This window comes from Malaya genurostris, chromosome 3, assembly GCF_030247185.1.
Source record: "Malaya genurostris strain Urasoe2022 chromosome 3, Malgen_1.1, whole genome shotgun sequence".
Classification (NCBI taxonomy): domain Eukaryota; kingdom Metazoa; phylum Arthropoda; class Insecta; order Diptera; family Culicidae; genus Malaya; species Malaya genurostris.
This window is the reverse complement of record NC_080572.1, coordinates 49,311,243-49,575,970: the sequence shown is the minus strand read 5'-3', so window position 1 is coordinate 49,575,970 and position 264,728 is coordinate 49,311,243. Positions and strand designations below refer to the sequence as shown.

General features: G+C 36.5%; 12 protein-coding genes and 1 long non-coding RNA gene across 19 annotated transcripts; 4 read left to right on the top strand and 9 right to left on the bottom strand.

Annotated features, from left to right (window-relative positions):
• Window positions 1-19,272: 19,272 nt before the first annotated feature.
• Window positions 19,273-19,952, bottom strand: LOC131437804 (uncharacterized). The gene is made up of 3 exons (XR_009230833.1): window positions 19,838-19,952; window positions 19,655-19,779; window positions 19,273-19,396 (listed from the first exon to the last, which is right to left on the bottom strand). It is a non-coding gene; the product is annotated as an uncharacterized LOC131437804 (long non-coding RNA).
• Window positions 19,953-23,885: 3,933 nt separating this feature from the next.
• LOC131435947 (uncharacterized) lies at window positions 23,886-26,136 on the top strand. Its single transcript, XM_058604255.1, has 2 exons — window positions 23,886-24,492; window positions 24,550-26,136. Exons 1-2 carry the CDS (start codon window positions 24,052-24,054, stop codon window positions 24,979-24,981), a joined length of 873 nt encoding a protein of 290 aa, XP_058460238.1. The 5' UTR covers window positions 23,886-24,051; the 3' UTR covers window positions 24,982-26,136.
• Window positions 26,130-28,694, bottom strand: LOC131435946 (UDP-xylose and UDP-N-acetylglucosamine transporter). Its single transcript, XM_058604254.1, has 3 exons — window positions 28,542-28,694; window positions 28,183-28,377; window positions 26,130-28,116 (listed from the first exon to the last, which is right to left on the bottom strand). Exons 2-3 carry the CDS (start codon window positions 28,257-28,259, stop codon window positions 27,186-27,188), a joined length of 1,008 nt encoding a protein of 335 aa, XP_058460237.1. The 5' UTR covers window positions 28,260-28,377; window positions 28,542-28,694; the 3' UTR covers window positions 26,130-27,185.
• A 9,093-nt stretch (window positions 28,695-37,787) lies between these two features.
• On the bottom strand, window positions 37,788-46,702 carry LOC131436655 (major facilitator superfamily domain-containing protein 12-like). Of its 2 annotated transcripts, none has more exons than XM_058605499.1 (7): window positions 46,431-46,702; window positions 46,171-46,377; window positions 39,539-39,998; window positions 39,164-39,486; window positions 38,747-39,054; window positions 38,163-38,627; window positions 37,788-38,101 (listed from the first exon to the last, which is right to left on the bottom strand). In XM_058605499.1, exons 3-7 carry the CDS (start codon window positions 39,945-39,947, stop codon window positions 37,954-37,956), a joined length of 1,653 nt encoding a protein of 550 aa, XP_058461482.1. In that variant the 5' UTR covers window positions 39,948-39,998; window positions 46,171-46,377; window positions 46,431-46,702; the 3' UTR covers window positions 37,788-37,953. The 2 variants fall into 2 exon arrangements, with proteins under 2 accessions (XP_058461482.1, XP_058461483.1); XM_058605500.1 differs by having other exon boundaries at window positions 46,171-46,374.
• A 16,366-nt stretch (window positions 46,703-63,068) lies between these two features.
• On the top strand, window positions 63,069-93,824 carry LOC131435486 (sorting nexin-17). Its single transcript, XM_058603414.1, has 6 exons — window positions 63,069-63,892; window positions 74,260-74,452; window positions 89,724-90,442; window positions 90,500-90,706; window positions 90,761-90,859; window positions 90,919-93,824. Exons 1-6 carry the CDS (start codon window positions 63,827-63,829, stop codon window positions 91,081-91,083), a joined length of 1,449 nt encoding a protein of 482 aa, XP_058459397.1. The 5' UTR covers window positions 63,069-63,826; the 3' UTR covers window positions 91,084-93,824.
• A 4,339-nt stretch (window positions 93,825-98,163) lies between these two features.
• LOC131436941 (regulatory-associated protein of mTOR-like) lies at window positions 98,164-101,667 on the bottom strand. Its single transcript, XM_058605943.1, has 4 exons — window positions 101,565-101,667; window positions 100,504-101,513; window positions 99,150-100,417; window positions 98,164-99,069 (listed from the first exon to the last, which is right to left on the bottom strand). The coding sequence occupies exons 1-4, from the start codon at window positions 101,569-101,571 to the stop codon at window positions 98,217-98,219; spliced, it is 3,138 nt and encodes a 1,045-aa protein (XP_058461926.1). The 5' UTR covers window positions 101,572-101,667; the 3' UTR covers window positions 98,164-98,216.
• A 2,854-nt stretch (window positions 101,668-104,521) lies between these two features.
• Window positions 104,522-107,311, top strand: LOC131437782 (nucleolar transcription factor 1-like). Its single transcript, XM_058607350.1, has 4 exons — window positions 104,522-104,881; window positions 104,939-105,491; window positions 105,553-106,698; window positions 106,877-107,311. The coding sequence occupies exons 1-4, from the start codon at window positions 104,803-104,805 to the stop codon at window positions 107,178-107,180; spliced, it is 2,082 nt and encodes a 693-aa protein (XP_058463333.1). The 5' UTR covers window positions 104,522-104,802; the 3' UTR covers window positions 107,181-107,311.
• Window positions 107,312-115,818: 8,507 nt separating this feature from the next.
• On the top strand, window positions 115,819-207,996 carry LOC131435006 (tyrosine-protein kinase-like otk). The gene is made up of 12 exons (XM_058602446.1): window positions 115,819-116,698; window positions 121,664-121,795; window positions 122,163-122,324; window positions 188,425-188,557; window positions 196,089-196,297; window positions 196,895-197,254; window positions 197,541-197,684; window positions 201,254-201,811; window positions 201,883-202,688; window positions 206,114-206,286; window positions 206,348-206,684; window positions 206,759-207,996. The coding sequence occupies exons 1-12, from the start codon at window positions 116,644-116,646 to the stop codon at window positions 206,873-206,875; spliced, it is 3,186 nt and encodes a 1,061-aa protein (XP_058458429.1). The 5' UTR covers window positions 115,819-116,643; the 3' UTR covers window positions 206,876-207,996.
• LOC131435007 (cytochrome b-c1 complex subunit 7-like) lies at window positions 151,885-152,814 on the bottom strand. Its single transcript, XM_058602447.1, has 3 exons — window positions 152,360-152,814; window positions 152,255-152,302; window positions 151,885-152,175 (listed from the first exon to the last, which is right to left on the bottom strand). Exons 1-3 carry the CDS (start codon window positions 152,394-152,396, stop codon window positions 151,928-151,930), a joined length of 333 nt encoding a protein of 110 aa, XP_058458430.1. The 5' UTR covers window positions 152,397-152,814; the 3' UTR covers window positions 151,885-151,927.
• A 6,037-nt stretch (window positions 207,997-214,033) lies between the features above and the next one.
• On the bottom strand, window positions 214,034-232,099 carry LOC131435919 (lysophosphatidylserine lipase ABHD12). Of its 6 annotated transcripts, none has more exons than XM_058604209.1 (8): window positions 232,012-232,099; window positions 231,653-231,719; window positions 230,350-231,493; window positions 222,386-222,504; window positions 222,137-222,315; window positions 214,850-215,395; window positions 214,625-214,786; window positions 214,034-214,559 (listed from the first exon to the last, which is right to left on the bottom strand). In XM_058604209.1, exons 3-8 carry the CDS (start codon window positions 230,439-230,441, stop codon window positions 214,395-214,397), a joined length of 1,263 nt encoding a protein of 420 aa, XP_058460192.1. In that variant the 5' UTR covers window positions 230,442-231,493; window positions 231,653-231,719; window positions 232,012-232,099; the 3' UTR covers window positions 214,034-214,394. The 6 variants fall into 6 exon arrangements, with proteins under 6 accessions (XP_058460192.1, XP_058460196.1, XP_058460193.1 ...); XM_058604213.1 differs by having other exon boundaries at window positions 231,006-231,493; window positions 232,012-232,098; XM_058604210.1 differs by having other exon boundaries at window positions 231,572-231,719; window positions 232,012-232,097.
• Window positions 232,100-232,562: 463 nt separating this feature from the next.
• On the bottom strand, window positions 232,563-233,314 carry LOC131438505 (cytochrome b-c1 complex subunit 7-like). Its single transcript, XM_058608585.1, has 3 exons — window positions 233,155-233,314; window positions 232,965-233,012; window positions 232,563-232,913 (listed from the first exon to the last, which is right to left on the bottom strand). The coding sequence occupies exons 1-3, from the start codon at window positions 233,189-233,191 to the stop codon at window positions 232,666-232,668; spliced, it is 333 nt and encodes a 110-aa protein (XP_058464568.1). The 5' UTR covers window positions 233,192-233,314; the 3' UTR covers window positions 232,563-232,665.
• A 7,097-nt stretch (window positions 233,315-240,411) lies between these two features.
• On the bottom strand, window positions 240,412-252,204 carry LOC131435216 (lipoyltransferase 1, mitochondrial). The gene is made up of 5 exons (XM_058602879.1): window positions 251,226-252,204; window positions 245,816-245,923; window positions 242,361-242,464; window positions 242,021-242,276; window positions 240,412-241,879 (listed from the first exon to the last, which is right to left on the bottom strand). Exons 1-5 carry the CDS (start codon window positions 251,811-251,813, stop codon window positions 241,718-241,720), a joined length of 1,218 nt encoding a protein of 405 aa, XP_058458862.1. The 5' UTR covers window positions 251,814-252,204; the 3' UTR covers window positions 240,412-241,717.
• Window positions 252,205-252,227: 23 nt separating this feature from the next.
• LOC131435217 (uncharacterized) lies at window positions 252,228-252,434 on the bottom strand. Its single transcript, XM_058602880.1, has one exon. The coding sequence runs from the start codon at window positions 252,393-252,395 to the stop codon at window positions 252,228-252,230; it is 168 nt and encodes a 55-aa protein (XP_058458863.1). The 5' UTR covers window positions 252,396-252,434.
• Between the last annotated feature and the right edge of the window lie 12,294 nt (window positions 252,435-264,728).

The following is a 264,728-nucleotide window of genomic DNA, read 5'->3' as shown; positions in this document are numbered from 1 at the left end:
AAATTGGCTGGTTTTCGCTACTAAGACAAATCTGTGAGTAGTTTTATTGTTTTTTTTTTACTATTTCCAGTAATAAAAGGTTCGGTAACCATCTAAAATAAAAAAAATAAATTGTTTCGCCCTTCCTTACTAGCAATTGAAGTATCACCCTGTTTGTTGGCATGGAACACGGAGGGCGAAACTTGCGTAAACAAATGGAATAACAGTTTCGCCTTTTATAGTTCTTTGTATTACTAAGATTGAGATTTTTGTAGAATACGAATTTTCAGACAAAATTGTAGGATTTTGAAGCATTTATTGGTAGTAGAGAGAACCTCGATTTGTCTACTTTTGTAAGATACGTTCTTCTTTGAAAAACAGCTGAAATGTCAAAAAGTGAGTAATATTGATTTAGAAGACTGAATAACTCAGAGTTTTACTCACAGAGCTTTGAAAACGTTGTGTAAAAATTTACGTTCAATGATTTTTGTAGAAAGAAAATTTGAAAAAAAAATGGAGCAGGTAGGAGCCGTGGTAGATGAAGTATTAAAAGGTAATATTGTTATACCTCCTGATCCTTCTATTGATTGAACTTTTTCGTTACCACATTTGTGCAACCTTAGATCCAGGATACGTGAGTTTAAAGAACAGGATACGGGAGTTTCAAGAACATTTTTAACTTTCTATGAAAAAAACTACAAAATGTAAATAAAGGAATTGAGAAAATATTTGAAAAATGTTACATTGTTTATAACTTATACGCAGTTTTGATTAAAATAAAGAATTCTTTAGATATTTCGAATGATATTGTGTAATATTTACTCACTCGAGCCAATTTTCCCATTTATAGCACTGAGTAAATGTTATACAGAATTTGACAACGACCATATTTACTCAAAAGTGAGTAAACAAGCTGGGCCGCTGAAGGGGATTAATTTCTGGTATCCCAGAAGGCCAAGTTGTATAATTCTGTAAGATATTAAACACTGATTGGATATAAATAACATTAAACACTGTTGCGAATTTAGCACTGTGAAAATTGCGAAAAATCAATTATCATATTATCTTAAATTTGCACTACACTACTAATTTTAATTTTCGATCGACAAAGAAGCAATCTTTATAGGTTTTTAGTTTACATTTAGAGCCATTAAAAGGGCTGACTTTATATATTGTTGTCCACTTTTCGATTTCTTTCACTCCAATGCAAACGACCAGCAGCTCTGTGTGACGCAATCGTTTGAATTGAAACTAGGTTTGTGAACAAACCGCAACACATCCGCTCGCAGTGGCTAATGATGCCAAACTGAATCAATTTTGCTTAAGAGGTTTCTTTTTACATGATTTCGTTTGCAGCTTTTTCACAAATGGGCGGTTAAAACCAACCCGTGGACAACTTCACAGCTCCCATACATCGAGAATATAAGTAAAAGTTTTGGTTCTCTGGATCCACAATGGCGACGTAAATGGAATAACATTTGGAAATAACGTATCCGTTTTTTGACAACCTGCGGTTTAAATTTTTATATTTAAATAAGTAAAATAAATTTTGCCAGCGTTTTTTGACATTAATAAAACAATTATGATGATAAGTTACTATGGTTTAGTATAGGTATTAGGTTTTTTATCGTGACGACACAAATGAACAAGTATTCATCCTTGACAGTTCAGCGGTACTGTTTACAAACAAGCTTAAACAAAAATCGAAGAGCACATCTAAAACAATCATCTTTACACTTTGCAACTAGTCCCTTTTATTCAATAAATATCAAAAACGAACCGTATTCAATCGTGAACAAATGTTTTAAAACTTTATTTAGGCGATACGAACCGTAAATGGTCTGATCCAATTTGTCGATAAACAAACAAAAGAAATTTCTGTTTACAAACAGTACTGCTGGACTGTCAAAAAGTGTTCATCCGATTGAGGTTAGCAGTGAAGGAAAAAAACCTAATAATTTTTCTCTTTTCTTCAATAGAAGGTTTAAAAGTAGTTCATCACATTTCAATGAACAATGAACGTGAAGTAATTTATTCTACTGAATCTTGAAGAATAGGGTAACAGAGGTATTTTGGCCACTTCATATTTTTTTGCCCACCTAACAAACTATATGGATTCAATCGATCTTAGGTAACCCATGTTGCATCAGTTTGAAGCTAATCACATTAAATTACCTATTGCGGAAGGATTTTTGAAAGATATTAAAACATTTGGTGGATATTTTTACAAAGTGGGCCAAAATAAAATCGATCCTAAAGCGGGCCAAAACACCTCTGTTACCCTAATACTACTAACTGACAAACCAAGATTAAATCTATATAATACTACTAACTGACAAACCAAGATTAAATTTATCCGAGTCGTTAGAAGATCATCCAATGATAACAAATGCTCCTACAAATGGCTACTAATTCTTTGCGTGTTCATTGATACGACTAAATACGTTAGGTACTCTTTAGTCACACACCACATTTCAAAAAGCATTTCATTTCTAACTCTTTCAATTACTATTAATAGTTCAAAACAAAGAGAAAACGTGGAGCAGAATGAATTAAAAGATAGAAAAATTACAAAATACGCATGTTTGTAGATTTATGACGGGTATTATGGATGAGTTTGTTGCTATGCAGCGCTGTTAGAAAAAAAACCTAAGACAAGACCTGACAACTGGGGGGGCTGCTTTTGTTCCAAAATGGACCAGTTTCTGATTGGCTGATTTTGATTGCTACCTGTACATTATGAAAAAAAAAACTTTTGCAGGGTACGCGAGCAATGATGCCAAGTATAAAGAAAATCAGAAAAATGTATAATTTGAGCTCACCAATGAAAATGAAAATTTCCATAGAATGTTTCACTTTTTTTCAATCTCATTTGTAATAAATGTTTATAGTGGCAGCACTGTGTAATTAAAATCAGCATCAAGCCGTTTTTCTTTTTAGTTTATTAAAGTGTAACCAAAAAATTAGAGGGTTGTATGCAAGAAACGACCGATCACGATTACTTTAAAAATGTAATAATTCTAAGGTACCCATAATAAATACAAAAATAAAGATCTAAAAGTCACAAATTACAAACTTGCTCTACTTTTAGTGTTTACATTTTTGGCGAATGATCAAAATGACAATTAGATTCTACTCTATTTTATGCCTTCAAAAAATTTTTAGATTTGAAAATTTTTGGAAAATATCCTTTAAATGAAAGTCAATTATGATGATTTCAAAGTTACTTAAAAGATCAAATTTGGATACGAACAACCTCAAGATATAAATATGGACAAATGAAACGATTTTATATCATAATAATGTTCAAAACAAAGGACGTACAAACTTAATCATTTTATAAACAGCGATTAGAGAAGATTTTAAATATTTTGATCGAAAAATGTGGATGTGAAAAATTTGAATAACCGTCAACAAATAAACTCAGTAATAGTGTAATTTTAATGATCCTTCGTTAAAAAGCGTCGATAATCTTCGGAAAGTGTCTGAAAATAGAATGGCAGCAATACAAGGAAGGAGAACGCAACATGTTTTGTTACTTTATTTGATTTTTACTTTTGCATATTAAGGAACCAATGCGCAACCGCAATACGCAACCAAATTCCTTATTTTTTTCATACTGTGCGCAACGCATGTACTCATAAGACACTTGTTGCACAGATAACAGATATACAGGCTCGAACAAAATTTTTCAAAATCCTGTGTGAATTTCAAATTTGCTATACGTTGGAAACACTACTGACACCTACACACTTAGAAAAAGTGCGTCGCGATTCACTTACATTAACAATACAAAGCATGTAAAGATAAGTCATAACATTAATTTCACGGTTAATTTAGCTGAAGCTCACATCGATACAGATGCAAAATTTATGTTTACATGTTAATAGATGTAATATTTTGTCATCAACAAAAAAATTACGACATACTTAAATTTACGTCAAGCGTAAATTTCATTTTTTCTAAGAGTGTACTCGACAATTCGCCGCGATTTTTCAAGACGTTCCACTACGTTCCAGAACGATAACAAAATCCTCCTGCCTGTTATAGAAATATTCCAACTACAACAATTTTAACACTTATCACACGATTTCCCTAAGTGTTAAAGGTAACAGGATTTCATGTCGCATAAATCACAAGAGAATTCGATCGGAATAAAACAAAAATAAACTTGCCATTTTAACCAACAGCAAAACAAAAAACTAGCGTGAAGTGAATGTTGCATCCAAAATTGTGGCTCATGTGAAAGCGGCACCCAAATCGTGGTGGCACCTCGTGTCGATCGTGGTGACATCTGCCAATGTTCGCCACGCTGATTGAGCAAATTTTACACACAGTTCATATGTGAGCCTGTATATCTGTTATCTGTGCTTGTTGTTTTGATGTATATGATAATTTAACTGAAACTGGCGGTAACCCGAGTTTAGTAAGGATTTAAATGATACATGTAAAATCGCAGATCAGCTTGTCTTGAGTTTATCTGTAATACTGTTTTTTTTTTGCATCCGATAATTCTATATATGTGAGTCGGTGTAACTTGTTCGTACTAAGTTCCGAGTCTTTTGAAGCGTTTTGTTCCTGGTGGGACAACAGCTTGTTCAAATCGATACTGCATAACGATGTGTATTGCATTATTTTTGCTACACTTAGTCTGGATCCCTTGTATAAGATTCTTGGAAGCAAGATTAGACCAAAATATTATGCTTTATACGACTAAATCAATTTCTAACAATGCAATTAGGTTACACGATTATTTTTTGGTTCAATAATAGGGTCTAAGGGATTATGCTGAGAGATAGTTCTTTGTATATAGCCACATTTAATGAAAAATAATTATCTATGATTATCATCATAACACAACCGTGATGTTCGCGCCACCGTGATGTTCGTATGTAAATGGAAATTTCAGTATCCAAACTACCCGTTTACAAATTAAAACATTTTTGAACTTTTTCAAATCGAGTTAAATGAGGAAAACTTATCAATAAATCACATACAAGCGTTTCAAATTAGGTTCGAAAAATCTATCGCCGATAGTTCTAAGCTGGCCTCCTAGTTACCGGAAAATCAAGATAAGCCATGGGTAAACTGAAGCAGAAATGTATTCGGGCATATATTTATAAATTCCCTTTTGTGCTATTCATACTGCGCAAATCGGACGAGAGTTTGACATCATTCACTGTCATTGGCTGGTGAAAACATAGGTCAATTCAATCCAATCTTTCAATGGTATGCAATTGAAATACTTAAATCACGTTACCGCATAAGTTTAAGTTAAATACTTTCGAATCGATTGGTAGTTAAATCAACAAATGACTGAATTCTAAGCGTTCAAAATTATGATAGAGAAAGGTTACGCGGTTATTTTTACATTTTTTAAAACTGACACCCAGCCGTACAGTCGTACAGTGAAGAGTTAGCAAAAGCGACAATCCAAAGAGCGAACGCATATACAATCTAGTCATCACCTCACTGGACGAGTTACTTGTTTCATTCGCAGTCAAGCATCAACTGAAATCAAGAAATGATATTTTACAAAAGGAATGTAATGTTAAGACTTTGACTATGCATAGCAACCACGTAAAGTTTAACTCCACTTGAGCGAAACTTTCTAGTTATTCTGTGACAAAATGTCTTTACAGGCATTTATATTAGTTTTATCTACTTAGGCTGTGAACCATTTCACGGTTAATTTTAACTTTTGGTTAAAATCTGACACTTGAGTGGTTATTTGGTGTCGAGTAGTTAAATTTGACTAAAACTGTGGCCCATTTCAAAATTTGACGGACGGAAAGTTATTTGGGTTTATTTTCCACTGGAAATAATTTCAACTAAAGAATTGATATTAGAATTTTCATTGCGAGATTTTTTTCAGTGTTGGAAAATAACTATCGATCTGTCAAAAATAACCATGCTCTCGAGCAGGGTTATTTTTGACAACATCAAATTAACCACTCGAGTGTCAGATTTCAACCAAAAGTTAAAATTAACCGCGAAATGGTTCACAGCCTTATTTAACGATTTATAAGGGCATATTCAGTAGTGTTCTAGTTCTGAATGCATAATTTATGCAAGTTATTGCACAGTTCCCACCAAATCGAACTGCACAGTATGAAAGTGTGCTGGATCAGAAGTGTGATTATAACTGCAACTCTGTATAAAATGTTCAAAACGACCTATGTAATAATAAGAGATTCTCTTTGTTTACTTTCTCTTTTGATTATTACGGCACTCTTAGCAATCCTTCTCTCCAATTATTTACCGATAATAATAACTAAAGCTATCATCTTTTAATCTGCTCTGGAGAAATTACCGAAAAAAGGAGGAATGTTTCGCAATAATCGAAAGAGAAAGTAAACAAAGAGAAACTCTCAATGTTACATAGGTCGTTTTGAACATTTCATACAGAACTGCTCTGTACTGACAGAACTCTGACGTCTATAACGACAACACAATCATATGGTTGTGTTTTTTCTTTTTTGCTCGTAGTCAAATTTGTAAGCAGGGTTGCCAGTTTTGAAGATATTGAAGAAAGCTGCATAGAAAAATTATTCTTTTCGTTGATTTTCTCAACTTTTTTTCGGCAACCATGATTGAGCAAAAAAGATTGTGGTTAATGAACTGTGTCAAAAGTTCAGCTTTGAAAGCAATCAGCAATACAAAATTTAAATCTGAATTTTAAAACAAGTAAAACTGGCAGCTCCAGCAGTGTTTTACTCGTGTTTTAAATATACAAAAAATAGAACAGCATCTTACACCAGTGTTAAATTTGACTATAATATATTATATATTAAAGATCTTCCGTATAGAATGTCTAGCTGCTGAATTTACTCTAATTATTTGGAATCGACGTAAACATTTCAAAAGGGCCTAATTCATTGACAGATTATTTTTGTGTACTTTCTTTTTCGAATATATCTGCGTTATTACATGATTACTCGTTACATGCTTGCACTCAAATAAAAATTCACTTTCGATTCACTTGAAAAATCACGTAAACTGGTTTCAAATGTCAAATTGAATGTTTTACGTGACGAAATTGAATGTTACACGAACATCCCCTAAAATGAATAGAGTCAGCACATAAGATTTACGTGAATTGATCAAACGTCAAACAATCTACGTGAATTTCCAGTGTAAAAAACTCGATTTTGAAAATGGCGAACAGTGGCCCTCAGAGTGTGGGTAGTGTAAATATTTGCGAGAAATGTTATTTAATTACAATTTTTTACTACATCGACCGGACCATTCCAGTATGAAAGTTTACATGTGTTCGACTGGACCGAGTGCCTGCGTGAGGCCGGAAGTGTGTCCGCTCCTGTCGAATGCTTCAAACAGGCCGTTAGTCCATCGAAAAACGAGTTCAGATTCGGTATGAAGCTAGAGACACTGGACCCATGTAATGCGAGCTCAACCTGCATCGGTAGTGTTGTGGGAGTTCTCGGATCTCGACTTCAGCTTCGGTTGGATAGTAGTGACAACAAAACGATTTTTGGAGGCTTGTCGATTCGAGATCCCACGACGTTATTAGTTGCTTTTTATTTTCAGCCGTTTAAATTCTATGCTAATTTTCTGAAATAAATGTTTTATTTTTCATGGCATTTTCAATTTCCTAGATTTATATAAAAATCTGAAATCTCCCTTTTGACTTCAACCAGTATATAAAATAGTAATTCTCTGGTATCTAAATTTCATATGAACTGATAGGTGAATGTGATATGAGCAGTACATTACATTTTACCTATGAAACACGTAGCTTTTACTGGATTATGCATTAAACAGTTTTTAAATGCCAGTCCATTAAAACCTACGTGAAAAGTAGGGTGGAAAATATTCACATAACTTTTCACGTAACTATAACATGATGATTGTTTTGAGTGTAGTAATGTTACCAGAATGAAAATATTATCGTTCATTCTGCAAGAATATTTTGTAAGTAAACCTGAAAATTAAGAAGTTATGAAGAGAAGAGAGGTATAAATTTAAAATCGGTATAGTTGGCAGCGTTGCTTCAGAATCCATCTTGGAAAGTTGATTTGTGTTCACGATGGTAAATGGACAGGTGACGAGATTTTTCTATGTGCAAGTGAGGATGTCATTTTTTTTTTGAAAAATAACACTCTTACCACCCGCTACCTGTTTCAGAGCTTATATGTAGTGTTTTCGAGTATGTAGTTTAATTTCTTCAAGTTACAAAGTATTCCCGTCTTGGTATATATGAAATAAAACTTTGTTCTCGGTTATAGCAATTGGACGTGATTCGAAGGGTGATCCTGAATATTTACAATTTTCTTTCCTATATCTAATTGTTTATCTAAAAGAATTGACAACCGCACTCATACATAGAGTAATCCTGCTACCTGTTCATTTACCATCGTGGTTTTAGAGGTCATTAAATCAAAGATAAACTCAAGATGGAATAGTCTACGATTTCTCAAGTACCATTCAAATAGGACCCCTCGATTGTGTGGGTACAAGTGCACCGTACTCATTCAGTAATAGCCGTTCAACCGAGAAGGTTGTGTATAGAAGCGTACAGTTTAATAACGCTGGTTGGTTTACACGCGTTAAATACGACAACGGTTGAACTACAGGTAGAGACCTGTTGGCAGCAGCCGTTAAAACGTATAGTCGTGCTGCATAAGAGAGCCCTAGTGCTGGGCCAAGCTGGTGAAGGAAACAACAAAGGGCGTTTCCCAAACTCTACCCAGGCCGCAATATACAGCCACAAGTGCTGAGCAGGAGAGTGCAAAGGCACATCGAAGAGGAAGAGTGCAAAGGCACATAGAAGCAGGAGAGTGCAAAGGCACACCGGTGCGAAGGCACACCGGTGCGAAGGCACTTCGGTGCAGAAGCATATCGGTGCGGAGCACTAGGAAGAAGGAGACAAGACAACTCGGTCTTTCCACTGCCATACAACACGCAGGTATACACCGGTGACCTGCGCTGGTTACAGCTGGCGAAGACGAAAGCAAATCGGAATTCGAGTGGTGCTGGATGTCAGGTAGCAGTAGCATCACATCATATTCTATCGCTACAGTGAGCTTCAGCATTGTATCAACGTCCAGATACATCCAACAAGAACATCTAGAGCAACGAGGATCTACACGGCAGTGCAACGGAGATAGACAACAATTTCAAGGTAGAAGTTTTTTTTTTTCCTTTTGATTGAGTACTGTGTAGTGTTGGTTTCAAATTTTATTTTAAAGTTTAGTTAAAAATTTTAATGTAATGGATGAATCCATGGACGTAAATCCTAGCATGAATCCGATACCCCCACGAACGAAAAAATATCAGGAGAGCTCTTCTGGGCCTTGGATAGTCTTTTTTAGACGTATATCAAAGCCATTAAACATTTTTCAAATTAATAAAGGTTTGACATCACGATACTCTTCAATCAAAGAGATCATAAAAGTAAATAACGATAAAATTCGTGTTGTGGTAAATAATTTGAAACACGCGAATGATATTGTCTCTTCGGAACATTTCAATAAAGAGTATAAAGTTTACATACCCTCCAAAGATGTCGAAATTGACGGTGTTGTTACCGAAGCGAGTCTTTCGGTAGATGATTTACTCAAGCATGGTGTTGGTCGTTTCAAGAACTCTATGCTTGAGGGTGTGAAAATACTGGAGTGCAAACAACTGTACTCAGTAGTTCATGAAGAGCAAAAAAAAGTTTATCGCCCATCAGACTCGTTTCGAGTGACATTTGCCGGGTCTGCGTTGCCGTCCCATGTCTATGTCGATAAAATTCGCCTCCCTGTTCGGCTTTTTGTTCTAAATGTAATGAATTGTACGAACTGCAAAAAATTCGGCCACACAGCTACTTACTGTAGTAATAAACCAAAATGTATTAAGTGTGAAGGGCCTCATAAAGATAATGATTGCAACAAGGAAATTGAAAAATGTATTTATTGTGGGAATAGTCCTCATGATGATATTTCAGTATGCACTGCATTTAAAGTGCACAAAGACAAAATTAAGCTTTCTTTAAAAGCACGGTCTAAGCGCACATATGCAGAAATGCTTAAAACGGTCATTGATGTCCCCCCTTTGGAAACCGAAAACGGGTTTTCAAATCTAGAGGAACCAGAGGACTCTGACTCTGACGAAAATGGTGAAGGTAATTCGTTTATCACTACCCAAGGGTCAGTTAAGAGAAAGAAGTCTTCCTCCAAATTACCAAAAAAGACACCTAAAATTTCATCTTCAAAAAAAGATCCCCGTGTTAAACAAAAAAAGTCAAAACCAAAGACTGTGCCTCCTGGTTTGTCAAATTCACAAACCAATCCAGGATCTAGTACAGAAAAAGATAATAATCCAGTGGGCTCCATTTCACAGCCACCAACAGAATTACTGAAGTTTTCGGAAATTGTTGAATGGATTTTCTCAGCATTCAATATATCTGAACCCTTAAAGACCCTCATAATGGCATTCCTTCCAATAGCTAGAACCTTTTTGAAGCAGTTATCAGCTCAATGGCCAATTGTCTCAGGTTTTGTATCTTTTGATGGATAATTTATCACCCGTCGCAAATGATACAATCACTGTCCTGCAGTGGAATTGTCGAAGCATCATGCCAAAACTTGATTCATTTAAAATATTATTGCATAGTCAAAAATGTGATGTATTTGCTTTATGCGAAACATGGCTTACTTCAAACATAGCTTTAAATTTTAATGATTTTAACATTATACGTCTCGATAGAGACTCTCCGTATGGTGGAGTGCTTTTGGGAATTAAGAAATGCTATTCCTTTAATAGATTAAACATCCCTTCAACTTCTAGTATAGAAGTTGTTGCTTGCCAAATAAACATTAAAGGCAAAGATATTTGCATAGCTTCGGTTTATATTCCTCCAAAAGCACAAGTTGGACAGCAACAGCTTAATGAAATGGTTGAAGCCCTTCCTGCACCACGATTGATTCTGGGGGATTTAAATTCGCACGGTATTATGTGGGGTTCCGTTTACAATGATAGCAGATCATCTTTAATACAAAACATTTGTGACAATTTTAGCATGACGGTATTAAATATGGGTAGCATGACACGGATCCCAAGACCTCCGGCACGCCCAAGTGCATTAGATCTATCTCTTTGCTCAACATCAATTCGACTAGATTGCACCTGGAAAATACTGCCTGATTTACACGGTAGCGATCATTTACCAATCATCATCTCAATTAGCAGTAGCAATTGCATTGCTACTTCCGCTAGTATTCCATATGATTTGACAAAAAATATCGACTGGATTAAATACCAAAGTAGTATCTCTAGTATTTTGAATTCAATGGAAGAGCTCCCTCCACTTGAAGAATATGACTTCCTCATTTGTTCGATTCTGGAGGCAGCAGAACAATCCCAAACTAAACGCTTTCCTGGGCCAACGACTAACAGAAGGCCTCCCAACCCCTGGTGGGACAAAGAGTGCTCAGAGGCTAAACTCGCAAAACAAAATGCTTGCAAGACGTTTCTAAAACGGGGAGGAGGAACTCCTCAGAATTTTGAAAAATTCTTGACTTTAGAAACCAAGTACAAGAGCATACTTCGGGCCAAGAAATGTAGCTATTGGAGACATTTTGTCGAAGGTTTGTCAAGAGAAACCTCAATGAGCACTCTTTGGAATACGGCCAGACGAATGAGGAATCGTAACGTAGGAAATGAGAGTGAGGAATACTCGAACCGATGGATATTTGATTTTGCGAGGAAAGTTTGTCCAGATTCTGTTCCTACGCATAGCATTATTAGGGAATCTTTTTCAAATAATGGTTCCATTGATAGCCCCTTTTCAATGATGGAATTTTCCATAGCACTCATGTCTTGTAACAATAACGCTCCTGGGTTGGACAGAATTAAATTCAACTTGGTGAAGAATCTGCCCGACCTCGCAAAAAGACGTTTGTTGGAATTGTTCAACAAGCTTCTTGAGCAAAATATTGTTCCACCTGACTGGAGGCAAGTGAAAGTTATCGCCATTCAAAAGCCGGGGAAACCAGCTTCCAATCACAACTCATATAGACCCATCGCGATGTTGTCCTGCATCAGAAAATTGTTCGAAAAAATTATTCTACGACGTCTCGACACTTGGGTCGAGACGAACGGTTTGTTGTCAGATACTCAGTTTGGCTTCCGTAGAAATAAAGGGACGAATGATTGCCTTGCATTACTTTCGTCTGACATCCAAATTGCCTTCGCTCAAAAGCAACAAATGGCATCTGTATTTTTAGACATTAAAGGAGCATTTGATTCAGTTTCCATTGATGTTCTTTCAGACAAGCTTCACCAAAATGGACTCCCAGCGGTTATAAATAATTATTTGCACAACCTTTTGTCAGAGAAACACATGCATTTTTCACATGGCGATTTGGCAACACTCAGAAATAGTTACATGGGTCTCCCGCAAGGCTCATGCCTCAGTCCGCTCCTCTATAATTTTTACGTAAATGACATTGACAGCTGTCTAGTAACCCCATGTACACTAAGACAATTGGCAGATGATGGCGTGGTTTCAGTTACTGGACCCAAAGCTATTGATCTGCATAAACCATTGCAAGATACCTTAGATAACTTGTCCGATTGGGCTGTTCATCTTGGTATCGAATTCTCTGCGGAGAAAACAGAGTTAGTCGTCTTTTCAAGAAAGCATGATCCCGCGCAGCTTCAGCTCCATATGATGGGAAGAATGATCCAACAGGTTTTAACTTTTGAATACCTCGGGGTGTGGTTCGATTCCAAATGCACGTGGGGAGGACACATTAGGTTTCTGATAACAAAATGCCAACAAAGAGTAAATTTTCTTCGAACAATAACAGGATCTTGGTGGGGTGCTCATCCGGAAGATCTAATAAAATTGTATCAGACAACGATACTTTCAGTGATGGAATATGGATGCGTTTGCTTTCGTTCCGCTGCAAACTCTCATATTATCAAACTGGAGCGAATTCAGTATCGTTGTTTGCGAATTGCTTTAGGGTGCATGCATTCGACACATACAATGAGTCTTGAAGTTCTGGCGGCAGTTCTTCCATTAAAAGATCGATTTTGGGAGCTTTCATCACGCCTGCTAATAAGATGTGAGGTGCTGAATCCCATGGTAATTAATAATTTCGAACGACTAGTCGAGCTTCGATCTCAAACAAAATTCATGACAGTATATTTTAACCATATGTCACAGGAAATCAACCCTTCAAGATATATTCCTATCCGTGTCAGCCTCCTAAATGTCCCTGACTCAACTTTATTTTTCGATACATCCATGCAGCGCGAAGTGCGTGGAATCCCGGATCATCTACGTTCGACGGAAATCCCAAAAATATTTTCAAGTAAGTTCAGGCATATTGACTCTGAGAAAATGTTTTACACGGACGGATCGCGAATTGAAGAAGCGACAGGGTTTGGTATGTTCAACAATAATGTTTCGGCCTCATTTAGGCTTCAAGAACCTGCATCTGTTTATATAGCAGAGCTAGCAGCAGTTCATTATAGTTTGAGTGTAATCGTCACATTAATTCCAAACCATTATTTCCTCTTCACAGATAGTCTGAGTGCAATTGAAGCCATTCGCTCAAACATGACTGGCAAGACTGAACCGTTTTTCCTGGGCAAAATAAAACAGTGCCTGAACGACATATTGAACAATAATTATCTAATCACTATAGTCTGGGTCCCGGCTCATTGCTCCATTCCTGGCAATGAAAGAGCCGATATTTTAGCCAAACGTGGTGCTATTGAGGGTGAAATTTATGAGAGACCAATTGCTTTCAACGAATTCTATAGCTCGTCTCGCCAAAGAACACTTGCCAGCTGGCAAGCTTCTTGGGATAAAGATGATCTGGGTCGGTGGATGCACTCAATTATTCCGAAAATATCGACAAAGGCATGGTTCAGGGGACTGGATGTGAGTAGAGATTTCATTCGTGTGATGTCCAGACTCATGTCCAATCACTACACGTTAGATGCACATCTCCTTCGAATTGGGCTCTCCGAGACTAATCATTGTGCTTGTGGCGAAGGTTATCGAGATATTGATCATGTCGTTTGGACATGCGTGGAGTATCGTGATGTCAGGTCTCAACTAATAAATTCTTTGCGTACCCAAGGTAGACTATCCAATATCCCAGTTCGAGACATTCTTGCTTGTCGTGACCTTTCATACATGAAACTTATTTATCATTTCATAAAGAAAACTGGAGTTTCAATTTAATAAAGGCCCCTTTCAAGACTTAGTTCTGATCCCAGCTGCGTCCATGAGTTCAACCAATAGCTGAATTAGAATAAAAATAATGTAATGATACAAACAAACTCGAAACAGTTTATGAAATTATTAACAAAATGTCTGAAAATAACAGCTTATTTTATAATTTATAGAAGTTAATCGTTTGGTTCAAATAATATTTCCGAGTAGATTTCATAATTAATGACGAGTTACCTAAGATGATATTTAAGTAATAAGAGAATATGTTTTAATAAATGCAAAACGTTGTGACTATGTTAGAATTAAATTAGGATAAGAATATTATGTAAAAGTGATGCTACGGCGAAGAAAAACTTATGTAAACTGCCTTAAGAAATAAACGTATTTATGAAAAAAAAAAAAAAGTGCACCGTACTGGGTGATTCCGTTTCCGATTAATAGTTATAAAATGCACCTCGATGATTTCGGTTCACCGTCAGTTGTACTTCAATTATTATTTGAAACAAAACAACAAGCGTCGAATCGCTACATGCGTCGTAACTATGACAGTGTTTGTTTATATAGAAATAACCTTAAGTTGCAATACGATAGAAATTGCAGTTTTCCGCTGCATATCGAGTGGATGTTGCAACAGGAAAACAAAAATCAATTAGAATTATTGCTAAGAATCTATTCAATTTGCAATATTCTTATCTTAAGAAGCATTAAAGCGAATGGATGTTGCAACATATTTTGTGCGGTATGTTTACTTCCTTCCAAACTTGTATTGTTGCTATGGAATGTTACCGTCATTTTCAAATGTTTATCGACGCTTTTTAACGAAGGGTCAACAAAATTACACCATTACTAAGTTCACTGGTTCACGATTACTGGTTCGATATTTTTCGATGAATCGTATGGGACATTGTAATCTTGAGTTTATCTTTGATTAAATGCAGAGTTGCCATGTTATTTTCAAAATTCGGCCTCTGACTAAAAAATATATGTGGATTTGTCTGTGTCTAATAGAGTTGCCATGTTATTTTTTCAAAAATCTGTCTGTGACTCAAAAATTTATCTGGATTTGTCTAGATCTACTATTTACAAGGAAATTTTGACCAGGCTTCATTTTCAGTGAGCAAAAAAGGTCCTTCTACCTATCGTATAGAGGTCAAAATCGTAAAGATCTTGTGAGAACTGACAAAACCTGGAAAAAAACTGTTAAATCTGGTAAAATTTGTAAAATCTGATGAATTTTGTAAAATTTGTAAAATTTGGCAAAATATTTAGTTAGGAGTGTCTGGCGAAGCGAGAAAAATTGAATTTCTTTAACTGTGTCCTATGCACATCAAAAAGGTAATGAACGTAGCTTAACATATTGTTGACAACAACGCCACCAAAACAAAATACGTTAGTTTCAGGAACCAGCTTCCATAGGAAAAAACAGGAATGCCAGGTCTGCAGCTTTGTCTACGAATCTGCAAAATTCTTATAAAGTGCTGCAGACATTTTTTGTTGCAGACTTTTGAAAATCGAGTTTTTCGAGACTTTTGTCAAAATTGACTTGAAATGACCGCGTTGTTGTTTTTTTTTTGCTCGCTTAGCTAGTTTTGTGTATAGATACCTTATAGAGAAATGAAACCTCGCAGGCGTATTTTTGGATTTATAGTCTGTTGCAACCAGCGCTGTCAATTATAACGATTTTTCGACTCGATACAGGAATACAGATATGCTCACTCAAAAAACCGATATTTCAATGTTCATACAGATAACCACAGGTACAGATACCGATTTTCAGTTTTTGTGTTTGATTCCATAGGGGTACAAACGGTTGATCGTTTTTTCCACCAAATACAGATATTTGAAGATAAAAAAAACGTAGGCGCTGGTTGCAGCCCTCGCCCGCTTGTGAGGAATTCTGGCAACCGTCAGAAGGCTGGCTGCATTCCGGCAGCTGTCAACATTGTCCAGGCGAAATTACGTCATTACCTCGTCGAACGTGTCTTGTTTATTTTTCTCTTTCTTCTTTTTTCTTCGACTTTATTTGATATTCGTAAATATGGTAAATATGTTTGGTAGTGAGAAAGCAATGTTATTGGCAATAACATTTCATATAATAAGTATATATGAAGGGCAATAACTGATTGTCTTTCATATGTACTTTTTATTGAAAAAATAAAATCAAGACGCTAAAAATGTAGAACCGATTCCAAACGGTTCTGCCAATCTTGTATAGCAAGAATCCGACAGAAATAGAACTGATAATAACCGCTAAGCGAAATTCTCTGCCGGAAACGGTTCTTGCATTGTTGCCAGACTTTTGTCGGAATTCTGGCAGAGCTCCAACAAAAATGGCTGGCAGACATAGGCAGACATAGTTACTCTAAAGCAGAGATGCCATTTATACAGATTTATCTGTATTATACAGATTTTTACAAGCACATACAGATTTAATACAGAATACCGATTTTGCACAGGTTTTTAAACTCAATACAGATTTATACAGATTTTTTTTAAAAAAGAGGAAAGAATAAAATAATTTTGTTCGTCTGAGCTCTCTTTGGTAGTAGTGACTAGATGAGATCACAAATTGATCTAAAAACCTTTAAATAGTGTTGATAGTGTAAGTTGAGCGCTGAGATCCTCCATCAACTCATAAACCCCACATTTTGAAAGTCTATGAAATTGAAATTATGTTTTGTTGATTCCGATTGATGATGAAAATTTGAAAGCATTTAATGTCGTCGTTTTAGAATGATATGAATATTGAGCACTCATTCAATTTCTCATTATAAAACCATAAATTTTTGGAATAACATTACCTCAACAAATTTTCATTATAAATATTTCGATTTTATAGTTGATACAGATAAATACAGATTTTTCATTCTGGGTAATACAGATTTTCTCTGAAAATATCTGGCATCTCTGCTCTAAAGTGATTTCAATTTCACTCACTTTCACTTAAAGTGGAACTACTATATTGAGCAATTTGACGTCTCTGTTACTTAACCGATGCAGAGTGAGCAGATCTATTCATATACGAAATTAGAATGTGTGCGAGCCGAAGTCAAAGTTTGTTGTGGGCAGCGTTGCCAGGTTGCCAGATTTTTCTGGAAAATGCCAGATTTTCCTCGTTTCGCCAGACACTCAAACTAACCAGATCTTTTGCCAGATTTTCCAAATTTTCCCAGACTTTTAATTTTTTCCTAGATTTAGAGATCTTACTAGATCTTTACGGTTTTGGCCTCTATACGATAGGTGGGGAGATCTTTTTTTTGCTCACTGAAAATGAAGCCCGGCAAAAATTTCCTTGTATATAGTAGACCCAGACAAATCCAGATAAATTTTTGAGTTTTGACAGATTTTTGAAAAAATAACCTGGCAACTCTGGTTGTGGGTTCAATTTTACACTGAGGTGAAACATTTTTGACTCATAATCATACACTGCGAAAAATACATATAGAATTTCCTAAGACAAGACCTGACATCTGGGGGGGCTGCTTTTGTTCCAAAATGGACCAGTTTCTGATTGGCTGATTTTGATGTTGCCACCTGCACATTGTGAAAAGAAAAAACTTTTGCAGGGTACGCGAGCAATGATGCCAAGTATAAAGAAAATCAGAAAACAAATTTATTAAAATGTATAATTTTAGCTCACCAATAAAAATGAAAATTTTCGGAGAATGTTTCACTTTTTTTCAATCTCATTGGTAATAAATGTTTATAGTGGCAGGACTGTGTAATTAAAATAGGCATCAAGCCGTTTTTCTTTTTAGTGAATTAAAGTGTAACCAAAAAAGATCTGTTAAACTAGTGTAAATTCGAAAGTGTGTTTAGTTTTACGAGAAGAATGAACTGTTGTGTTCCACACTGTGGTCGCATTAAGCATTTCTATTCAAACCTGACTTTTTTCGGTTTCCAAAAAATCCGGTAATACGTCAACAATGGGTTCGATTTTTCGTTCAACATGAGATATTTCGTGTTTTGTCATCAAAGCTCAATTAATTGTTTTTAAGCATTAATATATAATAAAGAAATGCATTCACCAAAACATGTTTTATGTTTATTTCAAATCAAAATCCTAAAGTCTAAAAATTTAAAGGTAATATTTTTTTCCTAGCACAGTTATTAAAAAAAAATCTGTAAATATGGCTACACTGTAGCTGATACGTTGGTATTTATTCCACAGGGCGAAAATGACGAGAAGGATGATTCGGAAGGAAGAATAAGAAGCCAGTTGTCAGGTCTTGTCTTAGAGAATTTCGTAAGCTATGGACTAATGAACCAAGTAGAAGACAGTTCCATTACGTCATAGAGAGTTCCATGAACGATTTTATGTCTTTCTCAACTGTTCTCTTGGCATTGCAGTGTTTTTATTGCATATATGGCAGACCCTGTCAGCTTGGAGCGAAGTCAATCTTCAGTTCAGCAACGCCATCGCACGGCATCACATTCAACATATCATGTCAATTGTATGGGTGCGCAACCCTGCTATTTTGGCGCGCACGAATTTGACATTTTTCTCCCCTACACGGTTAACTCTATCTATTTATTTCTACATACAAACAACTTAGAATCGAAAAAAACTGCACAAACTCTAATTTTTAATAATTATGTATTACCTACTTTCAGGTAATCTTGTTATACCTAGTTTGCGATAATATAGACATTATCCACCATTGAATAGTTTTAACTTTGATGTGGGTAATAAGCATATTAATAGTTTTAAGCATATTGGTTTATTTTGTTTATTGGTTCTGTTACAACTCGTATTGTTTTTCTAAGGCATTTTTTCGGGTAGAACAAATTGGAGTTTTCGCTGTTGAAAAAATCATTTATTGTTTCGAAACATTGCATTCATTTCGTTTAAGAATAATATTATTGAAATTTGAAGTGTGATATCGGAAGTACTTCTTATTCTGAGTTATCGTTTTCGTTATCCATTTCACTCAGCATTGTGCACAATCTATTTACCTTATTGCGCGAGCTATGTAGTAAAGTTTTGTACGTTACAATGCATGCGAAGTCATATAATTTAGCCAAACTTGCTGGGACACGAAGTCCAAGAACTACGAAGCTTTTTAAAAGCACATCTAGAGCAGTTGACGATCTATCCACCTTGATGAATTTCTTTGGAGATACTTCAACAACATATTTCCCTTTTTTCCACTGTTCTGATAAACAAATTATTGACAAATGTGGTGACGGAAGTTGTACATTTGGTAGCCATTCTGCTTCCTGCAATTATGAAATTTAAAAAAATAAAAATTGATGGTGAGCTATAACAACATTTATACTAAATTCTCATTACAGAAATTCGATAATAAATACAATATGAAATAATCGCTTTATTTTATGTTTTTTTTCTTTACATATAATTTTTTATTTGCATTATTATTAATTACTTTTATTAGAATTGCAGCTTATTATTATTATTATTAATATTCATATCAGTTTATTACAATTGTATTTATGAATATTCGTTATTCGTCTTACCGGTATTCATTTGATTAGAGGCAAAGCAACAGTAGCGGCAGGACTCATATCTAGTCCGAATAAATCACGTTTCACTCCTCTTGCGGTCAAATAAGTCAAAGCCTTCAAAGCTCCTCTAATGTCTCCTACAGATAAATTTGAGTCCTTATTTATTTGATGTATATCAGTTATGCCAGTACTTACGATCTTCCACTTCATTGAAGATTCCTTCTTCTAGTAACAGACATTTTCGAAAAGTGCCGGAGATGTCAGCATTGGGATTAAGCTGCTTGGTGCAACGCTCGAACGCTTGTTGAAGCTGCAAGATTTATTTTGGTTTCGATTATAGAGGCCACTTGTAAATATTATTTTCAAAAGCTACATTGAACTTTATTTTGTAATCTTATTAAAAAGGTACTACACAAACGATATAGTAACATTTTTTTTGAAGTAGTATTACCCATCGTTTGTTGTGAGGACAAGGTATATGACTGAATAAAACATTCTAAGGAACACAAGAGGAAAAGTTAAAATATCATTATTACATATCATTGTCCCATTGAAGTTAAGGATATGTGGAAACACTTCTATAATATTTGCAGCAGTCGATTTAGAGTTCAGCAACCGTTGATGATACACAAACGAATGTTTCATCATATCGCTAATACGTTTAATATTTTCGGCATTTGCTGTGAGAGCTGCACAAATTTGCGCTGTCTCGATTATATCCTCATCTACAGGAACATCAGGTTCTTTAATATGCTTTCGATATTTTCGTTCGTCTTTCGGTACATCTTTCCTCATATTATTTGCTCTGTTCTCTATTAGACCAGTGTGTGGATTTCCGGATCCCTTGCCACCATTTTTCCAGAAAAATAAAGACTGTAATGAATAATAGAGAAAAAAAAAGCTGATCATTGAGTTTTATGCATTGTTTTAAATCTAACAAATAAAGGATAATAGTTAATATACATTCCATCGATTTTATACTAAAATACATATTTCAGGGCTCTCCGTAACATATCTTAAATTTTTCAGTTGTGGAAAAGCAATAATAATATTTTTAGCCAGTTGTAATTTTTCGATCAATGATGGGTACCTGAAACGGCAAGTAACGTGAAATAAATGGTATCATTTTGAATTATATTGCCAGTATTGTAATATTCACGAAAAAAAATTTCTGTGTCAACTTATGAGTATCTTACTTGTGATGAATGAAGATGTCATCGTGAAACTTATAATCGCATAAAATACGGGTCATTAATCGTATCTTGTTAAGATTTGGTACCTTGTTGACATTTAATTCGTTATACAGTATGATTTTGAAAGACTTATGATTTCCCAAAACTTCTTTTATTTTCTGAAACGAATTTATATATTTCTTATATAAGATGATCTTGCATTCAAATTTTCCATAATTACCTGAACTTCGATGTTTGGTACTCTAGCATTATTTGTTTGGTTGTCTGTGGGAGAAATAACAGAAATCTGATACTGATCGTAGACCGGTGTGTACGAAGCATTTGGAAAAACACAATTTTGTGTTGTTTTTTTCTGTATAATACACTGGGCACTGTGACAACATTTCGATAATCTCCATAATAAGCTTACGAGGTCCAAGCTCGATTCCGATATCAATTAGGTCTTCTTTTCTCAACTGCACCAAAGAAACATTTGTGATCTTTGCATCTATAAATAAATTAATATTAATGATTCACTTATTTCTTCAAATATTGAAATCGTTCAAAATATTAAATTATTCAAACTAATATTCAGTAAACACAACATTCATCGACATTCTCCTTCACGCTTAGAAAAAGTTACTCAGAGTTTGAGTACTTGTTACTCATTTTCAAATGATACATGGAAACGTCAAATATTGAGTAGTTATCATCAATAATATTGAGTAACTCGTACTCTAAATTTGAGTTTAACAACTCGTTTTTTTGTTACTATTCGCAAGATCAGTCTGACACGTTAAACCTTCAAAAATAAGTTTCATAAAAAATATATACGCTTACTTTGGGTGAAATAATGCAATGATTTCCGGAAGGTAATAAAACAAAGTCAAATACTTCAAGCTATTGCAATTTTCAACAATACTTCCGAACTACGAAGTACTCACCCAACAATTTCTGAAAACTTTCCCCGTCTATAACATCTCGTATCTGCTCCATGCTATAACTATAACTTTGTTATAAGTAATATTCACACCAAATATCATTACACAATTATTTCACCGTCGTAAATTAAACATAAATTCACGAGTTCACTGTATACTTGTTGAAAACAGAACGATGAATGAGGAAATTTCATTTTCATCCTCTTCTGGGTAAAAATGACACATAATTTATTACCTATTTAAAAGTAATACTCGTGTAACCAAAAAAGTGGTAGAATTTACTCTTATTTTATAGTTTATTTACTTCTTTTCGGAGTTCAACTATATGAACTCAAATCTAGATACATTTTTTACCTACTTCTAAGCAGCTTCAATTTTCCGTGTACTTCTATGTATAAGATTCGATGTGGGCTTGTCTGGGGGCGACATGCTCGCAAAAAAGGATGTTGCCAATGATTTGTTTGGGAAATGTGAGAGCTGGATATCTTGTTAATATGATGTCTTTAGCGGCCCTTACACGATCATTAAAAGTGTCATTACTAAGTATTTTCTTTTTGTTTTGTTTATATATATATATATAATACAAATAGAGCAAATAGAGGTTGTATTTCAATGATATTTATTTATACATAACCCCAAAATATAAAAAAATGTCCACTTCCCATTCGGCGAATTGGTGCCTCGAAAATGTGAGATTTATTTCTTAACACGTTGATCGAGTTAGGTAAAGAAGGGAAAAGACCTTGGCGAAACCATTTCAATAGATCATTTACTGCTATTGTTGATATATTGTAATGTGAAGACCACGATATGAGTTTGTTGGCTACATCATACACTTCTACAGTAGCAGATTCATCATCCGAATCACTGTCCATTACGTATTCATTCTCTTCATCCCGATCCAATAATTGATCCATAACATTATTATCATCTTCTAACGATCCAGTCTCGTACAATTCCACTGTTTCGTTCCGAAAATCCATAGAATCACCGAAATTTTCATCGTAGACAACAATGTCGTCCATTAGCACAGATCTTTCGTCATTACGTTGTCTTATTAGTGGAACCCCACTTTCCTGTAAACGTACGGCTCTATCGATTTCACGTTGCACTCTTCTATATCGGGTGCTTCTCGACATTTTTATAACTAATATAGAGTTTTATAATCATAATAATAATAAAAATCAAAATTTACCTTCGAAGCTGAACGAACACAAACTTTTTTTTACTTTTTTCACGTTTTTCACCTGTAGTTAATGACGTTTAATACAGTGGTGTCAGACGAAAATTCTAGCACTGAACCGATCGAGCACTGAAAAATCATGCAGTCGAGTAAGAATTCATTGCTCATTCCGTCATTTCGATAATGTGGGAATGCGTAATGAATTCTTACTCGACTGCATGATTTTTCAGTGCTCGATCGGTTCAGTGCTAGAATTTTCGCCTGAGTTGGCAACTCGATCAACATGATTGACAGTGACATTATAAATGTCATGGAATATTCGCTCATTTTATGAATGTGTTAGTGTGAAATTTAAGCGACTTAAGCCATTTCACTACACTCCAGCTAGAGGAATGGATGATGCTGACTAAGGTAGGCCGTTTTGTTAATTTCCAGCGAATTTCAATAGTTTATATTGGGATTCTAAGAAGAACTGGTTATTTACTAGTTCTGTATATCCGAAAAACATGAAGTTTTAAATTTGTATATTCAGTTATATAATGTTTTCGTTTAAAAATAAACTGAAAATCAGCATGAAAACGTGCAAAATCAGGAAAGAAGAAGAAGAAGAAGACGAATTGACAATTCAGTCCGCATCTTCTCACTCAATTCCGAATGATTTCCGAATCAACCGGTTGTAGGCGAACCGGTTCATTCGGAATCGGTTGTTGCACTGGAGTTGGAATTGATTCGGAATTCATTATGATTTCCACATGAAATTCCGAATGAAAATTTCTCGCCGATTCGGAATCCATTCGGATCTGATAATGTGGGTTTTGATATATGTCTTCAATAATTGGCACGATGCGGCTCGATAAAATTCACTGGGTTATTTCGACATACTCACACTACCATTAACTTTTCAACTGCTGAGAATAGCCACACCAACACATTCGCACGTGGATTCGACTTACTGGATTAGATTCACTCACTTTCGAGCAACGACGGTATTTGTCAAATTCTTAGTAACATTTACTCAGTGTTAGAAAGCAAAAGCTTTTGCTGTATGAAGATATTTTGAATTTTTACCTGGCACCTCTGGAAACATAAAAAAAGCAGTGAATTGGCGAAGAAATGAATTCAACTGAAGAGGCTGAAGCAAAGTGTATAGCAATTTCTATTGCTACCGACTTTGATGAAATCAACGAGGACTGTGACGAGAAATCTAGACAATACTTTGTAATGCGAAACTTTATCGCTGCTTATGAATCACTGCCAGAACTTTGGAACCCATCGGACCCAATGTATACAAACAGAAAAGCCAGGATCAATGGTCTCGAAAAATTAGCAATTATTTACCGTGACTGGAAACCAAGAGCCAAACAAGAAGATGTAAAAAGAAAAATCAACACATTGCGCTCTAACTACTGGAAGTTGTGGAAAAAGGTAGAACAGTCGAAGCTAACGGCGCTAAACGAAAATGATGTATATCAACCTACTTCGTGGGTGTTTCATGCGTTGAGGTTTCTCGGCGATCTAGACCAACCAGTAGAAAATACCAAAATTTCAGCTGAGGTTTGTACAATTAGCTTTCTGTCTATTATTTGTTTATTAGATTGATATATTTTTCAGAATACTCAGATTTTGAAAGAAGCTCCAGATGAGATAGCTACTACCGAACATATTACGCCCGTGCGAAAAAGGAAGCAGTTTCGAAAAAGAATTATCAAATCAGTAAACCCATTGAAAACCAGTCAATGGCAAAAAGATTTACATGATAGTAGTTGGGACTTACCTACTGTAGCTAGAGTCTGGGGTGAGAAATTGATCGACCTTGATCCCCAGCAACGACTTTTTGCAGAAAAAGCAATAAATGACATTTTGTTCGAAGCCAATATGGGTTGTTTACATAGGAACTCGGTAAAGATAAATGAAGACTCTTCTAGCGGAGATCATAATTATGAACAGAGATCGATACATTTGGAGCAGTCGTCGACGCAGCATTTTGTAGCAACGTCTGATATAGTGAACGACGATTTTGGAAGTGATTCGAATGTACAGTGATGAGTGACATTACATACCGATTTTATCTTTAAATATTCGATTTTATGTTCTTTTTTTTGACAAGGTATATTAACGAGCAATGTCGTTTTGGTTTAAAGTCAAAGCTAACCCATCCAGTACACACTTTAAACAGTAGTTGAGGTTTGCATCAAGCGAAAATGCAAAATGTCTCAAATTTCATCAATATAGGTCAGAGTCGTCACAGTCTGCACCGAACAAGGACTGGGATTACGTCAGTGGTCCCGATCCGTTTTAAGATCGTTCAAATCGCGACCGTCCTGTAATAATGATCAACTTTTGGCCACGTTTCAGAGTAAAATAGATTTATATTCTTACCTTGTCTCGTTTCATTTGCTCCTTCCTTCAATTTGTCATGTCAGTAGTTTAGCTTCAATTCAATAATGGTTAACTCTAAAAAATTTAATTTACAGGCTCCTAGAAGGATCGCCAATGTGCAAACCTGTTAATCACTGTACAGTTAACCACAGAATCACCTAAACAAACGGTTGCTGTGATGCAGTAATCAGTTTCATCAAACAAACACCCGATGTGAGCGAACCCGATAAAAAGGGCTCTCCGCATTTGGCCGACCCGAGCTCTCCGGCATCAACTTATTTCTGCTTCGGTTATGGCTGAGCTACCGGCGTGCTCATGCATAGGTACCCCGTAAGAGCCCCTCGAAGCTCTTTTCGCTTTTGCTCTCTCGTTTACGCTCTTTCTGTACGGGCCGTCGCTACGATGCGAAAAACTCGGTAAGGAATATCGTTGCCAAGATATGAATTTTATGTCGGGTCGGGCGTACCTATACATGCGCACACCGGCAGCTCAGTCATAACCGAAGAGCAAAAAAAAGATCGGCGATAACGGCGTCGGCCATGTGCGGTTTGACCTTAAGAATCAGGTTCGAAACTGACTTAATTTTTAGTTGAATTACATCAAAACTAGGTTCTAAGTCGGCTTCAAACAAACGGTTTACCTGCAGCTAGAATGGAAACTGGGTTGGGTTTGAGATTAAACGAAAACGACATTAATATGCCATTAAAAGTATGTCCCATATTGTGTGGTTTTTCTTATCAACATGACAAAAAGTTAGCAGACATATAAAGTTTATCTGATTAAATTATTCAGCAATAAAAGTCTATGAAGAATTTCAAATTAGTGTAAGATTTATTGTAGCACATTTCAGAAATATTTTAAAGTGTGGCTCCTACCGCACACAAGTATACGGTAGCACATTTATTACTTTTGAGACTATACGGTAAGTTTGATAATCATTAAAAAACATAAAAAGTTTCAATTTAATACTCCTATTGCAGTTTTTTTTTATTTTTGTGAATAGTTGTGACGCATTCTTTTAATGAACAAAACTAACTAACCTAGCGTTGAATATGTTAAAAATAGTTTACTAATTATTTTCTAGCATACTACCCCTGAAATGTCGCATCACCCTAAACCAAAGATAAACTCAAGATTACAATGTCCCATACGATTCATCGAAAAATATCGAACCAGTAATCGTGAACCAGTGAACTTAGTAATGGTGTAATTTTGTTGACCCTTCGTTAAAAAGCGTCGATAAACATTTGAAAATGACGGTAACATTCCATAGCAACAATACAAGTTTTTTTTTTTTCCATAAATACGTTTATTTCTTAAGGCAGTTTACATAAGTTTTTCTTCGCCGTAGAACAATACAAGTTTGGAAGGAAGTAAACATACCGCACAAAATATGTTGCAACATCCATTCGCTTTAATGCTTCTTAAGATAAGAATATTGCAAATTGAATAGATTCTTAGCAATAATTCTAATTGATTTTTGTTTTCCTGTTGCAACATCCACTCGATATGCAGCGGAAAACTGCAATTTCTATCGTATTGCAACTTAAGGTTATTTCTATATAAACAAACACTGTCATAGTTACGACGCATGTAGCGATTCGACGCTTGTTGTTTTGTTTCAAATAATAATTGAAGTACAACTGACGGTGAACCGAAATCATCGATGTGCATTTTATAACTATTAATCGGAAACGGAATCACCCAGTACGGTGCACTTGTACCCACACAATCGAGGGGTCCTATTTGAATGGTACTTGAGAAATCGTAGACTATTCCATCTTGAGTTTATCTTTGCCTAAACTTTAACTTTATTAAATCTTTTGAAAATTATTTTGAATATACAAAACAGCTACATTTTTTTATTATTAGTTAACTTTTTTTTCGACGGTGGTTTGTTGAGGAGCCAGCGCTTGTCTAAATTTGTCGATAACCTCCGTAAAGATTATCGTCCCGGTGAATACCAGTATTGTTCCAATCCAGTGATAGATGGTGAAAGGATTACTAAAGTACACAATAGAAAACAACAACGAAACGAACTTTCTAAGTGTGACGACCAGGGTAACGGTAAGTGAGGAACATTCTGTCGTCAGGACATACACCGAACTGATGCAGACATACTGAGTTAAAACGTTGCCTAACAAATATAGCCAAATGATTGGCACACCGATATTTAACACTGGAATATCATATAACGGACTTGCATTGGCTAATTTTATATGCTCCCAAATGTTACTGGTCAAAATAAGGAAAAAAGGCAGTGGTAAAAGATGCGTGTAAAAAAGTGCCTCCTTTGGATGCTTCCCGTAACGTTTATAAAGCACTTCCTGATAAAGGCCCATTCGAGCGGATACAAACAGAGCGAGCGTTAACAGCGTGATACCGACGGTCCACCAGAAGAACACACTCATCGCATCTTCCTCTACAATTTCATTAACCTGAGTACTCTTGACGTTCTTACCGGAAACTATTGTACAGATTACAATGCCAGCAGTTATCATTCCAACAGATAAATATTTGGAAAAAACATATCTTTTCCGCAATATAATAATGCCCATAATCATGTTTGCAATTAATGATCCCGCCCGAAAGATCATGTGCAATGGCATGGGTATATTAAAATCGAACGCATAATTATTGCAAACACTGGTAACAAAAAACATTATCACCAAAATCGTATAATCTTTTAGGCCAATCCGCGGCTTCACTGTTCCACATTTGGATGTAAACAGAAATCCTTCCAAGGATATGAACAGGAATTGAAGAAAAGTTATCAAATTCCCTGATCCGGGATCGATTCTGAAAGAAAAAATAGAAAATTGAGGAACGTGCTCACGATTTTTCATAAAAATGGTTATAACTTACTTAACTAACAATTCCAGGAAAACAACATTACTGCAGCATCCGACAAAGACCATTACGATGGCATATGCTGCGTTCATTTTGTTTACTTTATTTATTTATTCGATTACTTAAAATACCGACCAGAAAATTTACTAAATCACTTGTTGCGATGCAACACTGTCATGTCATTGATCTGTTATGTATGTAAATTTTTTCCTGAAATAAGTCAAATTATGTAGATATAATATTATATATATATATATATATATATATATATATATATATATATATATATATATATATATATATATATATATATATATATATATATATATATATATATATATATATATTCAAGAAATAAAATATATGTAACAAACCCGACTTCAAGTTCAAGTTTAATTGCAAATCTTACGATTTTTCTCTTATCTTAGGTAAGTTTTTGCAATTAATGCTGCTTCGTCATGTCAATACATTGAGCCAAATATCGAACGATTTTTCAAAGCGTTTTATTTGTCAATGAAAAAATCTCATTGTTTTCTCTCTCTTTGAATTGACACTGTTTTGATAAAGCCCTGATATAACCCGCTTGTGAGGAATTCTGGCAACCGTCAGAAGGCTGGCTGCATTCCGGCTGCTGTCAAAATTGTCCAGGCGAAATTGCGTCATTATCTCGCCGTATGTGTCTTGTTTATTTCTCTCTTCTTTCTTTTTTCTTTTTTTTATTCGACTTCATTTGATATTCGTCGATCCCGCATGTACATACAAAAACCTATTTCAATCCACCTAGTAGTGTAATGATGCCTTTCTCATATTACTCATGACATCATAAATATAACCGTGAAATTCGCCAAAACAATTGTTTATTGAATAGAAATAGAATAATTTGTTCGGATCTAATCTCACAAACTCTAAAAATCCTGTTTAACCTGTAGTTCCGAAACCGAAAGTAGTAAATTTAAATTAATTAACAAATTAAGGAATTCCATATGAAACTGTAGAACTTTTCTTTTGAACCTATAACTTTGTGAAAATCGATTTGGCCATCTCCAATAAAAGTGAGTGAGATCCTTTTTTTTGCAGTTTTCAATCACTATTTCCAATTCTTCCGAAACCGGATCCAGATGAACGGAATAGCCGAAGTTGATTCGTTTGCTACCAACAAATATGACCTACAAATTGGAACAGTTTTGAACGTAGTTAAACTCATACTTACTATCTCTTGCTCTATTTTGATTAAACCAATTAAACGAAATCTAACAAACGAAATGAACCTGCATTTCTGTTACTTCTGCATATGTAAGTCAAGCTAAACAGCATGAATCAGCAGCATAAAACATGTAGTAGGATTATTATTATAATTATAATAATAATAATTATTATTATTGACATCACTACACAACGTGTACGAAATAGAACAAAGCACGCCTTGTTCGTTTTGTGTTTTCTTCTTCTTTCGGTGTTGTACATATTGTCACTCTATATGGCGATTTGAAAACTTTGACACTCATCGCCCTGTAACTGCGGAACCGGAAGTCGGATCCAGATGAAATTTCACAGTAGCTTTAAAGACGGTATGAACTTTAATTCAAATCAAGATTTGTGAAAATCGGTTCAAGCATCGCAGAGAAATCGAAGTGAATTTAGTTTTAGGAGTTTTTCTTCTCCACTTTCGGTGCTCTCGGAACAGGAAAAGAGGGAACCAGTAGTGCTGAATTAAGTTTTTATGCCCACAAACTAACAAGATCTGCAAACTAGAAGAATTTATCAGACAGTTTTAAGGGGATTTGTACCTGTTTTTAACCATCGTTCGTGGAAAAATACTAATAAAATTTTCCACTTATCACGCTTTAGTTCCGGAATCGGAAGTCGGGTCCAGATAAAATGTTCCACAAATTTTTAGGATATTATAAGACCTTTCATTTGAATCTTAGTTTGCAAAAATCGGTTGAGTTGTTCCAGAGATAATTGAGTGTAAACTTTTTCTCAAATTTTCACATATTACCATATAACTCCGGAACCGGATGTCACATTCAAATGAAATTCAATAGCAAGCTATGAAACCATAATACCTTTCATTTGAATTTTAGTTTGTGAAAATCGGTTCAGCCATCTCTGAAAAAAGTGAGTGCATATTTTTTCACTTTTTGGTACATATCATCCTATATCTCCAGAACCGGGAGTCGGATCGGAATGAAATTCAATAGCAGACTATGGGACTATAAGACCTTTCATTTGAATCTTTGTTTGTAAAAATCGGTTCAGTCATCTCCGAGAAAAGTGAGTGCATATTTTTGTTAGATACACATTCACACACACACACACACACACACACACACACACACACACACACACACACACACACACACACACACACACACACAGACATTTGCTCAGTTCGTCGAGCTGAGTCGAATGGTATATGACATTCGGCCCTCCGAGCCTCGGTTAAAAAGTCGATGTTCACAGTGATTGCATTGCCTTTCTATATGAGAAAGGCAAAAACGAATCTTAAGACGAGGTAAATGAGATTGAAATATGGGTATGTTTGGTAGTGAGAAAGCAATGTTATTGGCAAAAACATTTTCCATAATTAGTATATATGAAGGGCAATAACTTATTGCCATCTAACTTTTTTTTTTGAACTAGCGGTTATTTCGACATTGGTAACCTTAATGTCACTTCTGATTTGACAGAATCATAGTTTTATCCTTCCGCTGAACAAAAATGGTTTTGTATACGCTTGAGGAACGCATGAAAATAGTGCCAACTGGGCTTGCGATCAGCTTGAAGAAGACGCCGATTTTTGTCAATAAATCATCTTCTCTGATGAGGCACATTTTCATCTCGGCGGGTTTGTTAATAAGCAAAATTGTCGCATCTGGGGGACGGAAAACCCGCACCATTTGGTTCCAACAAGACGGCGCTCCGTGCCACAGAGCCAACGCTACGATCGATCTTTTGCGCACAGTTTTCGAAGATCGAATTATCCGTCGAAATCCGGATGTCATTTGGCCGCCTCGGAGCTGTGATTTGACGCCGTTAGACTATTATTTTTGGGGGGCTGTCAAAGGTAAGTGTTATGTGGACAAGCCAGAGACAATTCAAGCCTTGAAAGACAACATTCGTGCAGCCATAGCTGAAATAAAGCTGCATACAATCGAAAATGTACTACAAAACTGGACCGACCGTATGACGTACTGCAAGGCCAGCCGAGGCAGCTATTTGAATGAAATTATATTCCACAAATCACCGAAAGGATTGTACTTTAATATTTTGAAATCGGATGAGCCGTTTGTGTTGTTTAAAAGAAAATTTCATGGCGGACCCTGTATGTACTTTTTATTGAAAAAGGCGGGTGGGTAATGTCAGTGACATAACTTGATGTTGTGAATACAAAAACAACTGACATGTTCCTTAACACTTCCGAATCTCAATTAGTTGATCAATTTGATTTTTACTACAAGAATTTGAAACGATGCACCTATGGTACAGATTAGTTACATTAAACATTCTGAAACACAAATATTATGAAATAACCTGTTTAGTTCTTTATAATAAAATAAAAAAAAGAACCTTTTATGAAGGCGTTCGTGTTGGAGAATGATAAGTTGATTTCGAATTCCGATGAATGCCGCTGACTTTCGTCATCTATTTCCAGGCTTACCTGTTGTCCTTGGGTGCGATACTGATATGGTTGGTTACAACCAAGGATGGCTTTTATCGTATCAAAAAATGCTCACTCTTCACTCTTTACACGATTGTATCAGTGCCATCAAAGAGAGACTAATATCATCGCAACAACAAACACCCGGCATGGCTCATTTAACATAGAATAGACACCAGTGCGAGAGCGAATTTTTTTCGATGACATTTCTGAGAATCAAAGGTTAGCACGCTGCTGTGGGGATCCTCTCTGAAGCAACAAAGGGTCGCTTATTCTCGTTTCGAGATCCGATTCTGTATGGGCAGTGGATAATTGCGATAGAATCATTTTACTATTGCCACTTATTCTAACTATGTGCATATAACCTTTGTATAAGTAGTGTCTATGAAGATGTATGTGAATGCTCCACACACGGGGTTTTGAAATATTGCAACCTAGTACGAGAAACATCAAGTTGATTTTCTGCGATAATTGTCAACTTGCTATCCTCTCTTGGGAAATTCTATACAGCAACGATCATTATCAGACTGTATTTTTTTTTCAAGGGCCGTGAAATACTCAGAGTATAAAGTGGAGCGAAGAAATGTAGAAAAATTCTCTCGCGGTTCATGCATTGAATGACTCGAGTTCTTATAGCATCTTCTACCGGATTGAAAATGTTGTATACAATATAGAGAGCAATATAGCAGCTTCTGTCAAATTTTCGGCAATCACCAACACTGGTTACAACTACACAACGTTCACAACCGATTATAATCTTCCAATGAAGAAAACATTAATTCGCTGGGTTGATCAATTAAACAATAGGCCTGTGATATGAAAAGTATGATATATAGCTACGGCTTTCTACATTGATGTTCCTAGCAAATACGAGATCAATACATGTGCCTCCAAGCGTAGTAGCTTGTGAAGGAGCAGATTTTATATCCAACTTCATATAGTTGCTCATTAAATCAATGAATTTAATATTATCTTGTTTTGAGGTATCTCTTCGTAGGTTGTATCTGGTGAAATATAAAGAACAACGAACAGTATTTTTATGCCATTTAGCGTAACATCAATTGCACATATGTCACCGAAATTGTCAATGAATGAATGAGGAATCGCTTTTTTTTAGAAAATTTGGATTAAGTTGAGGAGTTCAGCACTATGTATTTATTGTTCAAAGTATATTGCGGTGTTAAGGAATTTTTTCCTTTCGCAACACTTAAGTTTGTATTTTTCAGGAGAAATAAAATACAGATTAATCTGCTTATGTGACAACCTTATTTCGCACGGCATATTTCGAGACGACACTCATACTAGTATGAAATATGTTCTATATCAATATTTTCTTTTTCGCATTGTGTGAATCGTAATATAATGTGTTAGTGACGGTGCAAACTTTGTCTATTTCATTTTGCTTTTGGTGCGAAAGAGAAAATTCAACTAATTCTGAAAAGTGCTTTGAATTGTCTTCTTCTTCTTTTTATCTCCCTTGGCGATGTTCTTCTGGGCCTTACCGGGCTTTTTGCCATCGTGCTAACGTTGACGTGCGTTCAGAGTAGCTGTTTTCACTTAAATGACGATAGCTTCCACAAGAAACCTCGCTTTATACCTGCTACAGGCAGCGCAGTAGGGACAACCTCTTTGTTATTATTCAATTTTCTTTTGCGCTTTATGCCCTGCCTGTTCGCAGTACGGTTAACAGCAAGATGGTATAAAACAGAGGGTTAGGAATGTTACTTGAAGCAGGCAAAAGCGGAATACTTCACACACGATATTTCCTTCAGCAAACCTATGAAGGTTGTACTTCGAGGACTACCCGACATGATGGAAGCCGAACTAAAGCAGGCATTGTCGGAGGCTGGACTAAAGCATGTGATGGTGCTTAAAATGAAACGACCCAACACGGCCAATCGAAAGTATCGAGATCAACTGTACTTGAATCATCTGGAAAAGTGTTGAGTCAACTGAAAACTATAAAATCGTTATTCCATATAATCATCGAATGGCAAAAGTATGAACCGGTACATCGGGATGTCACACTTGGATGGAGCGAGGAATTTCCACACGAAAAGTCGGTGCGGGAAATGTGTCGAATCACACAATACCAACGATTGTCACTGATTGTCCCGATACCTGAATGTGATTCATGAGCCAATGCAAGAATGTTACGCAATGTTACGCAAAACTGTTGGTACTACCAGCCGATTTCTTCTCAGAACTATATTACCTGACCGGTACAGTTCTGACTCGAAAGGTTTGAATGACTTAATCGTATCTGGCCATGGACCTCCATCTAATGCGGTGATGAGATCGTTTATATCTGTATCTCTAACTGATTCATTTCCCAATTCTTCTAGTGTGACCGCATGCGGGATCGCAGCAGCTAAACTGTTTATGTAACCTTCATCCATCATTTCAAACGAAACCGGTTGTACCACAGACAATCGCGATGATGCATCCGCTAAATTTGTGATCTACAACCTGGAATCGATATGATTGGAGTCGCAGACCCCACCTTTCAATTTGTGGACAAGGTTTAGATCGATGTAAAAATAAAAAAGTCCAATGGTTTACAATCCGTTATTAATTTGAACTTTGTACCTAGAAGATACAAACGAAACTTCTCCCGAGCAAGGTTATTTTTGACAACATCAAATTAACCGCTTGAGTGTCAGATTTTAACCAAAAGTAAAAATTAACCGCGGAACGGTTTACAGCCTAAGTCGTATTCACGACAAAAACAACCTAATACTTACTCTTACTCTATCAGTCGTAGACCACGCGGGTCTCTGCTGTATACAGGAGGCGTCTCCATTCAACTCGGTTCATGGCTGTTCGCCGCCAGCATCGGTAGCTGCGAAGGGCCCGCAGGTCGTCCTGAATTTGATCGATCCATCTTGCCCGCTGCGCGCCTCTTCTTCGTATACCGGATCATTATCAAGAATCATTTTAACCGGGTTGTTCTTCGACATTCTAAAAACATGCCCGGCTCACCGTAACCGCCCGACCTTGGCCGTTTGGACGAGGGTTGGTCCTCCCAGCAACTGATGCAGTTCATGGTTCATTCGCTTTCTCCACGTACCATCTTCCATCCGCACTCCGCCAAAGATGGTTCGCAACACCTTCCGTACAAAAACACCTAGTGCGCGTTGATCCTCCGCAAGCATTGTCCAGGACTCGTGCCCATAGAGGATAACCGGTCTAATCAGCGTTTTGTAGATAATTAACTTCGTACGACGGCGAATTTTGCTCGATCGAAGCGTCCTGCGCAGTCCAAAGTAAGCACGATTTCCTGACAATATGCGTCTTTGAATTTCTCTGCTGGTGTCATTATCGGCAGTCACCAGTGAGCCCAAGTACACGAACTCGTCGACCATTTCGATTTCATCACCACCAATCAGAACTCGTAATGGGTGGCTGACGTTATCTTCTCTCGAGCCTCTGCCTTTCATGTACTTTGTCTTTGACACATTGATGTCTAGTCCGATCCGCTTGGCCTCAGCTTTTAGTCCGATGTACGTATCTTCCATCTTCTCAAAGTTGCGTGCTATAATATCAATATCATCAGCGAAACCAAGTAGCTGGACGGACTTTCTGAAAATCGTGCCACTCGTGTCTATCCTCGCTCTTCTTATCACACCCTCCAAAGCAATGTTGAATATCAGACACGAAAGGCCATACTTGCCTTGCCGTAGCCCTCTGCGAGTTTCGAAGGGACTCGAGTTTATCCCCGATACTCTAACAACGCACATGTGGGCACATTGTATTCGCGGCACTTTTGCAACACCTGGCGGATGGCGAACACTTGGTCCGTGGTAGCGCGTTCGCCCATAAATCCTGCCTCATATTGTCCCACGAATTCGTTTGCAATCGGTGAAAGTCGGCGGCATAAGATTTGGGAGAGTACCTTGTAGGCGGCGTTCAGCAGAGTTATCACGCGGTGATTGCAGCAATCCAGTTTATTGCCCTTTTTGTAGATGGGACACACGATTCCTTCCATCCATTCCTTCGGTAAAATCTCGTCCTCCCAGATCTTGGTAACGACCCAGTACAGTGCTTTCACTAGTGCATTACCACCGTGTTTTAGTAGCTCGCTTGGTAGTTGGTCAACGCCAGCGGCCTTATTATTTTTCAACCGCACGGAGAACCCTTCGATCATAAAATTGCGATATCGCAGTTTTTGATTTTTGCGATAGTTGAGTTAACTAATTTCTTTTTGATTCAACCAATATGGTTTTTGATTTGCATATATTCAAGTAGTTGAAAAATATGTGGTTTTGAATGCTGTCAAATGCCGAAGACAGTTGAAAGCAAAACAATAATCGCAATGCAAAATCAACAACTATTTTAGTTGAAATCTGTGATAAAGTTAACCTTGTTTAAGATGAAAAAGATTTGGCGACAAATTAGAAAATGTTAATGAATGGATCATCTCGTAATCTTTCGGGTATGCGCAAAAATTTTATGCTTCAAATTCGATCATTGATTTACTTCCAGCAGACTGTTTGACTTCCAGCTGTTTGATATCGGTGATGATGTTCATGCATTAGCAATAAAACGCTTTTAATTTATAAAAGTAACAGGAGCGAAGGGTTTCAAACACACGGAACGCGCTGGCGATTAAATGACGCGTTTGAATTGCCGTCGCAAAATTCCAATTCCCAGCAGTTGATGCACCCAAGCTCATATAAATTGACTAAAATTATCAGTGCATAACTTTAGTTCAACCTTTTGAAGGCATCATCTTTCAATACTCATTTTAGGTAAATTTAACAATTTCGCTAATTTACTCGCCCCTCCGGCTACTTTTGCTGATTAAAAACGTTTTTCTACATCAATCATTTCCGATCGAATCAGAAGTATTTTTTTTATAATTTAGATCTTTACTGATCTCGACTTGACATGATCATGATCATACAAAAATCAAAATCACTTAGAGATCAGATCAGTTCTGATTTCGTAATGATAATTTATTCCTTGGTTAAGATCACTTGAAATCAGGCCCTTTTGTCGTGGGACTGTCGAATTGTTAACGGTAACTGCACCTTCAGATTCAAATCATTCATGACCTTCAATAACAAACAGCATTTCCTTAGCGGCATCACAAGCTGCTACATATTCAGCTTTACAACTTGATAGAGCAACAATAGCTTGTTTACGGCTACACCACTGCACAACATTTCCATAGACTTTGATGAGAACCCCAGTAGTGGATTTCCGATCTGCTAGATCATTTGCCCAATCTGAATCAACATAACAACTAAATCCAGGATCATCTTTGTGTTTAGTATAGAGCAACCCAACATTTTTTGTAACACTAAGATAACGCAAAACTATTTTCAAACACTGCCAGTGTTCTTGTGTGGGGTTGAAAACGTGCAATATACGTCAGGTAGGTTTTAGCTTTAGATTCTGTTCCATCGAGGTAACAGCGGGATTACATTTATATAGGATTCAGTTCCAGAGTCATAGTTTTAAATTCTGAATTTAAATCCGGAAACAAAATCCTTAACTTGAAATTAGGTTCACAGTTCATGTGGACTAGAACCCAGGTTCTTAGTTCAGTTACGAAATACAGTTTTCGGATTTTTCAGAAAGCAATCCAAAATTCAGTTTCAGAATCCAGAAAGTACTATATAAACTGTTCTAGTTGAATATGATATGGACTGATTACCTCAAAACCGTCAAAGTTTTCGAAAAATTGAGAAACCTTAATTTTTAGTTTTGCATGCTATCAAATTGTTGAAAATTTAGTCACGAATCATACTTCTAATGACATGGAGAAAGAATTATGTTGACGCGTTTGGTACAACTCGAAGTATTCACGATGTAGTTTTACCTATTCTTCCACAGGACGAATTTTAAAAAGGTGCCCCATAGTAAAGTAAGTCGACAAAAATATACATTCGTCGGCGAAAAAATGTGACTCACGTCGCCCCTTTGTGATCAAACAATAATTAAAACTATGCGATAAACAATATAATACAGATGATTTTGTTTATTTGGCTAATTAATATTTAAAGAAACCACGAGAAAGATCACAATTTATATACATTTAAAACATGTCATTTGCCAACATTTATTATCACGTGCTAAATTATTGCTAATGCTGATAGGTACTCGATTGTTGGTCATAGTTATCTTGATTGTTGTCGTCTACTTGAGCGCGTATCTGTACACACCAGTGTTGCCAGCGTTATACATCCGAGTCCAGCAGCTGTTCCGCATGCATATGCCAAAACGCTTCGATAATAATCCGGACAATCGCTTCGATCCTTACATTTCCTGGAGCAATATGTTCCAAATTTATAAATAAAATAAAAATTCGTATTCCAAATGAGCTTACATTGATTCAATGATTACCACTACAACTCCAGTAATGAGTTTATCGGTGAACGTAACGGCCGAATAAATAAAGCCTCCTTGGTCGGCATGCTTTCCAATCATATCAGCAGTAATACACAAACTGCTGATCATGGTTATAGAGCTCCCAGCCCCAAACAACGATGCAATTGTCAGAAGCTCGATGGTACTGAAAGTGGCAGATCCTGAGGACATTGCTATCCAGGTGCACACGCTTAAGCTTATACTTGAACCGACAAAATATACGAAGCTATTTCCTACATGTTTATTGATATATTTGAGCACCACCGATGCAATGAAGGATGCCAGAAAGGATACCAGTGGGACGGTTGCGAGGTGCTCTACACTAGCGTTTGTTATTATTGGATCTGGTTGAAATGCGCGCTCGTCAAGCCAAAGTGGCATATACACCAGGGAGGTCGTCATAAAGAGACGCGAAAAAACATAACTGAAAAAAAGAGTAAAGTATGGTTACAATTATAATTCCGTTTTATCATATATAGGTATTATAATTATTATAATTAAGATACGTTTTCTGTAAATAAGTATCACCTCATTTATACTCACAGTAAGGCATTTTGATAAAGTAGTGGAGATTTGAAAAAGTTTTTCTTCGGTTTTCTCATAACGACCTCATCTTTGGTTGTATTATTTGGCACAGTAGCCGAGGAGCCGGCATTCTCACAACTTATTACAGTTCGTTCAGGGTGTAATAAACTTTGTGTTTCTGGATCGCTTTCTCGAATACTGCTTGCTTTTATGACATTATGCTGCAATGAAGCGTGCCTTCGATGTTCGTATCCAGTGAAAGTAAGCGAAAAGTTGAACAGGACGGACATAGAAACTCCCACTAGGGTTAATATCAACGATATATCCTGTTCAGGTCGCAATGTAATGAGGAATGAAATAAAAGAGAGAAAAACAAGCAAGCTTAGCTGCACAGTATAGCAAGTAAAGAGCAAAGCCCTAAATATGTAAACTTACTCGGAACCGATAGGCATCACCGGGCCCGATCTGGTTGTCTGCAGTTGTACGAGTTCGTAACACTGCCCAGGTGACTATGTAAACCACTACATTGGATACAATAGAGACTGAATAACGTACAGCTGTTAAATCGGATCGATCCTTTTGAGATCTTGATAACTCAGGTATCATTGCTAGATGAGTGATCTGCACAATTGGCCAACCAAATTGGAAAAGTAGTATCACAATAACGAAATACACTATCTCCCACCAATGGGGGGCAATGTCACACCAAGGACACAGCGAAAATATCATTGGAAAAGTCAGGAACACAATGAACGTGCCTGAAATGGTATCGAATGATTTTGGAATTTGTATAATTCACAATGAACTTACCTACAATATGCCATTGCCTTTTAGTGCCGTATTTGTCGGTTACAAATCCTACAATAGGAGTTGCAACAGCATCACCCACTTGTCCAAGCATGACCAGCGCACCAGCCTCAGGAGCTGGCATTCCAAGAACACCTTGCATGAATAGTAGCGTGTAGCTGAACCACACACCGGCGCACAGGTCATTATAAACATGTCCCAGACCGAAGCCTATTTTCTCGACAATTCTAAGCGTTGATCGTTTCTCCATGTGAGAATCAGCTGCAGATGAACCTGCGCCTGGTCTAATAGAGTCCGCCGGTTCGCCTGAAGGTATGATAGTATTTATATCGTCAATTGCACCGTAGTTCTGGTTCGAAACAGTTCCATTTTGTGAAGATTTCCTATCAATTATAGCCGATTCGTTTTTCATTTCGTACAACTATAAGTTTACAATCCTTGGTCTAGAGTAACATCTAATAGGCTGGAAATACAAAATATTGTTAATAAAAACCCATCAGTATTATTAGATTCTGATCGCCTGCAATTGAATTTTTTCATTTGTCGAAAAATATTGCAGATAATTCAAGATCATCTACGTTTTGGATAGCCATGATCACAGACTCGTCAGCAGAGATGTCCATCTCCTCTGTGTGACGAAGAGCAAGCCAAATTTCTCCCCTCGCACTGACAACTTTAACGAGAGCTCTTCTCTTTCACATATATACACCACTGTTGTATAAAGTGTGCACGCATCATGAGTGCGTTTGTTTATTTCATTTTACCTCCTCCACTGAATCGCACCAAAGTGCTAGAGCAAAGCTAATAAATTCTCTGAGGTGGATGCAGATACTTTCACAGAGGTGTACACGCCGGTGAGCACTCTGGTGTATGGTTTGCGTAGAAGAAGCGTGGACACGCAAAATCAGCAAAATAAAACAATTTATCGTAAATTTTTCGGTTTTCCTTGCAAATTTTTCATAGCAAGACCAGATCTACTCTCTATTAATTGAAGTTCACAAAGTGTTCGCTCACCATCACGCGCCAGTGGTCACTTGGGTGTATTTAGACGAGAGCGCGTGAGAGCGATTCATGCGAAGAGAATGTGTTTTACTCGCGCCAGCTGCTTTAACCACAAGCACACATTCAAATGCTGTCTATTCGACACTGAGAAGAAGTGCGCTTCCCCCTTTGTGCGATGCTTCGTTTTTTGCATCCTCGGTGTGGACAAGAATCTGACATCTCTGCTCGTCAGTAACACCTGATGAACAGCTTTGCAATTCATTGTCATGAACACAAAGAATTTCAACTTTTACGTTAGCATAGCCTATCACAATCCCATTCAAAAAAACCTGTTTTAATCCACCTAGTGGTATAATGATGTTTTAAGTTTAGAAAAGAGTTTTGAAGATTTCTGTTGCATACTACTACTACATTGATATACTACATTTGAATTTAAGTTAGTGAAAATCTATTCAATCATATGTGAGAAAGTAAAGTGAGCTCCATTTTATTACTATTGTCGGTGCTTCCGGAACTGAAAGCTGGATCAACAGAGTGACATTCGGTTCATTCAACCGTGCTCTAATATGACCTATAATTTTTTATGATTCTCTATGGCGATTTGAATTTTGGGCAAAAATGTACCGGTAGTCAGGGTTTTTCATTTTCATTGCGTCAAAACTTGTGTATACGGTTTTCCTCGTTTTTGAATTTCAAAGTTTATTTGATGTCAATAATTGCTACGGTATAGAACATCAAAATGGCGGTTATGGAATTTTCCTTAATGCAAATTATACTTTATCTATAAGAATTAATAAATTGAATTGGGGGGCTAAAGGTGCACGATATTCCGAAATATATATTTTTCAAAAAATGTTTACTGTGGAACTGCACTACCCAACAGCTTCACGATAACAAAAACAGATAAACTACACTACGCAACTTCTTTGGTTAGTTTTAAGACTTCTTTGGGTGTCAATTCTGCAGTTTGTTTATCAAAATTCAATTGAATTTCGATCCTTGACCTTTGACCTAATAACAACTAGAAATGGTAGTGCAAAAGTAAGATTTATACTGCTTTGTATTTTTTGGTCAAATTATGCGCTAATACTTATATCTATAAAACAAATCCCAAATAATGTGTAAAATAATGTAAAATTTGATGCTAACATTTGTGTGTATGATTTATCATACGGTTGCATAATTTCGTTTAGAAAAGATTTTTAACAGTGGTTTCGCGTTTCCCATAATCTTCAACGCATAATATGATGGAACTGATGATATCAGTTCATTTGATTCAAATTTTAAAACCCCCGGGTTATAATGGGTTAATCAAAAGTTTGTTCCAACCAAACGAAAAAATATTGTTCCGGCTGATTTTATTATTGAAATAAATAAACTGTTTATTACATGTCAACAAATGAACCAGAATCTGTTTTATTTCTTATCAACCAGAGCAATGTTTTATCCTTGAAAAACCATAACAGTTTGAGCACGTATTATAAGTGTAACTGAATGGAGTCTTTTCCACAATATAAGCGTAAGATAATTGTGATTAATTAGTATGATTATTAGAAACTACATGATATTTCAAAACTCGTTTTCTTCTTTTTGATGCAGGATAGATAGAGATCTTGACTGGATTGATGAAGTACCAAATCCCACGACAATAGTGCCTGAGAACCTCTCTTTGTTTACTTCCTCCTTCGATTATTACGGCGCCATATTCGATATTCTTCAGATTCCAATTAAATTGTGTTTTTGATTTGATTTGATTGTTATGCGAAGGGTTAAATGTCAAAAATAAAAAATTGAAGTGAGTATAAATCGCAATAAAAGCAGTATCAAATTAGAAATTATTTTGAAATTTTAAATTTTTTTATCATTGAATTCTTATGAACAAACAAAATCGTTAGTTGAATTAACTAATAGCTATAAACTAACATATTTCAACTGATTCAATGTTTGTAATTCTAAAGCACTCAAATTTTTAACTTTATGTAAAAAGTAAAATATTTGTTATTTTTATCAAAATATGGATCAAAACAAACTAATTAATAATATTGTTTTGTAGTTTCAAGTAAAAACATTTGCTATATCAAACTTGATTTTCTTTTGTCACTATTTAAAAAAATCGTTGTGCGAAACCCGAATTTGATTATTTTTACAGTTTTCTTCTCTACGTGTATAAGTTCATTAGGTTCAAATTTGAGAGTCCCTGGGTGAAGATATTTTTGAACTACTATTAACTACCTTGGTACTATGAGACAAGTAGGGGAGACCGGGGCTGGTTGGCCGAGATTTGCTTTCGGAATTTCTGTGCTCTTTCTGGTTTGACTTTTTGATAAACGTTTTATTCTTGCCATTACAATCGTATATGTGAATATTTTCATTCCTGAATAAAAAACAGGGATATAGTTATTTACAATCAAATGCGGAGAAAAAATCGGCCAACCAACCCCAGGGCCGGGGTAGGTTGGTCGAGTTTGAAAAAATATATGAAACACATCAAATCAATCAAAGGAAAACGTTTATTAGTGGAAAAAAACCTGTGTTATAATCCACCTAGTGGTGTAATGATGCCTTTCTCATATATATATATATATATATATATATATATATATATATATATATATATATATATATATATATATATATATATATATATATATATATATATATGTATATATATATATATATATATATATATATATATATATATATATATATATATATATATATATATATATATATATATATATATATATATATGTATATATATATATATATATATATATATATATATATATATATATATATATATATATATATTTATATATATATATATATATATATATATATATATATATATATATATATATATATATATATATATATATATATATATATATCCCCAAAAAATCCACACGTTAATCTGATCTTTGTCAACGGAGCTTACGTGATCTTCTTAACAACCATCGGATCATGATTGAATATGAAATGAACCATATGTCAGAATTATTGCTGTTGTCACATATTTTCTATGTGTGTGAAACCCGTGTTTTCTATGTGTGTAAAACCCGGGGGTTTTAAAATTTGAATCAAATGAACTGATATCATCAGTTCCATCATATTATGCGTTGAAGATTATGGGAAACGCGAAACCACTGTTAAAAATCTTTTCTAAACGAAATTATGCAACCGTATGATAAATCATACACACAAATGTTAGCATCAAATTTTACATTATTTTACACATTATTTGGGATTTGTTTTATAGATATAAGTATTAGCGCATAATTTGACCAAAAAATACAAAGCAGTATAAATCTTACTTTTGCACTTATTAGAATTCATTTTGTCAACCATATGTTCATTTTTTAAAATTTATAAGCAAATGTACCATGTACGAAATGGCTCTACGAACTTATTTGCATAATCAATTGGTATTACGCGGATCCTGTGCACCAAAAATAAAAAATTCTGATAAAAAGTAAGTTTAGATGGAATTATTTTACAGTACAATTTAAATGAGCTTCGTATAAATTTCACAAAATTATTCTATAAAATCTACGAAAAAAGGCAGGTAGAATTTATGTGATACAAATATGAACTACCTACACTTCACATAAGTATCACACCTATATTTCACATAAGTGCTACCTGTGCCTCACAGTAAAAATCACATACGTACCTCTGTGGAGATAACTATCGAGAATATTCCGTAAAATTTTTGAATCGATTGGTCAAGATTTACTTGAATTATGTTTCCGGCCGTCAAAAATGCAGCATATACATATTAAAAAGTGCTTTATACAAAATTCGGATTACTTCATTTTTTTGATCCCAAAATAATTCCTAAGTTTGTGAAAATCAGTCCAGCCATCTCCGAGAAAATCGAGTGCATATTTTTGTTACATACACACATACACACACATACAGGCAGACATTTGCTCAGTTAGTTGAGCTGAGTCGAACGGTATATGACATTCAGACCTCCGGGTCTCGGTTAAAAAGTTGATTTTCACAGTGATTTCATAACATAAGGCAAAGAGTAAACATAAAATATTGGAATCATCTTTTTTATCGACAATTTCCAACTTTTAATGATTCGAATCTATTACTGCTATTTGTTAGTATCTTAATTTTTTGCATTATTTCTTTCTCACATATTTTTCTTATAATCAAAATTATTAGCATAGTATCAAATTCCGTTCAAAACATCTTACGAATATTCAAGTGCACATTGCTCTAAGCTAAAATGAAAACTCAGCCAACCGACAAAATTCGGCCAACCTACCCCAATAAATGTTTTCGAGAACTATCACGATGAACAAAAATAAAAGTAAGGTTATACTGGAAACCGATATACCATTTTGTTAAGTTTCGAATGCCCTTTCCAATGACACCATGTTCTCGGAAATCGGATATAAATTGATCCGCGTTACACGTACTACTTTACAAAAACATAAATTTACTCATCAACGCCGAAAAAAGAACAAAAGTGTTCCTGTTCAAACGACAAGACAAAAACACCGTCGTACTAACACATGGATCAATAAGTCCCGAGACTAAAATTATAATGAAAGATCGTAAAGTGAAGCTCCGTGAGATTGCTGAGATGACAGAGATATCATATGGGAGTGTATTTACTATCCTTCATGAAAAATTGAGCATGAAAAAAGTTCTTTCAAGTGGGTGCCGCGATTGCTTTCGATGGAACAAAATGCACCCTGCCACAAGTCGATGAAAACAATGGCGAAATTGAACGAATTGGGCTTTGATCTGCTTCTCCACCCCTCATACTCGCCAGATTTAGCTCCCAGTGACTACTGGCTCTTTGCTGATCTTAAAAAAATGCTCCAGGGAATAAGATTTGGCTCAAATGAGGAGGTCATCGCTGAAACTGAAGCTTATTTTGAAGCGAAAGATAAATTTTTTTATAAACATGGTATTGAAAAATTGGAAAAACGTTGGAACCATTGTATCACCCGAAAAGGTGATTATGTTGATGAATTAAAAAAAATTTTGCAAAAAAAATGTTGTTTCCATTGTTAGTCTCGGGACTTAATACTTCACCAAAAACACTTCAGACTTCACCAAAAGTACTGCGCATAATAAATACAGAAAAGCCACTCGGTCAACCTACCCCTTCGGCAAACCAGCCCGGTCTCCCCTACAATTTAAGAGGGATGAAAAATTCGTAAAATCCAACGACATATCTTATCTGTTTTACATTCGTTTTATATTTAACTTAGTAATAATTTCGTTTCAAATCTGGAGAACCTTATTGTCACTAGGATCGCTGCACTAGCTAGTAGATGTTTAACCCGTACCTGAAACCCGACCATATCTACTAGCCATACATTTGATTTGCATCGAAACGATAGATGTGCATTTTTGCATTTACGACGCCTTTGCGTAAAAAGAAACCAACATTAATCGCTGACATACTGACATCGCAAATGCAGTATCACATTCATCAAACCTAGTAGAGTTTTTGATTACTCGACTAAATTACATTGGCGAATTTTCATACAGTCAGGGTCATTTCCTTATTCTTTTCACCAGTGTAGAATCACAGTGAAGCGCTATCTTGGTTGTTTTCCAATTTGACAAGTAACCAATATTGATAAAATGTTTGTGTGACTCACCTGTGTTAGATTTCGATCAACTCTGTGAAAACAGATTCGCTACTGCATAAATTAAACTCGAAGTATTAATGACACGTGTACATCCTCCGTGATATATTTCGATGATGAATGTTTGAATGTTTTTATTCAAAGTAATATCTCATGGAAAGATTCTTCATTGCTGAATTGTTCCTTTAAGTTTTATATATTACACGACTGGAGGATCTTCTGAAACAATCTAGGCATAATTCCAGTGTTATCTGCTTAAAAACTGGACTCACAGATGTTTTGAGAACACTCGATAATATAAACTTGATTGACAGAAAAACAACTGATTCCGTTTCGATGTTTTTCGCTATCATACATATACTTTATCACAACAGTACGACGTTAATATTATACACTATCCGCCCATTTCACAACTGGATACAATTTGCTCCCGTTGTGTTAGTGCCAAGTATTCATCTCAAAGCTCCAATCCTAAAGCACTACTCGCCTCTCATCGAATAACCACTCTGTGTAAACATCATAAACGAACAAGCGTTGAAACTATACTGAAGCCCTTTTTCCTTTACTGATGAGCAGTACCGCGAAGGCACCGACCGGTATGTACTTCTACAACTTCCCCCTCGGCCGTCGTCAGAGTGGCCCTTGGGACCATCAACTCCAACTTCAATTCTTCGCCCTGTCCCGCGTACATGTCGGTATACATATTTCTAAAATTTTGTACGCCTTGCAGGTTTCCGTTGGAACCACGGTATGCTTCCATCGGTGGTAATTTGATAGTTTTCGAGCATCGTGGTTGAATGAATCGAAGCGGTCGTTGATGTGTAAATTTACCGGTTAATACTAAACATATTTTTATTCGAACATGTCAGGTCCAAGTAGTTAAATCTTGTTAAGAAAATCTATTTAATTTTGGTTGGATCCACGTTGCATCAACAGCGTACGCCAATTCGGTGTTTTGAATAAATTGAACGAAAGCTACCATAATTTTAGACCTATTGTATACAATACAATGGCAAGAGTAAAATGAGGTATTATTTTCCCAAGTAAAAAAAATGTTTGGATAGAAAAAAATGATTTGACTTGAGCAACTTACAAAGTTTTTAAGTTTTTTATCTGCACTTCAAAATTCCTACTACACAACTAAACAAACTTCTAAGCAATTGAAATACATTGTCCACCTTTCAAGCAACGAGAATGTACCCTAAGAGCTTTTGTACTTGTGAGCTCTGTACTTTCAGGTTGTCAAAGGTTCCACGTGTTATTTAAGGCAGTAAAAAAGTTCATGTGAAACCTTTTCTGAACCATCAAGTTATCAAAGGTTCCACATGTTTTTAAGTAGCGAGAATGTTCATACAGAACTTTTTCAAAACTTGTAAGATACCAAAAGTTCGTTTTGTACATTTAGAAAAACGTCAATTGTTGCAAAACGCGAAAACATTTTCTAAATAAACTGATGTTTTTTTCTTGAATATTCATCAAGCAATAGCGAAGAAAACTTTTCAACAATGGCCGATTTTGTGAGATTGTAAGTAGAACCTTAAGTAGCATTGTCATTTTGATTTGAATAATATTCTTTGCTCGTTTTAATAAATATCTATTTATTATCTATATTTATCCATGTCGAAATTAAACTATTACTAAATGAGAATAGTTTTGTGTTTATCTCGAAAAGTCACAGTATAAGCGATATTTGACGTGATTATGCCCAGTATTTGAAAGACAATAAATTCAGTAACTCCCCCATAATACACCACAAGATGTTCAGAATATAACAATCATTATTGGCTAATAGGTGTTATATACATATTCTATATTGGGTGATAAAGTCAATCAAAACCTATAAGTAATAATAATAATAATAATAATAATAATAATAATAATAATAATAATAATAATATATATATATATATATATATATATATATATATATATATATATATATATATATATATATATATATATATATATATATATATATATATATATATATATATATATATATATATATTTAAATTCATATATCGAAACGCCTTCTATACAAATCATCAGGCTCGAATACTTGTTCATCCATTATTTATACGCTACTATTCACGATCTATACTTCTCTTTACGCACATATACCCATCAAAGCAGCCAATGTTCCTATGATAAATAAAAATGAAATTACATAAATGTCAAAACTATTTTCAATGTTTCATTGACAATCTGATGACATTACATATAATTATCACGCAAAGTTTCTAAAATTACAAGATAACAAAATAAAAATGAGAAAAGACAGCATAGATTATCAATCCTTCTTTAAAATTATGATTTAAAGCAAATAAAATTAGATGAGCTATGCTCCCGGCGAACGAATCAGTTATCGGAATATCTTTTTAGCTGTTCTGGTATGTACGAAACATGAAAAGGATTTCAAAAATGAAAAAAGTACGGGTGTGTATTGTCAGAGACATAACTGGATGTCGTGAATACGAAAAAACCTGTTTTAATCATCCTAGTACAAGTAATGATGCCTTTCTCATGTATAATATTGTGGTATTCTATTCAAAAAAATTTTTCGATTTTTGAAAGAAACCAAGGGATTGTTTGTGCATTAACTAGTATAACATACAGAATGAAACAGTGCTTTGCTCGCGTAAGTCATCCTTAAGAAAACGAAGTGGTTTCACTGTGGATTGCACTACCGGCGTCGGCACCCGAGAACCAGTATAATCGAAGTGAGTTCGTACGGCCACCAACTAACATGACGTACAAGCTCTAATAGTTTTTATTCAAATTTTGAAGGTTTTATACAATTTTGCCATCGCCACGATTTGAATTTTTGTTGTATCCGAAAATATGCAGTAATTTTTGGTAGAACCATAAGACCTTTCATTTGACCTTAAGATTGGTAATAACAGTTTTGAGTCCAGTTTACAACATTTTTTACGGTTTTTGTTCCACCAGTTTAAGTGACGGTGTACAAAATTCAACATATTTTACCCTAAATTTTTTGAACCGGAAGTCGGATCCAGAAGGAATTCAGAAATTCCGTATGGGACCTAAGACCTTTCATTTGAATCTAAGTATGTGGAAATCGGTCAAACCATCACTGAGAAAAGTGAGTAAGACCTATTTTGGTATATATGACCACTATTTCCGGTGCTTCCAGAACCGGAGACTGGGAACCAGGATAGCCGGAATCGGTTTAGTTCAGAAGAGCCAAATTGTGGAATTCTTTAAGATATCAAACATTTGGAGCCATTAGCCATTTTGCGTTATGTTCCCTATTGTTGTCCATTTTTCGTAGTATTCTGCTCCAATGCAAACGAACAGCAGCAGGATGGTGCAATCAATCCTCTTTGAAGGGGAACTGATTCTGCGAGCTGAGCGTTTGAGGTTTTGTATCACGCAAAAGGTCTGCTCTCATTACTGGTGTCTGCTGCTTCCAACAACCGAAGTCCAAACGAGAACACGACCTGAGCGTTTGAGGTTTTGTACCATTGCCGACTGCTCCTCTTGACGACCGAAGTCCAAATGAGAGCACGACTTTTTTTGTTTTTTTACATTATATATTTTATTTATTATCCACTTTTGTCAACATCTATATACAGTGGCTACAATATTTTAGTGATACAGTTTATAACTTTACATCTATGGTATTTACTATTTAAGCTGTAAACCATTTTGCGGTTAATTATAACTTCTGGTTAAAATCTGACACTTGAGTGTGTTAGTTAAATTTAACTAGAACTGCGGCCCATTCCAAAGTTTGACAAATGGAAAGTTATTTGGGTTTATTTTCACTCGAAATAATTTTGACTATGGAATAGATATTAGAATTTTCTTTGCAAGATTTTTTTCAGTGTCGGAAAATAACCATCGATCTGTCAAAAATAACCATGCTTTCGAGCAGGGTTTTTTTTGACAACATCAAAATAACCACTCGAGTGTCAGATTTCAACCAAAAGTTAAAGGGTTAAGGTTAACAGCCTTAGTATAAATTTAGTTGTATTTCTTATTGTTTCTGTCCTACATTGTTAGTGACTTTTATTTTATGTTTAGATTTGTATCCTTGAAATTGTATATTTTTATTTACTTAACCTAAACTAACCTAACCTAATTCTAGCTGTAAAGCGCTCTAATAATGGCATGTTCAGAAGTTGAACATTTAGTTTTGAACTTATTGTGCGGGTTTTCAAATTTCGGCTCGATTGTTTCTTGTTCAGCAATCGTATGTACATTTTACAATCATTTTAAAAATTTGTTTTGAATGACTTGAGCTTGTTTTTGTGGCATTTTGCGCAATTTTACCAAACTGGAACTGCATACTCAATGACTGGATAAACTATTTGTCAAAAACGCTAGTTTGTTTTGAGGTGGGGCACGACATGGGCGTTTCACGCTTTATACTTGTTTTGTTCTTACTGATGTTGGTGGGAGAACATGACTAGAGATGGGCAACTCGCTCCTGAGCTGTTCCAATGAATCGAATCATAAAAGTGAGCTGACAGCTCACAGCTCTTTTTAAAAGAACCGCAGCTCACCAGCTCAGTCATTTGCTACCCAGTTCGCCGCATTGGGAAGCGAGGAAAAAGATGCGAGCTGAACGCATCTTCGAGAAGAAATGTTTGCACCAAGTTTCGTTATTTCTTCCATGCCAGTATCTATCCTTCTTCAACGGATTAAATGAAACATTATCATTAAGAACTCTTACCTGTCACGGCACAAGAAAAACCGGTCACAAAATTAATTATCAGTTCAAACTAAATGAGCTGATGAGCTGATACATCGAATCGATTCATTTTGGTGAGCTGATCGGTTCGGAGCTGCTCACCAATATGAGCTGTTTCGCACATCTCTAAACATGACCATCCAGTTCCGTCTAAAGTATTAGAAGAAATGAACGATTTTCAAGCAAAACTTACCTTGTATACTCGCTCAGTATATAATTGGAACTCATATGTGCCTGATTACCTCGAAACCGTCGTCCGGGTGCGAAAAAGGCAAGCAAACGTGATAAATTTTCCTCATTATTTTCGAAAGTTGTAGGAAACTTTGTTTTTCAGTTATTCATGGCAATCTCACACTGTTGAAAACTTAATCACAAATTCCAAATTCCATTATATTTCCGATAGCTTGCAGAAAAATGTATGTTGTTGGGTTAAGTATATCAAAAGATGTTCGCGAAAAAGTTCTGCCCATTCTTGCGCAGAATAAATTTTGAAAAGGCGCCCCCTAGTAAAGTAAGTAGTATTCACGACAAAAATATAAGACACAGCCCATATCATACCGAAATGAACCAGATATGTTATTTCACAAACAGCTGAATTAGCTCGCATCTCAGCCGACAAGTCGAAAATTATCGAAATTGAAATCTTGCTTAATGAACGAATGCGTCTAGACGTTAATAATGTAAGTGAGATTCAATTCAACAAGGCGTCTAACTGTGTGTACATTATGTTCAAATGTGAAAGAAATGAAATTGCATTCGCTTCAGTTAATAACGAGGTGCACACCGTTGAGTGTGACAATATTAAATACAAAATCCCTGTATACATGGTGGACAATGCCATAAAAGTACCCATGTATGACCTTTCCCCGCAGACCAGCGCTCAGTTCTTTCGGGAAAGCATGTCGCGGTACGGTGAAATTCTTTCCATCGAAAGGGAAGTGTGGCGGATTTTTTTTCCGGAATGCCGTGCGAGTACGTATGCAACTACGTACAGCAATTCCATCTTACATCATTTGTGATCAAGGCGGGATACATTCGTGTAAAACACTGATTACGTATGAAAATTTGCTGGTTACATGTCATGGCTAAATCAGGTTTTAAGGGTAACGTCCTTACAAATGATATGAAATAGGAAGTCCTTACCCTAGATGGTATTCCTTCCATCTGAAATTATCCAGTATCGGCATGGGAAAATAATGAAAATGTTCGTGAACGCGTTACTTGCTGTTTTATTTTTGTTTTCATGACTCATAAGTTGTATGTTGAGGGAAGGAAATTGTGGATCGTCAAACACTATTACTTATGTCGTTTTAGCTTAAGAAAACTGAAACTGTTTCAGGGTAGTTTCATCAAACAAACACTTTTCACGAAACTCTGTTGGTATCGCACTTAGCAACGGCGATTTGAGCAAACCTGACAAAAAGCAGGTTCGAAACTGACTCGAGTTTCAGTTCAACAACGTTGAGATTAGGTTCAAAATTAGCTTCAAACAAACGGTTTGACAGCAGTTAGGGGGGAAACTGGTTTAGGTTTGGCATCAAGCGAAAATGACATTAATGAATTTCGTAGTGCGAAACGAAAATCGAAACAGTCGGCCATGACAGTTGATCTTTCTATCCGACATACTGTGCTTGATTTATGAAAACAATGACCTCTATTATTATGGATTTTCAAGTGAGAACGTACTAGAAAATTCCCAACTCTTCATGGAGACTAAATCAAGTAAGATGAAGGATCAATACAAATAAATTATGTTAGCATAATTTGAACTAGAATAATTTTAGTTAGCAAAACAATATTTCTTAGAATAACCAATATTCAGCATTATACAACGTTTATTATTAACTTCGTTTACTACTTCTACGTTCTCTGGCGAACGACCTCAGTTTTTAATACGCAGCTGATAACAAAACAAGAAAACAAAGTGTTTCATTTCGTTTCGGATGTTAACCCACAGATAACAGACAAGCAGTATTCAGAATATTTAGAAATTTGACTGAAGCTTTAAAATGTGATGTCTAGCTTCACCAAAGGTTTCGAGTTCTTGCGTTCAAACATGAATGCAATAGTTTTTATGCCAGAAAATTCGTACACAAAGGAGATTTAGACCCAATTTTCGGTTTCGAATGGTAGCGCAACAATCGGCCAGTAAACTCCCAATCGGTTGTGTCAAACTATATGCGAAATTATGTAGTAAATCAGCAACTCTACTGTCAGCCTTTAAGTTTGTTCCCAGTTCAAATTGTACTGATAACATTCACTAGCGTCTCCATAGTAAACCTACATTCTGTGGCACGTAATAATTCTCGAAACCATTTTCCAACATTAAATACCGAAATGAAGCGCCATACCAGTGCACAGTGGTCCAGAGAAAAAAAAATGTATATACATACATGTTTTAGGGCGGTCTCACACAACAAAATATTATTGTGCTAATAAACACGTCCAATTTTGCTTTAAAAGGCTTCAAAAAATCATAAGTTCAACCAGAAATTGTTTAAAATAAATGTAAAAACTTACAGTTGAAAGTTTTTCTGATTTCGAAACAATTGAATTTGAAAGTATAAACTTTTGAAATAACAGCGATAATACTTTTGAACAACCTGACAGGTACAGTGTATTTTCACACAAAATTGACTAGATGAATGTCAGCGTTCATTTAGTTAATTCTACTGTTTTGACGTGAACTTTGTGCACCATGTTGATATCGCTTCTCGGAAAATAACTGATGAAATTGGTCGATTATTCTTAGCACACAAAAAACTAATATTGAGCCTATAAAAACATAAAACTTTACTTTTTAAAGAAGTGGAAAAATTTGCAGTTGATAGTATTTTTTATTTCGATATAATTGTATCTATAAGTATAAACTTTTAAAATAACATTGATAAAACTTGTGAACAACCAAGCAATAATAAAACGGTTCAGTGTATATTTACACAAAAGTAACTAAGGCCGTGGAAATTCTCGCTAAAAATTTTAACTTTTAGTTAAAATTTAACAGTGGAGCAGTTTTTTTTGTTCTAGTACTTCAATTTAACTGATACTTCGAAACATTTCAAAGTTTGACGGATGGAAAGTTATTTGGGTTTATTTTGCACTGAAAATAAAATTATATCAAGTGGTATAATAATTACAATACAGCGAACGTGTAAAGAATTTAGAGATAACCTTACTTTGTTTGACAATTTATTGGAATTTTGTATTAGGGTACTTTCTAAAACCGAAAGTATAAAAAGAAATCATACAGACAAAATTTGTACTGAATGTCAGAAATTAGAATTTTTTCGCGAATCGGTTTGAATTTTAAAAATTCATCATCTTGTAATTTCAGAATCGGAAGTCAGCATTGGATAAAATTAATTAATTTTGTATGGGACTATAAGTTTATTTTAATTTGACTTTTTGTTTCTGAAATTCGATTTGGCTTTTTTTGAGAAAATTTATTATTGTACAATTTATAAGGTTTTGGTTCCGCCAGTTTAAGTGACGGTGTACAATATTGAACACACTTTACCCTATAACTCCGGAACCGGAAGTCGGATCCGGATGATATTCAGGAATTCGGCATGGAACCACGAGACCTTTCATTTGAGTCTAAGTTTGTCAAAATCGGTTCAGCCATCTCCGAGAAAATCTAGTGGTATTTATTAACACTGATAAAAATCGACTCCTTGGACCGAAGTGTTTTACACTTAATTACGCCGCATTTGTCTCGACACTTTAATAGTAAGTGTAAGTCTCTTCAAATCTTATTCAAATGTAATCATATTAAATTCTATTGGTAACACACTTGAATTCCATACGCCAAACGGCAGATAAATTGAAAAAGTACAACTTTTAGTATTCAATGCGCTTGACGCTTACAATCGAATTGTCATAAAAGTTTATTTGAATTCATGAAAAATCTTAGGTTTTAACAGGATTATACCATAAATTAAATAAACATAGATTTCCCACTGTACGGTGACACCAACAGCACCTCTAGTGAGTAACGGGTGTACTATTTTCCATTAGCTACTGTGGTTGTGTTAAATGCGCAGGCAACTTTATGCATGCATTTTAGGAGCATTTACGCACCCATTCTCCACCAGACGGCGCTTTTAGTGTCACGGGTTGCACAACTACATTACTATTACACTGGGAAATATATGTTTATTTGATTTATGATTATACCTAATTCTCATGTATAATACATTTTCATATGTGGTGCATAGGAATTTGAAATTGAAATGTCATCATTTGGGTGCTTAATAATTTGTGAACATTGTTTATACAAGTTTATTTAATTACATATTTTAATAATTGTATGATTTAAATGTATTTTCGTTATGAATCACTCAATGAATTGCACAGTTTAATTTTGTTAATCCACAATTTCGTTAGCATTTTATGAGTCATGCAAATAAAGAACAATTTCTGGTAAATGTTTGAACGGCGCAAATAACTCTCGTTTTCTCTTTGTTTATTTTCTCCTTCAAGTTTAAGTATCAACTGATAGTTTATTTTTTGATGCTTTGTGTCATGCATGGTAAAATAGGTGAAAATAAACACAAAGTATCTGTCACTTGCTGGTACGGTGTTTCGAAAAGCACTGATAATTTAATGAATATACTTACTGTGTAATAGAAAACCAGATTAAATTACTCCCGTAAAGATACTTGCAGCCCTTTTATTCGAAACTTTTTTATTATATGCTTGACATTCAGTATTGCCGCAATTGTCAGGAAATAGAACGATTATTGAGAAAACATATATACATCAATACAGCGACACTTCAAACTGACATGTTATGAGATTGATCTATGTCATAAAGTTACACACTTTAGTCCTATGTTCGAAGCATTCGATAGCAACATGTTCACACCGACGACACGACCAGGCACTCCGAAGAAAAATCAGCATTGAAACTGTTCGCTAACGATTCACCGCCAGTTACCACAAATCTAGCGACCCCTTGTAAATAATAAAAATAATCTTCTCGAGCAACACTGTTTAAGTTGCTATGGACTAGTTACCAAGGAACCCCTAAACAAATAAACATGTTTTGAAAGCGGTGGAATAGTTCTATTAGTGTTAAACTTTATCCAAATTAAGCAGAAATGCATTTAAATGAACTCGATTTTCGGAATTTAATCTAAACTATGGATGAAACCAACGAACGAGGACAATGATCTGCTTCCAGCGATTCATCCGTACACTTCAACCGACGACCTTCAACTGCTAGCTTTTCTGGGCAGTAGGATTCGGTGTAATATGCCGGTGTCAAAATTGTTTTGTGTCGGTTGATTGCGCAGCAGTGGAAACAGTATTTCACTTTGTTGGCCACTATTCGAGGATTACTAGTGGAGTTCCACGAAGAAATCATTTTACCGTACGTTATGCAGGTACCGCAGAGCAATAGCCTCGCTCAGCTCGTTGTCGGTCATTTTCATGTCTTCCTTCTCACACAACGGTTCGAAGTCAAGACCTGAATTTTGAACTTGGCTTTATAAAAGACATAACTCATACTCCTCAATTTTTACATTCCGCTCGAGTCAGGTAAATCCATTAAAATGTTCCATAATATAATAACCGATCTGAAATTTATTTTGTTTACATTCATCTTGCCTTCGATATGCAGTAACCAAGGTTATGGTGACTGTTATTCAAAATCAATAAATATATCAACTTGTGCTGCCAGTTTAAAAAAATTCACTAGCGTTTTCGATTTGACATTTCCAGTTACTGAGGGGTAGTTAAATTTACGATACAGTTTTGATAGACGAGTGGCAGGTCGTGTCGTCGTTCACACTTAAGATTAAAATGTGCTGAGATATGATTGAGCCATTTGATGACACACTTATAGTATGTTCACATTAGCGGGGATATCAAGTGATATACAGATAGAATTGATATCCGATGATATCATGTGCGATATCACTTGATATCCCATACAATTTGATGTCAACGCGTATCACCATTTTGGCATGATATACGGGATATCATGTACGATATCATCTCGAGTTGTCAAAAATCGCAACTAGCAACACGGATAATGGCATTGAACGCACTTATTTATGAACGTCACTTTGAGAGTGACAATAAACAATCATTATAATTTCGAATTTTTCAACGAATACTTGCGTTCGGAGACCATTAAATGCAAGACTTAAATTATTGATGGAATCGTAGGAGAGAAAAGCAATATTTTTGATCTTACTCCTAATGGGAACATTCAATATGACAACTTGATTGTCAAACGATATCATTTCGATCATATGTGAACACTTCCACGTGATATGCGTATCATCTCGGTATATCAAGTGATATAAGCGCTAATGTGAACATGGTATTAACACTTATGCGCTAAACTTTTGAAGCATACTTGATATCCTAGTGAATCTAGAACTTGAAATGTGTTTAGAGAAACACATTTTAAAAATGTGTCGATTTTTAGCAGTGTTCAACAGGGCGAAAATGACAAGAAGCAGCGTTGCCAGGTTGCCAGATTTGTCTGGCAAATGCCAGATATTTCTCGTTTCGACAGACACTCAAACTAACCAGATCTTTTGCCAGATTTTCCAAATTTTCCCAGATTTTCCAAATTTTCCTAGATTTTGTCAGATCTTGCTAGATCTTTACGGTTTTGCCATCTTTACGATAGGTGGGAGACCTTTTTTTTGTTCATTGAAAATGAAGCCCGGCAAAAATTTCCTTGTATGCAGTAGACCCAGACAAATCCAGATAAATTTTTGAGTTTTGACAGATTTTTGAAAAAATAACCTGGCACCTCTGACAAGAAGGGTGACTCGGAAGCAGAGATGCCATTTATACAGATTTATCTGTATTATACAGATTTTTACATGCGCATACAGATTTAATACAGAGTACAGATTTTATACAGATTTCCCAAATTTAATACAGATTTATGCAGATACCACAAAAAGTAAGAAAGGAATAATGAAACTTTTACGTCTGAACTATCTATTAGTGTTTGATTTCCCATATTAAAATGGAAATTTTTCGTGCAGCTATTTGATAATGAACGCTGAAATACATTTATATTATAATTTGAAACCAATTTGAACTGATGTTCAAGGAACTCATGTCATCATGAAACTTTATTGTCAGACTGAGAAGTATGACCTGACTTGACGTTGCGTATTGGGTGTTTGAATTACATGTTTGAATTCCAAGTCAACATTTTCAAACGAGAAAAGTATATGGAATTACAATTCAATTGTGGTTGATAACAAAAACTATTAAATTTCGCCGTTGAATGTTCCTGTCATTGCGGCAATGACTTAGGATATAAAAAAATGCTCATTGAATCTACAATTTTGTAACAATACACTAAAGTCTTTTTTTATGCGAGTTTACGTACCGCATAACTCTGAAACTTCGCATAAAAAGACCGCTTAACCGACGACACGACCAGGCACTTCGAAGAAAAATCGCAATAAAAAGTGTTCATGCGCGATCACTATCAGTTACCGAAGTATTGAAAGACCCCTAGGTAATAATAAAAATATATTTTACAAGCATCACTGCTGTGGTTGCTACGAAATAGTAACCATGCACAGCATAATAAACAAACAGGTAATACTTTAAAAGATGTATTATAAGTAAAAATGTTTATTTCAAGTTAGGCTAATTATATTGATTGCAGGAATAAACCAGTTTTCATGGCGCTAACAATAAAGCGATGTAATGATGATCGAGCAAAATGGAACATATCCGTATATATTCGCCACTGAATTTTTCGTTTGCAATCTACGTATCTATCAAAAATATTTGAATGACAACAGGAATGATAATGTCGTTTCGGGATTTTGGTTTTTTTGCTTAATGTTCAGAATCGCGATTTTGCATTTCATTCCAATAATCAAAATACCCTGTCAAGTCGTTCTCACGGATTGTCTCGTCTTCTACTGGCGTTTAAAAAGAATTTCAGGTCCTAATAACCGTTCTCACTTCCACTTTCACTGTCACTTCACACTTATATCACTTCACTTGATTTTCCCTGTTACCAGTATCACACACACTGAAGTAGTCACGTAGTGAAAAAAATCATTTTTCCAAAAAAATGATGTGATGTTCGTAATAACCACAAGCTCATAAAAGTAAATAATTTTTCCTCCGAAGCGACTTTTGTGATAAATACCTACATTCACTTCATTTGATTTTCACCGTGAAGTGATACCGGTAATAAGGGCCACATTATATGAATTCTATATGAGGGAAGAATTAAAAAGGGACACTCCGTTTCCGCATTTTAGCGTAGGCCACTCGACCTACGGTTTCGTCCACTTCTTTTGGTTCTTTCACACAACGGCATGTAGCTACGTACATATATCATTGAATGCAATCCATGTCAGCGAAGCGCAGATCACAGTTGATTGAAATTGTTATCAAAGCATATTTCACCGGTAACTGAACATTTATTTTTTGTAGGACTTTTATATAATTGAAATATTGGTGAAAAAGTCATATAAAATTTGTGAATGCTGTACGTACATTTCAAAGAATATAAATAATTGCAATCACGATCGAAATGATCTAACAAGTAGCAACATCATCAAAATTGCAGCATAACACCAACATTAGCGGTCATACTGTTCATCTGAGTACTACAATGCAATTGTTTGAAGATCATTCTGGTCTCACGGTGAGTTTTTCTTCACCCTCTAAGCATCACGCCGTAGATAAACGCAAAAGCGGTTAGTTTCGGGTCTTTACGCACTTTGAAGAGAGGCTACAAGAATACATATTATAAGTGAACAGAATATATTTAAATACAAAATTAGCAAGCCATAAAAACTCTCAATTCCGATTTAGATCTGCAGTCGACGATGAGAACTTTTGAAATGCTCTAGATTGGGCATGTGCAATAATGAAACCGAGAACGATTACCTTGAAAAGATAAACAATGGTAACTAGGGTTACTGTAACTGTTATTTCGAAAACAACAATTTCTCTGACCGCGTTCCCAATTTTAAACTTTTTTCATAAGATATCATTTTGACATTACCAGTTACTGAGGGGTAGCTCGATTTGCGATACAGTTTTAAAAGCGAGTGGCAGGTCGTGTCGTCGGCTTAACTCTGAAACTTTGCATAAAAAATAACCACAGAAAGGAAATCGCATAACTCTAAAAATTCGCATAAAAAAAACTGCATAACTCTGAAACTTCGCTTTAAAAAACCGCATAACTCTTAAAATTCTCATTAAAAAAAGATGCATAAAAAGACCTTAGTGTAATATATAGGAGTAACGTCTTAAAAAATCATTTTATTGCAGAAAATTGCGGGATTTGATTTTATGCAAATATTTAGAGTTGGTTCTGTTTGAAAAAATATTGACAGTAAAATGCGGTGTTTTGTTTCGGGATGCTTCAATAATCGAATTCGAGCAAATAATCTGTCTATTTGATATAATCGAGCGCCGAAAAACCCGGTTATTAAAAAAACTGGTTTTATTTCTGGAGTAGAGTATAAAGAACTTGCGTGTATGTTCTGCACATTTCGGACCCAAAGGTTATCAGTCGAGTGCAGCGTAAATTTTGTGGATTTTAATTTTAGATCTTAGCAAAGCATGGTAAGTTCAATATTTTCAATCATCACAGGTAATGAGGACACTGATTTTAGCTGAACCTTCGATTTGCTGTAAATCCACGTCGGGGTTGGATTTCATTTCATTTGATAGTACCGGTAAAAACAAATTTCCTGAACGGATTCGGTTGAAGCAATTGGCATTGATCTAGCCAGACTTAGTGACCACAGCAACTTCCTTCTGTAAAAAAAACTAACCAGATCAGAAACACGTCGACCATAATTGAAAAAGCGCTTACGTACTACGGATAGGAACTTGAAATTAACCGTTCGTACTGTGTGTGAGTTAACGAATGTACTGAAGCCTGTATCTTAGAGAAGAGCAGCGTATGACCAACTCACTCGTAGTTAACCTCGAACGGATAGGTTCTGTTTCTGCTGATTCTTGCCTTACAAGACTTGGTTTATTTTTTCAAGGAAATGTACATATAAAGTGCAATAAGTTATTACCCTTCATATATGCTTACTATGCAAAATGTTATTGCCAATAACATAGGATTTTAACACCAAACAAACTCATATTTCAGTTTCATTTACCTCGTCTGAGGATGCGTTGTTATGGTGCACATGCGGGGTTGACCATTCATATGAAGTCGAACAAAAAAAAAGAAGAGCGATATAAGCAAAACACGAACAGTGAGAGAATGATGCCACTTCCGGTGAAACTCTCAACTAGTGAGTACGTTGCATCGTGTTAGTCCGGAGAAAATCCGAGTATTTCGCTAGAAAGAAAGAATTTTCATCCGTAACACAGCGAGATTTTCGCTTGTAGTCCAGTGAAAAGAAAGTCCATTGGACTACAAATGAAAATTAACTGGCAATATAACCTTAGTTGCTGTGCCATCAAATCGGCGTCATGACGTGAGGTGACGCCAACCAGAATAAGAAGAAGAAGAGAATGATGCATTTATGACAGCAGCCTGAATGCAGCCACCCACTGAGAAAGTGATTAGATCTTCTTGGGCGTTTGTTGAACTACATACTGAACGAAATACTCGTTCAGTTTGTTGAAACAGTTTGTTGTTGTTTTATTTCCTACGAGAATAGTGTGAAAATTGAGTGTGGTCTTTATAAAAAAAGAAAATGTGTTGTTATTCTACGTAAAGTAGAAGTATTCTTCAGGTATGTAGTTTATTAAAAAAATAATGATTAGTAACTTCCGCAATTCTCCAGTAAAACTAGTCCAATGGGGCTCCAACTCCTCATATTCAAAATGGCTCAATAATGGTCCATTGTCTGCCGGGTTTGTTGAGCGAAAAGTATGGCAACCGGTTTAATTATCTGTTTCAATATTGGCAAACAAAACACAGACTAACAAACATGACAGTATGAGAAAATTCTTATAAAAATATTCGTGATGCGCTAGTTCCACCTATATTGTACTGCGCGAACTATTTACTATCGGTACACCTCTTGTGTTATGTAAAAGTTTTTTTACTAGTTGGTTTCCCCTCGTTTGTCAACACCGATCAGCTGCTTGCAGGGATGCCTGATTTCATCATAATATTTGAAAATGAATCGTCACAATACATTATTGGACTACGTTGATAATATATTTAACTTTTTTTAGCGATGTTGGAAGGTAACCATTTATTTTTCTCAACGCTATTCTTCTAGACTATTTTTGATTGTGTTGGTCATTGTCACCCGAAATTAAGTGGCAGGAGACCAGAAACAAGTAAATATTGTAACAAAACAGGTTCGATTTTGTATTGCGTTGGAGGATGAGAAGTAGGCACAATTCTGCATATATTTTTGGAAATATGTATTAAAACCAAAGATAAATAATAAAGACATGTACGTGCATATAAATATTTTTGAAAAATGTGGTTCGTTCCCGGTACCTTCTGAAATGACCGCACTCACCGCTTGGTGGAGCGCGAGATTAATTGCATTGTTATCATTTGAACCAAAGTGTGCCATAAAATCTCAATATATACAAATGAGCTACCGAATCGAAACGGTTCTCACGGTTTGACATTTGCATTAGGAATGTATGATGGGAACTCAGCAGTGCAACCAATTTATCACCATTGGTGCCAGTTTCACGGAGGACCGTAGATGTGCGCCAAAAAAAGATCGTGACTGTCATGTCTGGAAATTCGTTTGTGTTAAAACTGTATCCTGCATGAAATTGGAATGGACGTATACAAATCAATACATTACAGTTAATTCTGTATGAATGGCAACTCTGTCGGTAAATGAAAAAAATAAACACATAATCTAGATGACAGACAGGGCCAAAATAACTGTTTTACCCTAATTGCATGACACTGAGTTCAATTAAGTAAAAAAACCCGGACGTTCGGCCGAATAAACTCTTCAGTAACACGAGAAACTGTCCGGGAAACTGAACGTGTATGAGCTGCTTTAATTCTAGCAGAAACATTTTAAATCGGTCAGTTTCACGAAATATTCCTAAAAATCTGCAGAAATCTAAAATTTTCGAAAAAATCTGTTATCTGTGACGTAGAATCTGTTTAGCTAAATAGATGGAAAAATCTGTATAATAGACAAATCAGTGAATATGGCAACCCTGTAGCTGGGTTTGGTTTTCATTCGGTCGACTCGCAACATTCTATTCATTCGTGCTTGTTGTGCAATGCGAATCGGTTGTGGTAATGTTGTGTGGGTTGAAGACAGCCTTCATTGAAAAGAGGTTTGAAGAACGTAAAACAAGTTTCATTCTGTCCGTCGTTAGCAGTCTGATTCAACTAATCGATACAGTTTATCTTCGGTGAAGACATGTAGAGCAATCGCTTGAAATTTCTAGTAATAGGTAAACACAACTCCACATTGAAAGTCTTCAAGGAGCAGAAACTGTCCAAAATCTACAAATAGAAAATCGTAATTGGATGTCATCAATCCCGCTTGTTGGTGGTGTTAGTGTCAGTCTGGCTCGGGGACTGTTTATATACTTATATCATTTGGCTTTGTCCACAATCAGTAGGTTGGCGAAACAGTGGACGAAGTTGGTCGAGTTTCCGCCGATGGGAACGAGATCGGGGATCACTCCGACGGGTACGTGATAAGGCTAAACAACGACGAACGAACTAGTGTCCTCAAAGTGAAGATATAGAGTTCTTAGAGTTGAGTGTAATTGTATTATTAAATGTAAAAAAACATGACTAATAAAGAGTAGTGTTATTTGAATTGAATATTTTCTGCTCAATGTATATCGAATGAGGTACATTCTTCATTCACTGCGGGAAACCGCATTCCTACATAACATGTGTCAATTAAAATTATGTATGGAAGTCAGATCGCATAGTGTACACACGAGTTTGTGCTGAGTTTAAATACTAAAGCAAATTCGTACGTTGCTTTTGAGGTGAAACATAGAAGTAGATAAACGGGAATGATGCATTTCTCAATTCCGGATACGCAGGAATTCGGTTCGGATAATTCCGGTTCATCCTTCACGGTAAGATTTTAGGCCATTTCTATTTGAACTAACTACTAACTAATACTGTAATAAAAACGCAAAATTGGTTTATTGTTTTGAAGATCTTGCATTAACATCTGTTCCAATTGAACTCGTTCATCAGTATCAATCACCGTCCCCAGGCGCAACGTTTTCAGAGGGTGGCAAACCAATCCTTGGGATCTTTTTGTTGTGCTACGTCCAATCGATCCGTCCGGAGATGTAGTTCAGCCTTTTTTTGGCTCTCTACACCAACGATGGGGTCGGCAAATCTTGTTTTGCCTCGAGTGCCAAATTTTCTCGGTACACCAATGGTCTTATGCTCCCATAGAAACTATTTGATATGCCCAGCACATTACGGCCACTCAACGTCTATTCTACGTACGATAGGTGATTCTCCACACTGCAGTTGGGATTCGTGATTCATACGCCGTCTTCCACCTGTAGTACTCCATAGATGGTTCGCTCCACCTTTCGCTCAAGAGCACTAAGGGCACGTTGATCCTCTGCCAACAAACGGTCTGAAAATTAATTAAAATCCCTCTAGTATTCTAGCAGAGGCATCCTTGAGAGGTCATGTTTCAAATGTTCGTGACATTCGATTCATTGGTGTGCAAAGTTACCAGATATTTTACGAATTTTTCAATATTTACTGATTTTCAAGTAAATTAAGAAAATTTACTGAATTTCATACGAATTTTACAAAAAAATACTGATTTTATACAGATTTTCAAGAAAGTTTGGCTTTTCTGCCAATGTATAAGTAATATTACAGAAAGTTTTTCCTGCTTTATCATAAGATGAAAGAGGAACGTGATCAATCGGACCGATTTCGATCGACAAATTTAATTGGTTTAACCCCATGAATCATTGGTTCATTGAAAATCTGCGCAAGTTGAACTTGTTAACTGTTGAACTTTCAGAACGCATCCAAAGTTTGTAATACATGTACAAACTTTGTCATTCTGCACATTTGATACGCTCATGCTCCTTATTTACCATCAATTGCTCTCTCCTCTCGACAGATTCTATATATTATTTATGTAATTAACGCTGAAAACTGTGTAAGACTTTTTCTATAAACAATGAGAGAAAAATTTGCGCCCTAATTCCATTTATGATTATTTTTTATCTTCTCTTTCATCATTAAAAAAGATGAATCTTCCTTTTTCGACCGGGATGATTTCTCCTGGCACTTCAATGAGTGCAATAAAGATAGAGATAATTTAATCAGGATTAAACATTTTCCCACACAAAAGTTATTTTATTTATATATAAAACATGTAATCAATAAAAAATAAGTTATACGGATTTATAGCTCTGCCGCCATCCCGATGATAGATACATACATTTATTTGCACTACATCAGATTCTTTTGGAATTTAGTTCTAGAGCTAAATTTGAAACCTGTTAAGTTCTTGAACTCAGGTCCAGTACCTGAATTCTAAAAATCAGTTCTTTTTAGAACTAATAATATATTCCCGAAGAACTATGCAAAGTTTTCCTACTATGTAAATCTAAAAAAAAAAAACAACTATAACATTGTTGTATTGACGTGAATACGCCTTACTTGGCTATGGAGTACCTTTTAAAATTCGCTTTGTGGGAGAATTTAATCATAAATATCTCGCGTAGTACTAAACGCAACGACATAGTTCTTTCTCCATGCAATCAAGAAATATGATCAGCTATTTACGTTTCAATTGTGTGAGATATCCACAAATAACTAAAAAGTTAAGTGTTCTTAAACTTCTGAAAAACTGATTTCGCTTGGTTGCCTGCTTGGAACTGGACATCGTGGTTAGGACATCACACCAACAGCAGCAACAACCTACGTGGTGTAAAACCTTATTTGGGTTGGATTCCGGAACCGAATTCAGATTCTGTTCCATTTGAATTCTGAATTAAATTTTAGGTTTAGAACTTAATCTTAGAATTTAGTTCCGGAGTAGCGGTTCAGAATTTAGAACTAAGACTTTGGAACTAAATCCTATCTCGGGATTGTTTGGCTAGTGTTTTGGAACTGGTTTCTTTACTAGATTTTGGAACTAAATTTACCTACCCGCATTTTTACTCTCTTTCGACCTGTCTTATTAATTTGTGTGTTAGAATAAGTGTGTCGCGAATTCGTCATACTTTAGTATAGGTGCACCGTTACACTTCTGGCAGTAAAGAGAAGAAAACTTGCACAATTCACAGAATATATCAACTTATGAGAACGATTTTAGATAATCAGAAGTGTGAAGTTTTGTTCGTATTCACGTCATCCAGTTATGCCTCTGACATTACTCAGACTGATTTTTGGTTCGCTCGACGTGCAGAGCGCCGAATTTTTCTATTGTACCGATGATACGAAATAAGTTTTTAAAAAAATCGCATCTAAAAGTAGATCGATATTTCATTGTATTGAAAAACATAAGCGAATATTCATTCCTCAATCTTCAGTTTTCACTTACAACGAAGACATCAACTAACAGGATCTAAAAACTGGAAAAATTTGATACCTTTTGCCTTTTTTATATGGAAAGGTTACGCAATTACTAAGAAAAACGAGACCTGTAGCGCCGAGTTTCTTGTACTATTCGACTTGGTTCGTCGAGATCGCAAAATGTCTGGGCGTGCAAGGTAAGATTGAGATCCCATCAAAATTTCAACTGGGTTCGGAAATGCAGAGTGATACCCGTTAAAAATCAATTTCAATGGTCTGTTTTTATTTGTAACGATGTGAATAGAACCAAATTCATAAAAATTGGTTCGCAAATTGCTCTAGTCGACAAGGCTTGTTAAATGATGGCTAAATAAAGTCACGCTTGCTATTCTGATGCTCGATTTCTAATTCATGAAGCTCCAACGGCAGCGGCTCAAAACATGAAATGAAATTTACACTGATTTCTCAGAAATGACTAGTCCGATTTCCACAAATTACCCTACAGTCCTTTGGACTGTTATTGCATTTTATGCGGATCCGACTGCCAATTCCGGAGTAACAGGTTATGAGTGTTGAACATTCCAAACCATCATATAAGTGATGAAAGATGCAAAACTGGTCTTAAAATTATTCAAATTTGTAGATATATTTAGTTGATGGCCTCTCCCGTCATACCGGTGCTTCGCATCCGATTTTGGCTACCGACAGTGATAGGAAGTGATCAAAAAGCTGAAAATTACATCGCTTTCGCATATAAACGTTGACTACAACTCTATATGGATTAAAGTTGGCTGTTAAATTGTTTTAAATGATTGTTTGAAATTTCAATCACTCATTACCCTATAATTTCGGTACTGCAAGTCGGATCGAAAAGAGAATTTATTTGAAATTACAAAATTGTTCCTTCGATTCTCAACGTGTGACAATCGATTAAACATTCCATGAGATGTCGAAGTGAGTTCCACTTTAGAGTCATTATTTTCGGTACTTTTACAGGTCGTCAAAAGGTGAGATTACTTTTGAAGGTCGTCAATGAGGGTGCAAAATGGCTTATAAATGAAAGCCTATTGTACATAGTATATCGCAACATATCATTCTGCTTTGCATTTCTCATATAGAAAGGCTATGCAATCACTGTGAAAACCGACTTTTTATCCGGTTCCGGACATATATGCACAAAAAAATGGAAAAAATATGCACTCACTGTTTTCAGAGATGGCTGAACGGTTTTCACAAACTTAGATTCAAATGGAAGGCGTAATGATGCCATAGTCTGATAATGAACTTCTTTTAGATTCGACTTCCGGTTCCGGAGTTACATGGTAATATGTAAAAATTAGAGAATTAGAGAAAGTATGCACTCAATTTTCTCTAAAACGGATCAACCGATTTAAATGAAAGGTCTTATAGTTTCCTAACAAATTCTAGAACGTTTTATCTGGATTCAACTTCCGGTTCGTCATAAGCGATTATCACTAAAGTGTGATAAGCGTGATAAGTGGAATACTAACGATTTTTTCACGAACGGTGGTAAAAACATATACAAATTCCATAAAACTGTCTGATACATTCTTCTAGTTTGTAGGCATAAAAACTTAATTTGGCACTACTGGTCCCTCCTTTTCCAGTTCCGGAAGCACCGAAAGTGGTGATGAAAAACTCCAAAAATAGAACTCACTTCGATTTCTCTGCGATGCTTGAAACGATTTTCACAAATCTTGATTTGAATTGAGTGTCAAAGTTTTCAAATCGCCATATAGATTGAAAATATGTACAGCACCGAAAGAAGAAGAAACACACAAAAGGAATGATGCGTATGTAATGTTGGTAAAATATGGTGCTGCGGTCGATAAAAATTTCAGCTATTCTATGATAAGTGCGACCGAAAGAATAAACAAATATCATTGAATTCAAATTTATTTGAAAAAATATGCAACTATTTCATCCGGTAGTGCAGGAAAACCGTTCCAGTTCCGGTTTCGGAAGAATTGGAAATGGTGATTGAAAACTGCAAAAAGGATCTCACTCGCTTTCCTTCAAGATGGCCAAATCGATTTTCACAAACTTATAGGTTCAAAGGAAAAGTCTTAAAGTTTCATACGGAATTTATAAATTTCATGTGGATACTACTTCCAGTTCCGGAACTATAAGGTAAACAGGATTTGTAGAGTTTGTTCATTATATTGTGGTAAGCCGGGTATAAACAAATTATGTAAAAAACCCGTTTTTATCCACTCAGTGATGTAATGATGCCTTTCTCATATATCTTATAACCAGTGTTGCTAATAGAGCGAGAACCCAGTGCACGCAACACATTTTCGAGCGAGTGCGAGGCGTATTCTATCTTACTCACACTCCTCCGCGCACACTTATGAGTAACTCATAAAAAGTTACATTTTAAACACGAGTGCTGTTTTCTTATGGGTACGATGAGTGAGAGTCAGCAGGAGTAAACACTTATTGCGAGTGGGTTACTGCTGCGAGTTTGCTCGCACTATTTCAGATTATGTCCGTACTCCAAGACTAGGGGACTTAAATGCTAAGCATGTCCAGTGGAATGGTAGGCAAAATAACAGTAATGGTAAAATACTTCATAATCAACTCTCAGCTGGTTACTTCACAGTTCTTCATCCCAGTAATCCGACTTGTTTCTCTTCCGTGAAAAACCCGTCTACAATTGATCTGGTTCTAACATATCAAAGTCACATTTGTAGTGAACCGATTACACATGCTGACTTTGACTCAGATCATCTTCCTGTAACATTCAGACTTTCCAACGAAGCTTTAATTAATCCAATTAGTTCTATATTCAACTATCATAGAGCTAATTGGTTTGATTACAGATCTCACATTGAAAATCATGTGGATCATGAAACTATTTTAGAAAATTCTGCGGACATCGACACAGCAATTGATAATTTAAATCATTATATTATCGAAGCTAGAAATCTTTCAGTTCCCAAAGCTCAAACTAAATTAAATTCTTCTATCATCGATGACAATCTTCAACTGCTCATTCGGTTGAAGAATGTTCGTTGACGACAATATCAACGTTCTCGTGATCCTGCTATGAAAAACATAGTTAAAGATTTACAAATACAAATTAAACATAGATTTACTCTTTTGCGAAATGAAAATTTCGCTAAAGAAGTTGAACAAATTAAACCATATTCTAAACCTTTCTGAAAACTTTCTAAGGTTCTTAAGAAACCTCAGAAATCAATTCCTGCTCTCAAGGAAGGAAATCAAATACATCTTACAAATGGCGGAAAAGCTCAAAAACTTGCTCAGCAGTTCTAGAGTGTACACAATTTTAATTTGAACGTTGTGAATCCTATTGAAAATGAAGTCTCACTGAAATATGATCATATTTCAATCCAAGTGTTATCACAAGATGACATTATTGAGACGAATTTTGATGAAATTAAATCAATTATTAGGAAACTTAAAAACATGAAGGCTCCTGGTAATGATGGAATTTTTGATATTCTTATTAAAAATCTTCCCGATGTTGCCTTGAGACTCCTGGTTAAAATTTTCAACAAGTGTTTTTCATTAGCTTACTTCCCAAAAAGATGGAAAAACGCTAAAGTAATTCCTATCCTCAAACCTGATAAAAACCCAGCAGAAACATGAAGTTATCGACCAATTAGCTTACTTTCTTCTATCAGCAAAAAAAAATTTTTTTGAAAAAATTATCTTGTTGAGAATGATGTCTCATATAAATGAGAATTCAATTTTTTTACCAGAGCAGGTTGGATTTCGTCATGAACATTCAACTACTCATCAACTTGTCAGAGTAACGAACATGATAAAAGCAAATAAATCTTCTGGGTTATCCACTGGAGTTGCTCTTCTAGACATAGAAAAAGCATTCGACAGCGTTTGGCACAAAGGTTTAATAGCAAAAATGTCTGATTTCCAGTTTCCTATTTATTTGATCAAAATGATTCAAAATTATTTAATTGATCGTACTCTTCAGGTTAGCTATTGTAAATCTGAATTGCTACCCGTACGAGCCGGTGTTCCGCAGGGATCGAGCGTAGCTCCAATCTTGTATAATATTTTCACTTCTGATCATCCAAATCTATCCGTTGGTTGTCAGAAATCGCTATTCTGTGACGACACAAGTCTGTTAGGAACAGGTAAAAATCTAAGAGTGATCTGCAGTCGCCTACAAAGAAGCTTAAATATTTTCAGTGATTATCTGTCAAAATGGAAAATCAAACCAAATGCAGCAAAAACGCAATAAATTATCTTTCCTCATAAGCCAAGAGCTTCTTTTCATAAACCAAACAATAATTACATTCTCAAATTGAATGGCTTGGAATTGACATGGTCTGATCAAGCTAAATACTTAGGTTTAACGTATGACAAAAAACTCACTTTCAAGGATCACATTAAAGGAATCCAGGCAATAAATATATTAAATGTTTATATCCTCTTATAAACAGAAATTCTATGCTCTGTCTAAAAAACAAATTGTTAATTTATAAACAAATTTTCAGACCAGCCATGCTTTATGCAGTACCAATTTAGTCAAGTTGTTGTTCCACCAGGAAGAAAACGCTTCAAAGGATTCAGAATAAAATTCTGAAAATGATTTTGAAGCGTCCTCCCTGGTTTAGTACAAATGAGTTACACAGACTCACAAATATAGAACCATTAGACGTAATGTCACATAATATTAAAAGCAAATTCCGCCAAAAATCGATGCAATCTTCAATTGAATTGATTCGCTCTCTGTATTAGTTAGTAAGTTAGTATATAAGTTCTTTCTCCCCATTACACAATACAAGTAGGTTTAGAATTTTCCCTACACAAAAATCTCAGAATTGCAAATGATGTCCTCATAGTAATAACCAAATCATATATATATATATATATATATATATATATATATATATATATATATATATATATATATATATATATATATATATATATATATATATATATATATATATATATATATATATATATATATATATATATATATATATATATATATATATATATATATATATATATATATATATGTAATAGGGCTGAAAAGTCATCACTTGTGGCTGAACACCCAATTAAAATCTTAATAATTTAATTTTAACTCATATCTCAATAAATAGTTATTAAAAAAATCACGGGGAGCACACTCACACGGGAGTTTCAGATGTACTGATGGCACATGAGTGAGAATTATCTGCACAATATAAGCGAGCTTAGCAACACTGCCTCATAACATCATATAACATATATTACAGTGAAATCCGCTAAACAACTGTTCATTGAAAAGAAATAGGAAAATTTGTTCGAACGTTATCTAACAAAATCTACAAATTCTGTTTGCCCTGTAGTTCCGAAACCGGAAGTGATATCCACAACGAATTCAGGAGTTCAGTATGAAACCGTAAGTCTTTTTTAAATATATAAGCTTGTGGAAATCGTATTGGCCTTCTTGAAGAAAAATGAAAAGTGCAGTTTTGTATCATTATTTCTAATACTGAAACCGGTTTTCTAGGACCGGAATAGCCTAAGTTGGTTCGTATGGCAAGCAACAAATATGACTTACAGATTGAAACAGTTTTGAACCTAATTAAAATGATTTTTCCCCTCTTTTGCTTCGTCGCTTTAGGAGGCGGTGAAATTTTTTTCAACACTTCACAATTCTAAAGCTTTATATGGGACTATACAACCTTGAATTTCGACCTAAGTTTGTAAAAATCAGTCACGCTATATCTGAGGAAAATAAGTAATCCGAAATTGAAACTCAACCTTGTAATTCCGGAATCAGAAGTCGGATGAATTTGAAATTCATGAATTACCTATGGCATTTGAATCCAAGGATGTGCAGACCGGCTTAGTCATCTCCAAGAAAAGCGAGTGCACAAAATAGCTACATACACAGAAATTTTGCGTACTCAATGAACTGATTCGAATGGTATATACCATTCGGGACTCGGTGCAATGATCGGTTTTTGCAGTGATTGTATAACCTTTCCATATGAGACGAGCGAAAGTCCCGTGAAATAATACTTCATTCTGAATATTGATCATAGAGACAAAGACTTTGCTTAAATTCCAATTGGTTGACTTACTGGACCGTATGGATAAAATGTCGCAAGCTTGAATTTCGGTAGTAAATGCTACATGTGGAACACGTTCCTGTCAAAAGCAGAGATTTTACTACACAACATCTTTCGAACATGTAGTGTTTGCAATTTTTTGGTAGGTAGCTCTAGAGGTTGCTACTCGTATGCTTGCTCATAAAGTGAAGTAGAAAAATCAAACAAAGTTGCATCTTTGCAGCAGTAAGTACGTTTCTTGCTTTGTGCATGCTTATTCCAGGTTTTTGAGCTCCGTGGCGATACTGCACGCAGTAAATCCTAAAATTCTAAAGTAGCGTTAACTACATATTCGAACTTGTTTTTTTATTCATACAAACTCGCGTTGTACTCTGTGGACTTTGTTTTTAAGAAGATACTACAAACAATGGACTTTACTACATTTTATTTATACGATCCACTATCTCATGCTTTATCTCGATTAAACCAACTAAACGAAATTTAACAAACGTAGCGAACCTGCGTTTCTGTTACTTTTGCATGTGTAAGTCAAGCATGAATCAGCAGCATCAAACATGTAGTAGGATTATTATTATTATTGTTATTATTGACATCACTACATCACCGGCATGGTATTACATGAAGCATGAAGTGCCGATGTATATTCATTTTTTCAAAATAAATTCCAATTCATTGACATTCAGCTAAAATTTTTCGAGAAAATTGAGTGCACATATTTTCCATAATTTTCACATATTACCCTGCAACTCCGGAACGGGAAGTCGAATCCCAATGAAATGCAATAGCAGGCTATGGGATCATAAGACCGTTAATTTTGAATTAGAGTCATATCGGGGCTAGTCCTTGAACTTCACTTCACATCACATCAGATACCAGCATAATCGAAAACGGTTCGTATGGCCATGAAATAATGTGACGAATAAATTGAAATAGTTTTGAGTCCAACTTTGATGATTTTTTGGTATCGTCATCTTCTATGACGGCTTGAATTTTAAAAACGGAAGTCGGAATCGGATAAAAATCACCAATTACGTATGGAACCATAAGTCATTTAATTTGAAATTTTAATTTAAAAATTAAATTCGTTTTGGCCTTCTTTGAGAAAACAAGTGATCAGTGTAGCCGAAGTCAGTTAAATTCGCCTAAGAGAATGTAAACCATTTCGTTTAATTTGAAATTTTTGAAAATCATTTTTGAGAAATCGTAGTGCTCTCTAAATAAAATTTAAACCGAATACCGGTAAAACTGAAATAAGTTTATCATCGACTATCAAAATCTGTAAACCCGATTAATTCAAGTGAAATTGTCGGATCTGATTAAAAAACAAGAAGTTTTTATGAGAGGTAAAACAAATAATTCAATTAATTAACTTATTGTGTACTTGTTTTTCTACATTATGCCCGAATTTCAGTTTGGTAAGCACTGTCTTTCATCTTCCATCACAAGTTTAACTCACACCACATACTCTCTCTTGAAAAGACGTTGTCTATTTGTTAACCACTTTGCACATTGGTTTCAGTACACGTACCATATGAACTTTAGTATGCATTTAATCATCATGCTATTACGTTCCAGTGGGTAACCGATAGCTCAACTAGACACGTATCAAGTGTGATAAGCATAATCGCACCGCTTTGAATATAAACAAGCCAACCGTTTTGTTAATAAGCTTGACAAGGCGATTTTAGAATCAAAAATATGTATTTTGTTCCATACAATTACTATTGCACAGTGTAAAAGCGAACCTAATATAAGCTTAGACTTGTTTTTTTTATATTCAGCTCAAAATCGTTCATTACGCTTCTATGACTTTAAAGTGCATTATTACATTACTTTTCGTTTTTTGTTTTTTGCAGGGCTTCAACATACACATCAATGGAAGCTTCCACTGCTGTCTGCGGTACAAACAACTACACAGCCTGCATGAACAACTGAAACGGTCACTGCCCACGCTGGTATTGCCGAGCTTTCCGCCCAAGAAGTTGCTGCCGTTGACACCGAGTCAAATCGAACAGCGGAGGATTAGCCTCGAGCGTTACATTCAACTGGGTGAGTGTCACGGAACAAATTTTTTAACCACGACACGGAACAGATTTGTCACAGACTTTTCAGACATGAAACCGAACAGAGACGTTTAGTAAATATGATACCTTCAGAAGCACGCCATCTAAATCTAATTGTCTAGTATTACTAGAAGAATGAACTACCTAACTTTGAGTACTTTCCATCAGGCTTCGGAGTTTTGTTCAATAAGCTAATTGTAGGTAAAATGCTTGTAATTATTTTTTATCAGGAATCGAACCCAGTTGGGCTGTGTGAAAGGCATCGACTAACTCATCACGTTTTACCCGTCCCCCACACGAGTAAGTTATATTTACGTCGCACAGTGGTTCGAATCAATAAAAACATGGACATAAATCAGTAACTGCCAAACCGTTCTTTTAATGCATATAGTTGCTTTGAAGAAATTATTTACAAATATATACCGCGTAATTTGATCATATCATTAATTGTTCATGGCCTACTTTGACAAAAAATGTAACCATAACTTTTTTATCTGAAGAGATAGAAATTTTTTTTCTTCTACAAAATTTTAGAACAAGTAAAAATAATTTACTTTGTCAAATATACCAAAAGTCTAGGTCGCACCGTTTCGGATATACAAAGCGTTTTTATGGCAACCCCCTTAAAATCAGTTTTTTATTCATAAATTGTTTCGAGCTATTTTGTTATGCATACTTTGTTTGGAATAATTGTAGAATTTATAAAATCGCATATTTTTGTTGAAGATAGTGCATAGGTTTGTTCTTTCCTGGCAAAGTTATGCAACATTTTACCTTTTTTTTACCTAGGATAAAACCTTGTACCGAAGCGAAATATGCAACTTTATGCAGCTGATTTTTACAAAATTTGTAGGAAAAGATGTGCCCAATATCATAAAAAAAAATCTAAGTGGAACTCGGTGGAACTTTTTTTTTAGGTCTTTTCAAAGTTAGTTTTAATTACTGAATTATGGCAACCCCCTTAAAACTAGTTTTCTAGTCATAGCTTGTTTCGTGTTATATTTTTATGCATACTTCGTTTGGAATAATAGTAGAAAATATAGAATTTCATAATATTGTAGAAGCTAATGCATAAGTTTAATCTTTTCTGGAAAATTTATGCATAATTTTACCTTTTTTTACCTAGGAAACCTTGTGCCGAAGCTTATACTTATTGATCGAATGCAATGCGACTAAGTGACATATTTTAATGATTTATTAGGTAACATTAACTACCTAGTTGATTGATTAGGTTGTGAAAAGTGTTGGGAAAAATTACTCATTTAAATGCTAACTTTGTAGTAGATACTTAGGTAATAGAGATAAATCGACGACACGACCTGCCACTCGACTATCAAAACTGTATCGCAAATTTAACTACCCCTCAGTAACTGGTAATGTCAAAACGGATTTGCTTGAAAAAATGTTGGAACTGGCAACACAAGTTGATAAGTTATTGATTTTGAAAAACAGTTACCAGTAGCCTTGGTAACTACATATGGAATGTAAACAAAAACAAGAGATTCTCACTTGAAACGAAACCAGTTGGCGCGCTGGCAGGTATTAAATGCATTCTTTCAAAGAGTTTTGAGTCATTTTTGCTCATTTTTTTTAATTTGTATCTTTTTATAGCCAGTCAGATACCTCTAGCTTCGGCTATCAGTTCGATGTTTCTTTCCATAATCTTCACAATATCAACATCGTCAGGGAAGCCAAAGAGCTGTACGTACTTTCGGAAGATCGTGTTGATCCTCGCTCTTCGAAGCAATATTGAACAAGAGACAAAAGAATCCAAAACCTTGCCGTAGCCCTCTCTGAGACTTGAGACGACTCGAGAGCGTCCCAGATACTTGGATGTAGCACATTACTCTATCCATCGTTGCCTCGAAGAATCACGTCAAATTATACGGAAATCCGCATTCGTGCATAATCTGCCATAGCGATTGTGTCGTATGCCGCTTTGAAATCAATGGCGCGTTGTATTCTCGACACTTCTGGAGTACTTGTCTCATAACGAATATGTAATTCGTAGTGGCGTACCGTACCGCCAACGCAAATTATTCACTACCAAAAATTTGATTTCGGTTGTTTACGGTAATAAAAAACTTCTCTTGTGTTATCTTCAGAGGGAATATATTCATATAACTAAGCATTGATCACTTTCATAACGTTCCCAGAATTACATTCCTCGTTTAAAGTTTTGCTCGAACTTCCTGGTTTAAAACTAGTCCACCAAGCCGATTGAATGTAGACTTTTTGATAACTCGCTCCAGGCGACCACAGTGTTTCTATAAACTTGGTGGACATATCAGCATTGTTTAAGGTTGTCAAAAATTTTGAACGTGCCTGTTCAACGTCACTAGTTTGTAATTACCCTTGCTGGATTGAACTTTGAAGTGCCAGCGTTTGACAAATTTTATATACGATTCAGCCCTCGAATGAATTATTGTTATTCCACCAATGAGGGCATCAATGTCTCTCGCATTCAGTTTATCAACCGATCCACCACCTGATGTGTTCCCTGATCGTGCATTCCAATTAAAGGAAAAATTTTGAAGAATCGTTCTACCGATGCCAAATTATCTTTTTTGATTGCATCTTCAAACTTTTGACAAACGACGTTGCGGATCTGTGTTGTTGCTTGTTCTAGCGTAGAAACAGCTTTTCGAACGGAAGCTATCGATCCAGACACGTCATCAGTATTTTTTTGTAAAAGATTCTTAATAATGAAATGTGGAATTATTCCACAACTATTTCAAACTGTTTGTTTATTTATTCTGGTGCTCCTTGGTAACTAGTTCATAGCAACTTAAACAGTGTTGCTCGAATAGTTAGTTTTTGTCATTTTCAAGGGGTCGCTATATTTATGGTAACTGGTGGTAAATCGCACACGAACACTTTTTATTCCGATTTTTCTTCGGAGTGTCTGGTCGTGTCGTCGGATAAATTCTACGTAGGTAAATCCAAAAAAACTGTTTTTATAATAAAGCGAATATCTCAAAAATTTTTTTTTTACATTATTCATATCTTCAGCAAAAATACTTGAAATGTGCGCCCTCTGTTTCTTAACCATTCATGGTTTCAGCATGACCATAGTGAAAATGAGTCACACGAAGAGTACTCAAGATATACTCATTGGAAAATAAATTGGATAAGGTACATGTTCTCCTATAAGTATTATAAAAGTTTGCTGCATTAAGTTGCATATTTCGCTACGGCACAAGGTTTCCTAGGTAAAAAAAGGTAAAATTATGCATAAATTTTCCAGAAAAGATTAAACTTATGCATTAGCTTCTACAAAATTATGAAATTCTATATTTTCTACTATTATTCCAAACGAAGTATGCATAAAAAAATAACACGAAACAAGTTATGACTAGAAAACTAGTTTTAAGGGGGCTGCCATAATTCAGTAATTAAAACTAACTTTGAAAAGACCTAAAAAAAAAGTTCCTCCGAGTTCCACTTAGATTTTTTTTTATGATATTGGGCACATCTTTTCCTACAAATTTTGTAAAAATCAGCTGCATAAAGTTGCATATTTCGCTTCGGTGCAAGGTTTTATCCTAGGTAAAAAAAAGGTAAAATGTTGCATAACTTTGCCAGGAAATAACAAACCTATGCACTATTTTCAACAAAAATATGCGATTTTATAAATCCTACAATTATTCCAAACAAAGTATGCATAACAAAATAGCTCGAAACAATTTATGAATAAAAAACTGATTTTAAGGGGGTTGCCATAAAAACGCTTTGTATATCCGAAACGGTGCGACCTAGACTTTTGGTATATTTGACAAAGTAAATTATTTTTACTAGTTCTAAAACTTTGTAGAAGAAAAAAAATTTCTATCTCTTCAGATAAAAAAGTTATGGTTACATTTTTTGTCAAAGTAGGCCATGAACAATTAATGATATGATCAAATTACGCGGTATATATTTGTAAATAATTTCTTCAAAGCAACTATATGCATTAAAAGAACGGTTTGGCAGCTACTGATTTATGTCCACGTTTTTATTGATTCGAACCACTGTGCGTCGTATCGACTCAAATTCAGAGTGAACGTGTTTTACCTAATTTAAGCTTATTGATCAAAACTGTCGCTGTTGGATGTTTATTTTTCAATACGGGAAGAACGAATGAAAAAAAGATTCGAAACAATTCACAATAAAGTAAAAAAAGTCAAACAATAGGTAGTTTTTATTTTCTGTGTTGGTTCGACTTTGGTTTAAACAAAGACATCATATTAACAAGGTATCTAGCTCTCACATTTCCCGAACAAATCATTGGTAACACCTTGTTTTGTGAGCATGCTCAAGTGCGAAAATTGCATTCTAAAAATATGTGAGATGATGAAAATTGTAAATGAAATCCTTCCACGTACCCTAAATATTCTACTGATATGAAAGACTTTTTAACTGGTTCTCACAAATATCACGCATTTTTAAGGTTATAGCCGGATAAGAATGCGAAATCTACCCCCAAAAGGAATTCATATCTTGACACTACACACTTAAAAAAATCCCTGTGATTTTACATGTTATAAGATGCACATAAATGGAGCGTCGCTGTTCACGCAAATTTACGTGAACTTTTCATATTGTGTCTAAAACTCCATGACATGAAATTTGTTGAAATAAAAAAAAAGAATACTGATAGCAACCGCCGCGACTTGAACCCAGAATCATTGGATTGCAAGTACGTCTGTTAATTGACTGAGCAACAGAAGCATACTCCTGCTTGGCTGGTAAAAGGTGCATTTAAATTCATACAGTCGCACCTGCTAGCAGAATGCAAGTTACAGTCGAAACCAGTAAAATTCAAGCTATTCTAACATTAAGTCATTACAAATTAAATTTCCCGTCATTTGACAAATTAGGTCTTTATGAATTACATCGTATGAGGAATTAAGTCACTTATAATATTCAATTTTTTTTGTGTGTATATTTGAAAGAGCTTGTACTAAATACAACTTTCCCAAACTTTCAATTTTCTAACTGCCATATTTACGGAGCTATAATGGTTTTATGGATTTTAATTTTATCTCTTTTAGGCATGGTCAAGAAGGTGGACAATTTTTTGAAGATGTATTTCTTGCATTAAAAATATCGAAACGCTTCCGATTTTGGTACCATTCTAGATTTTTTAGTAATACCGGGTGTACCGGTATGAAATGAATGTTAAGACACAAATCTCGATGAACATTAGAAAAGGTCCCAAGTGCAAGTGACAGTTTCTCTTGGTTTACTTTCTCTGTCATTTATTACGGTAAATTCCAGTAATTTTCAACAAATTGTACAGCTTCTATCGAAAGTTGATGTTTTTTGCTATTGTCCTATTTGAAGTGTTAGATGGAAGGATTGCTGATTGAGCCGTAATACTCGAAAGAGAAAGTAAACAAAGAGAAACTTTCATTTGCACTTAGGACCTTTTCTCGTGTTTGTCTTCAAATGTGTCGATAATGAACATTTGGTGTGAACGAGCCACAATTTTTTTCTGTTTGGTTGCCATGTCATCTGTCCAACATATTTAATATACATCAAGTCATTGAACAAACAGCATCATAGTATTTCATCGTGTTAAAAATGTCGAATTTTGTACTAGAAAGTGATTGGTTTGCGGAAAATATAAAAATTTTGTTTTCGTTTGTTGAAAATTGCGGCAGAAACGCATCGAATGCTTATAGAGGCATATGTTGGTCATGCTGAATCAAAAGCAACATGATGTATCATAAGCAGAGCTAATAAAAGTCATTTTCATTGACTCAAAATAGACAAAAATGACGAGAAATTAATGTTACTCTCAGCTTCGCTTGCAAACTATGAGAACGAAATCCATGTCCAGTCAATGACATAAGCGGGGCCGTAGTTTCAAAATTGTGTTTTTTCTTTCATTTGTTCTTTCAATCATTTGTGGGTTTCAGTGAAAATCCCATAGTGTCGGTATTCAACCGAAGCATTGAAAATCGAAAATTACAGAAAAAGGTTTCACGATGACTTTTACATGTTGCTGCTCGAATTTGTAGTAGTTTTGGTTTCCAAAGAGGTTCAGGGATGTAATTACTTCGGTTTGTCATATTTTAGTCACTCTTTATAGCCAAGCGTCACAGATTTTCAATACATCGATGAAAGAATGAGAATTGAAATTCTGCTGATGCTCCCCGAAGACGTTAGTTTGGTTTCGGCTTGTCATAGAGGAAAGAGTGACGTTGGCAATTATACTCTCTCATTTTTTCAATGAGAAACGAAAATGCTTTGTCTCTCTTCGTTTGTTCTGTTGTCGGTCATTTACGAATGAGGCAGTAAGTTGATCATGAGCTTCTAAAACTTAGTGAAACTGTTAATAATAATCGTTACAGACAACAAATGTTCAATTAGAACCATAAATTATTCAAAAAACGACTGAAGAACCAAGCAAAGTAATTTTGTTACACGAAAATGCACCTGTGAACAAAACAAACCCAGTTCAGGACACGATAGCACTTAGCTAGGAGTTGTTACCCCACACGCCATATTAACCAGATTTGGCATTTTCCAACTACCATTTGTTATCTTCGATTAGTCTCGTATTGGATAAGTAGCACTTCAATTCCAATGAAATTTGTAAAATTGGTTAAACTTTCCGACAATGCTTAAAACATGTTTTTTTCTTATTTCTCGGTTGAGCGGGTGTTTTAAAAATCAAATATGCTTTTCCGACTCAGTCGATTACCGGACGTACTTTGTTATCTAATGATTCTCGATTCAAGTCGCCGCGGTCACTATTAATATTTTGGAGGTGGTTAGCTCACTTCGTCCACGTCCCTTGTTATCATTTTTTTTCAAGTAGCTCTTCGTCAGCAATGCTATAGTTTTCAATAGGTTTATATCTCATTGCAAACTTAAATAGTGTTGTAATTTTATCATCAACTGCATAGTTTATATCGTATGTACGCGAAAGTGATCGCATTGTGTGAGAACAGGTATGCACCGGGTGACGTCAATTGAGCCCATATATTTTCGAATGAAAAAAAAAGGTTTTTTTGAAGCTTGGTTTAGTGTTTATATGACCAACTAGGGGTCTTTCTAATGGAATGCAAATGTGAAAAGTGAGAACGAATTAGTTAGTTTGAGTTTCTCTGGTGTGTCGATCATGAAACTGATCTCAATCACATCTATTGTTAATTATTAATTAAGCTTGAACGAACTTGTTGAGATTTAGCGAAATATGTAAGAAAATTTCACGCAGTTACATACTTCATACTGCCACAGTTGTAGGAGTTTCTGTTTTCCTAATTCCGATTACAAGATATCTTTTGTTCTTTCAATTTTGTTTTGTTTTACTAAACTTTCGCTTCGTACAACATGTGTATTTAAAAATATTTATTCTTAATTTTTGGAGAGTGTTCTTTTGATGTGGAACACATCTTTATTTTCTATATAGGGGTACAAATTAGAAACTCAAGGAAAAATACACGTAAAAATGTGGTCAGATTTTGAACACTCACAGCTCAGTATATTTTGTATCAATTATTCATATTATTTCATTATTTGAAAACCGAAATCGCTACAGTAAGACCAGACGAATAAAGAAGATTCACTCAAACGATGCTTTTCATCACTGGTAAAGACTTTAGCAGCCACAGGGCTACAGCTCGCGAGGAGATTAGGGAGGGTAGATCTACAAAAAATTATCCGAAAACTAATCGCCCGAATATCTTGAGAAATCCTTCATCTGAAAATACCATAAATAGTCACCGCTAACAAAAAATTAAACACTATTTAAAATACACAAACGGTTCGTACTCACACTACCATGGTTTTACGTGGTTTACGGGTCGATGCTGGAGACCGACGAACGTTGACTGCTTTACGGTCGCCAGCGCGATTTCCTTGTCGTTTGCTGGCAGATTCGGGCCCGCAGAAGATCCGGATTTCTGGTTTGCGTTCACCACGTTCCACGCGGTAATTATCTGGTGTCGGGACGGATCGAAGCGATGGTTACTGCTCCCTGCCTAGCGCGTGGTTGACTTTTGACGATCAGCGCACTTCCGGTCGGTTCAACGGGAACTTTGTAGCTAGATGGTGGGGTCAAAAGTGGTCGTTGATACTGGTTGGTCGATGTGACGGGAATTTGCAGCACGAAGAACCTGCACAAAGACACGCACCCAACAACATGCTGGTTTTAGAAAACGCACTACACCGTCCGCAAATTTGCACCTTACCTTTAATCGATAATACCGACACTAACTATGCTCCAATAAACTCGGAGCCACTAACTTGCCTTATAGCTTGGCACTGGGGAAGGAAAACTATTTTATGGTGAACTGATAAAGGGAAACTCAAGATATTTTAGATTACCTAAAACTACACATCGAGGCGCGGAACAAAATTAAACCACTCCTGCCTCTTCCACGATCCAGAACAAAGTGGATGATCAGATCTTTGGAGTCCTCAGATTAAGCGTGAGTAAAATATTCCCTTCCGGAACTACGTAATTAATTACGAAGTTTTCCGAATCTCTCCTGCATACGATTTCCAGTCCAGTCAACCAGGTCCGGCGTGAGAGTGCGTACTATAATATTCATTGGTACTCGAATGGCACTCTCGAGAGAATTTATTTAGAATTGTATGCGATACTGAGAGTTGGCCATCAACGCGAGGGGTCATACAATATTTAATTTATTCGGTAAAGCTACAATTTCTATGATTCGCTTTGAACGTATCAAGCCACTTATTTTCAATTATAAATTATTGAAATTTTGATTAGTAGCGAGCAGTGTCCTACTTTGTCCGCTAAAAATCTCCGGCATATCGGATTTCCCTGCCATAGACGACGGTTTTGAAGGAGTAAGCGATATATCAAACGGAAAGCATCACTCTGATTGGTCAATCGATGCAAAAGCGAAGCTGTTGGAAGCACGCGAATCTATAAATAGAAGCAAAATTATAGCTAACGTTTCAGTTCTACGCGTAGCATGCTAGAGGTAGGTTGTTGCTAGACAGCAAGACAAAAAGTGCCGCAAAACGATTTGAAGCTTTAATTGGTATGCTCTGATCTTGTGTCATGCAAGCTCGGATGAAATTCCATGTAATGTCGTTTCGCCTAAGAAATTGACATCTACCCCAAGGTAAGTTTTGAGTGCTTAAGATTAATTTCTAATTTATATAAGATGAACTCGATTGATAATTAGAAATAGTTTATCGCTTCAACCGAAATCGCAGAATGGTAGAGAAACTTAAAGCTATAAAAATAACTTCTTGCGTACAAAACTTGAACACATGCTTGGCGAGAAGCTTTAATATCAAAATCGTATCGCAGATATGTAAAAAGACATAATTGCATACATTTGGGATATTGGTGTAATTTCGTCGGCTATAAAACAAATACAAATCAAGACAAACAATGTTCGGTGTTAGTTCCTAATCAAGATCAATCTAAGCAGACTCTCGTGCAATCGGGAATTCAAAAGTGTGACGATTGATTGAATTGTTTGATTGTAGATCATTAGAAATGTTGGTTGCCTTGTTCCACATCAATGGTTCGAATAACCCCTTGGGGCTGATCCTTGTATTTTTTTCAATACCAAATGTCTTAGAAATGCATGAAACGTTCAGATCTAGTGTAATATCAAAAAAAATTTTTTTTTGAAAAAATCTTCGAAAAATTTTTAGACTTCAGTGTAATTGTTATTTGATTATACACTTCATTGTGTATTTCTACTGTGCTCGCTGATTATCCAGATCAGAGATGCCAGGTAAAAATTTCAAATATCTGCAGACAGGGTTGCAAAAATCTGTAAATAAAAAAAAAAACTTCAGCCAGCAAGTATGTCTTGCTGGGAGCAATTTCTCTACAAAGTATGTCACGCAAAACTGACTTGACGAGCAAAAAAACAAGGTCGCGGCAATTTCAAAAGTCTGTAAGTTTGGACGAAAGTCTGCGAAAAACTCGATTATCAAAAGTCTGCACAACAAAAAATGTCTGCAGCACTATACACGAAATCTGCTGATTTTCAGACAAATCTACAGATCTGGCATCTCTGATCCAGATATACAACTTGAAATTTATTTAAAAAAGTTTTAACAAAACTTGAACAACGTATGATCAATTAATAGATCTGTAAAACTCGCATAATTTATGTAAAACATGGTAATTTTTTTCTAATATATACCAACAGTTTTCGCCAAAAAATAACCGAAAAGCGAAATTTAATCAAATGGCACACTAATGGCTAAATTTATTGAGTTGAATCAAATATCATTTCGGGGTACATGAAATTTTCGATGCCAAAAGGCTTAGAATTGCATGAAACGTCGAGATTTAGTGTCATCTCGAAAAAAATTTTTTTTGAAAAAATCGACTTTTTGGGACTTAAAAAAAATATCAAAATTAAAAAAAAACATTTTTTTTTTAGATGACACTAAATTTCGATATTTCATGCAGCTTTAAGAGTTTCGGCATCAAAAAAATTTTCGATTTTAGAAATTTCAATGTCCCCCCCATATGGTGCCTTTTCAAGATCGAAAATTTTCAAACCTTTATCACCGGGCAGCACCCCTTACGCATGTCCGATTTAGCTTAAATTTTGCATGAAGGCTTTTTCGAGGTGCTTAAACTTTTGAGCACTAGAGCTTAACGAAAATAACGGTGATCCCAAAATTTTGGCACCCTAATATATATAAGAGCGGTAAAAATCAACGTGTTTTGTCGGTTACGTCACATATACCATCATATATCTGGAAACAAAAGTCACAACCATTTGATCTTCGAACTTGATCAATGGCCCGACAGTAGCTTTCAAACGAACCCAAGTTTGTTAAAATCGGTTCAGCCATCTCTGAGAAAATTGAGCGCGTTAAAATACAACGCTTTTTGTCGGTTACGTCACTTATACAATCTTATCTCCGGAACCAAAGGTCTCAGCCATTTGATCTTCGAACTTGATCAATGGCCCGACAGTAGCTTTCAAACGAGCCCAAGTTTGTTAAAATCGGTTAAGCCATCTCTGAGAATATTGAGCGCGTTAAAATACAACGCTTTTTGTCGGTTACGTCACTTATACAATCATATCTCCGGAACCAAAAGTCACAGCCATTTGATCTTCGAACTTGATCAATGGTCCGAGAGTAGCTTTCAAACAAGCTTAAGTTTGTTAAAATCGGTTCAGCCATCTCTGAGAAAATTGAGCGCGTATAAATACAACGCGTTTTGTCGGTTACGTCACTTATACAATAATATCTCCGGCACCAAAAGTTACAGCCATTTGATCTTCGAACTTGATCAATGGCCCGACAGCGAAAATTGAGCGTGTTCAAATATCTTCGAAAAGTGCACATACATACACACACAGACATTTTCCGCTCTCGTCGAGCTGAGTCGAATGGTATATAACGCTATGGGTCTCCGAGGCTCCGTTCAAAAGTCGGTTTTCCAGCAATTCTAATACCTTTCTATAGAGAAAGGCAAAACGACTATAACATTTATAGTGAATCCTGTTAACACAAATAGTAACGAAATCCACTTTGAGAAGTTTGGAGTTGATTTGTTTTTTACCTTTTTGCCTTTCTCTATAGAAAGGTATTAGAATTGCTGGAAAAACCGACTTTCGAACGGAGCCTCGGAGACCCAGTGTTATATACCATTCGACTCAGTTCGACGAGATCGGGAAATGTCTGTGTGTATGTGTGTGTGTGTGTGTGTATGTGCACTTTTAGAACATATTTGAACGCGCTCAATTTTCTCAGAGATGGCTGAACCGATTTTAACAAACTTGGGCTCGTTTGAAAGCTACTGTCGGGCCATTGATCAAGTTCGAAGATCAAATGGCTGTGACTTTTGGTTCCGGAGATATGATTGTATAAGTGACGTAACCGACAAAAAGCGTTGTATTTTAACGCGCTCAATATTCTCAGAGATGGCTTAACCGATTTTAACAAACTTGGGCTCGTTTGAAAGCTACTGTCGGGCCATTGATCAAGTTCGAAGATCAAATGGCTGTGACTTTTGGTTCCAGAGATATGATTGTATAAGTGACGTAACCGACAAAAAGCGTTGTATTTGAACGCGCTCAATATTCTCAGAGATGGCTGAACCGATTTTAACAAACATGGGCTCGTTTGAAAGCTACTGTCGGGCCATTGATCAAGTTCGAAGATCAAATGGTTGTAACTTTTGGTTCCCGATATATGATGGTATAAGTGACGTAACCGACAAAACACATTGATTTTTACCGCTCTTATATATAAATATATATGGGTGCCAAAATTTTAGGATCACCTCTATTTTCGTTAAGTTCTAGTGCTCAAAAGTTTAAGCACCTCGAAAAAAGCCTTCATGCAAAATTTGACCTAAATCGGACATGCGTAAGGGGTGCTGCCCGGTGGTAAAGGTTTGACAATTTTCGAACTTGAAAAAGCACCATAGGGGGGAGTACATGAAATTTCCAAAATCGAAATTTAGTGGTATCTCGAAAAAAAATTTTTTTGAAAAAATCAACTTTCTGGGACTTAGAAAAATTTCATATTTTTTCTAAGTCCCAAAAAGTCGACTTTTTCAAAAAAAATTTTTTTCGAGATGACACTAAATCTCGACGTTTCATGCAATTCTAAGCCTTTTGGCATCAACAATTTTTTTTCGATTTCGAAAATTTCATGTACTCCCCCCTATGGTGATTTTTTCAAGATATATGAAAACTCCACTAAGTGGACTAAGAAGGCTTTTTTAGATTAGCATCACTGATTACAAATAGGCAACGCAAATGTCAAGCACTAGTTTGGAAAAATGATGCTGACTGTGTGACATAAACACTGAAGCATGCTTTTGTGAACTATTCGAATCAATCTGCATCAATTGTTGTCAAAATTAGTGTCCAAAATTATTTAATAAAAGTATGAAACATATTTTCATGAGACTGTTATGAAAGAAGAGAAAGGCATTATCACACCACTAGGTGGATTAAGAAGGGGTTTTTTTATAAATATAAAAAATAGGTATAGAATTCGCTCAAACTTTGGAAAAATTTTCCGAGGCCCGGAGGGCCGAGTGTCATATACCAATCGCAAATATCCGTGTGTGTGTGTGTGTGTGTGTGTGTGTGTGTGTGTGTGTGTGTGTGTGTGTGTGTGTGTGTGTGTGTGTGTGTGTGTGTGTGTGTGTGTGTGTGTGTGTGTGTGTGTGTGTGTTTGTGTTTGTGTGCGTGTGCGTGTATATGTGTTTGTCTGTATGAGATCTCAGAGATGGCTGGACCTATTTTGATCAAACTAGTCGCAAATGAAAGGTCTCTCCGTCACCCAGAACGCTATTGAATGGTTTTGAGATCGGATGTTTACTTTTTGAGTTATACGAAGTTTTATGTCAAAATTTTCAGTTTTTTGACAGTATCTGTCACATTTGACCTTGAAAACAGAATATGTTTCCAGACTTAGATTCCGCACGGTAATAGCTGTCCAACAAGCCATAGGTTGGTAAAATCCGTCCATTTTTAACGGAGATATCGTTTTTTTGTGTAAGCGACTTTCCCAGCAGTAGGAGTTTTGAGCGCAGTATGACAAAGCAATGCTTGGGAGCAACGTAAAACACGATTTTTTAATACTGTTACATACAATTGTTTCTAAGTACCAAAAAGACTGTGTACAGTATCCTTTTTAGGACATTTTGCCTCAGACCGATTTTAGCCCGGTTCGTTTTTGGCAACATAATTGTTCGAATATGACATATGTAAACCAGATGATGGCAGAATTTTCGAGTTGAAAGCAATTCCATAATTATATTGATTTAAACTACTTACAGCAATAAATGCTAGAAGAACATAACAGCCATATACCATTCGAATCAGTTCGTCGAGATCAATCGTTTCTACAAACTCAGATTCATATGAAAAGTCGTATACTCCCAAACAAGGTTCCTGAATTATGTTTGGTTCCGACCTCTGGTTCCGGAACTACAGGATAATATGTGAAACGAAATTAAAACTGTGTGACTCATTTTTCTCGTAGATGGCAGAACCGATCTAAGATTCAAATGAAATCTAAGATTCAAATGAAATCTAAGAATCATCTAAGATTCAAATGAAAAGTTTTAAGATTCTATAAAACATCTTGTTTTTCAGTCAGATCCAACTTCCGGTTTTGGAGATACAGGGTGATTAGTATAAAAATGTCTATTTCACATAAATTAATCAGGTTTATCGGGTTTGCAGATTTGGATAGTCGATAACCAAATAAACTTATTTCAGTTTTAGCGGTATTCAGTTTTCGATTCGGATTTAATTCGCACTACGATTTCTCAAAGATGTTTATACTGATTTTCAAACATTTTGAAACAAATGTAAACTAAACAGCTACTCAGGTGAATTTATCTGACTTCGGTTACACCGATTTTCGAATTCCAGTTCCATTACATAGATCTACAAAGACAAAATTATTTAATATTATCCAATTCTGACTTCCGATTTTGGAATTACAGGATGATGAGTTTTTTAAATTCAAACCGGTATAGAAAATGACAATCCCGAAAAGCTTAAAAGTTGGACTCAAAACTATTGCAATTTATTCGTCATATCGGTCACGAATCGGTTTGGGTTATGCTGGTTCCAGAATACCGGCCCTGGAAGTACCTTAAATTACCGTAAACCCAAAGTGGAACTTACTCCGACATATCATGAAATGTTCAATCGATTGTCACAATTTTAAATTCAAATTCGATCCGATTTGCAGTTTCGATAAAACAGAGTAATGAGTGAATAAAATCTCAAATTGCCGCCTAATTCGACGGTCATTAAAATAATGTCATGAGAACTGAAACACCGAAGAATATTCATGCAAAAAATACATGCGGATTGATAAAAAAAGGTATCATCTCACTGCTAGGTGGTTTTTTCTATAAAAACCATTATTAATTCAAGTACTATTTATTGGTGTTCAGAATTTTTTTTGGCCCTTAAGAAAGTTTGAAATTTTGTAAATAGCGTTTTTGGTTCTTTCGACTCAAAAGGTTCCCGAACCCTGGGTTAGTGCTATGATCCTAGTAGCTCAAAGAATTCTTCCAGGTTGAGCCTCGACTGCGATTCAGCCATCTCCGAGAAATTTGAGAGGTTAAATAATCTTTGAAAAATGCACACACATACTATGTCCGATCTCGTCGAGCTGTGTCGAATGGTAATTCCTGCAATTCTATTACATTTCGATAGAGAAAAGAACCGATTATCGTTGAATTCAATAAATTTTCATCGAATCCATATGAACATCTATTATTATGAACATCTATTATCTACTTATTAATCTGCATTTTTACACAGTCGGCCAGGATCCGGTGCTCTGCCGTTCGGAGCTGCTTCGAGCCTTCCTACTCAATGCCCAGCAGGAATCATTTTTCACCGAATGTCGCGAGGTTAACGTGGACGTGTTCCTTATGAACGGCTACCGGATATCGACCAAGGCACTGACCACGGACTGTTCCAGCAAATTGCTGGAAAAAGCTTGCGCACTCATCGACCTCCCCAAAGAGTACACATACTATTTCGCACTGTATCTGATACGGAAGGAGGACAACGGTGACATTGCCATCGCCAAGAAGCTGATGGACTTCGAGGCACCGTTCGTCTCGCAGAAGCAATGGGAGGATTGTAAAATTGTGATACGAACAAGTTACTGGGATATGAACTACGATCTGGAACTGATGCGAGACCGAATCGCACTGAATCTCCTTTACATCCAGACGATGAGTGATGTTGAACGAGGTTGGATAATCACCAGCCGAGATTTGAGCGAGCAGCTAACTGATCTTCAGGCACAAGGGAATAAACGGGAGTATTTGGACATTGTCCGTAAGCTGCCTCTGTATGGTTGCCTGCAGTTTCCACGAGTATGTGTTGACTATCCCCAATCGAACACAATGGCGACGGTTATAATCGGAAATCGGGAGCTGAATTTGTTGACTCACTATGGGAAAAAAATTCAAGAGACTAAATTTAAAGTAACTAGGATTCGATGCTGGCGGGTAACCACAATTCATAATGTGAGTATAGTGATAGTGAGTAGAAATCATTTTATTGATCTAGTATAATACTTTCAGAACGAGGAAATATCTTCCAATTCGTCGTCAGAGAGCCGAGAAGCGTCAGGCAATTTGGAATTATCATTCGAATACTTAATGGCTAAAAATCAGCTCAAATGGATTACTATTTTCAGCGAACAATCAATGCTTATGTCCGTGTGCCTTCAGTCTATTGTAGACGAACTGTTGAATCAGAAGAACGGTTCCGACATTAACAATATACAAGTAAACTTGAACATTGACTGTTTTAAGCAAATGTACTTATTCAAATTTCTCTAGACTCATCAAGCGGAATTTGCGCCTCTTTCCTATATAAGACGAGATGGATCCAACTACTGCATTACAGATTCCAGTTCAACCGATACGCTAAGTAGCATTGTAAGAGATTTTTTTACACGCTTACTAAACAATACCTTTAATAATCGATATATTTTCAGAGTGATACCAACAATACATCGAATCAAACCATCGGAAATAGTCACAATGGAACCTCATTCCTTAGACGTAAACTGAAGGAGTTTAATACGACAGTGCGCTTCAAAACCGGCAAAGACTCGGTACACAACGAAGCTTTCGAATGGATCGGGGATGATGATTTGTAAATACTAAGCATGGACAATGTGAAAAGAGTTTCAGAGTGGAAAAAATAATGGCAGAGATTCCAATTGAGGCTGTTCAAAACTATCTGTAGTTTTAGATGATCATGATTCGTTTTGAGTCTATATAATGCACAAATTTCACAAGTGACGGACAGGTGAAATTTTTTTTGTGCTTTTTTATTGGTGTGAATGCAGGTAGTTTATCCTTCATAAATATGAGAAAATGGCTTTACTAACATCGAACTTTTTTTAAATCATATGTAGCGTAGGGGGGATCGGGGCTAAACCGGACATTTTTAGAAAATTGAAAAAGCATCCATTACAACTAAATTTTTACCCAAGTTATCTACACCGTTGTGTAGCTTCAGCCAATTATAGTATGGAAATATAGGCATTAGTTTCCGTAAAAGTCGCCTAAGTTACCAATCCAAAATTTAGAATTTCAGAAACTTCGGTACTAAACCGGACACCAAATGGAGTGAAACCGGACACACACAGTTAGACGCCTTGGTGAATTGAATCTTAGCTACATTATTAGTGTCTAGATGCATTCGTTCTTTAAGTAAGATTTCAATTTCATTTGCTGCTGGCCTAACTTTGCAGCGCTTGAAATCATTACTAATTGAATTTGGTTTTGTATGCCAAGTTTCAGGCTTTGTCAAATCGTGTTTGCCCATTTCTTACACTCTATTGTTCGCTACACTGTATTGTCTTTGTTTCTGACGTTTCGACCGTAAACAATTTTCGACTGTGTCGGATGAGATGCGAGCACGAACTGAAATTGGATATTTCTTGGAAATTGAAAAAACACCCATTGGACCTATGTTTTGACATCGGTACCGTTGTTTAGTTTCAACCTCTAGCTACTATTCTAATTTCTTAGTTAAAAAAAACATGCATTAGCTTTTGTACCAAATCACGATGAAGTGACCAACCCAAATCGAATATTTAGAAACGTCGGGGCTTAACCAGACTATAAAGTTTCACACAAAAATTAAGAAACGAACACAGTAGGGTGCCAGATCTTTAGATAACCTAATGAGTGCAAAAAAATGAAACAAATGGATTGTCTGTTGACTTCAATCTTGCATGAGACATAATCCTGCTCGCTGGGAATCTAGGTTTTTTTGGTATTGAAACTTTACACCCTGCAGTACCAAATAATTGATGTTGACTATTTGACTGTTTCGCTACATAAAATGAACGTTTTACCAAAATTTATAGAAAATATGATTATAATAAGAGATAAAAAGTAGAATGAAAATATAGATATCAATATTTAGGTATGTTTCATGAATCCGTTAAGAATTTCAAGTAGAGAATTATGTGTCTTCTTGACCCCAACTTTTTTGTCCGGTTTAGCACCGCTTAAACAATTCATCTTGAGACGCAATAATAATTTTATTTTCTATGTAATCGAAAGCACACAATAATCACTGAATTCAGCACGAAATCAATTTGGAAGCATTGACCAGACCATCATTAAAATACACAGAAATCAAATATATCCAAAAAATCAGTAAAAACCGTACACATTTTGACACAAACACGATTGACGTCAAACTGAATTAACTTAGTGTCATCCAGCTAACTGACGCTTGTATGTCACATGAAAACGCGTTTATATTGTCAATCCTTGGATCGAAATAATTGCTGGTTTATAAGATATTTAAGCTGTTCGGTTCAACCCCGTATCCATACTAGCCCCGGTCTCCCCCATTGATAGTAAATACAACCTTATTTAATATATATTATTGAATGTGATCTACATATGTACTAAAGTTGTTCCTTTCAATACACCAGTTGTTGCTTTTATTAAGCTATTGAACTTATGACACAGTTTTACACCAAAGTCTACAATTTACTCGAAAAATAGTTGATCTATATTAAAGTGAGGTGGGTCCTTCAAAAATATCCTTCAAATAAATCCCGGTAGGCTTTTTTCTTGACAAAATCTGCATGTCGCCATTAGAACACAAAACCATAATACACTAGCTCCCCTAGCTGTAATTCTGAGAACTAAATTAGCTGTACACTACTACTACCACATTTGTGTTGTAATATTCCATATATATATAATTTTTTTACGTATATTTTTTGTAAATGACAATACTAGCTTTCTGTATGCTTCCTATAACAATGTAATTTTTGATAATTGTGTATAGATATCGACAAAGAATAGCGGCCCTTACACGAGAATTATTAAAGTCATTTTTTATGAATACTAAGTAATGACAATTTGACAATTTGTAATGATAATTTGACAATTTGTAGGGAGAATTCATCATTACTGCCCTTACACGTTTATTAAAAATGACATGGTAATAATGACATTACTGGTCCTCGTGTAAGGTACCCTAATTCTTCATCAAAATGGCATGTATGGCAAGTGCTAGAAGTCTTCCAACAGTTTAGAAAATTTTGTTCGAGTTTTCACTCAAATCAAAAACAGAGAACAATATCCAGACGCTTTTAGGGTTTTCTTGTTTATTCTTCGAATAATTTTGTCAGATTGGAAAGTACGTTGCAATCTATGTAGTCTACAAAATATGATATATAGTAATCTAACAAAATAGCAACAGTATATTTTAAGAAGCTAGATACGTTGTATTCCAGTCGATTTGAACAAAATGCAATCAGTTGCTTAGGAAGACATTCTGGCTTTATGTATAAGAATATCTAGATTAGGTGGCTATGTGAAAAATGAGGATTCAATCCTATAAAATACAACCTGTTTTCAATAACTCGTCCCGTTTTTTGCATCCGATAATACAAATCAGAATCATAGGTAACAGTAAAAAAAAAAAAATAAAAATTCTCTCCCATTATTGATGGGCTTGACAGTATAATACCGTTTTTGTTTATTGATCAGAGCAGCCCGAAAGCTGACCCAGAGTCGCCCAAACAACGCTTGATATGTTTGTTTTAGCAATCTGAGGTCGCTCTAGATCGGACTCCATTCGCGTAGTTTCGCTCTGAAAATATTCTCGGGTCGCACCACGCATCCATGCAAGTTTGTTTATTTTTTTCTTTTTTTCATGAGGTGTTGTTTAGGGCGCGTACCACGTGTTCGTTTTACTCGGAATCAGAGTCGCCCGCGTCTAGATTCAAAAACGAAAACGGTACACTGATAAAAATCGACACCTTGGACCGAAGTGTTTAACACTTAATTACGCCGCATTTGTCTCGACACTTTAATTGCAAGTGTAAGTCTCTTCAAATCTTATTCAAATGTAATCATATTAAATTCTATTGATAATACACTTGAATTCCATACGCCAAACGGCAGAAAAATTGGAAATGTACAACTTTTAGTATTCAATGCGCTTGACACTTACAATCGAATTGTCATAAAAGTTTATTTGAATTCATGAAAAATCTTAGATTTTAACAGAATTATACCTAATTCTCATGTATAAAACATTTTCATATGTGGTGCATGGGAATTTGAAATTGAAATGTCATCATTTGGGTGCTTAATAATTTGTGAACATTGTTTATTCAAGTTCATTTAATTACATATTTTAATAATTTTATGATTGAAAGGTCTTTTCGTTATTATTCACCCTCAATGAATTGCACAGTTTTATTTTGTTAATCCATAATTCCATTAGCTGAAAACACAAACATTTTATGAGTCATGCAAATAAAGAACAATTTCTGGTAAATGTTTGAAAGGCGCAAATAACGTTTTCTCTTTGTTTATTTTCTTCTTCAAGTTTAAGTATCAACTGATAGTTATGTTTTGATGCTTTGTATCATGCATGGTGAAATAGGTGAAAATAAACACAAAGTATCTGTCACTTGCTGGTACGGTGTTTCGAAAAGCACTGATAATTTAATGAATATACTTACTGTGTAATAGAAAACCAGATTAAATCACTCCCATAAAGATACTTGCAGCCCTTTTATTTGAAACTTTATTATTATATGCTTGACATTTAGTATTGCCGCAATTGTCAGGAAATATAACGATTATTGAGAAAACATATATACATCAATACAGCGACACTTCAAACTGACATGTTATGAGATTTATCTATGTAATAAAGCTACACACTTTAGTTCTATGTTCAAAGCATTCGATAGCAACATGTTCACACTTAAGATTAAAATGTGCTGAGATATGATTGAGCCATTTGATGACACACTTAAAACTTATGCGCTAAACTTTTGAAGCACAATTGAAGCATACTTGATATCCTAGTGAATCTAGAACTTGAAATGTATTTAGAGAAACACATTTTGAAAAAGTGTCGATTTTTAGCAGTGTATTAGAATCTTGTAACGCAGTAGCTGCTAAGTTACTTCGACCCCAACTGTCGTCAACAGTAACAACCGTAGCTGTTAGAGTAGAAAAACTTTTCATCTGTACAAATCGATCGAGAACACCTATGGCAGATCGAATACGGTTTTCTGGATAAACTGACGCGATTGGTCAAAGCAGCGATGGATAGAGTAATGTGCTACGTCCGAGTATCTGAGACGCTTTCGAGTCCCTTCGAACCTCGGAGAGGGTTACGGGAAGGTGATGAACTCTCTTGTATCTTGTTCAATATTGCCTTGGAAAGTGTGATTCGAAGAGCGAGAATCTACACGAGTGGCACGATCTCCAGAAAGTTCGTACAACTTTTTGGCTTCGTTGACGATATTGATATTGTGACACGTAACCTTGACAATATGACGGAAACCTACATCGGACTGAAAGCTGAAGCTAGGCGTATCGGGCTGACCCTAAATGCGTCAAAACCAATGTACATGAAAGGAAGCAGCTCTAGAGAAGAAACACTACGCCTCCCATTACGAATATTGATAGACGGTGACAATATCGAGGCGGTTGACGAGTCCGTGTATTTGGGCTCATTTATGACACCAGCTGAAAAATTCAGAGACGTTTTTTGGCAGGGAATCGTGCGTACTTTGGACACAGAGAAACCCTTCGATCGGGAAAAGTACGCCACCGCACAAAATTGACCATCTACAAAACGCTCATTAGACCGGTAGTTCTTTATGGCCACGAGACTTGGACTATGTTGGCAGAGGACCAACGCGCCCTCAGTGTTTTCTAAAGAAAAGCACTGAGGACCATCTATGGCGGAATGCAGGAAGACGGGACGTGGAGACGGCGTATGAATCACGAATTGCAACAGCTGCTAGGAGAGCTAAAATCGAACGTCTACGATGGGCTGGGCATATCATAAGGATGTCGGGCGACAGCCCAGTGAAAATGGTTCTTGAATCTAATCCGACTGGTACAAGAAGAAGAGGAGCGCAGGACTATAACTGTTAGGTAAGTAGTATGTAAAACAAAGAGGCATTCATGTAAAACTCATAACGAATTTGGCGTCATAAACATTTCTTATTATTTTGAAGTGAATGTCAAACAAACATACCATGAATTACATTTGAAACTCATAGCTTTTACACTAACTTTGTAATTTTAATACATATCCCAAGTAACATTTTTAATATTAATAAATACTTGTAGCTATCTTCAATGCTACATAATAAATCTTGCATTAAAACTTTAAACTCCACGAAAGCCTATTGGAAACCTCTATAAGAGCATGTTCCTGCCAAGTGGACCATTCTTCATAAGGTTTATAAAGCAAAGTGAAGAATCATCATAAAGCTGCGTTAAAACTTCAAATTCAAGAAAATTTTGAAACCAGATTTACGATCAACATTAAATTTATTTGGATGGAATAAATTCCACTATGAATAAACTGTCGTTTTGGAAATACTTTTCTTGTTTATATGTGTGTCATATCTGCTTTGAATGCAATCAGTAACAATTTATTGGATTTTATTTACAAGTTTGAGGCTTTTACCGAACGTAAAAACTTCATGCGCTTTTATTTTTATCGTGAATGTATGGATAAAAATAAGAATTATAACTAATCGCCTTGAAATAAATACGGTTTTTGCGAAAGTCTCCATGATTTTTGAAAATTATTTTCTGTGATTTATCGTCTTTTTTGTATAAAACTATTTCGTGGCGATAAAACTTGTGCATACGTTTTGAAAATGAATCATAAAAGTCCATCATACTTCCTCGTTTTTGCATTTCGAAGTTTATTTGATGTCAATAAAGGCTACGGCAAAGAACATTATAATGGCGGCCATGAAATTTTCTTTAATGCAAATTACACTTAATCTAAGAAGCAATAAATCAAATAGCCTAAAACAAATATGTCATAAATGTACTTTAGAACCCTCCAATTTGCTCTGAGTGAAACTGTCATTCAATGAACACGCACACAACCAAATCTAGATTTATGAAAGAATTTTACTGGCAATGTTTTAAAGAAAATTTTCTAAAGCAATATTAAGAGCGTTTGCATGGTTTTATTCTAGTACAAATTGATTTATTTTTAGTCCAGTTGTTAGTCTAGGTAAAAGGTTTTATAGAAGCTTTAAAAACTATGATATTACTTGTCAAAAGCGACACTTATTATAGTTGTTATAAAACAAGTAGTGATTGAACAACCAATTACAAAACTCCTATAAATTATAATCAAAACCATAAGGCATTTGAATTGTTACTTGGGATACCAAAGACATCATATCAATAACATATTCAGCTCTCACATTTCCCGAACATATCATTGGCAACATCCTTTTTTGCGAGCATGGCAGCCTCAGGCGAGTCCGCATCGAATCTCGTACACAGAAGTAGGGGAGAGAAATGTCAAATTCGTGCGCGCCAAAATAGCAGCACTGCGCACCCATAGAATTGACATGATATGTTGAATGTGAAGCCGTGCGATGGCGTTGCTGAACTGAAAATTGATTTCGTTCCAAGCTGACAGGGTCTGCATATACTCAAAGTTTATATGTTTTGCACATGATGTGAATTTTTATCAGTGTATGCATTGAAAAGTCTAAGACGAAACTCAAAAAATTAAAACCGTTATATGCCCTAAACAAAAGCGTGGGATTACCCATAAATGAATTATTCCACTGTTATATATCAAACCAACCAGGCAGTTTTACTTTCAACTCTGCGATTGAAACTATAAGGGAATAGTAAATGATTATTTATTATTTCAATTCAAATTTAAAAATAAAACAAAAGCACTTCACACATTGGATTGAACCCGAATAAATCCAGGTCTTCACTGTTTATATTCCGATCAATTACAGTATAATACCGCTGTATTATCGTTATACCCAGCACATAATAACGCTTCGTTCTTGTGGAAGACAACACACAAAGGAAGTCGTTTTTTGATTTCTTCTGTAGCATATTTTGTATGACATTTTGTGTCGATCTTGTATATCTCATCACCATAGATAGTTCGAACGTCGATCGAATCTCCAGCAGCTGCCACTAATTGCAATCGATCGTGGATAGCTACGTCGGATAGGTTGCCATCGAATGACCAATGGTGTAAGGGAACAGTCAACTTCCTCATGTCCATCACGTGTACCAATCCAGAAGCACCAACACTTACGATGGTGATATGATCGTTCTGAAAGCTAATTGTTCGCACCGAGTGAGGCATCAACGAACCCTTACCTACTGTTCTATTGTTAGTTCGCAAGTCAAAAAGCCGAATTTTTCCGGATGAATAGCCTGTCGCAACAATGTGATGGCTCTGACATTCAATTGCAGTTACAGGCTCATCCGTTCCTGTTGCTGTAGTTCCAATCAGAAGCTCAGTTTCTAGATTCCAACTGCGAAAATGTTTAGCATCACCAGCGGTGAATAGTGTTTGCTCGCATATACTCATTAGCAGACTTGTGGGTAGTGTTGATGGCGGTGTTTGGTTCACACAGTCATGTAGTCCTTGCCAAGAATTATTGATGAGGTTCGACTGCCAGAGTCGCACAACACCATTACCATGTCCTATCAGAAGTTGATCGGTGTGAATTGCCGGATTGTAGTAGACGAGTGATGTTACCGCTGCATATGACTTTCCGACACCTGTTGACTTAAACTGCTCATAATTGTCCTTTAAATAGTCATACATCACTACACGGTCCCTAGAAAACCAATGAATTGTGGGTTTAGTTTATCTAGACTTGATTAATTTAATACATAAAATTAATTTTTTAATACTAACTTGCATGCCACAGCCACTTCTTGATTCAACCCAAAACACATTAGTTCTGGTGTACGAAAAGTTTGAAAAGTTTTCTTCTGATGATTAATTAGCAAGTGTGACTGATTCTGTTCATGAGCCTCATCAATTGAACGATCGCCATTCTCTTGCTTTGTCTCATTTGAGTCGTTCTCTATTTCGATGCTTTTCGTGTCATCTCGACTATACTCATTGGAATCCAAACGGTTTCTGGTAATGTTCATCGTCAGAGATTCTTCAATCAAATTTGTTGTATATTGTCCGATAAATGGCTCTCTTTTCGGTATAAGCAACTTCAACTCCCGAATAGACGATGCATTCTTAGTGGTTTTATTTCCACTTATATCAGCTTCGGATATTTTCTGGTTAACAAAAGATACCAACAGTTGCGTAGTGCCAGCCACGTCCGAATGCGGATGAGTAATGACATTGTTCATAACATGCCATACTTTCCCCATCACAGCATTTGAATATGATTTATTTTGACGGGCTGAATTTTTGGACTTGGGTTTGCTCTTGACCTTTAAGTTTTTACCCGACGACTTGTGTTGCTGTTTTAAAAACGTGATTAGTTCTTGCATACGTTCAACAACGATTGTGTTCAACGTGTAAAGTAATTCGTTGCGAAAAATCAAACTGCAATCAGTTTGAAACATCGAAAGCATTTTATTAATGAGGTCGTCACTATTCTTTGAATCGTTGCTTAATGAAACCCAAGTTTCTAATGCGGCTGCTCTTACTTTCGGAATTGGATCCACTAAAAGCTTTTCGATCACAGTTCGATGTTCATGGCAAACTATTTTTGACAAGCAAGCTACTAATAATGCAGACAGCACACGAATTTCCGGGATTGAGTGATTTAAAAATTCAACGCACTGTTTGAGAAGGGATTCCTTTTCCTCAGAACATACAAAGTGCGAGTTTTGTTCGATGAGTAGTTGCAAAAACAGTACTCGCAGAATATGACTATCTTCCGATCCCGAATTTAATTTTTTGCACAAATTTATTTCGGCGATGGATTCCAAATGACATGTCAAAGATCTATTCTCGTGAAAAATTTCTATTAGCACGTTTAGGGTCTTGTTAAACAATTCATCGTTTTCAGAGTTCAGAAATTTGATAATCTCTCGTAATATATATATTTGTATAGGCATATCATCAATCGAATTTTGCCAGTAACGGTGTAAAACATCCAGTGCAACCAATTGCTGCTCGGAGAAGGTAAGTGCTTGTATGATCAGAAAGAGATACTGCAAGTGAAAAATAGTAATAGGTTGATGTATTATAAAAACGAATTCATTATTTTTGGTTATCGCAAAATAAACAATTTACTTACTTCCATGCCTGACTGCTTTAGCACGGACATAAAAAAATTGTCTATCAGGGGGTATTTTAATACATTTTCGGATGAAAGCAGTACCAGCGTAAGATCCATGGTCTGATCCCAAAGTTTCCATAAAATATTATCGCTACAATCTGGAAGCGGTGGATGTGAAATTGGAGTACAACCATACTTCTTCGAAACACGCTGTGCTAGCATAAACCTTCGCCACAATGCCCCGGCTAACAAACATTCCCGGAACAATTTTTGGAACTGTTCGGTTGGTAGTAAATTATAGGCAATGGCATCCGTTATCATGGTTAATAGCCAGTCCAGCTGACCAAGCAATGTCTCTCTATTGCCTGGAATTCCCGGAAGTTTAGTTGGAAACTGTTGCTGCTTTGTCGCGAGGACATTTCCACAGTGCCATTCAAATGCCGTTTCTACTGGAGACGAGAGCACAGAACTGAACAAATCTTTCCGCTCATCCGGCAGTTTTTCATCTGACATACAACCAGCAAGATGGAAATTTTGTTCGGCTGCTTGAACGTATTTCAAAAATCTACCCGCTGAGTCACAATCGTAAATATAAATTGCTGCCCTTCCCAGCCAGTTTTGAACTTCCTGAACGCTTACCACCACATTTCCTGAGTATTGGTCATCATTCAACCAGAATCCTGCAACTGGTTGGAGATGATGTCCTAAAGAGTGACCATTGTAATGTATTACTGGTCGAGTATGCACACTTTCTTTTTCAGTCAACATTTGACAGGCATTACGCAGATCTGCAACAATAGGATCTGGGAGGCTCCGAAAATTTATATGCATAAGTTTTGATTGTTTCGGCGGCAAAGTAGCGATCGGTCGAAATAAATTACTCTCTCGTCGAACCAGTCTATCTATATTATGGCCTTCATGCCAAAGAATGCTAAACCAGCTGTCAGTACGTTCTGTAAGCTGCCATGAAACCACATCCGGAAGAATGACTGCAGTACTCAGTTGGTTCGAAGAAAAGTTGTGACGATCTGTTAAGAATTCGTATTATTGTATTATATAAGGAAATAGTTTTCTACAACCTTCCATTTATTATTTGATAACGAAAGAAATTGATGTACGAACTAAAGTAATGAGAAATTTCAAAATTTCAAAAGACCTGTAACGATTTCCGTACAAACTGTGACTATGAATTTTTATATGAAGCAATATGGTGTAAAGCTCACCCATCATTAGTGGCCCTTACACGATCATTAAAAGTGTCATTACTAAGTAATGACACTTCTGCTCAAACGCTCGTCATTACTGCATTACTGTACATCATTACTTTTTAGCATTACACGTTCATTATTAATGATGAGTATTTGTAACTACTCCAGCAATAGCAATATTTTTATTTTCGTTTAGCTGAAAATAAATTTGATTTGCCATTGAAACGTTAAGGTTAATGAAATATTAACAATTTAAATCTACACTTTGTCATTTTTTCGCGTATAGTTATATTAGTTATAGATATTCATCACTTCCACAAAAAAAATAAGAAGAAGATATAATGTTGGTAATGAAGGAAAATCCACAATTCCATCATTACTGAACTCGTAGACCTTACACGATCATTAAAAGTGCCATTCCTTTTTAGTAATGACACTTTTAATGATCGTGTAAGGGCCGCTATTGAAACTATGGCATACTTGAGCTCGACGAATTACGTTGAAATGAAACGCAGAGGTGCTGCTCGTGCAGAGTTGATGCTTTCAGCAAGAGCTCAAATCGGTAGTAAAATTTTAAATTAGCTCGTTTTTTAACAATTTCTGATAAAAACGGAACCTTAATTTAAAAAACCTTAGCAGAAGCCTGCTTGTGTCAAAATTTTGCAGGCGAAATTGCGTCATTCACTCGCCATGTCTTGAAAGATCACTCCTCCTTCTGTTTTGACATAGGACTACGTCTTTCTTTACTATGCTTACCTGGGTGCATTTTCAAAATTTCACGACACGAGGGTGTAACCAAAGACATCATATTAACAAGATATCCAGCTCTCACATTTCCTGAACAAATCATTGGTAACATCCTTTTTGCGAGCATGCCCTCATGCAGACCCTGTCAGCTTGGAGCGAAATCAATCTTCAGTTCAGCAACGCCATCGCGCGTCATCACATTCAACCTATCAAAAACAGCAGGGCTGCGATACCCATACAATTGACATGATATGTTGGATGTGATGCCGTGCGATGGCTTTGCTGAACTGAAGATTGATTTCGCTCCAAGCTGACAGGGTCTGCCTGGCGTGAATTTACAGTAATCGATAACAGTGATAGATAAGTAACTGAAACTTCTATGCTATTTGCCGACGTCGGAACACCGGCTAGGGTGAGCAATTATTGAACTTTTCATATGGTATGTTAAAACTTAGGCTGTTTACTCAGGCTGTCATGAGTTAGGCACATGCTAATTGCACGATATGTTCCAGGTAGCGTCTAGTACTGAACCAGGTGATTAACAGTGATCAACCGATCAACCTAACTAACAGTTTATGGTCTGACAGATATCGACAGATGTTCAGGAGTGTTATAGTTCTAGATGAATAATTTATGTCAGTTTTAAAATTTAAATTTGGAAATTAAAACAAGAAAAACTGGCAGCCCCAGCAGCGTTTTATACCATGTTCACATTAGCGCTGATATAACTTGATATACCGAGATGATATGCATATCATGTCGAAGTGTTCACATATGATCGAAATGATATCGTTTGACAATCAAGTTGTTATATTGAATGTTCTCATTAAAAATAAGATCAATAATATAACCTTTCTCTATTAAAATTGAATCAATAATTGAAGTTTTGCATTTTATGGTCTCCGAACGCCAGTATTCGTTGAAAAATTCGAAATTATAATGATTGTTTATTGTCACTCTCAAAGTGACGTTCATAAATGAGTGCGTTCAATGCCATTATCCGTGTTGCTAGTTGCGATTTATGACAACTCGACATGATATCGTACATGATATCCCGGATATCATGCCAAAATGATAATACGCGTTGACATCAAATTGTATGGGATATCAAGTGATATCGCACATGATATCATCGGATATCAAGTATATCCGTATATCACTTGATATCAGCGCTAATGTGAACACACTATTACTCGTGTTTCAGAAACACAAAAATTAGAATGGCAGCGTATACCATTTTTAAATTCGACAGTAGAAGTCACGCGTATTTTTAACGGCCAATAAGCCACCTGTCAACTTCCAGTTTTGAAAGCAATTGCAAGCGAGCTATGAAAGATAGTGTATTAAATATTACACCAGACGAAAGAGAAAACTTTTCTCTGCCGTTTACACTTCAAAATGAATATTGGCCGTTCTCAAAAAAAAAAAAACGCGTGAAGTGTTCGAATAAACAAAACTAAAACGGTTTGCTGGAGATACGTTCCAGCTGCTGAATTCGCTCTAAGATTCAGATTTTTGTCGAATCCGAATTATTGGGCAAAATTTTAGGATTTTGAAGCATTTATTCCTAGAAAAGAGAAACTGTATGTGGTTACTTTTGGTGAAATATTTCAAGTTTGTCGAATGAATTTGAAATTATTACGTACGCCGCCTATAAGTCAAACACAACATTGAAATGCGAATATACAGGTAGTGAAATTTATCAACGCCGTACTGGCAACCCTAGAGCAATAAGTAAAGTGGCCAGGTTAACAGATTATTCTGTGATTTTCAATTTTCTGCACAGATTTTATAAATGACACCGATATTCACAGATTTCTGAAAATGATCACAGATTTTTACAGATTCTGGAATAAATCATCGATTCTCACAGATTTTTGAAATCGAGCACAGTTTAGCACCAAAAGGTACGGAGCGGTTGAGGAAAAAGATACAGATCGTGTTGGTAGTGAGACCTTTTATTTTGCTCGCCAAATTGATTTCGATCTGCTATTATGGTACGGGAAACGGGCACAGATTTTCACAGACAAGTTTTTGGTTTGATCACAGATTTTTGATAAAATAACCTGGCATCCCTGAAAGCGGCTTCGGTCAGTTGTGTTCGTTTGTATAGTTCATTGTGTCGGATTATGCGAGAATTCTTGTAAAAATCGAAAATTTTCTTATAACTCGGAAATCGTAAACGTAATCGAATAATTAAAAACCATTATATTGTACAAAAGGTCATATATGTGCAATTTGTTATATTCGCGTTTGTTAATATAACCTCAAATTTTGTGTGCGTCGTTAGCCAAAACAAAGTAGTGAAGCGTCCTTGATAGAAAGCTGTTTACTTTTCTGGCGGTTTTCAAAAACGTGAGAAATGAGCAAGTTACGAAAGCGTTCTATGTCCGTGTTTGTTCCAAAACACGATAATCGTTTGTCAAAACGGTTTGAAGGAGGTTATTATGGACACTATTAATGACGGGTATCATTTATCAAAATCTTAATTCTTTCAGTCGCTTCCGATAACGAACGTCACTCTGATTCGGAAATTGATGAGGATGATGACAATTTACATACGTCCATCGATGAAAAATCCCATGAACTAGAACCAATTGATTGGACGAAGGCAGATTATGATATGCTGTTGGAAAAATTGAGGTCGGCTCTTCCAAAAAAAGACATTCGGAAGTTTGATCGTACACTGCAAAGCATTAATTGGGAGGAAATCATTATACCGAATCATAGCTCGGAAGAAGTGAAGAAGGTAACAGAATCTTTGATTGATAAGGTTCGACGTTTTCGAACACTCAGTGAAATGTTAAACGACGTTCCTGATATTATAAACAAATTACTTAGTGCGGGAAAACCGAAGATTCCCCCACATGCTTACGCGTTATATATGAAAGATAATTTGGCACGCTATAGAAGCTCTAACATGGACATGAAAAATATTTTCAAGATCGTTTCCCAAGAATTCCAAGAATTGTCTGATAAAAACAAAAGAAAGTATGAGGAATGTGCTAAACGTTTGAAAAACGAATATAAAGCTAAACTGCTTCAGTATTAGTAAGTGTATTTAGTTTTCGTAATGTAACTATTCATTGAACATCAAATTCCTACTTTCCAGCGAAGATCACCCAGAGATGAAACCCTTGAGGAAAGTAAAAAAGAAAGAACCTACTAAAACGCCATTCAACTTGTTTTTTCATTCGCGACGAGAAACAATCGAAATTTCTTTGGTGCAAGCTCGCAAGGAATGGGAAGCATTGCCTATAAAGAAAAAACTGAAGTACATTCGCGAATCATTTGCTTCGGAAAATGCTGGTAAACTTCTGAATAAAAAGGAGCAGGAAATGTTGGATCGTGATCATGGAAAACCGGAATTTGTGGGTCGAAATGCCTTTGAGTTGTTTGCAAGAAAACAGCGTACACAACCCGACATGTTACTTCTCACCGGTAAAGAACGAGAACTGAAGATTCGCAAAGATTACAAAGAGCTAACGAAACAAGAGAAGGATGAACTAAAAGTTGAATATACCACGGCCAGAGAAAAGTACATTACTCAGTATAGGAAGTACATAGAAAAGCTGCCGGTTGAAAAACGAGAAGCGGAGATTGAGCATATCCGCAGTCTGACAGAGATAAAACGGAAAGAGAAGCCGGAGAAGAAAAAAGAAGATAAAAAGGCCAACAATTCCGGAAAGGTGTTGGAACTGTATCCCGGATCTGGGGATTTTGATCAGCCGGTAGCAGAATCAACCACCATAAAAAAAGCAAAGACTAAGAAGTCATCGACCAAAGTTACAGAGATTGAAAGGCAGTCACCTTCGAAAACAGTATTGTCAGAGAAACCGAAAAAGAACAAAACAGATTCTTCGAGCGATGAAACTTCGAAACAACTCACCAAAAAGGAATTAAAGCCAGGTTCCTCCCAAATGAAACGAGCTTCGCCACAGAAGATGGCGGAATTATCAAGTAAAAAATCAAAGTCATCTACCGAGTACAAAGATTCATCGGAAGTGGAATCAACCGTATCCGTATCAATAGCAGTTAGTAAGAAAGGTTCTTCTAGTAACAAACCGTCAGATGCGGCGCCAGTCTTTGTAAGCGCTACCAAAAATGGAAGTGTTATAAAGGACCAGAAAAGGCGTTCATCGGAAAATACACAGTCACTGGTGGAAATCAAGAAACCTAAAAAATCGATAAAGAAAGAAAAACCAGAAGAATCGAAACCGACAAAGGTACCTTTACCTGAACCGGAACGACCGCCGGGGTGAGTACTACTTTTTCAAACATTTTTAGATGATCTACTACTGCATACAAATAAACTTCACACTTAAATTATGGTGATAACTCTTGTATCGACGGATTTTGTTACTTTATTTTCCTTAAAGCACACTTTTAAGCACTAAAAAAGGCCCCTTAGTAATAATGTTTACTTTTCTTTGCAGAAACCCTGAAGAGTTCTATAGGCAGCGTATATACAAGGGCAAGGTGGGTAAGCACAGGGAATCGTACGCTAATTTGTCCGCAGCCAAGAAACTCGAGATAAGTGAGCAGATGAAGGCCGCACAGCAACAGTACATAATAGATCTGGAAAATTATTTAAAATCGATGCCCCCTACCGAAATTCAGCGATACATTCAGAAGGTTAAAACACTGCAGACCCAAACGACGAATGACAATTCGGATGATTCCGACGAGGAAGATGAGGATGATTCGTCATCCGATAGTGACGAAGACAGCTCGGACTAGAGAAATTTCGTTCGATTCTACCCAGTGCGGATTTTTCGTTGTTGATTTGATAGGTTAAGTGAAATTTTTGACAATTTCAGATTTATTATTTTATTCTTATAATTATTTCTCATTGTAAATAATAAACGAATGGTTACAACTTTGATTTACTATAAATTAATGTCGTTTTCGTTCGAAAAAACTGAAACTGGTCCAAGGTAGTTTCCTCAAAGATAAACTTTACGGAACTTAGCAACGGGGGTGAAAGCAAACCCGATATTAAAACCAGGTTTGAAACTGACAACGTTCAACTGGGTTCGAAACTGGCTCCAACCAAACGGTTTGACAGCAGTTAGAGTATATATATATATATATATATATATATATATATATATATATATATATATATATATATATATATATATATATATATATATATATATATATATATATATATATATATATATATATATATATATATATATATATATATATATATATATATTCACACTTAAAACAGATTCTTGTAATCCATATGCTCTTTCCCGAAATTCGTTAATGTAATATTCTGATATCTCGGTAAAGCGCGTTCTTTTACCGAAGTTTGGAAAAATATTAAGCTGAGCTTGTCAGTAAACAACAAATATACCGAAACCAGCAAATCCGTTTGCCGAGATTTCGAACAGTATGTTAGCTTTCACTGAAACTCGGTGAAACACTTGTCATTTAATGTCCCTGGTCGAATGTGCAAAAAAACCACGTAGCCATTACTTCTGGAGCGGGAAAAGAATATATATTGGATGAAGGTAAGAGATTCTTATATTCCTTGAAAAGATAAGTGAAATAAAAAACTGCTTTTCATATAAACTTACAAAAGTATTCTTATTTTCAGGTAGATGCGTTGAGGAGCACTGAAATAATTGTCTTCAACCGTGATGTTTTCTTTTAAGGTTTGCTTTGCTTTTTTGTATACTGCATTAAAATGGACATTAATAAAACACCCTCTTTCCCCAACCTTAGCTTTTGTGATATTTATTTCATACAATAGTGAAGAAAATCCTTTCTACATTCGATTACTGATGGCTCGGCAATTCATTATACGATCATATTCGCTTTTGCCGAGCTAACAGCAAAATTACTGGTGAGAAGTTCGGCAATAAATGACAGTTAACAAATTGGGTAACAAACCGTTCCTAAAAACTGAACGAGTATTTCGTTCAGTATGTGGTTCAACAAAGGCTCAATGTTCAACTAGAACTAATCGCTTAAGTGAGTTGCTTTTGTATAATTTCACTAGCGATACTCAACGTAGATGTTAATATTATTCGAAACGCTTTCAAAAGCTTTCGTGCATCATCCGTCCGATGTTCGAATTTACTGGATATTAGTACATTGATCAAGTTCGAAGATCAAATGGCTGTCACTTCCGGTCACCGATTTCTGCAATCTTGGCTACCAGACCTGCGGACTAGTATGGTTGGCAGCCATTCGATTTTTTTATTCGATTTTAACTGTTCTACTAACTGTTTTGTTATTTTAAACATGCCCAATTTTCGGCGTGTAGCAGACGGAAATGTAACAATTTGATTGTGCAATGCGAATTATTACCGAGCGCGGCCCCCGACGATTTCTTATTTTCTACGGTCCAAAAACGCAATGAAAGGTTTTATATTTTCGTCTGTCATATTGATATGAAATTAACAGGGAACGTGAAATGTAGCCGAATAACGGTAATTGTACGAAATCTCAATGTTTACGGTAAAAAATGATAAACATTAACAGGAGCTCACCATAAAATGTGCACTAACATGTACCGCACAGGCACAAATATCAAGGGGAACGTGCCATTTGAGCCAATTTGTTCTGATTCTGACATGTATCGCGTATCATTACCCGCCTTTCCTCTAGAAGCGTTGACGAGCATTTGAATAAATGTTTTAATCCGGAATGTTATTGTGTTTGCTTTTCTTTTTTTACCTTTTTTCATATATATATATATATATATATATATATATATATATATATATATATATATATATATATATATATATATATATATATATATATATATAAAAAATAGGTATAGAATTCGCTCAAACTTAAAAAAAAAATTTCCGAGGCCCGGAGGGCCGAATGTTATATACCAATCGATTCAGCTCGACGAACTGAACAAATGTCCGTGTGTGTGTGTGTGTGTGTGTGTGTGTGTGTGTGTGTGTGTGTGTGTGTGTGTGTGTGTGTGTATGTGTGTTGTCAACTAAGAGCACAGACTAACAGACAGGACACTTAAATTAGATTCTTCAATCATTTTAACGGTCATTTCGAATATTCCTTTATTTGGGACAGTACTCGCATGTGTCATGATGGCGCCACGTTACCCTATCAAAAACATCCTGTCTGTCATCTAGACTGTGTTTATTTTTTTCATTTACCAACAGAGTTGCCATTCATACAGAATTACCTGTAATGTTTTGATTTGTTTACGTCCATGCGAATTTCATGTAAGATACAGATTTAATACATATTGCCAAAACTATATACATAATTGTGCCTACTTCTCATCCTCCAACGCAATACAAAATCGAACCCGTTTTGTTACAATATTTACTTGCTTCTGGTCTGCCGCCACTTAATTTCGGGTGAAAACTACCAACACAATAAAAAATAGTCTAGATGAACAACGTTGAGTCAAATAAATGATTACCTTTCAACATCGCTAAAAAGTTAAATATATTATCAACGTAATCCAATAATTTATTATGACGATTCATTTTCAAATATTTTGATGAAATCAGGCATCCCTGCAAGCAGCTGATCGATGTTGACAAACGAGGGGAAACCAACTAGTAAAAAAACTTTTACACAACACAAGGGGTGTGCAGAAAGTAAATAGTTCGCGCAGTACAATATAGGTGGAACTAGTGCATCACGAAAAATAATTTTTATTAGAATTTACTCATACTGTCATGTCTGTTAGTCTGTGCTAAGAGGTCGAGATCTCAGACATGGCTGGACCGATTTTGATTAAACTAGTTGCAAATGAAAGGTCTCCCCGTTACCCAGAACGCTATTGAGGTTTCTATGCCCGGTAAAAAATGAACGGCGGCCCTACTGAAAAATGGGTGGCCAACACGTTTCCTGATGAAAACAAAACAATATGTTAAAGTGATTCACACGCAGCATCAAGTGACTATCGCCTGCATGGAACGATTACGGAACAACAACATTAATTGTAAGCAATTCATATGAAAGGACACTACGTCAAGTTCACGGAAAATTTTAACGTTGGATACGTGAGCAATATTCGGCTAAAAAAATTAATAAAAATAATCTGGACGTCGACGGAAGTTGATTGATCGTCTTTATCGTGTTTAATGCATGCGTTTCCTGATGAAAACAAACCAAATCTCATTTGCATTTGTGGTTGTAAGTGAGCTGTCAGAGAGCATAATTGAATGGTTTTGAGATCGGATGTTTACTTTTTGAGTAATACGAAGTTTTATGTCAAATTTTTTAGTTTTTTGACAGTATCTGTCACACTTGACCTTGAAAACAGAATGTGTTTCTATACTAAGATTCTTCAAGGTAATAGCTATCCAACAAGCCATAAATTGTTAAAATCCATACATTTTCAACGGAGATATCGACATTTTTGTATAAGTGACTTTTCCTCCTATTCCAGCAGTAGGAGTTTTGAGTGCTGTATGACAAAGCAATGCTTGGGAGCAACGTGAAACACGATTTTTTATACTGTTACATACAATTGCTTCTAAGTACCAAAAAGACTGTGTACAGCATCTTTTTTATGACATTTTGTCTCGGATCGATTTTGGCACGGTTAGTTTTTGGCAACATAATCGTTCGAATATGGCATATGTAAACCAGATGATATCAGCATTTTCGAGTTGAAAGTTATTCCATAATTATATTGATTTAAACTACTTACAGCAATAAATGCTGGAAGAACATAACTTCCATATACCATACGACTCAATTCGTCGAGATTAGCAAATGCGTGTGTGACAACGTTTTTGGATTCGGAATGTACCCTCAAACTTTAATTCGCACTACAATTTCTCAAAGATGTATACACACTCCTCAGGTGAACTTAACTGATTTCGGCTACACCGATTTTAGAATTCCGATTCCAGTATCGAATCGTTTCTCAAAGCTCGATCATTTTCTCAAAAATGCCAAATCGAACTTCAAAAACAAAAATTCAAATTAAAGGACTTAAGGTCTCATACAAAATTGGTAAGTTTTATCCGATTCTGGAATTACAGATGATATGAGTTTTTAAAATTCATACCGATATATAAGATGTAATTTGTTTGGCGTATTAATTTATGGCCATTCGAAACATTTTGGGTTATGCTAGTTCCTGAATACCAGTTTTGGAAGTACCATAAATAATGACGAAAAACTCTAAAGTAGAACTTACTTCGACATCTCATGGAATGTTCAATCGATTGTCACACGTTAAGATTGAAATTCTATACGATTTGCAGTTTCGACATTACAGGGTAATGAGTGATTAAAATTTCAATTTGCCGTTTAAAACGACGATAATAAAAAAAAACGAGAGCTAAAACACCTAAGAATATCCATGCAAAAACATATGCGGATTGATAAAAAAGGTATCATCTCACTGCTAGGTGGATTAAACTCGTTTTTTATTTTGAATTAAAACGAGCATTAATACCCCTTTTCCTCAACCTTAGCAATTGTTATAATTAGTTCATACAATAATGAAATAAAATTCTTCGTACGATCGATTACTGATGATTCGGTAACTCATAGTTTTATCCTGAACGATTTTGCCGAGTTAATAGCAAACATTTTGCAGACAAGTTCGGAAATAACTGACAGTTTTCAAGTTTGGGATTTTCTTAGTAATTGTACATTTCACGCACTTTCGCTTTGAAGTGTAATTTCGAATGACTCGGCACTCGCTGATAGTAAGTCATAATAGTAAACGGCAGAGAAAATAGCTCGCCTGCAATTTCTTTCGAAAGTGGAAGTTGACAGGTGGTTTATTGGCCGTTATCAAAAAACGCGTGATTTTCTATAAACGATTACCGAGCACATCGTGATGCAAATCTCTGCAATTTTAGTGATTGTATAACGGTCAAATCAAAATTTTATTCGAACGATATTTAAAAAAGTCCAATTCATGACACGGCACCTGATGCCAATGAGAAAATCCAAATGAGAATTCGCTAAGACAAGACCTGACATCTGGGGGGCTGCTTTTGTTCCAAAATGGACCAGTTTCTGATGGGATGATTTTGATGTTGCCAGCTGCACATTGTGAAAAGAAAAAACTTTTGCAGGGTACGCGAGCAATGATGCCAAGTATAAAGAAAATCAGAAAACAAATTCATTAAAATGTATAATTTCAGCTCACCAATGAAAATGAGAATTTTCGGAGAATGTTTCACTTTTTTTCAATCTCATTGGTAATAAATGTTTATAGTGGCAAGACTGTGTAATTAAAATAGGCATCATCGTTTTTCTTTTTAGTGAAATAAAGTGTAACCAAAAAAGATTTGTTAAATTAGTGCAAACTCGAAAGTGTGTTTAGTTTCACGAGAAGAATGAACTGTTGTGTTCCACACTGTGGTCGCATTAAGCATTTCTATCCAAACCTGACTTTTTCCGGTTTGCAAAAGATCCAATAATACGTCAACAATGGATTCATTTTATTTTCAACATGAGATATTTCGTGTTTTGTCATCAAAGCTCAATTAATTGTTTTTAAGCATTAATATATAATAAAGAAATGCATTCACCAAAACATGTTTTATGTTTATTTCAAATCAAAACCCTAAAGTCTAAAAATTTATATGTAATATTTTTTTCCTAGCATAGTTATTAAAAAAATCTGTAAATATGGCTACACTGTAGCCGATACGTTGATATTTATTCCACAGGGCGAAAATGAAGAGAAGGATGATTCAGAAGGAAGAATAAGAAGCCAGTTGTCAGGTCTAGTCTTAGGAATTATCACTCCATCATCAGAGTTGCCATTTTAAAATCTGTGTTTCAACTTGAAAAATATGTGTACCACCTGTGTTGCATATTTTCGATCATAATCTGTGAAAATCTGTGGAACACATTTTGAAAATATGTAATTTTTATAACGTATTCATAAAAATCTGTAGAAATCTGCGGATTTTTGATAAAATCTTTGTTCTGTGACACAGAATCTGTGTGGCGAAATAGGCAAAAATCTGTGGTTTTAAAGAAAACTCTGCGAATATGGTAACTCTGTAACCACACCACTCCGACAGTTTTATCCAGAGATGCCAGGTCTGCAGATTTGTCTGTAAATCTGCAGATTTGGGGTATTGAGGTTTCTATGCCCTGTGAAAAATGAACGGCGGCCCTACTGAAAAATGGGTGGCCAACACGTTTCCTGATGAAAACAAAACAATATGTAAAAGCGATTCACACGCAGCATCAAGTGACTATCGCCTGCATGGAACGATTGCGGAACAACTACATTAATTGTGAGCAATTCATATGAAAGGACACTACGTCAAGTTCACGGAACATTTTAACGTCGGATACGTGAGCAATATTCGGCTAAAAAAATTAATAAAAATTAACTTGACGTCGATGGAAGTTGATTGATTGTCTGAACCGTGTTTAATGCATGCGTTTCCTGATGAAAACAAACCAATCTTATTTGCATTTGTGGTTGTAAGTGAGCTGTCAGAGAGCCTAATAGTCCAATCCACGTGCGAATGTGTTGGTGTGGCTATTCTTAGCTGTTGAAAGGTTAATGCTAGTGTGAGTATGTCGAAATAACCCAGTGAATTTTGTCGAGCCGCATCGTGCCAATTATTGAAGACATATATGCAATAAAAAACACTGCAATGCCAAGAGAACAGTTGAGAAAGACATAAAATCGTTCATGAAACTCTATATCACACAATGGAACTGTCTTCTACTTGGTTTATTAGTTCATAGCTTACGAAATTCTATATACATTTTTCGCAGTGTATGATTATGAGTCAAAAATGTTTTACCTCAGTGTAAAATTGAACCCACAACAAACTTTGACTTCGGCTCGCACACATTCCCGCATACGCATGGCTGCCAGACGGCTGACTAAACGCTGCCAGCTGGAAAAATATAGCTGGCAGACATTCTGGTAACCGACTGCCTCACCGCTGGCAGTTATACAACTCAAACGATACAACCGTATCCACCAGGATTTTTCCACATTGAAATCTTTGACATTTTCAACGAAGGTGAGAAGATAAAAACGCTCGGCTAACTTAGATACAGGCGACATTGTTTTGTCAAATAGGATTTGACAACCGTCACTGAATCAATTTTGGTAGCCGTCTGGTGGCCATGGCTGCCCAGGTAGCCAAAACGCTATGCGGGTTCTAATTTCGTATTGAGGTTTCTATGCCCGGTGAAAAATGAACGGCGGCCCTACTGAAAAATGGGTGGCCAGCACGTTTCCTGATGAAAACAAAACAATATGTAAAAGCGATTCACACGCAGCATCAAGCGACTATCGCCTGCATGCAACGATCACGGAACAACAACAATAATTGTAAGCAATTCATATGAAAGGACACTACGTCAAGTTCACGGAAAATTTTAACGTCGGATACGTGAGCAATATTCGGCTAAATAAAATTAATAAACCAATCTGGACGTCGACCGAAGTTGATTGATCGTCTGAACTGTGTTTAATGCATTCGTTTCCTGATGAAAACAAACCAATCTCATTTGCATTTGTGGTTGTAAGTGAGCTGTCAGAGAGCCTAATATGAATAAATCTGCGCACTCTGCATCGGTGTGAGTAACAGAGACGTCAAATTGCTCAATAGTGCTGCAGACATTTTTTGTTGTGCAGACTTTTACAGACTTTTGAAATTCTCGCAGACTTTTGCAGACTTTTGAAGTTCTCGTAGACTTTCGTCTATATTTACAGACTTTTGAAATTTCGGCGACCTTTTTTTTTTTTTGCTCGCCAAGTCAGTTTTGCGTGTCATACTTTATAGAGAAATTTCTGCCAGCAAGACATACTTGCCGACTGCAGATTTTTTTTCAGATTTACAGACTCTGTCTGCAGATTTTTGAAATTTTTACCTGGCATCTCTGGTTTTATCTCTTTCTTTGTCCGTGTAGTTCCTACTGTAGTACTTACAAAGCATTGTTTACAGTATACATATTTGTTATGCTGATGGTGGGTTGCGCATGTAGATCTATGCAACGAACTCTCAAATGTAAACAAAGAATCATTACCGGTCTGTATGTGTGTGTGTCGGTTGATGTTTGGAAATGCAGAATAAGATCATAACCAAGTTCTCTCTTTCTCGATTGAGTGTTTGTTCCTTTGAGCTGTTTAATACAATATTGAACTTTGCACTTGCATCTTCTCAGTGATTTAATCCATTCACATCAAATTTAGCTAAACAACCAAATGAGATATGGAATTTAGAATCAACCGCAAACAAAACAAACCGATGTATTGTTAAAATCAGCCTCAACCGGAATATAATGTCAAATGACCCTAGTAGGTGATTCAGCACTGCTGCATGCATGGGGCTTGACGGGAGTTATTCGGAAATTTCTCTTTGCTTATGTTGCGATTTGAGCGATATTCCTGAAACCAGTTTCTGGTTGCCGGTCGTGGCGTTCGGTCGTGTTTTGTTCGGTTTCTTACTGGAACACGTTTTTTCAATTCGCCTGGATGTGCAGTGGGATGTAGTCTTTCCTGCATCATAATCACACCCTTCATCTAAAAGCAGACCTTAGGGAGGAATGATAGATTTACAGCCGCTCCGCTTGCAGATTGGTTTGGGCTCCGTTGATAATTTTGGCAGTAGACTAACGCTTTTTGCATAGACCAGAAAGTGTCTCGGATTAATCTGGAATTCGCTTTAATACATGATGCATAAAAATTGTTGAGGGCTGCGAAAGGATGCAAAACGTTGAATTGACTGTCACTTGAATGAAATATGTGATAGAATTGTTGCAATCTGGGTGCAATTTTTTTGCCTGCTATATTAGATTGTGCTCATGTTTTGTGTCAGTTTCAATTTAAAAAATCGAAAAATACAATACAGAAAAGAAAGCAGAGTCGTGTAAATAAACGTGAAGCTTGAAAATGAGCTGTCCCGAACAGCGAGAGTCAACAGCGTGAGTGAATAGCGTAAAAAAAAACACTTCGTGGGCTTTTTGGGCTGCACGTATTGGTGGGTTGGCTAGAATCACAAGAAAACGAAGAAACGAGATAAAATCGTAAAGTGCTGATTCGCGGAGCTGGTAGGGTAGGAAGAAAGAATGCGTGAATAAAAATTGAGTGATAAAAGGTGAAGTGCGAAGAGATAAAGTAAAATATAGCAGTAGGCGATTGCAAGATATTTAATAAGTTCGGTTTTTATCGTCTGTGCTGGAAAACGGGAAATTGAGACGAAGAAGTGGACGAAGTAAAAAAAAAGCAGTCGCGCTAAAAATGTATAATCAAATTTCATTCACGATCGTGGCTGCAGCATTGGCGGCATTCTTTTGTAAGTAGCACTTAGATTGAGGCACTCTGTTATTTCGGTCAAGAACGATCGGACTTGCATTTTATCATTTACATTATTAAATTTAATAAATTGGACTTCTCGCATGATTTCTGAATATTTGATTTTCAAACTTTAAATCATTTAATAATGATATCCACACCTTAAATTATTTAATAATTTATTTTCCAGGTACTGCCAGTTTTTTGTGTGAATAAAACACATTAACTGTAAAGCAAACGTTATAGTTATTTCATTGAAGATATTTTCTTTCGCATTCTACATATTTTTTCCATCTTTTTGCTAATTTGTTGAAGCCTGGCCAGTAGCCAGAGTAAATAATTTTCGCAAATTTTAGAGAGAATCTGCTCAAAAAATTTTAGAGAGAAAACTGCTCAAAAACTGCGTGGCCTAAAGAAGCAAACGTATGATAGTCGGATGGGACCAGGTCTGGCAAGTAAGCTTGATGGCCAAGAACTTCCCAGTGTGTTTCGAATACCCTTTGACTTGTGCGATGGTTGCATTACTGCTCAAAAACTGCGTTGCCTAACGAAGCAAACGTATGATAGTCGGATGGGACCAGGTCTGGCAAGTAAGCCTGATGGCCAAGAACTTCCCAGTGTGTTTCGAATACCCTTCGACTTGTGCGATGGTTGCATTACCATTTCCTGTCAGAATCTTTCCCGTTGCTCGTACACACTTAGAAAAGTCTCCATTTTTATAGATGCACATAAAAAGAACGTCGCGATTTACTTACATTCACAATTCAAAGCATGTGAAAATATGTCATATCATTAACTTCTCAGTTTATTTAGCTGAAGCTTACATCGATACAGACACAAAATTTATTTTTGCTTTTTTTAGTAGACGTAATCGCCCTTATTCTGAATAACGACGTATTGATTTTTCGATCGAATGTGGTTCGATCGAATCGTAGCTACCTTTGATTTTGCTAGCGTTATGGGGAATACAAATGAAATACGAGGGAAAAAACGATACGACGTTATTCAGAATAAGGGCGAATATTGTGTCATCACCGAAGATATTACGACATGCTTGAATTTACGTTAAGCGTAAAATTAATTTTATCTAAAAGTGCTTGATTGAATTGCTTCATACTGAAGTTCCATAGTCTCTGCAAGCTGTCGATAAGTTTGCGTGTAGTCTTCATCCAATAAGATGCTTTCAACTCGGTGTCATTAAACAATTTTGGATTGCCGTATAAGCCTCAGGTCTAGTAAACCAGTTGTCGTATGCTAGAATCCTGACTTGGAAGGATTCTTACACGGATACAAATCCATTGCCGGTACCATGATTAAGAAATCATGAAAATCATGAAACTTTACCTCTCATGAGACCATGCCTATTACTGATGATTTTGTGAGTAAATTTGTAATATTGTCTGTTGAAACAGAAGGTCAAGTTCCGTATTGAAATGTAGTACCCTGACTTTCCTTTGCTTTTACTCACAATGTATTCATTGAAAAATAACAATTGAACAACTGGTTCCTTTCCTCGTTAGATGCTCTGAAAAGAGTCGTTTAATTTATCCGTATTGATGTTTCTCATAGCGGTGCTAATCAAAATCCTCCAGCACTTCATGAACAAGATCATCCAACATTTTCCTCGCATTCGAAGAATAAGTAGAATTTCTACGAATATCATAACGGCGCACAATGCAAACACAAAACCAAAACATGTTGTTCATATAACAATTTGTTGTACCATGGCCGAAGCCCTGGCAATGACAATATTATGTTAGGCTCGCTGTGCCATCATGCCTTTTATTATTTTCCCGCCGAGCTGAGATTTTCACTTTCACTTCCGGAAGGAGCTAAGAAAACTCTGTAAAAATGCTTTGAAATTGCAGGCATAGATTGTTGTTTTTTTTTCTCTGATTAACAAGTTTTCGTTTTAGGGATTGTTGTTCCTTATTGATTTATTTTCAATCATATGTTTGCCATGAAAATAATAAAAACAGTCATGTACATTCTTAAGAAATCGGTTACTTATATGTGTATGTAATCATGAATATATGCTATTTATACATCGAGATGTCTGAAAAGTACTTCAATCCTCAATTAGCTTATCTATTTTGAATCTCAATCTATTAAACTGGGGCGATTTGAGCCCATTCTGAAAACCGGGAATTTTTGTCTCGAAAACCCGGGACAACCGGGAAATTGAGATCGGCAATTCACTTGCCACCCTGAGCTCGTAAGATTAATAGTTCGTAAAACTTTTCATCTAAATTAGTAAAAATCGGTCAAGCCACCTCTGAGAAAATTGAGTACATATCCTTGTCACATGATCACCCTTTGCAGCTCCGTATAGCATTTTAGCAGATATTAGCATTCGATTGAGAACAAATTGTATTCCGAGATTATCATTCCATCGAGCAACCCCGTTTCAATGCAATGTTTGCATCAAATGAGTTCAAACATTTCAGAGATTTTATCAATATTATAGATTGCAATGCATGCTTTTTCAATCCATTGAAATTCGTTCATACATTGATTTTTTTTCATTGAAATTCAGTCATTAGGCGTTCTGGTTTCTTAAACACGATTGGAAACACGGGCACATGTGTGGTTGGTGCTGTTGAATTCGGCTGTGCTTTGAAAACCCGGCGTTGGCCTTACAAGCCAGTGGTCGTATGTTCGAGCCCCGACCTGGATGAATTCTTAGTGTCAGTAGGATCGTAGTACTAGTCATGCAATGATCCTGTACGCTATGAATCGGCTGCGAAGTCTGTTGAAACAGAAAGTCCAAATTCCACAAAAGGAATGTAATTATGAAGATTTATGAAATTCAGTTTAACCGATGCTGAGAAATCAAAGTGAGTCCCGTTTATGGAGTTTTTGCCTTTCTCATATAGAAAGGTAATGCAATCACTTGAAAAACCGACTAGTGAAAATTGTCAGTCGAATGATACAAGTGTCATGTATCATTCGACTCAGTTCATCGAGCTGAGCAATGTCTGTGTGTGTGTGTGTGTGTGTGTGTGTGTGTGTGTGTGTGTGTGTGTGTGTGTGTGTGTGTGTGTGTGTGTGTGTGTGTGTGTGTGTGTGTGTGTGTGTGTGTGTGTGTGTGTGTGTGTGTGTGTGTGTGTGTGTGTGTGTGTGTGTGTGTGTGTGTGTGTGTGTGTGTGTGTGTGTGTGTGTGTCTGTGTGCGTGTATGTGTCAAATAATCTCACTAGGTTTTCTCGGAGATGGCTGAACCGATTTTGATTCAAATGAAAGGTCTCGTGGTCCCATACGGAATTCCTGAATTTCATCCGGATCCGACTTCCGGTTCCGGAATTATAGGGTAAAGTGTGTTCAATATTGTACACCGTCACTTAAACCGGCGAAACAAAAAACGTAAAAAAATTTCTAAACTGGTCTCAAAACCACACAAATCGAAAGTCATTATCAGTAGGCAATTAAACAAACCGATTCCGGCTATCCTGGTTCCCGGTATCCGGTTCCGGAAGTACCGGAAATAGTGGTCTTATATACCAAAATAGATCTCACTCACTTCTCTCAGCGATGGTTTGACCGATTTCCACAAACTTAGATTCCAATGAAAGGTCTTTCGATCTAATATGGAATTCCTGAATTTCATCCGGATCCGACTACCGGTTCCGGAGGTATAGGGTAAAGTGTGTTCAATTTTGTACACCGTCACTTAAAATATTTTCGGATACAACAAACATTTAAATCGTAATTTAGAGAGCGTACTAGAAGAGTTTGTGTGTCATGTTAGTTGGTGGCCGTACGAACCGACTTTGGTTTGTGGAAATGTGGATGACTCACGTAATCAAAGCATTTATTCTGTATGTTATACTAGTTAATGCACAAACAATCTCTTGGTTTGTTTCAAAAATCGAAGAGATAAATTTTGGATGGAATACCACAATATTATATGTACGTGAGAAAGGCATCATTACACCACTAGGTGGATTAAAACAGGTTTTTTTCAATATGATCGGAAACCGGGAACTAGTAGTCTCAAAGTAGGTTTAGATATAACCACCAACCGCCAACCAATAAGTTTTATGAACAAATACACCTGGTTTCGCCATCACTCCATCACTTGTAATGATTGTCATGAAATGGAAATTTTTCACTTATAGCGCTGTGATACCGGATTAGGATCAAAAGACTTTTAAAAGAGTTTCAAGACTTTTCATTCGCATCTTAGTAGGTGAACATCGGTTAAGGATTTTCCGAGAAAATCGAGAGTGCCTTTTCTCATAAATTTGCACACCTTGTAATTCCGGAACCGGAAGTCGGATAAATCATAATTCAATAACAAGCTATGGGACCATAAGATTTTTTGTTTGAATCTAAGTTTATGAAAATCGGTTCAGCCATCTCGGAGAAAAGCACTAGAAGTCTCCGGAGCTCCGATAAAAAGTTGATTTTCTAGACAGAAAATCAAAAGTATATATTGTGGAATTTATTATTTTTCATAATTGAAAAATTTGGATAAAACGATGGCACTCGATTTCATAATTATTTTAGCATCCCCAATTATAATTTGACAACCCATCATTCAAAGCAGCCGGTTTCGATTACAGAAATGTTATTAACAGTATGGTGTCTCGCCTAGTAGTATGAATGCATGATCAAAAAAAAAACCTTACCCAACAGTGCCAGTAGATAAATAAGGTGTTCGATAGAATTCAAGAGAATACCCGATAAAACCATGGCAAGAAATCGAATGGTTAGGTAGGTTATTTTCTCAACGGCAACAGCAACGGAAACAGCAATGACAACGATGACGAGGATGATGATGATGATGACATTTCAAGCAAAGGAACTTCCTTTCACTGTGTCAAGTGTTCTACTTTCGAAGGGGCTGGGTGTGGCAAAAAAAAGGGATGGAGAGGAACTTTTTCTTCGTTTGCTGTTTACTGTATAGGAAATTTTTGTGTGCTAGTGACTAATTTGAATTTTTTTCTCTTTCTCCCCTTTCCACAGCTTCATTCGTTCGGTCGGAGTTTCAATTTACGGTTCTGCCCAAGTATACCCAAGCGTATGAGGGCGAGTCTGTTGTGTTCAGGTGTCGAGCTTCCTTCGACGATGAGATCGACTTTTCCTGGACCCTGAATGGTAAGTTTTCAATCCGTTATGGTGGGTCTTCAGCTGGCAATGGGGACAATGGTAGACAAAGGGAATTCTAGCAGAAGTTTAAGGGAATTTTCCAATGGCGCACGCAAATTTGCATTAAGTTTCCTCAAATTTCTGATTAAGAATTCAATTTGAAGTTTTGTCCTGTCTGAGATTTTTTTTTATAAGTTGGCACAAGTGGCACACGGATAAGTTATCTTCTCTGCCATGTGCCGTTTCTCAGTCGCCTGCTGATATGGACAAAGCTCTGCTCTGGGCTATATCTTTTTCTGGGCAGTCCCCCTTTGCGGAACATTAATTTTTATTGTATATAACTTCGGCACCGATTCATGCTTCTTTCTTTCTGCAGGCAATCCCATTCGACTGGATCATCGTGTGTATTTAAATGGTTCCAATCTGCATATAAACACCGTTTCACAGCAGTTGGACAGCGGGAATTACGTGTGCTTGGCGACGGCCGAATCTTCCGGGGCCCGGGTAGCGACTCCATCGGCCAAGCTGGATGTCATTCGTAAGTCTACATTTTATGGTCGTCAACGTCGTCTTTTCCAATGCGAAAACTCTCAAGTGCGATATATTTTAAGCCTTATACTTAACAAGTCTTCGAAAATCCGATTCTGAGACCTACACTACTGAAACTTCTGAGATTTACAGATGATACAATTCCACTCATGTGTGTACACGTCTATGTTTTCGAAGAATACCCAAAATAAGATTTTAAGTGATACATAGTTTAGGCAACACCTGTGAAAGTTCTTTCGAGAATCAATCACTGGTTATGTTTATCAAACATTTAAGCCATTTTTGTACAATCCTGTCATCTGACGGATGGGTTAATTGCATGAGTTTGCAAATTTTTAACCAAATAAATCAACCTATGCGTACTAACCATTCGATAAGCGCTGGATGTTTGATTAAATCGTTTGAAGTGCAACGAATGGTTTTGTGCGGAGATTTCACATCGGGATTGATCAAAGTTTTCTTAGTCTTAAATTGTAATAACGTAGATACACACCCATTCAGGTCACAAACAGAAACAAATCCGTTATCGTTGTTATGATTTTAAAACTTTTTTAATCCGCCTTGTGGTGTAATGATGCCGTCCTCATATAATTTTTAGTTCAGTGAAACAGTTTTAAGCCTAACTCAAAAAAACTTCCGAAATTTTCTGCACCATCGATTTAACCCGCTTGTGAAAAATTCTGGCATCCGGCAGAAGCCTGGCAAGATTTCGGCAGCTGTCAGAATTTCGCAGGCTGAATTGCGTCATTCCCACGCCGCGTCCCGTCTTGCAAAACCGCTCTTCCTTCGTTATTTCCGTTCATTTTCTTCATTTGATATTCGTCAATCATGCATTTATATCCAAAAATACCAACGAGTCTTGAGAACAGGTGAATAGAGTTTAAAATACTGGACTTACTTTACTCTCCATGCAATCAGAAATATTGTTAACAATTTAAGATTAAATTTTCAACAGTGTGTACAATAACGCACTTGGAAGACGGATTCGAGGTAACCAGTCACATAACTGTCTCGTTGTTTAACTGAACTAGTACCATGGTCATAAATCGATCATTTCTTCTTGTGCTCTAAACGGGACTGAACGTTAGACTTGACTGAACCTTCTGCGTGGTGTAAAACCTGATTTAGATTGGATTCTGAAAATGTATTTAGAACCTGGATTCTGGTCAACCCCTATTCTGAACTTAATCTAAGATTCAGAATTTAGTTATAGAACTTATTTCTAAAATACAGGTTGAAAAGTTAAACTAAGACTCTGGAACTGAATGCTGATTCTAGATTCTAGAACTAGATTTTGGAACTGAATTCAGTGCCCCAGTTCAAGTTCGGAATTCGTATCCAGATTTCTGATACAGGAATCCAACAACAGAATTCTGGAACAAAATTATGATATAAATTCTAGATCTGGATTCTGGAACAAAATTTTCGAGCTTCGAACCAGAATTTGGAAACTGACATCGGAATCAGAATTTAAATCAGTTCCAGAATTTACTTCTTAAACTCAGTTTCAGAATTGAATTCCATGAATGCGGAATTCACAATACTGAACTTGCATAAAAACCAAAGCCTTGGTATTACATTCCTGTAGTGGAATTTGACCTTCTGTTTCAACAGACTTCGCAGCCGATTCAGAACCCTTCCAGGTCGGGGCTCGAACATACAACTGGTTTGTAAGACCAGTGCCCTATGCATTGAACCGCCAACCCAGGACTTGCATGCTGGAGTTGAATTCGGAACATGGGTTCTGGAACTAGATGGGAATTCAGTTCTTTAATTCAGAATCGGAATTCAAGTTCAGTATTCAAAACTAGTAACAAATTCAAAACCTGATTCTGGAATTAAATTTAGTTACATAACTCTGGAGCTAAATTCAGGAACTGAATTCAGCTGGCATCCCTCAAATATTCAATACACATTCCACGGAATATTTACTCTGAGGTTATTGTCATCCATTGTCTGATGGATGACGGTAGAAAATTAACGCCTGATTCTGTAAATAGATATAAATAAAGTAAATAAAGTGTCGTGGTCGTTGCTGAGACATCGAAGAAAGCTCCAACTCATGTTCGTTTGGGAAAAATTAAAAATTATGCAGACTGTATACTCAATCGCATTTTGTGGATTTTCTCTAGGCTTGAGGCTCTACGTCAGTGATTTCCAAACTCATCCTACCACTGCGGCAGCGAAGCGAAATGTCTTAAGCGCTACCATGTGTTGCCACGCACTGGGGGTCGATATGGACCCCTTTGGGAATGACTGCTCTACGTCAAGCCACGCCGATAATCCGAACTGATGCTGAGCGGCTGAATTAACCTGAAAACCGAAGTACGTTCAACGCATAACTGAGTAGGTTGAGGCGTTGATACTTTTGTCATGTAAAGACGAAGGAAGCTTTTCCTTATATTCTGAGAAAAAATAAAGATGAACTTGGTATGAATATATAAGCATGTTGTTGATAGATGGTTCATGCTTTTCATACAAAATTACTGCCATGGCTGAGTTTAAACTCCTGCTGCACCAAATAAATTTAAATTGAAACATACCCTTTAGTTCCGTGTGAATTCTTTTGAATACGAAATTCATAGTTTTGTGTTATTCAAAATTGTACGAATCATCCGGAAGTCGCTAGGTTCAGAACTCTGCGAGAAAATACTCATAATTGTTTTGAATTACTGTATCACCCTAACCTTTTGTGTGATTGTGAATCACCTACGAAAAGATACGATACATATTTTTGCAATAAACAGCAGTCTGAATTGAGGGGCATTGCAGGGTAAAGCGGTACAAGATTCGCGCAAGAGAATTATATAAGTACTGGTATTCTGAACAAAACAAGCTCACTCCTATACCCACCAACCAATAAAACCTGAAATTGAATAGCAACCCGAAACCTGATGCTTGAACCCCGGTCCACGGTTGTTCAAAATAGGGTTAATCAAATCAACATCCCCCGAAAACAGTTTGTAATCCTTGCGTCTCGCCAACCACCTTTGCTTTTGTTTCAGGATCTGCCGTGCGTGCACTTTTCGCTCTCATCGGTATCATATTTCAGCCATCAATCTGACGGGACTAATATGTGTACGCAAAACATAATCCCACTTCAACACATAGAGTACATGCTCTGATCTGACTAACTTGTAAATGGTGCAGTCAATGACGTTAAAATAACTTGAGAAATAACCAAGCCAACTTCTGTGTTTTTTTACTGAATTATTGAAAGTAGAGGGGTTATGTTCTGTTGTTTTAGCGGTAAAGTACTACTGGTCATACTATACAGGAAGAAATATTAAGGGATTTATTTCCCCTTTTGGAAGCAGCGCTCATTTACATGGACTTTTTGAAACCGCTTTTTCCCTTTGCCTTGATGGTTGAAGGGGTGTGTTTTGCATTTGTGCGCGGACTTGATAACGAGATGAGAAACTAGAATCTGTTTGAATTGAAACATATGCACATCGACAGCAAGTTGAAAAGTTCGACTCTATCGGGGAATACTACAGAATAAACAATTAGTTTGAAAAATCTGCAATTTGACTTTTGTATTAAAAAAGTTCTCTGTAAATTGTAAAAAGATGTCTTAATATTGTTAGAATTATTAAAACGGTTTGAAACATCAAAACGTCAAACCCATCAAATCATATAATAGTTATTTCAAACCGAGACATCACAGATTCAAACAAAATAAACTTGTTTGAAACTAGAATAAAGTTGTTCCAAAAAAAATGTAGACAACATAAGGAATAAAATTCTTTTATCATTATTAATTACGTCAATACTCAAGCCCTGAGCTCAAGTTGTAGATGGAAACGCATGGTATTTAGTTCTAATGGCATGTGATACAGGATTTAGGAACTAAATACCTTGCGTCTCCATCGGATGATGACAATTTGATGGGGACGCATGGTTTTCCGAATGATTTATTTGTTCAAAGTATGATATTGTACCCGCCCACGTTTCTTAAAAATCTGAAAAAATGCAGCGTAATGTACCCAATAATGATTTATTTTTTATGTAAAATCTAGAGTGGTACCAAAATTGCAAGTGCGATTAAATAAAATTCGAAAGTTTCGATCGTTCTTTTTTTCACATGAAATACATTTTAAAAAATTCTGAAAAAAATCAAAAAAATTTCCCGTAATTACTAAAATATTGCTGATTTTTTTTCAATTTTGTTGCTAAAGAGGTTTTTGAAAAATTTAAATAAAATGAAAATCAGAAGAACCTCCCTAACTCCACCAATATGGCAGATAAAGGGTTACAATTGTGGGAAAATCATCTCCAATATAAACCCTTTCAAACAGCTTTATCAATTTTTTTCTGTTTGGGGGCAGTTTTTATATGAAAACCTGGCTACACCCTTTTAAGTGTTTTGCAGTATCGCTCTATATGGCAGTATGCACTTTCATATAAACCACCCTGTATTTCTGGAACGGGAAACCGGATTTGGATGAGGTTCTACAATAATTTGTGGAAACATAATACTTTTCATTTAAATCTGCATTGCTCGATTTTTTCAAATCATGTATAAAAACACGCTCCTGAAACTGAAATTTTTATACTTCTCAGCCTATAATTCCGAAATCGAAAGTCTTATCTGGATGAAATCCAGTGAATCTAAGTCACAATAATGTAGAAACTGCAAATCGTATCAAATTTCAATCTTAACGTGTGACAATCGATTGAACATTCGTTATTTATGGTACTTCCAGAGCCGGTATCCAGGAACTAGCATAACCCAAAATGATTCGAATGGCCATAAATTAATACGCCAAACAATTTACATCTTCTATATCGGTATGAATTTCAAAAACTCATCATCCTGTAATTCCAGAATCGAATAAAATTCACCAATTTTGTATGGGACCTTAAGTCCTTTAATATGAATTTTTGTTTTTTAAGCTCGATTTGGCCTTTTTGAGAAAATGATTGAGCTTTGAGAAACGATTCGATACTGGAACCGGAATTCCAAAATCGGTGTAGCCGAAATCAATTAAATCCACCCCAGGAACTGAGTAGTTTACATTTGATTCAAACTGTTTGAAAATCAGTGTAGACATCTTTGAGAAATTGTAGTGCGAATTAAAATTTGGGAGTACATTCCGAATCCAAAAACGAATACTGCTTAAACTGAAATAAATTTCGTTTCACATATCATCCTGTGGTTCCGCAATCAGAAGTCGGATCCAAACGTAATTCAGGAACCTTGCTTGGGAGTATATTACTATCGTATGAATCTGAGTTTGTAGAAAACGGTTTAGCCATCTCCGAGAAAATTGAGTGAAATTATTTGTCACACACGCATTTGCTGATCTCGACGAATTGAGTCGTATGGTATATGGAAGTTATGTTCTTCCAGCATTTAATGCTGTAAGTAGTTTAAATCAATATGATTATGGAATTACTTTCAACTCGAAAATGTTGCCATCGTCTGGTTTACATATGCCATATGCGAACGATTATGTTGCCAAAAATGAACCGTGCTAAAATCGGTCCGAGGCAAATTGTCATGAAAAAAGATGCTGTACACAGTCTTTTGGGTACTTAGAATCAAATGTATGTAACAGTATAAAAAATCGGGTTTTATGTTGCTCCGAAGCATTTCTTTGCGAGGCAGCGCTCATAACTTCTACTGCTGGAATAGGGAAAAATGTCGATATCTCCGTTGAAAATGGACGGATTTTAACAATCTATGGCTTGTTGGACAGCTATTACCGTGTGGAATCTAAGTATAGTAACATATTCTGTTTTCGAGGTCAAGTGTGACAGATACTGTCAAAAACTAAAAATTCTGATATAAAACTTCGTATAACTCAAAAAGTAAACATCCGATCTCAAAACCATTCAATAGCGTTCTGGGTGACGGGGAGACCTTTCATTTGCGACTAGTTTGATCAAAATCGGTCCAGCCATCTCTGAGATCTCGACCTCTTAGTTGACAACAGACACACACACACATACAGACACACACGGACATTTGTTCAGTTCGTCGAGCTGAATCGATTGGTATATGACATTCGGCCCTCCGGGCCTCCGACATTTTTTCTAAAGTTTGAGCGAATTCTATACCTATTTTTTATATATATAAAAAAGGTAAAACGAGAAACAAAATTTGCGTTACAATTTTCGTTGATTCTAAATAGGTTGATCAAGCGAAGAAATAGAAAATAAAAACACAGTTTTGATCCTGTCAGTGCTCTTGTGTTAACATCCGTTACTACCGGAGCCGGAAATCTCAAACTCAATTGTTATTGATAGGACCATAAGAATTTCCATTTGAGTCTAAGTTTGCGAAAATCGGAGATGGTCGATCCCTGAGAAATAGATATGAGTTTTGGAGGTGGGTATTTTCGAAACTGGTATAGCGAAACTGGTAGACACAGACACACTTTCCAGCTATTTTATATTAACTTTCCTTACCTTTTTTCCGCCCTTTTAAAAAGTTAGTCACATTGGTCTTTATTCGTGAAAAAAATGGTTTGCCATATTGAAGTTGTGAGTGAAGTTACATTTTAATCGAAGTATGTGAAATTTGATAAGCTTCTAAACATTTCTGAAATTACTGCCTATTTTTCCTTTTTAGAGAGGCAATAATTAGATGTATAATTTTATTTATTCTCGATGAACATTACTGATAGTCTTTCAAGTAACAGTTTCTCCTTGTTTAAACTCTCTTACGTATTCCTAATATGATTTTTTCAGTTGTCATCATATTATGTGAAAAGTTAGAGTGAAACACTGCTCATGATACCGGAATTGGGGGCAGTCAGCTCAACCTTGTGGGTTATGGATAACTAGCAGTCCACTTTGACCTGCTCTGAACTTCAAGCTCGCTTGCAGATATCGCTTCGTTCATTATGTTAGATGCTTTAATTGTTTTGGGGAAGTTAATATCCCAAGTTTATTATTGTCATTCTGTATAGAAAGGGTGCATAATAAGTCATGAAGAAACAACATTTGAGCGGGGCTCCAATATAAAACAGATTCAATCTAGAAAGATCTTTTGTTCCTAAACATTTTAAATGTAGAATGTAGCTCCCGATTCATCAAATCCAATAGAATTTTCAATTCCATCAATAACGAAGTCATGAAGAAACATAATCTAAATACATTTTAATCTTGAATATGGTCGGCATATGGCGTCAAGTTCAAAGAGTGCACCGAGTTTGTAAGCATAATTATTTATGATTTACTCTCTCGTAGTTGCACACGAACTGAAACCTGAACTACATAGTCCGGAAAGCATAATAAACAACTAATGTTATATATGGACCAGTCCCGATGAAAACCGAGTTCATCATTCATCAGCCAGCGTCGCCGCCACAAACGTTTATATCATAACGGATGGTTTCATTTCCCACTAATATCCTTCTTCTCGTTTTACACCGGAGAACTGATCTAATGTTTATCTTCTACCGCAAGGGAAAAAAATGTATACTCCGTGTTAACCCTGCTAATCACTGTCAAAAGGAATTCATGTCATTTTTTGTTTTTATCCTAGGGTGTATCATATTTCATAATCGTTCGCTTTGAGGAGATGGAGTCTCAGATACTTCAAAGGGACAGTCGGGTCACACCTTATACTTGTCTTTCGAACTAGTATCATAGAGACGATGTTCGTTGTGTATTCCGAATCCCTTGGCTTGCTACGATACGATTGTGATAACAGTAATTCTAGAATCCGTAGTGTTGCATTCGACTTGGAACGAATCAATTCTATGCTTATTGGTTTAGTATTAGTTTGTTCATATTATTAGAAATAATATTGACCCTTTCAATACTTGCCCTAAGCTCAGTGCCAAGATGTTGAACATAATAACCATCCTAACCATCCGCTTCTTCAATAAAGGGAAATAACAAGAGCTCATGCCCTTTAGACCGGACTCGAAAAAGCAATATTTGTCGGAGTACTGAATTGTAAACTATTGTTAAGTTTCCAGAGTTCTTTATTTTCTTCCTGTTTTCCAGATTGGTTATTTAGATGAATTATATAACAACCATTTTGCGCACTGTTTTTCGTTGTAGTGGCTGCAGATGATGGCAGTGATATTTAACGCATCCTGTATCTGAATGGAATGCAGTCAGTGGTGCTATGAACACGGGAAGCTATAGGGGCTCGGGTTAGTTGTAGGTTGCTCCAATCGCTTCATTTTCCGATGCTATTCGCACGAACGTTCTGTCATCTACTGGAGCAGTCTACGACTAATATGGGACATAGAGGACTATACACCTATTCCCAGACAAGACGATGCTCGCAGCTAGGTAGATGGGACATACATAGACATAAATTGTCATCATCGTCATTTTCGTAGTTTTCAAAAGACATGGTGTGATCAGGCACAGGGTGGAGCAGATATGAATAATATGTTGACGTTCCACTAAAGCTTTATACGTTTGAAAAAAAAATTATCCGTGTATGATAAGTACAAGCAATAAGTTTTAAAGGAAGGGAGGGTACGATAATAATTGCATTTGCTTTGTCTTCAACCCAGAATGACTCGATGCGTATGATACCGTATTCGCTAAATGGCTTTTAGGTTTGATCAACCATAATTTTAAGTGAGTATTTTATAGTATAATATTAATAATGTGATAAATTTTTGCTAACAAAACTAATAATTTTTTGTTCGGATATGTGTTTTATATATGAACATATTTATTTATATATATATATATATATATATATATATATATATATATATATATATATATATATATATATATATATATATATATATATATATATATATATATATATATATTTCTTAACATACATATATTTTAAAACGAGTTGGTCTTTATTTGAATTGCTATCACATCACTTGACATCGGATGGACGAATTTACGAGATTCTTTTTTATATAATCCCTCTTCAATTCCACCAGGTTCAAGGGTACAAAAACTAAGGACAATCCACAGGAATGAAGACTGACTAAATGTAAATTGGTGCGCACAACAATACCTGTAATTCGTGATTTAATAAGTTTAAAAAATTGTTTAATAATGGCTTCACAGCGCTTTATATAAAACTTCAAAGTTACAGCTTTAGATAGTTACGTTTGTCCAGCTATAACAAACTTCCTCTTGATGAAGCTCATCTTCGCCCACACAGTGGAAAGGGGCACGTAATCGGCGCATTTTTCCATTTTACCTTTATTTTCTGGATGTTCTTGGCTGCCCCGTCGCTTCGTCGAAGTCGCTGCTTTGAAATTGCCTTGTATTTTTCTATTGGAGCATTCACTAGCTTGGAGACAGAATCGATCTTGAGCATACCAACCAACTTCAAGGAGTGGCTACTGGTCAAAACGGCCCAAAAATTGACTTTGCTGCTATGCTTGCGGATATAATCGCTTTTTCAGGTAGTTTTCGATGTATACTTTGAATGTCATCGTCGAGAATGTGACGAATGGCTCCATTTTCTGGCCACAGCTGCAAATCGCTTGCCAAATCGTGATCTTCTTCCTAAACTTCGATCTTCCCGGCCCACTCCCACGTCCAGTCGCGATGTAGAACTTTTAACCGGGAAGCTATTTAAAAACGAGTGTCAAAACACTGCCGTACAAGACCCTTGCACACTTTTTTTTCACGAAATTCTGCCTCATGTACCGGTTCGGATGTTCACTGGCGATTTTTGCCTCAGATTTCTGATGCTGCAGAGCCAATATTCGAGGCGTTTTCCGACTAGAAAGCCGTCCGTGACAATGAAGTAGTGGTCGTACAGCTAATTCTGCGACGTGAAGCCGGATCACTGAGTTTGTACGAAGCGGTGATGTTCTGATTGAAGAAGCCGAAGCCTGTGGACCTCTTGATGTTTGATCCGTCAGTGTAAAACACCTTTTCACAGTTGACTGTTCTAAATTTATTATAAAAGATATTAGGGGCCACTCGAGGGCGTACGTGATCCGGAATTCCACGAATCTCTTCTCTCATGGATGTGTCGAAAAACACAGTAGAATCAGAAGTCCAAGAAATGAGAACAGTTGGAAACAAACGAAGAAGGATTAATTTTCAAGATATCGCATCGGATAAGCAATCGATAAGATAGATCCCGGAATCGATGTTTTCAATGGTAAGACGCCCGCGAGCACTTCGAGACTCATCGTATGAGTCGACTGCATGCAACCTAAGTCAATACGCTAACAACGATACTGAATTCTTTCCAGTTTAATGAAATGGGTGTTCGCGGCGGATCGGAAGCAGAAGCATCTATATTCCATTACGGACAATAACGTTGTTTAGTACAGCTTGGTCAGATCTCCTGGGTGGGCACCCCACCAAGTTCCGTTTATTGTGCGATGAAAATTGATTCTCTGCTGCATTTTTCTTTCAGATACCTAATGTGACATCCCCAGGTGCCTTTAGAGTCGAACTAGACCCCGAGATATTCAAATGTGAAGACCTGAGCTATGGTTTCACCCCCTAGTTGAAGCTGTAATTGTGCTGGTTCTCGTTTCCTTGAAAATACAACTAGCTTAGTTTCCTCCGTAGAGAACTCGACACCCATTTGAAGAGCCCATGTGGACAAGTTGTCGAGGGTATCTTGCAATGGTCCTTGGAGATCGGTCGCTTTGGCGACGCGCATGATCGTCTGTTCCGGAACAGAGTCAGGACATACTTTTTTTAGCGAAATCGAATATCCAGCGGTTAGAATATTCCTCGCTTTCGTTAGTGGTGGTTTTGTTGCGCATTCGTCGGGCTGTGTTCCAAAGAGTGCTCATTGATGTTTCTCTCGAAAATCCGTCTACACATTTTACTCCATAATTTCGGAACCGGAAGTCGGATCCAAATAATATTCAGGAATTTTGTATGGGACCACAAGACCTTTCATTTGAATCTAAGTTTGTAAAAATCGGTTCAGCCATCTCCGAGAAAAGTTAGCACATACACACAGACATTTTGCGTACTCGACGAACTGAGTCGAATGGTATATGACACTCGGCCTTCCGGGAGTCGGTTCACAGTGATTGCATAACCTTTCTATATGAGAAAGGCAAAACCAATTACGGCTCGGAAAAATAAAATTTCGAAATTTTAAGAATACTTAGTTGTGATCAATTTAATTGCGAAAACTTAAGCGTTTTTAGTTTTTCGAAAATCAGTCTAGTTTTTGAATAATTGATCAAAAACATGACGCGCGTATTCCGCTACATTTCACCTTGAAGCGGCGAAGTAAAAACCGTAAAAAAGCCTAAAGTGTCCTCATAACTACTACATTTGGTAGTCATTGTCAGTAGACGGCCAAACAAACTAATTTCGGCTCTCCTGGTACCCGGTTTTCGATTAACGATCGGAGATTGTAGTCATATACTTTTAAACTGACCTCACTTACTTTTCTCGAAGCGACTTTGATTAAACCGGCTCCCCTACTCTGGTTTCGGAAGTACCTTAAATAATGTAATTCATTTCACACACATGTAACATAAGGGGCCCTGGCCCTCCCGAAATCAAAAATGGAAAACAAAAAAAAAGTTTACTGAATGTTACAGGGCTGTTGATCCAGCAGATTACACCGTAAGATTGTGGTTTTAAGAGGTTCATTATGGTCAAAACTCCACTACCACTGACAGTGTCAAAACTACATGAAATGAAGGTTGAAACCAAAACGACAATGATAACATTATACATAAAATTGTACTGGATGATCGGAAAGATTGTACAAATGAAAAAGATATCCCGTATCTATTTAAAACTAAAAAGACGGACGTAAGCCCACTTCGAATACATGTTTGGCTGGATTCATTGTTATACACCAGAGAAAAAAATGATTATCCGACAATGGACTGAAATCGGCACGACTGCTTCCTAGCGACATAAGTGATTTAAAGGAGGCTCAATGAGTCGGAAAGATCCGCCTTGTTCACCTGATTTGGCTTCCTAGAACTATAATTTGTTCCTAAACCTGAAATCATCTCTGAGTTTCGTTTTGAAATTTTAAACCGCTTCAACCAAAACATGTTTGTATGGTCAGCAACTAATATAAACTACAAATTCGAAAATGTTTCCCATTCTCCACGAATCGATCATCTTGCAAAATCTATCGCATCATTATGAAGTCTTGTAATGTAATAAAATGTGTACAGAAAAAAATTATGAATTTTACAGGTGACATAATTCTACAAACGATACAATTCATATTATTAGTTATCAAGCATATTTGGGTTTCGGTGGTTCAGTCGATTAACTGACGTGCTTTGTGATCTGATACTTCTTAGTTCAAGTCACGCTGTTGCTATCGTTTTTTTTGTTTTTTATTTCATTCGATTTCAAGTCATGTAATCGCCCTTATTCTGAATAACGACGTATTGATTTTTCGATCGAATGTGGTTCGATCGAATCATAGCTACCTTTGATTTTGCTAGCGTTATGGGGCATACAAATGAAATACGAGGGAAAAAACGATACGACGTTATTCAGAATAAGGGCGAATATTCAATATTCAATCGTAACATTTTACATGTTCTTGAATACAAATTTGTGTGAAATACGACACTCCATTTATGTGCATTTTCTAGAATGTAAAATCACGTGATTTATTCGTGATGTGTAATATAGTTACCTGATCTCGGGCACAGTCACCAATTTTATTTAAATGCTCAATAATAACACTTCCAAATGGAAAAGTACTGTCTGTTAAAAACGTGAGTATCATTTTCGATCGCGAGTTCATAAACGTATATAACAATTTGAGATTTTGAACACTCAAAATTCTGTATTTCTGGAGCCAGAAGCCGGATTCGGATGTGGAATCGTTAATTCTAATGACAATTTGAAACTTTCCACATACATCACTCTGTATTTCCGGACTTAGAAGTTGGATGTCGATTAAATAAAATATCGTATGGAATAATAAAACCTTTCATTTGAATATAAGTTCGTGAAATAGGCTAATCAATATCTGAGAAATCAATGTAATGTTCCATTTCAATGTTTTTGACCGCTTTTCCCTGTGCTTCGGTGAAGTCAACTTGCCCCTTCCGAAATAAAATCCTGGGTACGGGTCTGGAGACACTTGAAAGGCATCATTACACCACTAGGTGGATTAAAACGGGGTTTTACCTTTCTTTTCGATATAATTACTTCGGGTAGAACATTTCTTTCCGATTTAAAATATTATCATTACAACAAAAAATGCAGCCTCACGTTCCCCAATGGCAGAGCCAATAATGCTTTATGAGCCACAAACCGTGAGTGGAAAATGCATAATGCACTTTTTCACAATTTCAGTCTTCTTTTGAACGAAAAAACCATTGCTGGCAGCCGATCAGATGAGCTCTAGATCGCAGTGCTCGAACAGGAGAGAATGGCTCTGCCCCTGTTCAACGATGGAATGTCGTAAACAAAAGCCTCGGCTAAATGGCATCTCTCCGGCTTGCTAATAAATAATAAGTCGGATTTACGTGAATGCTCGCGCACTCATTATTTATCGCTCCGGAAAAGGGGCGTTATACTGCGGTAAGAGGATGCTTTGGATGTCGGAGACTGCACAAAACAACAAAAAAATGTGCTCACCAACAGGGACGCCTTTCAATGGCTCGGCACGACGCTTCTGCTGGTCCAGGTAAGCAAATACCATGCACCGAAGGTGTTCCTGCTTGTCTGTAGGCTATTTGTTGAAAAGTTTTCATTTATTAGCATATATATGCATTCTCTGAATTTGAATATGCATTATTACCAGAGAGGGGTTGTAATGCATATGAGACTAATTCCAATTTCACATATTTGTTAAGTTTTATGAAGCACACATTTAAAGTCGAGGTTCAAGAAACATTGACAATGGATATTTGTATATGTTGGACTTTTATGAACCTCTTCACATCCAACGTAACTTCCTATGTATTTCGTGTTGAAACGGAAAAGTGAAATGATCTTATCCCGTTGTTTTAGTTATAAAACGAAATCCATTTTTTCAAAGTGATTTGTTGTATGAAACAAAAAGATTCTTTATGAGTTTAATATAAATTGCATTGGAAGCTTACCTCATATACGCCGAACGTTCCAAACTAATGCAGTGAGTTTCCATACAACTACCAATATCCCCTGCCAACGGTAGAACGACAACAGTCTACCACGGTCCGAAACGCCGCAAGTTTAATACAGTTTTGCTCGAAGTTCGTGTCATAAATTTTCCTTTTATTGTCGCTTTAATTCGGCATTAACGCGCCGTGAAAGTCCCCACAGAAAATGTACGGCATTTGTGCGTGTCCTTGTCGCATAGGGCTAAGCCTGCTATGATGACTGTTTGACTGTAGGGAACTAGAATCTACGTACTACGTTCAAATGGGGGTGAATCTCAACCTGAAAAAAAACCCTTCGTTGTCCGATCGCTCCCAAACAGGGAAAACTCATAAATTTATCAATTTTATCACACTCCTTGCGTTCTTATGTTTCTCATTTAATGCATTCGCATGGGGCGTCGAATTTGATGAAATGAGTGATTCGCCGAAGCCCTAGATCAGTTGGCTACTGTTGATAATTCATGTTAAGAGATCGAGTTGTTGTATGAATATTTAGTATCATGAAAAGCTTCAATTCAAACGAATATTGCAGTTCAGACATCATTAAACGGAATTTTCGAACTTCAAACAATTTTTTTCCTGTTTGTTTCTGTGAAAAACGATGTAAAGTCAATATATAAATATGATCTTCACGTTATACACGCCCCTTCTCTCGTTTCTAAATGCAGACTGAGGTAGTTCAAGCGCTATTAATGTACTGTAAATAATGGACGAACATCTTTAACTTGGTTTACATGATCGTTTGGGACGGCGAGAGTTAAAGGAACCGTTTGTTTATCGGTTGAGAGTAAATAAATTAGGTGAATCGAAGAACGCGCTATATCGTATTATACATTTTCGCTGGGCTGCTATCGATACCTCTCGGGAAGTTGGGAATGATCGCGGAAGGCTTGAGAAAGACATAACATTTTGAAAACGAATAAAAATGACGATCGAATGGTACTGATAACGTTGAGGTTTAATGATTATTTTGTGCACCGTTCGAACTACACTTAATTATGTTGTAACCAATTTTTGCATATTGAGTTTTTATTATCCTCACCGCTAACCGATCTAGCTTGAAAAATTACTACTCATCTACTCATATATATATATATATATATATATATATATATATATATATATATATATATATATATATATATATATATATATATATATATATATATATATATATATATATATATATATATATATATATATTTATAGCGTTAAATTGTGCAAATATTATACTTTGTATACTCCAGAAACAGATTCAATTTATGATGTCTTATCAAAAGTCTCATTCGTATTCGAATGTCCGAAACAGTCGAAAGTCGCTTAACAATTACCTCGACATAGTAGGATACTCTCGTGGAGTGTTTCGCTCGTCAGGACAAAACACTGGCATCGAGCGAGTGGAATCAGTGAAAAACGTGATTAATCCACCTAGCAGTGAGATGATACTTTTTTTATCAATCCGCATGTGTTTTTTGCATAGATATTCTTAGGTGTTTTAGTTCTCATGACATTATTTTAATTATCGTCGTTTTAAACGGTAAATTGATATTTTAATCACTCATTACCCTATAATGTCGAACTGCAAATCGTATCGAATTTCAATCTTAACGTGTGACAATCGATTGAACATTCCATAAGATGTTTAAGTAAGTTCCACTTTAAAGTTTTTCGTCATTATTTATGGTACTTCCAGAGCCGGTATTCAGAAACTAGCATAACCCAAAATGATTCGAATGGCCATAAATTAAAACGCCAAACAATTTACATCTTCTATATTCGTAGAAATTTTAAAAACTCATCATCTGTAATTCCAGAATCGGAAAAAAATCACCGATTTTGTATGAGACATTAAGTCCTTTAATTCGAATTTTTGTTTTTGAAGTTCGATTTGGCCTTTTTGAGAAAATGATTGAGCTTTGAGAAACGATTCGATACTGGAACCGGAATTCCAAAATCGGTTTAGCCGAAATCAGTTAAATTCACCTGATGAGTATGTAGACATCTTTGAGAAATTGTAGTGCAAATTAAAATTTGGGGATACATTCTAAATCCAAAAACGAATACCGCTTAGACTGAAATAAATTTATTTGGTAATCGACTATCTAAATCTGAAAACCCGATAAACCTGATTAATTTATGGGAAATGGACATTTTTATACTAATCACCCTGTATCTCCTAAACCAGAAGTCGGATCTGACTAATCTGAGTAAGATGTTTTATAGGATTTTAAGACCTCTCATTTGAATCATAGATGATTCTTAGATTTCATTTGAATCTTAGATCGGTTCTACGAGAAAAATGAGTTTCATTATTTTAATTTCTATTCACATATCATCCTGTGGTTCCGTAATCAGAAGTCGGATCCAAACGTAATTCAGGAACCTTGTTTGGGAGTATACTACTTTTTATATGAATCGGATTGTGTAGGTTACGGTTTAGCCATCTCCGAGAAAATTGAGTGAAATTATTTGTCACACACGCATTTGCTGATCTTGACGAACTGAGTCGTATGGTATATGGAAGTTATGTTCTTCCAGCATTTATTGCTGTAAGTAGTTTAAATCAATATAATTATGGAATTACTTTCAACTTGAAAATGCTGTTATAGTCTGGTTTACATGTTATATTCGAACGATTATGTTGCCAAAAACGAACCGTGCTAAAATCGGTCCGAGGCAAATTGTCATGAAAAAGGATGCTGTACACAGTCTTTTTGGTACTTAGAAACAATTGTATGTAACAATATAAAAAAACGTTTTTCACGTTGCTCTCAAGCATTGCTTTGTCACACAATGCACAAAACTCCTACTGTTGGAATAGGGGGAAAAGTCGCTTATACAAAAATGACGATTTCTCCGTTGAAAATGGACGGATTTTGACAATCTATGGCTTGTTGGATAGCTATTACCGTGCGGAGTCTAAGAATAGAAACATACTCTGTTTTCAAAGTCAAATGTGACAGATACTGTCAAAAAACTAAAAACTTTGACATAAAACTTCGTATAACTCAAAAAGTAAACATCCGATCTCAAAACCATTCAATAGCGTTTGATCAAAATCGGTCCAACCATCTCTGAGATCTCGACCTCTTAGTTGACAACACACATACAGCCACACACACACATACACACACATACACGGACATTTGCTCAGTTCGTCGAGCTGAATCGATTGGTAAATGACATGACAATTCCTGAATTTCATCTGGATCCGACTTCCGGTTCCGGAGTGATAGGGTAAAGTGTGTTCAATATTGTACACCGTCACTTAAACCGGTGAAACAAAAAACGTAAAAAATTTCTAAACTGGTCTCAAAATTACACAAATCGATAGCCATTATCAGTAGGCAACTAAACAAACCGATTCCGGTTATCTTAGTTCCCGGTATCCGGTTCCGGAAGTACCGGATATAATGGTCATATATTCCAAAATGGATCTCACTCACTTTTCTCAGCGATGGTTTGACCGATTTCCACAAACTTGGATTCAAATGAAAGGTCTTACGGTCGATCGTTAGTCCTGAGCTGATACGGTGGCCTTTATTACCGTTTTTGCATGCACTTACTCTTACATTTCACTCATACGTCATCTCACCCATCAGGTCTCAAACGAAACATCCTCACAATATAAACTGGATGAACATCGTTTATCAACTATCAGTGGTTTGCTCATTGATTCAGTCATTATTATTTTATTCTATTCTACAATATTCTATCTCATTCCACAGTATTACATGGTACACAAACCACCAATAAACGTCAAAGATGGACTCGATTTACCGTTCATTTTCTGTCATCATTTGAAACCCAATTGGGATACGTTCACTCCACTTAATTTCCACTTCACACTGGTATTAAGGCCGGATAGTATGAAAATTAAACAAAAAAGAGCTCAGCTAAGCCATACCGGCCTCTCCAACCGCGGATGTTGGAGCGTAATGCAGTCAACGTCTTATTCAAGTTGTTCCATATCTTATTCATTTAATTCAATTATGAAGTTAAAAGCTGTAACGCATATCTTTATCAAATTGTAACGCCAATTGATTGTATGTGATAATGTTTGCAATACCGTCAAGCCCACCAACTAATGGGATGGAATATCTCACTGCTTAGTCATTTAACTAATATTCGGAAATAAAGGAGGTAGAATTTTTCTCTTTACAAAACTATGTCGAAATACTATCGGATTACCAATACTACTTAAGCATGTCATGCTCCGATCCAATTTTCATTCATGGTAAATTGAAGTTTTGGAGAACTTTCTGTAGCTTTATGTCATTTTTAATGCAACATGTTTAGCTCATTATTTTGCTCCGTTTTCCCTCACTTCATCAAGACAAACCTTTTAGTTGCTTTAATTTTATATTTTCATCATATAGAAACACAAAATGGACGGAATTGGAGTGAGATTCTTAGTGGCAACTATATTCATGCAACATTTTCGCACACTGTTTTACTAAATTTCATAGTTAGATGGAACATATTAGTTTAATTTATAGATTAGTACGTTCTAAGTAGGTCATTTGATGCATTTGAATACTATGCATTAGCTGTAGTGCAGAACAATTTTGCTATTCTACTTGAAAAATTTCATTATTGAATTCCTTACTCATGCGAAGAGTAACCGAGTGTTCACGAACAGTATGTTATTAAACAGAATATAAACCTTAAATAGACATAAAGTTACTTCTGGTCCAACAAATGTAGCAAAATATCCACACTGGGAAGATAGCATAATACTACATAGTGACTTTTTTTGTGGTGCGACTTCATTCGACAGCGAGCGTTTTTCTGGTTTGTGTGCGGTGTCTTTGGTTTTCCTTGATTCTTTTTGCTGTACATTCTCCTGAATTTTTCCAACCAATTTTTTCAGAAAGATAGTTGAATTCATCCATTGATAATCAGTATATGCCACAATTCACAAGTTTACGCTGCAATCTCCATTTTTCAGTGGATATGAGAAAATAGTCACTCGCCACTCCGAAGCAGCAGACGAAAACAGATGACGACGACGACCGACGCCATCGTTAATGCTAATGTCGGAATGAATTTGTTTACCCTCGAATGAAGTTTCTCAGAGCACCACATCAAAGCAAGCCAATCCGACAGCCGGCCACAAACCGATACGTTCCCCATGAAACTTCCCTGTGCCAAGCTACGAGCCACAGAACCACGTGCTAGTTGAAATACAAACACTCGCTTGCACCTTCGTTTCGGGACTGGGATATGAATCCGTGCTCTGCCACCAACGATGATGACGGTGCCATGGAAACCCCCGGATAGTCTAGTGTTGATGATGACGGGAGTTGGGAGCCATAAAATTTTATGGATATTTTACTTCAAAATGAAATTGTTTGCCGACACAGACGACTGCTCCCCGACTGGTCCGCCAGAAGCTGTCACCGAGAGAAAGGGGAAAAAGCTACAGCTACTAAATGTGTGCTTCTGTTTCTTCATCTGTTTTCGTGGAAAACAGGGGAAAATCTTTGAAAAATAGGGGAAAATGTTTTACCATCCAGCACCTTCGTGATTTCGGATGCATCACAGTCATTCTTTCGAGAAATCACCTCTTCCGATATTTTCATCAATATCATTTTCTTAGTTTGTTCATTTTTAGGGGATAACAAATGAAGAGGATTACGCTTCCAACAAATAAGTCGTTTGAACAGTTTTAGCTGAGAGCTTATTTCTCAAATGGTGAACGAAATGATACGGAAAACAAATTTGTTTCCAGAGGAACCTTTAAATATGATGGAATTTTAAAGTTTTATCATTTCCGTTTCAAAGGTTTTCCCGCATAAACAATTACCATAAACTTACTATACTATATATATATATATATATATATATATATATATATATATATATATATATATATATATATATATATATATATATATATATATATATATATATATATATATATATATATATATATATATATATATATATATATATATATATATATATATATATATATATATATATATATATATATATATATATATATATATATATATATATATATATATATATATATATATATATATATATATATATATATATATATATATATATATATATATATATATATATATATATATATATATATAGATATATATATATATATATATATATATATATATATATATATATATATATATATATATATATATATATGTATATATATATATGTGTGTGTACATATAAGGGAAAACCCATTACACACGGGAGAGTTATGTGTAGAATGGTGGTACAACCTAATGGTAGCTCTCAAAGACTTTCAATTTTTAGATTCAGACATCGTCGAGAAACGTTTTGTCGGTGAAGTCATATACATGATTACTTTTCGGGAATTCTTGAAATAATTCTCCAAACTTGATCAGAGACTACATTGCAGTTTTGAACTTAGTTAGTCGATTACGTCACTTATGCCGTTGTATCTCCGAAACCGGGAGTGACAGCCATTTGATCTTCGAACTTAATCAGTAATCCTATGGTAGCTTTCAAACGAACCTAAGAGCAAATTCAGCAGCAAGAAGTTCTATATGGAAGAACAGAAACTGGAACAAACGTATCCTCAGCAAGCCGTTCTAGTTTTATTTATTCGACCAGTTCTTCTGTCAAATTTGAAACTGATCTACGATGCCGTTCTATTTTTTGTATATTAGAAACACGAGTAAACCACTGCTGGGGCTGCCAGTTTTTCTTGTTATAAAATCCAGATTTAAATTTTGTAATTGGCATAAATTATGCATCTAGAACTAAAACACTACTGAATTTGCCCTAAGTGTGTTTAAATCGGTTCAGCCATCTGTGAGAAATTGAGTGGTAAAAACAACGCATTTTGTCGGTTACGTCTATTATACCATAATATCTCCGGACCCAGAAATCATAGCCATTTACTCTTCGAACTTGATCAATGGCTCAACAGTAGCGTCTAAACGAGCCTAAACTTGTAGAAATCGGTTCAGTCATCTCTGAGAAATCAAGCGGTAAAAATTTTTAAATGTATGTACGGATAGTAGGAAATATAATCATCTGTCTTGGGATAAAATTTCATCAAATTTACTTTTTTTTGCAAATCGACATAAAGTTTTTAATAAAGATTTTTTTTAGTGTAAGACTCAATTTGTCATTTTTTGACTATAACTATTTGGAAAATGTTGGAAAGAAAAGTTTGGCCCTTTTAAAAAGGCAGTCTAGATCAATTTTGAAAAAGACATGTCAAGTGTTTTTTTTTAACAAAGTCTGCATGTCCAGAGTTTGTCATTGAAATCAGAAAGGGTGCTACCAACATTTGTTCGTGCCAGCACATTACAACTACGAATGAGACTTAAACATGGACAATTTATAAGACAGCTTAAAAAATTTAGCCACGGTTTACTTTTCTCAGAATTAGATTTTGAAACAATGGAAATAATACTCAAAGTCTCTATTATTACGTTATAACAATATAAAGTAAATGTCCGGAAATCAATCATATCACAGATTTAGGCCAGAAAGTAAAACTCAAAATAGGTAACAAAACTACAAAAAAATCTTATTAAATTTTTATCAATGGGGAAAATATTATGTGCAAGGAGTTATTATCAAAAATGTCTTTATTATTTTTCAAGGTATTCTGTACTTTCGGATGCGTTCGAACCAATTTTTGAAGTACGTACGAAAGTACTCCACATCGAATGAGGTATATCCAAGATGTGCATTTTTAACACACCAACCGCTTCTTTAGGTGTTAAACATCATTTGAGGTTATACTTGATTTCGACTGGGGTGATAATCGTGGAAAACTGTAAAACGGCTGTCTCAGTCTTATAATACAAACGAATGTTGTTTACTGTCCGACGTTTCGGCCTTTGATGTAGGCCTTTTTCAAGGAAAACTGGAAAATTTATTGAGTTACATTGACAAAAACATAGAGCGTTGAACAAATAATACAATGTAAAAACTTACTAAAGTCTATCGTTTATAGTCAAAATTTGTCGATGTCTGACGCTACGTTGTCTGGTCAATTTTAGAACATGCTTTAAAATATATTGACTGCATAACAAATATTTTGTTTGCATAAATCACGTACAGTGTCACAACTACTTAGTTTAACGACTATTCTGAAGCTTTCATCATGGTGATCAAAAACAATGAGCTTATCAACGTTATTAAGTAACGTTATCGTTGAAAAAGCTCAGCAAAGTGCTGTGTAGAGTACGGTAGTATTGGTGTTTATCGGAGAGTTTTCATTACTTATCGTATTTGATGGATTTGATAGAATGTAGAATACCAGCGTAAGTGGTGTTGAGGCCTTGTACATCGGTGCGATGATTAACTGTTTTGGTAGTATTGGAAATATGACACATTTCCAACAGAGGCAAAGCTGTAGATCGCAATGATCGATCTATAATCTTTGTTTTCTCCAATGCAAAATTGTGTCCTTCATTGATGGTGTGATGAATGAGTGCTGTTTTTTTCTTTTAGCCTTGATATTTCTTCATCTGCGTGTGGTGGTGGATTTTCAGTTAATTTTGAAAATTGATTAATGTTGGATCGATGACCACTGAGTCTGGTTTTCATTTGATTGGTTGTCATTCCAATGTATGCATTTTCACAGTCATTACAGGGAATGCTATAGATGACGTTTGATTGTTTAAATGGATCAACAGGATCTTCAATCGGTCGGAGTAGAGATCGTGTTGTTTTAATCGGTCTATGGCTCAGTTTTGTTGTTGGGAAGTCCGGTTTTAGTGCTTTTGTAATTTGTTTGCTGAGAATGGGTATGAATGGTATGGATCTATAGTGAATTTGTTGTTGCATATCGTTGGTTGGCATAGCGGTTTTATCGGTGATTTCAGTTTCTGTCTCCTGGGTTATATCGGTCTGTGCTTTAGCAACTAAATTTGATGGTTGTGTGTTATTGTGAGGCTGCTTTGTGTGAAAATTGTTGATAAGCCTGTTTATGAGTGATGATGGATAATCATTTTGCTTCAGATGTTGGTATATGATATGTTTTTGTTGATCTGCTGATTTGTTTGTAGTTAAAGCGGTAACTCGTTTAATGAGATTTAAGGCTACATTAATTTTCATTGTCATTGGATGAAACGAGTGATAGTTCAACAATCTTCCGGATGCAATAGGTTTTGAATACCACTGTGTGCTTATGGTTTGATCTTCATTTCGTATTAGTAAAGTGTCCAGAAAGGGTAGTTTTTGTTCTGATTCTACTTCTACGGTAAATTGGATGTGTTCATTATAGCTGTTGAATTTTTGTAATGTGTATTGAACTTGATCGTGAGGTAACGATAGAATTAAATCGTCAACATATTTGCGGAGCACCGGTATTTTAAACGGTACATTTTTAATTACTGTTTCGATAAGGGTTTCCATGACAATGTCAGCTAATATTGGTGATAGCGGACTACCCATGGCGGTTCCAAACGTCTGTAGATAAAATTTGTCTCGAAAGCGGAAATAACTGTTGTTAAGACAGAATTCAACCATCTCTATGAATAAATCCAAGTTAATATTTGTTGCTGTTTTGATGTTAGGCCAGTTCATGATTATGTTGTTGATGACTAAGTTCTTTGGAATGTTCGTGAAAAGCGATACTACGTCAAACGAAACCAAAATATAGTCTTTTGGTATTGTTATCATGTTTATATACTTCGAAAACTCAAAACTATCGGCAATGTTATATTTACTGTTGAAGCTCTGTTTCAAAATCACTGCTATGTACTTCGCTAAGTTGTATGTTGGAGCGGTTATGTTAAGCACAACAGGACGTAGAGGCAGATTGGGTTTGTGTGCCTTGGGTTGACCGTAAATGGAAGGACAAAGTGCAGTACTGGTTTTTAATTTTCGTAACGTTATTTGATCTATGAGCTTTAAGTTATACATGCGAGAGATAATGTCGTTATTTTTTCGTTGGATGGTCGATGTTGGATCCCTAGGGAGAACTTTGTATGTTGTACTGTCCAGTAATTCAGACATCTTGCATTCGTAATCATGTTGATACATAATGACCATCTTTTTACCTTTGTCTGATTCTAGGATACATACATCTTGGTTTTCTCTGAAAAATCTTTTAGTTGCTATTGATGCCGTTTGACAAAAATTGTATAGAGGATTATTATCTCGAGTTGTTTTGGTTCTTGTTATGTAATTTTGGATTTGTGTCACTATGTTGCATCTATTTTTATCCTGAATATGCTTGTCTGATGTTGTTGTGAGAATAGATTCGATGTCGGCAATGAGATGGTAGATTGGAACGCATCTAAGGTCAACAGGTAATGAAAACTTTGGTCCCAAACTAAGCAGTGTTTCCATTGCAGGGGGAATATATATATTAGTGGCGTTGAGTACAGATTTTTCATTTAAGTTTGGTATACTGTTTGCTGGATGTGTAGCATTTAGTAATAGTCTGGTTATTTTAAAATCTGCTTTCTTTTTCTGTGTACGTCTTTTGTTATCGAATGACTGGTTTTGGGTGATTATGAATTTGGAGGTGAGCTCTGTTGTAGTAACGTTCTGCATTTGTTGTTGACTCACCTGGAGATTGAGTTTCAGTTGCTTTAGTTTGTAGTACGTATGTTGTATTTCTATGTTCAGAAGTCCTTTTTTAAAACGTTCAACCAGTTTTTGTAGTTTATGAGTATATGGGCTATGTTCTTCGAGTAATGGGTAAATGCATTTGATTGTATTCACAATGTGTGATGGAAAAATCCCTCTTTTTCGACATTCAATGAGGAACTCTTTCCTTACCATCATATTGCACAATTTAGTATTGTTCAACGCGATAAACACCAATACTACCGTACTCTACACAGCACTTTGCTGAGCTTTTTCAACGATAACGTTACTTAATAACGTTGATAAGCTCATTGTTTTTGATCACCATGATGAAAGCTTCAGAATAGTCGTTAAACTAAGTAGTTGTGACACTGTACGTGATTTATGCAAACAAAATATTTGTTATGCAGTCAATATATTTTAAAGCATGTTCTAAAATTGACCAGGCAACGTAGCGTCAGACATCGACAAATTTTGACTATAAACGATAGACTTTAGTAAGTTTTTACATTGTATTATTTGTTCAACGCTCTATGTTTTTGTCAATGTAACTCAATAAATTTTCCAGTTTTCCTTGAAAAAGGCCTACATCAAAGGCCGAAACGTCGGACAGTAAACAACATTCGTTTGTATTATAAGACTGAGACAGCCGTTTTACAGTTTTCCACGGTGTTAAACATCGTTGACCACATAATTCAATTTTTCTGTGTGGATATAAGACGAAGTCATTGAGGGCCAAATCAGGGCTATACAACGGATGAGCCAAAAATTTGACTTTTTAGTGTTTTTTATGCCATTTGTGAGAGCTCGCATTTTCATGATGGAGAATCATTCTTCTTTGACGATTTGTTTTTTTTTTGGATTTGGCTTGTCTTGAAACGCTTATAAAATCGATGGATGCTTAGTCTCGGGCTCATATGCGTGTCATCCGTCGCGATCTTATAAACGTCTTTTGAACAATTGACACGGGCGTTTTTTTTTATTTGTCGAGAAGAAAGCATTTTACGCGCAGCTGGAACAAATATGAATATGACTTGGTATGATATAGGTATATTGGAAATATATCAGTATCTTCGAATTCAAAATAATAACCTATATAATTTCATAACTCAATTGGTTGCAAATATGTCCAACTAGTTGCACTTCGTGATTGACCGAATGAGTGGAAATGTACAATGAACCAAGAAAATGAAGTTTGGGAGAAGCAAATCATTTCCACTGTACATACTCACTCACTCCTAACTTTTTATAAAATGATCAATAACGACGCTGGCTACGACCAAAGGCTGTGCTACTGAGGGAAAGGAAGGAATGTTAGTCCGATACTCGTTGTTTCTAGAGACCACGGGTACCACTGTATCTCCACGAGCATCACGGAATAGGAGATTTGTTAGTAGGGAGGGAATGAGATCCGGATATGTTTTGGTAAACAATATGATCTCAACAAAACCTGATTTTTGATACTCATGAGAAATATAATTAAGAAAAATATAAAATATCTTCAAGGAACGGTCTCAACAGTATCTCTTTTCTCCTGCTCACTCTGCTGTTAGCAACGTGAGATGATACACGACCACTGAAAGAATAAAATAAAAGCACTCGTGAATGGGTCCGCTGCAGACCAACCCTAGACCTTCAGTCTGAAACTCTCACATATTCCATAGAAATCCGACAACACCGTCAATGATATGCAGACGGCTCTCCGATCGGTTAACAGATTAACATCGTTGAATTTTGGGACGGTAAATTTTCAGTTTCCGCCGCTTGAGCATCTTTAGTTTCGCGGATCAATATTATTCAATAAATAGCACTCTCATTACTAAACACACACTTGCTACATCTGCACTATCACTCTCAAAATAATTATTTCAACCTAATTTTTACCTATACGTATCAAACAACACATTGAAATTATACTTTTTTGAGAGCAGTACCAGGACACCGTATCGCACTCCCAGTGATGCCAACTCTCCTGTCTGTCCAACTAAAATTGCTGGAAGAACAAAATTTCTACCTACTCTAGTTCAGCAAAATATGTATGTTAGGGTAGAAATTTTCTATTCCTTTAAGTATGCTCAATATTCTCAAACAATGTTTCATGTAAAGATAAACTCAAGAAGGAATGGTTCATGATTTTTCATGCACTATTCAAATAGGACCCTTCGATGAACTCGGCTCACCGTCAGTTGCAGTTCAATGATTAGTTGAACCGAATCAGTGAAGTATGATTCAGACGACCCGTCTCCTTCCGTCACCGCCACCGAAACGTCAGCGTGACGGTGACGGACCGCCTGAATCGTACATAAACATCTAGTCGCCATATGCGCCATAGCTATAACGATGTTTGTTTTCATATTATTAACAAATCGTGTTCAAATATATGTACATGATATCGAACAATCTCGTATCACATTCCGCGCTTCTTTGTAATTGAATGTAAAAGCTATGCCATGGCATTATATTCCATTTGTGGAATTTAGTCTTTCTGTTTCTGTCGGGGCTCGAACATACGACAACTGGCTTGTAAGACTAGCTCCCCATGCATTGAGTCGCCAACCCGGATTCAAATGTAGAAGTAATTTTATTTATTCGACTAACCAAATATTCAATTAGTGTAAGATGTTTGAATTTGAATTTTAAAAGATTGTGTAAATTTTGAATTTGCTATACGTTGGAAGCATGGAGCTCACTACTACCACCTACTTGACTGTTCGTCGCGATCTTTCAAAACATTACACATCATTCCGGAACGATAACTAATAGCGTTTTTATTTATATTGGTTGCACCAACCCGGTGTAGGGAAAAGGATATCTTGATTATACCCGTATTGGAGCGAGTATCGTGATTGCTACACTACACCAGTGCAGTGTTAAAAACAAAAATCGCATAAGTTCTCTTGCGAAGTACAAACATTTTCTAACTAGTACGATCGATAAACTTTTCGCACGATTTCCACAAGTATAAAAACGCATTTGATTCCCATGTAGTTTAAATCATCTGTCAATTCAATGGGAATAAATCAATGGTAAGCTTTTGATTGAAACATACAGCAAACCAAAAATATGTGAATTTAGCACCCGAAATAGTTTCGATCGCGGCGATATCTGCAGCTGTTCGCCGGTCTTCGTTCATTCAAATTTTTACACAATTTTTACAGTTCTTATGCGAGCTGGTATATCTGTTATCTGTGGTGTATCACATTCCGTTGAACGATGTGACTTTTTACTATTGATTTTTTCTTCGAGCTTAGAACAAATTGACACAACACAACAATCTCGAAACGGTACATGTTGTGTGTTACTACCAGTATCAACTACTACCAACAAAAACGTCTAAACAACTTATCAAGTTAATGCCACGTTTCTAGAATGTAAATACTCAACTGTTTAATACAATATTAGCTCAATCCTACAGTAGCATTTACAAGTCCGTTATGCAGAAAGAGATTCATTAAAAGTAATACCTTTATTACACCATTCGGGTTTTGACACACCGAGTGAAAGGACATACAAGGCATGTCGGTAGACTTTTCCCTTCAGGGGGTGGCCCTACTCTGATCTGGGACTTTCAGTGAACCCAACATTCCACACTGGCGTGAGAATTTGCCCTTTCGTTACCATCTCATCAGAATACGGTAATAATTTTCCCTCATTGTGTACCTGTTTTCCCCTTCCGCTGTACATTATAGGCCAACAACTCCGTGTATGTTATTTGCAGTAGACTCGAGTTTGCTGGCAAATGATTTTGGGGTAGATTTGCTATTTTTGCTTTGATCCTGTTTGCTTCTTTTTCTGGTGTAAGAGGGCAACGAGTTCTTTGTGGTAGCCACTTTCTCATATTATATACATGTTAGCCAATCCACTCGATCAGAAAGGAAGAGGTTCGTTAGCTATGAAATTAAATTTATCAATACTCTCCTACATGCTGCCTAAATATGTAGGATTTAATTGATTATTTTACAGATACACGTATAGGATTCACTCTATGAAGGTTGATTTTGATTACGATATTCTTTTACTAAAGTGTTCCCCTCCGTGGTTGATAAGCTTGACGGTATTGCAAACCTCATCAAATACGATTAATTAGCGTTACAATTTCAAAAAGAAATGTGTTACAGCTTTGAGCTTCACTATTGGATGAAATTAATAAGATATGGAACGACTTGAAAAAGATGTTGGTTGCATTACGCTCCAACATCCGGGGTTGGAAAGGCCGGTAGGACTTAACTGAGCTCTTTTTTATGTTTCATTTTCATACTACCGGCCATTATTACCAGTGTGAAGTGAACGTATCCCAATTGGGTTTCACACGATAAAAGCAGAAGAACGGTAAATCAAGTTCATCTTTGACGTTTATTGGTGGTTTGTGTACCATAGAATACATAGACTGAACATGTGAGCAAACCACTGATAGCCGTCAAACAATGTTCATCCAATTTATTTTGTAAGGATGTCTGATGGGTGAGTTTATGTGTGAGTGAAATGTAAGAGGAAGTGCATGCAAGAACGGTAATTAAGGCCACCGTTTCAGTTCAGGACTAACGATCGACCAATAGTAGAGATAAAAGTAGGGTAAAAGTAGAGTAACGGTACCCCCATTTATTTCAGCTCCAGTAGTCATCTCATATACGGAAACCATTAGTTGGAGTGGGATCTGATGTCTCTGTTCGATAGATTAACTGCAAAAGTAAGATGAAATTAGGAGCATTCGCTTAAGTTTTCGTGTCGCTATAACAACAGTATTGAACTACTTTTTCTGCGGTAGTGCTCTTCACAAATCCGAAGCAAAGATATTGTATTCGATTTTATCACAATGCATTAATTGAAAGTCGAGTAATCGCTAAAATAACATGGTGCACTACTAATGAGATGACTATTGGTACAATAACCCTAGTCAGAATCTATTAGAAAAGAAACAGTAGCTCAATGTTACAATGTTAAAATTCTACTTAATGAACAAGTGTGAATATGCTTGTGAATCTCAAATTGTATTTTTTTTAAAATATTAAAGTACATCTTCCTACATAGTCGTTTCCCATTTGTTTTTTTCTTCGCGCTCTCGCCTAACCTCCTTAAGGTACGGCTCGAGATACTTCACATCATCCTCGTATTTGGTCCACTGTTCCTTCGGTAAAACGGTGTGTGTCGCCGAGAGATGCAAAGCTCGAATAAAACGATAGTTTCGCTCGTCCTTCAGCTTCTCTGGCAGGCGCCGAACAGCTTCTCGTACATCACCGTACTCAGCAAGGCAATCGTCACGGTACAAACCTAAGTGTCAGTGAGGGAATCTATCTTTAATCTTATTCAATAAAAAAAATAATAGTTGAAATTCATAGTATCCACATACCGTACTGATTAAATCCGGCCATATTGTAGGCCCATCTTCCGAGAGCGGCTGTAATGAGTAGCGGTGGTTATTAAACTATACATCATATGAAACAGTAATCCTTACATGCAACTTTAGGACCAACTCGGGCAGTGTACGGCATTTTTGGAAGTATGTTTCGAAAACTATTGTTTAGAAGCGCTTCTGTGAGAAGGAAAGGATGAAATTTGTTAGCTTTTGACTGACAGATCTACAACCGACTTGGAAATTGTTGCAGTAGGCTTTACTTTTCCAACTGGTGATGAAAAACGAAATAAAACAACGGGGCGAAGACTACTCGACGTCGTTTTGTTTTGTAATATTAGTTCCGGTACTTTGCTTTAAACTCAGTGAATCATTACTAAAGACTGACTATCAGTAATCGTCATTTGGTGAAATACAGTTTGGTTGGAGCTGCTCATAATTTTAGCAGACACAATTTTATGCCGGTCGTAACAGTTGCAACCGACAAAGCCTGTCACATGGAGCACACTTGAAATTTATAGCTACTTTCGTTTCTGGCTACCGTGCAACGGTCGTGCAATGACTACTCCAGCATTGAAGGCACATGGATAGACAGTCAAAAAGTCGCATGACTATACAAGTGCTACTTGTGTCGTCAGGTCCCAGACATATTGCAATGGAAAACAAGGTAGATTCTTGTCGTCACATTGAAAGACTGTGTGTACAAAATAAAAGAAAAGTGGTACACTTGAAAAATTGCTAGTGAAGAATCAGAAGAGCTGAAATATGCAAGGGTAAATAAAATCGTTCAGCATATTATGATGGTTCGGGTAACATTTCGTGGTAAAATTTGCAAAAGCAGTAAAAAATCTGAAAGCTATAATTGTTAGATAAATCACACAATTTTACTATTATCGTTTATAATCACTAGAATTAATATCCCGTTTGCATTGAAAAGCGGTTAATTTTGCAAATAACCTTCTTAATTTTAATGTACCTACTCCCAAATCTACCAGAACCTGTTTCGCACTAATTCCTGAACTATGGTCGCATCTGTATGTTATTGACTATATAAATTCAATATCTTTACCATTGAGGGGGGCAATCATACTGACCGGTGCTAGTAAGAGCAATACAATGTTTAAAAGCCCATAGTGCGGTATGCCAAGTCACTGGCCGGTTTGTTGGAGCGAACATTCTAACCACAGGCTATATGTTATAGCAGGAGACACCGTACCCTAAAAGAAACGAACGACTCAATTCTTCCGAGAGTTGTGCGCCCTGTGCGGATGGCGATATTAATTCAAAGTCATTAGTTTTCTTTCAGCACCTTTATTTAAAAGCATTTTGTGCTCAACAACGTGCCGAATCGAATGAAGCGGAACGTCTGCGATGGGACGCCCAATCATTACGATACATACCTATGGTCGGTTCCTCCGAACTGGTTTCGTATTTATTGAAACACCCACATACAGTGGTTACCTAACCTACATAGGAAGTCTGGATTTCAAATTTTGTAGCGACGACGTAGAAAGACCAAAGAAATCTCAATAAAGAATGAATGCGAATTTTAGTGTTATTATTGTTATTATTTTTATCGTAAATTTGTTATGCCTGCGAACCGTTCGGAGAACGAGAAAAAAACGGGATTAAGTTTAAAGCAAACATTCGGTTGAACGGGCTCGATGTTTTGTCAAAATGCAAAAAAAATGTTTCGTAGCCTAGAAGAAGCCTTGTAGCCTTGTCGGTGTTGAATCCTGTGAAGCGATAAATTTCAGATTCCATTTGAGTCGGATACCAAAGTTTGCGAGGGAAGAAAGAGAAATGTGCAACCATTTCTGATGGATATAGCGATTTTGATTAGACTAGAACATTATCATGACAACATTGGATGACACAGTGATTCATGATATAGCAGATAAACAGATTTGTTTCACAATTCTTTATCCGCGGAAAAATTTTATTGGTCATATAATAATATCGACGTGCTCAGATTTTAATAACATTGAGCATCAGCTCAACCTTGCGACATATTTTGAGCGATGCCATCACGATCCTAGGGCTCGATTGAAAAGGATGGATGAGCATACCTGACAAAAAGAGGTGAAAAATATACCGAGTTCTGACATTGCCAAACTTGGCAAACATCGTCCATGACAGATCGGATACTGCGCTATGGCATGCTGTTGGAAGATTGTGAACTGTTGAACAAACCATGTTGCTCATAACAAAACGGTTCACCTAGTAGTTTGTCTGCATCAGGCCCTTCCCCCTAAGAAAAATTTGTCAACATTAGATTCCATGAACAATAGAGTACTTATTATATAATAACTTCTCTTGAACCCCCACCCCCTTGAATGATTCCTGCGCACGGGCCTGGTCTGTAATGTAATAAATTAAGTCCTCATGATTGTATTTATATGGCGATTCTATGCTTAGTAGGAGTGAATTTTTATTTTATTTTTTCGTAAGGACGAATTTCGCGCCAAGGCATATTCGGAGTTGGCTGCACTCCCTCAGATTTTATTGACATTTTTGGACATACCAGCTTCAAAGATGATTTGGCGCGAAACTCGTTCAATCGAATCCTACACCGAAAAAATAAATTTAATTATGATCTCTCGCAAACTTTAAAGGAAACAAAGTTTTTCAGTTTGGATAAGAACAAGTTGCAAGAAAAATTTTTTTAACATAATCACTTATTTTGAGACAAAATTTCATTAAAAATAGTGTTTCCTATAAATCAATTTCAAAATTTTAAAATCGATTTTTTCAGTGTTGGACTTGATTTAGATTTTTTTCAGTATTTTTGAACAGAATTTTGATACATTTTGGGAAAATCACAAGTACAGACAATTTTGGAAGGATTTGTCATTTTTCGACTAAAACCATTTGAAAACAAAATCGGTATAAATAATTAATAAAAAGACATTCTAGAACAATTTTAGAAAAGAAAGTTTGCAAGGTGGCTTTTTGTGACAGATGTCCTGGAAAGTTTCGTTGAAATCAGAGAGGGTGCTGCCAATATTCGTTTAAGTTGACGCGAAATTCATATATGGAGACTCGTGGGTCGTAGTAAAAAATACAAAACCTATGTCGTATTAAATTAAACAGGCTCATGAAATATCTTTATCTTCTGTAAGTCAAGTTGGTGATTACAGATAACTAGTGATCATGGAGATTGGATCGAATCGAGTAGTAGGTGAGATTGTTCTAATTTTGATTTAATTTTTTTTCGCACTTTAAGATGAAACCCAACCTTATATTTCTGGATTCATCTTAACCTATGATTTTATTGCTAGATCATAGCTTATGTTTACATAAATCTCCAACTCCGCGACACTTATGGAAGAAAACGATGAGTCGTCGTCCTTTTGGAAAGTAGGTTTCTTATCATTCTTGTCCTCCCCTGTGAACGAAGGCAATGGCAATGGTGTCTAACATACTGTTGAGTGTTCAGTTTGAGTTGAAATGATATCATTCAGCAGGGAACATTAAGATGTGACAGATGTGTTTTGCTAATAGCATTAACTTTACGCCTGCTTAGCGATCTATGTTGAACCGTTAGGTGGTGTTACCAGTTGAACATAAACTAAGTGCATGAGTCGAAGACGAAACGTAAATATAAGATTAAAAAAAAAGTCACGGAGACATTTCTGTTTTCCTTTGGGCACTAAAATGCCTTACTCTTCACTATATGGGACCGGGCGTCATTTAAAAAAAATACAAAACTTGACACGTAACCTTTCTCTTTCATAATTATGAACGCTTATAACACAGTCATTTGCTCATGATTTTATATAATTTAATTACCAATCGATTCGAAACATTTAACTTAAACATGTATTTCAACGTCGTTTTAGTATTTCAATAATACAGCATTTAAAAATCGGTTTGAATTAACTTATTTTTTCATGAGCCATTTACAGCTTGTCATAATCATGTCATTCTCTTGATTCCTCAAGCGCGGCCGATGGTTTTGAATTTTCGCACAAAACATCTTCATCTATAAATATAGGCTCTGACACATTTTTTTGTTTAGTTGACACCTGCCTACCCGAATAGTCAATTTTGCAGTATTCAATATCGAACCGACATGCACTCGATGCGGCTCGATAATGTCGTAGAGAATATGTAGGGTCCAAAATTATCGTTCAACAAAATAAATTCAAATATTTTGCATGATAAAAAGCATCATTCGAACAAAATTTTGTAATTTTTTCGTGGAAAAATATTGAGTAATAGGTCGGTGAAGAGGTATTTTTGACAACGCTTCTTAAAAATCATGAGGTGTCCACTGTATCTCAGCGCAGACTAATCAGAAGTGAACAAATGAACGCAGCATAGTTAGAGTAGAAGTTTATCTAGACCCCAACGTTTCTGTTTGATTTTTTTTTAATTTTAAAAATTTTTGGTGGTTGTTCAAAGTGAAAACTACAATTTTTCACGGAAAAATTCGCCATTTTGTAGCTGTTAAACCTCCCCAAAGTAACAAACAACGAAAATGAAAACGCTGGGGTCTGGTTTTTTATATTTAGAAAGTGTGTGCAAAATTTAAAAAAAAATTGGTGCAGTAGTTTTTGAATGACGATGGACACGGACTTTCAAAACCTGCTTTCGAGGAAAACGCGTTTAAAGGTTTTTGTCTATAAAATCAATGGAAACAATTAACTACCCGTAGGAGCCCGTAGGGTCTAAAATTTTCAAAAAATCATTTTTTTCTATTATAGTTTATTATAACGAAACATTTCAAGAATGATTTGGCAAGTTTTGAAGCCAATCGAAGTAGAAATCTTGGGCCTGTGCACCGAGCTCTTGCTCCTTCGTAGAATGAGATAGCCACAGATAAAGGTCCATAACTTCCAGAGTTTCGTTCCAATAGGCTTGAAAATTTCACAGAAAATTCTTCAAATGTTTTACTATAAGAAAATATAAAGAAAATAATAAATGATTTTTCGAAGGTGTTAGACTCTACCCGCCCCTTAATGTCATAGTGATCGGTCGTGTCTTGAACACAACACTGTATTTTTTTACTTGGACTACGATTGATGAGTGTGAGTGCAACAGATAAATGTTCTGTCGAGAATTACGGTGTATTTCAAACCGATTGGGAATGTATTTCAAACCGATTGGGGGAGGGGTATGTGTAGTGAACAGTAAGACGATTGTGGGATGAACAAGACTAGAAAATAAAAACCATCGGCAGTACCAGTTGCACCGCCAAGGTAAATTCTCATTGACTTCAGGAAATGCAGTATTAGAATTCATGTAAAAAAAATTAAGGAAAAAATTCACCTCGACATCAAGAAGGTTAAAGAGCTGCAGTTGAACAAGTCTAATAATGCCGTACACGTAATGATTTTTTTTCAAATTCTTTCCATCGAAAGAAAAGTGTGGCGGATTTTTTTTTCTTTGCATACATAATCGCATTCGTGTGCCCTATTCAAATCTTCAACGAGCCATATACCAATCACCAAGTTTAGATTTCTTGCGATCTTTACTTCCCGTTTTAAGTGACGGTAAGCTCTTTTAAAGATATTTCACCCTTTAATTCTGGAACCGGAAGTCGGAGTTAAGACAATGAAATCTTTCATTTTAGTTTGTAAAAATCGGTTCAGTAATCTCTGATAAAAGTGAGCGATAATAAGATTGGTCGTTTACGTCACTTAAACCATTTTATAACTGGAACCGGAAGTAACAGCCAATCGAACTTCAAACCAGTTTAATGAACCAATAGTAGTTTCCAATCGAGCAAAACTTTGTTGAAATCGAAAAAAAAATTGATAGGAAAGAAAAAGCGTGTTTTATTGGTTATGTCACTTATACCATTATATCACCGGAATTGGAAGCGACAGTCATTTGATTTCCGAGTAAAATCCACGACTAAATAGTATCTCTAAAACAAGTTTAAGCTTGTTCAAACCGGTTCAGTCATCGATGAAAAAAGGCGACAAAGAGCGTTTTGTCGTTGAAATCGGCTAATCTATCTCCGAGAAAATTGCACAGAGAGAAAAAAATCGTTTTGTCCACCATTATATATCCGGAACCAGAAGTGGCATCCATTTGATTTTCGAAATTTATCAATGGTCCAACAAAAGCTTTCAAACAAGGCTAACCCAAGTAGCACACGTCATTACACTTCAATGACAGTAACTTATATGACACAAATTCATGGAACAAGTTGAAGACTTTGAAACGTGCATTATAACTGCTATGTAACCTGAAAAGCGTAAGAGGCGGAGCTTGTGCGACTTGCCAAGGGTTGCCGAACAACTTCTCAGTAATGAATATTTGATTTGATTCAGCGCGCACATCAGTCACAATGAAACAGAAAATATAAGTTTGCATTAAGTTACAATTTGTTGATGTTTTTCCCATTCCACATTTTCGACCAAACAGTGGCATCCGATAATAAGAGCTAAAATATAGAATTCAATATTTTCTACTTATTCTACTTTTTTTTCAATATTATTGTCCGGGATAATGTACGGAAGCTTTCAACCGACACTGTTGTATTTCCATTGTCACATATTGTTACGGTGACCAGTTGGCGACTAAAACAGTCAATGCGAGCACGTCGTAAGAGTTAGATTACCGAAAAGTTACGTTGGAACTTATTGTAACTTAGTATGATGAGATGTCAATTCGTAACATTATTTTGACTCCATTGTCACTATCATAATACGACTTGTTTCGTCGTGTTTGTCATGCGACCATTATGTAGCATCTGTTTTATTTTTATTTTTTATGAACAAGTTACATGTGCTACTTGGAAAGTTTGTCAAAGTGCGTTTTGTCGGTTATGTCACTTATGCGATTATATCTCCGGTATCAGATGTGACAGCCATTTGATCCTCGAACTCTATCAATCACCTGCTAGTATCTTTCAAACGAGCTTAAGCATGTTAAAATCGGTAATGTCTGTAATGTAATGTCTGAGAAAATTGAGTGGTAAAAAATGAGCGTTTTGTCGATTACGCCAGAAAGCAGAGGGCATTACATTCCTCTTGTGGATTTGGCCTTTCAACAGAATCCTTCTAGGTTGGCATTATCACTGAGGTAAACTTATACAGACTTCTCTTAACACCTTAACGCTCAAGGGAAATATTTTTACCTTCTATAATAATCGTAATCGATTCTTCAATTATTATTAAATCGATGTTTTTTACTGAATGTTAAAAAAACTTATTTCTGTCAACTGTCAATCTTTATAGCACTAAAAAAGTTTGTGCAAAATGACGTATAGAAAATAGAACACATAATAAATGTGTTATGTGCAACGTCCACTTGTGCTAAACAAGTACACGAAATCGTTTCGTAGAATACCATAGCTAACTATTTATTTTACTATACTGATAATTAAAGCAATAAATTAAATTACGATATAATAAACCCAATTCTTCGTTTATTTATTAGTGAGGATTAAAGGGAAAAATATTTGTCGTGAAGTTATAGGAAACTTATGCACCCTGCTATGTTTTTTTCTGGTGATATTCTCTTACTTTGCACCAACAATAGCTAAAATATAGGGTTAAAATAATTCAGTAATTCCATTTTGTTCCTTTTATAACATCCTGACTGGGATGAAACTGGCCCTGACTGAAGTACGCTAAGATTGATAGAAAATGAAAAACAAGTGTCATTTACATTTACTCCATTGTCTTACCTGTAGATAGCAGTAGGTTCGTTTATACTAGTCCTTAAAAAGAACTTTTCTAACGATTTTATACCAACCATTAAGCTAATATTCAGTTATCCAGTTCAACATTTTCAGCGTTTGAATTAGAAAAACATCAAATAGTATAATATAAAGAAATTGATAGGTGACTATGAAACTCGAGTCACTGTTTATTAGCACCCATATGGACAGAGGGATCATAATTGGATTGTTCTTAAAATTTGTACTTGCACTTGCAAGTACCATGCACTCGAAACAGTGAGTAAGCGTAAAAAATCTTGCATCCTGATCATGCTCATGTTCCGGCTGACAATAATAGCTTTCGTCGGTTTGTGTGCAGCCCTTTTCCTTCCGTTCTGGAGAATCATTCTCGGTAGACAATTGCTTTTGCTACACATATTTTCCAACAAAGAATTTGAACAACTGTTTCATTTCATTTTCCCATTCCCAATCCAGGCGAGTTTTGTCCAGAAGGCGACTTTCCTCCATTCTTCTTTCCATTAGCAGTAAATTACGGCAACTTGGAAACACTGCTATCCTCCAAAAGGTCTCTATATGCAGCGAAGTTGTTGGAATAGGTGACGGAACAGAGGAAAACTTTAATATTTATGCAGTAAATAGTGGTTTGCAAATTATTGCTCTCTTGCGCTTTATGATTCTGTTTGTTGCTATAGGATGGGAATAAGAGTTTGGAAAGGGGTGTAGCGTAGTTGCTGGCTCTGTCGATGAACGGCAGACGACGACGAGCAGCATCGTCTTAAATCTAGAATGGAACGCTACGGTATTGAATTCCCATGGGTAAAATCTTCTGGAGTTCCGAGTGCAGAGTCCACGAGAGAATGAACAAAGACTAGTTTTTCGCGTAGGCATTTCCTTTCGGCTACACATGAAGATGGAAAAAATTTTTTTCGAAGAAGGTACCGAGTCGACCAGAAATAGAAGTTGATGGAAAACCCGTTGAAGCAGTTGTAGCTTCATTAGGTTTCAACAGATTTCGCAGCCGAATCTTATCGTACAGAATCGTTCCATGATTAGTACTACGCTAAGAATCCTTCCAAGTCGGACAACTTGCTTTTAAGATTAGTGCCCTATAAATCGAACCACCGACTCGTGTCAATCGAGCTACAGTCAGGGCCGTAGCTGGCATAGGGCAGGTGGGGCGGTGCCCCAGGGCACCCGACGGGAAAAAGCCCCGGAGGAGCTCCTTCTCGTCAACCACTTTGTTGACCCTGAAAAAGCCTTACCTCGCAAAGATTTTGGGGGCCCATGAAAATACCTCAAAATGAACAATTTTCTATAGACAACCCGAGGTGTACTTTGAAATTTGAAAACAGGTTTCCGTATGGGGGCAACAAATTCACTTGTTGCCCCAGGGCCCATGAGGATCTAGCTATGGCCCTGGCTACGCTGTCATGAATGCTGTAAGCCATGAAATGTCCACATAATCCGATAGTGATATTGATCTAACAAAATCAATGGATATCAAAATAAAGTAATATAATAACCTTTTCTTAATCCACTTAGTTGTGTGGTTTGTGATAATGTCTTTCTCTTACCAGTGAAACTGTCTCGATGACACACATTTTTTTTAACAAATTCATTCAGATTGATTCGGAATTTCGAGCCTGGAAGTGTCAGTCATTTTATTTTCAAACGTTATTAATGAAAGTGAAGAATGCTTTCCAATCAATTTTTCATGCAACGTCAACTAGAACTAAACTCTGGCCCTTATTACCGTTCTCACTTCCACTTTCACATTCACTTCACTTACATGTCACTTCACTTGATTTTACCTATTACCGGTATCACGCATAGTGAAGTGATCACTGTGGTAGAAAAAAACTATTTTTTTTAACAAAATGTTGGTGGCGTAATAAGGACCTACATTCACTTCACTTGATTTCCACCGTGAAGTGATACCCATAATAAGGGTCACAGTCACTTCACTTGGTTTTCACCGTGTAGTGATACCGGTAATATGGGCCTCTTTTTCGGTCTATCAGCTGCATTAAAAGATTTAAATATTTAACACGTAACTTTCATGTACGGCTCTTACACGGCCAACTAGTACGACTGTATGAATGTGCTTCTGTGGCTCAATCGTTACACGGACGCTTCTTTGTGATACTTTGCGATCCAAGTTCATACGGTAGGAATGACGGCACTAAATCGTTGAACCCGACTTTTGAAAAGAATTAGGGTAAAATAATATAACATGATAGGTGCGGTCTATTTGTAATCTACTGTTTTAACGATTTCTACATCATATGAATCAGCCAATAAAAAAAACAAAATGCGCTAAAACGGGTTAAATAGTCGACCACTCTACTCTGTAACGGGTGGCAACTAAAATTTTGGAATTTCTTTCTCAAGCTGTCAAAAAAGACAAACATATGCAAAGAAGATTTGATTTATTGAAATTAATGATAAATTGTCCACTGTTGAAAAAAAATAGTGAACATTTTAAAACGGTCCGTAATCGATGTTCGGCGAAGTTTCCGTTTAATGTCGGAACAGGAGCGTTGTACGGCCTTCATGTCAACTTTGCGAATGCCTCTCTTGATTCTACCTATCAACTGTTTGCAATTCGTGGCTCTTCAGTTATTTTTGTACACCAAAGAGCTCAACACCCCGAAGAAATCTTCGATTAGGCGACACTGAGGTGGATTTATCGGGTTGTGGTTTTTGGGTACAAATGGGAATGAATGGGTATTCAGGAACGATTGTGTTTTTTGGCGTAATGCGATGAAGTTTTATCCGACCAAAACACTTATTGTCCATAGGCGTGATGTTTTTGAAGAAACGGAATCAAAATTTCCTTCAAACATTCGTTCTGATACACATCTTGATTGATTGCAAACCAGAGGGTTTGAACCATGGCTTAGAAATACCATTTTCGCTTTTAAAATGTTGTACCGTATACTTTTTGCCGAGATTTCTGTGCAGTTCGTAGAACTGTACAACGCGAAATACTTCTTGTTTCGACGGCATTTAGAGCAAAACTGAGCAAGCATAAACGAAGCAGAAAATACTAGCAGAAAGAGGAGAGAGAGCTAATACATACACACTCTTCTTTCTCTCTGAGCTCGTTTGTTGTTAAGCATACGAGCCTCGAAAAAATTCCAAAATTTTAGTTGCCACCCATTAATTTTGGATTGGACTAGAGCACATTTGTTTTATTCCAATTCCAGGATTGAATTTTATATACCCATAGATTCAACGAACTGAGCGAATACGTGTGTGTTTTGGCCGTGTGTGTCTGTATTTGTAAACAGACCAAAGAAGCGTAGATCTCGGAGATGACTGGGACGATTTTGATCGGGCCAGTTTCAAATGAAAGGTGTTTTTGTCAGCCAAAACGCTATTGTTTTCGTTATTTGATCTGTAGTTTACTTTTTGAGTTGTACACAGTTTTATGTCAAAATTTGATTTCAAAATTTAGACACCTCGTTGTAGTACCTATGAAACAAGCCATAGTTTAATGAAAACCGTCAATTTCTTACGGAGATATCGATATTTTGTGTAAGCGACCTTTTCCCCTATTACAGCAGTCGAAATTTTGAGCGCTGCATGATGCTTAGAAGCCAAACTTGTAACTGTTTCTAAGCATCAAATAGACTGTGTACAGCATCCTTTTTCTACGATGTAAAGAAGATGCGCATGGTTTTGCCTAGGTAGATTTGATCGGGTCGCAGCAATTTTTTTTTCAATTCGATGGGTAATCTGTTAGTTAGCGAAGTTTTCGAATTGTCAATGTAGTATGTGAACATACGAGAAGGAAATGTCATAAAAAGAATTGCAGATTTTATTATCGGGTGAATGAAAATAACGAACATTTACACCCAAACCTCCTTTTACGTAACTTATATATGTATATATGTATCAATATACGTACGCATGTGTGCAAATATTTGTATTTCTTAATATATATAAATATTTGTGAAGTAATAGCGATCATTTATATGTATAAATATATACACAAATACGCAAACCAGTGAGTGTGTAAGCATACATACATACATATATAAGGTTCGTAAATGGAGGTTTGGGTGTATTAAATATTGTGTTCACGGGTAAGATTAAATATAGATCTACATCGGGCACGGAAAGTGTAAATGTACGACTTTCTGTTCAATCAAAGTGTCTTCTAAGAAGTGTAATCAAATTTCGAGGTAGTTAAAATGGTAGCATAGTTCCAGTGATTGGAGATGGTTTGCAAGAATTTCGTTTTTGGTAATCCTATATTATCATCGCGGTGCCGGCTGGGGTACGAGTAACCATAGGAAAGATCGGGCAACCAATCCCGGTGGGACCTTGGTGGTATGCTGACAGGTAATGGGGTCCTCTTAGGAAGATGTCGGAGCGTCTGTACTCCATGTTAGGAGCGGCTTCAAACAGCGTCTGTTCTAGTATCCAGCGGCTGAGTATAAAATGCTGTATCCCGTCCAGCTTAGTCCAACGCGATCGTCCTAGTGCTAGTTGGGACCTTAAACAGAGCAAGCACGATCGCTAGGTTTCGCAGACTACGAGAGGATAATATAGGACGAACTAAATCCTCGTAACTTCGACGTCGTAGCGCTGCAGGAGCTTTGTTGGACGGGACAGAAGGTGTGGAAAAGCGGACATCGAGCGGCTACCTTCTACCAAAGCTGTGATACAACGAACGAGCTGGGAACTGGCTTTGAAGTGCTGGGCAAGATGCGTCAGCGAGTGATTGGGTGGCAGCCGATTAACGCTAGGATGTGTAAGTTGAGATTTAAAGGCCGTTTTTTCAATTACAGCATCATTAACGTACACTGCCCACATGAAGGGAGACCCGATGACGAGAAAGAAGCGTTCTACGTGCAGCTGGAACAAGCCTATGACGGCTGCCCACGCAGAGACGTAAAAATTGTCATCGGTGACATGTATGCCCAGGTAGGAAGGGAGGTAATGTACCGACCGTTAATCGGGCCGAACAGCCTGCATACCGCATCGAACAACAATGGCCAACGATTTGTTAACTTTGCGGCCTCCCGAAGAATGATAGTCAGAAGCACCTTCTTTCCCCGCAAGGATATCCACAAAGCTATCTGGAGATCACCTGACCAACAAACCGAAAACCAAATCGACCACGTTTTCATCGACGGAAAATTTTTCACGGACATCAACAATGTTCGCACCTACCGCAGTGCGAATATAGATTCATACCACTACTTGTGTTCGAGTATTGGGGATAAACTCGAGTTCCTTCGAAACGGCAAGGTGATGGCCTTCCGTGTCTGCTATTCAATATTGCTATGATAAGAAAAGCGAGGATAGACACGAGTGGCACGATTTTCAGAAAGTCCGTCCAGCTACTTGGTTTCTCTGATGATATTGATAGCACGCAACTTTGAGAAGATGGAAGATACGTACATCGGACTAAAAGCTGAGTCCAGGTGGATCGGACTAGACGTCAATGTGTCAAAGACAAAAGACATGAAAGGCAGGGGCTCGAGAGAAGATAATGTCAGCCACCAACTACGAGTTCTGATTGGCGGTGATGTGTACTTGGGCTCACTGGTGACTGCCGATAATGACACCAGCAGAGAAATTCAGAAACGCATACTGTCAGGAAATCGTGCTTACTTTGGGGACTGCGCAGGACGCTTCGATCGAGCAAAATTCACCGCCGTGCGAAGTTTACTATCTACAAAACGCTGATTAGACCGGTTATCCTCTACGGGCACGAGTCCTGGACAATACTTGTGGAGCATCAACGTGCACTGGGTGTTTTTGAACGGAAGGTGTTGCGAACCATCTTTGGCGGAGTGCGGTACGTGGAGAAGGCGAATGAACCATGAACTGCACCAGTTGCTGGGAGAACCAACCCTCATCCAAACGACCAGAGTTGTCGGAGAACAACCCGGTTAAAATGATAATGTTCCGACCGGTATAAGAAGAAGAGGCGCGCAGCGGGCAAGATGGGTCGATAATGTTGAGGACGACTTACGGACCCTTCGCAGTTACCGAGGCTGGCGGCGAACAGCATTAAATTGAGTTGAATGGAGACACCTCCTGTATACAGCAGAGACCCGCGTGATCTACGACTGAAAGAGTAATAGTAAGAGTAAGTATATTATGATAATTGAGTAAAAGTTAAGCTAAGTAAATTATTACTTTACGTCATAACTTTTGCAAGTCCGGCAGCTTCTTCTAGGCCCAACACTGCCGGGAGAGACCCCACCAACTAAATTCCTTCTCGGATCCAACAACAACAAAAAATTGAGCACTAAATTGACTCATCATTCTAGCATTTCGATTATTCTTCTTGTTAAAATTTGTCCCAATTTCGTTTTGCCAAAATAATAATACCTAAGTAACGAAACTGAATGTTCTAACATGCATACGATATTGTAGATTTGTAATTGAAGTGTGTAAGTCCCTAACTAAGGCGACACCAAAAAAAGTGATAGTGATGCTGCTGTAGAGAACCATTGAATAACGAAATGTCAGTAATAGAATGTCACAAGTCAATTGAACGTCATTTGGAAAGCTTGGTATGAAAAGTCACATTTGATTACAAGTCTTCTTTTAATTATCAACACATGTTTAACGCCCCGGCTATTTTCCGTTGTATTTCCGTACGCCAATATCATAGCAGATTATGAGCACGTTCAGCAAGTTTATGCATAAGCTATGGTGACATGTTGTGTCGTTAAATCTGTATCAAACAGCGATAACGAGGTTGTTTTCAGTCTTCTCATTGTAGTGAAATTTCATGGAATTAAAACGAAACTGCCGAAAACAAACTCAGTAAATTCTAGTCGGCGTTCAACCCGACACCTGTGGCAATATGATTATCAGTCGTTCGCACTTTACCATCGCCGGTGTTCCTCTTCAATCATGTATGATTGCACATTTTACTCTGGTGTCGGAATTTCGCTTTTGTGTGCTTAGGTCTTTACACGTTTGCACGTTTGCCACGACTTCAGTGGTAGTTCAATGAAGCACCACATAATTGTGCTGGAAGGAGATCTTTTACGTTGCGTTCGCAAAAGGCATGAGACGGTGACAATCCGTGCATGCACAAGGTTCCGCAGAAATAAATCTCACGCACCAGCACCGGCAGTAAGATGAAGGTGCATGAGTTTGTACAGTTCATTGCTTTCCAGAAAGCAAAAAAAACATCTATGAAAGGACGTATTGGAGTAGAAGGTACGCATCTGGATTTGCATATGCAAATGATTGTCGCCCGGATGGTAGACTTTCTGTTCGATTTCGTTTTATTTGTAGTGTCTGATTCAGCTGTGATGGATGCTGTTCAACTCCCATGAAAGCATGGCCAGTTGATGTTGTGTTGTTGCATTTATTTCAAGGTGCAATGGGAGAGAGTTTTCTAATACAGTTGAACAATGAGACGCGTCGTTCAAAGGATTAAGGACTATGAATTATGGTTCTACTACTCATTCAGCTGCCCCCGGTATCTTAGAGCTTAAACAGTGTGCTTATAAACTTATATTATTGAATGAAAAAAATACTACTCATTCATGAATCAATGTTTTACCGATAATACTGAACAAATGTTGCATTGTATACAAAATTTAACACTTGTTTTGCAAATCGGTTTCTGCATTGTTCACTACTATTAATTTCTACACTCAAATCGCACCAGTTAAAAATCCATGTAGGGTGACCGTACCCCTAATCATCTTTGCTTCACAAATCATTATATGTATGAAAAAATGAAGTCTGCTATTTCTCCCTAATACCCAGCTCATTAGGGATAAGATGGAAATTGATGCATCCGCTTCGAATTGTCGCGTCGCTATGACATATGGATTCACGCTTTTAATGCTATTTTTTTCTATTCATGCTTTCAACGTTTTTTAGCACGAAGAACATTTGACTTCGATGTGCCCACTTTTTTGGCCACATCCCGAACTGAAAGCTCCTTCTTTTGCTCGAACGCCTTCAGTATACGTTTATCCAACTGAGGGTTAGCAGGACCTTTTTTTTCGACCCGTTTTCGGTTTATCCTCAAAGGTGTTATCCTCACCGAACTTCCTGATTGCATTTCGCACGGCTTTTTCACTTACTCCTTCCATTTTTGCTATCTTTCTCGGTGACAGTCCGCGTTCTGTGCACCATTTGTACACAATTTTTCGACGTTGTTCTGCTGAAAGTCCACGCATTTCGAAACAAACTAATGAAAACCAATAAACAACTGCACAAGTGGTTAGAGAAGAGTGTAAGCAACAGGACGCAGCCATAAAAATTGACAGATTCTGAACAATTGCGAAATGGCAGCGGTTTTTGGTTGCGTCCATACTTTCTGGGACAGTCTTTACTAGGCATGCAATGGTTCTGAACGCTAAGATTCAGCTGCGAAGTCTGTTGAAACAGAAAGATTAATTTTCACAAAAGGAATGTAATGTCAAGAATTTACCTCGCTTTTATCTCGATTTAAATGACTGTGTTGAAAATATTACCATTCATCACAAATGTCGAATACGGATAAAATTTATTAGCATCTCATGAAATCAAAAGACCTTTAATTTGGATCACAGTTTGTGAAAGTCATTTCTTAGTTTGTGAAAGCCATCTCTGAGAAATCGAAGTTAGTTCCATTTTCAAGTTTATGGCCACTTCTTCCGGTGCTTTTGGAATTGGAAACTGGGCATAACTAATGTGAGTCTGTTTGGTGTTAATAATAATTAAATCAAATCAATTTTGTAAACTAAAATAATAAAATAATCAATTTTGTAAACTATATTAATATACTTTTCAATTACTAGAAATTCGCTTCTTTTTACCACAGAAAAGCAAACTTTTGAAATGAAACATTTTACCGCTTAACACCCTGTTATTTCGATACCATAAGTAGAGTCAGGATAAATTTGAGAATATCTTGAGCATCAAACCGAGAATTTTTTCAGTATTGTCATTGGAAAATTCCTTTATTTTGTAAAAATCACTAGTAGAACACTTTTGTATAGAGTTTGTCATTTTTCGACAATAACTATTAAAAAATGGTTCAAAAAGTTTGCCTCTTTTCAAAAGACAGCCTAGATAGTATGCAAAGTGGCTTTTTGTGACAAAGTCTACATGTTCACATGTCTACATGTATTGAGGTCTGGTCTAGTTCGTAGCTTTGTAAAAAGTATCAAAGTTGATCGTGATTGGTTGAGCCATCTCCGATAACCAGTTCCGCTTTTACAGAGAGACAGTGGGGGTACGTATCCCCGACCCCACTATCTTAGAAGGCCCTTGACGGAACTCACCGAGTAAAAATAAAGGTCATTATGTTAATTAGGAGCACACAAATAGTTCTTGTCCCGGGCTCATTAGGACGTAAAAGCGGCTCTGCATAGAACGTATTTTAATTTCATTCATTGCATTCATCATCCTGTAATTCCGGAACTAGATATGCTATCCAAATAAAATTCAAAATGTTCTTTGGGATCTCAAAGAATTTGAATTTGAAAATCGACGTAGCTATCTTTTAAAAAAATAGTGCATATTTTTCGCATAATTTTTCAACGTATCACCCAAATGAAAATTAAAAACTTTGTGAGGTCTTCTATTGAAATCTTAGTTCGTGTAAATTGATTAGTTCATAAAACATTTTGTGATTTTGACGAGCTTCGTCGAATGATTTATGACAATCAGTCTTGTATGAAAAAGGCAAAACAATGAAAAGTCATATCAATCCACCTAGTAGTGGGAAAATGCCTTTCTCTTGTCTTTTACATAGTCTCATTATAACATACTTTTTCATGAGATAATTTCTGACTCGAATTTGAGCTCGAAATTTCAAACAAAAATTCACTCCTATTCATTCCAATAATTCACAAATCCGACAACAATCTCAAAACCAAAAGTATCAGTAAAAACACATTTGAACTTGATCATAGGTCTTTCTGAAAAAATGTGCGGATAGAAAACAAAAAACGCGATTTTTCGGCTACGATATGTCCAGAACCGGAAGAATCTGCAATTTGATCTTCGAACTTGCTTAATGATGCAATAGTAGCTTACAAACGAGCCATCTCCGAGAAAAATAAACAGAGAGAAAAATCTTTGAAGGCAAACACACATTTTCCGATCTAGTCGATCTAAGTCGAATGGTACATAACACAAAGGATCTCCCGTGTTCCGATCAAAAATCGTTTTTGCAGCAATCGTATAAACTTTCTATAGAGAGGTTTTTCGATCTCGGTGGAGTTATGTTTCACTCTACCTAGTATTCGTCTGAACAGATATCAAATCGAACAACATAAGTTAATTTGTTAATTGAATGATAGCCAAGCACTGCTCCTAACACGATTTTACGTTGGTATTCATTTGATTGCTTAATTAAACATCTATCAATTACTCACCACAACTTGTCAATGATTCTTGGTATAATACTAAATGATAACACTCGCTACATTCGCCTGGCACTAAATATGCTGTACCAACTAACGGTTTCATCTTTTCAATTCATGTCCTTGCGTGTTAAGAACTGCTATCAAACATAAGTTCCATCTGGTGGTATGAGAATCCATTCATTTACGATGCTAGTCGAACAAGTCAAACCCGTAAATGTGTCTCAACTGAATAAACACTAGAATCATTCATGAGTCATATCTCACGATGATGATGGTGATGGTTCTGGTGATGATGATGATGATGATGACGACGGTGACGATGCATTCAAATACCGACAAAGCATGCGAGCGGTCGTTGCCGGAGCTTCCAAACCCGCAAAAGACTGTCAATGCATCTTTGCAATAGGTGCTTATGTGGAAGTGCAGATGAAGTTGGAACGAATCTCACACAATTTAGTTAGTATAAACATACCGACAGTCTTGTGTAATAAGTATGGGGAAGCCGGGAGACGCCTTGTTGTCGACACCCTCCCACCATACAGTTGGCTACGAATCTGTTGGGTTTGCATATCCAGGAGTTGTCCAACTTGTGCTTACGAAAAGCCGACTGTGGTTGTAATTTACTGGCCATAAATTGGCTCTCGAGCAAGTGCAGAATGTAGTTGCAAATCAATGTCCTGGCAAGTCCTACATGCTTAAAATAATGGAATACAGTATGTAGTAGACATTACAAAATTTGCCATGATGAGATACATGGCGTCACCATCGCAGCAATATGGGATGCATATTTTGTCGCCTACTATGAAATCGAGTCATATATAAGACAGCATTTGCAGAAGCTAGCTGATTCCTGAAGATTTTGTCGAAAATGTATAAATTATGTTCTTTATTTTTCAAGCAATAACAGTAAATGAATTGGCTTGAAGCATTCTACTAATTGTTTATTGTGGTAGTTTAAAAAAGGCCCTCAGACTGATTTCTTTCGAAAATCTCCAAAGCAACCGATCCTTGTCATGACCGTAGCACATTTCTTTTGTTGGCTAGCCGGAGAAAATTGAAAGGAAAGAAAATGCCCCTAAGAGGTGCTAAACTGTAGCTTATCCGTGCAATTATTTTTATCGTGTTGTCTTGAGTACCCAAAAAAAGAGATACCATGAATCATCCTTATTCTCTTGTTCAGCTTGGGGGGAAGTAATTATTATTATGAGGTGTAAGTTAGAATCGCTAGAGCGTTACAAACTAACCTAACTAACACATCCACAGTTACAACCGATGTTGGATCAAATCGATCCGCCTTCACGCATGTAATTAACCCATTTCTAGCTATCACGAAGTTCGAAAATAAGTTTCCTGCTTCTAGTTCCGGACCGGAGGAAAGTAAGATACGTGTAGAACCGTTTTGGGCTGTGTTCTGTAGAGATGTTCCTGTTATTATCAACAACTCGGTTAAATCACTCGATTCGTTCCGTTGCAATCATAGCAGTTTTGTAGTTCCAATTATCCAATCCAATCCAAAAAACTTATAGGAAAATTAAGTTTTTTTCAGGCTTTACCCCCTCCGAGAATGCATCGAAACGTAATGATGTGAATAGCATTCTGAAATTTCAGCCATCCCTAGTACCAGTAGTATGGAAACTTTGCTCCCGGGACGATTCAAGAGGCATGTTAGTTAGAAGCTCGAATGGCTTTCGAACTAAAAGCGCGTCTATACAAAGTGAAATCGGAAATTGAGCCGTAAATGAACCAACCAACCGACCTACAATCGAAGCTACATACAAAAGGTATAGCGAATGACGATGACTGGTAATGACGATGGCGAGATGGGATATTGTTCTAAGTTGTTCAGCCGGCCACATCCATTGAGCCGGGATGTTGTTTGCTAGTTGGTAGAAGAGGTCGTAGCGGAGTAAACTTCGTGAAAACCACAAGCAAAAGTAGACATTATTCATTAAAGCATTACCTGCGAAGCATATAAATGCTCTTTAAGCGGCTCCATCAGAAGTTTCTGCTCTGCATTCCTGTAGCGGGGAGTGTAGGGTATTCGTTCAAAACAATACGAAAATAGGTCCTACTATGGTAAATAAATGGTTGGCATATTATTGACAAATATTATGTTGCTAGTTGCTGGAAGGATAACTTAGAAAATGCACATTTAATTTGTAGTCTTTACGCTGAAATGACAATTGCTCTTAATTTCACTGAGTAAAAACTAGTGTGAAATGAAAATATACAACTGCAAGTGAATAACAATTCAAAGGTCATATCAATTAATTTTGAGAATACATCAGATATACCAGAAGCGATGTGCTCCATGATGCTAACTCTATTTTATTTACCAAAGACCAAAGTACAACCAGAACAAAGCTACATTTACTACCTAACCCCAGGCTCTCATCTACTCGAAGATTCGCACGGGTAACGAGCTTCGGCCAAAATTGAAAGAGGTAAAACGATAATGATGATGGAAAACAGGATTTGGAGGGTTTGGCTGAGCGGTGTAATCTGTAGCCGAAACAAGTACAAACTTGGATCGTGTGTTCGCACAGTTGCGAAGTAAATCAGTCATTATAAAGAGTAAACATTGCCGGTCAAATTCCTTGCCGTAGTGACAATGAAAAAGCACTAACAGCTAAACCACAGAGTGTTGTAGAGCAAAGTACGTGACATTTTCACTATTTGGTTTCCGAAGAGGCTTTTTTCTGAGCTGTAATTTATAACACTGTTCAAGATTCTAACTGTTAAATAGAGCCGGATTATTATATTACATTATAATTTGGTAGAGTCAATTAAACCCATTTTTATTCGTTCTCATTGTTGAGGGAGAGGGAAAACCCTACTAATTTGTGTTCATCCGGGATAAGCGGCAGCTGGTTTACAAATCACATCTTCATCTATTTTTTCGTCGTCGTTGTTGCTGTTTTAATTGTTATTAGCAGAATTATCCGGCGTTGCTCGAAGAGGTTCTATGAAGGCAAGACTGCAAAAAGATCTTGAAAATAGTGCTGGCGATTGAAATAGTCTTAATGTGGTGAAACATAAGGAGTGTATCGAAAAGTGGTTAGCAACATTGATTATTGAATAAAAAAGCGAAAAAAAACATATTTTGACATCAGTTTTCGATATATTGTAGAAAAATTACATTTTTATGCATTTCACTGATTATATTGAAGAAAATCCTAGTTTCTGTGAAACGCTCGCACTTTGGACTTGACATTCTTCATTGAATTCTGCACAGTTATTTTTGTACCTTTCCTGGTGGCAGCTGTCCAGTTTTTTTTGGAACTCCTGCATGTTTTGGGACACTGTACCTTCCTTCCGAAAGTTCCGCTTGACAATTGCCCAACACCTTTCAATTGGCCGAAGATCCGGGCAGTTCGGTGGATTGATGTCCTTTTCCACAAATTGTACATTATTTTTTGACAACCACTGTAGAACGGAGTTGGCGTAGTGGACTGAAGCCAAATTCGGCCAGAAGAGAGGAGAAGCCTTATGCTTTCTGTACAGTGGCAGCATTATCTTCTTCAAACATTCTTCCTCGTACACCTTGGCGTTAATTGTGCCCTTCGTGAAGAAAATCGACGACCGCAAACCACAGGTACAAATTGCTTGCCAGACCAACACCTTCTGCCCAAACTTTTCCATCGCCACCATGGTGTCACCGTCGTCCAGGTCCTGGTACACCGATTTCGTATAATATTGCGGTCCGGGCAGCGCTCGAGAGTCTTTCTTGGCGTAGGTTTCGTCGTCGATCAGGATGCATCCGTCTTTATTCTGTAGAATCCGGTTATACAGTTTTCGCGCTCTTGTTTTGGCCTTTTTCGACACCTTCTGTTTCTTGTACGTTTTCAGGGAGTTCCGAACTTTGATCCGTTGAATCATCCTGATGCTGGTGTTGAACTGCTTGGCCAAATCCCGCGTGGACGCCGATGGGTTTTTCCTGATGTACTCATCCACTTTAAAGTCCCGGCCGGGTTGGCTGTCCGTTTTTCTATCGGATCGGGGCAAATCCTTCATGGAAAGGGTCTTACCGAACTTCTCGATAATATTTTTGACACTGGTGTGGTGCACTTTCACCCGTTTTGCAATTTCGTTGTACGTGACACCACTTTCTGAGCACCAAGTGTGCAGAATTTTCTTTCGCGTTTCCGGATCAATTCGACTCATCATTGAAACGATAAACCGTACCGAAACCAATCGATTGCGCAGCTGTTATTGACATGTAAACAAACATGTCACCGCAAAACACGTTGCAAAAAATTAAGCCATTTCAGAGTAATAACTGTTTGAATGTTGCTAACTACTTATCGATACACTCCTTAACTTAAAAGTCGAATATTGAGCAATACTCTGCACATGCTCAGACTGCTCACGGCCAGTATACTATCTTAGATGTCATAATTTTCACAATTTTGCTCGCCGAATCGAGTTACGTTTGTCTATGATCCTTTACTTTATTGTCTTTTAATTGTCTTTATTGTCTATTAATATCTTCCTAGTAACCACTGAAATGCAGAAAATTTTAGGTGATTGCAAAGAATAAGCGTTTCTCGTCACATACGACCAATAATGCCTCAGAGTCCCGTGGTTATAAATACTTGCTACTCCCTCCTCGTTGTATAGGGGAGAGTCGGTAGCTTTGGGTCAGTTGTGTTATATCGAAAAGTATTAAAGGAAATAATTTGATTTTTTTGTTGTAAGATGATTTAGTAATTTCTGAGACCTGAATCTCATTTTTGAGACTACAATGTAAATTTTTGGGTTCAAGATTTTTCATCATTCAATTGACAGAATGTAGGTTTTTTCTTCAGTTTTTCAGAGAATAAATAAATTATGTATGCGAGAATATAATTTTATGGGTTTCATTACCATATACCGGTATGAGGTGAACGTCTTGCATTTCTCTACAGAAAGGAAATCGGAAATCGTTTCAGTGTGTCTCGGAGTTGGCTATCGGTTATACGAGCTTGAGCTCGTTTGAAAGCCATTGATCAAGTGCCATTGATCAAGTTCGACGATCAAATAGCTGTCACTACTGGTTCCGAAGATGTAATGCCATAAGTGCAGTTACCGACAAAACTCATTGTTTTCTCGACGATCAATTTTTTTCGGAGTTCACTCAACGACTTCCTGCACGTTCAAGTGCATTAGATTTATCTCTTTGCTCGACTTCGATTCGACTAGATTGCATCTGAAAAATATTTCCTGTTTTACACGGTAGCGTTCATTTTCCAATCATCATCTCAATTAGCAATAACAAATGCATTGTTAATTCAGTTAATATTCCATATGATTCGACAAAAAATACTGACTGGATTAAATACCAAAGTAATATTTCAAGTGTCTTGAATTCAATGGAAGAACTCCCCAATCTGGAAGAATATGACTTCCTTGTTTGTTTGATTCTGAAGGCCGCAGAACAAACTCAAACCGAACGATTTCTTGGCCCATCGACCAACAGAAGGCCTCCAAACCCTTGGTGGGACAAAGAGTGCTCCAATGCTAAACATTCGAAACAAAATGCTTTCAGGGCGTTTTTAAAACGAGGAGGAGAAGGAACTCCTCAAAGTTTTGAAAAATTCATGGTTTTAGGTCAGACGAATGAGGAATCGTAACGTGGGAAATGAGAGTGAGGAATACTCGAACCGATGGATATTTGACTTTGCTAGGAAAGTTTGTCCAGATTCTGTTCCTACGCAGAGATTCCTCGTTCGGGAGTCTACTCCAAATAATGGTTCCATTGATAGCCCCTTTTCAATGATGGAATTTTCTATAGCACTCTTGTCTTGTAACAATAACGCTCCTGGGTTGGACAGGATTAAATTCAACTTGGTGAAGAATTTGCCTGACCTCGCAAAAAGACGTTTGTTGGAATTGTTGAACAAGTTTCTTGAGCAAAACATTGTTTCACCTGACTGGAGGCAAGTGAAAGTTATCGCCATTCAAAATCCGGAGAAACCAGCTTCCAATCACAACTCATATAGACCCATCGCAATGTTGTCGTGCTTCAGAAAGTTGTTCGAAAAAATTATTCTTCGACGTCTCGACGCTTGGGTCGAAACGAACGGTTTGTTATCAGATACTCAATTTGGCTTTCATAGAAATAAAGGGGCGAAAGATTGCCTTACATTACTTTCATCTGACATTCAAATTGCCTTCGCTCAAAAACAACAAATGGCATCTGTATTTTTAGACATTAAAGGAGCATTTGATTCAGTTTCCATTGATGTTCTTTCAGACAAGTTCCACCAATATGGACTTCCAGCGATTATAAATAATTATTTGCACAACCTTTTCTCAGAGAAGCGCATGTATTTTTCACATGGCGATCTGGCAACATTCAGAATTAGCTACATGGGTCTCCCACAAGGCTCATGCCTTAGTGCGCACCTATATAATTTTTACGTGAATGAAATTGACAGCTGTCTAGTAACCTCATGCACACTAAGACAATTGGCAGATGATGGCGTGGTTTCAGTTACTGGACCCAAAGCTGTTAACCTCTAAAAAAATTGCAAGATACCTCAGATAATTTGTCCGTTTGGGCTGTTCATCTGGGTATCGAATTCTCTGCGGAGAAAACAGAGCTGGTCGTCTTTTCAAGAAAGCTTGATTCCTCGTGAGGTTTGATTCCAAATGCCCGTGGGGAGGACACATCAGGTATCTGATAACAAAATGCCAACAATAACAGGATCTTGGTCGGGCTCTCATCCGGAAGATCTAATAAAATTATATCAGATAACGATACTTTCAGTGATGGGATATGGATGCGTGTGCTTTCTTTTCTATTATTCTTTAATATAATATATTTCAGACACACTGCTTAAGCTCTAAGATGCCAAGGGTATTTTCTAATCCTTATTAACGACTAACTTAAAACAAGAATAGTATCATTAGATTATGTCATATCGGGGTCTTGGATTCTCGAAAATCCAGCTGGCGATCGGCAGTGGCCGGTGAATTGAATATTGCATGAGTCTTCCAGATGGCGTTGGTAAATATCTATGTTGGCCGCATGCGTGTGCTCTCGTTCTACTGCAAACTCTCATATTATTAAAAACACGAGCGAATTCAGTATCGTTGTATGCGAATCGCCTTAGGCGGCATGCATTCGACACATACAATGAGTCTTGAAGTACTGGCGGGAGTTCTTCCGCTGAAAGATCGCTACCTTGAGTACGCAAGGAATTTATTAGTTGAGATCTGACATCACGAGACTTTACGTATGTCCAAACGATATGATCAAAATCGCGGTAACCTTCGCCAATAATTAGTCTCGGAAAGTCCAATTCGAAGGAGATGTGCATCTAACGTGTAGTGATTGGACATGAGTCTAGACATCACATGAATGAAGTTCTCTGAACCATGCCTTTGTCGATATTTTAGGAATAATTGAATGCATCCACCGACCCAGATAATCTCTATCCCAAGAAGCTGCAAGCTGGCAAGTGTTACTTGGCAAGACGCACTATAAAATTCGTTGAAGACAATCACACAATAGCACCACGTTTGGCTAAACTATCGGCTCTTTCATTGCCTGGAATGGAGTAATGAGCCGGAACCCATACTATATTGATTTGATCATTATTATTCAATATGTCGTTCAGACACTGTTTTATTTTGCCCAAGAAAAACGGTTTATTTTTGCCAGCAGCGTTTGAGCGAATGGCTTCTATTGCACTCAGGCTATCTGTGAGGAGAAAATAATGGGTTGGAGATAGTGTGACGATTACACTCAAACTATAATGAACTGCTGCTAACTCTGCTATAAAAACAGATGCAGGTTCTTGAAGCCTAAATGAAGCCGAAACATTATTGTTCAATATACCAAACCCAGTAGCTATTTCAATTCGTGATCCGTCCGTGTAAAATATTTTTTCAGAGTCAATATACCTGAACTTACTTGTAAATATTTTTGGGATTTCCATCGAGCGTAGGTGTTTCAGGACTCCACGCACTTCGCGCTGCATGGATGTGTCGAAAAATAAAGTTTGAGTCAGAGACATTAAGGAGACTGTCACGGATAGGAATATATCTTCAAGAGTCGATTTCCTGTGACATATGGTTAAAATATACTGTCATGAATCTTGTTTGAGATTGAAGCTCAACTAGCCTTTCGAAGTTATTAATAACCAGGGGATTCAACCAACAACGTTTAGATATCAATATGTCATACATCGGTTGTTCTTGATACCGAACGGACGTCTTATCCATTTGCGCTATTCGAGAGTCAAACCGTTGAAGCTATTCTCAAGTATTTCTCCCTACTCGATTTTAATTGTGCCGCGCCGCGTGTGCAATTCTCGAAATGAGGCGAGAAAACACTTTCAAGATCGACTATTCGGCCTTTCCCGTTAAACCGTCGAAAAAGTGCATGCTTTTTGCCGTACAGTGCTGGGCTTGAAGAAAGAAGATGTGAAGAGACTGCAGTGCCACCGAGGTGGAGCGTGTGCTTTCATAAAGGTCAGTGACCTAGAGATAGCACAAAGAGTTGTCGACGATCACGACGGAAAACATGAAGTGGAGCTAGAGGGGAAAAAGTACAAACTCCGAATAACATTGGAGGATGGAAGTGTCGAAGTGAAGGTTCACGACCTCCCCGAAGACGTGAGCGAAGAGAAAATCGTGAAATTTTTGAGCGCGTTCGGTGAAGTGCTATCTATTCGTGAACTGACATGGGGTGAAGGCTTCGACTTCGGGGGAGTTCCACTCGGAGTCTGGTCTGCCCGAATGATCGTTAAACGAAACATTGATTCGTGGGTTACGATCGACGGAGAGCAAGCGTTCGTTGTATACAAAGGACAGCTGCAATCCTGCCGACACTGCAAGGAGCAGTTACACACAGGAATATCCTGTGTCCAAAATAAGAAACTGCTAGTTCAAAAGAGCTACGCAAACGTGGCAAGCCAAAATGCACCACGACCGCAGCCGAAAAAGCCAGCTGCTACAAAATCAGTTAATAAGCGACTGACCGTAGCGAGAGACTCAGCACCACCCCCACTAACGGCCGAAACGTTTCCTGAACTGGATAAACCAGCTGATATGACAGCGAACAGCAGCAGCCAACCCGCATCGATTGGTTCCTCATGCATACCTCCGCAAAGAGCGACGACACAACAAGCACTGTCGCAAAACGACGATCTGCTTAACACCAGCGCGAATGCAGTCGAACTGTTCAGGAAACCCAGCAGTAAGACACGAAACCAAATCGGCAATGGTAACGAAACCGACGATTCGTCTGCATCCACAAGCAGCCGAAAACTGAGAGGCCGACCGGCTGGCAAAAAGCCACGTCGGGAAAACGAGGACGATGTTGAGATGGAGCAAAAGTAACAAAACAAATGGCTCTCACATCATACAACGTCGCTTCAATTAACATCGGCACGATCACGAACCCCACGAAAATAAATGCGCTTCGTACTTTCATCAGCAACCACTGGATCGACATCGTGTGCTTGCAAGAAGTAGAGAACGAGCAACTCTCCTTGCCGGGTTTCGTCGTTTTCTGCAATTTTGATCACACGATAAGAGGCACAGCTATCGCTCTGAGAGAACATATCCAGGTTTCTCACGTCGAGCGAAGTCTAGACGGGCGACTCATCGCATTGAGAGTCCAAGACACGACAATCTACAATGTCTACGCTCCTTCCGGTTCTGCGCAACGTGCCGCGCGAGAGGAATTTTTCAACGGAACGTTGGCTTATTACCTCCGGCACCGTACACAGCACGTTCTTCTAGCGGGCGACTTTAATTGTGTACTTCGAACGTGCGACTCGAGCAGTCCAAATCCCAGTCCCGCACTGAAAACAGCTGTGCAGCAGCTACATCTACAAGACGTCTGGGAAAAGTTATGCCCGCGCGATGCAGGTTTCACATACGTGAACAGAAATGCCCGGTCTCGCCTCGATCGAATATATGTCAGTAAAGAACTTCGCGACAACTTGCGAACAGCACAAACGCACGTGTGCTCATTTACTGACCATAAAGCGATCACACTTCGACTTTGCCTTCCTTCACTAGGACGCGAGCACGGTCGTGGATTTTGGTCACTGCGGCCCCATCTACTGACCGATGAAAATGTTGCAGAGTTTCAGTACAAGTGGCAGTACTGGACTCGACAGCGCAGAAATTTTCGTTCATGGATAGAATGGTGGTTGTCATACGCTAAGCCCAAGATAAAGTCATTCTTCAAATGGAAATCTCGTGAAGTTTTTCAAGAGTTCCACAGTAAACATCAGCGATTATATGCTGAGCTACGGCGTACGACGGGTACTATCAACATCCCGAAATGTTACCCACTATAAACCGTTTGAAATGCGAAATGTTGGCTCTTCAACGAAACTTCTCTCACGCGTTTATGAGGATAAATGAAACGCACGTAGCAGGGGAACCAATATCGATATTCCATTTAGGAGAGAGACGAAGGAAAAGAACCGTCATAACTAAGCTACAGACAGAGCGGGAAGGAATTATCGAGGATCCACATGACATCGAGGCGCAGATAACTAATTATTTCTCTTGTCTCTACTCCGAAGAAGCAACCGATGGAAACGAAAATGACTTTATCTCAGAAAGAGTTATCCCACCGAATGATCCTCTAAACGAGGCATGCATGGACGAGATCACCACAGCAGAAATCTTAGCAGCAATACGAACTAGTGCACCCAAGAAATCTCCCGGTTGCGATGGCATCCCGAAAGAATTCTACCTGCGCGTGTTTGACGTCATCCACCGAGAGCTCAATCTGCTGATGAACGAAGCCCTTACTGGCAATCTACCCGCTGCGTTCGTAGAGGGTATCATCGTGTTGGCTAAAAAGAGAGGAGGAGACAATACAGTCCGATCGTATCGCCCGATTTCGCTTCTAAACAGCGATTACAAGTTGTTCTCCCGCATACTGAAAACCCGATTAGAGCAAGTAATGAAGGCCCACCACAATCTGAGCGACGGACAGAAATGTTCAAACTCAGAGCGAAACATATTTCAAGCCACTCTTGCTCTGAAAGACCGAATAGCTGATTTGCGCCACCGTCGCCGTGCCGGTAAACTCATCAGCTTCGATTTGGACCACGCGTTCGATAGAGTACGACACTCATTTCTTTTCGAAACCATGCGCTCGCTTGGTATCAATGAGGATCTCACACATCTACTCTCTGTGATTGCGAGCCGATCCACATCGCGTTTGCTTATCAATGGACATCTTTCTCGCTCGTTCGAAATACAACGTTCAGTACGTCAAGGCGATCCAATTTCAATGCATTTGTTCGTATTGCAGTTGCATCCATTGATTAAGGAGCTTGAGCGAGTCTGCGGCAATGACTTGCTGGTGGCTTACGCAGACGATATCACCGTGATCGTAACATCCAACGAGCAGATAGAAGCGATGAGAGTGTTGTTCGCTCGCTTCGAAACAGTTGCCGGTGCCAAACTCAACCAACGAAAATCAATGGCAGTTAACGTTGGAGACTGGGAGGGGCATGAAATCAGTACCTCGTGGATACAAACAACAGATGCGGTGAAAATCCTGGGTGTTGTATTCGCAAACTCGTAACGACTGATGACGACAATGAATTGGGATGTGATAACAAGTAAATTCGCTCAACTAATGTGGCTGCACTCTCCACGGCAGCTGACACTTCACCAAAAGGTTATTCTGCTGAATACGTTTGGCACTTCTAGGATATGGTATATGTCATCGATTCTGCCACCATTTGCAGTACATACGGCTAAAATCACGTCAACGATGGGCACTTTTCTTTGGAGAGGAATGATCGCCCGCGTCCCAATGATGCAATTAACCCGCTGCAGAGAGGAAGGCGGACTGAAGCTGCAACTACCAGCGCTGAAGTGCAAATCGCTCGCAATTAACCGGCATCTCCGTGAAATCGATTCCCTTCCCTACTATAGATCCTTAATTCACCACGCAAATCCCCGACCAGTAATTCCAGCAGATCTTCCCGACCTCAAACAAATCCTCTCAAATTTATCCCAAATTCCTCATCAACTTCAACAAAACCCCTCTGCCGATCAAATCCAACGCTATTTTGTACAACAAACCGACCTGCCAAGGGTGGTACGGAATAATCCGACAATCGACTGGAAACGCACATGGCGTAACATAGCTTTGAAGCAGCTCTCGTCGTCGCAACGATCGGAGCTGTACCTGTTAGTGAACGAGAAGATCGAGCACCGCAAATTGTTGTTTACTATGCACCGTACTCCAGACGAATTCTGCACACACTGTGGAAATCAAACGGAGGAGACTCTCTGCCACAAGTTTAGTACCTGTGCTCGTGTCGCGCCGGCTTGGACGGCCCTACAGCTGAGATTAACAGATATCACAAACGGATGGAGGCGTCTATCTTTTGAAGAACTTATAAGACCTGCTCTCAGAGGTTTAGGGAAAAGAAAAAGAGTGGAAATTCTGAGTATGTTCATAAAGTACATCTGCTTCGTTAATGAAAATAACGATAGATTAGATGTAGCTGAAATAATGTTTCACCTTGAATTGTAATTATTAAAACGACCTTATTTAACATCTGACAATAAAACATATTTTTTACAAAAAAAAATCAATATAATAGACGGTAAGGTACTAAAATATTCGAAACAAAGAAACTTAAAATTCGGTCATTCGAAACTAACTCAGACTAAACAATCCGTATTTTCTGCGCACGCTACGCCTCTTAGCGAATCAGTGGGTTCTGGAAGAAAGAGCATGTTTTGTGGTTTTTGCAGCATTGACGAATCATCCCGTCACAGAGATATTATAGAATTAAATACTAGTTACCAGTTAAAGTGTAATTGTGATTGATAAAAAGGATTGAGCAATTTAGCTCTGTTACATTCAATGGTAGCTCTATCATCAAAATAAGTTCTATGCCAAACTCTTGCTCCCAAAATGTCATTGAGTGGTCAAACTATACAAACTAACTCCTGAATGTGTAACAGAAAGAAATTGTGAATTTTTTTTTCTCTCTTTTTTCGCGTCAAGCTCTCTTGATGTAGCCGAGCATTGGGTGTTGGCCCGGTTGGAGCTAACGACAATGCAGAGAAATTCGTTCACAAAACAAAATTCCTCTTTGTCTCGAGCGTCTCTTGTGCACGCCCCATTCTTTGAAGAAACAGAAGTAAAGTGTTTCGATAATAAAACACCAAAGATGAACGTGAAAGACGGAATCGCGAAAACAGATCTTCTGTCCGCGTGGTTCCCCATCTACCTGGACCAAAGACTATGACGACAAGGTGAGGAGGGTATCCCAGGGGACCACCGTGTTTTCGTGTAAAAGTATACTGCGCCCGGAATGCAACGAGGCACGGTGAAGATTATATTTGGCGATGCATGAAAACGGAAATATCAATTTAATCGCATCAACTTCAAAGGCTCTGACTGAATGTACCTCCGAGTGTTAACATCTTACCGGTCCAAGTGAAATCGTTGCAGAATGCTTTTGCTTGTAATTTATTCACCCTTGATGATTGGATGGGAGTAGATTTTAATCTCGAGAGTAGTTGTTTCGTTTTCTCCGTTTCGAAAATACTATTGGTTGCCTAATTGGAGTTGCAATAGAAAGTGTGAACGAACTGAAACAGAAAGTTAAGAGCTTTTTTTTCTCGGAGTGCCTTCGCCACAGTATCATTGGAACTCAGATTATTTATTATATATATGGATTATAAAAGTGTATGTGAATTTGTCTTTGCTGAAAGTTATCCCATTAATAAGCTGCAGTCCTCACTCGATTTATGACTTGATCCTACGGGAAGAGTTTGCAGTCCTACTTAGTCACCGGTGAACAATGTAAAGATTACTAGCAACTGCACTGCTGAGTGAGGATATCTGTGCTATCTGTCCGTACAATCCTAAGGGATTAATTAGTCCAATAAAATGAGGGCAAGTAAAATATGTTACGGCTGTTTGGAAAATTAAGCTTAGTGATACTAAGTATTTTATGTTGCAATGAAAACGGACCCTTGGGTAATGAATGTCGTAAGGCGAAGGTAGTTTTAGTATAATGTCAGAAGTTCCTTATAACATATGTTTGGACTAGGAACTTTCGCCATACTCATGTAGAGGGGCTACGCAATCATTGTAAAACACTGTCAATTTTATTTGGATCTGACTTCTGGATCTAAGTAGCTACAGACTGCGCTACAGCGGTAGAGAGATAACGGGGTGGATTGACATCAATCCATCCAACTATCCTAAATTCAACCCATTTGAAAAATATTGGCTAATCAAAAACAAAAGTTGATGGCGGTGACTCGAAATGCAACAGAGTTCAGAACATGATAAGTGGTATTCGAAGAAAAAGTTAGACATTTATTCAAAACCAAATCGGAATAGATTTTTTTATTATTTTGCTTCTAAAGTGCAATTCACTTTGGGTACTTAACAATACTTTTTCAATAACATGGTTTCGAGATAAATCTTTTTTTTTGTTGCATTCAGATATTAAATAACTCTAGCTTGCTCTGAGCGTTGATATTTAGAAACTGTGGTTTTGAATAAGACTGACTTTTTAACATATGATATAGAAATGATATGATATCATCTATATGTATAAAAATGAATGTAAGTTTGTATGTTTGTAACGCCATAACTTCAGAAATACTGAACGAATTGTCACCAAACTTGGCACAGGTACTTCTAGAATTTCAGAGATGGTTTAGGGTGTATATTTATAAAGGAGGAGCGTAGCAAGTGTTATTAACAAGGTGGGGTCATGAAAAAAATCATATAAGGAGTGTATCGAAAATAAGCTATCCACATACATTTGTGTTGTACGCATGTATTTGTGATGGTTTTTTATGCTCCGATCACAGCATGCTGTGCGTTTGGCTGTCAGCTTTCGTTTGTTCACTTGTTTGTGCGGTTGAAATTCTGCTTTTTCAAAATATCGCGTATTGGAAAGAAAGTGAAAATTAAGTTTCTGGACACATGGCTAAATGAGAAGGGTATTACTATGCGAAAATTGGCGAAGCGGTTTGGAATTCATCATCCAGTGTTAAAACCACCATTAATAAGTTTGGGGAACACTATTCTTTGGATGAGCTACCAGGAAAAGACAGAAAACCCGGTTCTTCCATGATTTTTTCCTGTTCCCAAAGTTGAAGAGACCCATGAAAGGACAGCGTTTTTCATCGATTGAAGAGATAAAGGCAGAATCGCTGAGAGTGCTACAGAGCATTACAAAAAGTGACTATCAGGGTTGTTTCGAAGACTGGAAAAAACGCTGGCATAAGTGTATTATATCTAGGGGGGATTACTTTGAAGGGGACCATATAGATGTAGACGAATAAATAAATATTTTTTTAGAAAAATGAGAATTCCGGGTACTTTTTGAACAGACCTCGTACATAATAATTCAAGTACGTTACAAGCAAATATACATATGAAACTCGGAGATGTCTAAGAAGGTATTTATAGAAAGAAAGGTGTTTTAAATGTTTGTAACAAAAAAGTTTAAATATAAAACTGACCCAATTTGTCGAGAACACCATGAAAAATTATGATTATTGTGATATCTGAGATGGGACGCTGGTGGAGAGCAATCTGGACAAAGCGATGCGCAACAGTCAAGGACATCCAGCAAACGCAGGAAAACAGAAGAAAGGTGCTGATTTCGTGTCCGTTTCCAATGTTTGGGCGCTAAAGGGCTGATCTAGAGAATGGTTCGAGATTTCATTCGAACTGGAGAAATGTAAGCTCCTAATGCTGTAACTTTGAAGTTAAAAGAACTGTAAAGCAACCATTCATATACTTTTTGAACTGATTGAACCACGAATTACAGATCTTTTTGTGCGTACCAACTTAATTTTAGTCAGCTTCTATTTATCAACAAATTATATAGGAATGGTTGCAGCCTGAAGAACTTTACCGTATGATTCCAACGCATAGGCTTTCGAACATTCAACAAAAGTTATAGAAACAATCTGTAATTAAGTCACCATAATCCGTTTAACATTCCTATTGTTAATCTTGTAGGTAAGCCCGAATTTCTCCCCTTCACTTTGACCTTGTTCTAAGTTGGTATCCGCTTCTCTCGTTTTGGCTCGTTGGTCATTACTGGAAAAAGTGGAGATTTATCCTGTACATGTGTACAACACGTTTTACTTTTTTTCGCTAGTAGACCATCGTTGTTCGAAGGTGGCATTGATGTTCGTATGTTGCGGATGTTTTCTAGACTCTATCTTAGCTTCAAATTATTTGCAACCGAATCTATCTGGTTCATTTCACTTAGACTGTTTCTGTTGATCCGGTGCGAATTTGTAGACATTTGGCTTAACGAAACTCAACGAGTCTCCTTGAGAGCGTGTTTTACTTGCTTGTGTTTCCTGATAAAGTTCAGAAACTTTTAAAGGCGATTGTGATATAAGGAGAAGTAAAACTTCACACACTAAACGTGAATAAAAGTAAGAAACAAAACCCTGCAACACTCATTCCATCACTCGCGAACCATAATTAAAAGGACAATCAATTAGTAAAGATAGCACAACAGTTAACTTGTGAAGATTTCATTGAATAGCAATTGAAAAAAAGAAACATGTTCAAAAGTCCTTTCCCACGACTTTTCCAAACATCGGTAAATTCCGAATATGACTTCCGCTCCTCTCATCAACTTCGCTGCTACCCTGTGAATAAGTTTTCCATAATTGGATACTGACTGAGAATTATTGAGCTTACATGGAACGTGCTACTATTGGGATGAAATAAGAAAAGGGCCCCAATATCCTATGACGTTTTTCATTGAAAAACACTGGTGGCGTGGATTGCTCTGATTTTGCACTTTTGAGCAGAAGTGCAATTTTTTGACGGTGTTTTATTGTCATTTCTGCCCGAAAGTGCAAAACCAGAGCAATCCACGCCACCAGTGGTTTTCAATGAAAAATGGCACTAGTCTGACGATAGTCGTTGTAGAGTGTGTTATAACAAATGCTATAACGTACTAGAAAATGGTTGACGATCTTTTTTTCTAGATATGAAAACCAACGTGTATATATGTGTGTCTGTATGTTTGTTTGGAAGCAATAAACGAGCGATGGGAGTCACGCCGAAGCGCACTTGAAAGCTTGTGGCTTTATTCAGGATGAACGGTGTGAGCTTTGGATAGGAATAGTAGAAAATTCTATCACGGTAAGAAATAGGAAGACAGTAGTGAAAGGGATGCCAAATTTATTTGCAAACAAAAAGCATATATTTTCAACCAAATGTTAACCTAAATATGAAGTTCGATTAATTTCATATCCCATAACAATTACACCGACAGCAGTGCTGCTTACGGTACTATAAGTATACTGAAGTCTTTTTTATGCGAGTTTACGTACCGCATAAAAAAACCACATAACTTTGAAAATTCGCATAAAAAAACCGCATAACTCTGAAACTTCGCATAAAAAAAACCCATAACTCTGAAACTTCGCATAAAAAAGTCGCATAAAAAAACGCATTAAAAAGACCGCATGAAAAAAACCTCAGTGTACTCGATGAAAAAATAGTCACTTCTATTTGTGAAATCGATGAGTGCAGTTGCATGTGATTCCTTCAAAAATTCCTTCTAAACATCTGTCTGTTGTACGTATTCTGAAAAGACGAACAAAACTTAATCACTAAACATCCTGATTTGGCATCCCTGCCACACGGGGACATGTGTGTCAGGACCAATCAAACAGTTTCGCGAAGTCGTAAAAAAATATGAGCTACCAGGACTGGGCTGTTGCGACAAACCTGAGTCTGAAAGTAGTCACGGATTCTCTGACAGTCCCGGTGGGATCTCACAGCTTGAAAGAATTCTGGCTAGGAAACGTGTAATGAGATAAAATGAAATTTTATTCAATTGATGGTCAATACGTTTTTATTGGTTTGGAAGTTTAGGTCGAGTTCTTTCGTGCTCTGAGCAAGTTTATTAGGGGAAAGCTTCGTGAAATCAAGCGAAGTTTCCCTATAAATGTTGATTACGGCAATAACTGATGGGACTTGTTTGAAACTCAATCAGGTGATAAGTGTGTCTGAACTGATTTCTATTATTACTGTAATTTAATCGGGGGAATCTATTTCTTGTAGCATTAAAATGGTTGGTGTTTTTCGCACAGAAAGGTGTTTCGCACTTGAATTTTATCTAATCTAGAATTGATGTTGTGCAATGAGAACCCGATTCATCCTAAGTATTCTATTTTTACAGGAATTTCTTCTCCAGTAGTCCAATTGATGAAACATGATATGGACAAGGGTGGATCTGTTGTACTGAAATGTCATATTGCTAGTATGACTGGAGGATCCCGAGACGATGATGACATTCGAATCGAGTGGTATAGGTAGGTGCAACATTAATATAAATTCTAAAATACATGGTATTTATTAGGCTTCGAATGTGAAACCTTTTTCCTCGATTACTAAACATCTTAGCATTGCTCGGAAATTGAGCTTTACTTGAAAACTAATTTCAATCTTCAACTTTGTCTTTATATAAAATTGAGTGAAATACAATAAAATGTTTTGCCTTTCTCTATATTAGCGTAATAGGATTGCTGGATAACTGACTTTTATATATCATTATATATACTTTATACATCATCAAATCAGCTCGAAGATATCGGCAAATGTCTCTATGTGCACCTATCAAAGATATTTTTACCGCTCTATTTACTTGGAACCTCGCTGAACCGATTTCAACAAGTATAGACTCGATTGAAAGCTACTATTGAACCATTGATCAAGTTCGAAGATCAATGGCTGTCACTTCTGGTTCCGGAGATATAATGGTATTAGTGACGTAACCGACAAAACGCGTTGTTTTTTGTCGCTCAATTTTCTTAGGGATGGCTGAACCGATTCTAACAAGTCGTTTGAAAGATATTATACTACAGTATGGTGGACCAAGCTCAAACATTTAACACTCCGAATACCTTCGGGCTAAAAAGTTACGTGGACTACCAAGGATACCATGAAAAGTGGGAAAGCTTATTTTGACTGACTATATCTCAGCCAGTTTTTGACCGGTATAAAAAGTTTTATCACCATTAGAAAGGTAAATTCATCGAGAATTAGGGTCATGAAAAATAGGACAGCAAACAAGGTGATTTAAAAGAAAAGTTTGATTAGCTTTGAATTTCACCTACGTGCCCCAAATTTCTACAATATTAAAATTTCAAAATTTGAAAATATTTATCAGTAAACAGGAGATAGTTTTCCTCCACATATTTTACCTGATGCTAACTTTAATTGATTGGTGAACAAAAATGCTTAAGATGTTAGCTTTGAATATCTCGGCAGAGTCAAAAGCTTCTAATTTTATAGTTTTTGTAGAATTAGAACTTTTATTATCTATGTGTAACTAAAGGATGTCACAATTAATTTATTTTTTGAAAAAATCCTTATCTTTCAAATGATCATAATTTTTTTAAAATCGGACTACTAACGACTGAAATATGGTTAGTCAAGGTAAGTGTTCCCATTTTTTTTAAACAGCTTTGGTTTGCACTTTTTCTTATAACTTTGGTTCGGCAGTTCTATTTGTTATAACCCTTAACAGATTTCATTATCAATGAGTTCATCTTTCTTATAATAATAAAACTATTTATATCGATCAAAAACTAGCTCAGTTTTCTAAATTGTCAGTCAAAATTAGCTTTCCCATTTAAATCACCCCCTTGGTAATCGGAGCGTTAACAAGCTTAAGCTCGTTTTAAACCCGAGTAATCCCACTCAGTTTAATTGAAAATGACTATTAAGATCGTTGGTTTTTACTACACATCGCACCTTCGGAATTAAAAACTTATTCTCAAGCTTTATTTGCGGTGAAAGTGTTTATGGGTGGTGTTATCAGCACTTCTTTAGTCGAACGTTCTAAATTGTACGTATCGTTCTTTTGAAAACCGAATTCATTAAACAGAAAGCATGAACCATTTAGATTAATTTGCTTATCGTACAACGTGTTCCCTGAGTGTTCTAATTTTAATTTGTCATCCAATGTGTTTTATCAAGTATGCCTAGACCCTTCTCGTAACCTCAGGCTGGTTTTTAGATTTTCGTTTTTATTGTTAAAAAAAGTTACATTTTATCAAAAACAAAACAAACAAATAATCAAATCTACGGTTTTTGGAATTATTACGTCAAATTTTCCACGCGGTTATTTTTGCACGGTTTCCGCAACGTAACGGTACGTAACCCCCGTGTAAAAAGAGACCTTAGTGTATCTAGTTCTAAGGGCATGTGATATATGATTTTAGAACTAAATACCATGCGTCTCCATCGGATGATGACAATTTGATGGGGACGCATGGTCTTCCGAATGATTTATTTTTTTAATGTCTGATATTATTCCCGTCCACTTTTTTTTTTAAATCTGAAAAAAAAATTACAGCGTGATATACTCATAAATGATTTATTTTTGATGTAAAATCTAGAGTGGTACTAAAATTTTGAGTGCGATTAAAAAACTATCGAAAATTCTGAAAAAAATGTTTTCACATGAAAAACATTTTAAAAATTCTGAAAAAAATCAGAAAGGTTTCCCATAATTCTGGAGCTTCCGTTTCCATCTAGCGAGGATTGAGGGGCGCTTTGGCCGTGACTCATCTTATCCATTGTCGCATCGTCGGTGTTGTGGGTGATTTTCGTTTTTTTTGTTATTCGCCATCTTGGGCTCGTTGCTAGTTCCTGTAGATGCGCCTTATTGTACATTGATTGCAATTGTTTGCTGGTTTGATGCTGAAAGCGTTTTTGAAGCAGAAGTACTGGGTTCACTGCTTACCTTTGTCGAACGGTTGTTCAGCAAAATTGTAATCAGCTGATTCTCGTATGTAACCAACAATTTACAAGGATGCCTTCCGCTCTGCCTAGCAGTTACATAAGATGGAATCGCCTTTTGCAGTCGCATACGTAACATTCGCACGCCATTCCAGATTCCGGGGAAAACTTCCACCATACTTCCCTTTCGATGGAAAGAATTTCTCCGTACTTGCGACATATTTCTCGAACGAAGTAATCACTGACCTGCGGGGGAAGGTAATGTACACGTACTTCTATGGTCTCGTGACGAGACTCTCGTCCACCACGTACACATGGATTTTTTAATTTAACTGAAGCGAATGCAATTGCATCTCTTTCGCGTTTAAACATAAGGCACACACCTTGATGAAATGTTGAATATATTAACGTCTAGATGTATTCGTTCTTTTAGTAACATTTCAATTTAGGTTACTGCTGGTTTAACGTTGCAACGTTTGAAATCAATACAAATTAAATTTGGTCTTGTAGGCCAAGTTTCAGGCTTTTGTAAATCGTATTTACCTATTTCGTATACTCTATTTCTCACTACACTGCAGTGTATTGTCCTTGTTCCTGTATTCTCGACCGTAAGCACGAACTTTAATTGGTTATTTTTCATAAAGAACTCGAATTCTTGAAAATAACTGCAATTTTGTTCAGCTATAACTTTGTACAACAATACAGAAGACACGAATTGTCAATGTGCTGCCTTCAATAAAAAATTTAACAAAGAATGTTTTTTTTTTTAGATGTTTGTTATTAATTTGATTTATTTTTTGTTATTTTTAGACATTTTTTAATTCTTGGAAACGAAACTGATGTGATTTTCGGTGTATATTTATTTAAGATTATTTCCAATAACAGTTTGCGAGTTGAAACAATTTGAAAAAAAATAAATGCCTTTTATAAAAGTCAGTCTTGAGCCAAATTGGTCAGTTGATTTTGCAACTTTTACTGTTTCTCTTCCAGAATTGTAACGGTGCATCTATACTAAAGTACTACAATCTATACTAAAGTACAGTTCTGCAGTTATAGTTTTAATTGCTGAACCTGTAATCTGGAACTAGAATCTGAAACTGTATTCTGAAATTAAATTGAACTGAACTGAAATTAAGTTCAGTTGGACAAAAATCCAGGATTCAGTTGCGGAATGCGATTACTGATAATCTGTTGTTTTTGCTACTGGTTGAAGCGACCTCTCGTCACGACGTTCGAAATACATATGGGAGTGCGGCCTGAGCGTTTTGTGGTACGCAGAAACTCTGTTTTTGTTGCTGTTGGTGGAAGGTCCTCACAAAGACGTCCAGTTGTAAAGTAAGACGTATTCACGTTAGTAAGTGAAGTAAGACGTATTCACGTTATAAGTTTTAGTTACAATCGTTAGCAAGCCACGCACTCTGAATATCATATTGGTATTATGTACTGATATGCAGTGTTTAGAAAATCATGATCGGATAAAGTTCATTTCATTATCACTCGTAAAAAAATCACTTCTGAGAAATATGACTACGATATTTTCAATGCACGTAGGGTGGTCAATATGAACAACAATATTTTTTCCATATTTTTAAATAGTGATAGCTATGAAATGCTGTTTTTATTCCATCTGGTTGATTACATTGCACTATTTAGATTAAACCCTATAAAACGTTATTTAGCATGAATTTTATTTAGAGAAGTAACAGGAGCGCAGCATATTGAATGTCTGGAACGCACAGTAGGCGTTTGAATAGCACATTTGAATTAGCGTAATGGTAGCCTGTGCTCCTGTTACTTTAGTGTATGATATTCACTAAATTGGCTAATATTTTTTAATCAGCTCCTTAACATACTTTGTGATTGTTTTTTATTAATGTTGTTATTATCATTACAACTAATATTAATCACAGCACATGCTACTTTTATTGATAATATTACTCCACCACTACGGTATTGCCGAATAAATTTCGAATGCATCATTGATCCACTTATCAACTACCTTCCGTGCACTGAACATTTTCAGAAAGGTTCGGTTTTTGTTCAGCGGCTTTGAGTTGAAATGTAACGGCTCTGAAAATTCATTTCCCAAAAATCTTCTGTTCGAAAATCATATCAGATGCACTCATTGTGCAAACATTTTTCTTAGATATCATCGAGGAGAATGTTCGATAGCAATCTTTTTACAACTGATATTTTACCATGTGAAATCAGTTTCAGTGAGAATCGTGCTTGCAAAACATCTGTACTAAATTTTTCTGCAGTGAGTTCTTTAATCGACGATTGTTTGGTCTGAAAATCACTTGTGAAAAATATCAGCCATGATTTTCGATTTTTTCCAACTCTGCTGATATGATATGCATATCACAAACAAGTTATTGTATTGAACATCTTACAAGCCAGTTGAAATTTCCTTTTAAAAAGTTTTGTCGGTTCTTCACGATACGCTTTGTGCGATGATTCGTTCCATTCATGCGGTTTAAATGTTGCTCGCCACTCGCCACAGTTTGTAAACAATCAACATGGAAGCCGAAAGATGGGAACTGTCGACCGGAAACTGCGTGGTAAGATTTTGAAGACGATTAAGAGGAATCCTAATCTGTCGGACCGTGATTTGGCCAGAAAATTCGGTGCTGCCCATAGTATCGTGAGGGGAACTCGACTCCGGGAAGGAATCAAGTCGTATCGAGCTAGAAAACAGCCAAATCGTACCATAACACAGAATAGTGTGGTCAAAATTCGTGCTCGGAAACTATATGACCAGGTGCTGACCAAGTTCGACGGGTGTCTTCTGATGGATGATGAAACCTATGTCAAGGCTAACTTCGGGCAAATCCCAGGTCAAAAATTTTACTTGGTAACGGCTCGGGGGCATGTTCCAGCCAAATTTAAATTTGTTTTTTGCCGACAAATTTGCAATAAAATTTATGATTTGGCCGGGCATTTGCAGCTGTGGCAAAAAATGAGTTTTCGTTACAAATAAGACAATGACATCGGAACTATGCCAAAAAGAGTGTCTCCAAAAACGAATTTTGCCGTTCATTCCATCCTACGACCGGCAAGCTGTCATTATAGCAAAGTCGTTCAAGAATGGTATGCAGAGAAAGGGGTCCAGTTTGTTTCGAAAAACCTTAACCCACCCAACTGCCCCCAGTTCCGCCCTATTGAGAAATACTGGGCTATCATGAAGAGGAGACTCAAGGCAAAGGGAAAGGTTGTCAAAGACATTAATCAGATAACGATCTGGTGGAATAAGATAGTAAAAACGATGGACGAAGAAGGTGTGCGCCGCCTAATGAGCCGTGTTACAGGAAAAATTCGAGAATTCCTTCGAAACCGTGACGAATAATTTTATCTGTATTTTTTCTTAAAAGTATGAAGAAAACGCTACATTTGTATAAAAAAGATCTTGAATTCAATAATAAATAACTGAAATACAGGCAATTGTCTTTGTTTCAATTCTATCTGAAGCAAGCTTTATGTGGTTATGCCGATGATATGGAGAAAAAAAATGTTGCTGCGTTAAATACAACAAGAGATATTCACAATTCAGTTCTACCCATTCTTATACAGAGTGAATTTTGAAAAGTTGCCCCATACTAAAGTAAGACGTATTAACGTCAAAAAGAAAAATAATTATTTCAAAGAAGTTGTTGTTGTTGTTGTTGTTGTTGTCGTTTATTAGCGGCTTTAACCACGTTTGGGTCGTTCACCGCACTTTCAAAGAAGTTCATCTGAGTGGCAAAATATTTCATTTTCGATTTCCAAGCTGAGATTTTAAGATAAAACCAGCGAGACTGTTGACACGCATTACTTCTTCATTCAAATTGAAGATAAATTTACTGATATATTTCAGCGATTAAAAGCCGAGTTAGTTTTTTTTAATATTTTTTTCAAGTACTTTTCATTGTTGTTAAAAAAACCAGACCTGTTATTGTCATGTTTTCATTAATATTACTAAGGGATTCATAGAAAAAACTTTTCTTTGAACATTGAATAAGAACAAAAATGTTAGTTTGGGCATATTTTAGCGTAACCTTATTAATTTTTAATAGCTTTAACCCAAGATAAAAGAAATTTTTCGTTTTTTTGCCTTTTCTAAAAACAGTTAAACACGTTTTTGCATTATCGCTCTATATGACAAGTTGCAATTTCATACATACTACCGCAAATTTCCGGAACCGGAAGCCAGATCTGGATAAAATTCCGCATTAACTTATAGAAACATAATGGGCCGTATGAATAAAACGTAGCATGCTTGAATTTCGGTAGTACATGCTACGTGAGGATAACGTTTCTGTTCAAAACATGCTACAAACTGTAGCATTCACTACAAGTTTTCGGTAGGTAGCTCTAGAGTTTGATACTCGTGTGTTTGCGTTTGTTCAAATTGTTTTTTATTCATACCAAACCGCGTTATACTCTGTGGAATTTGTTTTTGAGAAGATACTACAAACAACAGACTTTACTACATTTTATTCATACGGCCCAATATTTTCATATATATATATTTGAATCTGAGTCTGCGAAGAGCGGTCTGTCCATTTCTGAAAAATTTGAGTGATTTCCGGTTTAGAGCACACGAACACTTCCGGTACTTTAGGAACCACGAACGATGATCGGGTATACCTAAAATAAACGTATTTGGTCATCAACTAATCAGACCTGTCTAATTGAAGAAATATTCGGCTAAATGAGAGTACTTGACTCGATCCTCTGTGTTATGTACAAAAACACGCTCCAGAAAATGATTTTGTTTTATACTTACACATACATACAGACATTTTGCGAGACTCGAGCTGAGTCGAATGGTTGGTTTTCAAGGTTATTGTATAGCCTTTCTCTATGAGGAAGGTAAAAATATTTTGTGACTCCTTAAAAAGTTTAAAATTTTGTAAATAGCGTTTTTGGCTCTTTCGTTCTTCAGAAGATTACCGACCCATGCCCTAAACCATACTAGCATAGTATGCTAGGTAAAATTATAGCTAAGTATTGTTTTCGCAAGCTCAACCTATTCTCCGAGTTGTTATTCTGTGGCCGTTTACCTTTCACCGAACAACACCCATTCACGTTTCATCTATTTTCTTTCTTCTTCGGCAGGAACAACGAACGACTCATCAAATCGGCGCATATCGATTTTCAACGTCGGAAACTGCACATAAAAAATGCAACAGCCAAAGATAATGGCGTCTACAGCTGTCTGGTGGTGCACCGTGAAACCGCCTCCGGTCTCCAGCCGGAAGCGGTCCCGAGTGTCAGAAACTACCGGCTTAAGCTAAAGGCCACCGCAATCGGCGACAACGGTGTTGGTGAGTTCTGAAGTTGATGAATATTTGATGTTGGCTTTTACTTTCCATGAATCACCTTCAATTTTCGGCAAAACTGATGGATATAATCATTGCGAATTTCTGACGGTGCTGGCCACATTGCGATGCAATAACTTTACTTTTTTTTGTAGAGCAATCTATTCTTAACAATGTGCTTATTTTATGTCTTATTTATTTTGAAATCAAATCCCAAATGGAATGAAGTCCTATTTGCAATCAAGCGTCACTCGTTCTAATAGTAAATCTGAGCACTTTCAATTGATTGTCCACGGTTTAACGATTTCCTTATGAAAAAGTTTTTCGGTATTTCAATCATTTTTTACGATTGAACATTTTCGTTTGTTAAATCCTAATCAAACAAGCCCTTTCATGCTTCGCTTACTATGGAATGACAACAGTTTGATGGTAAAAAAAAACCATGAATAGTTTGTATATAAGCACATTTGGCCGTGTATGTAAACTATTCATCATGAATCAAAATGCATCCAAGTTCGCTATCTCGGCATCGAAATCTGCTTTGTCTAACGAAATCCACTGTGCCATTCATTCAGAAGCCTCGTTGTTTACTTCTCTCCGCAGAAATGGGTAAAATCGACTGCACCAAGAGCCAAAATTTGTTACTATGCCGTGGAAAACGAGGTGATAAACCGATGGCGGCCGCACTGACCGCTAGTTCCTCACTCTCTTCCCAGTTGTCCGCCGGTACCGTTGCTGCGGATACTGTAGCGTCCGCGTTGGTACAGATCGTACAACATCCGGCCAATACGGTGGTCAATGAGAGCGCTCCGGCTATTTTTAATTGTAGCTTTCAAACGGCTCCTAACGAGACGGCATTCATCCTCAAGTGGCGCAAGGATGGAAAAGTGATCCGCAAGTGGGACAACGGAGCCACCGAACTGGACGAGGGCATAACTGAGAGTTCGATGTTTCGGGATGACGGTAAGTAGTGGCATTTTTTTCCACTAGAGCGAAACAAAAATTGGCTGAACTTTAACAAGCTTCCGGAAATCAATTTAGGTCTATGCCAGTGATTCCCAAAGGGGTCGATTTCGACCCCCAGGAGCAGGATAACAGGTGATAGATTCCAAGAAGTTCCGTTTCGCTGCTGCTCACTGCCGGTTGAGTTTGGGAACCACTGTATAAAATGACCACCCTAAGGCACACCATTGAATTAGGCTCGCTTTTGTCATGCGAACTCTACTGAGGCTAGTTTCGTTATTTCCAGCCCGAATTCATGTGGACAGGAACAATGGATCGCTTGTGTTCAATTCGGTTATTGCCAGTGACGAGGGAAGCTATGACTGCCAAGTGACTAACAATGGAAGCGAGTTTTTGGTAACGTCGAAAGCAGCCGAACTACAGATTATATGTAAGTAGAACTTGACGGAAGAAAATTTACAAAAATATATGCATTATTCAACACGGTTTACTCTTGCTGGACATTTTACTGAGTGGGTATAATTTGTGTTCAGAAGAACTAATTCTGCGTTCGAAGAAACATCAGATATGAGAACCTTAAAGGGTACACTAACGAATATAACATATCGAATATATCAGTTGTGACAAATGAGAAAATCAATTGCTTATAATTCATAGAGAACATGTTTTTCGTTCGGTTGGAAGAATGAAGATTTAAGTTGTGTGGTAAAGATTCGGCTTAAACATTCAAACATGTTTAATGAATAGCGTAAAGCCTAATCATAGTTTATGGACAGATGCCGGAAAACGATGTTTGAAGTCGTTACGAAGTTCAAAACTACTGCTAAGCAAAGCCTTGGTATTACATTCCTTTTGTAGAATTTAACCTTCTGTTTCGTCAGATTTCGCAACCGATTCATCGTGTACAGAACTGTTGCATGTCTGGTGCAACGATACTACTGACTCTAAGAATTCTGCCCGGTCGGGGCTCGAACGTACAACTGGCTTGTAAAGCTTGCTTCAGATAGAGACAATTGCCTGTATTTCAGTTATTTATTATTGAATTCAAGATCTTTTTTTATACAAATGTAGCGTTTCCTTCATATTTTGAAGAAAAAATACGGGCAAAATTATTCGTTACGGTTTCGAAGGAATTTTCGAATTTTTCCTGTAACACGGCTCATTAGGCGGCGCACACCTTCTTCGTCCATCGTTTTGGTTATCTCATTCCACCAGGTCGTTATCTGATTGATGTCTTTGACAACCTTTCCCTTTGCCTTGAGTCTCCTCTTCATGATAGCCCAGTATTTCTCAATAGGGAGGAACTGGGGGCAGTTTTTCGGAACAAACTGGACCCCTTTCTCTGCATACCATTCTTGAACGACTTTGCTGTAATGACAGCTTGCCAAATCTGGCCAAAACATTACGGGATGGTCGTGGGATCGAATGAACGGCAAAATTCGTTTTCTGGAGACACTTATTTGTAACGTCAATAGGAATTTTTTCGTTGTTGATATTTTCGCTCTGAATGACGGTTTAAAAATTTGAACACATCTCACCCTGTTGTTCCGAAACCGAAAGTAAGATCCGAACAGAAGTCAAAAGTAGTATTTTTATAGACGTAGACCCTGTTATTTGGGTCTAAGTTTAAGAAAATCGACCCGACCGTCTCTGAGAAAATGGAGAGAATTCCGTTTTTGATATTTTGACCACTATTTCCGGTACTTCCGGAACCAGTAGCTGGGAACCTAACTACCATAACCTATAAATTGAAAATAATTTGGGCGAAATTTACAAGAATTTTTTCGATTTTTGCTTTATCTGGATCTGGATAAAATTCTTCATCAACGTATGGAAACATAATACTTTTCATTTAAATCTGAGTTTGCGAAGATCGGTCGGTCTTTTTCTGAGAAATTGGAGTTATTTTCGGTTTGAACCACACGAGCATTTTTCCGGTACTTCCGGAACCAGAAACGATGATCGGGTATACCCAAAACCAACGTATTACTTCATGACCTAATCAGAGCTGTCTAATTGACGAAATATTTGGCTAGATGAGAGTATTTGACTCGATTTTCCGTGTTATGTATAAAAACACGCTCCTGAAAATGAAATTTTTATGCTTATCAGTCTGTAATTCCGATACCGGAAGTCGTAGCCGGATGAAATTCATAAGAGTTAAATGAGATTGCAAGACATTTTATTTAAACCTAAGTTTGTGAGAATTGAATTGGTCTTTGAGAAAATCAAGTGCACTTTTTAAATTACTTTTGCACCTTTTACTCCGGAAGTCGAGTCCAGATGAAACTCAATAGCAGAGTATGAGACTATAATGCCTTTAATTTAATCTAAGTTGAAGAATATCGGTTAAGCATTTATTTTTCAATTTTTTTTGTACATTTTACCCCGTTGCTCCCGAATTGGAAGTTCGATCCGGATAATATTCAATAGTATGCTTGGACCAAGAGACCTTTCATTTGAATCTCAGTTTGTGAAAATCGGTCAAAAGTAGTCTTGTGAAAATTAGTTGAATTTAAACATCATTTCCTGTTGCCTGATTGCCAAAATATGCATACTTATTGGGAGTACGAATTTGTTTGGTCCATTTTCAAAAGATGGCTCTGGCTGTTATGAATATCAACCAGTAACAGCTGGATGTCGGATGTTCTAAGTCGCATCAATTTCCAAGATGGCGACATCCGGTTCATCGATATTCGTTACAAACCATCGGAATCAGAATATGACTATATTTGGAACGGGTTTGATGAGTAGATGTCGGAAAACGATGTTTTAGGCGGTTTTGAATTCCAAGATGGTGACTTCCAGTTTATCGATATTCCTTCAAAACCCTTACAATACGGGTACCGAGGTTTGATGAGTACATGTCAGAAAACGATGTTTGAAGTGGTTCTGAATTCCAAGATGGCGATTTCCGGTTTATTGATAATCCTTGAAAACCTTTACAATATGGGTTTTTTTGGAACGTGTTTGATGAGTAGATGTTAGAAAACGATGTTTGAGGTGGTCCTGTATTCCAAGATAGCGACTTCCGGTTTATTGATAATCCTTGAAAACCTTTACAATATAAGTATTTTTGGAACGGGTTTGATGAGTACATGTTAGAAAACAATGTATGAGGTGGTTCTGAATTCCAAGATGGCGACTTCCGGGTTATTGATAATTCCTGAAAACCTTACAATATGGGTATTTTTGGAACGGGTTTTATGAGTACATGTTGGAGATGGTTCTGAATTCCAAGATGGCGACTTCTGGTTTATTGATAATCCTTGAAAACCTTTACAATATAGTTTTTTTTTCGGAAAGTGTTTGATGAGTACATGTTAGAAAACGATGTTTGAGGGGGTTCTGAATTCCAAGATGGCGACTTCCGGTTTATTAATAATCCTTGAAAACCTTTACAATATGGGTTTTTTTGGAACGTGTTTGATGAGTAGATGTCAGAAAACGATGTTTTAGGCGGTTCTGAATTTCAAGATGGCGACTTCCGGTTTATCGATATTCTTTCAAACCCCTTACAATATGGGTACCTCGGTTTGATGAGTACATGTCAGAAAACGATGTTTGAGGTGGTTCTGAATTCCAAGATGGCGAATTCTGGTTTATCGATATTCTTTCAAAACCCTTACAATATGGGTATTTTTGGAACGGGTTTGAATCGTTTTCCAACATCTACTCATCAAACCCGTTCCGAAAAAAACCCATATTGTAGTTATTTCCATGGAATGTAAATGAGCCGGAAATTATTTGCCTTGTATGCAAAATCCTCTTTTTTCGAAGTAGGTTCGCAAAAAAAGATTACGTTGTTTGGGATTTTGTTCGTAAAAAGAGTTACGTAAAAAGAGGTAACGTAAAAAAAGTTTAGGTAAACGAAGGTTTGGGTGTATATTGTATCAGAATTTTTTTTCTATTCCAACAAAAAAGACCAAGACGAAACCGCTTAGTAAATACTTACAGTGATGTGAAAGTAATATTCTGTTCTTTTTTTGTTTCGAACAGCTAATCTTCGATTTACACCTAAACCACCTACCTCAAAGAATCTTGAGCTTGGTTCAGTAGCGAAAATTCACTGTAAAGCTCAGGGCACACCATCACCGATGGTACACTGGATCACCGAGTCGAGTAGGACGGACCTTCCGTCGGCGGTCGAAGATGTAAATGGAACACTTATATTTCGTACCGTTAGTACGGCCCATCGGGGCAACTACACATGCGTCGCATCCAACAGCCAGGGAGAAATCAGTGCTTTGGTCATAGTTAATGTCGTAGTGGCACCCAAGTTTGAAGTTGCTCCCGAAGGTTCCATACAGGTGGTGGAAATGGGTACTGTTCATATTCACTGTGTTGCCACCGGAGATCCTAAGCCAACGGTTCAGTGGGACAAGGATCTCCAGTACCTTCACAGTTCGAATCAGTCCGAAGAGAATCGTTATCGCATTTTGGAGAATGGTACGTTGGTACTCAGTGAAGTACACTTAGAGGATGACGGAAAGTACGGATGTACGATTGGCAACAGTGCTGGATTGAAACGAGAGGAGGTTCATCTGATTGTGAAACGTAAGTTTACTCGTTGTCACAATTACCAAACAGATTAGTATATTTATATTTTTCTCTCTCTCTCTCTATAGCGGCTGATGGTATGCCTCTACCGGAAGAATCCTCTGAGGATGGTTTTTTAATTACTCGAGCTGTTCTCATCACGATGTCCGTCGCTTTTGCCTACATTATTTTGGTAGTCGGTCTGATGCTGTGGTGTCGTCATCGGCGAGCAGCTCGGAAAGCTCGTCTCAATATGAGCTCCAAGGAAAACGGAGATGTGGATATGAAGAATTGTGAAATCGAACCATGCCTTCCGGAGAAATCTTCACAGGAGACCAAGTCAAAATCTTCCAAGAAAACAGGACATCAGAAAAATGGATCCACTGCCGATGGTCAGGAAAAAAGTGATGACACCGTAAATTCTACTAAGTCCAAGAAATCCAGTAGCTCTACCTCTTATCTGGACCAGTTATCCGTTAACCGTTCCAGTCTTATCGATATGCTGCAAATAGGAAAGTGTGACTTTGGAGATGTGTTCATTGGTAAGATAAAAGAAAACGATTGTCGAACGGCCGCTGTGCAGGAGGAAACTAGCCGACAACCAGTAACCGGTGATGAAGTAGTTCACGCAGACAAAGCCACCGAAGTAACCAACGAAGATGAGAAAATCACGAAAAAGCCTTCCAACGAGGAGCTCAACGAGATCAAGCTAGAGAACGACTATAAGCTTGTGATGGTGAAGGCACTGACCAAGGTGAAAGATGAAAACTGTTGCTCAGAGTTTCGCCGACAACTGGATCTCTTCAGGAATGTTTCCCACAAGAATGTAGTCAAACTGTTTGGGTTATGCCGAGATAAGGATCCGCACTACATGTTGCTGGAATACACTGACTGGGTAAGTGTGACAAGAGTCCTTTGGCAAGACGCCGTTTTAAATTCATTGAAGAGATGGATCTTTCGTAAATTTCATTTATGCCTAGACGGATTCATTCTTAACAATGATGTTCGAACGAATAGCTTCATTTGTGCCCAGCCTATCTGCAAGGACGAAATAGTGGTCCCGGCATGTGACATGTGATTAAAATATACTTTTGTGAATTTTGTGTGGGCAGTGAGAACGAAGTTCGACTATTCTTTCATGTTCCGCCATCGGTTTACCAGTATTTTATCGGTTCGAATCGAACTGCTATTGTTACCTAGAAGTTCAACTTAAACCGCAGACGCAAAGTTTACACTATTTATATAACTATGGAAAGCTACTGCTATACAGTTTTAGAATCGGTATGTGTCATTCAGCTGAAGTTTAAGCAATAATACTGTTTTTACTATGAAAATGTCGAATTTTGTGACGGATAAAGTGTTTTCGGAGATAGTTTCTCTTCATTGTTTCAGTATGAAGAAAACAGCTGCCGAAAGTCATCGTATTTTTGTGGAAGTGTATGGTGAGCATTAGGGTGGGACAAGGTTGTATGGGAAAAAGATGAAAAGGTTTAATTTCTCACTCCACAAAACTTTTCGTTTTCCTTTTGGGTCCCATAAGCACCATGCAAAATCTTAGCTCGATCGGAAAAAACTATATTTTTGCGCCCGAGGTTTAAAGTTTGTTTGGGATTTTGTATGGAGAAATTCACTTTTAACAAAAAAATCGGCTGGAGATCAACCTATGAATTCTAAAAACCAGTGCATGTGATAGTTTTGTAGGAAATTCAACGAGGAAAGAAACTTTAGAAGACAATCCGACGTTTGTAGAAAAAGTTATTAAAGGAAACCCTGCACAAGGTCCGAACAATGGCTCACTCCTTAATATATCTAGCACCACTGCTGCTAGTGAAAGTAATATGTGACTTCCTTTTAATGTGCTATAACGGTTGATCCGAGATATTTGATGTATTAACGATAGTTACTCAGCATAGTATACAGATTATTTTTAAGTGACAAACCATGCTCCAAAACTCACTGTAAAGACACAAAAAGTCATGTAAATTGTGTTTTTGTTTGCATAAAATAGTATCATCTATTCGGCAAAGTTATTGGATTTGAGTTTATCTAAAATATTGTAGAAGATTCCAAGAACCTGTTTCTTTAAATTAAAAAGTTAGGTTTTTTTGTGTCTTTACAGTGAGTTTTGGAACACAGCTTGTCACTTAAAAATAATCCTCATATTCAGCTGAGAAACGTTTGTGAAGACATCAAACAACTCAAATCAACCGTTATAGCATAATAGAAGAAAGCACAATCATATTACCACCACTAGCAGCAGTGGGGCTAGATATATTAAGGAGTGAGCCATTGTTCGGATCTTGAGTCGATTTTCCTTTAATCTAAAGTTTTCCTACTCGATAAATTTCTTACGAAAATAACACACGCACTAATTTTTAGAGTTCATAGGTTGATCTCCAGCCGATTTTTTTGTTGTAAAAAGTGAATTTCTCCATACAAACTTCAAACCTCGGGCGCAAAAATATAGTTTCTCCGATCGAGCTAAAATTCTGCATGATGCTTACGGGACCCAAAACGGAACACGAAAAGTTTGGTGGAGCTGACATCAATATTTTGTCCCATCCTAGTGAGCATGCTCTAGCAGAGCGAACAAGTCGGAAGTGGTTTGCACGGATTAAAAGTGACACTTATGATTTGTATGAGCTTGCTAAATCACTCGGAGTTACGCAGCCAGCCATTTGCTAATGTTTAAAAGCAATATGAATTATCCGAAAGGTACGTTATCGGGTGCCGAATGAATTGAAGGCAAGTTACGTCGAATGCCGTTTCTTCACGTGCGAACATCTGCTTCAAGGTTTTTTTTTGCGTCAGACTATCTATTGTGTGTCTCTTGCGATCATTCAAAACGTCGGGCAACGAATGGAAACCCCGACCATGCATCGTCATCGACAGCAGTTCATAATATTCATGGCGTGGAGGTTATGCTCTGTATACGCTGGGATCAGTTGAGTGTGGTGTATTGTGAGCTGATGTAACCGAGTGATAGGACCACGGGGAAGTCTACCGACGACAATTGATGCGTTTGAGCCGTGCATTGCAAGAAAAACGACCACAATACACCGATAGACACGGTAAAGTAATTTTGCAACATGATAATGCTCGCCCTCATGTTGCTTAGTCGATAAAAACATACTCAAAAATGCTCAAATTGGAAGTCTTACCTAACCCACCGTAAAGCCCACACATTGTTCCTTTCGATTACTATTTGTTTCGGTTGATGCAGCATGGCCCGGCTGACCAGTAGTACTCTAATTATGATGAAGTCAAAAAATGGATCGATTCATTGATTGCGGTCGAATCTTCCAAGAAGAGTATCCGTAAAATATCAGAAAAATGTGGAAAAGAAGGGGTTAGCGACAAACAATGCTTCGAATATTAAATTAGTAATAATTTTGTATCCATAAAGTTTCAAATTTCGAAAAAAAGCTACGCAAACTTATTTATACTCCTATTAATTATCCATTGATTCATCATAGGCCTGAAAGAATGGGTTATTAAGCTGTTATCTGTTCCAACAATGTTCTAGCTGTTGGGAGGAACACTATTAGGAGGTACTTCAGGGGTTTAGAAAAATCGAAATTTCGATAATCCTATTTTGACTGCGGAATGGAATCTGTTGGAATTCTGCTACGTACAAGTAGTTCCTGGTTTTGATAGGAAATTCGAACAGCCATGAAGCACAGTCTCTCGTTTTGAACTGGACTTTGAGGATTTTGCATGTGGATGTTCAGTAGAAGGGAAAATTTTAGGTTCATTTTTTTGGTAATTTGAGGAAAGACCTCTTGTTCATTGACCCTCAGGGAGTGATAAACGATGTGCCTTCACTATTTTCATCAGGGTCAAATGACAATTTTAAGCACTTCTGCATATGTTTACTTAGACCATTTCTACAATTCATATGCAGCACATGCTGAAAGGTCATGCGAGTTTGCCTCGAAGTAGAGACACCTGGGCACCTTTATATTTCCCACATTTAGGTCCATTACTAATAAGTAGCAGTGTGATGGAAGTGTTTACAGTTCGAACCATTCCTAGCGAATGCTACGAAAGTCCGATGAATGTTACTCGAAACTAGTCATTACCAATTTGTTGCAATTTTATTTCCAAGGGCCGACACATAAATATGTAACCGATTATTGCGTGAGACTCGTACTATTGAATCACAATTGATTTCAATAATAACTAAGTTTCGCAAGAAGAAACATTCTTTTCATAAATGGCATCCAAATAAGTCATTTAGATATTTGGGTAATTGGTTGTGTAAAAGTTGGAAATATTGACTACGTAAATAAACAATAATAATTTACCATGTATTTTCAGGGAGATTTGAAACAATTCCTACTAGCCACGTCGCCTAGCATACCTCCCAACGGTAGCGTTGAGTCCAAGAATACTGCCAAACCTCCGCCACTTAATGTACCACAAATACTCGCTCTAGCTCATCAAATTGGACGAGGAATGGATGCTATCTACAAGGCTCGTATTATTCATAAGTATGCATTTCAAAATGAACGTTCAGTATCATTACACTAACTTAACGAATGTTTTCAAAAGGGATCTTGCAACGCGCAATTGCATAATCAGCAGTGATTTCTCAGCTAAAATCTCGCTACCTGCGCTCAGTAGGGACAAATACAACAAAGAGTATTTCAAGTTCAGGAATCAACTCTTGCCGGTACGATGGATGGCTCCGGAGTGCATTCAGGACGACGATTACTCGATCAAGAGTGATATCTACTCGTTCGCAGTGCTTGTGTGGGAGCTTTTCACTCAGGCTACCGAGATACCATTCAAAGATCTGACCGATGAGGAATACGTAACGCAGGCACAAGGAGGTAAACTAGAGTGGAAGTTGGCGGAGAAAACACCAGAAGGTCTACACAAGATACTGGTCGGTATTTCAAGATGAGTGTTCGCTGTAACTGAATAACGTTACTTTAATTTTTTTTTCTTTGTTCATTTTAGACAACTTGTTGGTCAGCGAGTCCCAAGGAAAGGCCCTCATTCAGTCAGCTGGTTGTCGCTATCGGAAATTGCCTACAGAGCGAGTATCCAAAGGAACCAATGGAGCAGATAGTTTGAATTATGATGGATTTGGGTCCAACCGACAGCAAAAGATCATGACTTTTCTATGCATTTATAATGGTATCGCCCAACATTAGTAGCCTGCATCGACAACGGCTAACACTTTATACAACGATAATTATTGCAAGAAAGCATTTTATGATTACTGCTATTAACTGTATTATAGTATTTATTGCAAGCAAAGTATTAGATCATTATACATATTTTTTATCTTTCCCATATGAGAGGGGGATTTAAAACTATTCGTTCGAAATGTACTGCTGGTGTTTAATAATTTTGTCTGTGACAGAAGAACAAGAAAACAAATCATATTACGGAGCATTTATTTATCGAATTGATAGCATCAACCAACCGTAACGTAAAACCGTAAACGTACATGCAAGTGAAGACTTAATATTGATAATGTAGCTAAGCAAAACTTACAAACAACAGTTTATCAATAAATTATCAACCGGACTGCATTATTGTATGTGTAAGAAATAAAAATTATACTGATAGATATTTATACAACTCATGCAAATAGGGTTAGGTTATATATTACAAATTGTCGCTCAGAAAAATTGAAGCAGTATTTTACTACTCAATTGTATTGGCCATTGAAGCCAACCATTTACTGCGGAAAGTTGAAACCACTAAACAAAACTAATAAACTGCCAGTTTTCTAACCAAATAAAGCTGTATAACAACTAATATTTTAATCAGTGATATTCGCTTTCGGATGTCAGAGAAATAAGGTTCGAATTGCAATACCTAATCGTTCTTTACAGTCCTCCAGTTTAGTATGTTATCAATCAATCCTTTGATATTTAGTTCATTGTAAAAATTAACCTTGGCATAATTGAGGTAGTGGAACGGTCTTTTTTAGAGAATCAAACATACCAATATCCAATAGTTTTTTTTTTATTATATTCAAAGAAAATTTTCGTACAACTTGAAATCTAATTCCGTACATCTACTAGAAAAGAGCACAAATCGTAGCTAAAGTTTAATATGAATATTCGAGAATTTGTCTCTCAACTAACAGTTACTCTTGCCTTCAGCTTTTTGTGTAGTGCCCTACAATAGCAGCATCTACTAATCACTATTTCTAACCAGTCACTAATGTCGCATTACACAATCTGCTTGAACATTTTCCAACCATTTGAAAATAGTTTATCTAACTTTCGACCAATGAGAGCGTTGAAACAACTTTGTAAAAAGTGGAGTGAAACCAGAATAGTTGCATTTTTATCAGTAATCCAACAAAACACGACAGCACATATTATTAGTATAGTGCATTGGAATTCCATTCTTAGTAGCCAATAAATGAAAAATGTTTTTTTTTCTAAACAAAACTCGTAAAAAAATATTTTTGAAATTATTTTGTACATAGTAACATATCAATTTGACCGTAGTAAGTGATATCTTAGGTTATACACAATTCTAAGCGGTTTCTTCCATATAACATAAAATTATGTTTAAGATTTACTTTTAAGGTGAATAGATTTCCTCACTTATCTTATATTGTTTGCTTTCGGCATGGAAAAAAAAGAAAAAGTTAAAAAAAACAAGAGCAGAACAAATAACGTCTAGTCATGGATATGAAGTTGAAAACAAACGCCACGTGCAGTTGTTATTGCGTTCGCGATTGCTGCCTTTTTAAGTTTTGATAGTGAAAGTTACTTTCCAGTAGCCATTTATCCAAGAGTTAGTATACACTAGCTGTCCGGTAAAGAAATGTCATGAGGGCAGTTTATAAGTATGCAGATTTGTGCTTATGATCGATATGAATAAATATGAAAGTGCTTATTCGAGATAAAAAAAAAACACACGGATTTTTTTTTATATTCGATCCGAAATTTCCCATTTACTGAATGATTTCTTTTTCAAATTTCACGATACCGAAGAAATGAGAACTTGCTTATAACACTGAGCACGTTTGAACGGTTGAATGAAAAAACACGATAAGTGCAACTTAGTTTGGAAAACCCGTGAAAACATTGAGTGCAAAATCCGGACATGAAATTTGCAATGCAAAATCCGTTTGAAAACATCTATTTCGCGAGAACCGGACGAAACAACTGAATGCAAATACCGGATAAAAATTTAGACGGTTCATCACAACAAACGGCAGCACGGATCAGGCCGCCCGTAACAAATAAGCAAACCATGCTTCGTCCGCAAGGTGATGAGTGCTCAAAATTTCAATCCGTCACTTAATTGAACGGCTGAAAGCAAAAATCGGATAAGTGCAACTTAGTTTGGTAAACCAGTTTCAGTAGTTTTGAATGCAAAAATCGGATAAAAATATTGAGAGCAAAAACCGGACATGGATTTTTTAATGCAAGAATTGTTTAAAAACTCAATAAAACAAGCGGCAGTCGGTGAAAACTTTGAATACAAAAACCGGATAAGTACATTTGTTTTGAAAGAACCGGCTAAGTTTTTGTGCGATTTTTTGCATTCAAAGTTATTTTATCCTGTTCTTGCAGAAAAGATGTTTTTAAACGATTCTTGCATTGAAAAATCCGTGTCCGGTTTTTGCTCTCGATGTTTTTAAATCCGATTTTTGCATTCAAAAATATTTAAACGGGTTTTCCAAACAAAGTTACACTTATCCGACTTTTGCATTCAGTCGTTCAATTGACATCCAATAGGTGCGAACATTGGAAAAAAGGACTAAAACAGTTTAAATCTCTAAGTCTTGTTAGTTGGTAGCCAAGAAAACTTGTCTGACTTTACCTGCTTCCAGTAACTTTACCTGCTTCCAGTAACCGGTTCCAAAAACATATTTAATCTTTCGTCAATTCCCGGCATAAAACCGTTATGAAAAAATCATCATTACATCGCAAGATGGATTCAAAAAGGTTTTTCCTTTTTGTTTTTCTTTGGTTTCCGAAATTCTTGTTGTAGAATGTAAAAATAATGGCATAAATGTAAAACTGATTGCAGAAATGGTAAACCCCTTTGGGTATATTAGAATGCAAAAATTTGATAAAGCCGGACACGGATTTTGCAATGCAACGATCGTGTAAAACTTTTTTTTTCTTCAAGAGCCGACCAAAAACATTTTTCATGCAAACACCGAATAAAAACATTTGTTTTTGAAGCTGAAGTTTTTATCCGGTTATTGCAAAACATGTTTTGAACGATTTTTGCATTGCAAAATCAGTGCCCGATTTTTACAGTCAATGTTTTGACGTAAATACGTCTCTCTTTACTATGGAGTGCCTTTTCAAAATTCACTCTGTACAAGTATGGGCAGAATTGAATCGTGAATATCTCTTGTTGTATTTAGGACAGCAACATATTTTTTGTCCATACCATCGGAAATATGTTCAGCAATTTATGATGAAATTTTCAGTAGTATGGCCATAAATAACCTAAAATAAAAGTTTTCTAAAATATTTAGTATAATCGAGGTGAAATTCGTGCAAAATTTCAACCGCATGAATTGAGCGAATAATCGCACAGGCGTATCGTGCAAACCGACACATAGAAGTACGGGATATTTGCAATGATTGAGGGCAGTGGGCTTGCGAAACGTTTTATTCGCTAGTAAAACAGGCGCTAACTATGTATAGTTATGAAGCATGATTATTGACATCGAGATTGGTACAGATTTTAAAAGAGACACAGGTTTTCACAAGTTTCCGAAAGCGATCTCAGACTGGTAATGAGCCTCTAAAAGTTTTCAAATTGCTAGGAAAAACAGAGTAAAGTGCTCGCGAATATCCTGTTTTGCAATGTTCTAATGGGAAGTGGGCACAGGCTAATTTTTGCATCGAACACAGATTTTTTAAAAAATGACCTGGCATCCTTGCTGCCTTCATGCAAAGACGATGGATGAAGTATTTGCTTTGTCATCTGCTAGATAAATCTCGATGAACATTAGAAAAGGTCCCAAGGGCAAATGACAGTTTCTCTTGGTTTACTTTCTCTTTCAATTATTACGGTAAATTCCAGTAATTTCCCACAAATTCTACAGTTTCTATCGAAATTTGATGGTTTTTGCTATTGTCCTATGTGAATTGTTAGATGGAAGAATTGCTGATTGAGCCGTAATACTCGAAAGAGAAAGTAAACAAAGAGAAACTCTCATTTGCACTTAGGAACTTTTCTCGTGTTTGTCTTCAAATAGTCAACTACTCGATTCGCAGTATGCGGGTATGCCAAATATGTTAAGCAAGTTCTCGTTTGCTGCATACCGTGTTCGTTTGGGTGAATGTGTAGTACATTGCAGTTCACTATTAATTTTGGTCATTTAGGGGTTAGCCAAATTTTGTGCTAAAGCACATAACCGTTTTTATTATTTTTACGTTTCGTCTTTGACTCATCAGTGCAGAGCGGTTCAAATTGAACTGCTTAGTGCTAAACTCGGCAGTTCAATTTAAACCGCTAAGCAGACGTAAAGTTTCTGCTATTTACAGAACACTTTTTGTTTTGCAACGGAGTGCAATGTCTTTTCTGACGTGCTGAACGAAAACGTGTTTTCGACTATTTCTGGCCGATGCAGGTTTGGTAATTTAGGGGTCAAATTTTGTGCTAGGGCACATAACCGTTTTTATTATTTTTATGTTTCGTCTTTGAACTGCTCTGCACTGATGAGTCAAAGACAAAACATAAAAATTAAAAAAAAAAATGATAAAAAAAATAATTTTGGTTCACCGGTGAGCGTTGGAACTGCAGGTGATGCTGTACTGACAGAGTAGATTCACAAATACCATACTTTAAGCGCTTGTAACTAGCAGATTTGTAGATGGATTCATACTACCAATAGGTTCAAAAGCATTGAACTCAAACGTGTATAGCAAAAGGCATTTTGGAACGGGTTCGACGAGTAGGTCTCAAAAACGGATGTTTCTAGTCACTTTTAAACCCAAGATGGCTTCCAGTTTGTAAAGATTGTTGCAACTTCTTACATTATTTGTATTTTTAGAACGGGTATGGCGTAAATTATTGCTTCAAGAAATTTTCAAATTCAAGATGACATCTTTCGAGCAGAATTTGGAAATTTGTCTATATTCTTTCAAAATTTCACATTAGATTTGACCCAAATATTAGTTAATATTATATACCTGTTGAAATCAATCTAATTTCTTATTTCAATATGGGTAAAAAAGTTTCTCCATAAATATTATTCAACATTGATACAGAATTAATGATATAAGATTTAGATCTGTATTCTGGAACTAACTTTCAGATCTGTATTCCAATCCTGTTTTTTAGAACTGATTTCTGAACTAGAATTTTAATCCTGAATTCAGTTTTAGAATTTATTTCCAGAATTCAGAACCTGCATGTTAGAACTAAATTCGGTTATATATATACTCGTAAGTGTGAAAGAAGCATGACAGCTTTATTCGTATTAAAATCTCTTAGTCCCGCCCGTATTTTTAAGTTGTTGGAAGTTTTTATTAAATTTCTTTCTATTTTGGAATACCATAAAGTTATATGAAATAATAATTATTTTCTATCAGGAATCAGAACTAATTGACTCAAGTGGCACGTTCCCCTAGGTATTTGGAGAAAACTCCTAAACGTTTTTTCGAAACAAAATATCACACGTTAAAATGATAATCTGGAAATCAGTTTTTTTTTTCAAATTTCTTGTTACTACCGATATCGACTTCAAGACTTCGAAGTCGATTTTTAAAGTCATTGCATAGCCTTTCTGTATAAGAAAAGCTGTTATTGTTGTTATTGCGATCATTGCAAATCTATTTTGTTGTTATTGCGATCATTGCAAATAAAACAATATTGAATTGATAATAACCATTTTTGCCCTTCTTATATAGAAAGGTTATGCAATCACTTGAAAAACCTTTTAGTAAAGTGTCATATACCATTCGACTCAGTTAATCGAGTTGAGCAATGGCTGTGTGTGTATGTGTCAAATAATCTCACTAGGTTTTCTCGGAGATGGCTGAACCGATTTTGACAAACTTAGATTCAAATGAAAGGCCTTATATTGAATTTCTGAATTTCATTTGAATTCAATTTCCGGTTCCGGAGTTATAGGGTAAAGTGAGTTAGATAATGTGCACCGTCGCTTAAACCGGCGAAACAAAAACCGTAAACAAATTTCTAAACTGGTCTCAAAACTACACAAATCGATAGTCATTATCAGTAGGCAACTAAACAAACCGATATCGGCTATCCTGGTTCCCGGTTCCGGAAGTACCGGAAATATTGGTCATATATTCCAAAATAGATATCACTCACTTTTCTCAGCGATGGTTAGACCGATTTCAACAAACTTAGACTCAAATGACAGGTCCTACGGTCCCATACGGAATTCCTGAATTTCATTTGGATCCGGTTACGGAGTTATAGGGTAAAGTGTGTTGAATATTGTACAACGTCACTTAAACCGGCAAAACAAAAACCGTAAACAAATTTCTTAACTGGACTGCGTATTTTCTGATGCAACAAAAATTTAAGTCGTCGTTCAGAGTACGATGGAAAAATCGTATAAAATCTTCAAAATTGGAATAAAAACTAGTAGAGTTTGGTCGTCATGTTAGTTGGTGGCTGTACGAACCGACTTCGATTATACCGGTTCTCGGGTTCCAGAGCTGGAAATACATATAATAGTGAACACACTTCGTTTTCTAATGGATGGCCTAACCAGAGAACTGTTTCATTCTCTATGTTATACTAGTTTATGCACAAACAATCCTTGGTTTCTTTCAAAAATCGAAGAGAAACATTTTGAACAGAATACCACAGTATTATATATGAGAAAGGCATAATTACACTATTAGGTGAATTAAAACAGGTTTTCAGTCATAAAATATATTCGAGTTAGTAAGCAGTTTCATAGGGCATACTCGAAGGCAAGCGATTTCGAGTGGGAGCCCATTTTGAAAACAACGAAATAATAAGTAAAATTTTTATAGCATCAATTTTAGAAATCTTTTCGATTTTTCATTCAATATTTTCCTGTCATTTGTCATACCGGTATCACCCAACAGTGACTTTTGTCTATGCATTCGACTTTCCGAATCGTGTAACTCAGGTGACTCGAGTCATCCCACGTCATACTAGTCGCAGAATAATTCCGCCAACGTTTGTCTAGAAGTTGTCGTACAACAAAGATCTGGTCTGTTGTAGTGGAAGGCGAATTGATAATTTGATACATAAGGGGTCTGTCATCTTTGATAAACACACGGATTTAAATTCATGTTTTATTACTACATTTGCGAACGGGTTTCCTATTAAAACGGAATCAACATAAAGACCGTTCAAAAATCACTCTAAAATAGTACCACTAAGATTTGGTAACATTGACATAATGTATTAGACCGTAAGTATATTATAACACTACTTCCCGAAAAGGGTAATTTCTATCAAAGGTATTTTCATGAATGACAATACATGCAGTCGAAAATACTTACAGCGATCAATTATCAATTCGTTTTGGTGAAATCATTTCCTTTTCTTATTGATAGAAAGTATCACTATTACTTTTATTGGTTCTATAGCATCTCGAATAACTTTTTGTTTTTGGCACTAACCTGATCAGATGAAGCTGCTAGTAAACTTCATTTCTATAGGTACGGAAAAATCGAATCACAATGTCCGGCAGGTTCGGTGCTTTGCAAATGTAACGATGTCCATAATGACTGGTTTTCTCAAACCGATGGAATTCTATCGGTCCCCAGGATTTGCCACGAGTATCCAGTGCGCTACGATAGAGCTGTGCAGAAAAACGTAATACATGATCGATGATTAAGACTGGAACATTCTAATGTCCGCAATTACCTTATAACCCAACTTAAATGGAACCACGTGATCATCTTCTGCATGCAAAATTAGCACCGGTTGTCTGAACTCAGCAATGTGCTGATCCGATTCAAATCTCAGCTGGTTAGCATACATCGGACCGGTTATCATGAAATCAAACCACGGAAGGTGGCGATAGAGCTGAAATTAATCATACCTCGATATGAGTTACTCAAGCACAAAGGACAAAATAATCTGGTTTACCTTCGAAAACGGATGAGCACATATCTCTTCCCGAATGTTGTTGAACGGACTCTCCAGAACTACTGCTTTCGGCCCTGGTAAGCTCATATCAGTCAACAGCGAGAGCAAATGAGTGGCCACGCCCGTACCCAATGAATGACCCCACAGATACACAGGGTTGCTACTAATGCTAGTAATATACTGATAGACTGCAAGGGCATCGTATACGACACCTCGTTCGGTTGGGGAAATACTAGCCGAATCACCGTACCCACGGTAGTCCAACGTTATCACATGGTAATTAAGGCTGCGTAGAAGTTTATATAAATCAACTCGATGCGAGGCACCCCGGGAAGCAGTATTCCCATGCAGATACAGCACTATATCGTTGGTGGTTGCTTTCAGCGATTCCTCGAACAGGTTCTTCTGAGTAGCTTCATCCGTTAGGTCCAAATTGTCTCGCCGGAGAATACGTTCAATTTCCCGGTATTTGGAACTGTCTTTGTTGGAAAGGGGATCAATTTTATCCTTTACAATTTCTGGTGTTGTCATGTTGGAAAGAATAAGCTGGAAATAGGTTTATGTTCAATATGGTAGTGTATATAACTAGCATTCGTGTAGGCTTAGAAAAAGTCTTTGACAATAAAAGTTTATTACGTTAGCAACCGTCAACTGAGCGTTGCCAGGTCATATTTCCAAAAATCTGATCTGATTACACACATTTTTGTTTGACTAATTTTTTATGTACAGTGGTACAAACTCATATTCGTACACCTTTCGTGTATAACTTTGAAATCAAATTGCTATAGTATAAACATTTTTTAACAACAGAAAATTGTGTCAAATAGTTTGCACAGCATTCGGATAACGTGATAAATATAAGATATTATTTGAAACATGGTTTATTTAATAACAATCAAATGTGTACTAAATTTTAGTTGAAAAATTATACAAATATTAGTACAACGAACGAAATCATTGGTAAAATATTTTAATTGAGATTTTAGTATTTAGTATGATATCCTTTACTATCATAAACTGCCTTCAAACGACGAGGGTTGCTGTCTACTAGTTTTCAGTGTATTTAATAGATATATTGTTCCATTCGTTGAGCAAATGCTTCTTTAGATTCTTTTTATTTGAAATCTGATGATTTCAAATCTTTTTATCTAAATGCTCCCATAAATTCTCAATTGGATTGATGTCGGGTGGTCGGGTGGAGGAGTTTCTATAATTTTTTTACAGTTGTATAACAACCATGATTGGACACTGTATGCCTTATGCTTAGGATCGTTGTCTTGGTAAAATTTGAAACCAACGTTTAAACTAATTTTTTCGGCACTTGGTTTAAGATTTTCTCTCAATATGTCTAAATACACTTTTTGATCCATTATTCCATCGATGAACACTAAGTTCCCAACTCCATTGGCTGACATACAATCCCATACCATAACCCCTCCACCACCGTACTTCACGGTAGCTTTTAGATTTTTTTGGTTCAATTCATCATTGGGTCTCCTCCATACGAACCGACGTCCATCAAAGCCAAAAATATTAAATTTTGATTCATCAATAAAAATAACATCGTACCATTCACTTGCTGGACGATTAAAAAACTGTGTCGCAAAATTTAACCGTTTTGCTTTGTTTCTTAGCACTGATAAAAGGCTTTTTCCTTGGAGCGCGAGCATTAAAGTTGTTCTCTCTCAACACATTTCTTACCGTTTCGGCACAAACTTTTACTTTGTTTCGGTTATTCAGTTCTTTAGTTATCTCCACTGCACTGCTTTTAGAATTTTCTCTAATTTTTCTCAAAACAAATCGTTCATCATGCGGAGTTAGTTTTGATTTTCCATCTTTATGATGAGAAATCATCAGCTCACGTTGAGAAATATATGTTTCTTTACCTTTTCTTCCCATTTCAACGCTTTCGATGCTACAACAGATAAATTATTATTACAATCAATCATCTTAAAATCCAGACATACTTGTATACCTTAATTTTAGCTAAACTTGAACTTTGAACGCAATTCGTAGTAGTAAATGATGAAAAACTACGTTTTCGACTCGCTGTACGAATACGATTTTATCGCTGAATCTTTTCGTTTGCGAGATATATTATTATAATATTGGTAAAAACTTGACATTTTCTTGAAATAGTGTGCGTTTCGCATTGGAAAATGCACAACAATAAAATGTACATGGTCATCTAAAATAATTAATGCTTATATGTAGACGAAAAACATTGTTTATCCAAATACATACAGGTGTACGAGTACGACATTGTACCACTGTAGGTTGGACTTGAAGCTTTTCTATTATTTTGCTTATGTTTGATATAAAAATAAAAATACCAACTAAGTATGAGCATTCCGTAGAAGGTTTACTATGTCGCAAGGCGGTGAACTCAATTTGTCTGCTTCCATTACCTATAGTTTTTTTTAAATATTTTTATCCAGGCCTATTTGCGTACAAGCTTTACGTGGCCGAATTAGCCGATTTTTTAAATAAAGAATTTTTTGAAGTGGGACTCGTCACTCTTTTTTTTAGGAGGAGAAGAGCTTCCATTTCCCTCCTGCGAGGGTCGAGGGGCACTTTGTTCGTGGTTCGTCTCGTCATTCATTGCCGCATCGGTGGTTTTGTTGTTGAGTTCCGTCTTCTTTTTGTTTTCCTTGATGTTCGCAGTCTTGAGCTCGTTGCTAATTGCTTTAGATGCGCCTTGTTGTACATTGGTTGCAGTTGCTGGTTGGTTTGATGGTGAAACATGAATACTGCGCTCACTAGTTTTCGTTGTTGAACGGTTGACCTTGTCTTTGGTTGAAGATGTCTTTTTCGCAGTTTCAGTACAAGGTTTACCGTAGTGTGCAGGTTGTTCACAAAACTAACATGTAACCAGCTGATTTTCTTAGGTAATCAACGTTTTACACGGACGTGTCCCACCTTGACCACAAATGATGTAAGATGGAATGGCCTTACGTAGTTGCATACGCACAACTCGCATGCCATTCCGGATGCCGGGGAAAAAATTCCGCCATACTTCCCTTTCGATGGAAAGGACTTCACCATACTGCGACATATTCTCTCGAACGTACTGATCGGTAACCTGCGGGGGAGGTCATGCACGCGTACTTCTGTGGCACTGTCCACCATGTGCACAGGGATTTTGTATTTAATGTTATCACACTCAACGCTGTGCACCTCATTGTTAACCGAAGCGAATGCAAGTACATCGCTTTCACGTTTAAACATAATGTACACACAGTTAGACGCCTTGTTGAACTGAATCTCACTTACATTATTAGCGTCTAGATGCATTCGTTCTTTAAGTAAGATTTCAATTTCATTTGCTGCTGGTCTAACTTTGCAACGCTTGAAATCTATACAAATTGAATTCGGTCTTGCAGGCCAAGTTTCAGACTTTGTTAAATCGTATTTGACCATTCCGTACACTCTATTGTTCACTGGCGTATTGTCTTTGTTTCTGTTGTTTCGACCGTAAACGATTTTCGACTGTGTCGGGTGAAATGCGAGCAAGAACTGTTACCTATAGTTATTTTATTTGACAATTCGTTAACAATGCTATCATTGAAAACATTTCGGAAAGATAACGTGTGTACTTCTGATTTTATTTTTTGTTAACTCTTAATTTAGTTTTAAATGTGCATTTCTTCATTTAGTTTCAAATGTATATTCAAAATCTCTATCATCTTTAAAATAATTCGATGACGATATTGTAGGGACCACGTTAATCGAGCTCACATAACTTCGTAATGAACATACTGTATTGATTCTTTGTTCAGTAATAGTTGTAGTTTGTAATAGTTTGAGCTCAATTTAGAAGAAAAAGTGTCTTTTTTGCCTAATCGCTCCAAACGACGGCTTGATTGTTTAAAAATCTTACCATCCTGTTACTCTGGAATTAGAAGCAGGCTTCGGAGAAATATTCGACCTTTCATTTGAATATGCGGTTGGGGGCAGGTTCATTTTGGAGTGTTTGTGTGACTTTCATTTTGTAGTTTTTGTACATTATTTCCAGTACTTCCTGAACCGGATGGTAAGTGAGACCTATAATTTGAACCTAAGTTTGTGTAAATCGGTCCAGCTATGTCCGAGAAGTTTAGGTGTACATTTTTTATAGTTCTACATTCTATTGGTGCATACTGCACCAATTTTTTCGCGCTCGTGTTTTTAGTTCGGAATCAGCCTTCGCGGCACCCAGTTGCAGAATAATTTTTCGCCTGCACAATCTCGCCCAAAATACAGCATTTGCCAATTCATATATTTTTATAACGTTGCATTGAGTAGCAGCATCGAAACCAATGTTCCACTATTTCAGAATTATTCGCAGCCCCAGATTATCTGCATGTAGCTCAATGGCATCCCGATCAGGGGAAAATAGATAAAAATATACCTTAATATGCCCTTGCTTTCTTTCGAATAACAAAAGAGCTTAAAGGGATATTCGTGAGGTTAAGAACTACAATAGCTAAACAGAATACTTAAAATTGCAACCCGCACGAGCCGAGTATGTATTTCCAATCCCAAAACAATAGCACAGTAACATTGAAATGTAGAATACAGTGACTAAACCTAAAAAGTATTTGAATTATATTCGAGGAAACACGATTGATGACACAATAAAATGGAACGATGAATAACTATTTTACTAAGTTTGTACATTTTATAATCCAACATTCTAATAAATATCACACAAAGTTTGATTTTTTCTTGTATTTTCATTAAATTCACTAAACATTTATGAAACATTCTAGAAGTCATCTAAATTTTCTAGAAATTGATAAAATACATTGGTCTTATACAAACATAAATTATATTACCTATAAAATGCGAAATAATAGCAAAACAAGCTATTATACCAAGTTGACACATTACTTTACCATTTCTATAATAAAATGATGTCTAAATAAGCATTGATAGTAAAATGAACTTTGATATAAGTTAGCTATCGCTTTTTATTCGGGAAAGAAATTTATCGGGTTGAAGATGATTATGTACTATTTGATTTGATTGTGAAAAAGGCACCGAAGCAAGAGAAGCAACGCGTCTAAGTTAGCGAAATTGTTAATTTTAATTAGTTTATATCGTTTATTTATACCGGATTTAACCTAGCTGCGGTCGTTTGCCGGGACTAGCGAAACTGTTGATTATAGCAAATCAACTGTAACTAACGCAGTGAAATTGTTCGAAGAACGTTTGTCGACAACCAGTAACTCTGTAATCGGGAACTGGAGACGGCGAAAACGTCAAGTGGTCAACTGTTTCAAGTGGAACTCCAACTTCTCCGTCCAAGACGTCGCAAAGTGAACTGGGAATGGCGTCAAAACCATGTACCGACCTGTACAAGATGCTGACTGTGTTTGATGGCGTGGTACATGATGATGTAACCAACGCCGAAACAGACTTTAAACAGCTTCATGAAAAGGAATAGTACACGGCAACCGCAAGAAGGCAGAGATTTTCAAACACATTGAGCAGCCGGAGCTCGCAAGCCATCTGTTCCTGTGTGGCTTAAAATGTGACATTTACAAGCGCCCAGGAAATGTGCAAAATAAGGTTGGAAAACGCATTTGACCCTTCCGTTAGAAAAAACAATAGTATTGTTTTGTGTTGGCCGGAATTGGCATTTTGTAACTACAAAAAAAGTTATGAAATGGTAAGCCGAGAACAACGCCCAGGTGCACAAGGACAGGACCTGCCCACACACCAGAGCTCCATTTAATAGAGAAACATTGATGCATCGTCATGCGAAACCTTACGAAGACGCGAAAAACAGTTGTCAGTCAGATGCATTAGAATGGTGAGGAAAGTGACCAAGGAGGCTGTGGAAAACTTGATGAAAATAATGAAATTTGAATGAATTGAGCTTGAATAAGAAACATGATCTGATGAATGATGATGAATAAGAAATATGAATTACATTCTTGTATGAAAAATTTTTGACCGTACTACATAATGGATAAGTAGTTAGTAATGGTTGCAAAGTAGTCGTAATATTTCATCGAATTACTATCACCATCATTTTTTTACGTCAATATCGACCATTCGACGAATACATACTTTCGAACGAATACGAACAAGCCATTCTTGTTTTCACTCGAATGTATATCAGTAAAAATTTTCAAATAAATGCTGAGCAAAGAAGAAATACCTCAAATTCTCCTGATTAATCATATGTTAAACGCTAGTATGTATGCCAGTTTAGTTTCGAACGATACGTGTATTCGAATATCATTCGTACGAATAAAAAGTCGCATTCTCGTTTACAGACGAATAGACGAAATGCAGTGGTTTGGATTCCGCAAAGCGTGGTTTGGAGAAAGTAAACGGCTTGTTTTTTTCTGGCGAGCTTTCGAATATATGCGCGGTTCCAAGTTTTCATTCATAAAAATTTACCAATGCAATACATATGCAGACTATCGAAAGAATGTAAAGATTGCAAAAAAAATGCAACATATTTTGCGCAGTTACTACTGAGTTACTATGCATGAAGTTTAATATCCAAATTTTTATTCATCGACTTGAATGAAATAACTTGAATCTTGAGTACCAAACAGGAAGAATGACATTCCTTATTCATAGCACAGTAGCTCATCATTGGAGAAAGATATTTCGACCTATCTCATTGTTCTACTAAATATTCCTCCTTAATATCGGGAAAGTTTTTACACTATTAGTTCTCTTATTTTTATTTCGATGACTTTCACAAATGCAAATGTGCACCTGAGCTTTTTTTATCAAATGTAGTGTTATAACCAAAAATAATAAGAACAAAAATACATAGTAAACGAAGAATGTAACTCAACATGACATTGTACCATCTTCAAGAGTGACATAAGATGGTTCTCTGTTAGGGTTACCACCATGATAACTTCACTTGCCCGGCAAACAAAAAACTATTTGCTCGTGAAGGGGATTGTTGAATGAGTTGAGGAATACTGAAACCTAACACCAATGAAACTATTGACGATTAGAAACGTCTGAATGCTCAACATAGTAAGTCGAATTGTGCTTGAATTACATAATATTTTTTTGGATTGTGACTTGTCAAACTGTTTCAAAACTCTACGTGCGGCCCGGCAGATATTCGCTAGGCCCGGCAGGCGGGCCAGACCCGTTAGATGGTAACCCTGTTCTCTGCGCAACATTGTATGTCGACTAAAATATACGTTGCCAAACAAGAATTTTTTGAAATACATCGAGCATTGCATCGCTACGGTAAGGGCAACTGCACTCAGATACTCTGTTTGTATCGATCTTGATGTGTATCACGCACTCAAAGACGCTTACCTCGTCAATTCGTAGCTCCTTCCCAAAACGCCGCACCAGATCGTTAGGAAGCACATGCCACACTGCAAGGTCCACATCGAGATCTTCTTCCTGGTCGCGATAAGTGATGTAAAAATTTCTTGTCGCGTACAGACCACTCTTCTCTGGGCGCTTCAGGTCCAGATTCGGTGGATAGGTGACTGCAAGGTGATAAATAAGTTACCAATCAAATACACAAGATTTTGCAAAACAAACAAAATGACAGCTTACTGAAGGTTAGAAATAAAATTCCTTTCTGCAGCTCAAAGGAATATTTGAAGATCAGAGGTAGTACTATGAATATAATCACAAACACCAGGATACTAATTTTGCACGTCGCCAGGCATATTCTGAAAAAAGAACAAAAAAAAAATACTACGATTACGTAAAATATAAAAAGTACACAATACCGCACTGACGTTTTTTGCATTGCAATGTAGGACATCTCTGGTTAGGGATCAACAGAGAAGTCTGGATCATTTATCACACTAATCCAAGCACAACTAGATATCGGAGGAAAGCACGAAGCGAACAGCAATTGAACTTGACCCTTCTGTATGTGGATTGTAGAGATGTCTAATCTAGATTTTATCCGATTAATTGCACCCTTTCTCACAAGCACACATAGAACCGCACGCACACCTTTTCAACCGCCGGCTGAACATATATAAAACAATGTCTCACAGAGTTCACACGTTGAGTAGACGATCGGTCTACCAATCGGGACACTCAGTCGGTTAGTGGATCAGCACGATCCGAAATCCGTCCACATGCAATGAAGAGCAAATGCAAATTAATTCGCTTCCCCATGAATCGCGCGAGAAATCGGATGCGCACTTGCTCTTGAGACGTGGGGCGCTTGTTTAGACGAGTTTCGATTTTCGTGGAAAACAGCTGGTTACGATTTCAGCATTACTAAGCTTTGGATTGGATGTTGACATTTGCAATTTTTTTTTATTTTAATAGAACTATTTAATTGTGCTTGATTCAAACTAGGTTTGAGCTATAAATTTATAAAAATCATTGCAATTGAAGATTCCAGTGATTTTTATCGAAATAATTTATTGATCGTAGTTCATAGATGACAAACCGGGAACTCACCCAACTTTCTAACAAACAACTTCGATGAAACTGAGTTAGGTTTGCAGTAAATTGAAACTAGGATCGAAACAAACACTTTGACAGCAATGAACGAGAAAACTTGGTTAGGTTCGCCATCAAGCGCAAACGATATAAGAAAATAATGATGAGAACGCCCGGCGATTAGGATATCTAATCAATGATAGTTTCAATCACCGAAAATACGATACGTAAATCCGTGTACAAGACACCGCATAATGAGCGCTTCACACGACTAGTTACCGGTAGGAAACATGTGATTTTTATGATCTTCACCCACAATGTCAACGGAACGGAGCGTTTTAACGTACGGCACATGTGAACGCGTCGAAACTAACTTTGACGTACGACTGAAGTTGACGGATTCTGACGTATCATCAGAATCGTGTTGAATATTTACATGAGATGCAATTCCTGTTGTTTATCACAGTTTTTTTGGCGAGAAACATGTCGTAGAAAATAAGCTTGATATCATTGTTTTCTTTTAGAATCAGGTAATTCGTTAATTTCTTCTAGTGGTGAGGCTCTCCCATCAACATCAGTAAGAACAAACCAAGTATAAAGCCTCAAACGCTTAGGTCGTGTTCTTATTTGAACTTCGGTCGTCAGGATGCCAAATCAACCCTTCTAATGGCTCAAAATTTTATCTTAAGAACTATAAAGATTGCTTCTTTGCAAATCGAAAATTGAAACCATCAGTGCAGTGCAAATCTAGGATAGTTTGATTAGTTTTGTGCAATTTTCACAGTGCAAAATTCGTAACAGTGCCCAAAATCGTTTATATCCAAACAAGGTTTAATATCTTAGAGAATTACACAATTTGGCCCTTCTGAATGCCAGAAATTAATCCCGAACAGCATTTTGATAGTTAATTTTACTGAAATATTGAAATCAGAAATGAAATAATCGATATCAAAATTCTGTAAGTTGCTATTTAGGACCATAATTGTGTACCCAAAGAATTATGAGAAATGTTACTTCACTATACTGTATATGGCCCATTTTCAACCAGTTGTAGTTTGTAGTAGAACTTTTTGCCGGTTTGATATAAAAAATGTATAGCACCGACTCAGAAATCATTCATTTTGAATTTGGCTGTCGTTGTCAACGAGTTGATTATGGCGCGATCGAGACATTTCCAAGCAAAATACAAAGCTTGCTACAACAAGCGGAGAAGCAGGAGACTCCAACGGAACATATATCAGTATCGCACCCACGAACAGGGCAGCCTGGAAATAGATGATGGAAGTCAGCGATATCCATTAATTGTGTGTCAGAATGTTTAATGTAACTAATCTGTACTTCAGTTTAGGTGTATCGTTCCAAATTCTAGTAGTGAAAAATTAGAAAGCTTGTACAATTCACACAATCGATCAACTAATTAATACTCGAAAGTATAAAGAAAGAGTGTCAGTTTTATATTCCTATCCACGACATCCAGTTATGTTTCTGATGGGAGCGGGTCATTTAGTCGATAGTCGTTTCGCCGAATGCCATTTCGCCGAATTAGTCATTTCGCCGAAAGGGTTATTTCGCCAAAAAAGCCACATAACCGAAGCCAAGATGGCTCGGCGGCACAAAGCCGTCGGAAGCGGCGGCCTCTTGCATACAAACCTGTGACCGCCTCGTTTGCCCGGTCTACTCAAAGCTGTTTTTTTAACTTCAGTTAGGTCCGAACGAGCGGTAGCGAGGTTGGATAGCATACGAACCAAAAAATGTGGCGAAGCCGCATTAGATATTTTTCCATCTGCACTCAGTTTTCGGAAAATTCCGCAAACAATTGCCTGATAGCTACACTAATAAAGTCAACAAATTATTTTGGGAATTCCGTTCTGAGGATCATCAATAAACCTACAAAAAATATTGAAGTCTCTGGATCATATCAGAAGTACGATTGTAGGTCAACAAAACTGGAGTAAACATAATCATTTTTTATTTTTCTTTTATCAATTCCAATTACGATATTAAGACTAATGACGAATTCGGCAAAATTACCCTTTCGGCGAAATGACCCTTTCGGCGAAATGGCTTTCGACAAAATTTCTCTTTCGGCGAAATGACCATAATCCGTTTCTGACATTACACACCCGTACTTTTTAGACTCAAACGTCATCTTTCAATTTATTGTTATTTTTTTAAATTGTCGGCAGGCCCGTGCGCAGGGAGGGGGGGGTTGGAGGTTTTAAGCTACCCCCCCTCCCCTCTGGAAGATTTTTCAATATTAAGTTCCATGAACAATAGAGTACTTATTATGCAAAAAACTTGACATATCTTTCGAATTTTTGCGCCTTCCCCACCGTTTGAGACCCCCTCTCTCCCTTGAATCCCCATCCTCCTTCCCTTGAACCCGCTCCCCATTGAACCCCCCTCCCACATTTTGAACCATCCCTTGAATCATCCTGAACCTTGAACGATTTCTGCGCACGGGCCTAATTGTCGTGTCTAATTTCAAATTATGATCGTAATTGCAAATCATGATGTGATTTCTTCCAGTTTCCAGTTCAAAATAACAAAACAGTTAGTGGAACATTTAAAATCGAAAAAAATATTGAAACAAACTAACTCATTAGGAAATAACAAATATCTTGTTTCGTTGTTTCAAGAAATAACGTTTCCAGTATCGGACCAGATTTTCTGTTGTCTATGTTTCAACAAAATGAATCGTTGTGATTGTCCTGGGTTGGCGGTTCAATGCATAGGGCACTGGTCTTACAAGCCAGTCGCGGTATGTTCGAGCCCCGACCTGGAAGGATTCGTAGTGTCAGTAGAATCATAGCACCAGCTATGCAATCGTTCTGTACACTCTGAATCGGCTGCGAAGTCCGTTGAAACAGAAGGTCAAATTCCACAACAGGAATGTTATACCAAGACTTTGTGATAAGCCCAAGTTCAATTAGTTTAACATTTTTTTGAAGTGAATACGTCTTACTTTACTATAGGGCGCCATTTCAAAATTTAGTATGTTCAAAAATGGGCAGAACTGAATCGTGAATATCTCTTGTTGTAATTAATGTAACAACATAATTCTTACTCAATACCATCGGAAATATGTTCAACATTTTATGATAATATTCTCAGTAGTATGAAATAACCACAAATAACTAAAAATTGATGATTTCTAAAATGTTTTGTATGGACGAGCAATAAGGTAAAATTCATTGCCAAAAACAGCGCGCAAAATTTCAACCGCATGGATTGAACGATTCTAAGCGTAGAGCGGTATTCAGGTATATGATCCCTTTAGCATGTTTCATGCGAAACTGAAGCTTTAGAAATAATTTCGCTTATATTTATAGATCGGTGTGCTTCCACAGTGTTGCTTTTGAATTAAAGGACCAATCAGAGCGATGCTTCTCGGCTGATAAATGGCTTACTCTTTCGAAATCATCGTCTCCGTTAGGGAAATCCAGTAAGCCTGCATTGTGTCTCAGATATTTAGCAAGCAAAATAGGACACTGCTCGCTATTAATCAAAATTTCAATCAAATATAATTTAAAATACGTTGCTTGACACAATCACATCAATACGTAAGTTTAAAATGAATACGTAAAAATATTTCACAATCAAAAGGAAATAATGTTAGTAATCGTTACAAAATAAGTGTTGCTTTAAGTTTTCAAAACCTGACCACATTTCTACAGGTATTTTTCCTTGAATTTTCAATTTGCACACCTATAAGAAAGATTTCTCAGAGATTGCTGAACCGATTTCAACAAACTTAGACTTGTTTGAAAGCTACTACTGGCTCATTGATCAAGTTCGAAGAACAATTGGCTGTCACTTCTGCCTCCGAAGATATACAGCCTTATTCTGAATAACGACGTATCGATTTTTCGATCGTATCTCATTTACATTCCTAATAACGCTAGAAAAATCAAAGGAAGCTAGGATTCGATCGAAAAATCAATACGTCGTTATTCAGAACAAGGGCGATAATGGTACTAGTGAATTAACCGACAAAACGCGTGTTTTTTACCGCTCCATTTTCTCAGAGGTGGCTGAACTAAATTTAAGGCGCTTAAGCTCGTTTGAAGGTTATTATAGTATTGTTGATCAAGTTAAAGGATGAAATGGGTGTCATTTTCGGTTTCTGGAGATATTATGGTATAAGTAACGTAACCGACAAAACGCGTTGATTTTCTACCGCTACATTTTCTCTGAGATTGACGCATTCTCAACAAAAAAAAAACTTCATAGAATTCCCTTCATATCGAGAGAAGTTAGCGGCATCTACCTGACTCAAAACGAGAATTTCGTACACAGATGATTTCTGCTATTTTCAAAACAATCCAGGGCGCTCTATACTTATAAAATAACTTGAAAATTTTTGTTGGTTGTTTTGCAACCAAGGGTGGCAAAAACTCGCTCATAAGATTTGATTTTTTCTATTCATCAGCTCACCACATGATTTACGATGCAATCCGAAAAATGATGGTAAAGATGAAAATCATCGCTGATTTAAACAAACACACTCACCTATACAGAGCACCGCTGACATCAAATTATGATGGTATTGATGGTTCTCAGTTTTGATTTCATAGCATTTAACTCTCATTTCTAGTTTTAAAAAGTGAGTACTGAGTTTGGCATCACTTTACCGAGCTACACCGGTGAGTGTATTCTTAAACCACAGAGCTGCCAACACAACCCAGATTTTCGGTTTTGTTTTTGCTGGTACTCAAAACGAACACGAGCATTAATGTACGAAAACAAATGTCGAACCTTAGTGTGATGTATACCATAAACGATTGACTTTCATGTCTCGAGCTAAACACAACTGGCTACTAAAACGAATGCGTTCTCCAGCATGCGAGAACATGTCTTGAGAAATGGATTGAAATGGCATCGATTCGAACATTGGCCGCCCATGGCAACTCTGGTGGGTGGGGAATACAAGCGAAACAGTTTCATAAGAATCTGATTCAATGTGTTGATGTGCAAACCTATAAGAACAACTCACAAATCGTGTCTCAGTGGGTTCTAATATTTGATGAGCAGTCAGCGCTCATCCAGAGATGTCTATCTCCTCTGTGTGACGAAGAGCAAGCAAAATTTCTCCCCTCGCACTGACAACTTCAACGAGAGCTCTTTTCTTTCACATTTATACACCACTGTTGTGTAAGTGTGCACGCATCAAGAGTGCGTTTGTTTATTTCCTTTTACCTCTTCCACTGAATCGCACCAAAGTGCTAGAGCATTAGCTAATAAATTCTCTGAGGTGGATGCAGATACTTTCACAGAGGTGCACACGCCGGTGAGCACTCTGCTGTATGGTTTTCGTAGATGAAGCGTGGACACGCAAAATCAGCAAAATAAAACAATTTATCGTAAAATTTTCGGTTTTCCTTGCAAATTTTTCATAGCAAGGCCAGATCTACTCTCTATTAATTGAAGTTCACAGAAGTGTTCGCTCACAATCAGGCGCCAGTGGTCACTTGGGTGTATTTAGACGAGAGCGCGTGTGAGCGATTCATGCGAAGAGAATGTGTTTCACTCGCGCCAGCTGCTCTAACCACAAGCACACACTCAAATGCTGTCTATTCGACACTGAGAAGAAGTGCGCTTTCCTCTTTGTGCGGTGCTTCGTTTTTTTCATCCTCGGTGTGGCAGAAATCTGACTCTAGCGTTTATCACTGTGGTGAAATGCCATCTCTGCGCTCATCTGTTGATTGCTTGACACTACGATGTTGAGACGATGTTTTCTCTATACGAATGGTTACCCAGTTACTCAACTCGTTCAGTGATGCTTTTGAAACCGATTTGCAGGTGAGCTGAACTCGGTGATGATGAAGTACTGAGTTGATTATTGCCAGCCCTGTTTGCAACTTGCCATACTAATAATTTGAAAAAATAAAATTTTGATTTTCAGATAATTTAATGTACAATGTCCCATATATGTGACAGACTGTTTTTTCATCCCAGAAGAAATAGTTTTGTAAGGGTTTTTTTAAAGTATTTTTCCCGTATTCTGGACCACTTGAACTATAGAAAGAAAAAATTTGGCTGTTTTTGAAAAATCATGCAATTAAGGGTTAATGAGACAATTTAAATGGCAAAAGAAAGGTATTATCATCCCACTAGATGGGTAGGGAACTGACCAATGCTCAAATAATAATAATTATGCTATTTGTCGGATAGTTTTTAGTCAATGGCGATTTGTTGTTGGCGATGTTTTCATTGTGACATTTTTTTAACTGTCTTTTATACATTTCTCTAGTGGCCAGCTTGTTCGAAATTACTTCGATCTACCATAACTAAGCAAAGGCATGTTAATTTATCAAATATAAAATAGATTTCGTGATTCTCTTTGATTGGAGTTGATGTCTGGATGCAGTTATTATCTCGACGTGCATTTTTTTAAACGATCAGTAACTGCGTTCCTAAATTACATAATCGTTGCACGAGGTATTTGTTTGTAAGGAAAGCTTTGACTGCAGTAATGCTTACCGGTTCTAGGGAAGTGAGGTACCGTATAGACTGTTAAAGGATTATTCACACCTTTCGGATTCGGTTCAGTGCCGGCACGGACACCGATATTATTTCATTTGTTCTCTATGTGCACATTCACACCTACCCGGCACAGTTCATCCGGCAAACTCGAATTCGTCGTCACCGATATTTTTTTAATTTCCACTGAAATCGGTTTGTCAGCGTTTTTGCTGTGCCGGAACGGAAACGAAACGGAAGGGTTCTGATACTTAAGGCAATTTCACTAAACCGTCGCGAACCTGCACCGGATCGGGAAGGTGTGAATAGTCCTGAAATCGTCATTGATTCACTGATGGGACTGCTGAACGTGTTTGTTTCGCTTCGACTGAGTTAACAAGTTAATAAACATTTTGTTGTATGATATAAGCATTTTTTTCGCTCGCTTCCAAAATACGCTGACCCCGTTTAGTTTGGTCAGTTTATTAGTAGAACATATTTTTTTCCTTGAAGTAAACACTTTTATGTCACCTCGCTGATATGGAATCAAGTTATTTAGTTAATTTCACGCTAAGTTGTGTGCATTTATATACCTATTACGGAAAGCAAACAACTGGTAGCATATAATTTACAGAGCAAACAGTACTTACGCATCGGCAAACCACAGCGCAAAAATTATTCCAGGAATAACGGTCGCCCGAAACACGGCATTGATAATTGTATCAATGTCAATTCGTGCCATCGCGTGAGAAAGCGGTTGCTGCTGATTTACCAGCAGTACTAAGTGTTTTATTTCAATCTAACAGTGTTTATGTTGTAGTGTTGTTACTGTTATCGTTTAGCCACTGATCATATACACTTTCACGAGACGAATTCAATAATGATTCGACTTTTCTATTTCTATTGTTGGTATTTTTACGACACAATGCACTTGATCTATTTCGAAATTTGACGTTCAGTATTGGCGGTGATTTTTTATTGCTTCCGTGTTTACACTCTACTATTCCTACTTCAAGAAATAGTTCCTTTGTTTGGGTGAGAAATTCTTAACTCAATAATCTTCTATTGAGAACAGGTGCAAAGTAATGTAGTTAAGCGAACGGTGTTAGAAACTCTTCTTCATACTTAAGGGATTACACATGCGAACTCATTGCATAATTATTATCGCATTCAAAAACACTACAATGTTCACTGTACAGCATTGATAAGAAATTGGCGTCACTATGTAAACACAATGGTTCGGACTAAGCTAACAGTTACTTTCATGCTCAGTAACTCGTCATTCAAGTAAGAACAAAGCATTCACCTCTTTAACACTCGACGTCGCGAAAGGTACATCTCCTGTATGTGATCGTTGCGACAGCAGACAGCGAACTAGTTGATTCATTCGATTTGTTTAGTTGCAGTTTATTTTCCGGCAGCGTCTGTTCTCAGCACAGCTTCAAATCAATGACGATGTTGATTTTTGTGATGCTGTAGTACTCTCTCTCTCTCTCTCACTTTATCTTAGTGCATTCTCTGGATGCTCTCATCAGCTTGATAAACTATCGATATATACAGAAATGTACAAATACCGGTAATTTCACGTGATTTCTTTGACCGAAATACAAGAAGATGCGATCAAGTATTGTCCTTAGTTGATGTTCGTGAATATGAGATTATCAGAGTCGTTTAGTTCAAATATATTTTAAATTTGCAGTTGATGATGACATAATGATTCTCAATGATTGTATATTATGAATGGCTAATCTGCAACGATTGGGCGTTAGACACAGATATCCAAAGTGCATCCGACTGTAATTTAAAATAATATGATGTTCTTTGCATTAGTAAATGTCGTACAACTTTTGCTTTTGCTCGGGATAAACGTACTTGATTACCTCATAATAAGCGTTATTGTTTGGTTACTATTAGCACTAATAATTCGTACTGTATTGTCAATACAATACATACCTTTGCTTTATCTTGCCAGCCAGCAACTAACCAATTGCCTGCTAGTAGCCAACCAATTGTGATGTATCTGAAAATAAGCAAATCCATAGTTAATCACACCTGTAAACTCCTAAAATCTGTATTTCAAATTTCTCAATCAAATTCTGCTAATATTTGTGTTGATAAACATGATGAAAGTATACACAGCACTGTCTTTTTCGGGATGTTGATAACAAAGCCATGCAACGTTACTAATTTAACGCAATAACTAACAAACCAAAACGATTTTGACCGCTAATTGCACAACACGAAATAATACACCCTTACTATCAACAATAAATCAATTAAATTATTGAACAAGGAAAAAATGTGTATCATACCTGTTTACGGATCTAGAGTACGAAAAATTGTTCTGTAAATATAAAACGCGTCGAAATAAAAACAGCTGAGCACACACGAACGAATATTTGACGTTTATGCTCATGTGTGTGGTTGCTGCTTGCCCACATCATGTATTGGATCAAGAGTTGCCGGTTGTGCCGAATCGGATGATAACGGCTCACATCTCTAAAGGATTAATGATTTTTTTAAACGCTAATAACAAAAATCAGTTTTTTCAATCAAAATATTCGCCCTCATTCTGAATAACGTCGTATCGTTTTTTCCCTCGTATTTCATTTGTATTCCCCATAACGCCAGCAAAATCAAAGGTAGCTATGATTCGATCGAACCACATTCGATCGAAAAATCAATACGTCGTTATTCAGAATAAGGGCGATTGTTTTAGTAATGATTATAAAATCGAACTAATGATGAATTATAGAAATTTTGTACAAGACAAACATTACTAATCGTGTGACGACTGTACGAGTCACGAGCGCTCCGATATCGATTACATACGAATAATGACAGTACTAAATAATGTACGCAATTTTAACTTCCCAATATTTCACTTTATTTTCCTAACATATCAACTTCAATCCACACCGATTATGCGAAACCCATAACGTAGCGCTCATATTCTGGTGTGGACTTCACTTATTGGATTCCCACTTGGTAATTTCGTCGCGTTCCCGTTGGACCTCCTCGAGATACGGCTGAAGGTATTTAACATCCTCTTCATATTTCGTCCACTGCTCTTTCGGTAAAATAGTTTTGGTCATCGAAAGGTGCAGCGCTCGCATAATACGATAGTTGCGCTCATCCTTAACCTTCTCCGGTAGACGACGAATTGCTTCCTTAACATCTTCATTCTCATATAAGCAGTCGTCATGGTGTAAACCTACGACGAAAACTTGCTATAGACAATTTCTCTGAAAACGAGATCACTTACCGTACTGGTTGAAACCGGACAGATTGTAAGCCCATCTTCCTAGGGCAGCTAGAATGAAAAATTATACGAGGACGGGAGAATACAAAAAAAAAACATTATGTAATTGTTCAATGTTTTTCGGAATGCATTTCACACTTTAGCCCAAAACTTCGGATGGAAATTATATGTTAAATTTACACTTTATACTTACACACAACTTGTGGACCTTTTCTGGCAACGTAAGACATTTTTGGGTATTAATTTTATATTTATGAGCACTACGGATCGCGAAGCTTCAAAATGTTCGAAGGAAAAAATTATACGATAGAAATGTCAGATTGGATTGGCACAAGCACGATTCTCACACGCTTATTTACTGGTACTAAATTTCGTAAGAAAAGTTTTAACTCAAATTTAGGTATTCCTTGTTCCCACTATAACGGGCCTGGCTGCGAGCCTGACAGTCTGCCAACAAGGAAACAACCATTGCCACCACCACCAAGTTCGGCTAGTAATTATTAAAGCTCAGAATATTTCTCGAATCGTAAATTAATCAAACTTTTCGTTAGAATTGGACATTCTGAAAAAAAATGATTAGAATTTGTAGGGAAAAGTATAGAGCTTCCAACAATGAGGCATTTTGAACCGTTAGTCTTATATGTCATTATGTGATAACGAAAGAAACCTCTATCATCGTAGTTTTTCAGCTACATTTCATTTTCTCATTAGCAGTCTAATCGAAAAAAAATGTGCACGCAGAATTAAACCAATTAATCAGAATGCTAATTCCAGAATTTTACCAACATTTCCGAATTAAGTATTACAATGTCTTGATTTGAAAAATAATTCCATATGTATTTATGTTTGCTGTGATAATGATTACGGTTCCAGTGATAGAAATACACAATATTAGGTTGTTTAATAAATAAATAAATAAATGCTTCAAAACAAGATAATTTAGTATAAAAAATCGTAACTTGTAAATCGCCTCAACAAGAGCTATCAATTGTTGTGAAAGTAATATATATATATATATATATATATATATATATATATATATATATATATATATATATATATATATATATATATATATATATATATATATATATATATATATATATATATGTATATATATATATAACTTTTTCTTATACTTACTGTATTGCACTTATCATAGTATTTAAGGGCTGAGGCCAGTAGGTCGCGTAAAACCACGTGGCTCGTTGTGCGTTTTACTTTTCTCTCCATGCTCTCTCGCTCTTTTATTCATCAACAAATCACCTTTTAGGGTGATACAATGGTTCCAACGTTTTTCCAATTTTTCAATACCATGTTTATAAAAAAATTTATCTTTCGCTTTAAAATAAGCTTCAGTTTCAGCGATGACCTCCTCATTTGAGCCAAATCTTTTTCCCTGGAGCATTTTTTAAGATCAGCAAAGAGTCAGTAGTTACTGGGGGCTAAATCTGGCGAGTATGGGGGTGGGGAAGCAGATCAAAGCCCAATTCGTTCAATTTCGCCATTGTTTTCATCGACTTGTGGCAGGGTGTTTTTGTTCCATCGAAAGCAATCGCGGCACCCACTTGGAAAAAACCTTTTTCATGCTTAATTTTTCTTGCAGGATAGTAAATACACTTCCATATGATATCTGTGTCATCTCAGCAATCTTACGGAGCTTCACTTTACGATCTTTCATTATAATTTTTGTCACTTCACTCACATTTTCCGGTGTAACGGCTTCCACAGGTCTACCCGAGCGTTCCGCGTCATTTGTGTCGGTACGACCACGTTTAAACTCGGCGAACCACCGACAAATCGTTGCTTTTGACAAACAAGAGTCCGGATAACATTTTTCAATCCATTGTTCCGCTTGCACGGTGTTTTTACCCATTAAAAAACAATGTTTTATCAAAACACGAAACTCGGTTTTTTCCATTTTTGAAACAAACTACAAAACGACTTTACTCTAACCTCGATAACTCAGCTGTTTCTGGTCAGATCGACTTAAAATTTTGACCCGTTTCAAGCATAGGCTAGTACTCTAGAAAAACGTGGTTACTGGTTTACTACGAGCGCCATCTCTGCTTTAGTCTCGGGACTTATTGATCCATGTGTTACACATTTCAACACACTGACCTCAGCCCTTAATAACATTTTTTCAGTGCTAAACAAACTTTCTATTTTAAAATTTTGGAATGGTTCGTCTGTTGAGTGAAATTCAACTACATTTTAGAAAATAAATATCAAAATTCAAATTTTGACTTAATGTTTAAACTTCATAACATTCATAAGCAAAGTTGAATACTGCTTTATAACTCTTGTAAGTGAAGACGATAGGTCTAAAAAAGCGTAGTTCTACATTATTTATAGGCAATATTTACCTTCGTCAGTAAAAAAATCACTTCAATATAAAAAAGTTCACACCTCAAAGTGGGCATCATGCTCAATTCTCGGTTGATTTTTTATTTGGGAGTATAAGCAAGTGACAGTTTCTCCTTGTTTACTTTCTCTTCTATTAATTAACAAGCGGTTTCCACGTTTATCACTCAACTCTTTGCATAAAATGATACCTGAAACTTTCGACTTTCACATAGAGTAGAGAAATCAAATAAAATCTTTTTTAAAATTTCACTTCCAGATGCGTGCTAAACGCAAACTGCTTAACATGACGGAACTAATAGCCTTTTTCCTCACGAGATGGTGTTACTGTAATGTCTTTTTCGATTTGTATTGGATTCGTTAAAGTGATCCATATTGATATATAATATATTTGGTGTTACATCATAAGTCTCTCATTGAAACAGTAAACTCCACAAAATCTTTCAACAAAAAAATTATACGATCATATTCAAGCGACAGATAACAGATATACAGGCTAGAATAAAACTTTTCAAAACCCTGCGTAAATTTCAAATTAGCTATACATTAGAAGTACTACTGCCACCTACTCGACTATTCGCCGCGATCTTTCAAAACGTTCCACTACGTTCCGGAACGATAACAAAATTCTCCTGTCTGTTAAATGAATATTCCATCTATTACAATTTTAACACATATCACACGATTTCCCTAAGTGTTAAAGACAAATTTATTTCCATGTCGCGTAAATCACAAGAGAATTCGATCAGAATAAAACAAAAATAAACTTATCATTTTAACCACCAGCCAAAAATGTGAAGTGAATGTTGCACCCAAAATTGTGTCTCATGTGAAAGCGGCACCCAAATCGTGGTGGCACCTCGTGTCGATCGTGGTGACATCTACAATCGTTCGCCACGCTGATTACGCGAATTTTACACACAGTTCATATGTCAGCCTGTATATTTGTTATCTGTGTTCAAACCAAATGAACCATTCTTCATAAGGTTTATAAAGGAAAAAAAAGAATCAGCCATAAATCTGCGGTACATCTGTTTGGAAATGATTCAAATTAAATCTTAATCAACCTTGTGGTGTAATGATGCCTTTCTCATATAACCCATGTTTTAATAAATATTACTAGGAGATTCTTTAAAACACTTTTATATGAATTTTGAATAAGAATAAGTTTATTTCGGCACACACTAGCAGGCGCGTGCTTGCCCTCCCAAAAGAATTATTGGAGTGGCCATGGAGTCAAGTTCACAGGAATTCTTCGTTTTCTTTTGCATTTTCGCTCTTCATGACTTTATAAATTTTAAATACACTTCACCCTATTGTTCCGGAACTCGAAGTTGCATCCGAACAAAAGTTAATAGTAGTCTTTGAAACTATAAAACCTTTCATTTGAGTCTGAATTTGTGAAAATCTACTCAGCCGTCTCTGAGAAAATGAAGAGAGTTCCGTTCTTGAGTTTTTGACCACTATTTCTAGGAAGTGAGAACTGGTATAGCTGAAATCGGTTTGTTTAAATAGCAACTAACACAACCTACAATGATTTGTATAAGTCTTGTTAAAACGTAGTGCCGCCTTTAGCTAGATTTAAATTTGATCAGTATCTAACGAGGAAAACATATTGAAAAAATGACATGCGAATACAATTATGTAATGAAAATCGGGAAAAAGCTATCGTAGGGACAGAACTTGAACCCTAGCTCTAAATCGGGTTGCAATTTCATACACACTTAACCCTGCAATTCCGGAACCGAAAGTCGGATGCGGACAAAATTCTATTCTTACTTATGGTAACAAAATACCTTTCATTTGAATCTAAGTTTAGGAAAATCTGTTTAGCCGTTTCTGAGAAATTGGAGTGATTTCCGGCTTGGACTACACGGTCACTTTTTACGCTACTTTTGTATCCGGTAAACCCAAAATCCGTATATTTGGTCATCAACTAACCAAACCTGTTCTACTGAGCAATGTTACGTGCTTCTGAAAAAGAAACTTTTATATCTATCAGCCTGTAATTCCGAAACCGAAAGCCGTATTTGGATGAAATTTCATAGGGTTGTATGGGATTGTTAGACCTTTTATTTGAATCTAAGCATGTGAAAATTGGATGAACGGTCTTTCAGGCAATCTAGTGCACTTTTTTAATTTTTGTTGTACATTTTACCCTGTAATTCCGGAACCGGAAGTCGAATTGATATGAAATTCAATCGCATAAGTTTGAGGAAATCGGTCCAGCTATCTCCGAGAAAATCGAGGGGACATTATTGCTACACACACATACATTTTAAGTACTCGACGAACTGAGTCGAATTGTATATGACACTCGGTCCTCCAGGCGTAGGTTCAAACATTTCATAGCCTCGCTATATGAGAAAGGCAAAATGTTGTAAAATCTTCTTAATGATTAACATTAAATTTATTCGCATTCCATAATAAAAATTTCATGAGTTTTAAGGTTTACACTCAATTTGGGAAAAAATAGGATTTTTCACTTTTATCGTGAATGTATAGTTAAAAATAAGAGTTATAATTAATCGCCTTGAAATAAATGCGCTTCTAGCAAGAATCTGAATTATAATATTTTTTGTGATTCATCGTCATTTTGGTATAAATCAGCCTCGTTGCGTCAAAACTTGTACAGGCATTATGAAAATGAAACATAAAATTCAATCGTATTTGCTTTTGAAGTTTATTTGATGTCAATAAATGCTACAATAGAACACCAAAATGACGGACATGAAATTGACTTTAAAGCAAATTACACTTAACCTAAAAAAAATAATAAATTCTATAGCCCACAACACATGTGTCATAAACATCAATCTTAATCTCATCTCATCTCATAAATCGTTATTAAATGATGTTTCGGCCACAAATTATCTCAAATACATATATAGTTTTATCTACTGGAAACGATGCGACCTGAACACTGTTTATCGTATTTCGAATTCGAATTTCGAATGTAGAAAACAAAAACGTAGTTCTACGTCAAAATGTGCGATACTAGTGCAGTGAATAGCAGTACAGAATTTAATTGAGTTTGAACCTCCCAATAGCAAATTTTAGGAAATAGCAATCTCTCCCAGAGAGCGAATTTTTGGTAGAAAGAAAAACCGTCTCAATGGGCAAATCAAACACGAAATATATCCTTTTTATTCCAGCTAAAGTTTTAGAATGCAGAGGATGCACAAATCAGTGGAATTTGTTGCTTTTGGAAAAATAAGTTAATTTAAATAAATAGTTTTCCTGAAAAAAAAATCGTAAATAAAGTTTAACTGTACAACAAATTTTTACCAAGTCCATCATGTTTGGCGCTCCTTGGATGTGGACACCCGAGGTGGTCGCCTCACTCTCCTCACCCTTACTGCAGCTCTGAGTATGTGTCAAATAATGTGTGAGTCTTTGTCAATAATCCGTCATTTAGAGCGACGATGCAAAAAAGGAGGATATTCCTCTAGGTTTGGCTCAAAAGTGATTTTATTTGTACACTCTAAAAAAATTTGAATTTTACAGGTGACTTAAACCCTCATACGAGGTAATTCATAAAGACCTAATTTGTCAAATGACGGAAAATTTTACTTGTAATGACTTAATGTTAGATGAGCTTGTATTTTACTGGTTTCGACTGTAACTTGCGTTCTGCTAGCAGGTTCGACTGTATAAATTTAAATGCACCTTTTACCAGCCAAGCAGATGCATGCTTCTGTGGCTCAGTCGATTAACAGACGTACTTGCGATCCAATGATTCTCGGTTCAAGTCGCGGTGGGTTGCTATCAGTATTCTTTTTTTATTTCAATGAATTTCATGTCATGGAGTCTTAGACACAATATTAAATGTTCTTCGACGAAAATTTGCGTGAACTGCGACACTCCATTTATGTGCATCTAATAAGATGTAAAATCACAGGGTTTTTTTTAAGTGTGTAGGTTTTATTAGTTACTTACTAAACGAACCGACTTCGGTTATACCGGCTCCCAGTTCTCGGTTCCGTAAGTACCGGAAAAAGTAGTAAAAAACTCTAAAGCAAAATTTACTCAATTTTCTCAGAGAATATTTGATCGATTTTCACAAATTCAGGCTCAAATGAAAGGTCCTATAGTCTCATAGGTTGCTGTTGAATTTCATCCGGGTCCGATTTATGGTTCCGGAACTATAAGTTAAGGTGTCTTCAAAATTTTAAAACAGTCATTTAAAAAGACGATATAAAATAAAGTAACATTTGTATTAAGTTGACATAACTGTTTATAATTAGAAAAAGTTCTGTTAGTTTATACCCGAAGAAAGTTTCTAATTTTATTAAAGTTTGTTGACATAATCTTCTAGTGATATTTCTGAAAATATGAGTAATATGAGAAGGGCATCATTACACCACTAGGTGGATTCAAAAAGGTTTTTTAAGCTGAATTCGTTGAAATCGACCCAGACACAGATCTCGACGAACTGATTCGAATGACATGCACTCTTAGAACAAACTAAATTTACGCTTGACGTAAACTCAAGCAGGCCGTAATTTCTTCAGTGATGACACAATATTACATCTACTCACATGTAAAAATAAATTTTGCATCTGTATCGCTTCAGCTAAATTGACTATTAAGTTAACGATATGACTTATCTTTACATGCTTTGAATTGTGAAAGTAAGTGACTCGCGACGCTCCTTTTATGTGCATATATTAAGATGTAAACTTTTCTAAGTGTGTGTGACACTCACTCTTACGGGTCCCATTTTCAAATGTCGTTTCTCATATAGGATGTATTACTCTATGAGAAACGAGAAAAGTTCCTTATCACTGTCACTGCTAACCTCGGATTTTTATAATTTTTTCATCGTGGAGTTACAAATGAATGCCGGTTTATTCTTAACAGTAGGAATTAATTTGTGTCGTCATCATAAAACAAAATTAAAGTTGAAATTTAATCAAAAATCTTCAAATTTCCTATTAAAAATTCGTTTCGCTTTCCATGCCACCAATGAGGACTTTGTGTCACGTCAGTAGAATCACGTAATAGAATTTAGAGTTTGTTTTTAGAACATTCAGTTGCTCTCTGTGTGCCGTACTGTAATATGATTAACAAAAGACAATTATGCTTATTTTGTATACATTTCGTTTATATTTTGCTCATTATATACGCGATTGAAAAACCATTGCTAAACTATCTTAATTCTTAGCTTAATAATATTTCTTATCATCATTTCGAAAAACACTATTAGAAAAATGGACTTTGCGCTTTATGTAATCCAAAGGATGCACCCTGCGTGTGTTTAGTACTCAGATTCAGCTACTAGATATATTACTTTCGATTAGTATACGAGTTATAAACAGACTAAACTTTATCAGTCAACATAAGACCTGATAGCTATATGAATATGGTCCTAAGTCTAGTGTCAGTTCTATTTTGTTTTGGGTTAGAGGAAAAGGTATTGAACTCAACTCGAACTGAAATTCAGTAAGCAGCAAACGCACAAAATCAACCCATTCTAAACATAAATGATATGATTTGTATTCTTGATTAATCTATTCTTTGATACGGATGAAAAAAAAATCCAAATGTTGTTTATAGTTAACAACTAGAAGACTAATGTAGATGGATAAGAGATATAATCTATTCAAACAAATGAAATACACTTGCCTTAAAAACCTAATCAATTTATCAAATAATATTAATATATATTAGGCAACGATTTCCAACTTTTTTGCTTATAATAGAAGATTAAAGATGAATTGTAGTCTGATTTTCAAGCAATTAAGTTTGCAATCTGAATGGTTAAGAATTTCATATAACTATCATGTGTTTGAAAATCGGTATTAGTTATATGATAAATGAATAAAAAGAACTTATAACTTTTTTCATATACATCTTTTCTCTGCATTACCGTTACATGTATAATCACCTTTACGTAGGACGGTGATGTACTGGTGTAACCAAGATCAAATTACATACAGAATTGTGAAAAGTGACGAAAACGAAAGTGCGAGAAGACTGAAAAATTTTGCTCTAGCTCAAATATTCGTGCATATGTGTTTTTTTGTGATCAGTCTTTCATTAAAACGAAACAGAAAATAATTTTCTTACCCTTCGAAAGCGACGGTATAAGCAACGAATTAGCATATCACCTCGCTTACGATTTGTTTCGACAGTTGTTTACTACACCTTCGTTAATATTTCTAACAAAGGAAATTGAAATGAATGAAACAAAAAAAAGAATAGACAAAGGCAGTATAAAAGTAGGATTAGTGTTCGCGCTTCATTCTAATTTAAAATGTTGATGAACAAGCGTTAATGACTTCCAAAGATAGTGTGGCGTTTATAAGCGTTGCCGGATACAAAATCGGATGATTCATTGCACGGATGTGTTCACCGGAAGTTTCAAAAATTCATTTGTCTCCCAGATCTCATAAACCCATTGCATGCTTCATGCTCTCTGCACTAGCACCTTTCATGGCCTCCAGGATTCCATTGAAACAGTCCTCCATGTATGGTTTGCCGACTAAATTCGAGATTACTGGAATCGGTTCTTGACCCGAGATGATGAGATTGATTTCCTGAATGAGTCCCTGCAAAGTTGAAATGATGAATCAATATTCAATTCATTAAAATCACGACGTCATATTTCCATAACATCATCAACAGTATCGTCAAAAACTCAAGCATTGACAATAGTATTGACTCATGTAAGGTCAGCTAATAGCAAGTACCTTTTCAACTTCTACTCTGACTTTCATCTCATTTGTCTGATTGTCTCCTTCCGTTTTTAGTTGTATGCTTTTTTGCACGGCAAACTTAGGCGTCTTACCGAAGCGCCAGTCCCAGGAGGCAAAATTATCCCGAAGCTCATTGAGACCGGGGAACCATTTTTCCGACGGGTTAATCAACTGGAATCCAAGCTGTTTCATGAGCAGGTCACGACCTCCGTCCGTTAGTTGAGTAGCCGGGGTGCGCAGAAACTCGTATCTGTGTGCATGGTAGATTTGTTTATTAAAAACGTGGTTATAAATTGTATTGCTTGATAAGGGAGAGACTTAATGGTAAACTTACCCAATGGCTGATAAGAGCTGCTGGATGTTCACAGTGTGGTTCACGTCGGCCAAATTTTTAATCGGGGATGGAACTGAGGCGGTGGCCTTACTAATAATTTCAGCCTAGAAAAAGTAAAGTTCAATCAGATTAGGTTTGTTTTTTTTTTTTGCAAGAGGTTTAAGATGCAACGTTTGCAATATCTTGGGTGGAAACGAAACGAGACACTAAATAACTAATGGTGATTTTAGCAAAAAGACGTTTCATCTCGAAAACCTCCTAAAACTATAAAAAGCTTAAAAAATCGCTTTGAACGTGGCGATTAAACACTATTTCAAATATTATTCATTTCGAACGCCAAAATCAGAAAGTGTCATAGAATTATTTACTTGTATATGGTTCTAAATGATGAAAAAATCATTTTTATTAATTTTTTTTTCAGAATTATCATTCAACAAAAAAAAATCGAATGTTTTGCATAAGAAAAAGTATCATTCGAATAATATTTTGTAATTTTTTCGTGAAAAAATATTGAGAAATAAGTCGATGAAGAGGTTTTTTTGAGGACGATTCTTAAAAATCATGATTTTCGGTGTCTACAGTATCTCAGCGTAGACTAATCAGAAGTGAACAAATCCAGGAACATAGTTAGAGTAGACGTTTTCTAGACCCCAACGTTTTCTGTTTGGGTTTTTTTTCAATATTTTTATCGATTTTTGGTTGTTGTTCAAAGTAAAAACTACAATTTTGTACGAAAAAACACCATTTTGTAGCTGTAAACCTTCCCCAAAGTAACAAAAAAAAAAAGGAAAACGTTGGGGTCTGGTTTTTTTTATATGTAAAAAGTGTGTGCAAAATTTGATAAAATTGGTGCAGTAGTCTTTGAAAGACGATGGACACGGACCTCCAAAACCTGTTTTCGAGAAAAACGCGTTTAAAGTGGTTTTGTCTATAAAATCAATGGAAACAATTTATTACTCAAGGGAACATTTTCAAAAAAATCATATTTTTTTTATAACTTGTTATAATGAAACATTTCAAGAATGTAAGTCAATCGAAGCAAAAATCTTGTACCTGTGCACCGAGCTCTTACTTTTTCACAATATGAGATAAGCAAAGATAAACGCCCAAAACTTGCTGAGTTTTGTTTTCATAGGCTTGAAAATTTCACAGAATATTCTTGAAATGTTTTACTATAAGAAAATACAAAAAAAATATTGAATGATTTTTCAAAAGTGTTAGACCCTACGCGGCCCTAAAGTTCTCACTAAGTAATAATTAGCATATAGAGGCGTGTATACAAGCCCAGCAAGCGCATATAGACACTAGTGTATTCAAACGCAGAAAATATGTGAAAATAAGGATACCATGCATACAAAATTGTATGTGGTCATGATTTTTGCTTCTACGCTTAACATATTGTTTTTTTCGGAACAAATGCAAAGAGATTCTAGTCCCGCTCCCATTATTCATCAGCGCACTTCGTATAGGAAGTTTTGAACATTTCAACGTTTTCACGATACTAGGTCACTGACCCTACGTCACTAGCTTAAATTACCATTGCCATTACTTAATTTTCATCACATCCTATTTATAGTTTAGATGTTGAACGACATTCTGCGTTAGACGATTATGTTGATTACATCGTACCGAAGTAAATATTTTGATGACGCTTCATGTTTAAAACTAAAATATGTAAACCCTGTAAACCATCCTTGACTGTTCGTTTAAAAATAAGAACACATTAGCCAACACGAAACAAAAAACGCCGGTACACGCGCTTGTCGAGTGCAATAACTGGGACAAACAATGCCGGTAAACTTTTCCACTCATCAGTCGAAGACTTGCGTAGATAAGAATCCATTCTTGTCGCGCTAGGGGATACTAAATTTTGTTCGGCTTAGTGTTAGTGAATGCAATTCATTCGGATGTCAATCAGTTGAAGCTCAAAGATAACTGAAAGGTCCGCTGCTTCGAAAGAGATAAGGAACCGCAGATCGGTGCGGAACCGGTTTGATGGTTAATGGTGACCCAAAAATATTATATTTGCGCACGCCTCGAATGAGTACAAAGTTCAAATTTACTCCGATATCCATGCAAGCCATTGCCGTACGAGGTGTTGCCGTGATGATATTTATTATTAAGTACGAAGCATTGAAAATGAAAGCGATCAGTTATCTCGACTCTGATGATTAAAACCTTAGTTTCTTATTATATTCATAGGTGAATAAAAAACGTGTTATTTAGTTTACGTCGTTTGGTATTATAGCAAACATTGAACGAATGTAAATGCATCTTTTATTCAGTATGTCGGTTGGATTTTATCAGATCTGAAATACATGGACTCAAGATTGACTAAATCTTATGAGCTCTTGTGTACCGGCTTGAATCAAATGGTAATTCATGCATGCAAAATCGTACGCAACGGTGCTTTTTCACACTTTTCACTAGTATCACAGACTAACAGACATGACAGTGTGAGCAAATTCTTATAAAAATAGTTTTGCGTGATGCACTAGTTCCACCTATATTGTACTGCGCGAACTATTTACTATCTGTACACCCCTTGTGTTATGTAAAAGTTTTTTTACTAGTTGGTTTCCCCTCGTTTGTCAACACCGATCAGCTGCTTGCAGGGATGCCTGATTCCATCAAAATATTTGAAAATGAATCGTCACAATAAATTATTGGATTACGTTGATAATATATTTAACTTTTTCGCGATGTTGGAAGGTAACCATTTATTTGACTTAACGTTGTTCATCTAGACTATTTTTTATTGTGTTGGTAATTTTCACCCGAAATTAAGTGGCGACAGATCAGAAGCAAGTGAATATTGTAACAAAACGGGTTCGATTTTGTATTGCGTTGGAGGATGAGAAGTAGGCACAATTATGTATAATATAGTTTTGGCAATATGTATTAAATCTGTATCCTGCATGAAATTCACATGGACGTATACAAATCAATACATTACAGGTAATTCTGTATGAATGGCAACTCTGTTGGTAAATGAAAAAAATAAACACAATCTAGATGACAGACAGGATGTTTTTGATAACGTAACGTGGCGACATCATGACACGTGTGAGTACTGTCCCAAATAAAGGAATATTCGAAATGACCGTTGAAAAGATTGAAGAATCTAATTTGAGTATCCTGTCTGTAAGTCTGTGCTAGTATACTTTGTACAGTTAAAAAAAAAAGTTTGTACTAGATTGGATGTCTGTTATCTGTGGTACATGATACTTCGGTAGAATCAGTCTTTATTGATTGTTTTTTCGATTAAAAGGTTTCAATCTTGTCATTCGCCTCTCGGGTCAGTAGAAAAAAATATGGGCGAAGCTGGTAATCGAGCTCGTGAAGTCTGCGTAAAAGGTCTCACCCATCACGCCTCTTAATTGTTCATAATGGCGGAGAAGTTTTGAATCAAAAAGTAGTTGCAGCTCATACATGAGGCATTTTAGCATACTTACGTTATCTTTGATGAGGGATTCACCCACATGAAGCTTGTTCGAGTCGACGAGTAATGTGCAGTGATGATAAGCGTTCGGTTGACCCAGTTTGGCGGCTGTTCCTGAGACCTAGAGGATATGTAAATAATAATATTTAGTGTAGTAGTGAGTCATACAATCGGCTTTCTAAGTTTTAAATTCTAGACGTATTGGAATTACGGTAGATGAATAAATTCTATGTTCGATGCCAGCCGCTGAGAAGAAATAAGTACATGTGCGCGCTGACGCTGACTGACTTAATAGATGCGACACAGATAAAAATGTTTTGTGAATTTATATTTATTTTCATGCACATATTTGGAGCAGACAATTGAATAGAAAGTTACATTACAAAACTAAGCGGTTTGTAAATATACAGTCTTGTTCAATGAAAAACTAAATGATTTTTTTTGTAACTTTACATCAATCATGGTTTTAAATCAGATTTTCGTTTCAACTGATGTCTATTTCATAGTACTATCGGTTTACATGTCGTGTAAGTTTCATCTTTTCTTTCTGTGGAGAATCAGAGGAATTGTATGAAGTTCTTATTTGCTTTACGGCGACAAAAGTGCCTGACTTTTTGTTTTCGTTTCCTTTTGCGAATTATCAGCTTGATTCTATGTTCGATGGTTAATTTCTCGCATAACTTTCAAACCAAATCCACAAGCTTTCGGTTAATCTTTGAGGAATTTGCAAATTAACAGTTAACACCACGCATAAATCAAGCAATCTGATGTATTTTTAATGTACATATTTCAATGTAATTTTACGTAGGCGCATGTTAGGGTATGTTGGGAACTGATTCAAGTCATTCTTGTAAAGTCCAATCACTTAACAAATTACTTCTTAGAGCAATTCTCCAAATTCAAGTGATGTTGAAGTTAAAATGGTAATAACACTTTGATTTGATTTTTGAAAATGCTACCTGTTGAGCACACTACAGGTGACAGCAACTTTAATTATTTGAAAAATATCAGTAATAATCGGGTTGTTGCAATTTGAAACCATGGAAAATTTTGAAGATGCACCGGTTTCAACGGCCACTTTACTAAAGACTGTCCCAGAAAGTATGGACGCAACCAAAAACCGCTGCCATTTCGCAATGGTTCAGAATCTGTCAATTTTTATGACTGCGTCCTGTTGTTTACACTCTTCTCTAACTACTTGTGCAGTTGTTTATTCGTTTTCATTAGTTTGTTTCGAAATGCGTGGACTTTCAGCAGAATAACGTCGAAAAATTATGTATAAATGGTGCACAGAACGCGGACTGTCACTGAGAAAGATAGCAAAAATGGAAGGAGTAAGTGAAAAAGCCGTGCGAAATGCAATCAGGAAGTTCGGTGAGGATAACACCTTTGAGGATAAACCGAAAACGGGTCGAAAAAAAGATCCTGCTAACCCTCAGTTGGATAAACGTATACTGAAGGCGTTCGAGCAAAAGAAGGAGGTTTCAGTTCGGGATGTGGCCAAAAAAGCGGGCACTTCGAAGTCAAATGTTCTTCGTGCTAAAGAACGTTTGAATCTTCGAACCTATAAGAAGCAGAAACAACCAAAACGTAGTCCGAAACAAGATGCATCGATTAGGCCGAGGGTTTGAAAGCTGTACAATACGATTCTTGCTGGAAATTTGAACTGCATGGACTGCATGGACGACGAAACCTACGTGAAACTCGATTACAAATCCTTGCCGGGACCACAATATTATACGGTGCGAGAAGGGCAAGTGTAAAACCAGCCCGAGACATCGATTTAAGTGGGAAAATTTGGTAAGAAAGCTATGGTCTGGCAAGCAATTTGTAGCTGCGGTAAGATTTCGAAACCCTTCAATAAACAGCGAAATATACATCAAGGAATGTTTACAAAAACGACTTCTACCCATGATTTGAAGCCACAAGAATCCTGTTGTCTTCTGGCCAGAACTTGCTTCTTGCCACTACTCGAAATCAACGGTAGAATGGTATACTACCAAAAATGTCACTTTCGTCCCAAAAGACATGAATCCACCAAATCGCCCACAATTTTGACCTATTGAGAAATTTTGGGCATTAACGAAGGCACATTTTAGGAAACATGTCTCGGCAGCCGAAACCATTCAACAGTTCGAAAAAGATTGGAAAAAAGTGTCAAAACTTGTCGCCAAGAAGTCTGTACGGAATTTAATGAGGAACGTTCGTAACCTTTATGCCAGCTAGTCTACAATAAGTCTAAGTAGCAAATGTTGAGAGTAATATTCTGTTGTTGTAGTCTAATTTTATCAGTATATCGAATAAAATTTGAATATCTAACACTTGTGAATTATTTACAGCGAAATCAAAGTGCGTCCATACTTTCTGGGACAGTCTTTATGCCTTTTCAAAATTTACACTGTACAAGAATGGGTAGAACTTAATCGCGAATATCTCTTGTTATATTTAACGCAGCAACACCATTTTTTACTCCATGTAATTGGAAATATGGTCAGCAATTCATGATAAAATTTTCAGTAGTATGAGATAACCATAAATAACTCAAAATTGAAGTTTTTTTTAATGTTTGTAATGAACAACCATTAAAGTGAAATTCGGTACCAAAGTAAGGCGCGCTGTTACAAGTACTGTTTCAATTGAGTAAGTGACCCATTTAAACTTTGAAAAATTCACACAATCAATACATATGTATTATACGTGCAATTATCGATGTTCGAATGTATGGAAAAAGCATTTCAGTTTTATTCGTATTCACGGCATCCAGTTATGTCTCTGACATTACCCATCCGCCTTTTTTTCTTTTTCTATTGTTACAAGATTGAACAAGTTATAAAATTATGAAATTCGTTTTCACACATTAGTCTCAATAGTCTTTAGATTCAAAGTCCAATCCTTTTTCAAACGCGGTTAATCTAACAAATATAAATTATTACAAACCTGCTCTGAATTTGAGTTTAGTCAGTAAAGTAACATTTGACTCAAGACAGTTTTTTAATCAACATCAACATCAGTTAGCTTACTGATTCGATTGGCGTATGTCATTACTAAACATGAAAAATTCAATTTGATTGTTAGTTATTCTGACCACCACCTGACTATTACTTTGATAACATTTTTATAGTTTGAAAATGCAACAATTAATTAATTAATTAGCTGTACAAAACTTCCACCCACCAACATCAACAAAACAGCTAATATTTTAGTTGTATCTCGATGGTGAATTGTTCCGATGTTGGTTCCAACCAAATATTGTAAATATATTTCTATTATAGTAATGAAAGTTTTGAAAACAACTAGTGAGAAGTATTATGTTTCGAAAGTTCAGTTCAAATTATGGAAAAGTTTCATTGGTCTGACATTCTCATGAGATATGTGGAATAAATTACCACAGCACTAATAATGCTCACAAAATTAGACCTTTCAAACTAAGCAAAGTATGAAATGTGCACAAAATTTTCTAGAATTATTTTAAACATTTTTAGACTTGTTAGTCCCAAAAATAACTTTTACGATATATCCACAGGGAACAGACATCCAAGTAGAGATTTCAATGTGTGTAAGTAATTTAACGGTTGTTTTAAAAATGTATTTGCTTTTTAGCAATTCTCCTATAGAGACGCTTCGAGCAGCCCAGTAATCCCTTGCCCCCTTCGCCCCCACTATAGATACGCCACTGCGTGCTACGGTGATTTTCAACAAGTTTGTACTAGCTTGGATGTCTGTTCTCTGTGATATATCTTAGACGTAAGCAAAAATGGCGCTTTGGTGAGAAAAAACTCATGTATCTTAAAGGAAAAAATCGAGGTAATAAACAAGCTCAATTCTGCGGGATCTCCAAATTGATTTTATGAAAGTTCTTGTATCAGCCCTTATGCACAACATACCTTTGTCGGCCAATCTTTCTATTTTTGATTTAGCTTTTCGCGAACAACATGGAATAAAAGTCAACCCCAAATAAGGTTTTTACGCGAAACGAAATTCAAACAATGTTTTTCTCTAAAAAAATTATTTTTGTCAGTAGCTCAACAGTTCTCACAACATACACCTATATTTTTACCCAAATCCAATCGAAAAACGATTTTTGTTGGATTGCTGGTGGAAAATGTGGATTTATATGCATGGAGAGTTAATGAGAGTTAATGAGATAATGGAAAGATTACCGCGTCTGCAAAAAAACCATTAATATTTGTTGTTGTGATGAAATCACTTATGTATGTGTAAATTATTTACCGAAATGTATTTAATTTTGACATTACAACATTGAGTTCTATTATGTTGCGAAAGTCCAACTCAGCCTGTGAATCTTTTCCCGATAAAAATTTCACATTTCAGTTATTCGTTTTTGGAATAGTAGCTAAATTTAATTTGATATGCAGCCCATGTCAATATTCCACAGATGAAAAGTTATTCGAATTTGTTTGGGACAGTGAATAACCAGTACACGCAGAAAAATCCTAGTTGTTTAAAACAACAAAGCGATTAGTTGTCCATCAAACCAAGGAAATATTTTCAACCCGAGATGTCGGAGAATCAAACAAAACATGCTTGCTTTAAACTAGAATATGATTGTTCCAAACAGATGTTGGTTGTTTCAATAAAACAGCAGTCGAATCAAATCAGAGCTTGACCATACTCAATGAATCACACCGCAGGTTCGATGGCATATAGCATCAGGTTGACCGGGTCGATATAAAATCACGTGCAGAACGCATGTACTTCGTAAACCGGCTACGGTATGTTTTTATTCATTTCTCTTTTCAGTTCTATGCAGATTTGAGTGTATATTACAGGTGTGTTGATGAGAAAGTCAAGTGTTGCCAAAATGTGATTATTATTGTCATATAAGTGGTAATAATTTTACATTGCACGGATTGAATGACAGAAGCCGTCCGAAACTGATTCAAACACATATGTGGAACATTTGTGATCTTAGAGAGTGCTATTATTTCTTGTCTTCACTAACATCTTCCTTCAATGATTGAAATAGATTTTCAAGAAGTTCTTTATATGCTCTTGAACAAATATGATTATAATAAATTATAATTTTCAAAAATAGATTACGTAACTGTTGAACACAAGTATAAAGTTCTGTTTAAATTTTTGAGTAGTATTCATTTACTACCTCGTGAGAGGAAAATACCTTTGATTGGATGGCTGAAGTATGACAGCGCAAAGAAAAAAAAACTACGCTATTTCTTCATAAGCTTGTAACATAATATAGATGCAGTAGTGGAGTGGAAATTTCCATGCTCGCACCAACGTTGTTGCTAGGCCCAATTTCCATTACGATGTCACCCATTCTATGTGCAACTGGACGAGACACACATCAGTTGATATGATTATTTAGTAGCTACATATCAAGTACTAGCGAATTGAAGTACATAGCTCAGCATTTCTTTTCAACAGATCGGTTTTATTCTTACCTTTTTACCCATCAACGTGATGTCGTCTCGGTCGGATATGTCAGCGCTAATGCCAAACTCGCGATACAAAGCGCGAGTAATCAGATTCAGGTTGTATTTCCGATCGTAGCGAGCACGTGGCGTAAAGAAGGTACAATTTAAATTACCCAAGTCATGATATACTGCACCGCCGCCGCTATTTCGACGAGCTAGCTCAACACCGTTCTGCATCAGTGCCGAAACGTTGGTTTCAGCAAACGGATTCTGGTGACGACCAATGACTACGGCCGGCTTGTTAACCCACAGCATCAAAATGTGGTGATGAGCGAAATCGAAGTTTCGATAAATCCAATCTTCGAGAGCCAGATTGGTGAAGATGTCGTTGGACTGCGAGATGAAAACGGATTTTTTCACATCACTGTCCGGGATCTTCTTCACGTCAGCTGTCGACAGCTGTTTGCCCTTTCCGCTGTTGTTGTTTTGATTCCGCACCGGGTTGGTGGTGGTAATAGTACGCGCTAGCAGACTTGTAGTCGTTCCCGTTGCCACATAGAGCTTGCAGAGCGAGTGTGCGACAGTGTTGCAATGCTGAAGAATGAGGGCGGCCATCTTGGATATCTTCCTGTTTTATTTTGATCTCTTTGTCCTAATTATAATTTCACTTTTCCGAGGGTCTCTTGATTCTGGGTGTTTGGCTCGCACGTTGCGTAATATCTACTGTAGAAATTCTCCAGTAATACTATTAAACTGATTGCTTTTGATGCTAGCTTTTGATGAGAGATATTATTTTAAAACTTATATTACTTTTCTTCGCTACAGGTTGGTAGTGTCCTTTGACAGCACAGATCAGTTCACTTCTATTTTCATGACTAGTTCAAATGAAAGCACGTAATGATAGTTCTTCACATATACACAAAAAAGTTGGTGATTCGTAATATTGCTTTTCTGTTTAATTTCCCAGTTGAGCCGATTTGGTTAGTAGTAGATTTGAAAGATGAAAGGCTAAGATCATTGATGAGTTGATTATTGAGACTGGCTTCCTGCGACCACAAAAAGGTCCGTATCCGAAGAGGCCTTAGAGATGAGATATTCGTGCAGGGCAATAGTCTGATGCAGCCACTTCCAGGTTTGATGCAGGGAATTTATGCGGTATCTAATACCAACACAATCGCGACTACAGTTAAAGGGCATTCCTTTCAATTGACCGATAATAACACAATTGTAAATCCACACTGCTTATCTAAAAGCACTGTTCTGCATGAAACCACCCAGATTCCACCGCTTTCAAGTTATATGGTATATCCAAATATTCAGCAGCTAAATTCGGCTTCCTTGATGTTTAACACTTTTGAATTTCCATTAAACTGAATAAATTATCTGATTAATTGCTCGAGGTTGCGCACATAACTAAATTGTAAAACCAAGCTCGGTAGATTCGCTTCAAGAGACGTTCTTAATGCAACTGAGTTCGACATTCGTTCGGCTCGTTTATTTATATATTTATTCCTCTTGCGTCGTTGTTTGTGGTGCGTTGGTATGAATGAATACAGCAAACAAAACAGGCGCTAGTACCCACGCGAACAGTACAATAAGTGCACGTTAGAACAGTTTGAGTAGTACAATTTTGTACCGAATTCCGGATACTTCGAATCCCGTAATATTTTTGAAAGAATTTCGTAGAAATTTTTTCGAAGTGTTGCAAACAGTAGTCGTCAAGTATATCTTGTTTACATATTGCAATGAATATTTAGTTGGGATACTAGAAATAATACATGTGGACGGAATTTGAATCCAACATTCTACGAAACGCACGGTTCGCGTTCTGCTATCAATATTGGTTCGACAAGTGAGCGAGAATAGCAGACTGTCATTCAAGTACAGGACCCATTGATAGTGATATCTCGGTGTAGTGGAGAGTACTGACAACATATACTACTACTACACGTTCATTCATTGTTCGAAGCTTACGATATCAGCTGATGACACGCTTTCAAGTCATGATTTGCTTAGGTCAATGTTGCCTGCTGCATGATCTGGATAAGGGAATAGCGACCAGGACAACACATTACATTCGGTGTGTATACTGGTAACCAGACGCGTGCTTACTGAAATACTAAGAATAGGGAATTGACATGAATATACACTGCATTCTGTTTCCGTCCATTAGAAGTGCAACCACACCGGAAAACATATTGGTATGTTGAACGCGTTTCTTTGAATAGATTTTCAAAACCGTTTCGGCATTTATCAATTTGAAATGCGTTTCGCCCTTTATATTTAGAAAGGCTATGCCACTGTGACATTTAAATCAATACCCGTCCCTAACTAAGGCCCAACTCAAATTCACGAATTCCCATAAAACGTATCTTGTTCCGGATGAGTGGATCAATTTCGATTTCGCGGTTTCATACGTGACTATGTAATAAGCAGCAAATTTATTCAGACTTATCAATATTTTTTTCTAGTTTGCCGATTTTGCTAGTTTTGTTTTTATAATAAATTTTTTTTCTGGTTCAATTGCTTTAGCTTAACGTGGCCGATTGTCTTGTTGTTATAGGAGAAGGGATGTTGTATTAAGGGGCGTCATACTCCCCTAGAGTTAGTAAAGGAATGTGAGGAGGTTGGGATTTACAAAATATTGATTTTGAATTAGAAAACATCATTCGTTTGTGGCACAATTTTTTTTAGAGTTTGCTGGATCTTTACGTTCTTCAGATTGTAACGAGAGAGATTATCCTTGGCTGGGATTAGACGTGTGCGCCGCCGATAATTTCGACACGCCGCCAATTTAAGAAAAAGATGATCAGCGCGCCGGTTATCACATTTGAATCATGCTACCGATTATATTACATCAGCCGAAAAAATGATTTTATCAATGTGGAAAATTGTTCACAGTTTTCATGAAAATTTATTGAAAATAATCACTAAAGCATTTTCCGCCTACTTGTACTGAAAATCAGTACTACCGACGTCAACCGAAGCATATGGCATTTGATTCAAATTCTATATTTATTTGTCTTTATTTGAAAGGTTTTGAGCTATTGGCACATTAACGCAAAACTGAATTACCGGTGTCGCTACCGGTAATTCAGTTTTGCGTTAATGTCGGGTGTCGCTACCTGCCAAAGAAAAATAGAACCAAGAAAATGAGGATTCTTCCGAAAATTTTTATATCGGCAGTAGTGATTTGCAACAATTTGTTTGTTTATTCAATAGTACTAATAGCTATCAGCAATGAAAATAAACTCGGAGTAGAAGAAAATCGATTTCTAAATGATTACTACTACTTTTTTAAGTGTAAACTACAAATAAACATGGAAAATCTTCAGAAATGTGTGAAATGGGGTAAGGTTAGGTTTTTTCGGACCAGCATTTTTTTAAACAGAAACCAGTGCAATAATGATTTCTCGAATAATAGAATGTTTAGCGATCGAGTACCGTTTATTTTAGATATTCTATTTGTTATTTCCGGGCATTTGAAAAATGGCATTGAACCAAGTATAATGCTCAATTCTGAATAAACGTTATTTTTCGCACAATAATTTCAAATCAACATTACCACCTCAAAGTTAAAACTTTTTCTTCCACTTCTACTATGATTTTTTAAATTAATTTGCCCGTTTTTATGGGAAATCGTTAAAAAGGGAAAGTAATTAAAATTTTTCCTAGCGATTTGACAGCTCTTGCTGGAAGTATCAGCTCTAAACAAGCAGCGCCTCTACATTTCATTGCAGCGTCATTGTACCAATAGCGTCTACTGTAGATACCGATACGGGTGCACAGACGGAACTCATTTGCATCATCTTTATCCCTTTTTTTAATGCCTATATTACAGCCTCTGCTGTGATTTTTTTTACAATGATTGCCGATGTCGATTGTAAAAAAAACGCGTGTGTTCACTTCGAACAGGCCCGTGCGCAGGGAAGGGGGGGGGGGCGAATTTTCCTTTGAACCCTTCCTAGAAACCTTGCAACCAAAAGGACTTCGTTCTCTTTCTCGTGCCTGAAACAACAAAGATTCACTGAGTCAAAGGGATGCCGCAAAAAAGTTCAACTGTTCTCAAAAGTACATCTGCAAAACATTGAAAAGACTCGAAATAAAGTACCAAAAGAAGACACGAGCCCCGGGATATACTTTTCCGGAAAAATTGTTATTCAACCAGCGACATTGGGGATTCAGGGTTGAAATCTGTGCAACCCTGAATCCCCAATGTCGCTGGTTGATTAACAATTTTTCCGGAAAAAGTTTTGTTTTGGACGACGAAAGCTACTTCCCTCTTTCGAAGATGCAGATTCCCGCAAACGATCGATACTATTCAACGGATAGTTCTACTGTTCTAGTTGAACAGAAAGTGATGCTGTACTTCGCCATTTCCGAGAAAGGCATTTCTAAGCCATGGTTCAAGCCATCTGGGTTGGCAATCAATCAAAATGTGTACCAGAACGAATGTTTGTAGAAAGTTTTGATCCCGTTTTTTTTCAAAAACGTCATGCTGATGGACAATACGCGTTTTGGCCGGATAAATTGTCATCGCATTGCGCCAAAAAACACAATCGTTCCTGAATACCCATTCGATCCCATTTGTACCCAAAAACCACAACCCGATAAATCTACCTCAGTGTCGCCTAATCGAAGATTTCTTCGGGGTTTTGAGCTCCTTGCTGTACAAAAATAACTGGAGCGCAACAAATTGCAAACAGTTGATTGGAAGAATCAAGAGATGCATTCGCAAAGTTGACATGAAGGCCGTACAACGCTCGTGTTCCGACATCAAACGAGAGCTTCGCCGAACATCCGATTACGGACCGTTTTCAAATGTTCACTAATTTTTTCAACAATGAAAAATGTATCTTTAATTTCAATAAATCAGATCTTCTCCAAGTATGTTTGTCTATTTTTGAGAATCAACTTGCAACGAATCCTTCGGTAAAAATGGCCGAATCCAATTGTTATACGCAAACACCTAGCACGCCATATTGTATTTTAGTTGAAGTTTATCAAAGTGAGTAAATTAGAGTCAATTTTGAACAAAGTTCAATGTCTGGATGCGTCGTTATTCGAACTACTCAGTAAGTAATATAATTCTTTCTATAACATTTCATATTACCAATAAATGATTGCAATCACTTTTTTTCTATCGAAAGGCAGTTTTCCGTTATGTAGAAAGGCTTCGACGACATGGCTCTTTACATATTCGCAATCACTATTAATTTAAATATATAAAATATAGAATTTATATTAAATATGTGTTATTTCAAATATATATATATATATATATATATATATATATATATATATATATATATATATATATATATATATATATATATATATATATATATATATATATATATATATATATATAACAGATCGGCTGAAAAGTTCGTATCGTTTCTATGAGAGGGCGCCACTAGAATTAAATCCATACCATTTTCAGTTAGTACCAACCTTCAAAAGATACGTGTATAAATTTGACAGCTGTCTGATTATTAGTTTGTGAGATATTGCATTTTGAGTGAAGCTACTTTTGTTATTGTGAAAAAAATGGAAAAAAAGGAATTTCGTGTTTTGATGAAACACTACTTTTTGATGAAAAAAGTGCCGCCGATACCAAAAAATGGCTTGATGAGTGTTATCCTGACTCTGCACCGGGCGAAGCAACAATTCGTAAGTGGTTCGTACTGGTCATATGAGCACCGAAGACGATGAACGCAGTGGACGTCCAAAAGAGGCTGTTACCTATTTAAACGTGAAAAAAATACACAAAATGATTTTCAATGACCGTAAAGTGAAGTTGATCGAGATAGCTGACACCCTAAAGATATCAAAGGAACGTGTTGGACATATTATTCACGAATATTTGGATATGAGAAAGCTTTGTGCAAAATGGGTGCCACGTGAGCTCACAATCGATCAAAAACAACAACGAATTGATGATTCTGAGCAGTGTGAAATTGAACGAATTGGGCTTCGAATTGCTCCCTCATCCACCGTATTCTCCAGATTTGGCCCCCAGTGACCTTTTCCTGTTCTCAGACCTCAAGAGAATGCTCGCTGGTAAAAAATTTAGAAGCAATGAAAAGGTAATCGCTGAAACTGAGGCCTATTTTGAGGCAAAGGACAAATCGTACTATAAAAATGGTATCGAAAAGTTGGAAGATCGCTATAAACGAATTTTGGCAAAAAAATGTGTTTTTCTATTAAACGATACGAACTTTTCAGCCGAACTGTTATATATATATATATATATATATATATATATATATATATATATATATATATATATATATATATATATATATATATATATATATATAAATTTATATATATATATATATATATATATATATATATATATATATATATATATATATATATATATATATATATATATATATATATATATATATATATATATATATATATATATATATATATATATATATATATATATATTCAATATTGATTTCATACTGTACTGAACTGTACGAATAACTTGTTCTTGAGGATAAGTTCGGTTATCTTCCCGTACTGACTAAACAGTATAATATTACTCAGTCCTCATCACAAATTACTGATCAGTATAGTGGAAAATGACAGCTAGAACAAACTTCAGTTTCACGGAACGTTCGTCAATAAATAAATTACTGAATTGATTGCGGTACGTTCAGCTGAGTAAAAGTCGGTAAAAATGTTGCTGAGTTCAGTACAGGAAATTAAGATCCTATCAAAAATTACTGCATATTGTTGGGTACAACAAAAATTTAGAGTTGTTTAGAGTACGATGGCAAAATTGTATAAAATCTTCGAAATTTGAATAAAAACTAGTAAAGTTTTAACGTAATGTTAGTTGGTGGCCGTACGTACTGACTTCGATTATACCGTTTCTCGGGCTCCGGTGCTGGAAGTACATATAATAGTGAACCCACTTCGTTTTCTAATGGATGGCCTAACTGATCAGATAACTGTTTCATTCTCTATGTTATACTAGTTAATACACAAACAATCCCTTTGGTTTCTACCACACTATTATATATGAGAAAGGCCTCATTACACCACTAGGTGGATTAAATCAGGCTATTTTGCATTAACTTTGCTCTAAGATGGTTGAGCCAATTTTCATAAACTTATATTCAAATAAACAGTCTTGTAGTCCAAACAAAATTTCTAAATTTTGCTTGGATTTGACTTTAGGTTAAATGCGCAAAAAATGAAAATATGTGTACTAACGTAGATGGCTAACCGCCTTTACAAAACTAGTTTCAAATGAAAGGTCTTATGGTCCCATAGAAAATTCATGGGATCAGCATCAGCGGTTCCGGAATTACAGGGTGATTAGTTGGTTTCAATTTCAAATCACTTTCCCATTTTGATCTGAGATGGCGTTACCGACTTTTATAAACTTAGATTCAAATGAATAGTCTTATCTTTGGAATGCTGGTTACCCTACGCATGAGTTGCTAACCGATATTAGTCATAAGTCGACGCGAGTAAACTACGATACATGAAGCACCCCCGCACATAACCTCTCGACAACGTAACCTTGATAGATTCAGCTTCTTTCTCTCGCTGGGCTCACACGCATCGGTAAATTACGCTGTATAGTCCTGATAAGATCTCTTCCCCGTAAACGGTCGCGCTAGCGTCCCCAGAGGAGTTCCACATTATCAAACTATGCAAAACATCTTAATTCCATCACGATCTGTCTTCCGGCTCCGGATTTACAGGATAAAGAGTGTTGACTACTTTAGGCAATAATACAGCACAGTGATGCAACACACGGAAAAATGGGGTTGCTGGGGGCTCAAATTACAAGGTGATGAGCGTCCAACATTTTAAATCGTCTTTAAAAGCGCAGCGGTACGTATATGCGCTGGTACGGATGAAGAAAACACAACACCGGTACGGAAGAAGAAATCATATACGCGATAAAGAAAACGAAAACCTACATTGAAGCTCGATTTTGCAAACGGCACCGAGCACACATGAGCACGAGTTTGCAACCGTTTGGAAGAAATCAGAATCATAAGTAAATTAATTAGGGTAAATTTTATCCGGATCCGACTTCCACTATTATGGAAGATAAAAATTTCCAACCTTTAAGCCCGATACAGTTGACTTGACAAAAAGTACGAAATTTTCGAAGCAAATTGTAAAACTATTTGAAATAGTAGGCCTGTCTATTGGATGGTCCTCAAAGCTTACTGCAACTGTGACAATCCCCCGGTTCCGGTTCAGGAAACAATTATTTTTGAAATGTCCAATATGAAACTTGCAATCGATTTCTCGTAAAATGTTTATGAGAAAGACACCATTACACCTCTAGGTGGATTAAAACAGGTTTTTGTTATGTTGTAACTGAAAACTGATGAAGTTTATTGTACTGCACTTTGAGTAGAGATGGGAGAATAATACACAAAAAAGTTGATTTTTTTAAGTTATCGACCAATTAGCTTACTTTCATCTATCAGTAAACTTTTTTAAAAAATTATCTTGTTGAGAATGATGTCTCATATAAATGAAAATTCAATTTTTTTACCAGAACAGTTTGGATTTCGTCATGAACATTCAACTACTCATCAACTTGTCAGAGTAACGAACATGATAAAAGCAAATAAATCTTCTGGGTTATCCACTGGAGTTGCTCTTCTAGACATAGAAAAAGCATTCGACAGTGTTTGGCACAAAGGTTTAATAGCAAACATGTCTGTTTTCCAGTTTCCTATTTATTTGATCAAAATGATTCAAAATTATTTAACTGATCGTACTCTTCAGGTAGCTCCAATCTTGTATAATATTTTCACTTCTGATCTTCCAAATCTACCCGTTGGTTGTCAGAAATCGCTATTCTGTGACGACACAAGTCTGTTAGCCACAGGTAGAAATCTAAGAGTGATCTGCAGTCGCCTACAAAGAAGTTTAAATATTTTCAGTGATTATCTGTCAAAATGGAAAATTAAACCAAATGCAGCAAAAACGCAATTAATTATCTTTCCTCATAAGCCAAGAGCTTCTTTTCTTAAACCAAACAATAATCACATTCTCAAATTGAATGGCTTGGAATTGACATGGTCTGATCAAGCTAAATACTTAGGTTTAACGTATGACAAAAAACTCACTTTCTAGGATCACATTGAAGGAATCCAGGCAAAGTGTTATAAATATATTAAATGCTTATATCCTCTTATAAACAGAAATTCTAAGCTCTGTCCAAAAAACAAATTGTTAATTTATAAACAAATTTTCAGACCAGCCATGCTTTATGCAGTACCAATTTGTTCAAGTTGTTGTTCCACCAGGAAGAAAACGCTTCGAAGGATTCAGAATAAAATTCTGAAAATGATATTGAACGTCCTCCCTGGTTTAGTACAAATGAGTTACACAGACTCACAAATATAGAACCATTAGATGTAATGTCACATAATATTATAAGCAAATTCCGACAAAAATCGATGCAATCTTCAATTGAATCGATTCGCTCTCTGTATTAGTTAGTAAGTTAGTATATAAGTTCCTTTTGTCCATTACACAATACTAGTAGGTTTAGAATTTTCCCTACACAAAAATCTCAGAATTGCGGAAGCAAATAATGTCCTCATGGTAATAACCAAATCATATATATAATAGGGCTGAAAAGTCACCACTTGTGGCTGAACACCCAATTTAAATCTTAATAATTTAATTTTAACTCATATTCCAATAAATAGTTATATATAAAAAAAAAGTTGATTTTTTTAATGTGAATTTTAGAAAAATGTTTGATATACATTTTTTTAAGTTTATGAAAAAACGCAGAATTTTCAATAACAGAAGAACAAAACCATACAAACCATGATAATTAGGTAATAATCATTATGGTTCGAAGTGCGGAACCATCGTACGATTGAACGGTTAAATTAAATTATCATTATTTGTTTGATTGAGAATCTTTCAATCGATTAATTAAAATCTTATCTTAGGTCGTGACCTCCACCAGTGACTTGCATCGTTCCTACTTTGTGTTAAATTATATTACCATCAACCAGATTACATCAACAGGCACTTCGCAACAAATATGAGCATATGTGGATTGCTTTCATTTTATTTTACTATCACCAATCAATCTTGATCGCAATCATTAGTTGCTATGCGCAAACTAACAATCAGCTTATTCATCATATATAAATCATATAAATAATTCCGACGAAGATTCGTTGGTGGCTCTTAGCACCTTTGCCTATCTTGTTCACCATTATCTATCAAGAACCATAACGAAACACCTGTAATGAGGAACCCTAATCTGTTTGGTTAGAAAACATTTTTTTTTCATTTATATTTAGTATCCTCATTATAGAAATAAGTCCTCAAGAAAAGTATATCCTTTCCGCTTTGCTTCGAATGGAGTACATCGAATGATTAAATGAATACCTGCGTTTGAAGTTGAAGGATGAATAACATGGTTTGAAAATAATGCGTTTAAAATTTTGCGAATGTTTCTTGAGGCGTTCGAGGATGGTGTGAAAGATCCCATAAAGAAATTCTTAAACTAATTTTGACGGACGTTCACGTTCCGGTGACAGTAACGGCAGGCGACGGACCATCTGAATCGTTCCTTATTATGACAGGAAGATGGTCAGTGCACTTTTCCGATCGTTCATTAAATGGAACTTTTGCTGAACTGGGTATTAAAGGTTCAGTTGTTTGAAAATCAGTAAAATTTTACCGACAGCCGTGAAAATGATTTGCTATGTATGTGGCTTTTCTTTTTAGTGCAAAACAAAAAATCAATTGTTTCGTAAACATTTGAAAGAACCTCCCCTTAAATACGATTCCTGCCAGGCAGAATCTACATCATCGCTTGACATGAGTATTCCACTGATCGCACCATACGTTGGTTTACGCTGTAATATGACACGTTTACTACGAGCAGCTGTTTGCTACGATTGTAGGTTGTATTACTACTGCACTCAGTAGACACAGGTTATTTCCATAAAGTTCTCAGCAGACGCTTAAAATCTATTAACAGCTGCACTCAAATAGCACGGATGCAATTGATAACAAACAAGCTGATAGGTTCTGATCTTTTGAACTCCTACCGATCGGAAATTACTGCGAAAAAATACAATGTTACCGGTATACTTACAATGGCGTCATAGATACAGATTGAAGTAGAATAGTAAGTGTGTTTAAATTGCCTGCTCGGACAATTTATTGCGCAGAGAAATTTCCGATTACATATAAGATTAAACCTCGTGTGAGATCAACGAGATATTCATTGAGATGAGGGGGTCATACTTCACTCAAATTTGAAAATGTTAATTTCTACCGCAACGCTACTGCAAAATTTCGGCTACGGTTTACTATAAATGTTAACAACCTTTACGATAATTTAATCTAATGTTGAGTCTTTCATTTACACTGGTGTATTATGTTTATTTCACTTATTTCACTTAACCGGCTGAGTTTTATCCATTTAAAGTTCGCTTGAGGTACAAATGTACCTTCGTAAACCCTTCTTTCTAGCGTATTTGATTCACTAACCCCCGTCACCCCATTGTTTCATATAGTGCAACAAATGATATCTTATCACAAAGAACAGACATCCAAGTAGAGATTCCAATATGTGTAAGAAATTTAACGGTTGATTTAAAAAGTAATCACAAAGAAGTAATTCTGGTGTAGAGGCGCTCCGAGTAGCCCAGTAATCCCTTATGGGCTCTTGCGTTCAAGCTATCATACAATGGTAATTTATGCGTGCAAAATCGTACGCAACGGTGATTTTTAACGGAAATTTAATTTATAAACGGTTGAGAAATGCTTAAGTTATTACAAATTGAAGGTTTTACCAAAAGTATCATGGAAAATGGTAAATTATTATCCACTTATAAATGGGTGAAATGTGTCATGTTTTACATTTTATACCTATCCAATATGCAATGTCGCATTGAAACCGTCGTTCGAGAACGAGAAAGATAAACAAAAGTCATGAGTTTTTCTCATTGATACTTGTTGATACGAGACATTTCAAAAAGCTATAATTTCGAGTTATTTGTGGTTCATTCAATACTACTGCAAATTTCATCATAAATTGCTGATCGTATATCCGATACTATGGAGAAAAAATTATTCACGACAAAAGATTTGAATATTACTTAGTACTTTTATAAAATGATGTATAGTTGGAATTTGCTAGGTTGAAGTATTATCATCATGAAAAAAATTATGACTTGTAACAAAGATTGCATAACTTCACTGTAGGTCAGAAAACAGAATATAAGAGCATTTAGGCTATAAATAGAATCACTAAATTGATCGTCTTAAACAACATGCACAAATGTGTCTCCTTCATATTAGTCAATTAAAAATACTCATGGTTTATAACCATACATACACATAACAAATATTGAATTTTACAGGTGACCTAATTCCTCATACGATGCAATTCATGAAGACCTAAGTTGCCAAATGACGGAAAATTCAATTCGTAATAACTTAATAGTATAATTTTACCTGGTTTCGACTGCAATTTGCAATCGGCTAACAAGTGCCGAGTTTATGTGCACCATTTACCAGCTAAGCAGATATGTGCTTCTGTGACTCAGTTGATTAACGGACGTACTTTGTAATTCAAAGATTTCGGTTCAAGTACCTTCCCACTGTGCCGGCTGGTGTACGAGTAACAATAGGAAAGATCGGGTAACCAACCCCGGCTACCGGTTGATATTGGAGGCACTGCAGGAGCATTGTTGGAGGGGACTAAAGGTGTGGAAAAGCTGACTTCTATCAAAGCTGTGGAACAACCAGTGTGCTAGAAACGGGATTTATAGTAAAAGCCTTTTCTTCAATTACAGCATCATCAACGTACCTTACCCACATGAAACGAGACCCGATGAAGAGAAGGAAGCATTCTATGCGCAGCTGAAGCGAACCAACGACAGCTGTCCATGGCGGGACGTAAAACTTGTCATCGGCGACATGAATGCTCAAGTAGGCCGGAAGGCGATGTACAGGCCTTAAATGAATCAAGTTTTGGCATGATGCTTCGACAATTACACTGTAGGACAGTGATTGAATCATTTGCGGCGGATGATAAATTATCCATCAAATGATACAAAACCTGAGACAACTGGCCATCAAAAAAGTTCTAGAATTTTATCGATATAGACATGGCTAGGCAACGCAGATCCGGCAAATGTTATTCGAAACGAATCTGAGGGCCGATAAGACTTAATTTTATCGTCAATAGATGCTGAGTACAATTACTTGCACTCGAGTGTCTTAACTCCCTTAAGCATGGAGTTTTTAAAACGACCAACTACATTTGCAGACCATGAGACTATGTAACCAAATAAACCATTGATAGTCCCATCAAGTCCGACTACCGGTACATTTTTTCCCGAAATTCAAATCGTCATAGAGAATCGTAAAAAATGTGTAGGTCATATTCGTGCACCCGGGTAGATGTAAATGGCAAACAAAGATCAAAATAATAACAAATTTTATCATCATACCTTGTCTTGACGTTTCTGTGCTATCATAGCGATA

Bases quoted from the DNA above. Each gene is read 5' to 3' on its own strand.
- LOC131435947 (XM_058604255.1), top strand. From the start codon at position 24,052: ATGAATTCAACTGAAGAGGCTGAAGCAAAGTGTATAGCAATTTCTATT. The intron at 24,493-24,549 runs GTTTGTACAATT...TATATTTTTCAG, and splicing joins ATACCAAAATTTCAGCTGAG to AATACTCAGATTTTGAAAGA.
- LOC131435946 (XM_058604254.1), bottom strand. From the start codon at position 28,259: ATGAACGCAGCATATGCCATCGTAATGGTCTTTGTCGGATGCTGCAGT. The intron at 28,117-28,182 runs GTAAGTTATAAC...TTTTTCTTTCAG, and splicing joins TTCCTGGAATTGTTAGTTAA to AATCGATCCCGGATCAGGGA.
- LOC131436655 (XM_058605499.1), bottom strand. From the start codon at position 39,947: ATGAAAAACGAATCGGCTATAATTGATAGGAAATCTTCACAAAATGGA. The intron at 39,487-39,538 runs GTAAGTTCATTG...ATACCATTTCAG, and splicing joins AAGGCAATGGCATATTGTAG to GCACGTTCATTGTGTTCCTG. The intron at 38,102-38,162 runs GTAAGCTCATTT...ATATTGCTCCAG, and splicing joins GTGGTAATCATTGAATCAAT to GAAATGTAAGGATCGAAGCG.
- LOC131435486 (XM_058603414.1), top strand. From the start codon at position 63,827: ATGATGCATTTCTCAATTCCGGATACGCAGGAATTCGGTTCGGATAAT. The intron at 74,453-89,723 runs GTGAGTGTCACG...ATTTTTACACAG, and splicing joins CGAGCGTTACATTCAACTGG to TCGGCCAGGATCCGGTGCTC. The intron at 90,860-90,918 runs GTAAGAGATTTT...ATATATTTTCAG, and splicing joins CCGATACGCTAAGTAGCATT to AGTGATACCAACAATACATC.
- LOC131436941 (XM_058605943.1), bottom strand. The intron at 100,418-100,503 runs GTAAGTAAATTG...TTTCACTTGCAG, and splicing joins TAAAGCAGTCAGGCATGGAA to TATCTCTTTCTGATCATACA. The intron at 99,070-99,149 runs GTTAGTATTAAA...TTGGTTTTCTAG, and splicing joins GAAGTGGCTGTGGCATGCAA to GGACCGTGTAGTGATGTATG.
- LOC131437782 (XM_058607350.1), top strand. From the start codon at position 104,803: ATGAGCAAGTTACGAAAGCGTTCTATGTCCGTGTTTGTTCCAAAACAC. The intron at 104,882-104,938 runs GTTATTATGGAC...TAATTCTTTCAG, and splicing joins GTCAAAACGGTTTGAAGGAG to TCGCTTCCGATAACGAACGT. The intron at 106,699-106,876 runs GTGAGTACTACT...TTTTCTTTGCAG, and splicing joins GAACCGGAACGACCGCCGGG to AAACCCTGAAGAGTTCTATA.
- LOC131435006 (XM_058602446.1), top strand. From the start codon at position 116,644: ATGTATAATCAAATTTCATTCACGATCGTGGCTGCAGCATTGGCGGCA. The intron at 196,298-196,894 runs GTGAGTTCTGAA...TTCTCTCCGCAG, and splicing joins AATCGGCGACAACGGTGTTG to AAATGGGTAAAATCGACTGC. The intron at 206,685-206,758 runs GTCGGTATTTCA...TGTTCATTTTAG, and splicing joins AAGGTCTACACAAGATACTG to ACAACTTGTTGGTCAGCGAG.
- LOC131435007 (XM_058602447.1), bottom strand. From the start codon at position 152,396: ATGCCGTACACTGCCCGAGTTGGTCCTAAAGTTGCAT. The intron at 152,303-152,359 runs GTAAGGATTACT...TACTCATTACAG, and splicing joins AGTTGGTCCTAAAGTTGCAT to CCGCTCTCGGAAGATGGGCC. The intron at 152,176-152,254 runs GTATGTGGATAC...ACTGACACTTAG, and splicing joins GGCCGGATTTAATCAGTACG to GTTTGTACCGTGACGATTGC.
- LOC131435919 (XM_058604209.1), bottom strand. From the start codon at position 230,441: ATGGCACGAATTGACATTGATACAATTATCAATGCCGTGTTTCGGGCG. The intron at 222,505-230,349 runs GTAAGTACTGTT...TTCTTTTTTCAG, and splicing joins GCGCTGTGGTTTGCCGATGC to AATATGCCTGGCGACGTGCA. The intron at 214,787-214,849 runs GTAAACCAGATT...GATTAATTTCAG, and splicing joins GTGCTCATCCGTTTTCGAAG to CTCTATCGCCACCTTCCGTG.
- LOC131438505 (XM_058608585.1), bottom strand. From the start codon at position 233,191: ATGTCTTACGTTGCCAGAAAAGGTCCACAAGTTGTGT. The intron at 233,013-233,154 runs GTAAGTATAAAG...TTTTCATTCTAG, and splicing joins AAAAGGTCCACAAGTTGTGT to CTGCCCTAGGAAGATGGGCT. The intron at 232,914-232,964 runs GTAAGTGATCTC...TTTTCGTCGTAG, and splicing joins GTCCGGTTTCAACCAGTACG to GTTTACACCATGACGACTGC.
- LOC131435216 (XM_058602879.1), bottom strand. From the start codon at position 251,813: ATGGCCGCCCTCATTCTTCAGCATTGCAACACTGTCGCACACTCGCTC. The intron at 245,924-251,225 runs GTAAGAATAAAA...CATATCCTCTAG, and splicing joins TCACGTTGATGGGTAAAAAG to GTCTCAGGAACAGCCGCCAA. The intron at 242,465-245,815 runs GTAAGTATGCTA...TACTTTTTCTAG, and splicing joins AATCCCTCATCAAAGATAAC to GCTGAAATTATTAGTAAGGC.
- LOC131435217 (XM_058602880.1), bottom strand. From the start codon at position 252,395: ATGCCCTTTAACTGTAGTCGCGATTGTGTTGGTATTAGATACCGCATA.